The sequence below is a fragment of the Garra rufa genome, chromosome 5, assembly GCF_049309525.1.
Source record: "Garra rufa chromosome 5, GarRuf1.0, whole genome shotgun sequence".
Lineage (NCBI taxonomy): Eukaryota > Metazoa > Chordata > Actinopteri > Cypriniformes > Cyprinidae > Garra > Garra rufa.
In genome coordinates, this window is record NC_133365.1 from 14,257,360 (window position 1) to 14,545,717 (window position 288,358).

At 36.6% G+C, this 288,358-nt stretch overlaps 9 protein-coding genes and 1 long non-coding RNA gene across 18 annotated transcripts in view; 5 read left to right on the forward strand and 5 right to left on the reverse strand.

The window, feature by feature from the left end:
* Window positions 1-1,301, reverse strand: part of npffr2a (neuropeptide FF receptor 2a) — a 15,467-nt gene extending 14,166 nt beyond the window's left edge. Inside the window, exon 1 of the mRNA XM_073840951.1 lies at window positions 965-1,301. Within this exon, the coding sequence (XP_073697052.1) occupies window positions 965-1,295 (331 nt within the window). The 5' untranslated portion in view covers window positions 1,296-1,301. The remainder of the gene's footprint in view (window positions 1-964) is intronic.
* A 21,431-nt stretch (window positions 1,302-22,732) lies between these two features.
* Window positions 22,733-54,827, forward strand: gc (GC vitamin D binding protein). The gene is made up of 12 exons (XM_073840803.1): window positions 22,733-22,867; window positions 23,187-23,256; window positions 23,513-23,645; window positions 28,694-28,905; window positions 35,528-35,660; window positions 38,146-38,234; window positions 42,120-42,246; window positions 42,820-43,022; window positions 50,975-51,107; window positions 52,092-52,186; window positions 52,298-52,409; window positions 54,644-54,827. Exons 1-12 carry the CDS (start codon window positions 22,804-22,806, stop codon window positions 54,680-54,682), a joined length of 1,410 nt encoding a protein of 469 aa, XP_073696904.1. The 5' UTR covers window positions 22,733-22,803; the 3' UTR covers window positions 54,683-54,827.
* Window positions 54,828-59,221: 4,394 nt separating this feature from the next.
* On the reverse strand, window positions 59,222-145,775 carry slc4a4a (solute carrier family 4 member 4a). Of its 8 annotated transcripts, XM_073840703.1 has the most exons (28): window positions 145,682-145,774; window positions 145,440-145,600; window positions 139,402-139,475; window positions 130,927-131,100; window positions 112,744-112,879; window positions 109,595-109,755; window positions 106,616-106,795; window positions 103,741-103,836; window positions 102,031-102,107; window positions 94,217-94,374; window positions 94,038-94,125; window positions 91,512-91,666; window positions 90,196-90,309; window positions 87,593-87,767; window positions 86,231-86,364; window positions 85,542-85,813; window positions 74,989-75,059; window positions 73,636-73,821; window positions 73,288-73,401; window positions 70,065-70,226; window positions 68,263-68,441; window positions 66,252-66,324; window positions 66,091-66,159; window positions 64,824-64,997; window positions 64,311-64,475; window positions 63,858-63,951; window positions 62,207-62,286; window positions 59,222-60,682 (listed from the first exon to the last, which is right to left on the reverse strand). In XM_073840703.1, exons 2-27 carry the CDS (start codon window positions 145,454-145,456, stop codon window positions 62,243-62,245), a joined length of 3,342 nt encoding a protein of 1,113 aa, XP_073696804.1. In that variant the 5' UTR covers window positions 145,457-145,600; window positions 145,682-145,774; the 3' UTR covers window positions 59,222-60,682; window positions 62,207-62,242. The 8 variants fall into 8 exon arrangements, with proteins under 8 accessions (XP_073696804.1, XP_073696801.1, XP_073696807.1 ...); XM_073840700.1 differs by lacking the exon at window positions 63,858-63,951 and having other exon boundaries at window positions 145,682-145,775; XM_073840706.1 differs by lacking the exon at window positions 103,741-103,836 and having other exon boundaries at window positions 145,682-145,773.
* A 9,336-nt stretch (window positions 145,776-155,111) lies between these two features.
* Window positions 155,112-157,129, reverse strand: LOC141334590 (uncharacterized). The gene is made up of 3 exons (XR_012355578.1): window positions 157,045-157,129; window positions 156,239-156,328; window positions 155,112-155,267 (listed from the first exon to the last, which is right to left on the reverse strand). It is a non-coding gene; the product is annotated as an uncharacterized lncRNA (long non-coding RNA).
* Window positions 157,130-166,076: 8,947 nt separating this feature from the next.
* On the reverse strand, window positions 166,077-169,401 carry ifngr2 (interferon gamma receptor 2). 2 transcript variants are annotated; one of them, XM_073840636.1, is made up of 8 exons: window positions 169,247-169,401; window positions 168,975-169,063; window positions 168,746-168,863; window positions 168,359-168,519; window positions 168,097-168,251; window positions 167,857-168,004; window positions 167,211-167,371; window positions 166,077-166,998 (listed from the first exon to the last, which is right to left on the reverse strand). In XM_073840636.1, exons 2-8 carry the CDS (start codon window positions 169,024-169,026, stop codon window positions 166,855-166,857), a joined length of 939 nt encoding a protein of 312 aa, XP_073696737.1. In that variant the 5' UTR covers window positions 169,027-169,063; window positions 169,247-169,401; the 3' UTR covers window positions 166,077-166,854. The 2 variants fall into 2 exon arrangements, with proteins under 2 accessions (XP_073696737.1, XP_073696736.1); XM_073840635.1 differs by having other exon boundaries at window positions 168,975-169,352.
* Window positions 169,402-170,135: 734 nt separating this feature from the next.
* polk (polymerase (DNA directed) kappa) lies at window positions 170,136-179,173 on the forward strand. The gene is made up of 14 exons (XM_073840404.1): window positions 170,136-170,573; window positions 171,938-172,057; window positions 172,433-172,585; window positions 172,663-172,794; window positions 172,874-173,018; window positions 173,106-173,303; window positions 173,620-173,744; window positions 173,824-173,990; window positions 174,079-174,111; window positions 174,220-174,316; window positions 174,635-174,806; window positions 176,184-177,263; window positions 177,381-177,432; window positions 178,604-179,173. Exons 1-14 carry the CDS (start codon window positions 170,430-170,432, stop codon window positions 178,704-178,706), a joined length of 2,721 nt encoding a protein of 906 aa, XP_073696505.1. The 5' UTR covers window positions 170,136-170,429; the 3' UTR covers window positions 178,707-179,173.
* Window positions 179,174-179,731: 558 nt separating this feature from the next.
* ankdd1b (ankyrin repeat and death domain containing 1B) lies at window positions 179,732-197,496 on the forward strand. The gene is made up of 15 exons (XM_073840201.1): window positions 179,732-179,897; window positions 182,057-182,157; window positions 182,293-182,391; window positions 182,476-182,574; window positions 184,028-184,132; window positions 184,209-184,313; window positions 184,425-184,523; window positions 185,362-185,460; window positions 185,593-185,691; window positions 186,880-186,978; window positions 187,072-187,170; window positions 187,267-187,374; window positions 187,744-187,945; window positions 197,041-197,172; window positions 197,361-197,496. Exons 1-15 carry the CDS (start codon window positions 179,753-179,755, stop codon window positions 197,414-197,416), a joined length of 1,647 nt encoding a protein of 548 aa, XP_073696302.1. The 5' UTR covers window positions 179,732-179,752; the 3' UTR covers window positions 197,417-197,496.
* An 836-nt stretch (window positions 197,497-198,332) lies between these two features.
* poc5 (POC5 centriolar protein homolog (Chlamydomonas)) lies at window positions 198,333-208,686 on the reverse strand. The gene is made up of 13 exons (XM_073840200.1): window positions 208,596-208,686; window positions 206,703-206,786; window positions 206,452-206,584; window positions 205,805-205,885; window positions 205,523-205,698; window positions 204,297-204,473; window positions 204,048-204,152; window positions 203,344-203,523; window positions 201,657-201,822; window positions 199,976-200,118; window positions 198,914-199,030; window positions 198,581-198,757; window positions 198,333-198,485 (listed from the first exon to the last, which is right to left on the reverse strand). The coding sequence occupies exons 1-13, from the start codon at window positions 208,596-208,598 to the stop codon at window positions 198,339-198,341; spliced, it is 1,689 nt and encodes a 562-aa protein (XP_073696301.1). The 5' UTR covers window positions 208,599-208,686; the 3' UTR covers window positions 198,333-198,338.
* Window positions 208,687-220,494: 11,808 nt separating this feature from the next.
* sv2ca (synaptic vesicle glycoprotein 2Ca) lies at window positions 220,495-257,665 on the forward strand. Its single transcript, XM_073839778.1, has 13 exons — window positions 220,495-220,689; window positions 228,820-229,479; window positions 239,075-239,255; window positions 242,461-242,612; window positions 250,753-250,886; window positions 251,209-251,298; window positions 251,782-251,892; window positions 252,017-252,105; window positions 253,173-253,337; window positions 253,442-253,575; window positions 253,689-253,892; window positions 253,981-254,140; window positions 254,287-257,665. Exons 2-13 carry the CDS (start codon window positions 228,894-228,896, stop codon window positions 254,468-254,470), a joined length of 2,190 nt encoding a protein of 729 aa, XP_073695879.1. The 5' UTR covers window positions 220,495-220,689; window positions 228,820-228,893; the 3' UTR covers window positions 254,471-257,665.
* Window positions 257,666-263,131: 5,466 nt separating this feature from the next.
* Window positions 263,132-288,358, forward strand: part of iqgap2 (IQ motif containing GTPase activating protein 2) — a 71,887-nt gene continuing 46,660 nt past the window's right edge. The window contains exons 1-4 of the mRNA XM_073839782.1: window positions 263,132-263,353; window positions 268,069-268,168; window positions 283,782-283,938; window positions 286,592-286,669. Of these exons, the coding sequence (XP_073695883.1) occupies window positions 263,308-263,353; window positions 268,069-268,168; window positions 283,782-283,938; window positions 286,592-286,669 (381 nt within the window). The 5' untranslated portion in view covers window positions 263,132-263,307. The remainder of the gene's footprint in view (window positions 263,354-268,068; window positions 268,169-283,781; window positions 283,939-286,591; window positions 286,670-288,358) is intronic.

Genomic DNA, 288,358 nt, shown 5'->3' on the forward strand with positions numbered 1-288,358 from the left:
AATGATCTATGAAGTATAAACAGTTTATCATAAAATTGCTGGCATTTTCTTTAAATATATGTGTATCTTGTAGACACTCCTGACAGTGAGTGAATAGATAGCAGCTATATGTTGTTACATATATCATCAAGTGTAGGACCCTTGGGGTCATTTCATTTTGTGTTGTAGGTAAATGACCACTTTAACAACAATCATACACACTCAAACACATGCATACTGCACAAACAAGTAATATTCAAATAAACATACTGACAGCAGATGACAAAAGTCTTTGTTGTCAGTTATAATTTGACGTTATCCTGTAGCTTCTAATTAACCTGTTATGGTTACATTTATACTCACCAGAGAAATTAGTCATTTGCTGGGACAAACAAACATCTTGCATAAATAGCAACATCTCATAATCAAGATGCCATGCCATTTTGCTTTTGATTCCCACTCAGACAAGCTATATCGGTGCCAGTTCTTTCTTTAGGCTGTTTCAGAACAGCTCATAAACACGTCTGTAAGATATACACGCAAATGGAATTCAGTTAAGACCCCAGTTTATCTGTCTTGTTTATAACACCATGCGTGATTTGCATTAGTCTTGTGGCCATCAAAGAGTCTGTATTTTAGTAAAAATAGTGACTCCCTATCAGACCAAAAACATTTTTATAGTCTAGCACTTCTCATACATGTTCATTTGTATGAAAATTCTGGACCGACTTGTCATACTGGTCCTGTCGTTCTAAAGGTGAACAGCATCCTCTACTGCCAAATACAGATGAACTCAGTGTTAACTTAAAACCTTCCGGCTACTCAAATAGATGCCTTCTCTGGTCACGACAGCCCTAAGGAGATCCGTAAATGTCAGTTGAAAATTCAAGCATGCAACAAACTGTGAAAAACAAACCTCAGCTGGAACAAGTAACTTTACAGAAGATGCAAAGATTACATATAAGGTTCCTGGCATTGCACTGACCTGTAATAATGTTGTCAAGAAGAGTTGTGGGCATGCAGAAAATCCCAACAAGAAGGTCACTGATGGCGAGGTTGAGGATGAAAAGGTTGGTGACGGTGCGCATGTTTTTGCTCCGTAGCACAATGAAACACACCACTCCATTTCCGACCATGCAGACCAGGAAAATGAGCAGGTAGGACACTATGAATACTGCTGCTACAGATGGCTGATGCAGGTAATATCCAACATAAGTAATGTTGTTCTGAGGTAAGAAGAATTCATTGGAGCCGTTGACAAAAGTCCAGTTCCCATCATCCACAAGAGTAAAGTTCAGGTCCACTGTATCGTTCATTTTAGATCTGAGGATAATAGAATAGGGTTGAGAGATGGGCTTAATTCCCACTGTTCTCTTCAGTCAGCATCAAGGCTTTGTCTTTCCCTTATTGTCTTTTTTCCTTTTTTGCTTTCACCCTCTCTGACATGCAGCTGCTACTGAACAAATCTGTTTATCTCCTTATCTCGCCGATCTCCAGATGTGTAATTAACTCTGCATATTGTAAGCAAATGATTAAAGTGAATGATTAATGACAAATAACACCCTGCCATTAGCCTACTTTTCATAAAGTCATTTGCAGTTATCAGTTACACTCTGCAATCATCGCCTCTGTAGTCATTCAAGAACGATAAGGACGTAGACATCAACTAAATGCACTTGGGATGACTTTGAGTCTGGTTTGATGTAATTTGAATTATTTTATTGGCTGTTATCAAGATGCTCCGAGTTCATTTGTGATGCACAATTAACTGAGTCATACTGTTGTGAGATCAAGTCAATGCTAAACTAAAGTTTCCTTCTTATTTGTTAGCAAAATCACAAATCTCACATTTGTTAATTAATAAACCTTTCAAGGGCTAAAAAAGAATAACTCATATTACATGTATGTAAATATGTTAGTTTCACAGTAAAGTATAAGCTATAAAGACCAAGTTTAAATACTAAACTGTCGGCGTCTAGAGCTAGGATATTGATAATATGCATCTCCGCTGATGTTCTGATCTCAGTCACATTGTTCCATTAACATTTTGATATGAATTGACAAATAAAAACACACCTTTAGTACATTTAGTAGCCAAACATACAGTAATACAATAACAAAGTCTTACCTTTTTTTAAACCCAGTTTCCCTATAGCACTACCTGTTCCCAGGTAAAAACGAACACCTTCTTGTTCGCCCGTTCCTCCACGGAGAGACATAAGGAGTCTTTGGAAAGCTTTTTAAACGTGTAACCACTAAATAATTGTTTACAAATGAATTTAATATCATCCTAACGCGAACTCCGGCATACTGCGTGTCATAATTTGTAGTTTCAACAAGTTTCCCTTGCGTGGCGAAGCTGCAGTGTCAGTTCCACACTCTTCAGCGGACTGCCAGGGAACAATGCGCAGGCACGAGAGAGGGAGAGAGAATTGAGAATTGAGACTGGCGGAGTGATGATGCGCTTTTAAGCGTCACCGCGCCAGTGGGGATGGACACAGCGTTAAATTGGGCTCTGGGCGCTACTTAGGCTATGTCCAGTGTGATTTTCAGCTCCGGACTACGGGACATTGAAAACTTCACCGCCAAAAGGTAAACAGTTAAGCACAAAGTGTTTTCTATTATTATTAATTCGCACTGTGATCTTGTGTCTTGAAGCTGGGTATAGCGATATTTAATCAAGCCACATTATTTAGCAAATTAAATCCCCAACTGTGTTAATGCTCATCTAGGATCTTTATAATGATGTTATCACCATTCTGGGATCTATATATTGACATAGCTAAGCGTATGTTAACAGTACTTTCAGCAATAGAGGGCACCATTCACTAGAGTATGTCAACAAGGTATAGCCCCATTTCCCCAAGTTTCCTCGATCGCTTAAAGGGATAGTTCTTAAAAAAAATGTAAATTTTGTGACTATTGTCTTACCCTTATGTTAATTGTCCCAAATAAGTATGATTTTTTTCTTCTTCTGTGAAACACACACACACAAAGTTAAGTAGAATGATAATGGCTGGATCTTTCCATACAATGAACGTGAATGGCGACTGATGAGATTGTCTTGCTTCTGTCTTCCAGGGAAGAAAAATGCATGTAGCCTATGTTTGGAAAATGGAGTAGGGTTTTCATATATGAGTGAACAAAGGGAAAATAACAATAACGAATACAGTGAATGAGGGGATAAAATATGCGCTAAATATTTAAATAATTGGAAAAAGGACAAAACGTTGCTAGCATATTCACAGAGAACTGATGTAGATAGTGGTGACTGGTAAGAGTCTGAGTCTGAGAGATGAGATTAAATAAAAGACCGTGAGCGCTTTGTCTGTCAGTGAAGTGAAGTGAGCTGGAAATTGGCTTCCAAGGCTGGGAGAAAGACAGACACATCTATACCTTGGTAGCTCTCCCTGGATTATGTCTGCAAATACACTAGCAGTCAAAGGTTTTTTATATAGCACTGTTTTGTCTTTTGGTCCCAAATTTTTTTATGTTTTTTAAAGAAGTCTCCTCTGCTCACCAAGCATGCATTTGTTTGATCTGAAAGTACAGCAAAAACAGTAAAATTCTGAAATACTTTTACTATTTAAAATAACTGCTTTCTATTTGAATATATTTTGAAATGTAATTTATTTCTGTGATTTAAAAGCTGAATTTTTAGCATCATTACTCCAGTCACATTATCCTTTAGAAATCATTCTAATATTCTGATTTGCTACTCAAAAAACGTTTTTATTATTATTATTATTGAAAACAGAATTTCAGGTTTCTTTAATAAATAGAAAGTTCAGAACAACAGCATTTATCTAAAAAAGAAATATTTTGTATCATTATAAATGTATTTATAATCATTTTTGATCAATTTAAAACATTATTGGCTAAATAAAAGTATTCATTTATTACTTAAGCTTTTGAATGGGATAGTGTATAATCTTACAAAAACTTTTTATTTCAGATAAATGTTGATCTTTGGATTGTTTTATTCGCCAAATAATCCTGAAAACAATGTAGGCTACTCAGCTGTTTTAAATACTGATAATAATGATAAAAATAAAAACTGTTTCATTAACAGCAAATTGGAATATTAGAATGATTTCTGAGGTGTGACAGTGAAGACTGGAGTAATAATGCTGAAAATTTAGCTTTGATCACAGGAATAAATTATATTTTAAAATAGAAAGCAGTCATTTGAAATAGTAAAAATATTTTACTATTTTTTGCTTTACTTTGGATCAAATAAATGCAGACTTGGTGAGCATAAGAGACCTCTTTATTAAAAATCTTACTGGTAAAAACATTATTTGTTATAACATATATACAACATTGTTTGAACATTATTCCTTTGCTTTTAGATCTATTCAGTTAGTTTAGTTTATTCAGTAAATTCATAGGCTAATCTAGTGAGTGATAACGTTAATACACTTCCATTATACTGTATACACAACAGTATAACTCTCAACTTTATCTTGTTTCTAGGACATCTGATTTATCCAAGAGCTGCAAATAAAAGTTCAAGAGGAGCCTCATAGTCAGTCCCCATGGATATACTAATGCGTGCCTACCTGGAGTAATATATGATAATGTGAAACGTGAATCACTGATTTATTCAGGGCTTCAGGTAAAGTTAACATAAAGAATCTGCTTGATCTTACAGTATGTGTTCTGTAGCATTCTAAAAATAGTGGCTCATAAGTGTAGTGAGCTAGGTGTCAGCTTTAGGTGGAGTGTGGTAGTGATGAGTGTTAGTGCCATGGTGAGTCGTGCATGCAGCAATACCTACAGTATATTAGGGAAGTGGGGGTGATTTTTAGATCCATTTTCATCTGTGGCCAAAGGGTGTGTGTAGCAGTAAATTACTAAAGTAGAATTAAAAACAAGACTATTTTGTGGTGAAATGAGAGAGATAAGCAGAGTTTAGATTCTGTGGAGAATCTGACCAGTTAATCTTTTCTGATGCAGTGGTGTGTATGGTCATGCATCTCAAAGAGGGTGCAATAACACAGTTTAACAGAGTGTAAAATGAAGCTGAAATGAAGAATTTAAAAAACTCTGACAGACTTAATGTTTGGGAAAAACAATACAAAATTGCCAGCATTTACATGTTTTTTGCTTTCTCTAAGGCTTCTGATTTGTTGATAGGTTTGTCACAGTGCTACAAAGTGATGCAACAATTGCAGCTATGAACAATGTACACATGAAAAGATACTTGAGGCACCACTGGGGTTCTTCAGAACCCTACCTCTAGGCGCTTTCAAAAAGGCCATTCTCTGAGGATCTAAAGATTTAAGGGTTCTTCCAGTAACCCTTCATGAAGGCAAAGGTTTGAATCACAAATACATACTGAAGTTCTCTGAATGCACAGAAGGATATTTGAGCTACCTTCAAAGGATATCTAGAGGTTCCCCAGAGGATTCTGTACCCATATAGTTAGTGCCTCAAGTGTCTTGTCATTTTTTCGTTGTACAGTGAGAATGTCTTTTGTAATGAGTTATATATCCTTTGATGCTGTATATTTGTGGGTGTGCATGATTAGCTGTTTAGGTGCTAGTTGGGCATTACTGTTCTTAACACTGCAAACAAGCTGTGCACTGAACAGTTGTTAAGAAAAATAAATTATTCATTTTCTAGTTCCTTGTGAGAAGACTGACAGGGATTAAATTGGGAATTGGAGAGTTTGGAAGTCCCTTTCAGGCATGTGGTAAAAGCTGAAGTAAAGTAAACATATACTTTAGTAACAGTGTTGTGAAATGAGAATGTATTTATTTATTTTCATATTGCCCCTCAGCAAATTATGGTTGTAGCGCTGTTAATTTATTTCATGGATAACATGTATAGTACATGATACTAGTTCATCTTGCATTCATTTTTCTTTCTATAGCAAATAATTCAAAATATGATTGTCAGATTACAGACAGACTTGATTTACTTTACTCAATAAGTAATGTCCACCAATTTGTTAACACGATTTTAGCAAGCAAGGTCGAATTATTGGAAATCTCATTATGAGCCACCCTGTGTGTGACAAAACAGATTAATTGGCTTATTATATTTTAAAATGTTCTAAAGGCCATCTCCACAGGACTTGGCATTTATACCCTCTAGGAAAAGACATAATTAATTTATTGAACCTCAAATGAAATTTGATCATGAAGGGCTAATTGACACTACTAACTGAACATTGTCAGTCATCCTTCAATGAATATGTTAGCATGCTTTACTCAAGGGGTGCTGGGCATGCTGGATTTTGGAGCAGCTTGGAATATCTCATTTATAATTAAAATATACAGTCAGGTCCATATATATGGTCCACATATTTGGCTTTGTTTACCACTAGAACGGATTTAAAATGAAATAATCATGCCCTCCTCCACCACCCCCTATTGTCAGGGGCTTATAAATGTAATCCTAAACAAAATTTTAATTTTTAAAATATAGTTGAGAATCCTTTCCAGGCAATAAGTCTTAAGTCTGGAACTCATGGACATTACCAGAGACTGTGTTTCCTTCTTTGGGATGCTTTGACAGCCCTTTACTGAAGCTGACTTCAGTTGTTGTTTGTTTGTGGGTCTTTCTGCCTTTAGTTTTGTCTTCAGCATGGAAAGCAAAGGAAAGGATGTGACGTGTGGCCAAGTATGGTCACCCATACTAGGAATTTGTGTGGTCTGGATTTAACCCATCCAAGTGCACACACACACACACACACACACACACACACACCGTGAACACACAACCAGAGCAGTGGGCAGCCATATTGCTGCACCTCCTGGCGAGCGGTTGGGGTTCGGTGCCTTTCTCAAGGGATTCACCTTCAGCTGCGGTATTGATGGTAGAGAGAGCGCTGATTATTCACATCTTTTCATGATGTTTGATTAAACAAGGTTCAGGAGGAGCACGATCAGATAATCAACCTATTCGGCACAGGTGCAACCTGTTTAACCAATCATTCAATCAGCGCATCCTCTATATATTACCAGCCGTCTTACCTCCATCCAGCGATAGTTTCTTGGCATCCCTCCTCCACCCCTACTCCCCACTTCTAATCTGTTTCTATCCTACACTAGCAGGGGGAGTTCTCTGGGTCAGGCCTGTATTCCGGCCCGGAACCCTTCCCCCGGACAGCACGCCAAAATATGCTTAATACTCGCTCAAGCAGATTAGATGTAAGGGCGAACTCGTGAACTTCCCTTCGCCTCTCTATTACTGTGCTTGGACAGCCAGCCTCTTTTGCAATGACCTGTTGTGTCTTGCCCTTTTTGTGCAAGGTGTCAATGGTCGTCTTTTGGACAACTGTCAAATCAGCAGTCTTCCCCATGATTGTGTAGCCTACAGAACTAGACTGAGAGACCATTTAAAGGCCTTTGCAGGTGTTTTGAGTTAATTAGCTAATTAGAGTGTGGCACTAGGTGTCTTCAATACTGAACCTTTTCACAATATTCTAATTTTCTGATACTGAATTGGGGTTTTCATTAGTTGTCAGTTATAATCATTCAAATTAAAAGAAATAAACACTTGAAATATATCAGTCTGTTTGGAATGAATGTATACATTATACAAGTTTCACTTCTTGAATGGAATTAGTGAAATAAATCAACTTTTTGAAGATATTCTAATTATATGACCAGCACCTGTATGTTTTGGTTCATCGTCCATTTGTACTATGATGCACAGCTCAATCAACTTTGCTCTATTTGACTAAATCTGGGCAGAGAGTATATCCCGATACACTTTAGAATTTATCCAGCTTCTGTCCTCTGTCATGTCATCACTAAACACCAGTAACCCAGTGCCACTGGAAGCCATGGGTGCTCATGCCATCACACTGCTCCACCATGTTTCACGGATGATGTTGTATGCTTAGGATCATGACTTGTTCCAAGCCTTTTCCATTCTTTTTTCTTTCTGTTATTCTTGCACAGGTTGATGTTAATTTCAGCCATCCAAAGAATGCTTTTCCAGAAGTTTTTAGATGTTTTTTCCAAAGTCTAATCTGGCCTTGTTTTCATCTTGTGGTGAACCCTCTATATTTGCTCCTGTGTCTATGCAAGGTCAGAAAGCTCTTAGGTTTTATCAAAAATATCTTAATTTGTATTCCAAAGATGAACGAAGGTCTTACATGTTTGGAACGTCTTCTCTTGATTGTAGACTTTGAGAGTGACACACCTACTTCCTGGAAAATTGTTCTTCACTTGACTGGATGTTGTGAATTGTTTTTTTTTGTTGTTTTTTTTTACCATGGAGAGGATCATCCACTCATCCACCACTTTTGTCCTCTATGAACGTCCAGGCCTTTTTCTGTTGCTGAGCTCATCGCTGTGTTCTTTTTTCTTAGAATGTACCATACTGCTGATTTGGCCACTCCTATATGTTCTTGCTATCTCTTTGATTGCTATCTCTATTGCTGTTAAAGCTCCTTTGACCACATGATGTGGGTTCAGAGCAACAGCTTTACCTGCTTAATTGGTGTAGAAAAAATGAAGGAATAGCCCACAACTGTCAATAAAACAGCTTTTGAGTCTGTCCAATTACTTATGGTCTCTTAAAAAAAAGGGGGGGGGGGGGTACATATTAAAGAGCTGTAATTCCTTAATCATTTCCAATCATGATGAGAATATGCATAAATTAAAGCTTAGAGTGTGCACTTTAAGCCCATATTCATTATATAACTGTACTTTGAATGTTTTGGTCAACAGCTTAAATAACAAATATTCTGTCATTGTCCAAATATGGACCTGACTCTATATTTTTTATATAAAATGTAATCTATAAATAGAAATCTGAGAAGAGAACATTAAAGATGCTCGGCTGAAGTAAAACAGGGTGTTTGGTCATTATTGTGTGTTACATTTTGGACACCAGTTTTCCAGAAGGAGCAATGGCCCAACAAAAAAGCATCTGTTATCTGCAAATGTTTTCAATACTGATGCATCTGCACTGACTATTTGGCCTCCTGGGAACTATGTTCCTGCCATGTGTTTTTTTTTTAAATCGTGTGTCAGCATGCTAATTATCAGACCTCTTTTCTACCCGAAATTCTGCTAATTGGCAGTCAACCTGAAGTGACACTTTTGCATCTGCATTAGGTCTTATCAAGTTAATTTCCAACTTCTGTTTATGTGGGGTTTCCACTGTTTTTCCAAACATGTTTAAAGTGATAGTTCACCCAAAAATGAAAATTCTGTCAATAATTACTCACCCTTATTTCATTCCAAACCCCATTTTTGGAATACAAATTAAGATATTTTTGATAAATCCTGAGAGCTTTCTGACCTTGCATAGACAGCAACACAACTACCAAAAACAAAAATATCAACTTATTTAATAATTTCTTCTCTTCCATGTCAGTGTTGACACATGTCCGTGAGAGTACCACGCTGTGTGTGCATTCTTCTGCTTGTAAACCAGGCACAGTGCATCCAGGCAGCAGAGCCTAGAAAGATTGTTCATACATGACATATGAACAATGACATGATTTTTCAGCCAAGGTGATTTTAAATGCAAATCCAAAGACAGATTAATCAAGTCTGCAAACCTTTGCCTTTATGAATGGGTTGCTGAAAGAACTCTTAAGTCTTTAGATCCTCAGAGAATGGCCTTTTTGAAAGACTGCCTAGCCCTAGAGGTTCTCAGTAGGCTTCTGAAGAACCCCAGTGGTGCATCAAGGAACTTTTTATGTGTACATTGTTCACAGTTGCAATTTGCATCATTTTGTAACACTGTGACAAACCTCTCAACCAGTCAGAAGCCTTGTAAATGCTTGCAATTTTGTACTGTTAAGTCTGTCGGAGTTACATCAAATTTTTTAAATGTCCCATTGCATCCGGGTTTACCATTTCTACAGGTAGGTCTTGAACATTGTAGTTGTGTTGCTGACAGAACTGGGCTGATATGGTCATACTACCTGGTTTTAGTAAGAGCTCTATCTGCTGCATTTTGGACCAGCTGGAGTTTGTTTATTAAGCGTGCAGAACAACCACCCAATAAATGTCTGTCAAATGGAGAAAAAAAAAACACAGGGGTAGGGCATCACTCTGTAATGAGTGCACTCTGTCTGAGGGCATCAGCACTAAACTTGGTTGAACAAGTTTAGCTTGCTCAAATATGTTTGCTTTTTAGGATATACTGTAGATCAGCCATATACTAGACTCTTCTGTCACCTCAGATTAAACACTTCACAGCAGAAATTATAACTTTCGTGCTGTGCTTTATGCCCCTATACTTGACAGTCCATCAATATGAATGTATTCACCCCTGCTGGGCCTTTGTAATGGATAAGGCTTTTTTCCAATCGGTTACCTCACCTTCTCACATTAACACATTACAGTACATACTGTATTATTAGATTTTGATTCATTCATGGCATCTTGTAGGAATGGACCCTAGGAAAGAAATGGAAAAGTGTAAGGTGTTTGCACAAATGTGCCATATCAGTCATTGGACAACTGGTTACCCATTTTTTTCCACAGCATGTGAGCAAAATGATAACAAACCCAGAAAGATTATGTTAATACATGACGTAACTCATCATCTAAACATCTTCATGTCATTTGAAATGTTTATTCCTTTTACATACAATAATATGCATGGTGATCAAGAAATGTCAAGTTCAGCTACACATTTGCTTGGTTTAACTAACTAAATAAAATGAAATAAAGAGAGAATGCTAAAAGATCAGCTAGAGGAGTTGAGGAGCACCAAGAGAAATCTTTGAAGATCTAGTAATGCTTTTCTGAATTCCGTTTGAGCCTGTGCAGTTGTGTGCACACGCACAATTCTGCCAGTAAGAGATCAGCTTATGATCTCTGCTCTCACATCACACTGGATTCTAGCCATCTCAGAACTCACAATACTGAATGGCTGAGAAAGTCACTTTAATAATCCATGAGAAATAACAGAAGTAAATCCATATCCACATGAAAGATTAAATTAACAAAACTAGACAACTGCTAATACTTTGACTTAATATGAGTGTGTAAGACAGTTTTCATTAGCATATTATTTGGTTGACATTAAAAGGAACAGCCATAAAGTTATTTTCCAAATGTGTAGATCTGAATGAACATCTATGCATTAGCTTAAAGCTTATTCCTGATCATAATCTTTAAGTTATTTGTTTTGTGTGTGTGTGTGTGTGTGTGTGTGTGTACCTGGTATTCATCACGTTGGTCCCCACAAGGATAGGAATACCAGTAGATTTTGACCTTGTGGGGACATTTCTCAGGTCCCCATGAGGAAACAGGCTTATAAATCATGCACAATGAGTTTTTTTGATGCAGTAAAAGTGTGCACAATCTCCTGTGAGGGCTAGGTTTAGGTGTAGGGTAGGTGTAGGGCGATAGAAAATACGGTTTGTACAGTATAAAAACCATTACGCCTATGGAATGTCCCCATAAAACATGTAAACCCAACATGTGTGTGTGTGTGTGTGTGTGTGTGTGTGTGTGTGTGTGTGTGTGTGTGTGTGTGTGTGTGTGTGTGTGTGTGTGTGTGTGTTTTACCTTATAAGGTTGTTCTTTATTTCAAGGCCATGCTGAACAAATTGCACCCTAACTGAATGAATTCAATGAATAGGGCCCCTGAGTGCATCCTGCCCACAAGCATACAAATAGACTGCTCATCTCATTTCCTGCGATCTCTCACATTCTTGCTCAGCAGCCATACTTAACAAGAGGAACAGACCTCTGCGTTCCATTCAGTATGACTACAACAGAAGTGTATTGATCTATAATTGTATCTATAGTCCAGTAATACACTTGCTTGGCAATGAACAGAGCTAAAGAGCTAGTAATTAGTTGTGGTTTTCTTCAGAAGGTTTCTACACGTTTGTCCTAAGTACATGGTGGGCTGATACGTCAAGCCAGTTTAATTGTTTATATGACTCACAGTTTATTCACGGCTAAATTGATTTCTGTCCTCTTTGTGTACTAGAACATCTGATGCACTGAAAGGGTAGATTAAGGCATACCAATTATTAATAATAATAGTATCTTGCAAACACTGTCTAAAGGAATTCTGTCACCATGTTTCATTCATTTTTATTACTGTTAAAAATATTATTTATTAACATATTTACTCATTTACTTTAAAAGGAAAGGAAAATTGAAAATAACTGCATGATTTACACACCCTCAAGCCATCCTAGGTGTATATGGCTTTCTTCTTACTGATGAATACAATCTGAATTATATATATAAAAAAATGTCCTGGTTCTTCCCAGCTTTATTATGGCAGTGAATGGGTGTTGAGATTTTGAAGCCCAATAAAGTGCAGCCATCCATTATAAAAAGTGCTCCACATGGCTCCAGGGGGTAAATAAAGGCTTTCTGAAGTGAAACGATGTGTCTGTGAAAGGAAAATCTCCATATTTAAACGTAAAGAGCGTGGCGCTCCAGGGGATGACGTACCAATCTGGTGAGAACCAAGTTTTGTTTACATCAAAGGAAAACTAGTCTCCATTTGGCTTATAACAAAATCCTCCAACAGTTTTATTTACAAATCCTTGTTTTGTGCTTCTAATCTGTGCTTATGCTACACCTACATCCTATGCAACACATTCTCACTCCCAACTCCTCACATATTGACGCTTGGTCAGGACCCTGTGGCGTCACTTTTTGACGCACAGGGTACTCCCATTTTACGATGTACAGGGTCCTCCATAGCTTTAAAAAAGAAACCTTTGGCGTCAATATGCTGACGTGAAAGGCATTGGGAATTTTATCATCATGAATAAATCATATATTGGGTAATTGTTTTGCCATTACTGCATATACAGTCAAGCCTGAAATTAATCATACCCTGGCAAATTCTGATTTAGTTACTTTTATTCAACAAGCAAGTTTTTTTTTTTTTATTGCAAATTACACACTGGTCTCCACTGGTATTTTTGCCCATTCATCTTTAGCGATGAGCTCCAGCTCTTTCAGGTTGGAGGGTCTCCTTGCCATCACTCTGATATTTAGCTCCCTCCACAGATTCTCAATTGGATTTAAGTCAGGACTCTGGCTGGGCCACTGCAAAATGTTAATGTTTTTGTCTACTAACCATTTTTTTATCACTTTTGCTGTGTGTTTTGGGTCATTGCCGTGCTCAAATGTCCACTGGTTTCTCTGCAGACTGCCTGATGTTGTTGTTGAGAATTTTGATGTATTGCTCCTTTTTCATGGTGCCGTTTACTGTGATTAGGTTCCCTGATACACCGGCTGAAAAACACCCCCAAAACATTAGGTTCCCACCACCATGTTTGACAGTGGGGATGGTGTTCTTAGGGTTAAAGGCTTCTCCTTTTTTACACCAAATGAAGGCTACATCATTGTGGCCAAACAATTAAATTTTTGTTTCAGACCAGAAGCCTTCTTTTTTGTCCAGATGAGCATTTGCAAAGACCAAGCGGGCTTTTGTGTGCCATATCTGGAGAAGTGGTGTCCTCCTTGGTCTGCGTCCGTGGAACCCAGCGGTGTGCAGTGTTAAAAGTTAAAAATTGCGGCCAGAAGAAGTGTTAAGTCAGCTTTGATTGTGAAATGTCATTGGCTCTTGTGTGTCTCGTGACTGATTGCCTCATACTAAAGAAGTCCGGGAGTATCTTTTTAAATGTAGCCTAATATGTGCGGGAGTGAGATCATTTTCAGTGAATAAAACTTTATGATTTACTCTGTTCTTCGCATAATGATTTCGGAGGACTTGGGATGCAATTTGACGTTTATAGCGCATTTTTAGGGTAAGTTTTTTTTTCATTAAATACCTGTCACTGTACTTTTATTTGCCTGTCGCATGTTTTATATTGTTCAGAAATAATGCCAAAAAATCTATGAAATATTAAATTTATATGAAACGATTACTATTTTTGCAAAGGCATGCAAACCATTGAATATGACGCATAATGCAAACACCTAAAAGCAATAGAGGACTCTGCACATCCAAAAGTGATGCTAATAGGCTACCTTGAGCATCAAATAGTGAAGCCAAGGGGTCTTGACTAAGCGTCAATATGTGACGAGCTGGAAGTGAGAACGTGTTGTTCTACGTCATCCACTGTAACGCCACTCTCTCGTGAACTTGAGTACAACAATTAGCAGAAGCTAGAGACTCAGCTTATAAAGTTTTAAATAAGGACATTTTTCTCACACAAACACATCGTTTCGATGCATTTTATTTTGCTTCAAAATTTCAACTATTTACTGCCATTATAAAGACTGAAAGAACCAGGACATTTTTTAATTTGACTCCGATTGTATTCATCTGAAAGTCATATACACCTAGGATGGCTTGGGGGTGAGTAAATCATGGGATACTGTTCATTTTTTGGGTGAACTTTTTAATGTGCCAAAGTTGTCCATTTCTGGAATCCTGCATTTTGATCGGCCAAATACTAGAATTTAACAGACTATTTCTGTAGGTTCAATAAGTTCAGCATTTTTAGTTAAACCTAAGCTTTATCCCAAGTCTTCTAAAAAGACAATTTTAGGCATGTAGATAAAGAAAAATATTGTGTATATCCTGAAGGCTTGATTAGATACCTGAAAACTACTGAAAAGATTCCCGTAAAGCATAAGATAAACTTAATTGCAGCAGTGCAGCATATTAAAGGTCAACATTAGACCTGCCATTTGTGTATTTAACAACACTGACCTCCATCAAGGCAAATGTCACTTCTTATGAATTATCCAGTGATATTATGAGCTGTTAGTTTGTGAGTGATTGCATGCATAACAAATGAAAATGTATTCAAAATATATAAAGACCAAGTACGCACACATGCACCAGATCAAGCAAGTTGGCACCAAACTGCCACTGAGATAATAATCACCTCTAATCATTTACATTTACATGCAAATGCATGTTTTTTTCACCATATCTGTGCAATTATGTTTCTCTGTGTTCTCTACAAATGAGCTACTAAAATTATTTAAACAATTTTCCATGTCTATGTATTTATTTCTTTGTATTTATTATTTAAGTGGCTGTGTAAAAAACAGAGATGATGTCCAGTCCAACGGTCATTAACACAATAACAGCTTCATAACTCTTTTTAGAAGCAACATTTGAAGTGTAGCTTACTTGCAATTGCTAATGCATTTTGTTTTATTATGCACAGCTCCCTATCCTGGGATTTGATAAGGAAGTGTTGGTAGCAAGTTAAATGTTTGACTATGTGAATGCTTTGAAAATACAAAAGTGGACTTTTAAATTTCTGTAGAATGACTTAGGAATATAAAACAATGTTTTGAGTCTGGAGTAAGGCTTTGTTATTGACTTTTTATGTGAATAGCATATAAAATATGCTAGATATGAACTACCTGCCCCAGGTTATGCCATGATAGACATGCCGAAATAGAATAAAAGTAGTAAGTAAATATAGTGAATCTTTGAGCATAGCTATTATTCTTTTAATAATTATTATTAAAATATGCTGTTGTGTTATCCATAATATATGGATTTTTATGGCCTTGATTTCCCAATTCCACTGCAGACTCAGACGGTCTGAGTCACTAATCGTGTTTACTGTGCCTATGTACGTGGGTTGAGATGGAAATAGTTTTTTTATTTTTACAAAATTAATGATCAGGGCAGCAAATGCTATTATAATGATAATAAAATAAATAGAACAGAAGAGAAAGGATAAACTATATATTTAGATGTGAAAAATGTTATATGATTAAAAAGAGGCAGAGCTGTTTTATCTCTGTCAGGCGGCAATGAGATATCAGCGTCTTTCCTAATAATCCTTTCCTGGACTCCTGGAGTTATGAAAATGTAAATGAGAATAAAAAGGTGTATAAACAGCCAGATGATCTCACATGAGGGTGGGTAATCTACTATGCCAAGGTGTCAAGCTGCCATCTGGCCTTGATCACAGCAACCTCAGAAAGATATAACAGTTGCTTCTCTTTGAAGACACTGTTATGAATGAGATAATCTCATGCTCTGTGCAGCTACAGGATGAGTAAATGAATATGCCTGAGACACATTCTGATCATTTGTCATTGGTGTTTTACACATCATAATAGGCATTTAGTTTAAATGTCCCACATTGCTTGCATTCAGATGAACACATCATTGCTTCAGGTCTAATTGGTTTAGCTTATACAAGTATCACGTCCTGCCAAAACATTACGCTCTATTTCACTCAGAATTCTCGTTTATAAGTTCATACAAAGACACAAACATTCAATCATCGGGTCTCCGTCCAGTCCAAAGCATCTTTTGTCAGAGAGAATTAATCCAATAATAAAAGAAAACTCAAAATGTGAGCATGATTTGATACAGTTCATGTCACTTAAAGTGAGGGTTGCCTGGGAAGGTCTCACTGGGAGCTCATTGAATTGTTTACATGTTTTATATATTATATATTTTTTTCTCCCCATTACTCCTGATAAGCAGTGATAGCTATGCAGACAGGATACGTCTAAAACATTAGGTAGGCTATTCATATATATTCATCTGGTAATATCTGACACAGCGTGTCTGGTTTTGCATGGTGCTCCATGAGTCTGAAACATTAAGGGGATTAGTTTTAATTTTCCTATTGAAATCCAGAGCCCCAAACTTCTGGGGATCCAATCTATTCTATTACACTATCTATAAATATGGAAACTTTGTTTGTCAATTATGACAGTTTTACCATGTATTAAAGAACATAATTGCTCTACCTTATTTTTTAAGTTCTTCTGAACAAGTTGAAAATGATTTAAAAATAAACCTGACAGAGGTTAATTTTGCAATAATGACCAGCTGAACAGAGCGCCATAAGGGTATATAAAAATAGCACATAAAAGATTGGTTGCGTTATGTTGGTGAAATATTTGGTGGCCATTATATAAAAATATTAGTAAATACATACATATATACATATACAATGCCACTGAACTAGCCAATTTTGCTGATTATTGCTGCTGAAAATGGTTAATTATTGTCATGTTTTAGGCTGTATTAACCGGGATGGGGAAAACATTTGGAGTACTATTACTGCCAAAACAAAACCGAGTGCAAAAAACTGAGGAAAGAAGGTGTTTGTGGTTGGTCAAACTGAACCAGGATTTCCAGTGCAAGAATCTTGGCAACATTTGTGTTTGTTCTTATCATTTCCATTCAGGTACGTGAAATATTAGGCTAATATCTTGATATCTTACGTATCTTCACCACCTATTAACTTTAGTTTGTCAAAATAACGCACCCCTTTTCTGCTTATTAAATCCTTCTCTATATGATTTAGCAGCTTCCACATGTTTTTATTCATGGTTTAGACAGCAACTTACCAGAACAATGTATTCAGTATTGCGTTAAGTGTGCAATCCATGCTGTTGTTTACATCTGAGTATCTCCAATATGACCGCGCTTTCAGGTAACTGACCAAACCGTGACTTGAGCGCAAATCCTCTATACGTTCGTAATCTGAAACATTTTGAGTTTTTCCTATTGCAAATATCACTTTAATAAATCTAGGGACTCTTAGGCATATGACAGCAAGTTAAGTTTGAAAATAAACTTTGAAAATATAAATAAATAAATGCGAGTAACAGAAAGTAAATAACCTTTTCTAATGGAATAGAAAATGCAAGACAATTTCCACAATCAGATTGTCCTTGTGGAAATGCCTCACTCAAGAGACTGTGCTTGAATCTAAAGAATAAAAATGCAATTTTGTAATTAAATCATTGGCAATTCATTCAATGAGCCTGTCTTAAGTGTTGCAAATAAATAAATAAACAAAGAAACACATCTAAACAGGATGCCATTTACGTCATGATGTGCTAATTACATTGTGAGCCCTGTCCTGAAATGTCTTAAACATTTATTTACTGAGTAATGATAGAGTTTTTTTCAGTAGTTTTTTTAACTACTATTTCCAGCCTACTGTAACATCTGCATAACAGACAAACCCTTTCAACACATATATCATTAGTGTTGCGCATCCCAGCAAACCCTGCAGAGTTTAATGAGCAACAACGAGCACAGATTATGTCACATTGCATCACATTTAATCCTTTTTGGCTGTTTCATGGCAAACGTGTGGCATCCAAATGGGACCTGTGTTGGACTGTTGACTGTTGGACAGTTGTAAATTGACACACAGAATCAGCCACTTAGTGGTCATTGTAAATCAGTGATTCCCAAATCTGGCAGCCCCAACACTGGACATTTGTACATTTTCCATCTCTCTACCTAAAAAATGACACGTTAAAGTAGGTGCATTACAGTACATTAGTATAATTGCTTAGTTTATGATGATTGGACTAGTGATAATCATTGGTTAAAGGGATAGTTCACCCTAAAATGTAAATTCTGTCATCATTTACTCACCCTTAAAATGTTTCAAATTTATTTTTAAGTGAATTTTAAATAGCCTATTAACTTATTGGCAATAAATCTCACAGTATTTCTTCCCACAGTGATTTAGTAGCCAATTAAGGCAATTTAATAATTTAATCTAGTTTAACAGAGACAAAAATTAAACAGACTAAGCTAATAATTAAAATGCACTATTTGAGCAGAGTATGTCCTGTGGCCTCTCTTATTAAATGACAAGTTCACTTCCAAAATAAAAATTTCCTGAAAATTTACTCACCACCATGTCATCCAAGATGTTAGTCTTTCTTCAGTCACAAAGAACTTAAGGTTTTCGAGGAAAACATTCCAGGATTTTTCCTAAAATATTTTCTCAAAAACCTTAATCTCTTTGCAAATGAAGAAAGGAAGACATGCACATCTTGGATGACATGAGGGAGACTAAATTGTCAGGATTTTTTTTATTCTGAAAGTGTACTTCTCCTTTAAATGGCATTTTCAACTAAATTAATATAGCCTATAATGTTAATTGAAAACGTGTTTTAGCACCTGGATTAGCACCCATACAGTTCATTTGGGTATATGATGAACTGTTACCACACAAAAGCAGTTTATCAGTGCATTAGCGTATTCTCCGTTTACTTCCATTCAAAAAAAGTCATGTTGACTGTTCCAAGATGGTGGCGCTGTTGATGTACCCGGAGAAGCCAACAAACACGGGATTTATTTACTAAAATGTGTGCTCAGCATTACTTTCATAATACAGAGCGCTGATTCGATGCATTCATATTAATGAATTTAGTATGAGGGCGACATCAGGAGATACGGTACCTGTGGGACGTTCTAAAACGCTTAACGTGAAAAAAAGCTTAACGTACGTAAAAAACGACCAGGAAACCCTACATTTCTGTCAAACCTTACTTGGAACAAACACTAACTACTATCAAAAGAACCAGGGAAGACCAAACTTCTGTTAAATTTTACTTATAATAAATAACGAGCTCTTATTCAGCATATAAAGTGATCGCTTGGTTTTCCCCGGTCGTTAAGATACGTTAAGCTTTTTTTTGTATAATGGATTTCTATGGGGGGCGATCACTTTATATGCTGAATAAGAGCTCGTTCTTTTGACAGCAGCAAGTGTTTATTATAAGTAAATTTTGACAGAAGTTTGGTCTTCCCTGGTCTCTGTTGAGGTACGTTAAACCACGTTAAAGCAACACTAAGTAACTTTTCCCTCAATGCTCCCTCTACAGGTTGGAAGCGGAATTGTCCATTACCGCTGTCATAAATAATTTAGCCTACCGTCGCGTCACATTACGTTATTTGTTTGGAGGCTATCCAGGACCGGCTTTGGAAATAACGATGTCCAGTGACAAGGTAGAGTATGTTGTATGACTTTATAAAAGTATGAAAACCTTTTGTGAAGCCTGCCGTAAAGTAAGTCGCATTTGTAGTCTCATTTGAACTACAAAACCGCGACCCGACGACCCAAACTTACATAGTGCTGTTATGGCCGATAGAGGGTCGCAAAGCGAATACGAAAGTGCCGTTTCACCCTGTTATGAGTTGATGAACCACTGACACGAGTTCGGAAACATTATTTTAAGGTAAAAACAACTCTTTAGTGTTGACAATTCCGCTTCCAACCTGTAGAGGGAGCGTTTAAGGAAAAGTTACTTAGTGTTGCTTTAAGCAGTTTCCTTATAATGAGCTTCTATGGGGGAGAAAACGCTTAACGCGATATTATTCACTTTATCTGTGGAATAAGGGCTCGTTCTTTTGATAGTAGTTAGTGTTTGTTCCAAGTAAGATTTGACAGAAATTTGGGGTTTCCTGGTCGTTTTTTTTTTACGTACGTTAAGCCACGTTATGCGTTTTTCACGTTAAGCGTTTTAGAACGTCCCGTAAAGTAGCTGTCATTATGGAAAGAGCTAGACCTGTGCGTTTTCATGGCTTTTCGCCACAGTGATGCTCACTAGACGCATAGAATATAAGCAACAGGGGCATCACTGTACTTGAGCGTTCGTGCATATACAGTGTTTAGAACCACTGAATCGTTCGTTCATTCGCTTTTCACGAGTGAATACCATACTGTTGTCAGCTGTGTGATGACAGAGGGAGCAAAAGCCATTAGTGTATGCACAGACTATATTGCGCAGTATGACGCGAATTCAGTGACAGAAGACCTTTGAAATCTGATTTGACAGTTCAGAATAATGTGACGAGTTTCAATGTATAAGCGATCTGAACCAATGATTCGAAAACAATCTGTGAATCCTTTTTCTTTCTTTCTTTCTTTCATTTCTTTCTTTCTTTCTTTCTTTCTTTCATTTCTTTCTTTCTTTCTTTCTTTCATTTCTTTCTTTCTTTCGTTCTTTCTTTCTTTCTTTCTTTCTTTCTTTCTTTCATTTCTTTCTTTCTTTCATTTCTTTCGTTCTTTCTTTCTTTCTTTCTTTCTTTCTTTCTTTCTTTTCCCTGCCTGAGCAAAGTGTAATTATTCACCAAACCAAAATAGTAGTTGCTGATTGCAAAACTCCAGTTGCCTTGCACTAAACTCCATCTGATCCACCTTATTTAGATAAACTTTGTAAATAGTCGTGTGTACTAGTTGTGTACACAATCAGTCAATTGCGCTCAGATCTAAGGCGCTCTGAAAGAGTGATGAAAAGAACTGAGCGGGCCTTGCAATACACCAGATACTTAAATCGTTGTGTGTGGTACCTGTATTGTGAACCAGTGCAGCTCTGAAACTCCATAGACCCATTAAAGTCTGAAAAATGGTGGCAACTACAGTGTAGTAATGGCCGATGATTCAAAAGTAGAACAGACTCTCAGCAAAAACAGATTCCATTGATTACTTTGACTGAAACATATTGAAACTTATTTCATTTTATTTTGAGAATGTGAACGGCGTGTGACAGAAGAAACAGATTTCATAACACATAGCTGAAAACAAAATGAACTAATAATGTACCTCTACCTTTTGGATTATTGGACCATAACAGGTCTGGGATGGGAATTGTTGATCAATACTATTGATTCAACCCTGTCCATGGTGCAGCCTATAATCTGCAGCCATAGTTACAAAGAAATGGATCTTTAGCAGTTAGCAGCACGAAGGTATTTGGGGCCATTTGAGTAAAATTGAAATGGCCTACCTAAAGGATCATTCTATTTGAGACAGATTGAGAAGGGAGAGGAGAATCATAAAGATGAAACATCTGCAGAAGATGCTAAACAAAATTATCTAATTGGCCCTAAAAATGGAAACAAACTTTCTTTTTTAAACTTAAAAATCATGCATAATGCTCTCTGTTTTAGAACTGAACTGGTTATTTCTTAGCATTTGTTATTCTTCCATTAAGCCTGAGGCAGTAAAATCCTTATTTAAAAACACCGGAAAGATTATTCTGCAGTGTTTGTGTTCTTAAACCAATCCTATTTCAATGTATTAACATTTTATCCTAACAGCTGACAGAAGAAGTATTCCAGAAGAAGTGCATTAAATTGCAAAATGTAAATGTAAAGATACAGTATGTATCACACTAAATTTGTTATCTTATTCCTTCATTGTTTTGACTGTTTTCTCTTAAAATATGTGGGGTTTGTGTAAGCTCCTCCTCTTCAGAATCAGTAGACTGTATTTGCTCTTCCAGACCTGAAAGGTTATTGTACTCAAACATTTATTTACAACTCTTATTCAAGGTTTGTTTGCTCGTTTTAGGTTCCAGTTGTTGAATCCAAAAGTTGATCCGAATAGATGATGTAATTAACGTGTGTATTTTTTATGCCAGAAATGAGTTCAAGAGTGGCAATATTGGTAGTGAGCCAGCTGTCAGTCAGTTGAGTCATTGCAACATTAACATTCACTACAGGTCAGAGGCTATAGCCTTGTATATATACCGAGCCAGTTTTTCATTCAGGACATATTTTGTACTAGAATTTGAAATTGGCATTGTGGTGTTGAATTAAATGTCACCACAAATTGTTAACCTGTAGGCCTGTAATACCTTGAGTCCCCTTGTTTGCATTTCCCTAAAACTTTGAAGTGCACTTTCAGCCGGAACAAGATATCAAAGCATCTTTTGATAACTGCTAACCTTTCCTGAGAGAAGAACGGAATGCTTTCTTGAAAATCAAAGTGAAAGCTAATATATCTATTTTTCCAAGAGCTTTTTAGCCTACTCCTTAATGCCAGGCTCAGATCTGAAGTCAGATTTAAGCTATTTTTAGATAAACTTTAATTCTCTGATGTGAGGTTCTGAGTACAGCCTTTAAAATGCTCACAAAAGCTGTTCTTGTAGGTCATTGTACGTTTGAGTCACTGCTGCAAAGTTTAAGTTTTAGTGACCAGCTGTCAAGCTGTGTCACGGGGTCTAAGGGAAAGCCAGAGTCTTGTTTGTATTCAAACATTTACATAACTGTCTGTTTTTGCTGGTTAATTTTTGACCATGCACACTTTTGTCTCTTGTGAAACTGCAATACAAAGGCAGTTCCTAATTTGAACTCATCTTGAAATCGCATTACAACCTCTGGTCAAATATGAGGAGCACAGCTCTCATTTTAATTTCTGCTTTAGTAGTCCCAGCTTTGCTGGCTCACAAAGGTAGGAAGAACAGACTTTATTCAATCTAAGGGTATTTTACAGGCTGTATTTCCACAGTGGTGTAAGGAAGGACTCAGCCAGACTCATTACATCTCATTTTGTTTCTTACACTGTGGATTTGTGTTAATAATGTTAAATTAAAGTTTAACAGAATAATTGAAATTATGTAATATCTGTTGCGACGGGTGGAGAATTGATGAATGCACGAAGAAAGAAAATAAATAGAAAATTACAGCTAATGACAGCTATGTCGACTAATGTATTTATTTTGTGCTTATGTATTTATGCTTTATAATATGTTTGTACTGTATGTCAACAGGCAAGAACTATACCAAGGAAAATGTTTGCCAAGAGCTCAAAGCCATTGGAATCGAAACGTTCAAAGAAATGCAAGTATAAAGTTTGGTTTCTTTTCCAGGAGGATTTACACAATTCTACATCTCAACCATAGTTGATAGATATAAATTCACACTTCTGTATATGTGCTAAATATTTGACGCTCAAGTTTTAAGTTTACAGTTTTAAAAAGTATTTTAATTCCAGTTTATTTATCACTGTTTGTCCACACAATATCCCTGATGTAATTGGTGGAGATTCTCTGAGCATGCTTGCATAACCTATTTTTGAACTTTGATCCCTCTGCAGGGTCACTGTCCTCTACAGTCAAAAGTTCCCGAACGGGACATTCCAAGAGGTCAATTGTGTGGCAGATGAAATGACCAAGCTTGCAGAAAAATGCTGCAAAGATGATGCCAGTCCTGACTGCTATGACAAAGGAGTAAGTGTTTTGCGGCTAAACAGAATTCAGCGACAAGTCAAACTAATTCAAATACAAATCTGTTAGAGATAAAACACAAAATAGGACTTTCACACTCTTCTCAACCTACCCGTGGGTTATCATCATTTTATTAACCCTGGGTAAAGATCACAAATAAACAGAAAATTTTTAATGAAAAACTGCTGGAGAGACGAACCGGTGCTAAGGGGCTAAGAAATTATTTGATTAGAATCACCTCATTATGCTGGTAGATGCTGTAACTAGTTGATGGCCAAAAGCATTTTTCACAAAAAAGAAAAGAAAAAGCAACCGTGTATTCTGAAGAAATATGTTTTACAAGCAACATAAATTACTAAGTATTTTATTACATTATAGTAGATGGTTTACCAGTGACAGATTTATTTTTTGAAAAGTCTAAAAGGCGTGAAATTGGCCTTATATTTTTGGCTGTCTGCTGCCTTCGACGAGTGATCAGTCACATGGTGAACGTTTGTAAGAATTGAGTGCCCCAGAAGGAAAAAATGAAACTTAACAGTTCTGAGTTTATTAAATATTCATGCTCTTTTTAAACAGTCAAACTTTTATGCCACTGTGTTTAGTTCCAGCGTCTGGGAGAAAAAGTGACGGGAAACACGTTAAATGTCATTATTTGCCATTGCTTTTGCTTGCAGACAAAGTGGAACACACGTGCACAGATGGACACGCACTTAATAAAGCAGGTGGCGAGCTCTATTTGCCCAATATATTTTATTGCCCTTATGAATATGCAAAAGTATGTTAACTGAAGGGTGGACAAGTTTGGCATCTTGAAACCTGAATACCCATTATTAATTGGATTAATTGCTAACCCAGGTGTGCAATGAAACAACGTAACACATTATTTGAAAATGACCCTATATTAAAATTTTAAAGCGTGAGAGTTAGTTAAGTATGTAGTAAAATCTAAAGGGCTAGGTAAATGGTAGCTAAGCCCATTAAGATATCAAAATTGACCATAGCTAAATGTAGGGTATGCTAAATTTATACACCTCCTATCAATTACTTCCAGACTGTGCATTCGGAGGCACGGACATTAAACAGAACTGGAGCAGTATCACATGCTAGATGTAGCACAACATAACCTCAAATAGACGCATGCTCGCATTCTAATTACTGTGGAAGTTCTGGAGGTAGTTAACGTAATTACATCCCTAACTCACACAGCCCCATCTTTTCAGAAGTCTCTCACCCTTGATGGTCTTCTCATTGACAGGTTGTGCTTTTTATTATGCCTGACTGTATAAATCTCATCTTGCTAAATCTCTCAGGCTCGGTCTTAATCATCAGCTACAGCTAAGCTCATTACATCACATTTTCCGTGTTCCTGTCACCAAGCTTCTTTTCATTCTGCATAAGTACATCACTGGTGTGTTAGCAGACCTTTGCAGTGGCTTTTAATTTATAAAAGACTGATTTGACCAGAGATGGGAGAAAAAGGCAGTTTAGCCAGTTGTGCTTTTCTAAAAAATCTATTTTTGGATGAAAATGAAATTCTAAAAGCATGTTTGAATGTGAGCAGTGGCACAGTTGTTAGCACACATGCTCCAACATATTGAGTTTGGTGCTTACATTGGGGGGTGCCTGAATTTAAATCCCAATCTAATTCCACCTGCTTGCCCCTATTGATTCTTGTCCTTTATCTCCAATATCCTATAAAATACCTAAGAAGTGGCAAAAGGCCACTTACTTGGAATGGTGAACCTGGAAACCATCATCAACATAAGTGAGAAAATAGAAAAATCAGTAGATATTAATTTGTTTGGGGGAAAAATAAATAAATAACAAAAAAAAAAAGAAACGTGTATATAGGGTACAACAGGGGTAAAGGCACACCCTAAGAAAAAATGTGTTTGTATTGAACATTTATGGACTTTTTGTGTAAATAAATCATACAAGTTGTTTATTTTGTTTAAAAATCTTATAAATGTATGAGGTGGAAAGGGAGGCCTTTTACCCCACACACAGGGTTAAAGGCTCACCAGCATGGGGTAAAAGGCACGCAGTATTGATACAAATACTTGTTTTTTTTTTTTTTATAATGTCTGAGTTAATACATTCACTTTAGCAAAGTTTGTACTTTTGTACGTTTGTACGTTTGTATTTTCTGCTTATTTTGATAAATTTTTTTTTTTTGGCTCAATAAATATACTGTCATTAAAATATGTTAAAATAAAACATATTTTAAAATACAGACACAAAATAATTTTAAAATGTAAAGATTCTAAAAGCACTGAAGGAGATCCAATAGTAATATAATGTAGATTTACAGTAGTAACAACAAAAGATATTTTATTATTTGATATGATTAATAGCATGTTTTTAAATATGATGGTTTCATTTTAAACATGGTGATTATCTTTAAGATGAACACCCAACATATATATGATATTTACCATCTGAATATAACAATGTCATGTCAACAAATAGTAAAGTCTGCCTTCTAGTAATTACCATGTTAATTATTGTACCTTTTAGCCCTAACAGCAGGGTTGCTTTTTACCCTTAATACCATACTTTTACATATTCTTTTGTTATTTAAAAACCATTGCTTTAATTATCTTAAAACTGAAAATCATTCATTGTCTCAAGATATATTCAGGATTTTAGTGATTCTCATTTGCTACTTAAATCTACAACATTTTTAAAAACAAAATATTAGATCAGGTAAGGCTTTTCGCTGCTGCCCGCGATCACATCAAGCATCAGCACGTGTATCTTGACAAGTGGAGTGCTAAGGCACTCTTTTCTGCCATCTATTGGTTTGGAGGAAAATAACATCAAAGGCCCATTGCCAAACTTGCCGTGGGTCCTTACCCTTGGGCCCTGACATTCATGTGGATGTTACGTATTACCTAAAGATTGTTGCAGACTATGTACACCTCTTCATGGCAGTAGTGTTCCCTGATTGCAGTGACCTCTTTCAGCAAGACAATACACCTTGCCACAGTGCAAAAATTGCTCAGAAATGGTTGGAGAAACTTGACACAGAGTTCAAGGTGTTTCCTTCCCTGGTGAAAAAAACAGCTAAAACCAGCCTAGGCTGGTTGGCTGGTTTTAGCTGGTCATAGCTGGTCATAGCTGGTCGCCAGGCTGGTTTTAGAGGGGTTTTGGCCATTTTTCCAGCCTGGCCAGGCTGGTCAGGCTGGTCTTAGCTGGTCAGGCTGGAAAACCACCAGCTAAAACCAGCCTGACCAGCCTGGCCAGGCTGAGAGACCAGCTAAAACCAGCTACTTCCAGCTTAAACCAGCTAATACCAGCCAACCAGCCTAGGCTGGTTTTAGCTGTTTTTTTCAGCAGGGTTGGCTTCCAAATTCCCTAGATTTCAATCTGATTGAGCCAAATGGGATGTGCTGGACCAACAAATCTGATCCATGGCTACCTCAGAACATGTTTTCAGGAAAACAGTGATATGCTGGAATACACTATGTGCATACCCGCAACCCTACAGAGGATAAGTTGTTTGGAGAATGCATTTCCTTTCTGTAGTACTGTTGCTTAGATGCAGGTTATAAATACAAATAAAATTCTCTTTTATTTTGTGCATGGAGATAATAACATGTATCCTGACTGGAGGCAACTCCAGCTGAACTCCGGAAACGTTCCCGTTGTCAGTTTCAGGCCCAATCCTCGGCACACTTCAATGCAAATTAATTACAGTGCGTGTTAGTTGGTGTGGGCGCAGAGCACTCACTGCTTCATTCATTGTATCAGTGTCTTTCCCTGGGGACAGCTTACATTCATGTCATTAAAAAATAATTACTTGAGCAGAATGTCCTCATCTGCCTCAACTTGCTGATTGCTCACACTGCATTTGCAATTTCAAAACAAGGCCTGTTTCAATAGGCTTCAAACACTGCAGACTTAAAGGGATAGTTCATACAAATGAAAATTACCCCATGATTTACTCACCGTCAAGCCATCCTAGGTGTATATGACTTTCTTCTTTCAGACGAATGCAATCTGAGTTATATTAGAAAATGTCCTGGCTTTTCCAAGCTTTATAATGGCAGTGAATGGGTGTTGAGATTTTGAAGTCCAATAAAGTCCATTCATTCGTTATGATAAGTACTCCACACAGCTCCTGGTGGTTAATAAACATTGATGCATTGTGTAAGAAAAAAATCCAAATTTAGCTTCTGCCAACTGTTATACAGTACATGTGTTCACGAGAGAGTGGCGTTCCAGCGGATGATGTACAGTAGGATGTACATAAGCTCCGTTGAGAATATGCTAGTCTTGCGAGAACCAAGTTTTGTTTACAGAAAAGGACACCAAAATCCTCCAACATTTTTTTTTTTTTTACAAATCCTTATTTTATATTTATAATTTGTGACCGGTGTTTTTTTTTTTTTTTTGCTCCCTCCTCTGTTCCACATTCACCTTGCCTGCGTCCTCGTGAACGCACATACGACAGTTAGCGGAAGCTAGATATTACGGTTTATAAAGTTGTAAATATAGATGTTTTTCTTATAAAAACGCCTCAATTCTCTTTAGAAGGCCTTTATTAACCCCCAGAGCCATGTGGAGTACTTTTTATGATGGATGGATGCACTTTATTGGACTTCATATTCTTAACAGCCATTCGCTGCCATCATAAAGCTAGGAAGAGCCAGGGCATTTTTTTTATTTAACTTTGATTGCATCCGTCTGAAAGAAGAAAGTCTTATGATGACTTGAGGGTAATTTTCACTAACCCTTTATGTTTCATAGCATTTCATATGATAGTCATTATGATGTATCTTATTGTCTCGGTGCCATTAAAGGACCATGAAGCCGTTCATACATGCAAATAAATAAATACATAAATAAACACTACTAAGTAATAAATGAAAACTAAAATAATTTCTCCAAGAGAGCAACTGTGATAAATGGATTTGTATTGAGACATTTAATTATCACACACACACATTAGACTAAATTGTTTATTTTGTCAGTACTTTCCTGTGGTGTTGTTTTGCCTTTGCTTTTGTGTTGCTTGCTTTTTATTTACATAGCAATCTCTTTCCAAGGCTACAGAGATCTCTGAGAAGTCATGCGGAAAGGACTCTCCATTCCCTAAACATCCAGGCATCGAGCAGTGCTGCACACTTCAGGGTCATGAGAGGAAACTTTGTCTGGCCACACTACGGTACTCTGCAGATGAGCTGCCCTCCCTACTGGAGCCCACAAATGAAGAGATCTGCACCGAGTACACTAAAGATGAGAAGGACTATTCTGTCAGGTGAGATTTGTCCCATTAGAGTCATTATCAAGGCCACATTGCTTCAGGCTTATTAGGGGGGTGGAAACAGAAGAAATCAACACAACATTCTTGCTCACCCATTGGTCACTACATCTCTCTATAAGTCTTCAAAAATCTGAAAGGCTCTGTTCAGACTTTTTGAAATAACCTTGATAAAATGTAGTTTGAAAAAGTGCTAATTATTCTTCCTACCTAGTTTCAATTTAACACTTCTTTTAGACAGTACAAACTTTTTCTTGATTTGCAGCTGTGAAAGAGTATATTAGAAAATGTTCCCTGAGTAAAAATGCAATATGCCTGTTCTTAAACATCACAGTGGTAGAAAAGCATCTCTCACAACTTGGATCTGCAAATTCAGCATTTCCGTCTGAATGCATTCATTAGAATGATGTATCCCAATTACATTACCTCAGAAAAATCACTGGCTATTTAGTTTCCCTGAATAGCCATGATTTTTTCAAAACTGTTCTTTCAAGTATAGCATGATTAGAGAAAGAAACTTTCCATGTAAGCCTAATGGATTATGATAACATCCCTTTGTTAGTGTCATACTGATAAAAAAGACTCTGGCTCAGAAGACTGGAGAGCATTGCTTCTAGAAACCGAAGCTTTCTTATTATTCATCCACTGTTTCCTTTCAACAACACCTTAGTCATGGAAAATTCTGAAACCAGTTTTCTTTTTCTTTCTTTCTTGCTTTTTAATCATAGTGTAAATATAAATTGTTTATTTTGACAACTTTTTGTCTGCCAGTTATTTCTAATCTGTTTTAATTTCTAGTATTGATCTTTTACTATTGGGTGCCACATTTTGGATATTACTTTTAGAATCTATAGACTTATCTTAAAGAGATAGTTCACCCAAAAATTAAAATTCTGTCATTAATTACTCACCTTTATGTCGTTCCAAACCAATAAGACCTTCATTCATCTTCGGGACACAAATTAATATGTGTTTGATGAAATCTGAGAGCTTTCTGACCCTGCAAAGACAGCAATGTAATTACCATGTTCAAGGCCCAGAAAGGTAGTAAGGACATCGATAAAATAGTCCATGTGACATCCTGTATTGTTATGAAGCTACAAGAATACTTTTGTTACAAAAATAACGACTTCAACGAATTCAACAATTTCTTCTCTTTCGTGTCAGTCTTTGATGTGAATTCATGGCAGTACCACTATGTGTGCAGATCAAAAATATCTTAATTTTTGTTCTGATGATGAATAGAGGTCTTATGGGTTTTTGGGTGAACTATCCCTTTAAGGCCTGTTCACACCATACCAACAAATGCAGACCAATGCCAACAGCTGGTCGTGTACAGTATGTCACTTCTTAGATGTTCCTAGACCTGATAAACACAGATTCAACATGTGTAATTTGTAAAAACAAGCGCCAACCAACACCAACAGACGCCAACAGGGATAACACACAGATCAGACAAAACCTGATGAACGTATCTGGTGCCATTGTTGCCATCTGTTGCAGTGTGAATTAACTAGCTATAAGTTTACAAAATGAAGTTTCCATACAGTGGTACCAAATGTCTTGCTTGAATTCCCAATCCTGATTCTATGAGAGCAGCTTTAATAAGTATCCTATATGTTTGTAAGCTGTGATGGCAAACATTGTCAGGATATCAAGTGTTTTTGTCTCCATTGCTCTACTGGGAGTTCATTTTAAAATGAATACCATCATGTTTGATGGTGTGTAATTTATCCATGGAACTAGAGACAATACTGAACATGCTTTGGCCACTTGTATCTGCCTAGGAAAGACATTTAGGCTTAATAGTCAGGTGGAAGTGATAATTGCTTGTTGGGTTGGTTTGCCTCAGGGGAGGCCACTTGGTCAGAACTTCTATTTAAAGTCAATTTAAATAATAATACAATATTTTGTTTGGACTTTAATGGCACTTAGAAGGACTTAGTCCTGACATAAATGAAATAAATAAATATAATATTTTATCACCTACTGTATCAAAGTGTTAATTGCCTTTTTGGCCGTTAGAGTCTCCTCTGATTGTGTTTGCATTAGTAGCGAGGGGGAGATAAGTACCTTTTGTTGATGCACTGAAGCAGATTTCTGTATACATCAGAAGTGTTTTAGCCGATTTGAACAAAATAAACAATATGGTCTTTCAAATCAGACATGCTAAGTAGTTTCTTGTCTGCAGTTTAGTTAAATATAACCATTATTTTATGCATGTTGTTTTATGTGATTGGCTGCATAAGATAAAAAAATACAAAAAATAAATACATAAACACTGAAGATTTTCACACAGAAATTGCTTGTTAAAGAATTAAGAAATTGCTTCTTAAACCAAAGACTAAAAGATAGTATTTTCTTGTAAAACATACTCCAATACTTACATACTCAATATACAGTCGTGGCCAAAAGTTTTGAGAATTACATAAATATTGGAAATTGGAAAAGTTGCTGCTTAAGTTTTTACTATAGCAATTTGCATATGCTCCAGAATGTTATGACGAGTGCTCAGATGAATTGCATAGTCCTTCTTTGCCATGAAAATAAACTTAATCCCGAAAAAAAATTCCACTGCATTTCATTGCTGTCATTAAAGGACCTGCTGAGATCATTTCAGTAATCGTCTTGTTAACTCAGGTGAGAATGTTGAAGAGCACAAGGCTGGAGATCATTATGTCAGGCTGATTGGGTTAGAATGGCAGACTTGACATGTTAAAAGGAGGGTGATGCTTGAAATCATTGTTCTTCCATTGTTAACCATGGTGACCTGCAAAGAAACGCGTGCAGCCATCATTGCGTTGCATAAAAATGGCTTCACAGGCAAGGATATTGTGGCTACTAAGATTGCACCTAAATCAACAATTTATAGGATCATCAAGAACTTAAAGGAAAGAGGTTCAATTCTTGTTAAGACGGCTTCAGGGCGTCCAAGAAAGTCCAGCAAGCGCCAGGATCGTCTCCTAAAGAGGATTCAGCTGCGGGATCGGAGTGCCACCAGTGCAGAGCTTGCTCAGGAATGGCAGCAGGCAGGTGTGAGCGCATCTGCACGCACAGTGAGGCCAAGACTTTTGGAAGATGGCCTGGTGTCAAGAAGGGCAGCAAAGAAGCCACTTCTCTCCAAAAAAAAACATCAGGGACAGATTGATCTTCTGCAAAAAGTATGGCGAATGGACTGCTGAGGACTGGAGCAAAGTCATATTCTCAGATGAAGCCTCTTTCCGATTGTTTGGGGCATCTGCAAAAAGGCTTGTCTGGAGAAGAAAAGGTGAGCGCTACCATCAGTCCTGTGTCATGCCAACAGTAAAGCATCCTGAGACCATTCATGTGTGGGGTTGCTTCTCATCCAAGGGAGTGGGCTCACTCACAATTTTGCCCAAAAACACAGCCATGAATAAAGAATGGTACCAAAACACCCTCCAACAGCAACTTCTTCCAACAATCCAACAACAGTTTGGTGAAGAACAATGCATTTTCCAGCACGATGGAGCACCATGCCATAAGGCAAAAGTGATAACTAAGTGGCTCGGGGACCAAAACGTTGACATTTTGGGTCCATGGCCTGTAAACTCCCCAGATCTTAATCCCATTGAGAACTTGTGGTCAATCCTCAAGAGGCGGGTGGACAAACAAAAACCCACTAATTCTGACAAACTCCAAGAAGTGATTATGAAAGAATGGGTTGCTATCAGTCAGGATTTGGCCCAGAAGTTGATTGAGAGCATGCCCAGTCGAATTGCAGAGGTCCTGAAAAAGAAGGGCCAACACTGCAAATACTGACTCTTTGCATAAATGTCATGTAATTGTCGATAAAAGCCTTTGAAACGTATGAAGTGCTTGTAATTATATTTCAGTACATCACAGAAACAACTGAAACAAAGATCTAAAAGCAGTTGAGCAGCAAACTTTGTGAAAACTAATATTTTTGTCATTCTCAAAATTTTGGCCACGACTGTACAAGCTCAGATGTGAGTTTGCTGGTTCATAGGTTTTGTTTGACAAACATCCACACACACTGACGAACCTGTTTCTTACATATAGTATATTTTTCCCTGATTAAAGATGAATTAATAGACCAATTTGGAGTAGACATCACAGTTACTTCACTTGCAGGTGCGCATACATAGTGGTGGCAGAAAAACACTGGTAACAAGTGAAGGGAGTTGTATAAAATTGTATAAAAAATGTATTGTTGTGGCTTTGGATGTCAAAATCAGATTTTTTTTATAGAATACAGTTGTCAAAGACATTTTAAGCTAAACACAGATGTTTAAACTGACAGACTAATAGATTAAACCTGCTATGATTACTCTACTTTTAAAGCCTACATTTGATTGAAAAAATACAGTGCCTTGCGAAAGTATTCACACCCCTTAATTATTTTTCACACTTTGTTATGTTGCTGCCTTATGTTAAACTGCTTTAAATTACTTCTTTTTCCACATCAATCTACACACCATACACCATTATGACAAAGTAAAACATGGTTTTACTTGGGTTTTAACATCTTTGCAAATTTAATAAAAATAAAAAAAAACTTAAAGGGTCACCTACATCTTGGATGCCCTGGGGGTAAGCAGATAAACATCAAATTTTCATTTTTGGGTGAACTATCCCTTTAAATGATTCTATTGCATTAGTATTCATACCCTTATCTTGGACAGTTAAAATTTAGCTCAGTAGCATTCATGTTGCTTGTAGATGTTAGTAAACTTGAAGTTAACCTATGGCAAATTCAATTGCAAGGTCTAATAGCTGAAAATGCATATCAGAGCAAAAACCAAGCCCTGAGGTCAAACAAACTGCCTGTAGGGCTCAGAAACAGGTTTGAATCAAGCCACAGATCTAGGGAGAAGTTCTGAAAATATTTAGCTGCATTAAAAGTTCATAGAAGCATAGAAGTTTGAAACAACCAGGACTCTTCCTAGAGGTGGCCTCCTGGCCAAACTGAGCAACTGATGGAGAAGAGCCCTTAGTTAGAGTGGTGACCAAGATGTGGAGATAGGAGAAACCTACAGAAGAACAAACATCTTTGCAACACTTCACTAATCTGGGCTTTATGCCAGTGTGGCAAGACTCAATCCTCTCCTCAGTGAAGACACCTGAAAACACACTTGAAATTTGAAACAAATAAACAAAAAAAATAAAAAATCAGACAGTGAGAAGCAAGAACCTGGTCTGACGAACCTCAATTCCAAGCATCATGTTTGAAGGAAACCAGCTCTACTCATCACTTGAAGAGTACTATCCCAAAAGTAAAGAGTGCTGGTAGCCTCATGCTGTGGGGCTGTTTTTGAGCAGCAGGGAATGAGGGACTCATCATACAGCAAAATATAGAGATAGCCTTAATGAAAACCCAGTCCAGAGCATTCAGAACCTCTGACTGGGCAGAAGGTTGACATTCGAACAGGACAATGACCCTAAGCACACAGTAAGAGTCTCTTGTAGACAACTCTGTAAATGTCCTTGAGTGGTCCAGCCACAGCCTGGGCTTGAACCAAATCAAACATTTCTGTAGAAACCTGAAAATGTCTGCCAGCCTTTATCCAAGCTCACAAAGCTTGAGAGGTGAAGATGTGAGGAGAAGAATGGCAGATAATTGTCAAATGCTGATGTGCAAAGCTTGTCGCATCATACCTAAAAGACTTGAGGCTATAAAGGTGCTTCAGCTAAGTATTAAGGGTATGAATACTTAGTTCAATTGTTTATTTTTAACAAATTTACGAGGCTGTGACAATTCTGTTTTTGCTTTGTCATAATGGTGTATGGAGTGTAGAAAAAGCAGTTTAACATAAGGCAGCAATATAACAAATCGTGACAAAAATAAAGCGGTATGAATATTTTTGCAAGGCACCGTAGGTCTTCATAATATTTACATATGCAGTTCATAGGAGACATTATATTAGCCCTACAGCTACAGCTTGAACTACTTTTTGAACCTATTTTACATTTACATATTTAATTTTACAGTTATAAATGCAAGTTTAAATATCATATTTCAGACTTTATAACTTGATTTAACTCAAATTCCAAGTTTGTCATTTCTGAGGGGGAAAAAAGGCAGAAGTGTGCAATATAAACTCATCATTCTGAGCCGAGGGCAAAAAAAGAAAATGACCAGTTTATTTTATTTATTTTTATTTTATTTTTATTTTTTAGAATTAAGAATAAAAGCAAAATTTTGAAAAATACACAGTTGGTAATCACTTTTTTATATAAAATGTCATGTAATTATGTTTGTTTTGCTTACAGAAAAACAGAACTCATGCCTGAAACCCTTTAGCTCATGCATCTCTTCTTTTCTCTTCTTAAAAAAGATCTGCATAATAAAGCTAAATTGCTGTAGTCATACAAATCATTGTGTTCTACAATAAGCCTAGGGCGAACAGTTTTTCATAATAAAATCTTTTGGTGACAACACACCCCCATCCTTGTCTAAACATGAGGATTATATGCTGTTTTGAGTGGATTACAACAAAGAAACACTTTTGCTGGCTTTGATTTCTGATTAGAAGTTACTAATAGGAGAACAGAATATGCTGTGCCCTTTATGACTCATGCCTTGGAGGGCTTTGATTTACCGTCTTGATGTCATAAGTCATTATTTTCTCTCCTTCAGGTATGTGTACGAGTTTGCCCGCAGGCACAGAAACATCCCAGCAGGCTTTGTTCTTAATGCTACTCAGAACCATGTGAGAATGGCAGAGAGATGTTGCCGCCCTGCTGTCAAAAACTTATGTTTCCTCCAAGAGGTAGTGTGAACCACACATTTCTGATTACATTCTTTGTGGCACGACCCCAGCGAGAGGGGTGATGTTGGGTGAATGTATTTAATGCTGATTATATTTTATCACTTTGTCATTTGCAATCACATGCACACACACAGTAAGACGCTACATATCATTCCAACCATAATAGTTGTTATTCAGGTAAGACATCTTACAGGACCGTATTATTAGACGTCACGACTGAAGTAACTGGCACTGAAATAACAGGGAATGGTGGGCAAAAGGTTACGAAAAAAAGCAAATTATAGATTCTGTTGTGGGGTCCAGAAATGGCTCAGACGTGAAAAATACAATGTCTGGTTAGATAGCACTACTGTCGTTGTCACCTATCTTTCACCTTAGACCCCCCCCCAAAATCGTGTATGCCACGGTTTCTAAAATATGTAATTATAGAAAGTTTCATTTAGTTTTAAAAATTGTATGTTGAGAAAGGTTTAAACTTGCAACCTCTTATACTTAGGCAAGAAATGAAACTCTAAATAAATTGAAAATACACCACATGATCTCATGCTGAAACTAGACAGTTTTTAAAACAATTTGAATGAATATGGCACGATATGCCTATTGCAGTTTCCTTCCTCAGACAAGTTTGACTACTTCCCTTGTCTAGGTGATAATACATTGAATATGATGTCTGGGGGCATAAACAATAAATGTAATTGCTTCAGACAAGTTAATATCAGATGTAGACCTGAATGTTTCTCTCTTTTTTTAATTATTTATGCTTATATTGTTTTAATATCATTTGTGATGATAGCTTTAGTTGAGTGCTAAGACTGAGTAAAAACTACTATAAAATGTAAAATATTCATTTCGGATCAAGAAACATTCTGCTTTTTTCATATTGAGACTCTGCAGCAAATTTTTACTAAACAAATCTCTCTCTTTCTCTCTGCTTAAAAATATTATTAAACTCTCGTAAACCTGCGAGTCTGAGTTGTGTAATGCTGTCAGTAGTGATATATTTTTAATGTATAGGCTACTGACAGCATTTATAATACCAGTCAAAAGTTTTTGATTTGTAAAAGTTTTTTTAAAGAAGTCTCTCTGCTCACCAAACCTGCATAAACAGTAAAATATCAAATTATTTTTACTGTTTGAAGTAACAGTCCTCTATTTGAAAATGTAATTTATTCCTGTGATTTTAAAGCTGAATTTTTAGCATCTTACCTCCAGACACATGCTCCTTCAAAAATCATTCTAATTTAATGATTTTCTGCTCAAAATTTTTTTATTATTATTTTGTTGAAAACAGTGGAGTAGAATTTTTCAGGTTCAGGTTTCTTTGATGAGTAGAAGGTTCAGAAGGACACCATTTATGTGAAATAGAAACTTTTTTGTAACATTATAAATGTCTGTATCATCACTTTTGGTCAATTTAAAGGATTTATAAAGATATTACATTTCTAAAAGCTGTGCATGTATAACATTTTTATGTTTTTGTGCTGTCAGATCATGCATTTTGTATGTTTCAGCGTACACCAAGACATAAAAAAATCTAAAAGTTACATAACAGAATAGTTATGTACCAGCATGGAGACTTGTTATTATTTTTGTTTTCAGAAGTGATGCATTCATTAACTCATAATGCATGCATTTTACATAATAAGCTCTCTAATTAAAAGCTGATGAAAAATTGAAAATAATGTACTTCCAGGAATAGAGCACACAACAGTTGGCTTACAAACAACTTTTCTAATTCTCTATAGTTAAAAAATGTCATTTGTGAGTTTTTTTTTTTTAATAATGTCCAGTTCCAAGTCAAAATTAGCTAATCATTAAGAGATAGACGGTGTGGTTTGTTTTGGATGATGGGATACCTCACACACTTCCTGTGGAAGCGTAATTGTTCCCTCTTTGTTGCTATTGTTATATGTATTGTCTGAAGACAATCAAACATAAGTACCATATGTCGCCATATAGAAGCTAAAGGGTGCTTTGCCAGCCTGTAATGGGACTAATGATCATCATTGTGTATTGTGTGTCTGCTTTTGGTATCAAATTGCCTGAAGGCTCTTGCACAGTCTATTGTAAGGAACAGACACGATTCCAAGATATTATTGTCAAAACAAAACCTGTGATGGCAGACTCACATCTGCTGTTCACAGAGCTAAAATCTGCTTTCTGCTGCCCACACTGCTTTAAACAACTGCTAATTAAATGTCTTTATTTTAGTTCCTGTGTAGGGGAGGAGGCGTGCTATTTGTCTAGTTTTGTCTAGCAATGTGTCTAAGGGAACAGAATTATGAAATGGAAGAAAATGATTATGAGGATAATGGTGATTAATATAATGATATCATTCAGTTGAAATCAGTTTAATTTATGTAGGTCAAAACCTCAGTAATGATTGTGAAAATGAAAAAATTAATGATAATCATGCTAATGAATGATGGTGGTTGATGTGGATTTATTAGTAAAATATCTTATTATAAATCCTGTCTGTTTACAGAGACTTCAAATGCGAAGTTCCAGCATTTTTCTGAGGTTTCTCTCCAATGTTTGCAACAACCAAGTGAACTTGAAATCCTTCAAATCTGGGTAAATATGTCATGGCTAACACTTCAGTAAAAAGTGTTATTATCCACCATTCCCATGGTGTTTCTAACTAGTATGCTGTTGTTGTTGTGGTTGTTTTGAATCATTATAGAGCTAGAGTTGCCAAAAGTAGTTAGATTTTTTTTCCTCTCTGTGGGTTAAAGGTCTGACATATTGCATAATTGATATTTGATTGAAATTCTTGTATTTAAAGGGCACCTATTATGCAAAGTACACTTTTACATCACCATGTAAATGTGTGTTGTCAGTGTGTGAAAACAACCACCCTACAATATAAAAATCAGTCTCATTAGACGTGCCGTTTTGATTCTCAAAACAGTGTGACATCACATTTGTTTAGGCTCCGCCCATGGCCACTGACTGACAGTCCTGCATTACTGAATTTTCTGTCCTTAATGAGTTGTCTTTGGTTGTACACTGTCCTCCATGAATTTTCTTCGTGCTTGAGCAGCTGTAACGTCAAAAATGTTTCATTAGCAATCCCAGTGTTCTGTGTTTAGATGTAAAACTGAATATAAGAGTCTACATCTGAGCCACTGAGGATGCAGTGGATTACTTGTATTTTTGAAGGTAATGTGCCTCAAAATTATGTTGTTGTAGTGCTTAGCTAACATTTTAACCGTTTGTCTTTAACCAAGTCTCTCCTTCATCCAACCTGATCTAATGACGAAAATGTACCTGTGGGAACTTTTTTGTGAAATACGTACTGCCATGTACGTTTCATTTTTAAAAAGCATAACATCTGCACTACAACTGAACCTACCCGATAGTTTGAACAAATGCGAATGTGGCATAAAAATGCAATTGCAAGCATGCCATTTTAGCTTGTTTGTTGATCTCTCATCTTTCAGCTCTTTCATTGTTAGTCATGTTTTTTACTGGATTCGTAGCCAAGGATTCCGTATCCTAAGTTCAATTCAGTGTCAGCTAAGTAAGCTTGTTACATCCAGAAAGCAAAACTATAGAGCTGTAATCATAACTGTATACGAAAATGATTACAAGTGCTCGCTGTTTTACCGCTGTTTTAATGTTTCATTTCAGCTGGAAATTGCAGAGATACACTATATTGCCAGAAGTATTCGCTCACCTGCCTTGACTCGCATATGATCCGTGACATCCCATTCCTAATCCATAGGGTTCAATATGACGTCGGTCCACCCTTTGCTGCTATAACAGCTTCAACTCTTCCGGGAAGGCTGTCCACAAGGTTTAGGAGTGTGTTTATGGGAATTTTTGACCATTCTTCCAGAAGCGCATTTGTGAGGTCACACACTGATGTTGGACGAGAAGGCCTGGCTCTCAGTCTCCGCTCTAATTCATCCCAAATGTGTTGAGGTCAGGACGGGTTGAGGTCAGGACTCTGCAGGCCAGTCAAGTTCACATCCACACCAGATTCTGTCATCCATGTCTTTATGGACCTTGCTTTGTGCACTGGTGCACAGTCATGTTGGAAGGGGAAGGGGTCAGCTCCAAACTGTTCCCAAAATGTTGGGAGCATGGAATTGTCCAAAATGTCTTGGTATGCTGAAGCATTCAGAGTTTCTTTCACTGGAACTAAGGGGCCAAGCCCAGCTCCTGAAAAACAACCCCACACCATAATCCCCCTCCACCAAACTTTACACTTGGCACAATGCAGTCAGACAAGTACTGTTCTCCTGGCAACTGCCAAACCCAGACTCGTCCATCAGATTGCACGATTTGTCACCAGAGAACGTGTCTTCACTGCTCTAGAGTCCAGTGTCGGTGTGCTTTACACCACTGCATCTAACATTTTCATTGCACTTGGTGGTGTATGGCTTGGATGCAGCTGCTCGGCCATGGAAACCCATTCCATGAAGCTCTCTGCGCTCTGTTCTTGAGCTAATCTGAAGGCCACATGAAGTTTGGAGGTCTGTAGCGATTGACTGCGCAGAAAGTTAGTGACCTCTTCGCACTATGCACCTCAGCATCCGCTGACCCCGTTCCGTCAGTTTACGTGGTCTACCACTTCGTGGCTGAGTTGCTGTCATTCCCAAACGCTTCCTCGTTCTTATAATATAGCTGAAAGTTGACTGGAATATTTAGGAGCGAGGAAATTTCACGACTGGACTTGTTGCACAGTTTCACGCTGGAATTCACTGAGCTCCTGAGAGCGACCCATTCTTTCACAAATGTTTGTAAAAACAGTCTGCATGCCTAGGTGCTTGATTCCAATTATTTGGATGGGTGAGCGAATACTTTTGGCAATATAGTGTATGTACTTACTTGTATGTATTTCAACCTTCATCTTTGTTTGACTCCAGTTCATACATGTACGGCTGAACACCGGTTCCTTGCTCTGTCATATTTCTTCTACCGACTGTTAATTGATCTGTGGGTGTTTTGAGCTGAAACTTAACAGACACATTCTGGGAACATACAAGACCAACATTACTTCTTGTAAAAAGGGGCATAATTGGTGCCTTTTAAATATTTGGTCAAACTTTATTTTAAGGTGCCATTGTTACAGTGTATTTATACAAATTACAATGTAATTGTACTGAGTGTTATTAATTAACTACATGTATTTGTGGGTTAAGATTTGGATTAGTTATATATAATTGACTGGAATTATGGTATGGAAGTGGGATATTTTGAATTTTGGGCTCTATTAAAGGACGTTATATACATCTCAGGTGTCCCAAGAATGTGTCTGTGAAGTTTCAGCTCAAAATACAACACAGGTCATTTATTAAATCATTTTGAAAAAGACCTATTTTGAGTAGAAGCAGAAATACGCCGTTTTCATGCATGCCTCTTTAAATGCAGATGAGCTGCTGCTCCCCACCTTCATTTCTAGAATAGGGCTGTGCCTTTACAGCTCGAATCTCAGATACTCCAAAAAACTCTGTTTGGTTTTGATTATCATGTCTGTCACCCTGAAATCATGTGTTTTAAACCATATTAGTTTAAAGGGGTTTTCACAAAGCACATGCGTACTAAACTAAGTTCTCTTTCTTGTCTTATTGCACTTATACTGTCAAATAAACAAAAGTTTATGTTGAAAACTCACATGAGTTACAAAAATAGTTAAGTCTGTGAAGTAAACAGCTGGGAAAGAAATCATTAGATCTTTGTTTCACTTGCTTACAGAAAAATGCTTACCAAAACAATGTTACTGGGTTGTCCTTCTTTTTTCTTTACATTTTCTAGATTGGTAGATGCACCATGGACCCGATTATAGCACTCAACAACCGGAAAAGTCACATTTTCAAGATATGAGATTTTGGGTTAAGTAGATCTGGCAAACCTAGATCATTTTGTTATGACAGCAGTTAATAGAGAGCACAGGTTATCAATCTTCACCTCCTAACCCAACTTTTACAAATCAACTTATGACTGTTGTTGCAGGACAAAATTAAATGTAAATGTTTCTTCGAGCAATGTTTACCACAGACCATATTTTAAGAAAAAAAAATCTATAAAAGACCTCTTTAAAAATTGGGGTGGCCTAAAAAATTGAAGTCATTACAGAACAGCTCTGTACTGCATGAGTAATATGGACTACTATTATGGTGTTTGGTCACCATAAGCTTTCATTGAATCGAAAAGAGCCCCCTTCTCCTATTTATATGGAAGCAACAACAGCATATGGGTTTGGAACAACATGAGGAAAGGAAAATAACATTTTTGAAATAATACATATGCTTCTTACCTCCTATACTTCAGTTGTTTTTCTCTCTACATTTTACCATAATGATCCTTAAAATAGCACGTGGACATGTGATCCAATTTAGAAGCAGCACATTCAAGATCTGTTTCATTTCCTGTATGGCTCATTGTGTAAATGCTCATTACATACCATGCACTTATATTTCCTTACATATGTAAATGATGTCATATTTATAGGTTGTCTGCATATTATGGAAATCTCCTAGGACTGTCCTTTGAAGAAGCATCAGCCATGTCTGGTCGTTTCCAGTCGGGGCTTGAAAAATGCTGTTTACAGCCCCAACCTGAATGTATAATTGAAGAGGTGAGCAGAAGGGTCAGAGAAGGGGGTTGAGCGCTCGATGCTATCTTCAACAAACCACAATGAGCTGCACAAAGGTTCAAATGTCTCTTGGGACAATTCTTTTGACCAGTGATCCTTCTGGTGATGCATTTTCCTGTTCTGCTTCACAAGATGTCTGATATGACAAACAAAAAGATGCTGTTTCTTGGTAACTAATTAAAAACATACCAACTACTAGAAGACATAATACTCACTTCTTTCTAATCTGACATTACTCAGACTCTGGGCATTTATTGGTTACTATACCAATTTCTTGGAGTTCCTTTAGTGCTACTGAAAGAACAACCTTTTTCCTGTTCAATTCAATTTTATCATTATCATTTATGCCATTCAATTTTAGGGAACATTTTGTAAGTGCGACATTTATTTCAAAATACCAAGAGAAGTAAATGATGAGAAGTGATCATACTTCCTTTTCAAGAGAAAAGGCACATGGAGCAGACAGGGGAATTTCGACAGAACTCTGATATCATTTATATTGCCATGAAATTGAGTGAAATAGCCTGATTCATTGTTCTTTTACTTTAATAATAGATAACAAGCTTTCAGAAGGTTCTCTGCGGTGAATCCAAACTGGATGCCATGTCTGCGGATTTCCGGGAGTGCTGCAGTAAACCTCCCCTGGATACTCTTCCTTGCGTGGATGACTTGAAAAGGCAACAACGTCAGTCACCAGATGTAGCCAATCCTGTTTCATCTCAGCTCTGTGAGGAAGCTCAACCACATGGGATTGACAGGTGCTAATTTAATATTCATCAAATAATGTGAGTTGGGCAATCCATGCGTTTCTTAAAGCAAAGGTCAACTGAAAAAAGATGTTTCTGATAGCCAGCTTATTTCATTATGATGTGCTAAGAAGTGTTTTGTTGAAAGAAGACCGTGCCATCATGACACTATATTTTGATCTGTCATAGACTGCGTTCCCTATCCGATAATTTTTTTCCCTCGTTCTAATAAAAAATTCCGTAAACACGAAACCACTGAAAACGGTGTAGTATATATGCCAGACCAGTATGGGGTGCTGTAATTCTGCCATAGAGATACACTATACACGGAGAAGAAGACTTTGAGCATGCGCATAACCTTGCGCGCTGTATACGAACTAAGAAGAAGAAGACGAAGATGGCGAACATTATCGCTTGTTGCTCATAGCAGTTGCATAGAAGCAATAGATTTTGCTGTAATAAAGCTAGTAGGCTTAGTAGCAACACGAACACAATCATGTAGTCCGCCAATATTGTTGTTGCTGTTACGTGTGACGCAGCCGACACGTGATGTGATGACATCATCGTTTCACAAAATATACGGATTGGCTGTACACACGAAACCGCGAGGGTGTCGTTTTCAGATTTATCCACTTTGGGACCCGGTTTCAAAAAATAGTGGATTCAGTCTCCTAAAACGCCGGATCCGTGTGGATGAAACGTCAATACGATAAAAAATTTATACGTATACAGCAAAACGCGTCTCCGTGTGGACAGGCCCTTAATGTGATGTAAATGCTAATGTGATGCTGAGTAATATAATTGGCATATTGCGTGTTCACCGTGACCCACTCTGGGAATAGTCACCTGGTCCCCTTTTCCCAAACACAATGGAGAGTGTTCCTCTTGATTTTCATTTTTAGCTTGTCTCTTAAAGGGCAAGAGTGCAAATAGTCATGAATTATTCATTGTGTGGCTCTGAATATGAGCATATTATCAAAATGACTCTCTGAATGTTCATAAATGAGAAAAAAGCTTTAGACTTTTGCCTAATTTGCATTATGATCAGATACTAAAGCTCATGATCAATTTTCTGTAGACAGAATGAACAACCTATCTATTTGGACTGCAAGAAGCATCTAAAAATCTAGTTTTAACTAGGGAATAAAGTCGAAATGTTTCATGTTTCAGAATAAAGTTGAAATGTTTAGAGAGTAAAGTCGAAATGTTTTCAAAATAATGTCGAAATGTTTTGAGAATTAAGTCAAAAATGTTTTGAGAATAAAGTCAAAATGTTTCGTGAATAAAGTCAAAATGTTTCAAGAATAAAATCAAAATTACGAGAATAAAGTCTAAATGTTTCATGTCCACGACAGCGTTTTAGTGACGTTAAAAAATTTATCTAAAATTACGATATTAAGTCATAATATTTTGAGAATAAAGTCTAAATGTTTTTAAAATAATGTCGAGATGTTTCGAGAATAAAGTTTAAATGTTTTGAGAATAAAGTTTAAATGTTTTGAGAATAAAGTCAAAATGTTTTCAAAATAATGTCGGAATGTTTTGAGAATTATGTTGAAATTTCGAGAATAAAGTCGAAATGTTTCGGGAATAAAGTTGAAATGTTTCAAGAATAAAATCAAAATTACGAGAATAAAGTCTAAATGTTTCATGTTTCAGAATAAAGTTGAAATGTTTAGAGAATAAAGTCGAAATGTTTTTTAAAATAATGTCGAAATGTTTTGAGAATTAAGTCAAAATGTTTCGAGAATAAAGTCGAAATGTTTTGAGAATAAAGTCAAAATGTTTCGTGAATAAAGTCAAAATGTTTCAAGAATAAAATCAAAATTATGAGAATAAAGTCTAAATGTTTCATGTCCACGACAGCGTTTTAGTGACGTTAAAAAATTTATCTAAAATTACGATATTAAGTCATAATATTTTGAGAACAAAGATGAAATGTTTTTAAAATAATGTTGAAATGTTTCGAGAGTGACATAGAAATTATGAGAATAAAGTCTAAATGTTTCATGTCTACAACGGCGTTTTAGTGACACGTTTAAAATGTATCTAAAATTACTATAATAAAGTCATAATATTTTGAGAATAAAGTCAAAATGTTTTTAAAATAATGTTGAAATGTTTTGAGAATTAAGTCGAAATTTTGAGAATAAAGTCAAAATGTTTTGAGAATAAAGTTGAAAGGTTTCGAGAATAAAGTCAAAATGTTTCAAGAATAACATCGAAATTATGAGAATAAAGTCTAAATGTTTCATGTCTACGACAGCGTTTTAGTGACACGTTAAAAATGTATCTAAAATTACGATATTATAGTCATAATATTTTGAGAATAAAGTCAAAATGTTTTTAAAATCATGTTGAAATGTTTTGAGAATTAAGTCGAAATTTCGAGAATAAAGCCAAAATTATTATTATTTTTTTTTAAATAAAAAATGAATCTAAAATTGCGAGATTAAAGTCATAATATTTTGAAAATAAAGTCTAAATATTTCGAGAAAAAAGTCTAAATGTTTTGAGAATTAAGTTGAAATGTTTTGAGAATATAGTCAAAATTACGAAAATAAAGTCGAAAAGTTTTAAGAATAAAGTCAAAATGTTTTGAGAATAAAGTCAAATTCCGAGAATAAAATTGTAGCAATTAAAGTTATAATATTTTAAGAGTGTAGCCTGCGCATGCAAATGGCCCAGATTGGAACACTGGGAGAAGTTACCAGGCTACTGGAATTTTTTTTTTAATATATGTGGGATTATTTGCAGAAATCATACCATGTGTTATACTCGGGGGGACAGTTGTGTGTTCTTTTCTGTTTATTTTAAGGTTATAGCACAATATAAACATGAAGGAACATCAGAAGAAATGAAAAAAAAATAGTATAGCCTAATTTAATTAAACGAATGTCTCATTGTAATCGGAAAGATGACAGACTCGCATGCCGCTTGAGCTGAGATGAATACAGCGATCTGTCATGCCACATTAAAGACAATGAAAAAAGAAATTATTGTAACAGACATTGTTTGTATTTCGCTAAAAAACTGACATATTTTGAAAGCTGACACTTTGGAATATCTCCCAGTGCTTCCAAATCTGCATGCGCAATAGGAGAGAATATGCTCTCAAAATATTATAACATTAATTTAGTAATTGCTACCAATTAATTCTCGTAATTTTGGCTTTTTTCTCAAAATATTTTGACTTTATTCTTGAAACATTTCAACTTTATTTTCATAATTTTGACTATTTCTACTTTATTCTTGAAATATTTCGACTTTTTGCTCGAAATATTTCGACTTTATTCTTGAAACATTTAAACTTTTTTCTCGAAACATTTAGACTTTATTCTTCAAACACTTCGATTTTATTCTTGTAATTTTGACTTTATTCTCATAATTTTGACTTTATTTTGTAAATTGTAATTTTTTTAAATACTTGTAATTTTTCAAATGTATTCTCGTAATATTTTGACTTAATTTTCGCAATATTTTGACTATTCTCGAAACATTTCCACTTTATTCTCGAAACACTTCAACTTTATTCTTGTAATTTCGACTTTATTTTCAAAACATTTCAACTTTATTCTTGAAACATTTAGATTTTTTTTCTCAGAATGTTTAGACTTTATTCTTAAAACACTTTGACTTTTTCATAATTTTGACTATTTTGACTTTATTCTTGTAATTTCTACTTTATTCTTGAAATATTTTGACTTTATTCTTGAAACATTTAGATTTTTTTTCTCAGAATGTTTAGACTTTATTCTTAAAACACTTTGACTTTTCTTGTAATTTTTACTTTATTCTCATAATTTTTACTTTATTTTGACTTTATTCTCGTAATATTTTTACTTTATTTTCAAAATATTTTGACTTTATTCTCGTAATATTTTGTCTCGTAATCTTAGATTTATTTTATTTTTTTGCATTAAACAGTCTGTGTAGTTGCATCTAAATGCCACTTCAAATGCAGATGCTGTGCCACCTCTGCATTGCAAGCACAAATAGTGTCTTACTATTTAAATTTATTTATTAAATTTAGGAATTTGACACCAAAGATGATGCATATAATTAAATAGGTTAGAAAAAATGGCCTCATGATGGTGAAAACAACCATGAAATCAGTTTAAACTCATCAAAAGCTTTGGGAGTCATCTGTCCTTGGCAGTCCTAAACCTGTCAAAATACCAGCACAATTATTATTATTGACAAAATTCCAAAAAAAATATATCATTGTTGGTTTTAACTGTGCAACAAAGCGTAATTTTACAAGATCACCTTCTCGCTTGATTTTAAAATTAAGTTATCCATTTGTCAGAATGAAGGTAAAACAGATTTGTCTTGCACCTGAAGAATGTGGGCCATGGCTGGACTTTAAATCTTCCCCACGGACATGAACCAGCATATTACCGATAGATTGATTGGAGTCTATTCTTATATATTCCTGCAGCTAATAGGATCAGATTGCATTCACATGAATACAGATCAGACCCTTTTTTTTCTGTGTAACATTTCAGACCCTATTTCAATTTTTGCATTGCAGGCTCAGAATCATTTTCCTGCAAATAATGCCTCGAGCATCAACCATTAGAACAGGCTGCCCTCAAATAATGGTCTGAAACCTGAATCTGACCTTTTCTCCCCCACGGTGGTCAGCTTTAGTCGGCTGTTCTCTGATCAGCACCTCATGCCTTGCTCATTTAGTGAAAATGTAGCCAATGTGCAGTGCATGCTGTGCTGAATGAGCCTTATGAAGTCACTTGTGTGCATGGGTGGACAAGAAAGAATGAACTCTTGCTGAGGGTGCAGACAGCCGTGCACAGAAGCCTATGTTTAATTTATCTTGGACTGTAATTAGATGAGCCACTCAACATGGAATTCGAATGTGTTCTAGCAAGTTCTACTTAGTTTACCTCAGGGCCCGGTGTCATTAAAGGTGACATTTTCACAGTGCTTCGGGGGGCTAATACCAGGTCATTTGTTGTAGCAAGGTGTGTATGCAAGTGAAATTAATGTGAGACAGGGTGCTCCGTCAGAAATTTGATTAGTACATACGTTTTCATTAATATTAAAATAATGGCTATTTAAAAGCATACTTACTCACTGATAAGACTCTACTTCTTCAGTCTTTACACTGCCCAACTCTACCCTCTAGTGGTGGAGCATAAAACTTGATTTTTTTTTATCTCAACCCCTATTGACGTTTAATATCCACATTCCCAACCTGGGGTACTTTCATTTTCTTTGTTAAACATTTAAAAACTAAAATTACAATACAATACAATACAATACAATTATTTGTATGGTAGTAGACCAAATTCTGGCATAGATGTTTTTGCCATTTAATTTTTGCATTGACATATTCTCAAATGTTTCTGATACAGTCATAGCTGCTATTTTATACTTGTTTGGCTTTAATGAAGCTTTAATGGCTTTTACTGGTTCCCCAGTAAAATTAACATTCCATTCGTATCACGTTATTGGGGTCGCTACAACCCGCATCAACAGTGTTAAAGTAGCCCAGCTCCACAAGAAAACTACAGACTTGGCAACACTGCCAGAAAGGTAGTATTGACATCGAGGTATCTTAGACTTACTGATGGGGCTGTGGGGTTGGGATCAGTTTGAGAAATACAGTAGTATAATAAAGACAGTATATATCTGCATACTACTTGTTATTGGACTACTAAGCAAACAATTCAAAAATTAACTGCAAAATGTTTGACTCTGCATTAAGCTTTTTTTTTATAGAAAACTTATACTCTATTAGAAGGATTACACTGTTTTTTTTCTTGGTTTAGTGAGTGCCTTGTTTGTCCTGAACAGCTAAACTGCCCGCTGTTCTTCAGAAAAATCCTTCAGGTCTCACAAATTCTGTGGATTTTTTTTAACCATTTTTGTGCATTTGAACCCTTTCCAACAATGACTGTATGATTTTGAGATCCATCTTTTCACACTGAGGACAACTGAGGGACTCGTGTGTTTTTTTTAGTACTGCCCTTTAGAAGCTACAAAAGATACATGTTTGCCAGAAGACAAAATAAGTTAAATTTAACCTGATCTTCTAATCCTCTTAATGCATCATGTTTCCATCTGGAGCATCAGTGAGTGTTTGAAACTTCTGCAATAGTTGCATATGAGTCTCTCAGTTGTCCTTAGTGTAAAAATATGGATCTCAAAATCATACAGTCATTGTTGGAATAGGTTCAAATATACAAAAATGCTGAAAAACAAAGAATTTGTGGGACCTGAAGGATTTTTTTTTTTTTTTTAAATCAGCGGGCAGTTTGGGACTCATAAACAAATATCAGAAAATAAAAAAATTATAAATTCAACTATTATTTTCTCTTGTGGACTATATGTAAACATCTTTAATGTAAAATATCTTATTCAGGTCAGTACTAAATAAAAAAATAGCATGCATTTTGTATGATCCTTCTTATTTTAGTAAAATAATTAAAAAATATTTAAAACTCGATGCATTATTACGAAAGTGACATTCAGTATTCACACGTGTTTAAAAGTCTTGCCAGTACTTGAAAGCCAGCTGGTTTCTTTGCATACACATACCCAAAGCGGGCTCACCGAAAGCGCCTCTCAGTCAGCATGTGAATGCTGAATTAAGCATTCTATTGCATGTTATTGCTACACACTTACACGAAAAATAATGTCAAAATGCACCATCTTGGAGAGTATTCATGTAAATACAGTCGGTTTTGTCTTGAGTTAATTTGAACAGTTGGGAGAAATACAGATGTGTCAAAATATATGATATGTGCGTCCGTTCTTAAAGCGACAGCAGCGTAAACCTGCTGCAGCAGACTGCGTCATATTACATTTATTTCATCTCACAATTCAGAATTTTTTTTTTTATATGTCGTTCATATGTTGTATTTCAGACTTTATAACTCAATTTACCTCAACAGTAGTGAGTTTGTCAGTTATGAGGGGAAAAAATGCCAGAAGTGTGGGATATAAACTCATTAATTTTGAGCTGAAAAGGGAAAAGGGAGAAGGACTTTTCTTATCAGAATTGTGAGATATAATCTCAGAATCGTTAAATTTTTAAATATAAACTCAAATGTACTTTTTTTACTCTTTTATTCCATGGCTTCCGTAGACTGCTACTTAAAAACTGTCATTAAACCTCACAGCCTCATTTTCTTCCAAGAAAAAAAAAAAATTAAATGCCATCTACCCTGTCTAAGGTCTAACCATTCGTCATATAAAACCCAAAACACAGCCACAGAGATAAGAGGTGCTTTCTCTGCTCCTCAGGTCTCATTCACTAAGCTTCCTACCCACCCAATTGAATGTATGCATTTACTATATAACAACAAATAAAGTCAAGTTTTGTCCTGCCCTATAATTTTTCACATTCTAAAAGCTATTTCACTCTGAAATATGTCACAATACATAAGCTATAACTTCTGTTACATGACTTTAAGTTTGCTGAGCAGGACACTAATTATGAGATGGTGTGAAATCAAAAATCAAAATGGCAATATGCAATAGAGGTTTGCTTTTGTTACATTTAAATTGGCATTGCCTTATTCTAGTTGTAAAGGTTAAAACCAGGTTAAGATACTGACAAACAGTAGTGTTTAGTTGGACTCGGACTCGACTCGGACTCGAATGGTTAAAGACTCTGACTCGACTTGGACTCGACTTAGGTGGACTCGAACCCAACACTACCCCTAGTATTACAGCAGAATTTTAGGGTGAAGAGACCAGAGCCTCCTAGGGAGAATATTTTCCAAACACATCTAGGTCTTGCAGCCTCCTGCTGTTCGGCTGAAGATTTCTTCTCATGGCCCGCCTTCAGATCATGCATTTATAGTAGTGGCCATGAAAAAGAAATAAACTTTTGATGTATAGCACAGCAGGAGAATCACAAAATAGCATGTATCCTAAAGTCAGTGAATGAGTATGAATGAGATCAAACGCATGCTTATGTGTCTCTGTCTGTGCAGATACTTGTTTCTAATTGGAGTGAAACATGCCTCCATTTCTCTTCCTGTGCTGACGACCGTTCTCAACCGAATCAAGAACACAGTAACAACCTGCTGCGCATCTGCTGACGTCACAGCATGTTTAACAGAGAAGGTGAGACGGCGCTATAGTCTCTGGTTCATGACAGGAGATCTTTGTTTCATAACAAGCTGATTCGAAGCTGCATTCGAAGATTTTCAGTTATTTGAATTACACAACCGAGCCATTCTTCAGATTTCAAGGGGTTTTTGTGCTTATTTGACTGTAAGACAGCTCAAACCCCGGGTAGACAGCTATTGTGAGAGGCTTCGATCTTTTTGATGCATGTCTGGATGATTTGCAGCACAATGGCTCTCTGAGTGACTTCATTTTGCTCTGCAGCCTCATCTCGCTTTTGAGATTGGGATCGCATTGTTTGAAGCTCTCATCAGGGCTGAGATGTTATGCTGATGGATTTGACGGTTCTTTTGGCAATAATGCGAGATGAAATCACACTGAGTTGAGATAGATGGCATTGCGTAAGGGCATTTTAGAAAAACAACCTTGATGAAATCCTTTTTTAACGCTGAGAGCGGCACTCCGTGAGAACTACTTTTTATGCTTGAAGATCATGTCAAAATCTCACAGGTAACCTGTTCTAAAACATGTCACCATTTGGTTAATTTAGCCTTTCAGTTTTCCCTTGGAGTTGGAGATCTTCCAATTATCTGCTCACTCGCTGTTTTTCCGCATACAGTAAATGGCGAAGTGCGAAGAGTTGCTGGCGAGAGCGTCTAATTGAAGGATCTAAACTACATCTGTACCCAGAGAACGAGCGTACATCATTAGCATGCACAAACGGAGCTCGCTCGCCAACTGAGAGAGGGTTGCGAGATTTCAATTAATTTAGAGCGACAGGGTGCTCTTTGTACTCGCTGGGTGCTAACCAAGCCCGAACTGTCATAACAACGACACGGTACTCTCTCATCTTCTCTCCCGCTGCCTGACTTTGAACGTTGACGACGAAAATACATAGTCATTTTTGATTTTAAGGGTTGGATTACTGGTCAAACTGTTCTTTCATTTTTTTCCCCCTCTCTCTCAACTTTTATCAAACAGGAGAGTAAATTGAAAAAGACTACGGCACTTCTGTCTAAGTTGGATGACGCTTGCTCGCGGTACTTCAGACTGGACCTGCCTGCATTCAAAGCTCAGTAAGTTAAAGAACATCATCAGTTGATGTTATATACCAACAGGGGATATGGAAGGAAGAAGCTGGTTGCAGATGAGGAGAAAGCTCATCATCAATTCTTTATTTCCTGCAGGATGCAAACGGAGGTGCAGGGGGAGGGAGGTGAGAAGCGAACACAAGCTTGGGCGGATTTGGCCACATCCTGCTGTTCCCAGCGCTCCCCAACACAACTATGTCAAAAGCTGGTGAGCACACTGACTAACCGGTGCACTTTGAAAAGTTTCAGCTGGAGAAAACTTATAAACACACATGCATATATAATTACATAATTATATAATTTAATACAATTAATAATAAATTAAATGCAGTTTGTTTAAAATACAGAATTAATATGATCAACCTTTTCGTTTTGAATGATAAATCAGTTACTCACAGTAGTAGTACTTTTCGCACTTATTCATAGATTATTTATAGCAATAATATTATTTTTCCTAAAGTAAACTTCTTTTGAAGTAAATTGTGACCCCTAGACCACAAAACCAGTCGTATTTGTATGGGTAAATTTTTGATTTTTCTTTTATGCCAAAAATTATTAGGGTATTAAGTAAAGATCATGTTCCATGAAGATATTTTGTAAATATCCTACCGGACATATATCAAAACTTTATTTTTGATTAGTAATATGCATTGCTAAGAACTTCATTTAGACAACTTTAAAGGCAATTTTCTCTCAGATTCCAGATTTTTCTCAGCCAAATATTGTCCTATCCAAACAAACCATATATCAATGTAAAATGTATTTGTTCAGCTTTCAGATGTATAAATCTCAATTTCAAAAGATTTACCCTTATGACTGGCTTTGTGGTCCAGGGTCACAATTTGTCTGGCATTCTCCTGGAAAACAAAAGGGTAAAACCAGATAAAAATGTTTAAAAGACCTTTCAGAGAATCAACATTCATTTTAATTTTCTTACCCCCTGACTTTGGCATAAACCAAACTAAACTGCATTAGATTTGTACTTAGAACAAGATAACTCAATTTAGTGGTTAAGAAAAATAAACTTAAAACTCATTTACTCAGCCTCATGTCATTTTAAACCTGTATGAGTGTCTTTCTTCTGTTGAACACGAAAAAAAAAGATCTCTGATCTGATCTCATGACAAAAACGTACCTGGGAACTTTTTCACAAGCTGCAAAATACGTACCAATAAGTACGTTTTAAGTAAGTTTTCATACACAGTTATGATAACAGCTCCATATGTTTCACTTTCTGGACTTAAAGGAGTAGTTCGCTGTCTGAAATTTTTTTACAGATAATGTAATCACCCCCTTGTCATCCAAGATGTTCTTGTCTTTCTTTTTTCAGTCGTAAAGAAATTTTCAGGATTTCTCTTCATATAATGGACGTCTATGGTGCCCCCGAGTTTGAACTTCCAAAATGATGTTTAAATGCAGCTTCAAAGGGCTCTAAATGATCCCAGCCGAAGAAGGGTCTTATCTAGCAAAACGATCAGTAATTTTCTAAAAACATTTACAATTTATATACTTTTTAATCTCTACACAGAGTACACACAGTGCTAGACAAGACGAGCATTTGAGGTTAAAAAGTATATAAATTGTAATTTTTTTTTTTTAAATAACCGATCGTTTTGCTAGATAAGACCCTTTTTTCCTCGGCTATGATTGTTTAGAGCCCTTTGAAGCTACATTTTGGAAGTTCAAACTCGGGGGCACCATAGAAGTCCATTATACGAAGAGAAATCCTGAAATGCTTTCCTCAAAAAATATAATTTCCTTACAACTGAAGAAAGACATGAACATTTGGGATGACAAGGGGGTGAGTACATTATCTGTAAATTTTTGTTCTGAAAGTGAACTACTCCTTTAACAAGCTTGCTCAGTAGCTCAGCCGGCACAGAATTGGCTTTAGGATGCGGAATCATTGGGTACGAATCTCGTCTAAAACATGACTCACGATGAAAGAGCTGAAAGAAGACAAGCTTAAACGGCATGCTTGCTTTTGCATTTTTATGTCACATTCACTTTTGTTCACAGTACTATCAAATAGGTTTAGGTGTAGTGCAGATGGTAATTGATTTTAAAATGTCACGGAGCATTAGTTTAATAGCACCACTCAACGGACATTTCAAGTCAGAACTGCAGTGAGACGTACAAAACCAACGTCACATAAAACATACCATATGTATTTCGTGTCTTGCGAAAAAGTTCCCACAGGTTTGTTTTGTCAGTTTGTATTTTGAAGAATGTTGTTAAACACACATCTGCTGCTACCCTTTGACTTCCATAGTAAGTGAGAAAATTGTGATTTTTCATTTTTGGCTGACCTAACCCTTTAACTCAGTAATTTATCACCAGGACAAGCAGATGTCAGATCAGGTTACAGGAGTGATTGAATTAATTAATAGACTTTAATACAGTTATTAAACTCATGTTTAAAACACATGTTTTCTTTTACAGACAGAGGATGTTATTAAATATGACGATGACACTGTTTAAAGACTCGCTCTTCAAAGATTCTTTTGAGCACCAGCAATTATACTGGATGAAGAGATTTTCTAAAATCCCTCTCTAATAGGAAATGTCATCCCTCACTATCTGAGATGCATTATTCCCTTTAAATAAACTTTCCACTTGCTTCAAAGAGTTTTGTTTGTTGTCTTCTGTTCAGTTTGCTCTTTTAGCTCATGAGGCTTGTGGCATTTGCAGTGGGATTGTGTTAGGCTCCTGTATGAATAACCTTTACCGGGAACATAACAACATCCACGGTAAGATGATTTCTCTTGTTGCTATGGCGTTTCATCACACTAGATGACTCTTCAAATTTACGTTTCTTTTCATTTACATGGACATTACAAATGCTGTCTTAGCAAATGAACCGACAACAAATAGTCTCTGTGAATTAATGTGGTTCATCTTCACACTTCAGTAGTTTCCAATGCATTTTTAGCTAAAAAAAAGTTGTTAAGAGTAAAATAAAAACTGTACTTAGTTATTGTAGGTGCTGTTGAATTGTCTGCTTGTCAGATTTTAGATGCACGAGTTAAATTAAAATCTCATTTGTGTAGATAGGTTTTAGATTCTCCTTTATACATTTTATTGGCAATCAGAAAAATATAAAGCAGTCTGTGGCAGGAAGGAAAACACAAAGAACCATTATGGTGGCATTCATAAATATGAGGGACCATAAAGGTAAATTGCACCCTTTTTAAAATACAAAAAATGCACAGTGATTAACCATAAAACAAATCCATAAAATCACAGGTTCTTAAGAACGCCCCCATTCAAACTGCATTTATGGAAGACTTGGATATTGCATTTCACCTATGCCAATGGCACTGAGACATTTTAACATCTGTTTTACTTGTGATTCTAATAAAATGGAGGGTTTGCACTTATGATACTCAGATGTAAACAACAGCATGGACTGCATGGTTAATGTTCTACTGAATACTTTGTTCTTTTAATTTAGGCTGTACAAACCACAGAAAATAATGTGTGGAAGCTGCTAAATCATATAGAGAAGGACATGGTAAGCGGGAAATGGTGCAATATTTTGACAAACTAAAGTTAATAGGTGGTAAAGATACGTACCAGCAGTATTAATTAAGATTTTAGCCTAATATTTCACCTACCTGACTGGAACAAACACTAATGTCGTCAAGATTCGTGTCCTGGAAATCTTGGTTCAGTTTGGCCAACTACAAAGGCCTTTGGTTCCTCAGACCATTTTAAGCACTTTTCTCCTTAATTTGTTATAACTTTTGGCAGTCTATAGTAGGCCTACTCCAAATGTTTTTCCAAGTCTGTCCGATTAGTACAGCCCAAAACTTGACAATAACTGACTATTCTCAGCAGCCAAAATCAGCAAAATATGCGGGTTTCGTTCGGTTCAGTGGCATTGTTTACATTCTTTGCCGCCAAAATGACCGATTGATGACGTGTTGTGATAATGCTTATATTTGTTTTGGCCACATAAGGATATAAAAGCAATATGAATCCATATGTTAATGAACCCATGTAGGTAGAAACTAATTACTCGCCCTCATGTTGTTCCAAACTGGTAACCTTCGTTCCTCTTCAGAAGACGATGAAATCCAAGAGCGCTTCTGTGAACAATACAATGTTTTTGTGCCAATGTCTTGAGAACATTATTAAAGACCAGATAACTATTAATGAATATTCTATTAAGGCTATAAAGTTTACCTGAATGTTTGATCACAACTTTGAGAGAACCTTCTGCGCTTGAGAGAGAGAATCAGCACCTCTCTATCTCTCGTTGCTGATGAAGGCTTTTAGACCTGGAACTTTTCCTTATCGAGCTGCTCCACCAGCACAGAAGTAGACTTCACCTTCAGTAGGTTCCTTTTCCCAGTTCAAACTGCGGTTAAAAAACATCTCCAAGTCTTTTCACAGCTGTTTACCTGCGTTCCGGTGATTCTGAGGTGCTGTCGGCTCTTTTGGATTAAATTAAAATATTTTTTATATTGAGTTCTTCATGCAGGTTAATGGGATGTTGTGCATCACTTGAAAATGTTTCTGATGGACGGGGGGGTTCAGAGTAAGGAGTGCGAAATAGGCTCAGGGGCGTCGTAGTTGGGGGAAAAGGGGGACTAAATTACCAGGGCCCCAAGTGTGGGGAGGGCCCCCGAGGATCAACCCCCCCCCCCCCCCCCCCGGAACGTAGTACAGCGGGGGCCCCTTAGCTGAGTCAGTGCACAGGGCCCAGAACGACGCAGCGACGCCCCTGAATAGGCTACATGAATTATCTAGAATAGAAGATGTTTTGTGGTCCTAAACATGTTCTTCCTGTACTAAGATAGCAAGATGTATTGATCAGAACAGAGAGTCTATATATAGAGTCGGGACTCAAGTCTGTCTGCTACAGCTGTCTAGGTCTAATGCAGCAGAACAAAAGAATGATGAAAGGCCAAGAAGATGTAGGCCTACTGAATTTCTTCTGAAAGCCTTGCGGTCAGCAGGACAAAACCACCGAGACTCATAAATACATTTATATGGAATATATTTGCTTAAAAGAACTATTGGAGTTTACTAGCGGTAAGCGGTTTTTACACGATTTTTATAGATTACATTGAACGAGCACGTTTATCACAAGTATATTTGAATGTATATGAATGGCATGAGTTAGTTTTCTCCTTTACTTTACTGAAAAGAAACTGGCAAACGTCTAATTATCCGGCACTTTGTCATGAATAGCCTGACAGGCTTGCTGACGTAGGAAGGTTTTAATGTGTCACATTATGCTGTAATAACGCTAAAGCTTTTGAAAGGCTTGGAAAGTGATATTAGTTGAAATGAACAAGCACTGGGGAAAGATTTTCTTGTGACTACACACAATGTCAAACAGCATTATTATTATTATTATATGAATAACTGACATCAAACATTTTAAAGCCTTCATATCTTTCTCTCTTACAAACACCTTCTTCGCTCACTAAAATATCAGTTTAGCTGGGGAATTTTTGCTTTCCTCACTCGTTACTGTCTGCGCCATATTTTATAAAACAGAAGTACTTTTACGTTTACGAAACGATATTGAAGTATATGGACCTCCTTCTACTACAGAGTTAATTGTGAACACTAGAGGGAGATATTGTATCATCTTCAGTGAAGATCATAAGCCATGAATTATGAGTAAATATCTCTAAAACGTCACCTAAAATGACACGCAAATACATTTACAGTTACAATCGTTTTTGCACTAATAACAGAACCTTCAACTCTAGACACATAAGACACAACCAATGATCAAAAGGCACATTTTTCAAATCACTTAAAACTTTGTTTCCAATGCTTCATTTGTTCATTGAACTAAAATCACCTGTTCAAAATGACACAAATTATTACTATTTCAAAATGCAACTCACACATTACATCTGAGTTAAGTGTGTATTCATTTCATTATAAATATCGAACTATCAATTGATACAACTGCTTAAAATGACAAGTAACTGTTGCATTACTCTTTAAGCATAGATTTTATGGAAATTGATAAACAACTGAGTCCATGTTTAGATTATGATAGTTTCAGGATAGATCATTTGACACCAATTACCACAGAATATGACCCAGATGGACTATACTATCTATGGATGTCATATTTCATTCTTTGTCAGATAGGTTTCTATGGTCCCATGTACCTATTTTACAGAACACATTTTCATATGCAACGTTACTGTATGCGATATGTTTTACGTAATTGCTTTTGTGGTTTTAATGAGTTAATAGCTACCCTGGTGAAAAAACCCCCAGCTAAAACCAGCCTAGGCTGGTTGGCAGGTTTTAGCTGGTCAACCAGTCTGGTTTTAGCTGGTCAGCAGGCTGGTTTTAGAGGGGTTTTGGCCACTTATCCAGCCTGGCTAGGCTGATCAGGCTGATTTTAGCTGGTGGTTTCCTAGTTAAAACCAGCTACTTCCAGCTCAAACCAGCTAAGACCAGCCAAAACAGCTAAAACTTTGAAAAAATAAATTTCCTTTGAAAAAACCTATGTTGAGATTTATTTCATCAGTAAATTCCCCATTACAGTATTTCAATGACACCACTGTGTCTGTACTATTCTCTCTAGTCTACAGTAAAAAAATGAAACCTGAATCATATATTTTGTACAACTATATTTAATGATTGTACTAGCAAATACACAGTGAAACTATGGGTATCTTTTGTATGGGTGATCTAAAGTAATGTTCCTATGATATTTCATAATAAATTAGTTTTTTGAAACAATGCTTCTGCAAATGCAAGGCTTCTTTAAAGATATGAACGCAATATGCAAAGTTTTAAACACTGGACAGCCTGTGTTACAAATAATGACTGTTTTGAGTTTTGTGTCTAGAGTTTTGAAAAATGACATGAAGGTTCTGTTATTAGCTCAAAAACCACTGTAAAAAAAAACTGTAATACAGCAAAACGCTTCTAACATTTAAATATGACTTTGGTAAGGTTATTAAGGTTATGAGATTAAAGCTGGGAAACGAAAGCATAAAAAACAATGACGCAAGAAAAGAAACGAGGAGACCATTTAATAAATTCTGTTCATCTTTAATATTCATTTCCTTTGAAAAATATAAATTCTAAAATCATTTCAGCTGTTTTGTTCTAAAAAGTCACAAAACTTGATTAAAAATGTATCATTGTTACACACTCTACAATTAATATTTAGCATTGTTTAAATGTTCAAGAATTTCCCCAGACATGCTTTCACAATATATTTCATCTTTAGGTACCCCCAAAAATATAAGTTAAAAATCTTATACTTACACGGTTAAAAGAAGTTGATTTTGAAAAAACAGTATAGGCTACCACCTGTATAGATCTATTGATTTTTTTTGTGTTTTTTGAAAGAAAAAAATAATAATGAAAAATTAGCAGGACATGCACTGTATGACACAGCACTAATGTCATCTTCACTTAAATGCATGTACCATGTTTTTGACTTATTTTTTTTACAAATGACAACTTGCAATATGACATTCAGTGACTAGACATCACGTAAATAAAGCACAAACAAAAAAAGTGATCTGAGTTACGTAAGACAATCTTAAAACTAAAGGAATTTCGTGTATTATTGCAAATCAGGTTTAAGCCACTTAGGTAAATCATTTGCAGGACAACAGACCCTGGAGTACATGTAGACTTTTTAGGCTTTCCAGAAGCAGGTGACGAAGCAAGACTTGAAACGCTAAGTGAATAATTAGGCTTTCTTAATTAATCAAGCTTATTAGAACGTGTCTGGATAATTAGACATAAATATTGTTAAAGGAAATACCACATATTATATGAAACAATATGGAAAACAGCAGGATCAATGCCAGTCAATAACATTAACCATCATTAAAAAGTTAATCAACAGTTAAATATTACAATATATTGTCACAGTTGTTCTCTCTTCATCATAAAAGTCATTTGTTGAAAAGTTTGCTGAAGATGTACTTTAAAAAATTAAATCAACATTAAGATCTCATGCTGTGCAAATAAAAGTTGTGGAAAAGTTAATTTTTTTACACAATGCCTACCGTGTAAAACAGAGGTAGAGCAGCAAAAATGGAAAAGTGGAAATGTTATGTAAATTTGGTAGGAAGATTCATATCACATTGGATGGATAATAGAAGTAGTGTTGTGAAATTGTGTAAAAACAGCTACAGCATTTCTCTACGGCTCAGCGCTTGAGTCAAACAATGAACTGAATTGCATAGTAGTTTAGGGATTACAACTTGCAAACCGTAGTGATTAAGTGAGTGGAAGACAAGCCATTTTTTCTTCACAGAAAGGATCTGTGATGGGGAACAGTCTTTATAAAATATCCCTTGGCAAATGGCTTTCTGCACATTGGAAGCGCTAGTAATAAAATCTATGTAGCAGATTGGCTGGAGGAGTTATATGGACGTCTCAGACCCTCGACTGCTCCAGAAGTAGCCGTTGTTGTCATCTGGGTCCATATCTATTTTGATCTGAGGCACATTTAATGGCAGTCTCTCTGAACTGCAAAATACAGATTCAATCAGTCAACGTTTGAATGGGCATTCAGTTTATTTCCCAATAGCTTCCAAGAATTTCTTTGGAACTATTTAACTTGTGGCTCAATGAATTATTTGAACAATGAACAAAGGTAAGGAAATTACGTAATCATCATGAAGCCTTGACATATTGTAATGTTGTTAGAAATGAAAGTGGCTTTCAATGACAGCATCATGATCTTATTGAATTACAGTAATGAACACAGATTCAATCATATTAATCTTAAAGAATCAGAATAAAAATTTCCTGAGAATTTAATCAGCCCCATGTTATCCAAGACGTTCATGTCTTTCTTTCTTCAGTTGCAAAGAAATTAAGGTTTTTGAGGAAAACGTTCCAGGATTCTTTCCATATAGTGGACTTCAATGGGGATCAACGGGTTGAAGGTCCAAATTGCAGTTTCAATTGAGCTTCAAACGGCTCTACACGATCCCAGCCAAGGAATAAGGGTCTTATTTAGTAAAACAATAGGCCATATTTTTAAAAATATAAAATAAAGATTCATACACTTTATAACCACAAATGCTTGTCTTGCACTAGCTTGACTTAATACATTACATAGTCAAATTGGAAAGGTCATGCGCACTGCAAAAAAAAGCTTTTCTTACATAAATTTTTGCCTTGTTTCCAGCCAAAAATAAGTATAAAATAAGTAAAAATAATTTTCTTGTTTTCAGAAAAAATAAAGTCAAAATTAAGTGCATTTTTTCTCATTTTTTAACATGGGCTAAGAAAAATAATTCTGTTTTCTGTTTAAAATAAGATTCTTTTGCTTATCCCATTGGCAGATTATTTTGCTTGTTCTAAGCAAAAACTCACTTAATTTTGACTTGTCTAGAAAATCCTTGATTTTCCACTATGTGGAGAAAAATCCTGAAATGTTTTCCTCAAAAACCTTAATTTCTTTTCAACTGAAGAAAAAAAGACATGAACATCTTGGTTGAGTAAATTATCAGGAAATTTAAATTCAGGGGTGAACTAAACCTTTAAGGGTTCATTGGTTTACACTTTGTTAATATTCTACACTGCAAAAAATGCTTTTCTTACTAAGATTTTTTGTCTTGTTTCCAGCCAAAATATCTAAAAATTCTTAAATCAAGAAGGATTTTCTAGACGAGTAAAAATTAATGTCTTATTTTCAGAAAAAACAAGTCAAAATTAAGTGTGTTTTTGCTTGAAACAAGCCAATGGGGTAAAAAAATAATAATCTTGTTTTCTGTTTGAAATAAGATTTTTTTTCTTACCCCATTGGCAGATTATTTTGCTGGTTCTAAGAAAAAATCACTTAATTTTGGCTTGTTTTTTCTGAAAACAAGACAATAATTTTTACTCATCTAGAAAATCCTTCTTGATTTAAGAATTTTTAGATATTTTGGCTGGAAACAAGACAAAAGATCTAAGTAAGAAAAGCATTTTTTGCAGTGTATGTAGATTTCTATCCATACTATAAATACATATTACTAACACACAACAGCTTGAGATGCGTACCTTGACATCGGGCTAGGCTGAAAGTAGTGCCGCTTTTCAGCACGACGTATATCGGTCAAGGAATGAAGGGGACTTTTCTCCTGCAAGAGGGACATATAATCCATTATTAACATATGCTTGGCTTCACATTCTGCTGAATACAAGCACTAGATACCACCTTCATGCATTTTCATCATACTGGATCAACAGCACCAGCACACTTTATACAGCAGATACATGCAAAATAAAAAGCCAAATAGAATCACTGAGGACTAAAGATGTCCAATGATCTCATATCGAGCATGTGCTGCTGGGATTTCATGGGATTATTTTTAATAAGCATTTTTGTTAGATAATTAGATCTTAATACAACAACAAATTAAGATGTTAAAAGTTTTAGTAGAAAAGAAAACAGGACATTCTCACAGAGGACATTTGCTACAATCTCAGTTAGCATCCCTGAATCCATGTTGGCATGAAAAAACGCTAAAAGAAATAGTTCATGCAAAAATGAAAATTTGCTTAAAAATTATTCTCTCTTAGGCCATGTAAATGTAGATGAGCTTGTTTCTTCATCAAAACAGACTTGGATTTAGCATTGCAACACTTGCTAACCAATGGATCCTCTGCAGTGAATGGGTGCCGTCAGAACGAGAGTCCAAACAGCTGATAAAAACCTCTAAATAATACACAAGTAATCCACACAACTCCAGTCAAAACATAAATGTCTTGGGAAGCAAAGAGATGCTTGATTGTATTAAATCCATCATCAAGTCCTCTGGCCATCATATTGCTTTTTCCAGTAAAAAAATTAACTCATCTGGATCAGGAGAAAAATAAGTGCTGCTTACAAATGAAATCAGTCCAAAACAGTTTTTGTATTTTCAGTATTTTGAGATCAGAGTATATAGTGATGGACTTAGGATGAAATAGGGAAACTATGGATGCCTGTTTCCACACAACTTCTTTCTCGCAAATGGGATTTTGTATCTCACAACTCTGACTTTTTTTCTCGCGATTGCGTGATACAAACTTGCAATTCTGACTTTTTTTCTGAAAAAAATTTTCTCGCAATTCTGAACTGTGACAAGAATTTCTGAGAAAAAAAGAAGCCAGAATTGTGAGTTTGTATCACTCAAAAAAGGTCAGAATTTTGACTAGAAATGATGATTTTTAAGTTAAAACGTCTTAATGATTGATTTGTTTCTTACAAACATGCAGCTTTTCACTTCACATGACATTAATTGGTAGACTGGAGTATGTGTGGATTATTAAAATGTTTTTTCATCAGCTGTTTGGACTCATTCTGACGGCACCCATTCACTGCAGAGGATCCATTGTTGATCAAGTGATGTAGTGCTGAATGTTCTCCAAATCTGTTCTGATAAAGAAACAAACTCATCTACATCTTAAATGGCCTGAGGGGGAGTACATTTTTCGGACATTTTCATTTTTGGGTGAATTAAAGTAAAGCAAAACGATTACGACAGGGCAAGAAGAGATAATGAAGCTGTCAGTTGCCATAGAGGACTCACAAATTCCACAGGCATTATGTGAAAGAAGAGCAAGTGGTAGCATGCAGCGCATATGAAAGGAAGAAAAAGAAAAACGCTCATGCTGAATCATTCAAGAGGTACAAATTGAGGTGAGGCCCCAGGTCTAGTCTACTCACTGTCAGAGGCCTTATCTCCTAAAAAAGGCTCCTGTTCCATCATGTCCATTGGGATTTTAATGCTGGGGACATTCTCATTGTAAGGATAGTCAGACTGCACAGGGAGAAATGTTCAAAAAGTGCTTTAGGAGCTGAACCTACACACCAGAGTAGTTCACACTTCTTCATGACCACCCAAACTTTCATAGTATTACTAAACAAACAAAAAAACATTACAGAATATACACAGCTGTCTAACAATCATGACACCCAAGAGTGTGACTTAGGTGCCTTGTATTGTTCCCCTAATCTTTATATCTTATTGGTGATGTTTGAGGGGGGAAAATAAGAATAAAAATGAACAAATAAAAAATTTAAAATCTTTTAATCAATTATAATTTATCAGAACATAATGTATACTGTATCAACTAAGTGAACTAATACTAATATAAAAACATTTTTCCGGACACTTACGTCTTCCATGTCACTGTCTATGCTCCCTTGTTTCTTCTTTTTCTTTTTTTTCTCATCTTCCTTCTTTTTCTTGTCCTTCTCGGGTATGACATCATCCAGGAAACTGAGGTCATGCTGGGAGAAGACATAGTCCAGCGCTTTCCTCACCGCAACCAGAGCCAAGATCTGACCAATGAGAATAGCAAATGGTGCTCTTTCAGTTATTGCATATACTACAGATGACGAAACAGATGTATGTTGCAGAAATAGGGCACTCGAGTTTCTGTTAATATTACTGCTGACTGACAAACATGACATTTGACATTGACATGACATTGAATTTCTTAATGCTTTTGGGAAAAGTCTCTTATGGAGTTGCGGTGAGCAAAAGAAACTTCTTTCAAAAACATAAACAAATCATAAGTATTCCAACTTTTTGACCCTTTAGTGTAATATTGAGCCTTGAAGCGCTCAGTTTTGCAGTTGTAGCCGCTTCCAGTATTAAATCAAGAACAGGTGAAAGAGGTGACTAACCATAACAGGAAAGACGATGGCAGCCACAGTGGACTTGAGGATCCAGAGGAGAGCTAGGCAAAGCACCTGGACGAAAGTAAAGAGATGGACCTTCCTCAACGGCACATGCCGCAAATAGATCAGGTCCGGCTGGTGTTTGGCAGGCATGAGGAGCAGCTTGAGCCGGTCCATAAACTAAGAACCAAAGAGCAATATTAAAATAAATAAATAAGCTTAGCTTTTTCTAGCTAAGTCACTGTCAAACAAATCAAATAGTGATTACTAAAATAAAAAAGACTAAAATAATCTAATCTTTTTGTGAATACCCCATATGTGACCCTGATCCACAAAACCAGTTGTAAGTAGCATGGGTATATTTACAGCGATAGTCAACAATACATTGTATGGGTTAAAATGATAGATTTTTCTTTTATGCCAAAAATCATTAAGATATTAAATGAAGATCATGTTCTATAAAGATATTTTGTATATTTCCTACCGTGAATATATTGAAACTTAATTTTTGATTAGTAATATGCATTGATAAGAACTTTATTTGGAAAACTTTTCTCAATATTTCGATTTTTTTGCACCCTCAGATTCCAGATCTTCAAAAAGTTGTATCTCGGCCAAATATTGTCCTATCCTAATGGAAAGCGTTTTTATTCAGTTTTCAGATTATGTATAAATCTGAATCTTAAAAAATGTACCCTTATGACTGTTTTTTTTTTTTTTTTTTTTGGTTCAGGCTCACATACAATATGATTACTCATATGTGACCCTGGACCACAAAACCATTCATAAGGTTAAATTTGACAAAACTGAGATTTATACATCATATGAAAGCTCAATAAATAAGCTTTCTATTGATGTATGGTTTGTTAGGATAGGACAATATTTGGCTGAGATACATCTATTTGAAATCAGAAATCTGAGGATGCAAAAAAAACAAAAAGACTGAGAAAATCACCTTTAAAGTTGTCCAAATTAGGTTCTTAGAAATGCATATTACAAATCAAAAATTACATTTTGATATGTTTAAAGTAGGAATTTTACAACAAATCTTCATGGAACATGAACTTTACTTAATTTCTTAATGATTTTTGGCATAAAAAAAAATCAAAAATTTTGACCCATACAATGTATTTTTGGCTATTGCTACAAATATACCCCAGCGACTTAAGACTGGTTTTGTGGTCCAGGGTCACATATATACATCCCAGAAATTTAACTTAAAAACCATTTTTAATTCAGTTTTGAATGGCACAGAACTGTGTAGGTAACTCACCTGAACTCCATTGAGTGAAGCCACACCCATGTAGAGGAAGACTCCATACAACACTGGCATGGGTATGAACTACGAGAAATATTTAATCAGTCAGAACAGACAAAGAAAATCAAACACATGCAGCAATGTGTTTGACGCTACTGGATGGATTGTACTGTTACCTTGAGGATAGGAGACATAAAGACAGACAGACCGGTGAGGATGAAGACAAAGACACCAGTGACTCTCTGTTCCCTAAAGAAGAGACAATTACCAAAAAAAATGCATTAGTTGATTCTATCTCAACTAAGAACACTAAGTTCAAAATGTTGGGGTTGGTAAGATTTTTTGGAAAGTTTCGGAAAGAAGTCTCTAATGCTCACTAAGGCTGCATTGATTTGATCAAATATACAGTAAAAACTGTAATATTATAAAAAATTAAAATGTATTTTCATATATTTTAAAATGTATTTTTTTCTGTGATGTAAATCTTCAGAAGCCATTATTCCAGTCTTCAGTGTCACATGACCCTTCTAATCTGCTGATTAGCTTCTCAAGAAACACTTATGTGATACTTTTTATCAAAAGATCAAAAGAACTACCCTGGAAATCCAGAGGTCTCGCGAGAGCACAATTTGAATTGTCTCTGCAAGACACTCTGGCATCGAGCAATGATGCAGGTTACTGCAATACGTAAGCAATTGTGGGAACCAATCAAATCGGTGTATCTGATGTAGGCGGGCCAGAGGCGAGCTAAGGTGATGATGACAGCACTGCGACGTCCGAATCATATAGTAAACTTTGAAAGATCGCTGTCGCTACAGATGAACAACAAGTTGTTTGAAACGGCTTTGGCCGCTACAATGAACGAGTTAGACTTGGCTTTTCATATAAAAGAGGAACAGAAAACCGAAAACTCGAATCGTTCCTTTGCAAGAAGGACGTTTTTGCTGTTTTGCCGACTGGATACGGCAAGAGTTTAATCTATCAGTTCACGAGTTCACGCTTACATATAATTAGCCGGAGAATAGTAGTGCATGTTTGGCGTGCTGTCCAGTGAAGGGCTCCAAGCTCGGGAGTGGCCCGAACCCAGAGTACGTTACCCCCCAATAGGAGTAGCGAGAACTCGGAGTGATGAGATGGGGTGGTGGAGGTTTACTGATAAACCATCGAGTGAATTGAGGTGAGTCAGCTGTATTTAAACCTATGGCGCTGATTGACTTGACTGATTGACGCGCTTCTCCCGAACTTTGTTAATGAAACATCATTTAGCTCTGCTGGTAGCTAAGCGTGTATTGTTGTGATTGGTCGTGGCGTTATCCAATTGCGTGCAGTTAGAGTTTCAAATGCATGCTTGGCGCCGCCCCTCGAGTTAGGCAGTTTTCATTGCTCGATCCCAGACCCTTAATCTTACTGGATTTTTCCAGGCTACAAAAGAACAACATTTATTAAAAAATCATTTATTTATATATATTTATATATATAATAATACTGTATATAATAAAAAGTCACTTTTAATCAATCCCATGTGTACTTGCTGAATAAATGTATTAAAAAAAATTATCTAAATTGTTGAACATTAGTGTATATGGACACCCCTTCTAATTGGCAGTTTTGGCTATTTCAGCTGCACCCATGACTAACAGGTGCATACAGAAATAAAGCACATAGCTATACAATCTTCTTAGACCAACAGACATGTAGTGTATCATTGTTTTAATTACAGGAAGAAGTCGGCTGGCAGATGCTTTTTATAGAATGACAGTCCCCCTGGAATAACATGGAGTGCAGTTCCTTGATCAGGGCATAAAGGTGATAGTTTATAGATTTGAACCAGCAATCTTTAACCATTCTAATTATAATATCATTATTATCATTAATATCTGAAAAACTTTGGGGAATTAAATCACATTGGACTGGTTAACCAAACCAGAGAAGCATTAAAAATATAATCTAAATCCTGACAGTGTTTTCAGCAGAACCAGGCCTGTTTACGTTTGTTCAGCTTACAGCTGAATCAATAAAGCCCCCTGGAGTTCAGTCCAACATGCAGCCTTTTAACAGGCGTCCCACTGAGCCCAAATCTGTAATCAGCGAGTGAGGCAAAAGCTCTGCTGGCGTAGTCAGACACTTCAGTTTTATGTACAGGAATCACCAAAAACCATCTCATCTGTTATATGCTTTAGAACATACCTGACGCCCAAAAATTTGGGCTGTTCGCCAGGAGCGGATGTCTCGGTCTCCATCTTCAAGCTGTCAATGTGGGCGATGGAAATAACTGTAGCAGCTACATACCAGGGCAGACCCATGAAAGAGCACAATGCTAATAGCACAGCTACCCAGAAGAGATCCAGATGATAGCCTGCACCTTTCTGATCAAGACAGAGAAAGAGTTTGTTTACAAAATGCTATTAGAAGATTTAAAAACATTTTATGCCTGATAATAGTGGTCTGTAACATTTTACAGGAACACTTCATCCAGTAATGATTTTTATATATTTTTTTAAACCTGCATTACGTTATTTTTGCTGTTATAATTGAACATTGGCTGAAGCACAGAGATGAGAGCAAAACAAAACACTAGTAATGAATTAAAAGTACAAAACAAGGATTTGTAAAGAAAAATGTCTAAGAATTTCAATATAAGCCAAGACTTTGCTGTAAACAAAAGTTGGTTCTCATAAGATTAACATGTTCTCTTATGCTATGGCTACATCCTATATCACCTGCTGGAAAGCCACTCTCTTGTGAACGTACTGTTTATAAAGTTTTAAATATGAGTATTTTTCTTACACAAACGCAACGATTTGCTTCAGAAGCCCTTTATTAACCCTCAGAGCTGTGTGGAGTACTTTTTATGATTGATTTATGCACTTTTCTGGGCTTCAAATTCAAAATCTCAGCCCCCATACACTATTATAAAGCTCGGAAGAACCAGGACATTTTTGAACATATCTTTGATCGTATTAGTCTGAAGGAAGAAAGTCTTATACGCCTGGGATGGCTTGAGGGTGAGTAATTCATGAGATAATTTTTAGGTGAATTATCCCTTTAAACCCATAAAAGTTATTATACCGTTAAATTTTAAGCTATAGATAGTTATGATAGTTAATTTTATAGTGATATCCTACCAGTCTTGAGAGAGCTGGTCACTTTTTATGGCAGGAGAGAGAGGAAAAGTGAATTCCTTATTTGTTTGGCCTGACATGAAGGCCAAACTTCAATGACAAATTATATTTTTTGGTGAACTGTTCCTTTAAATAATCTATCAGGTTTCTTGAGTGCTTTATTCTAACAAATAAAACAACTCTGCATCACACAAAAGTACAGTACAATATGTCACCAGGGCAGTGTAATTCTCACAGAGATGACAATAGGAGTTCTTCCACGGGGAGGCATTATAGTGAGAGGACACAATGTTTTGAGGCCAGTCTCACATTTCAGGCCAAAGAGAATAAATGGTTTGCTTTTGTCTGATTTACAATTCCTCTTTGTTCCACTCAGAATCTGGACCAAAAGTGAGACGCTGGGGAGAAACTCCTTGGTAAAGCAATGAGTTTGAATTAAAAATGATTGAGATATATTTTTCAACAATTTCCGTATATATAACCATAATTTTTAAGTATCAACAAAGCCTAGCTATCATTATACAATCTCAGCATATTGCAAAATTAAAATGCTTTTCCTTTTTTTAAAATTCAATATCAAGAATTTAACAAATATCAATTCCTGCATTATCGATGTGCAGCTTTTATCCCCTTTGGTTTGCTTCAAACCATCTGTTTAAATAATGTTATTTTTGACTCTAAGTGCTGATTCACATCCTCCAGACGCAGGAGTAAAAAGCTCTATTTCTAAGAGACTTCCTATAAATATCCCGATATAGTTGCCTACGGCACTGTGAGTGTTTCCTGTGGTCCTGCATGGCTCAAAGTGAGCGTGATAAACCATCTGGCTCAGGAGAGAATCACACAGCAGACTCACGGCAGGCCTACCTTAAGCTTGTGTTCCTTGCGATTGACAATGACAGCGGTGATCTGCTGATCCATGAAAAGCAGGATGGTGACCAGCAGGGCAGGCAGAGCTGCTGCCAGATACACCCACCAGGGGTTCCCTCCGAACGGTGGCACAAACCAGCCACGGTTTGGGCTTGTTGGCTGAGGACAAGAGGAAAGTGCAGTTTGAGGATCACAGAAGTTTGCACTGCAGTCAGAGCACTTGGCAAATGCGTACAGGAAACTAATGGTAACATCCTGAGTGGATTGGCATTGACTCATACTGTGAATCTGCATGCCAGCCAAAGTACACTCTCATATTTGTTTTTCTGGACAAAATCTATTTCTATTAAGCAGACCCTCTGGCCACCAGAGTAGAAACACCCCATGTACCGACGCATGCAGTGTTCACCGTGCCAAAAAACATTGTTATCATTACAAATAAATAACATCTAATGCACAAAGTTAATCTCTTTGTTAGACCATTTGTCACATTATTCTGTTTACACAGTGAATAAAACTTTTTGTAAATGAATATATTCTGCTTGTTTTTTTCTAGATAACCACAGAAAAACTCATAATTTAAATTATTATGTAAAGATAAGTCATTATGTCAATAAAGTAAGACAGAATGTTTCTTGAGTAGCAAATCAGCATTAGAATGATTTCTGAAGACTGCTGAAAATTCAGCTTTGCCATCACAGGAATAAATTACATATCAAAATATATGAAAAGAACAGCTATTTCAAATTGTAATAATATTTCACAACAATTAAATAATATTTAATTTTACTGTATTTTTGACCACATAAATGCAGCCTTGCTAAGCACAGGAGACTTCTTTCGAAAACACAAGTCTTAAGCCCCTAAACTCACTGTACTTGTCATTAATTCTGTCATTAATTACTCACCCTTGTGTCGTTCCAAACCTGTAAGACCTTTGTTCATCTTTGGAACACAAATTTAGATATTTTTTATGAAAGTTGACAGCTTTCTGAATCTGCACAGACAGCAACTACCACGTTCAAGCCCAGAAAAGTAGTAAGGACGTCGTTAAAATAGTCAAAGTAACATCCCAGCAAACCGGGGACATCCCCCGAATGTTGCGAACATTCATTTAGGTCTGCAGTATGTCTGCTTTGTAACATTCACTGGTGGACGTTTTGAGGATGCCCAGATTTGGTCCACTTTTTTTGCCCGGATTTGATTTGGAGGACATTTGTCTGAGCCAGTTTGTAAGCATCCCTATTTCGTCCCTCATCTGCCATTTCCATATCAAAAATGGAAAAATCCAGTCACCCATGTGTGGGCTTTTATCATCAGACCAGACACATTGCAACTCAGACATGAAAAATGTAACTCAAATATAAACCCATATTGGATTTTAAAGGGTATGTGGTTAGTCCTTAAAACAAATTACCTCGATTTAACTGTGATAATGAAATGCAAAAAAACATCTTAGTTTTGTTGTTCTGGACAAACTGTCCTAGACATACAGTATAAAATCATAACACTACTGAATGTGTTCATTTAGTTGTTTTAGGTTAGAAGACAACGGGAAGAATTGCCATCAGACTAACCACACAGCTGACAACCATACACATGGAAAGAGCACCACAACTACACAATTGTTCAATTAAAATAAATGTATTATATACAACGTGTCTTTTATCTTTGAAATTAAAATAAAATGATATTCAGAGGCGAAAGTCCCCTAAACATCCCAAATGGCTGTGAACTTCTTTACACTTGACGTCAAGAGAAGCCTACATGCTGATGTCTGGGGGACGTTCACATTTAGGGCCATTTAGGGGACTCTTTTTTGTTAACTGGGATCAGTTATCCTTTAGTTTATGAAGCTATGAGAATACTTTCTGTATGCAAAGAAAACAAAAACAACAACAACATTATTTCTTCTCTTCCGTGTCAATCTTTGATGCACATCCACAAGAGTACCACAACAAATGTGTGTGGTGCTGTTGACGCAGGAGCTGGCATTCTGACATAGAACCAGTGTTGTTTTCGTCAACGATGACGATGACGAAATCATTTCGTTGACGCCACTTTTTTCCATGACGAAAACGAGACGATGACGAGATAAAAATGGCTCGTTGATGACTAAAACATGACGAGACGTGTGTGAGTTTTCGTTGACGAGACGAGAATAGACGAAAATGTTAGTGGGTGGTCCGTCAGATGTTTAAAATGCATGACATTTCTGCTTATTGTGCATGCCAATTAAAACCGAAAAAAGTACCTGCCGCTATGGCAAGCCGTTTTAGCATTAAATGCTCTTTGCCATACTAGTATGGCAAGCCGTTTGAGCATTCCATCCTTGTTTGTCTTTTATGTTCTAAAACATTCCTTCATTATTGTAATTATTGGTGAAAATAGTCGATCCGGAAGCTCACATTGTGTTGAACTATAGATCTGCTATTTTCACAACTTATAAGTGACACTACCCAACAGCAAAATACTTACTGACCTACATTAATTTGTTAAAAGACTACTTTTTCCCCTTTTTTTGACTAAAACTAGACTAAAACCTTTTTGACTTTTCGTCGACTAAAACTAGACTAAAACCTTCTTGACTTTTCGTCGACTAAAACTAGACTAAAACCTTCTTGACTTTTCGTCGACTAAAATTGGACTAAAGCTATCACATATAGAAGTGACTAAAATTTGACTAAAACTAATAACCATTTTAGTCCAAAAGACTAAGACTAAGACTAAATCTAAGATGGTTGTCAAAAACAACACTGCATAGAACCCAGATGCACTGCATCTTGTTTGCAAGCAGAGGAATGCATGCATCACAGTACTGTCATTAAGGCGCCAAAGACTGACACAGAAGAAAAGAACTTGTTCAATAAAGACGTTATTTTTTTTCTTTTTGTTCAATTACAGTTGAACCACTGATTTCACATGGACTATTTTAACAATGTCCTTACTATCTTTCTGGGCCTTAAACGTAGTAGTTGCACGTAGTCTATGCAGGGTCAGAAAGCTCTTGGATTTCAATAAAGATGAACAAAGGTCTTACATTTGGACATACAGGTTTTGATCGACATGAGTGTGAGTAATTAATGACAGAATTTTAATTTTTGGGTGAACTATCCTTTTAAATGGTACTGTAGGTCTGTGCTGGAGCAATATCAGAAGTGAATCTCAGAAGAAACATAATTTTACAGAAACAGACAGACTATATGGATAAAAAATTTACCTTAAATTCAGTTGGCACTATGAGCTTTGGCGTATCTACCCCAACCAGAGCATCGACACCACAGAAGATCAAGATGGCCAGGATAATGGCAAAGTCACTTATGAGCTTCCTCACCTAAGATGGAAAAATCAGGAAAAATATGTTTTTTAGTATAAGTAGTACTTTTTGCCTTAGCAACTACAGTATTGATTAGGATCAGGGACTGGATTGACAAAACAATTGTTGTCCACCTGCCCACAGTATATGGATTGGAGACAGGTTTGGCTAACTATTGATTGCCTCTACACATGCAGTATCATTAGAGCCACAGACTGACAAATCCATCACACACTACAGGTGGCTACTTACAGTAGTAGGAAAGAATGGGCTAGTCTTGAATTTCTTCAGACACATTGATGTGGTGTAGGTGCCAAAGAAAAGGATGAAGGACATGAGGGTGATGTCGGGCACAAAGTTGCAGGCTTTGCCCACTAACTCCCCTCCGTATTGCAAGCATTCTTTCTTTGACAGTGAGGACCAGCTGGCATTCAAGCGCTGCACAAATGACACAAAGACACGTAATTAGAACATCAAATTTAGAGGGGTCTGGATCAAACTTTTAGAACAAGATCAAAGTTGTTTGTTCACCATGTAACTCCCCACGTAAACCATTCTAAAGGGGATAGTTCAACCAAAAATGAAAATACTGTCATCTCGGATTTCATCAAAATATCTTAAATTGTGTTCCGAAGATGAACAAAGGTCTTACAGGTTTGGAACGACATGAGGGTGAGTAATTAATGACAGAATTTTCACTTTTGGTTGAACTAACCCTTGATTTCAATGACTTTCTTTGCAAGTGCATTTATGTAATCATGTTTATAATAATTGAGTGATGAGAAGCAATTGTTTTCCTGTGATGATTATCAGCATTATCAACACACAAACCTAACTTAAACCCAAGACATTCATTTGAAGTTGAGTGACACTTGTGTTATGAACAAAGACAGCAGCAGAACATTAAACACTCTCCAGTTTCTTTTCAAAGGCAGATGCTTTGTTGTCTTAACCTCTCTGAAGTTTTACATTGACTCTGTTACTGTTCAAGTTTGCACAAAAGGTGCGAAACATGAGCTATGGCTCATTCAGTCACAAAGATGTTGGCAAGGATTTGGGCATTATGTTTCATTGATCTCAAAACTGAGGACTTAATCTGAATGAGAGCATTGAGAGATCTTTCTCTATTATTCGCAGCTGGGAGCTCAGTTTGTCTTTAGAAGAGGACCAAACAATTTAAGGATTAAAAAGCACCATGTATTTTCTGAACATGGAACCAGGACAAGGAAGTTTCTCTAATGTGTTGCGTAAGTTCAATTTGGTGACATCAATGAATCTAACAAGTCTTAGAGCTAAAATACTCTGTGCAATTTTGTCCAGATTTTTGCACCATTTTTAGTCTGGAGCAGTTGCCGAAAGTCAGGTCCAGTCAGCAGATTTTGAGCAGTTGACAGATTTCACAGATAATCATGCAATGTATAATGGACACAGACTTCAATTTTTTAGCTTTTTCCAGTCAGAGGATATAGATATGTTTTATAATTTTAGCTGATTTATATAGTTTTTTTTTTATTTGTGCTGCTTCTCCTAGTAATGAGGAGCATGTTTTTCATGTAGCGTATTACAGCCTACAAACATATTTCAGTGATGTTTTGAAGCACTTACTGTATCGCTGTAATTTACAGTCCAGACAAACGTTGAATCAAGTGGATCAGTGAACACATCTGAGGAATTGGCTGAAAAACACAAAGGTCAAAGGTCTGAAATGGCCTTCAGAAAGAACCAAAACATACACTGGGACTCAAACATCTAAATCCACTACTAAAAAAAAAAACCTTTTTTTAAACCTAGAAATAAATGTTTAGAAGTAGGGGTCAAACGAAAAGAAAGTTTTCATCAGAGCACTTGTTATTCTTAATTTTGACATTAATTTATATTTTTACATCCACCTGGCCGATTATCAATGCCGATATTAAGCATTTTTATAGTTATCGGTATCGGTCATGTTCAAAACCTATTTGCCGATAAAATTATTTGAAAGCATTTAAAAAAAGTGTTTGTCTGAGCCCTTGTTGTTCTTAATTTTGACATTATTTTTTATTTTTAAATTGGCCTGGCCGATTATCGGCACTGATATTTAACATTTTTATGGTTATCGCAATCGGTAATTTTCAAAACCAATTTGCTGATAAATAATTTAAAAGTATTTAAAGAAAGTTTTTGTCAGAGCACTTGTTATTCTGAATTTTGACATACATTTTAATTTTTATATTCTGCCTGGCCGATTATCAATGCTGATATTGAGCATTTTTATGGTTATCGATATCGGTCATTTTTAAAACCGATTTGCTGATAAAATAATTTTTTTTTTAAAGTTTTTGTCAGAGCCCTTGTTATTATTAATTTTCACATTAATTTCTATTTTTCCATCGGCCTGGACGATTATCAATGCCGATATTAAGAATTTTTATAGTTATCAGTATCGGTCATTTTTAAAACCTATTTTCCAATAAAATAATTTAGCATTTAAAGCAAGTTTTTGTCAAAGCCCTTGTTTTTCTTAATTTTAACATTAATTTTAATTTTTACATCGGCCTGGCCAATTATCAGCGCTGATATTAAGCATTTTTATGGTTATTGCTATCAGTAATTTTCAAAACCAATTTGCTGATAAAATAATTTACAAGTATTTAAAGAAAGTTTTCGTCAGAGCCCTTATCAGTCTGTCCCTTGTTAGTGTAATTTTTACACCAGTCATATATATCGGTTCAAAATATCAGCCATATCAGTATTCAGTGTTGAATCTGTAATAATCAGTAGGAAGAACACATCACAGTCGACCCATATTTAGGATTTTGAGCAATTCTGAAACTTTATAATGTAAATTAAAGAAATGACGGAAATAAAAATAAAAGAGAAAAATGCAAAATAGAAAGGTTTTTGCTTCCCATTTTTGGGACCTATTTTACCATTTTATCTGTAAAATTTAACAGTAACATTAATAATATTTTTCATTTGTATGATTTAACACACTTGACTCAAGACTCCTAAATCTTTTAAACTCTCCAAAAACATGACAGATTTCACAAGCAGATGCTCCCACAAGTGCAAACATTTTATCACGGTTGTGGGTGAGTCGAGCACGACATTCGTGCCAACCAGCCCACAATGACCGCTGTAAAATGTTCACCACTCCACAGCATTAATCTTTAAAGAGTCTCTCTGCTGGGTTCCCCTAACTGGAACTAATTTCCACACAGCTGTTGTTTCCCTCTGCAGTATTGGATTGGAGAGAAGTCAAGGGAGGGCGAAGAGGAGCAGACAGCGGTTTAGAGGAAAGCAGCGTGAGTGGATGAAAGCCCCACCCGCTATTCCCTCTTCGTACGGTCTTAATTCACCACACGCATGGAGGAGATTAACCCCAAACCACATCACGTCCACATCCGCCCCCTAGATTGCTCCTTCATTCCTACTGAGGCCACCACACACACACTACCACTGGCACAATAAACAGATCTATCATCTGTAAAGCACAAGTGAATGTCAAAGTTGTAACTAACTTTGCCACAAAACATTACACAGTTACGAAGAGATTTAATTATTACTTTCAAACTTCAAAAACAAAGTTTTGTAATTTTTCAGTAGTGTGAATATCAAACAGCCTCGTGGAGATGGTTTAGCAGTGTGATAATTGACTAACACATTCTTTCACACCAATATAAAACCTGATGAAAAGGCAGACTGTATCCATTCCTGTTCTCGCTGTCTTTTGTTTATAGTGTCAGAAATGGAAACTCAAGTTACACTTAAGTCACTAATAAATTTACTTGACTGATGTCACACGCTTCTTATTTATCTGCAGATTTAAAGTTTCCATTCTTTTAATTTAGCTAAAATGTCACAACGTGACGTATCAGTGTTCTGTTGGTCACACGTCTTTGCTTAATGAATTTGCAGGGCAGAGCTCACCACACTTTGGAACACATTGACACACTTATGAATGAAAGTCAATGTAACACAGCTCACAAAGAAGTCACTTTCAAACTAAACCGATTTCTGTTGGTCTCTGTGTCAAAATCACATCAGCAACTTGATCCCATTGTGAAATCTGCATTGTAAAATCTTTTGCCTTGATAAAATTCCTGATTGCACGGATTACAATTCAAATAAACTCAGCTGTAAAAATGTGTTAGACAACAGTGAATGTGACTGCATTATTGAAACAAATGACTTGAGACTTGACTTAGACATGTATACAACTGTCTTGATATTTAGGACTTGGCTTAGACTCAAAAAGTAACTTGAGACTTATGACTTGGCTTGTAAACTATTGATTTGAGTCTTGAAACTCGATTAATCTGAGACATAACACTCGTAAATTGCTGGTTTGATACTTTAGATACTCTTGATACTTTTTCTTTGAGACTCTGAATTAAAGAAAATCTATAGAAAACCAGTCAAAATTGAAGATATGTGCCTTGACTTGCACTTTATATCAGACATCCTTTATCATTTCTGCAGCTGCAAGCCACTACAGTATCCTGTTGAAAATTAGGATGCAAATAAATGAATAGCTATGGCATCACTATAATTATATCAAGTCAAAATGACAACTGAACTGAATCTTCACGTACTTCTCATTGCTACAGGCACTGTAGTTTTGGATATAATCACAAAAACAATCATATGGGTCTGAACTATGATTTGAAGAGCAGAAATAGTACAACAAAATAGGATAATCAAATTTTATGCTGGTCATATTTGCCAGATGTACAGTTGAAGTCAAAAGTTTACATACACCTTGCAGAATCTGCAAACACTTGATTCTTAATATTGCGTTGTTACCTGAATGATACACAGCTGTGTGTTTTTTTTTTTTTTGTGTGTGTTTAGTGAGTTGTTCATGAGTCCCTTTTTTGTCCTGAATAGTTAAACTGCCTGCTGTTTTTCAGAAAAGTCTTTCAGGTCCCACAAATTCTTTGGTTTTTCAGCATGTTTGTGTATTTGACCCTTACAACGATGACTGTAGGATTTTGAGATCCATCTTTTTACACTGAGGACAACTGAGGGACTTATATGCAACCATTACAGAAGATTCAAATGCTCACTGACACTTCAGAAGGAAAAACTGTGCATTAAGAGCATTAATTTGAAGATCAAGGTAAATTTAACTTATTTTATCTTCTGGGGAACATGTAAATATCTTCTGTAGCTTCTGTAGGGCAGAACCAAATGAAAAAAATATATGATAATCAGACAAAATAAGAAAAATGTACACATCCTCATTCCATTCAAAAGTTTACACCCCTGGCTCTTACTGCATAATTTTTCCTTCTAAAGCATCAGTGAGCATTTGATCCTTCTGTAATAGTTGCACATGAGTCCCTCCATTGTCCTCAGTGAAAAGATGGATCTTAAAATCATACAGTCATTGTTGGAAAGGGTTCAAATACACAAAAATGCTGAAAAACCAAAGAATTTGTGGGACCTGAAGGATTTTTCTGAAGAACAGCGGGCAGTTTAACTGTTCAAGACAAACAAGGGACTCATGAAAAACACTAAACAAAACAAAAAAAATTATTTCAAACTACCAGATAGCCAAAAAAAGGAATGAAAGTATAGTAACTGCACTTGAGCTCAAAGTAGCACATTTTCTATCCCAACCAAGAGGAAAAAAGTCACTTTGTGCTACATCATATCTGCTTCACTGAGCAAAATAATGTTACATACAGATCTGGCCATTAAAAATGCGTCTATTTTCACGCGGCAGCCTGCAATTCGGCACGCGAGGCCACGCGTCGGCCTGCAGGGGCTTTTTCTGATTTTTTTAAAACGTTGTTGCGCTTCATATAATATCCACCAGGTGGCGCAAGGAACAACATTCTGTGGCCAAACCCTGCACAAAGAGGGCTATTTGAACAGTATTTGTTATGTCTGTTGTTTCAATATCTGTCGCCATAATCGGTAATTCATTCTGTATGTAACGGCAAAGTATTTATAATTTCGTTTCCTTTTTATTAAGTTAATTTAGAAAAAAAATAAATAAATTGGAGCATTTTTGTTCGTTAAACGTAAGCTTTTTGTTTCATAAAGACCAAGCGGCAGACAGTGAGTTGACCTACTCTGTGTTTCAATTTGCCTTCTCAAATCACGAATTGGCTAAAATAAAATCCATTGATGTAAAATAAAATATATAAATAATAATAGATATAAATATGCGCTATTAGGTGCATATCCAATCGTTTACACGAGAGTGCAAAACACATTTTTAGGACATGAAGGCTCAAGCTCGATCAGTTACATTTTTTTCAGTGGAAAATATTTAACCGTTATTTTTTGTCAGACATGATAAATAAATATATAGAAAGACTTAAATTACTACTCAACGAAAAAAACAAATAGAAAACAAAAACTGTTTTTATTATGTAGCTAGTCAGTAGAGATGCATTTCTCTCTAAAGGCGCGTGTCCAACGAGGATATGAGGACTGTTAACTGCATCATCACTGACTCAGAAAACAGTAGTTTCTAAATAAATAATTGAAATATCTCCTTACTATTAGACAGTCATGGTATTTACTTTTGCCAGTGTTTTGTGGTAGCTATGCTTTAAACACGGAACCCTTCCAAGCTGTGCTGAACGTGCGCTCAATGCTGCTGACAGGAGCGTCCGAGCCGCTCTTGAAAGTCATGGTAGCCTGGTCTCGTGTTACCCCCAGCGCTGCATTTTTTTTTTAAATCACCACTGAATGTCTAAAATATAATTTTAGGCCGCATTTGATCTTTGACGGGCTAAAATGCAGGGCTATAATACGTCTTCAAAGTGGAAAATGGAAATATAATGGATGTACTGCGAAAAAAGTTTTATACTCGACATTGTTTCCAAATGGTTAAATGTGAGATTCTGGAAATGAGAATTAAATTTAGCGTGAATTTAGCGGTCGGGTCGGGAAGAAAATTATTCTAAGTGGGTATATATATATAGGCTATATATTCTAAGGGTGTGTATATATATATATATATATATATATATATATAGCGGGAGCGGGCGGAAGTGGAAGAAAACCTCATGGGAGTGGGACTAGAAAAGCACTTTGTTACAGCCTATAGACTATTCAGATACTTCAACATCAAATAAAATGTTATTCATAAGCAGGAGCAATTTCATTATTGTTTTCTTTTCTTTTTTCCTCATGAACTTTTATTAGATTGCATTTTCCCCAACCGACAACCGACGTCGTTATAACCGACAAGATTGTTTAAATACATTTAAATTAGAACTGATTGGTGGCTGTGACACATTAAAAACAGCTAAATTCGTTTTCAGGGATTAATTTCACACAAGCAAAAAGCAGCATAAACATCAGAACGTCATGCGTAGAGCTTATGCGCAGAGAAAAACCTAGGCTGTATATAAAAGAAATAAATATGCCCATATGTGAAATATATTTTTCTAAATGAATAATAAATTAACAAAACGAAAGAGAAAAAAAAATAACAAGTAGCCTACAAAATTACAAAATACATTATAAATTACAACATTTTAAACCAACAGCAAATGAAGATTTGCATGTTTGAGAGGTAACTCGTCTTTTTCATACCATTTATACAATTTAAGATAAACTTTATTTGATTGATTTGTGTAAGAGGAGAAATATAAACTGTAGTTTGGAGTGTTAATTTATTTTATGTATTATTATTAGTAGTACAATTTTCTCTAGATTTCTTTTTGCGTTTTTTGTGCTTTACATTATGGTGGCGCGCTGCCCATGCAGTTTAAAAAAAAAAAAAAAAAAAAATTAAAGGAAAGGAAACCATTTACATTTGGCCTTATGTCTATGTAAGTAATATAGCCTACCCTAGTATTAGCCTATATCCTAATGTTGAAAATAATGTAGACAAATAAACAGAAGGCTAATTTTTCAAAACAATAAAGATTTTATTATATGACTGACAACGAATACAAAAGTAGGCCTATCACAAGTGCTAAGGACTAAGATATCAGGATTAAATGATATCTGTTTAAAAAACTGTTTAAAATGAAAAATATAATTTTATTGCATGTCGCGGTGTTATGTGTTGAGACACGGTGTGAGACAAAGAAACAGGTAAGACAACTCTAGATCAGAGCAACCCCCTTCCCCTGGTTTGCATTTGTATAGCTCCTCTCCAGTAATCATTTACATATAAAAGCTACACCGAGGCCAAGGTGACATGAATCATGGGGGGTGTCAGGTGCTAAGCCTTCCACATCAATTTTTGGCAGTTCCCGACAATTAGACAATTTAGACAGTTTGCAAGAATATTTAGTATCACTGGTGTGGAAATGCTGTTAGATGCCGGTGGAGTAAACGGGAGTTGAGAAAGTTGAAAGTGAGGGACAGACGCATCCTCCACTGGGATGGCAGATCCAGCTACTTTGAATTTAGAGTTAATAAGGTAGTAAGTTGAATTGTCCGATTAAAAAAAAAAAATTATCAGAACTATCAGCACAGTATATAACACTAATCTGGGTGCGTTTCCCGTACAACGACATAACTCGCTGGTTAACCTCCATAGTACGATGCATCGTTGTGGAAACGAACTCAGAGTGTTTCCCGAACACGGTCGCATCTCCGTTGTTTGAACCACATTAGTTCAACAACTTAGGGCGGTTGTTAATGGCGTCACCGAGTAATAACTTCTGCTATTTAACTGATTAGGGTCTCTCCAAAATGCAAATATTTCAAATATTTTTGTTCCCTGTCATTTCGCTTTATTTGATGTTGGATTCATTGCACGTTCTCTCTTACGTCATACTCCGGGTTCCCTCAGGCATTTGTGCACATGTGCACTATTCACTATTCATAAACAACGCTTATAAAGGACGCACAAAAATACATAGAGTAAAACGCATTTATTTTTAGATAAAATTGATGATATAGATTGTACTGCTTGTTAGCTTGCAAACTGTGACCAAGAACATAATTTAGTAAGCCCAGATTTGTGTTACTAAGAAGCAACAATGCTTCTAACCACAGGTCAAGAGCTGTAGTTCCAACCATGTAAGTTTGTGACGCTGTTTGCGAATGTTTGTTTGAACTGTGTTGGGAAACACCCAATCGTTTAACTATGTTGGTAACGACGGAACTTGCGACCATAGTTGGCTAACGATGCTTTTGGGAAACGCACCCCTGGTTGCACAATAGAAAGAAATATGCAAACACTAGCCGTGAGCCGTGTCAATTTCAACACAAAAGTTTAAAGATCACTCAGTTATTTTTCAGTTATCTTAAAAGTAGTAGTTAATGAGGCCATCAGCAGCAATATAAGGAGCGAAATGTTTATGAATAGCCGAATGGGGGTGGACCGGTCTTTCTTTGAAAATGCTATTGTAACAGAAACTGCTGCCCCATACATTAGGGAAAACATCGGAGCACATCACCGTTTTTACCAGGACAATGACCCGAAGCACACTGCTGCAGGCAGACTCATTGAACAGGGTATAAACTGGGTTAAAACTCCCGCCGAATCCCACGACATGAATCCCATTGCAATGGTGTGGAATGCTCTGATAGATTATATTCGAAAAGTAGCAAAACCAACTACAAAGTCTGATTTAATTGATGCCATAAATAAATTCTAGTTCGAGAAACTTACAGCAGTGGCATAAACACGAGTTTAATGCATAAACAAACCTACGTGACCATAGTAACCCAGGATTATCAGAGAAAGGTTTATTAATATTTTATGTTGAGTTAAGAAATTATTATATTAATTGTTATAGAAATTAATACAATATTAAAAAAATATATTGGCGATGCTGTATATGCCAATGCTGTCTGTGCACGATTTAGACTGCATTCACAAGTGTATCATGAATAAATATTACATGTACTTCAAATTAAATAGCCCTACAAGAAACATTTCATGCATCCCACACAGTCTTGTCCTTTAACTTATCCTCTTTTTTCCGTATTATTCGTTTATATTCGTTATTTTCACCTTCATTTTGATTTTTGTACATAACATTCTGGGCTGCATTTCCCGATAACGATTAATCTTAGCGCTTAAGAGCGTTTTCTACGAGTCATTTTGCGAACGTTCTTTATTGTTTCACGTGCGTTTCCCAAAAGTGCACTTAACACAATTGCAAATTGCAGTTAATAGACAAATCATTGAAGAATGAATTATTCACGTAGTTTCATTTGGAAATAATTTAATCTTCACATAAAATAGGCCTACATTCCTTCTAGTAACTGAAAGTCTTTTTTCTGTGTTTGTATTAATATTATTATAATTATCATTATTATTACTATTACTAATATTATTTTTATTAGCCTGTTATTTTTGTATATATTTTTATTTTCGTTTATATTCGTTTCCCCCCCTTAATTTGGCTCCCTTTACTTAACGTTCATGTAAATGATTCTGTAAATGTTTGACATATGCTATATGAATGATTTTTCCTGGAATGTAGTTTAAAGGTTGAATTGAAAATATTTTATTTTGTTTCGTCTAATTAATAGACTAGACTATATAAATTCTAAACTGTTTTACTGAGGAAGGAATCATTCACGTAGTTTCATTTGTAAATGAAAACATGCTCATTTATCGTCACACACGGGGATAAATACAATCAAAAAGTCAAAACTTTATTGGCATAATTGTCAGGCGTTAAAAATAAATACCCCTAACCAGTTATTTAAATAATAATAACCTAATAATAATAGTAATAATAATAATAATAATAATAATAAATAATAATGAGTGAATTAGAGATAGAGAACTCTACTTTTTTCTTTATTGTGAATGGCTTAACCTAAATAACTTACTGTATATGCTATTTGCCATATATTTAGCAAATATTGTAAACGACAATTATGCCAATAAAGTTTTGACTTTATGATTGTATTAATGCCGTTTGTGACCATACGATTTACAAATGGAACGTGAATGATTCACTCGACAATGAAACACTATATAGGTTATAATTAGACTAAAAAAATGAATATATATATATATTCACAATATATATATATATATATATATATATATATATATATATATATATATATATATATATATATACTGTATATATGTATATGTTAAATTCAACCTATACACTGCATTCCAGTAAAAATCCCAGCCATATAGCATAATCAAAGCTTTAATGGCATGTCAGCATTTATCATTTAGATTCAGAATGTTAAAAGATCGAAATTAAGGGGGAAATAATGAATATAAACGAATAATAAATTTATTACAGAAAAAAAGAGGATCAATTAATGGATAAGACTTTAGGATGCATAAAATGTTCCTTGCAGGGTTATTTAATTTGGAGTACTTTATGTAATATTTTTTCAGGATAAGCTTTTGAATGCTGTCTCCATCGCGCACAGACAGCATTCGCATATACAGCATTGCCTATTGTTAATATAATAATATTGCATTAATTTCTATAACAAATAATATAATCATTTCTTGACTCAAAATAAAAAAAAATATGAATAAACCTATCTCTGATAATCCTGGGTTATAGTCAGGCAGGTTTGTTTATGCATTAAACATTAGGATGTCATTACCTCGACATTACCATACATTACCATACATTACCATACACACACACACACACACACACACACACACATATATATAATGTATGTATGTATGTATGTATATGTTATATTCAACCTAATAACTGCATTCCAGTAAAAAATCCCAGCCATACAGCTTAATCAAAGCTTTAATGGCATTTCAGCATTTATCATTTAGATTCTGAATGTTAAAAGAGATCGAAATGACGAATATAAACGAATAATGTCCGAAGAAGATGTCCTCTCCAGGTCACCGTACAAACAGGCTACACATTTATCTTAGAGCGATGTTTGCTGCCGCTTTAGTTCTGTGCTTTACATGACTGCCCCCTACTGATCATGTCTTTCCTATGTCAATGTATTTTCCGTGTTCCTTTGGAATACACCGGCACCACGCGAGACCACTTTACTTCCCGCGCGCATTTTAAATGGCCAGATCTGTATGCATCAGTAATCTTTTTTTTTCCTGTTTGGTCAGCACTCATCGCTTCTTGCATCTGGTACAGACAAGTCGAAGACTTAGGAAGGCAATTTGTAATTTAAGATGTGGGAAAGTTTCCAAACTTGCAATAGATGAAGGTTTAGTAGGCTTAATTAGCATCTAAACATTAAAACTTCAGAGAAAGAGATGTACCAGGTCTTACCATCAGTGGGCGCCATACACATGCAGTCATACTGCGTGATGTAATCGATTTTATAGTCGGAGTTGATCGGGTAATAATGGGCCAACTTCAGCATCTTCTTGAAGGCGTCATAGATGAAGATGAAGCTGATGAGTGAGGAGAAGCCCTCCTCTGTAAATCGGGTGAAATACTGCACCAGGAAACTGGCGTCAGTGGCCACCAGGACTAGACAGAAGAAAGCCGACCACAAGCCGATCCAAAGACGGAACTCTAAGTAGTCAAAGCCATTTTCCCTGCGGAGATCAGAAAATGAATTCAAGTCACTTCAAATCATCCAGCAATCAAAATTACACTACCACTGATAGGTTTGGGGGTGTCAAGTTATTCTTTGTATTTGAGAAAGCCTCAATTTTCAGCAAGTCTTTTTATTTGATCAAAAATGAAGTAATATTGTGAAAAATCCTATTTCTATTAGAATATATTTTCAAAATATAACTTATTTCTGTGAATAATTGTGAGATCTTCAATGTCACATAATCCTTCTGACATCAGTCTAATATGTTGATTTGGTGCTCAAACATTTCTTATTATCAATGTTGAAAACAGCTGTGTTGCTTAATAGAATCTGAGTTTTAGTTAACTGCTAGATGGTGAGTATATGCAGTAGTTGGTTTGTGATACACTTTCTAAAAAAAAAAAAGATGAAGCACCTGCTGAAGTTGAAGAGCAGCCTTTCAAACACCAGCACTGGCCCTGTACTGCTCAGGATGGTCAGAGGCTGCCCAGCCAGGAGACAGAAGACGGCTCCAGTCACCGCTGTACCCAGAAAGCTCTCCAGCACACCCTTCACACAACACACAATGAAGAAGAGTCAAAGAGTTGAGGAAAAACCCAACTGAGGGTCAGTTACAATCACATTCTCTGGAAAGAAAGCATGTTAAAGTGTGTTTAAAGCCCTGTTCATATAGGACTAGGACTAGTGATTTGACTAGTAAAAATCTGTGCTTTCTCACACACAACCGCAGTAAAAATTACAAAGCAAATATAATATACATAATATAATATAATTTCTCAGAAATGGCTCTGAATGTAATGTTAATGAATTAATTCCTGTACATATCCAATTATGTACATAATGCCAATTATTTCAATGGATTTATTATTCATATCAAGCACACTTATCTACTTAAATTCAATAAATTGATTTTATTACACCATAAATTTAATTTAGTGTTGCACACTGCCTTCCATAATGCCCATATCCAGACAATACCCTCATTATTTACTAGCCTTGTCCAAATCAATACATGAAATCACAGGCCTCCTCTCTGTTGTTTGGAAAACTAGTTCCATTTGAGGTAGTGCTTATGAGACCTGTGAGACATGTGACTTCATGTTACAGTTTAATCACGTGTGTGTTTTTCTCACACAATCTTAGTAAAAACTAACTCAGGCACCCTCTGAGAAATCTAATCCTGTCTGGATGGGAATGTCTGTGCTTGTGGTATACTATTTACCGCTTCATCTGTCTTTTGACCTTCATCAAATATCTTGTTATGCCACCTGGTACACCTTTATTAAGGGTTTAGACTTTTTGTTGAGTAAAATAACAAACAACAGTTGGTGGCTAAAATGGTTCTGACATCCCATTTGACGTGAATGGAATCAATAAGGAGATAACCCTTTACTACTCAGGGAATCTTAATTAATTCCCTCATTTAATGTTACATATAAATGTATAAATAAATAAATCCTAATAGAAGTCCCTCTCCTTTGCTAGCTGACAAACACTGAAGGGTTTTCCTGAGCTAAAACATTAACTAGCCAACGACATGTGCAGCAGACCTCAGCATTCATCTTGAAGACAGCTAAATATATGAACTGTGAGAATTTAACTTACTAGCTTGACCTTTGAACTAGAGGGCAGAGAAGAAGCTGCTCCCAGTGCGTGTCAGTTAAAGATTGGCTGAGACTGAATTACACTGTAATCCCTGGCAAGGTTGGACTGATTCTTATTTAGAAGGGTTTTGTAAACTCATGAAGTTTCTCATGATTTGCAGCTGTATCTTTACCTGCATGTTCTCTGTGGCGTCGCCCAGCAATCCTCCAAACGTGATGGCATTGGTTACTGTTCCCAGGTAGATGAAAAGAATGGCAGACAAAGACTGGATGTGTAGTGCATCATAGAAATCGCTAAAGAAAAAGGGGACTTTTCTTTTGACATCAAGAATAAGGCCTCCACAAAACCTAAAGAACAAAACATGACATAATTGTTATAGTGATTTTCATTCAGTTTCATTACATTTCTACACCTTATCTTAATCTGCCTTCCTCTGTTTACAAAATATATTTTCACTCTGTACAAACTTTTTTCTGAGAGGGCCACATCATTTTCTTTTCTTTAATGGGGGGCCGGTCGGTTTATAAAAGAAAATACCATGGGCTGGACTGACTACTAGTTATTTTATTATGATTTTACCTGTATTTATTCTACCTTTTAATGCTAGAATAGTTTATTTTGTTATGCACCACACAGAAAAAGGATAATTTCTTTTCAAAAGATATACAGGTGCATCTCAATAAATTAGAAAGTTCATATATTTCAGTAATTCAACTCAAATTGTGAAACTTGTGTATTAAATAAATTCAATGCACACAGACTGAAGTAGTTTAAGTCTTTGGTTCTTTTAATTGTGATGATTTGGCTCACATAAAAAAAAAACACCAATTCACTCTCAAAAAATTAGAATATGGTGACATATCAGCTAATCAACTCAAAACACCTGCAAAGCTTTCCTGAGCCGTCAAAATGGTCTCTCAGTTTGGTTCACTAGGCTACACAATCATGGGGAAGACTGCTGATCTGACAGTTTTCCAGAAGACAAGCACTGACACCCTTCACAAGGAGGGTAAGCCACAAACATTGTTTTGCCAAAGAAGCTGGCTGTTCACAGAGTGCTGTATCCAAGCATGTTAACAGAAAGTTGAGTGGAAGGAAAAAGTGTAGAAGAAAAAGATGCACATCCAACCGAGAGAACCGCAGCCTTGAGAGGCTTGTCAAGCTAAATCGATTCAAGAATCCACTGTGTTTTTTGAATCACACGTCAAACTCCGCCTTCATCATTTTCAGTGCTTCCACAGACTTTTCACCTGGGAATGGATGGGGCCACTGGTTTCTCAGCTGAAAAACTTTGGGTAACTGGGAGATGAGTGAAGTCTTGCTTTCACCCATGTCCCACAAGCAGTGCTAGTTTCACCTCAAATGCTATTGAGTCATTTTGTCATCTAGCTGGTTCGTGCATCACCTGTTCGATTGCGATGACACATTATGTTGAATGTTAATAACTAAAATTAAACGAAAATTAAATAACAAATTTTAGTTTGAAAGCCAATCTTTATTATCAAGATATAAGTAAATCAAATTTAAAATTTTTCCTTTTAATTTTTCATTTTCAAAATATGTCTCTGGCATTGTTCAGAGGGCCGGTCCAAATGTGGCCCGCGGGCCTTAGTTTGGGGACCCCTGCTTTACAGTTTGGTTCAAATATCTGAGTGAAACTAAAATCTGAGCTATAATTTATGATGTAAACCTAATAATAAACATAAAATAAACCATGCAACAACTGCTAAAATTGTTAAATGAACAATGAACCAGAAATATTATTATATACTATTTCTAGCCCACTAATTAAAAGCAAAAGAGGGTGGTATACCAAATACTACAACTATTTTAAAATCCATGTTCATTTTATTAACTATAACTAAAGAGAACCCAGGGATTAAGATTTCATATGAGATTATTATACTTCATGACGAGTGCCGGCATCATCTAAAATGGCATCTAGTGTTTCTTGTCTCTGCTGTTTGTAAGCTCTTTCAGTAGCTGTGGTCTACTAAAATCCACAAAGGCATTAGGACTAAAGTGGAGAGAACAAAGATGCGGCTCTTTAGAAAGTTTTATTCATCCACAGGCATCTTCCCATTCTTTCTGACTCCTCTTATCTTAGGAAAGCAGTGACGATTTACATTGTTTCTTTTGTTTCCCTTTGATTGAAAATTACATGCAAAAGCCGCATATTGTGGCATCGTATCAGTATTTTATTTTCCAAGTTAAAAATAGCAACAGGTAGTGCCATTAGCTCACCAAATGCAACCATTTTACGTAATCGAAATAATAGCGCCCCCATAGTCCAAAGTATGTATACAACAATGTGGATTTTTTTTAATAACATAAATCTTCAATGGGTTTTCTACTACCTATTTCCGCAAGAGACATCATTCACGTTATATTAATCCATACTAGTCTTGATACCTGGGGTCCCCTTTAAAAAGTCATATTTTAAACAGTAATAAGTTTATTGCTATTATTAATTATTAAGACGGATAAAAATCTATTTAGCAAGAAATACTAATATTACACGGCAGCTCTTTGCCAAAGGTCATGATGTTTCTAAAACCAACAGAGGGACTGTACTGTACTAGTAAAAAAAATCAAATCTACTGATAACAGTCTGTACTTTGTAAATGGAGCACATGCTGACTTCAATGTTTGTCTAATATTAAGATAATTCTAGTCATTCTGAGTCAAACAGACCTTTATCTGAACTAAACCATGGTGTTCAGAGGTTCGGCATTATCTGTTCCTTCTGAAGAATTTATACAAACATTAACTCACTTCCCCGTCCTCTTCAGTTCATCGCCCACTGCGTGTCCCCCGCCCCCATTTCCATCACCGTGAGGCGTGTCTCCATTCATCTGTGTGCTGTCCCCTCCAGCATACATGTTCTTTCTGGAAAACACAACAAACACGTGGAGATTGTTGAACAAGACACTTAAATGGTATAAATGTCCTAAAACAACCATTATAGGGGAGGAAAAAGAGAACAGAAACACTCATTGAACACTTCATATGTTCAATGAGTGCTTCATATAATCATTTAGAAAACAGGATGATAGGATGATATATAATCTGATAAAATGATCAAACAATAGATAAAATGATAAAACAACAGATACAAAGACAAAGATAGACACAGAGGGATAGAAAAGATTTAAAAAAAAGATAAAACAACACATGAAAGACAGAGGAAAATAATCACATGTTTGAAAATGAAAATGACAAAACAATAGATAAAACAATAAAATAACTGAGCGACAGATAAAATAAAAAAAGGACTAAACAATATAACAAAGACAGAACTATAGAGACCAACAGACTGACAGACAGACAGACAGACAGACAGACAGACAGACAGACAAATAGATGGATGGATGGATAGATAGATAGATAGATAGATAGATAGATAGATAGATAGATAGATAGATAGATAGATAGATAGATAGATAGATAGATAGATAGATAGATAGATAGATAGATAGATAGATAGATAGATAGATAGATAGATAGATAGATAGATACTGTAGCCAATTTGGTCTGTTGTTTACATTCAACAACCCATAAATGAATGTATGAGGTCTATTGTGTGTAGTGTGTTGTGTACACTGTGTGTTATGCAGGCGTGACGGACTGCTGCGGGCACACAGCTCTGCTTTATGGCTTATGCGGGCTGTTACAGATTGTGGTGGCAGGATGAGGCGACAACCGGCTGTCACTTCACCTGAAGCCAAAGAGAGGTGACGTACTTCATCTAATTAACCACTGCTCTGCTCATCTACACTGAATGAATGAATGGATGGCCTGGCCAACTGGGCTTTAAAACTACTTCCTGACCATGTGTGTGTGATATATTATATAACACACTGTATATGGCTTAAAGGGTTTGGCTAGTAGGACATACACCCTTTGTACTGAGTTTGTTCTTTTCGTTTGTAACAATGAATAAACTATCTCAAACTATATATCTGAAACATAAAGGAACAGCCTTAGAAATGCTATCTCACCATTGTTTGACAGACTTTGATGTGGGATATTGGTGGGGCTTCAGCAAATGAATGATTGACAGTCTGATATGGGTTTCTTACATCCATTACCTTTTATCTGAGGATGGCAGGGATTTTGGAGGCTCTATCCTGATGGCAGGGTCCCATTCTCCAGGAGGGAGGACAATGACCTCATCCAAGAACTCGTCAATGCCGGCGAGGAGATCTTGTCTGTCCTTGGCTTTGTACGCAATTTCATGGAAGACCTTGATAAAGAGACCTTTGATTACTTGGCCAAGTCTTAGCACACACATCTAATCCAAACACAAACCTATAACAGAACATTTCAGGAACAGCTACTTAGCATCAAAACATACATACTCCATGTTTAAACATTACATGTTTGGGATTGACAACTGTATTTACAGTAAGGTGTGATTATTGAATTGATCTGTTTGAACTGGCCTGTTCATACAGGAGTGGCTGGAATACTGCTTTTAGGATTTAAAGGGATAGTTCACCCAAAAATGAAAATGTAATGTTTATCTGCTTACCCCCACGGTATGTAGGTGACTTTGTTTTTTTTCAGTAGAACACAAACGAAGATTTTTTCATATAATGGCAGTCAATGGTTACCAAACCTTTAAGAGTAAAAAAAAACACATAGACAAAACCAAATTAAACCCTGCGGCTCGTGACGATACATTGAGGTCTTGAGACACATAACGATCGGTCTGTGCAAGAAACTGAACAGTATTTATATCATTATTTACCTCTGATTCACCTGAACGCTCAGCGTTTTGTGTCTTAAGACCTCAATGTATTGCCACAAGCCGCATGGTTTAATTTGGTTTTGTCTGTGTATGTTTTTTTTACTCTTAAAGATTTGGTAACCATTGACTTTCATTATATGGCTGACAGACTGCAACAGTTTGAGTTAAAAATCTTTGTTTGAGTTCTACTGAAGAAACAAAGTCACCTACATCTTGGATGCCCTGGGGGTAAGCAGATAAACATCAAGTTTTAAATTTTAGTGAACTATCCATTTAATAACTAAATACAAGACCCTTTTCTATAATAGTTACAATAAAATTAAATTAAATCTAAATGACCAAAATACATTAAATTTGTATTTTGAAAGGTAATGAAAGGTAATTCAAAATATTAGTACAGTACATTAATACTACAGCAGTACATATAGTAAATAGCATGAAAAATTATTGATAATTTACACCATTTCATTCAAGATGTTCAAGTCTTTCTTTCTTCAGTCGAAAAGAAATTAAAATTTTTGAGGAAAACATTTCAGGATTTTTCTCCATAAAGTGGACTGCAATGGGAGCCAATGGGTTGAAGGTCCAAACTGCAGCTTCATAGGGCTCTACATGATCCAAGCCGAGGAATAAGGGTTTTATCTAGCAAAATGATCTGTCAAAAATAAAAAATAAAAATAAATAAATAAATACTTTTTACCACAAATCTTGCACTAGCTCTGTGATGCGCATTCACAATTTTCACATCACGTTTGGTTAGTTCTACGTCTGTGTACTTTGGTTAAAAAAGGTTGGGTAGGGCAAAAACTCCTCCAACTTCAAAATCGTTCAACATCATTTGAACGATTAACCTTTTTTTTTTGTAAAGAGCATTTGACGTTCTTTGCACATTGCTTTTAGGGATGCACCGAATCCAGGATTCGGATTCGGATTCGGCCGAATCCTGGGCTTTTTGACGGGGTTCGGTTTCGGCCGAACCTTAGATTTATTTTCCACCGAAACCGAACCCTAGACTTGCACTACGACGTCACACGGCCGTTGATTATGTGAAGGTGTTTACATAGGACCCGTTCGAATGTAGTAGGCAGTAAGAATCTGAAAATGGAACTCGTAAGCAAAAAAAGTTTTGTTTGGCAGTACTTTCAACCAAAAGAAGGCGATTCAAGTCGAGCTTTATGTTCAATTTGCAATGCCAATTTGTCTCGTGGTGGCAAGGACCCTAAGCAGTACACAACATATCGCCGATGTTAAAACATTTGCGTCTAAAACATCCAAAAGAATACGAGTTGTGCATGAAGGAATCTACAGACAGCAGCCAAAATGCAGCAACTTCAGGTACGGCAGCTGGACAGTCACAGCTAAAAACGTGTGATTAAGGATGCGAGTAGGATTCGGTATTCGGTTTCGGATTCGGCCGAATCTTAAACAGTGGATTCGGTATTCGGCCGAACCCCAAAAATCTGGATTCGGTGCATCCCTAATTGCTTTGTAAACATCTTTGCACATTGCTTTGTAAACAATAATCTAATGTGATTATGCAATGCATGAAGTCATGCAGGGCTAGTGCAAGATGAGCATTTGTGGTTAAAAAGTATATTTAATATTTTTTTAGAAATCTTTTGCTAGATAAGACCCTTAATTCCATTAAAACTGCAACTTGGACCTTCAACCTGTTGATCCCCATTGAAGTCCACTATATGGAGAAAAGTCCTGGAATGTTTTCCTCAAAAACACCAAGTTTCTTTTTTAAGTGAAGAAAGAAAGACATGAACATCTTGGATCTTTATTTTGTAAGCACTCTAAAACATGACTGACCGCCATTCAAATAGGACAAAAAAATGATCTAAGATTAGTCTGTACGTACTTCATCGGACATCAGAGTAGCAATTGCTCTACCAATTTCATGGTATGACTTGGCTTTGCCTTTGGGTCCAAGAAGAATGAACAAAAATCTGGGGAAGACAATAACCAATATTAGTAAACACCCCTCCACCACTATGTATATTTTCCTCCTTAACTTTGTAGGATGGAAGCAGGTCATACCTGGTGGGCACAGGCACTTCAGTCAGCGCCCCCAACATGACAGCCTGCTGCAGCCTCACAAAGGCCACAAAAGGACTGTCCAGGAAGTCCACTTCTCCAACCAGAACATTGGAAGCTTCAGCATCTCTTGGCAGCTTTTTCATGAACTTGTTCTTCAGCTAGACACATGCAGGATGGGATATTAAGTAAGTTCAGCTCCAACACATGACCTCATTAAACATACTGCCCAGTTGGCATTCTGTGCCAAGACTTTCATGAACTGAGATGTGATGAATCCAACAACTGCAACTGTCCAACTAATGGAAATTACAAAGATTGGTGGCTGTATGTGGGGTTGTTCATTTTAGGGTTCAGCAAGGGCCTACTGTGACTCCTGCATTCTTTTGCACTTAACTCAGAGAAACCAGTGGTAACCAGTATAAAGATCTGTTAATTTAATTTGATTTATATGGGTTGTTGTTGTTCCTACCAGTGATAAAATGAAGGCCAACTTCAAAGGCAGTGGCATCTGCCAGCTCAGACTTTGAGGTCATGCCAAATGTGAAATTTACAAGCCAAAGATAATTAGTACACCCTGCTCACATAACCATAAATTGTTAAGCAACTTCAACTCCAAGGTCATCGCTAGGAATCTGAACAGCTAAAAGTGTCATTTCACAATTGCTCCAGCTTATTGCATATGTAAAATACTTTTATGTTTATTACTTTCAATAATGTAAACATACATTATTCATTAACAGTAAGACTAGCGCACGTGAACGAAAAACCATTGACATGTCAATAATAAAGCTCATGAATCTGATTTGACAGCTATGCTGATAACTTGAAGATGGGGTTACAATGTCAGTCATTAATAAACCAATTCCCCAGTATACTGCCAATACATAAACAATAACATTCCCTCCTGAAAGTCCTATTGAACAGAGTAAGCAGTTTAGTTAACCATTGAAGGAAAAACACTGGAAATGCAAGCACAATGGAAAACATTCAACCGGGAGCACCTGAGCGCATGATAGGACACACCTCTCACTCATCCACAGCACTAACATCACAGATCATCTGTTTTAAAGGTCTTTTCATTGCTTTTATTCTGTTATACTACAGCAAAACAATCCAAACACTGATTATCATTGAATTACAAACATATCCTGACGCACTAAAACGTATATTAATACATTGAATGGGATGACCTTGTGTCTTTCTTTAGAAAAGATTACTTATATGTGACCCTGGACCACAAAACCAGTCATAAGGTTAAATTTGACAAAACTGAGATGTATACATATGAAAGCTCAATAAATAAGCTTTCTATTGATGTATGGTTTGTTGGGATAGGACAATATTTGACCGAGATACAACTATTTAAAAATCTGGAATCTGAGGGTGCAAAAAAATCTACATACTGAGAAAATCACCTTTAAAGTTGTCCAAATTAAGTTCTTAGCAATGCATATTACTAATCAAAAATTACATTTTGATATATTTATAGTAGGAATTTTACAAAAAATCTTCATGGAACATGATCTTTACTTAATTTCCTAATGATTTTGGCATAAACGAAAAATCAATAATTTTTACCCAAACAATGTATTTTTGGCTATTGCTACAAATATACCCCAGCGACTTAAGACTGGTTTTGTGGTCCAGGGTCACATATAAACTTGACTTGAAATGTTGTCAATTTTTACCTTTACGAAAACCTTGATAACTCCCCTTTTTATAAACTTTGTAGACACTAGTTACACAAGGTAATATTTTGTTTTATTATTTATTTTAGTTTACTACCAGTCAAAAGTTTTTGATGTTTTTTTAAAGAAGTCTCTTCTGCTCACCAAGCCTGCATTTATTGGATCCAAAGCACAGCAAAAACAGTACAATTCTGAAATATTTGACAAATAACTTTTTTATTTGAATATATTTTAAAAAATTAATGTATTCCTGTGATTTCAAAGCTGAATTTGTAGCATCATTATTCCAGTCTCCAGTCAAAAAATCATTCTAATTTGCTGCTCAAAAACATTTATTATTATGTTGAAAACAACTGAGTAGATTTTTTCAGGTTTCTTTGATGAATAGAAAGAACAATAAAAAAACAGCATTTATCTGAAATAGAAATCTTTTGTAACATTATAAAAGTCTTTATCATCACTTTTGATCAATTTAAAGCATCCTTGCTAAATAAAATGATTAATTTCTGGATCTTTATCCAAAGAATTGGATCTCTTTGGATCTTATTTATCAAAGGATCCTGAAAAAATGTACTCAACTGTTTTAAATATTGATGATGATGATAATAATAATAATAATAATAATAAATGTTTCTTGAACAGGAAATCAGCATACTGGAATGATTTCTGAAGGATCATGTGACACTGAAGACTGGAGTAATGATGCTGAAAATGTAGCTGTGATCACAGGAATAAATTACATTTTAAAATATATTCAAATAGAAAGCAGTTATTTTAAATACAATAGTACAAATATTTCAACATTTGTTTTTGCTGTACTTTGGATTAAATAAATGCAGGCTTGGTGAGCAGAAGAGACTTCTTTAAAAACATTAAAAATCCTACTGTTCAAAAACTTTTGACTTGTAGTGTACAAGGAGACGTATTAAAATATTTATGTATTTATTTATTTATTGTTATACTTATTTGTTTTATTTAGCGGCATTTCAAAAATTGATATTTGCTGTCTGCTGCCGTATGGTTGTTAAATCCCAAGCGTGAAGGAATAGTTCACCTATAATTAAAACATTTGTTAAACATTTGTAAATAATGTTTTGTAAATAACAATTTAAGTCATATGATGACATTTTATAATACTTTTGAGTGATTTTAGAGACTTTGACTGAAGAGGGAAACTAATATGGGTTTGGAACAAAAGAATGAGTAAATTATGACTTTTGGGTTAACTATCTCTTTAACAAAGTTTGCTCAGCTAAAGAAAGAGCAAATAGCTGCAACAAAAGAGCAGTCCAGTATGATCATCCCTACTTTAGAAACAATTCAACTCAAAGAATTGAAAAAAAAAAAATCAGAGTGACAAAAATGATCATGATTGAATTTTAAACAGGTAAAGAAGTGATGGCTATAGATGGAGGGGAAGGACGTCACTGATGTTAACTGGAGGCCAGACTGTAGACAGCATTACTAGAGGAGCATAAAGGGATGATTAAGGTATTAGAAGGACACACCTTAAACAACCCATAGTGTTCTTCTCAGACTTATATGAATGTTTACCTCTGAGCTTCATTATGTAGGGGTCAAAGAAGGGTTGTCAGATGTTTGTTTCATCAGTTAATACAACACCATACAAAGCAGTGGAAAAACTGAACAATGCACATCTTCTGATTTTAACTTCTGACCTTTAAATGCATTGCACACCTCAAGCAATATGCATTAAAATCGAATATTAAATCTCTAGCGGAGCTGTCCAGCTCTCTGGCAGGTAGTATGTGACTGAGAAAGGCTTAGCTTTATCTCTGATACTGGATTACTTTCACCACTAGAGCAGGCAATGCTTTATTACATCAGTCTGTCTACATGGTCTGACAGCCTGCATTTTATGTAGTCAAGCTTTGTAGTCAGACTTCCTGCTGGAGCTAATGTGAATGTCAACTGAAATCTTAGCAAATGTTTAAATACATGCTTTACAATTGACAGCATTGCTATTTTCTTCATACTGTTTTTGCCTTGTTCCCATAACTTCAAGTCTTGTTCTGTCAAAGCTGGAAAGACTAATAAATTCATGGTTCTGCCTTAAGGGGGCACTCTCCTTTAGAGGAAAAAGTCAGGGTATTCTTGCCCTACATTACAAAAGCCTCAGGACTTCCTAAGAATCCTAAGAAACATGAAATAGATATAAAGTTAGCTCAATTTTGAAGAGGAAAAAACAATTCATTATACAAAAGGGCAATTTATTCTGTCTAAACCATCGTACCAAATTACTTATAATACTCATTCATGCTCCTTAGGTTACCATTCAGTTCCAGATTCTGTGAATGTCTAATCTTAGAAAGCAGGAATGACGACATCAAAAAAAAAAAAGTGTGGCAAGCCACAGGGCTTTCACAGTACATGACACGAAGCCGAGCCATCCCTCAATCTGTGCTTACAATCGCAATCTGTCCATGTCTCTGGGCCACCTCACACAAGCAGCCTCTCAATCCCCCCCTCTGCCAAAAGGAGGCAAGGGGCATCTCCCCTGAGTCTGTCAACAGCTGAGGCCTTCCAGCAATCACATCCACACTGGTGTATTCAACACGTATCACATGTAGGGGTGTGCGATATGACGATTTTTGATCGTGGACGATTAAAATGTCTCCACGATCTGCTTTTGAATAAATATCGTAGTATCGTGCTACAGTGTGCCTCCGTCTTAATATACTGTACATTCACTCACGGGACACTGCACTTATTCATATTCGCGATCACAAAAGTACATTATTTGAATGTGCTTCAAAGTCTTGCCGGTAAAATAACGCCATTTGGTCCGCGCGCTGTTCTGGCATGCGCTTCATGAGCGCGTAAACCTGAAGCACGTGCGCTAAAAGCCTGTCAAACAGCACCTGATTACTAAACTGAGCTATCTTTGGCGTTTAATTTGCTTATACTGTCAAAAACACGCAAGGATTACATATAAACACAGTTGGTTGTCTAAAGTGAAAGTAAACAGTTAAGAGAAAAACGGATGCGCGCCTGTATAGATGCGTGCAGCTCTGCGACAGAACTAAACATGCTGCCGATTGTCATTAAAGGGACAGTACACCCCAAAATGTTGTCACTCACATGTCCTAAATCTCTATTATTATTTTTTTCTTGTGCTTAACACAAAAGAAGATATTTTGAAGAATGTGGGTAACAGTAGCTGGTCCCCACTGACTTAAAATAAATAAATAAAATATATGGAAGTAACTGGGGACCCAGCAACTGTTTGGTTACCCACATTATTCAAAATAAGTTTTATGTTCAGCATCATTTTTGGGTGATGATACACTAATAAAACAAAACACAAAGGAAAATCACTCACTGCTCTTGACTGAAGAACTTCAATACAGTTGCTTTAAATGTTGCTTCTATGTATAATTTATGTATATAATGTATATAGTGTTTTATTTTTATATTTGTTAATTAAATTTCTTGAATGCTACTGATAAATACATGGACTGTACCTGAAAATTAAAGCACTGTTTGTTTTATTTGTATAGTATGTGTATTTGTAACATGTAGCTTATCTTTGTTCTTATTTTTTAAAAACAAAGAAAATAATGACAAAGATTTTTTGTCTTCGCCCACTTTGGCTTAAATATCTGCCATTCTTTTTATTTTATATTTTGTTACCTTGTAAGGTTTTGGTTTTAAAACAGAAAAATTAATTTGGCTGTACTACTCAGACAACTTGTAAAAAAGTAAAACCAACATGACAAAGAATCGTGATAAAATCGTGAATCGTGATATTTCTTGAAAAAATCGTGATATGATATTTTTACCATATCGCCCACCCCTAATCACATGCACAGAAACACTGTCAAAAATTTGCCAGCTATTTCACAAAATGCTGCGTTCAGCAAGAAGGGACGCACGTCAAAAGGAGAGATTCTACAAATCCTCTGAGGTGAACTTCTGTGAAGCGAGTTAATTTGTATGGTTTGTCACAGATTGACACCACCCTAATGACCTCTTGGTGCTCCCTCAATGAGAGACTAAGAACTTCCCATTAGGAATGGAAGTCTGTATTTCGCACCAGCTATGTCCTTGTGTTACATGCTCCACTGCTTCTGTTCTGTTGTGTATCTAACCGCAAAGTCCTATTTTATCATTAGGAAAACAATAAAAAATTTATCTGTTTTATCACAGTGACATTGACTGTGTTTATGCGCACATATTTCTGGCAATCCAAATTACAGATGCTTCTATATTTTTAAATATTTTAATATTAAATACCTGTTATGTTACATTTTAAACTTTAGGGTTGGTAAGTGTTTTAATTTTTTCGAAAGAGGTTTCAAACTATGACAAACTTCAAATATCATTACTATTTAAAATTGTAATAATGTATATTTTGAAATTGTATTTATTGCTGTGATGGCAAAGCTATTCAGCAGTCATTATTCTAGTCTAGTCACATGATGACTAGACTAGAATAATGATAATTGTAATAGAATAATGATAAAATAATTTCCTTCAGAAATCATTTTAATATGCTGATTTGCTGCTTAAGAAACATTTCTTATTATCGATGTTGAAAACAATCTAATATTACAGTTTACTGTTTATTATTTTTGTGGAAACTCTTTTTCAGGATTCTTTGATGAATAGAAAGTACAAAAAGCAAGAATATTTATTAAAATGTAAATATTTTGTAACATTATAAAAGTCTTTACTGGCACTTTTAAGTGTAAATAGCAATTAGATTATAAGTAAAAATTAATATATTTTCTTTGCGATTGATGTTATTTACACTAAGTGCAAATAGCAATGAGAAAATAGCAGTATTTTTAGAAATATGCTAGAAAAAAAAACAATTATTTTTACTGGGGGTCAACCAATTAATCGGCACCGATATTAAGCATTTTTATGGTTATCATATCTGCCATTTTTTTAAAAACCAATTTGCCGACAAAATAATTTAAAACCAAAAGACTTTTTATTTGTCAGAGCCCTTGTTATTCTTAATTTTGATATCATTTTTTATATCGGTTATCTGTATTTAAAGAAAGTTTTTGTCAAAGCCCTTGTTATTCTTAATTTTAACAGATTTCTTTTAATATCGGTTACTTTAATATTATACAGTGAGGAAAAAATTATTTGATCCCCTGTAGATTTTCAAGGTTTGCCCACTGACGAAGAAATGATCAGTCTATAATTTTAAGGGTAGGTTTATTTGAACAGTGAGAGACAGAATAACAACAAACAAAAAAAATCCAGAAAAACATATTTCAAAAAGTTATACATTGATTTGCATTGTAATGAGTGAAATAAGTACTTGGCCCCTTGGCAAAACATGACTTAGTACTTGGTGGCAAAACCCTTGTTGGCAATCACAGAGGTCTTGTAGTTGGCAAGCAGCTGCCTTTAGATCATTGACAAGATCCTCCCATGTAGTTCTGGGCTGATTCCTTACCGTTCTCATAATCACTGAAACTCCACGAGGTGAGATATTACATGGAGTCCCAGACTGAGGGAGACTGACAGTTATTTTGTGTTTCTTCCATTTGCAAATAATCGCACCAACTGTTGTCAGCTTCTCACCAAGCTGCTTGGCGATGGTCTTGTAGCCCATTCCAGCCTTATGTAGGTCTACAATCTTGTTCTTAACATCCTTGGACAGCTCTTTGGTCTTGGCCATGGTGAAGAGTTTAGAATCTGATTGGTTGATTGCTTCTGTGGACAGGTGTCTTTTATACAGGTAACAGAGAGTGCTCCTAATCTCAGCTTGTTACCTGTATAAAAGACACCTGAGAGCCAGAAATATTGCTGATTGATAGGGGATCAAATACTTATTTTACTTATTTTATTTCATTTGTTTTGGTTATTTTGTTCAAATAAACCTACCATTATAATTATAGACTGATCTTCTTTTTTTTTGTCAGTGGGCAAACATACAAAATCAGCAGAGGATAAAATATTCTTTTCCTCACTATTCCTCACATTTTGATCAACCCTTAGTTTTTACTACCCACGTCACTGGAGATCCTGCATAATAAGCATCTTTTGCAATATTGTCTAAGTCTATCACACACTGGTAGGTGGAGTTAGCATAAATAAATAGTGTAAATAGTGTATCTTGAATAATCTTAAAATTGGACTCACCTGATCTTTCTCTGGCTTGTCTGAGATATCGTTCAGGCTGCTTGATGTCAAGTTGCGATGTGTGGTGGTTGGACTACCTGAGCAAAATTTATAAACACAACAGATCAATAAGTCCCAAATTGAAAAGGGTAACATTCCATTCTTTTAAACACTAAATTTTAAAAAGGTCTACAGAGAAATCCAAATGCAGAATACGCAATGACACCTTGAATGTCAGATGAAACCAATAGGGAACATGTTGGATTGACAACACTGTACAGAATAAGAATATTTCTTCACAGGCTTTGAATTGCTTGAGTCCATGCTTTTTAAACTAAAATAACTTAATTTAAGAAAGGTGATGTGCCAGGCAAGAAAATAACCTACTGAAAGGTTAACTGTTAACCTTTCCGAGTCCAACTCATTGTCGTCATGCTGTGAACAGCATAGCAGGAGAACAGCACAGTGAAGCAAAGTAATCCCAGTGCCACAGAAAACCTGCCAGCACTGTAACTGACAGGAATTGTTGTGTTATAATGACTAAGATGTCAGTTTGATGCAGCCAAAAGAAGAAAAAAAGCAGCCAAAAGAAGAAAAAAGGAGGCTGAATATAGATGAGGGAGGTTTAAAAAAGCTTCATTATTGAAGCACTCACAAAAGAAGGATAAAAATGAGTATCAACTTGAAAACAAGAAAAAACAGAAGGAAAAAATATTTCACCTTCCTAAATCCACCTTCATAAATCCTACATCTGTATCTACATCTGATTAGAGCTGCTCATTAATATGGTTATGGTTATGATGACATGGTGATCTCCCAGTTAGACAGAAATGAGTCCAATGTGATCATCAGAAGACCTTGGAATTTAAATCACCATAACGGCAAATTCTAGATATGAAAACCTATTACATAACAATGACTACAGAACTGAATAACTAAACACAACAACATAAACAGAAAAGGTCATATCATACAATCTTAAAAATAGGTTCTTTATTGGAATCAATGGTTCCATGAACAATCTTTAAACATCCATGTAACATTTTTACTGCTCAAAAGGTTCTTTATAATGGAAAAAAACTTTTTACATTACGTTTTAAGAACTATTCACTTAAAGGGTTAGTTCATTTCCAGAATAAACATTTCCTGATTAATTACTCACCCCTATGTCGAGCATTTGTTGTTAAAAAGTATATAAATACTAATTTTTATTTGATAAAATGACCAATTGTTTGGTAGATTAGACCCTCATTCCTTGGCTGGGATTGTGTAGAGTCCTTTTAAGCTACAATGAAACTGCATTTTGATCCTTCAACCTGTTGGGCACCATTGAAGACCACTATACAGATTAATTTCTTTCCAACAGAAGAAAGAAAGACATTAGCATCTTGGATGACATATGGGTGAGTAAATTATCAGGATTTTTTATTCTGGAAGTGAGCTAATCCAATAAAGCTTCTTTAGGAAACCAGAAATGGATGATCTATGCATTACAGTGAAAGCTTCCTTTTGAATCCCTTATTGTCAAGAGTGTACATTTTGTATAATTTTATTTGTCACTAAGGTGTTATTTAATTATTCAGTGAACTCTTTAAATCATCTAAGAAGATTTGGCTCCTCATGATATGAACTTTTAAACTACAATGGTATGCTGTTCTATCACAGCTACTGTGACACTATGTGGAGTGAAAAGACATACACATGTACTGGCAACTGGTAAATTTGACTTACTAGGCCATCCCATGCTTGGACTTCCAGGGACTCGCAACACCTCCTCTGAGGTGCGAGTCATTAGACAAGGCACTGAACTCTCAAGTGGATTACGTGCTTTTAGTGACAAGTGCAGCAGAAAGGATAAAAGACGGCAAGAAGGGTGAAAAGAAAGATTGTTAAAGTGATAAAGGTCATATCAGTGATTTCAGGAAAGTTTGTGCGAGACACATTGTTCAAGAATAGATATGACTTGCTATAGAGCTAGAAAAGCAGTTACAGCGAGGAAATATAAAAGTTCTAGTGAATAACATTGATGTCACATTCAAAAAGTCCAGTGGTCAATGAATCACAGGATTCATGGTATAAACCATGTGCACATGCAATCAGCTGGAAAAAATGCTGATCATGATTTTTGTGTAAAGTTCTGTCAATGCATTATTTGTCTTAACTGAAGGTATGCAAATATTATTGCCAAAAATCAAATGATCCTCTTGACCATGGCCTTATTTGAAGTGTTGTCTCATATAAACATCATTCTCAGATTAGTTCATTAGTTCACCAGTTCATAATGGTTTACATTCTCAAAAAATGTAATGCAACAGCATATTTGTGCATCACTGAAAAACATATGCAGACAGAGACAGGACAGACTAAGCAAAATCAAGGACTGAAAAGGAACAAGTTACTATTTAAAGACCCCATGAACTCTTTTCAAGTCTACAAGCTCTGCCTATATACAGTACAGACCAAAAGTTTCAAATGAATGAGAAGGTGTGTCCAAACGTTTGGTCTGTACTGTAGATATGAATTCAACTGAAAAAAACTTGTGAAAAAATATCTTTCAGGTGGTCAAATAGCAAACAGCAAATAGTGGAGCTCTGCAGCCACCCACTGGTAAAAGTTTTTTTTTTTTTTTTTTAAACTGGATTTTCCAAAAGATGGGCAATGAATTCAAGTTAGAAATGTGGGTCTTTTATAAAGTGAATTTTACATAAAAAAGCAGTTTTTGTATAAAAACCCATTTAAAAATATTTATTTATTAATTTATATATATTTTAAAAAATATCACTAACCCACTGAAAACTGCACAAATGTAGAGTAAAAACTTTAATAAACAGAAAAATATACAGTACAGAGAAAAAGTTTGAACACATCTTCTCATTCATTTGAATGAGAAGGTGTGTCCAAACTTTTGGTCTGTACTGTACTTGCGTACTGTCTAAATTAACCTTTAGCCGATACAGTTTTGACCAATCAAAGAAGTCTTTTTTCACCAAGGCTGCATTTACACTTGAAGTCAAAAGTTTGTATACACCTTGCAGAATTTGAAAAATGTGAATTATTTTACCAAAATAAGAGGTATCAAACAAAATGTTATTTTTTATTTAGTACTGACCTGAATAAGATATTTCACGTAAAAGACGTTTACGTCCACAAAAGAAAATAATAGTTGAATATATAAAAATGACCCCGTTCAAAAGTTTACATACACTTGATTCTTAATACTGTGTTGTTACCTGAATGATCCACAGCTGTGTTTTTTTTTTTTTGTGTGAACCCTTTCCAACAATAACTGTATGGTTTTGAGATCCATCTTTTCACACTGAGGACAACTGAGGGACTCGTATGCAACGACTACTGAAGGTTCAAACAGTCACTGATGCTCCAGAAGGAAAAACGATCCTCATATCATATCATATTTTTTTTTTCATTTAGTACTGCCCTTCAGAAGCTACAGAAGATACTTACATTTTTACCAGAAGACAAAATCAGTTTTAAATTTACCCTGATCTCCAAATCCCGGTCCTTAATGCATTGTGTTTCCTTCTGAAGCATCAGTGAGTGTTTGAAACTTCTGTAATAGTTGCATATGAGTCCCTTAGTTGTGAAAAGATGCTGAAAAACAAAAGAATTTGTGGGACCTGAAGGATTTTTCTGAAGAACAGCTGGTAGTTTAACTGTTTAGGACAAACAAGGGAATCATGAACAACTTTAAACATCACTAAAATAAAAAGCTGTGGATCATTCAGGTAACAACACAGTATTAAGAATCAAGTGTATGTAAACTTTTGAACAGGGTCAGCTATTATTTTCGCTTGTGGACTATATGTAAACATCTTTTAAGTGAAATATCTCATTCAGGTCAGTACTAAGTAAAAAATAACAGGCATTTTGTATGATCCCTTTTTAATTTTGGTAAAATAATGAACATTTTGCAGATTCTGGAAGACTGTGAAATAGTCTCATTTTCAGCATCACATGATCCTTCATAAATCATTCTAATATGCTAATCTGGTGCTCAAGAAACATATTATATATCATCAGTTGGAAACAGTTGTGCTGCTTAGTATTTTTTAGAAATAGTCTTTTATGAATAGAAAGTTGGAAACAACAGAATTTATTTCAAATTGAAACATTATAAATGATTTTACTTGTTTTACTGTTACAAGCACCAAACCTTTCAATGGTAGTGTCAACATACAAAAGAAAGTGCTTTCATGGAGTCTTTAAACATACAGAGACTTATTAACTTATTAAACAAAGAAAATATGAAAAAGGCTCAACAATAAATTAGCAAACTGGTAAAACATTAGTACAACATTTCTAGTGATCTGTGTGACTAACGCTTTTAAATATGTAAAAAATGTAAAGATAAGAATGTAAATTTGAAAAGTAAAATAAAAATATTTGGTATTCTTCAATTATCTTTAAAAATAACACAAAAAAGGCAAAAGAATTTTAACAAATGATATTTTTGAAAAGTGTGGAGAAAAACAATCCACAAAAGATATCATAAAACTGAAAAAGAAGAAAAAAAGACAAAAATATCGTAATAGCTTAAAAGGAAAAGGGAGAGTAAAAACTAACTGCACCAAACTGGCACCTGTATTACCATTATCCGGGGTGGAAAACAGCCTACTTGCACTGGAGACCGTCTTGCCAATGTCAGCTAAAGAGCGAAGATTGGACTTCTTGGTCTGGTGGCGATGCTTCCTCAGCAAGGTGTACATGACCTTCTCTTTCAGGTCAGCTTTCAAGAGACCACTCTCAATCTGACTGTCAGTGATCATTTCTGTAAGAGAAAGATAGAGTGAATGCCAAACAGAGAGAAAGCAAAATTGGCATTAGAAGAGACCTGCCTTGTGGTTATTTCACTTCAATAGATTTTGAGAAGCTCATTTCTCGTCTTCACAACCGAGAAATCTTTTCCTTTAAATACCAACTTTACATAACGCTGCTCATCAAACTTTTAACTAGAACTTGAAATCGAACTCTCCAAAGGAACTTGAAGTGAGTGTCAGTGAAGCGACACATTGCCTTCTATTCATAGCCTTCAGAAGTGGACATCTAATGATGCAGTGGCTTGTGCATAAGATTGTCTGGTGGTTCCTGTAAGCATCTATTTTTATAAAAGAGGGTCGAAGACACGAGGCCCAGGGCCCTCGGGCTCTTTTGGCGAATGGTTTGGCCCTTAATGGCCGGTCCTTCAATTCATTTTTAGCTCAAAAGGCGCTCTGTGAGGTTGACCGAGCTGAACTCAGCCAAACTTAAGATTTACTTTATACTGATAATATGACTTGACACATCATGATCTGAGTAAGAGATGAGGCTAGGGAATTCAAAAATGTGACTTAATAAATCTCACTTGATTGGTGGCAGTGGTTACAATCTAACTGGTTATTTTGAAATGACTAATTTGTTCAATTAATTCTCTTTTCTAAAAGGTATCTTTTACAAAATAATCACCAGAATCACATACTTTGCTAACAGTGCACTAGAGTTGTTTAACGGCCACACAATTTTCATTTTGATCTTCCTCACTCACTGTCTGAATTCAGTATAAAAGAAATGGCCATCCTGAATGGATGCAACCACCCGTGCATCTGAGCCCAGAGTTACAGCGAGGGTTGAGTTATGAATACATCCTGACATGTGAGCATTTGGAAGCCAAATAAATAGATGGGCTGTGCTGTCCGAGACCATGCATGCATATCACACGTGTTATCTCTCAGTACATTTAGTACATTTGAAAAAGCTTTTTCTCCGGGTCTGATCTGCTCTCAAGTGTTATCTTTATGATATTTATTTTGCCCTTTGTCCACCGACAGGGTGCCAGTGCTGGTGGCAGAGCTGATGCCCTACATGAAACCATTCTGTATGCTTCTTTTGCAGAAAAGACAGCTCCTTGACAGATAAATGGCTTCTAAAACCTGCAGGTACAAAACCATGACTGATGCAAAATGATCATTGCATAAAATTAGATTTTATCTAGTTGACATATGTACAGTTCACCAAATTGCACAGAAACAACCACCCATCTAACAAAAATGATAATGCTCATAAATATCTCAAAAATATTTGATTACTATAAATTTTATTAAAATAATTTCTGACCTTCACATCAAGCATAGTTTGTGATAAATATATATATATATGGATAACAATTTTGGTTAAATAATTAACCAAAGGTTTATATATTTTCAAATCTTAATTAAAAAAATATATATATTTATAAAAAAAAAACACAAACACACATTTAAAAATATAAATAGAATTTAACATACACTACCAATCAAAAGTTTTTGAACAGTAAGATTTTTAATGTTTATTTTTTTAGTCTCTTTTGCTCACCAAACTTGCATTTATTTGATCCAAAGTACACCAAAACAGTAAAATGTTGAAATATTTTTACTATTTAAAACAACTGTTTTCTATTTGAATATAATTTATTCCTGTGATCAAAGCTAAATTTTCAGCATCATCACTCCAGTATTCGTTACATCATCCTTCAGAAATCATTCCAGTATGCTGATTTTCTGTTCAAGAAACATTTTTTATCATTATTATTATCAATTATTAAAACAGTTGAGTATGTTTTTTAGGATTCTTTGATCAATAGAAAGATCCAAAGATCAGCATTTATCTGAAATTAAAAGCTTTTGTAACATTATACACTATACCATTCAAAAGCTTGGAGTCAGTATATATATATATATATATATATATATATATATATATTTTTTTTTTAGAAATGACAGAAATGAATACTTTTATTTAGCAAGGAGGCTTTAAATTAAACAAAAATGATGATAAAGACATTAATGTTATAAAGGATTTCCATTTCAGATCAATGCTGTTCTTCTGAGCTTTCTATTCATCAAAGACACCTGAATAAAATCTATTCAGCTGTTTTTATTATATAATAGTAATACTAATAAATGTTTTTCAAGCAGCAAATCAGAATATTAGGATGATTTCCGAAGGATCATGTGACTGGAGTAATGATGCTAAAAATGTAGCTTTGAAATCACAGGAATAAATTACATTTTAAAGTATATTCAAATAGAGAACACTTATTTTAAATAGTAAAAATATGTGTTTGTATGGTTTTTGCTGTACTTTGGATCTAATAAATGCAGGCTTGGTGAGCAGAAGAGCCTTCTTTAAAAAACTTACTGTTCAAAAACTTTTGACTGGTCGTGTATGCTTCAAAAGCATGTTTTCCCATCCTATTTCCCCACATGTGTTTTGGCATTGTGAAAATAAAATATTAACTAAAATAAATTAATCTGAAAGTTATAAATAAAATCAAAACCAGTCAATCTGAAGGTTATATAACATAATAAGTAAAAGTTAAATAAACTGGTAACCCTAATAAAACTGCAACCTGCTGTTTATTTTTTAAGGCGAGTTATGTCATTGTTTGACTCTCAAGTCAGTGTAAACCAGGGCCACTGAGTTAATAGATCTGAGTACCAGCACTATTTCAGTGGAAAAAACTGCTCAGCAGTGCTTTATGTTTGTAACCAAAACTGTTTAAGCTACTAGAGCATCCTTTAATAACACAAAATGGCTGCAGAAAAACACTTACCAATGACCCCCGGCAGTGTGTTGGCCTCTAGGTCCAGCATGATGGTGCCCTTCTCTATACACGTCCTAAGCTCAAAGAGACTATGTAGGGACAGAGTGGCCACATGTGGTTTACTCCACCGCTCCCCACCTTTTTCCACCTTCTCTTCAAACTTGATCCACCTGCGAAGAAGAAACAACAGAGTTGAAAATAAAGCTGAAATCTCATGAGAACCGTGTATGAAAGTGCAACTGCAACTGATTTAGAGCTCAAGAAACATTTATTATTATCACAGTTGAAATTATTGTGCTCTTTAATATTTTTTCAGGATAGAAGGTCAAAAGAACAGGATTCATTTAAAATAGATTTTTTTGTAACAATACGTAAGCAATTTAATGCATCCTTGCTGATAATAGTACTAATTTTCAAGGAAAAAATCTTTTGAATGGTAGTGTATCTTTATAAATCCACTATACATATTCTTAATCTCTACTGTATCAGATACAAATACCAGTCCCATACATCAGACTAGAGTCAAACAGCCCTCATTTTCAACTCTGATCTTTTCCCCTGAACATCTCTGTTTATTAAAATTGATGACCCTGCTTGAAAGGCTTTAATATGTAATCCTTAATCCTAAAATACACAAACAGTCTGTAATCTCATCTCCAAAACAATCTCTCAAATAAAATCTTGATTGAAAATGAAAGATCAGCAGTAATCATTCTTGTACTTATTCGCGGTAATCTGTTAAATGCCCGCTGTGGCATGTGATAATGGCTGCTGATTGGGGACCACCTGTAGTGCCACTCAACTTTACATGAAACTGCCCATCTCACTGAATGATCAAATCCTTTCAAGAGCAGCACAGCTCCATAATTGATGTGTGCTGCATGCAAGACTCGTCTTTCATCAGAGACCAAGCTGTCTGCTCAAATGAGCTCACAATCACTGATTTAAAGCAACAGCTACTGTTAAATGATGGGATGTGCTGTTAAAAGATATTAAAACAACTTTCTTCACACCTTTCCTTGAAGGATTAGGTCACTAAAAATGTACAGACAATCAGTACATATAATCACCCCCTTGTCATCCAAGATGTTACTGTCTTTCATTCTTCAGTCGCAAAGAAAAAATGTTTTTTGAGGAAAAAAAATCAGGAATTTTATCCATATAGTGGACTTCAATGGTCCCCGCGAGTTTAAACTTTCAAAATGCAGTTTAAATGCAACTTCAAAAGGCTCTAAATCCCAGCAGAGGAATAAGGGTCTTATCTAGCAAAACAATCAGTTATTTTCTAAAAACAATTGCAATTTATATACTTCTTAACATCAAATGCTAGTCTTGTCTAGCTCTGTGATGCGCATGCGTACTCTGTGCACTTCAGTTCAATACAGTTAGTTTATGTCGAAAAACTGCTCATTTGCTCATTTCTCATTTTCACATCTAACTTCAAAATCCTCCTACATCGTTGCAGAAGTACCAACCGGAGTGCACAGAGTACGCATGTGCATTGCAGAGCTAGACAGGAGAGCATTTGTGGTTAAAAAGTATATAAATTGTAATTTGTTAAAGAAAATAACCAATTGTTTCACTAGATAAGACACTTCGTCCTTGGCCGGGATCAATTAGAGCCCTTTGAAGCTGCATTTAAACTGCATTTTGGAAGTTCAAACTCGTGGGCACCATAGAAGTCCACTATATAGAGAAAATTCCTGAAATGTTTTTCTCCAAAAAACATAAAGAAAGAAAGACATGAACATCTTGGAATCAAGGGGGTGAGTAAATTATCTGTATATTTTTGTTCTTGAAGTGAACTAATCCTTTAAAGATTATTCAGGTTGAAACCAGTGTTGTTTTCGTCAACGATGACGATGACGAAATCATTTCGTTGACGCCACTTTTTTTCATGACGATAACGAGACGATGACGAGATAAAAATGGCTCGTTGATGACTAAAACATGACGAGACGTGTGTGAGTTTTCGTTGACGAGACGAGAATAGACGAAAATGTTAGTGGGTGGTCCGTCAGACGTTTAAAATGCATGACATTTCCGCTTATTGTGCATGCCAATTGAAACGTAAAAAGTATCTGACGCTATGGCAAGCTGTTTTAGCATTAAATACTCTTTGCTATACTAGTATGGCAAGCCGTTTTAGCATTCCATCCTTGTTTGTCTTTTATGTTCTAAAACATTCCTTCATTATTGTAATTATTGGTGAAAATAGTCGATCCGGAAGCTCACATTGTGTTGAACTATAGATCTGCTATTTTCAGAACTTATAAGTGACACTACCCAACAGCAAAATACTTACTGACCTACATTAATTTGTTAAAAGACTACTTTTTACCCTTTTTTTGACTAAAACTAGACTAAAACCTTTTTGAATTTTCGTCGACTAAAACTAGACTAAAACCTTTTTGACTTTTCGTCGACTAAAATTGGACTAAAACTATCACATATAGAAGTGACTAAAATTTGACTAAAACTAAGAAGCATTTTAGTCCAAAAGACTAAGACTAAGACTAAATCTAAGATGGTTGTCAAAAACAACACTGGTTGAAACCATCTCTTTAGACACTGTCAAGTATTTAAAATGCGTTTGTATACTGGCACCAAGCAGCCATTGGCAATAAGCCAGTACACTTGAAACTCCTTTTGATGAATTGTATGGTGCCTGTATAACAAGTCTGAAAGAGTAATTAAAACAGTCTTTTTAGAAAACAGAACATAAGTGTCCTGTTTTCCCATCTTCTCTGAACATACAGTGCCCTTCAAAAATTTGTCAGCTTAATAACTGTTAAATATTTTAAAAATAAGTCTCTTATGCTCATCAGATCTGCATTTATTTGAGCAAAAACGCAGTAAAAGCGTTACAATTTTAAAATATTATTACAATTTAATATAACTGCTTTGTATTTTCATATATTTAAACATGTAATTTATTCCAGTCATTATTCCAGTCTCCAGTGTCACATGATCCTTCATAAATCATTCTAATATACTGATTTGGTGATTTTTTTTTTTTTTTTTTTTTTTTTTGATACTATCACACATAAATTATCAAGCTTCCTTCAAAACTAGTTCCTGCAAAAATACAGGCTCTAACAGCTCTGGTCTCTTTCTGAACCTCATTTAGAGTCCCAGCCAAGCCATGACACTCTTACCTGGCAGTTTCTTTCCACTCCATCTCCTGGCCATCGACAGACAGTAGTTCGTCCAGCTCTGTGAAGAGCTGAGGGGGTGCTGGACTGTCATCGTCCTCTCCCAGCATGAATCGAATGCGCTCGGCAGCAGGTGAGACTGCAACAGGAAAAATACTGCGGGTCAGAGGCGAAGCTACAGTCCTGCATATTTCCGGCTTGCTATCATCACTTATGCCATTAGGCCTGATCTCCAGCTCTGGTGGAGGAGGAATCTTGACCGCAGACAGGTCTAAATCCTGATTGAAATCAGATTCCATCTTCTCCTCCTCTCCAGCCTCACTCTTCTCCACATTATTGTTCTCAGCCGTGTTCTCCGGATTGCTATCTGATGCATCCATCCTAAAGCCCAGTTAAAAAACACTTTTGTTCTCCAAGAACACGATCAAAGCTGGTGAGGATGGCTGAGAGAGGGAGGGAGGTCAAAGACATGAGACCTCACCCAGCCAGCTGCACTCAGACCGTCATTAGAGCCCTTCGTGTTGTCTGCTATCCTGTACACCCTACTCTTACACAGTGACACCTAGGCAGTTAAAAAGGGGGTCCCCACTTGTCACCCCAGAGCAACAGCCCGCCCATCGGCTGCTCTGGCTGTATCCCCTCACCATTGGCCCTCCGACTTTGGCACCCTGCCCTAAGCCCCTCATTAACAATTAGGAAATGTTTCACAAACTGTTCATTCTTCACAAGAGGGCCTCGCTTTCCTTCTCGCTTGTTTTCTAATTTGAATATTTATTAGTTCTTGTGGAACAAAGTAAACTTTAATGTTTATTAATCTAAATAAAGCCTCTCTCGTCTTACTAACTTTAGTCCCGCATTAAAGATTTATCATCAGAATCTGGCAGTTATTCATTGTAAAAATTAAAATTTAAATAGTTATTTATTTCTCTCTAAAACCTAAAATGCTTTTTTATTTGGTGTAGGCCAATGTATTCAAGTTGATTCAGTCATTCTAATATTGTTGAATAAAAACATAAAGTGCATTTTAACATTACTCATTATATAAGTACACTGCCATTCAAAAGTTTGGGATTAGTGAGATTTTTTATGTTTTTTAAAAAAGTAATTTCTGCTCATCAAGGCTGCGTTTATTTGATTAAAAATAAAGAAAAATCTGTAATATTGTGGAATTTTATTGCAACTTAAAATAGTGGTTTTCTATTTTAGTATAATGTAATTTATTCCTGTCATGCAAATCTGAATTTGCATGTCTTCAATGTCACATGATCCTTCAGAAATCATTCTAATATGATGATTTATTATCAATGTTAAAAACAGCTGTGCTGCTTAATTTTTTTTAAACCTGTGATTTTTGTGATTTTTTGTGAATTTGTATTCTTTCTTGTTTTTTTGAAAGAAATTAATACTTTTATTTAGCAAGGATGTATTACATATTGTAATAGACTTATTCATTGTTAGAAAAGATTTATTTTTTGAATAAATGCTGTTCTTTTTAACTTTTTATTCATGAAATAATCAAAAAAAGCATCACAGCTTCTAAAAAATATTAAGCAGCACAACTGTTTCCAACATTGAAAATAAATCAGCATATTAGAATGATTTCTGAAAGATCGTGTGACACTAAAGACCGGAGTCTTTGCATCAGAGAAATAAATTATATTTTAAAGCATATTAAAATAAAAAAAATGTTATTTTAAATTGCAATAATATTTCAGAATATGAATTGTTTCTGTATTTTTGATCAAATAAATGGAATGCGCATAAGTGACATCTTTAAAAAGAAATCTTACTGATCCCAAACTTTTGAAAAGCAGTGTACATATTTTATATATATACAATGGAAAAAAAATGAAAATTGCCATGGAAAAAAATAGAACAAACAATTTGTGGATAAACACTGAAATTTATATCATTTGCATAATTTAATCAACCAAAAGAGAAAAGATTGGAACATTTTTGAATTTTTCAAAGAAGGTGAAACTTCAAGGTGACGTTTTTTACATCCTTTCACCATTATTCAGTAAATGTTTAGCAAAGTTACACATGTAGCAGTCAGTGTGAATGAGCTGTTGCATACGCATTTCATATACTGTAATAAAAAGAAAGAAAGGCTGTTCTCTGTTTCATCTTCCGTTTCTGATGTCACTGGCTTGAGTTGACATCTTTTGATGTTGATAATGTCAACATTAACATCATGAACACAATGCTGTCTGAGTAAATGAGTAATCTGATTGTACAGCTCTGCACTGAAACAGTCTGATTTCTGACGAAACCTCCAAACTAAATAACTATCCATAAAGCACTTGTGTTTCCTTGAAAAGATAATTAAACTATAGTAGCTGTTCGGATGAAAGAGATCCACATAACACTAGCTTTCCAAAGCCAGTATTTTTGCTTAACTTTTACTACCGGTATGGTAAAAGGAAGGACAAAGACGTTATCAGCACCTGGAAGTGTGATAACAGAATGAGAAGAAACTTAAACTTTACTAGCTGTGAAACATCAACAATTCTAACATTTACATAAAACCATCATCTACGACACCTTATTGCACACCATAATGTTTACAATTCAAAACATTGTAACTGAGACTATAAAAATCTGGAAAATAATACACAGAGATATCTCAATTGTCTGCCAAGATTATAAAAAGATTTTTAAAAGACAAGAACTTAATGCACACTTTTATTTAACAAATCCTTGTATTTATATTAATGCCTTACTTTTTAAAATATAAACTACCATTCAAACGTTTCAAGGATGCATTAAAGGGATAGTTTACCCAAAAATCAAAAATTAGCCATCATTTCCTCAGCCAAAAAGCTCAAAGGCCAAAACCAAACAGTTGCTGGTCCCCATTGACTTCCACAGTATTTTTTCCATAGTATGGAAATCAGTGGTGACCAGTTTTGTGGGTAGTTTTGTGACCAGATTACTTTTTTTCAAGTAATGATGCACCGATACGAATCGGCCGATCATGCTTGCGCGTTTTGTCAGTAAAGCCGGTTCTGTAATCAGCGGTAAATGCCATCGGGTGCGTGATTTCACGTTGAGCCAATGTTCATTAATCATAAATCAATGTTCATTATCAGTGTGAAAGTGCGCAGCTCGTCAGTGAACAACGGCTGTGTGTAGTATATACGGCTCAACGTGAAATCACGCACCTGATGGCATTTACCGCTGATTACAGAACCGGCTTTACTGACAAAACGCGCAAGTGATCGGCCGATACGGATCGGTGCATCCCTAATAATTACAAGAAATTCAAATAAGTAACACAATTTGCTTAGTTTTCCCATTTATTTATTGACAGCTCTCCTGTCACCATGTTGAGAGAAATCAGGAGTGAGTTAAACAAGCAATTCCTTCAGCCTGAGGCTTACAAATTTCACTTTTTGTGTGAAAGGGCCTTTACAATTGCCAAAAATATAACTTTTGTTTTTTTTATTGTTATTATTATTGTTTTATTTATTGTTGTTATTAATTCTGAATAGGCAAGGAAACATTGTTGCGCTCAGATGAAGGTTATTTGTAAGTCCAGGTGCATAGAAGCCAATTAAGTATGAAAGAAGCTGTAGGTGGTTCGCACTCTAAAAAAACTAGACAAAGTCTTTAGCAAAAAGAATCAACTATTTTAATAGAGCAAGAGCAGACGTTTCAGCCATCCAGCTATTCTCAATGCTCATAATGAGAATGAGAATGAGAATTATTTCTGAATAAGCAAGCCCAGCTCAGGTGACATATAAAGTAACTAAGTAATGCAATTAGTTACTTTTTTCATGAAGTAACTCAATGATTTAAAAGAATTACCTTTTAAAAGTAATATATATATATATATATATATATATATATATATATATATATATTAGGGCCGGGACTTTAACGCGTTAATTAAGATTAATTAATTACACAAAAATAACGCGTTAAATTTTTTTAACGCATTTTAATCGCACTTAATTTTGCACCGCGGAACGTTTCTCACTTGATGAGTTTCAGCGGACCGATTATACTGGAGCACCAACTAGCGTTTGGACAAAGGAATGCGCATATCACCGCAGCACATCGAGCCTCAAGTATCACTTCAATGCTTTTACAGAAGGTCTACCTACCTATAGGGTACCTGAATTTCTGAAATGTAGGCTAGTATATTTCTAAGTATCCCAGTGTTTTCCCTACCATTATCTTAGGGGGGCGCGTTTACAATGTCTCCTCCGGACTGGATCGCGGACTCCATTCATAAAATCCGAGTTTACTATAGCGCGGAATACCACGTAAATTCGTCGATTTTTTTTTATTGATAAATCAAAAGTTGGTCTGTCACTTAATTCAAATCGCGATATGGACTAGTGTCTGTAAAAACTGAAATGCAAAAAGACCGTTTTAATATGAATCCTGCATGTACGGTTTGCCTCTGTATGTTAGAATGGCAGAGACGCGTTTTTTTTATGCTCCCGTCAATTTTTGGCATTTGCATCTCAAATGAACAGATAGACTCAATCTCCAAAGCTACTGTGAGTGTCACCTTTACCGTTTCATTTGAGAAAACTAGCATCATATCATACTTGACACACAGAAACTTCACGGCAACCTGTCAAAATAAAGTACGGTTTAACATGAAACAGAACAATATTCCTATTTAAATAATTGACAAAAAACAATATATATGATAAAAAATAAATATAGCAACAAGATTAACCACTTAATTGTAGAAAAAAAATATTTTTAAAGATTATTATTTAAATGTTAAATTATTATTATTTATTGATTTTAACAGCAAACCTCTTGGTTGTTTGCCAAAAATTAAAAAGGTTTATTTTTCATTTGATTAAAAATAAATAAATGTTTATGCTTTCAGTTGATTTTGAGAAAATTAAAACACAAGAATTTCTTAAAAAAAAAAAAAAAAAGCAAAAGATTGTAAAGCCCTATTGTTCAAAATGTTAAAATAGAGAGTTTTGGATTTATTTTTTCACTGAAATGTTTTATGTTAAATAAACGTTATTACACAAAGTAGGGTAAAGTACCGAGAAAAAAAAGTATGGAAACCTAGGGGAAACACTGTATCCTATTGCTACACTTAATGGCAATATTGCACTGGTCTGTTGGACTTGGTTGAACAAAAATAAACAATATTTTGTTGCTTAAGTTTATGTATTCAGTCATTATTCAATGGTATACTAAAAATCCATATGAAAAAACTTACTTCTCACTGTTCTCAGGTCAAATATTTATATGCGATTAAAATGCGATTAATTTCGATTAATTAATTACAAAGCCTCTGATTAATTAGATTAATTTTTTTAATCGAGTCCCGGCCCTAATATATATATATATATATATATATATATATATATATATATATATATATAATATTTTTATAGAAAATAACCAATCGTTTTGCTAGATATGACCCTTCTCTTCTTTGGCTGTGATTGCTGCATTTAGGAAATTCAAACTCGGGGACACCATAGAAGTCCATTATATGGAGAGAAATCCTGAATTGTTTTTCTCAAAAAACATAATTTCCTTATGACTGAAGAAAGAAAGACATGAACATCCTGGATGACAAGGGGGTGAGTACATTATCTGTAAATTTTTGTTCTGAAAGTGAACTACTCCTTTAAAGGGGACAACAGTTTCCCATTTTCCACAAGTTGGTCTGATTTTTTGAGGTCTTCATGAAGTGTCTGCAATATACTTTGGTTAAAATTCCTCAATAACTGTGCAAAACAACACCATTTTTCCTAGTCAAAAAAATCTCTGTTCACAGAGAGCCGTTTTGGTGCATGTCTCTTTAAATGATAATTAGCTACTGCTCACTGTACCCCTTTCTTCAGTAGTTTTTTTTTTTCATAGTGCATTACTATCAAAAACAAAACTAATTCACTGCGTCCTCTCATGTTGGGAGAAAATGAAGACTTGTATGTTCACTTTTGTATGTTCAACTCCAAAACACCTGCTTCAAAAACCACTTCAGCTGCTCAAGCAGAGAGAAAATGGTGGACAGCGTACAGCTGGCTGAGGGTGGAAATATGCTAATACGGGACAATCCATCAACAATTGTGGGTGGGGCCTGAGCAGTATGACATCATACTACTCAAAAAATCAAACGGCTTGATAACTGCACTGTAAAAAAATGACAGTGAATTTAACGGTAAAAACTGTAAAAATGCTACGGTAAAAACCTGTGAAATGGTTAACGGTAAGTTCCCCTTCTATATACAGTGAAAAACTGTGTTGGACATTGCATGTAATTTTACCGTTTTTTGAAGTGAAAAAGAACGTAAAATTTACAGTGAATACATTGACATTCCCAGAATTCCCTGTGTTTCATTTTTTTAATTGAATTTTTTTTGTTGAAATAACTTTTTCTTCTTAGATTTTTCTTGGCAGTTTTGTACAGTAGGGTTGTATGTTACATCTAATGTTGTTAAATTAATGTTTTTTGCATTATTTCAGTTTTATGTGTTTTACCGTGATGGTGTTTAGTGTTTGTGTGAATGACACTGTGCACCTTCTATATATGCTATTATTTAAAACCTCCTTGTGATGGGCTTTGGTTCATCATGTGATGTTGTCATCACCACCTGCTTTTAGTAATTTTTCGTGTATTACAAAACAGGTACAAAACAGATTTCAGTACTTCAACAGGATGGAACATCACCATTACATCAGTTGAAAAATTCTGAAATTTACGATATTTAACTGTATAAGTGAAAACCGTAAAATGTAAAACATTGCTACCGTATTTTTTACAGTAAAACTTTGGTAACCACAGCTGCCAAGTTTTTCCCATAAATTTTACGGCTTTTTTTTTTTTACAGTGTGAGGTTTTTGGGGACTAAAAAAGAAATTACTGGATTTTTTGCATTGTAGGGTGGTTGTGCCCACACACTGCAAAGACACATTTACATGCAAACATCATGTAAATTTTGTATAAGATGCACCCTTTAAATAATTATTTAAATAATAACTGAAAAATCTAATCTCAAAGTATATTTATTTATTCTTTTTTAGAAATGTTCAGACCAGGAAATGACTAGGCAGTACTGTTTGAACTCATCTGGGCTGGTTGGTTGTCCCAAGTCTGTTCTGCAAAGTCCACACACAAAGCGACCCTGCTATGCATGCAGACAACCCTGCTACGGATACCAAGAACTAAGCCTCAGTGGGCACTCGCTTCATGCTGTTGCTAAGCAGGCCCGGGAGAAGAAGGAACAAGTGAGGAAGGGAGAGAAAGAGGCATGGGCGAGTTCAATATGGGAGAGAGCGCAAAGGACAGATAGAAATGAAAATCGCATCGTTCAAACAAGTTTCAAAGCTGTGGGCTCTTTCGCCAAGAGCTACGACCCACACAAAGGGGACTTTGTCCATGCACCAGGGACTTATGGGAAAAGCGAGGGGGGAAGTATGCCCAGCACCCAAAAAGGGACTTAGCTGAGCTGCCACTTCATGCTGGAGAGTCCCAGTCTCACTAGCAACACTGTGCAACATCCCACATGCAAACAGCGGTATCCCAAAACACATTCTTCTCAATGCATCTGAGAGCAAGTATTCAATGACATTCTTGCGCCAAGCACAGACCACAAAACAATCATTCTCAATGCTCACGGGTTTGTGAATTGTGGTGTTGATGCAGTACAAGCTTCCCACGTCTCTCTGTAGTAGAATTAATGGCCTTCGCAACATTACAAGTCATGTATGCTTGCAGACATAAATAAACCGCAGGCTTGGTGGTTCAAAGAGAATCTTTCTGAATGTATAACCAACAGCAGTAGATTTGATAGTACAGAGTTTTCCGATTGGGTTTCATGAGTTGACAAAAAGCTAATAATGAATAAAATAAAATAAAATAATAAATAATAAAATAAACAACTAAGGTTCTGCAATTAATCCAAATAAAAACAACTAAAATGCTATATCCAACCAACCTTCAAGTATCAAATCAAGGGCTGTGTTTTTATTAAGTGCACAGTCAGTTTTACACATGTACAGCTTAAAATACTCTGAAGCTTGTTTCATGGTAAATGCTGCTTCTTACAAACACAAACATCTCTTCAAGCATTGTGAGTTTAACATGCATTTGGGAACACATTACGTAGGGCCCTATAATTTGCAACGCAGAAAACACGGGTAAAAAATGGAATTTACTGTAAAACGCAGAATGTCACTGAATTTGCCAAATTTTTGACGAATAAATGAAAATTAGGCCTGTACACTTGTAATCAAAATGTGGTTTAGACTAGTGTTGTGAATAATAAGCTGCAAAAATACAATTAAAAAAGTATTCTTGCATATTCAACATGCAACATGTTAATGAATATCTATAAAATATTTAACATTTCCATTGTAAACTCAGAGGAGCAGATGGACACCTCACTAGTTCACTGGCACAAAAAGGAATGATACTGTAAGAATGTCTTTTACAAGGCTGTCTTTTGTATTTACTCCTAGCAACAGATGCTTGGCAGAAACACACGACTTGCCACATATCAAGACACAAAGAGGATTTCAAGTCAACTTCCGACTGTGATGCACACTCGCTTGCGGTCCAAAGAGTAAGGTCAAGGTGAGTTTAAAGGTAAGTCTTAAAAGAAAGAAAAACAAGTTTAGAAAGATTTCTGATCAAAGAAAGCACCTGATAACACTTAAACTAGCAATAAAAACATGAATATAGTTTATTCAGGGTTCTTACACCTTTTCCAAAGTAAAATTCAAGCACTTTTCAAGCACTTTCAAGGTGCATTTTCAAGATTTTCCAGCACTGTGGTAAATTACATATTCACATACATGAGTTCTTAATTTTAAATCAGATGTTATTGTGCTATTAAAAAACAACTGTCTAGATTGCATATAACATTGCTCCATATAAATAGTCAATATTCAGTATACAAATTATATAATTTAAAATATATAATTAATATTATCTGTAGTATTTTAAAAATAAAATTTAAAGGCTTTTTAAGACCTGCACAAATAAAAGTAATACTGTATGAGTGGAGCAGGGCAATGTCTATGGTAACACATTAATGACTGCTATAAAATGACTGTAAAAAAAATATGATAAACTAAAATTCTAAAACTTGAAAACTTTCTAAAACTTGAAGGATTTTCACAAATACATTTCACATTCCAGCCTAAAAGTACTAAAAGGTAGTCAAAAAGACACTATAAAATTAATAATAAAATTTAACTGGCCCAAATGAAAAAAGACAATTTTTTAAACATTGAAAATATTTTTGATTGACATTTAGACTCCTATCTGATTTCCTATTAACAAATATCAAGGAATTTTTTTTCACTATTTACAGTGTATCTGCAGAATTTTTAAATATCAATTTAAGGCAATTTATGACCCTTTTTAAGAGCTGCACAAGTAAAATGAACACCGTAGTGGGGTTGAACAATGTACAGTAACATTAAGCCATAAAATGACATGATTTATAATTCAGATTTTCACAAAAACAAAACATCTTATACAATGGCATTTCAGCCTTTATACCTTTAAAATGGATATATCAAGTATAATTTATTTAAAACATAAATATTACTGTCTTAATTGTTTAGATTTTTAGAAAGCACATAACTTTTACATTTACAACTCTTATGTGTTTGCTGCATAAAAACATGGGCCAAAATTGGTAATAATCTTGCTAAACAGCTGAATATTCGCATATTCATTCCCTGTCACGAGGGGGCGCTTTAGGAGTGCTGTAATTCTACGGTTTCCTAGTAACGGCTGTACACAAATCAGCATTAACGCAGTTTAATCAGACATGACATGAAAATGCTAACGACACGTTTCTGAGGACAGTCGGTTCCCTTCAGATACATTCATATAAAGACATCCGTGCCGCGTTTTGACTTTGAAACCTGCAGCATGCATATTTATTCAATATGACATCATTGCCTTTTTAAGTTTTATCCAGCCCTATCGCGATTCTCGTATTTCCGTCCCTAACTCTTAAGCTTATAATTAAGCCTTTTCTTATACTATTTAATACATTTAAAACTTTGTATGGCCTTAACTTTGATCAGGCTAAATTGATGAGTTTGTAATGACCCGCACGAGCCCTCTACTTTAAGATAGTCCGGTGAAACATTTTAGCAGCCCGACTGGAAAACACAATAGCCCCGGGACATCGGGCTGGCAATTTTGCGATCCTCAAATTCTCGTTTTAAACATAATTCTTATTTGTCGTTTTCAAGCCATCGAGGACGGAAGCAACAACCTCCTGATAACTGGCATGTTTTATCTACCGCTCTGTTTCATCCATAGGTTCCATCAGAGGGCGCGCAGCAAGAAAGACCGGCGGATCGCACTACAGCCTCACGTGCACACTCGAGCGGACCTGTTTTTTCTTTTCTTTCTTTTACATATTATAAGCATAACAAAAAATAACTATTTAGTATGAAAGCGAATTAATATTAAACCGATGCAACTGCATATTCAAGCACTTTCAAGCACTTCATCCAAAATCCAAGCATTTTTCAAACCTTGAAAACACTACATTAAAATTCAAGCATTTTCAAAGAATTCAAGCACCCGTACGAACCCTGTTTATTGTAGTTAATGTAACAGTTCTCGAAAGAAAAACATGACATTTGTTCCTCTAATACAAATGTTTGTGCCCTTTTTTTTTTACAGTGTACATGTATATTTAATTTCAAACCAACTTGATGTGTCAATTGTGATGTTTCCTCAGGCTTTTGTGCTTCGATGGAACCGTAAGCCTGTGAGAAGAAAGTAAAATGTAGGCCACTACCACTGCTGTGTGTTTCACATCTGTCCAGCGGTGAGGAGCACAACAGTGATTAAACACATTTGAGGCGTCACATGCCTGTGATGAGTGCCTCTTGTCTTTTGTTTGAGGCACAAAAGAGTTTTATTCAGAACAGCTATTGTGCTTTCACTTGACTGCCTCCCCTGCCATCTCCTACTGACTTCCTGACAGTAACTGATACCCAACTCCACCAGAATACAACTACCACTGTCATCACACCGACTTTCCCACTTCATGGAAAACTTCCACATCCTAATGATTCTTAGAATAGCTGCTAGGGGCAAACGTAAGCTTAATAAAAGCACAAATGACAAATTGTCTGCCTGAGTTTTCATCTGCCTCTTCAGATTTCATTTTTCTTACCCTTACCCGCATTTTCTAGCACAGGTTATGTCAAATAAAAACACTGGTTATTAAGTATGTGATTATGCAGCTCTCAGCGCCTGAGTTCCAGTTAGATAAGCAGTATCACTAGGACCCTTATGTCTGTTCTCCCTTTCTCATCATGAAGTGATTCGATTAGCCCACTTAACATTCTGTGACGCCCGTACATGCCTGTTACTCCACGTACAGTTGAAGTGAAAAGTTTTCATACACCTTGCAGGATTTTCATAATGTTAATTATTTTACCAAAATAAGGGGGTTCATACAAAATGCACGTGTTTTTTTGCTTAGTATTGACCTGAACGATATTTCACATAAAAGACGTTTACATTTAGTCCACAAGAGTAAATAATGGTTGAATTTATAAAAATGACCCCGTTCAAAAGGTTACATACACTTGATTCTTATACTGTATTGTTGATTCACAGCTGTTTTTTTTGTGTGATAGTTATTATTGAGTCCATTGTTTGTTCTGAACATTTAAACTGCCCGCTGTTCTTCAGAAAAATCCTTCAGGTCTAGCAAATTCTTTGGTTTGTCAGCATTTTTGTGCATTTGATCCCTTTTCAACAATAACTGTATGCATTTGAGATTCATCTTTTCACACTGAGGACAACTGAGGGACTTGTATGCAACTATTACAGAAGGTTCAAATGCTCACTGATGCTCCAGAAGGAAAAACGATGCATTAAAAGCCAGGGAGTACAAAAAATATTAATATGAAGTTTAGGGTAAACTTTACTTATTTTGTTTTCTGGGAAACATGTAAGCATATTCTGTAGCTTCTGAAGGGCAGTACTAAATGACTAAAAATATTATATTTAGGCTAAATGTGGACACCTTCCTTCTGTTCAAAAGTTTACATCCCTTAATGCATTGTACTTCCTTCTGAAGCATCAGTGAGTGTTTGAACCTTCATAGAACCTAATAGTTGTGTATGAGTCCCTCAGTTGTCCTTAGTGTGAAAAGATGCATCTCAAAATCATACAGTAATATCTGAAGAACAGTGGGCAGCTTAACTGTTCAAGACTAACAAGGGACTCATGGACAATTATCACTAAACAATAAAACACAGCTGTGGATCATTCAGGTAACAACGCAGTATTAAGAAGCAAGTGTACATAAACTTTTGAACAGGGTCATTTTTATAAATTCAGCTATTATTTTGTAAACATCTTTTGTGTTAAATATCTTATTCAGGTCAGTACTAAATAAATAATAGCAATTATGTATGATCCCTCTAATTTTGTTAAAATAATTAACATTTTGCAGATTCTCCAAGGTGTATGTTTACTTTTGACTTCATATGTAGCTCTGGAGAATTTGACCTTTTTTTTAACAAATGTTTGCCTAATTAGTTCAGCACAAAACACACTTAAAATTATTTGCATTACTCTCCATAGATACAATTAAAATTTTGTGAAATCACTCTTTTGTTATCTGAAAATGAATTTCAATTCTTGATCCTTCTCAGACAGATTAGAGCAAAGTCAACAAGGGCCAGGAATTAATTTTGGTCTGACTAACAACTCATGTTTTGAGAGGGATTCCATAATGGTAGCCCTGAGAAACGAATAAAGGCCGGAGAAGTCTGTTATCAGAGCACTAAAACATGCACATGTTTCTTTCTTTTTCTTTTTGAGAAGAAATTGTTGAATAAAGTCATTGTTTTTGTTTTCTTTGAACAAAAAAATTATTCTGGTAGCTTCATAAAATTGCAGTTGAACCACTGATGTCACATGGACTATTTTATTGATGTTTTTACTTCCTTTCTGGGCCTTGAACGTAGAAGTGCCATTGCTGTCTATGCAGAGTCAAAAAGCTCTCGGTTTTCATCAAAAAATATCTTAATTTGTGTTGTGAAGATGAGCAAAGGTCTTACGGGTTTGGAAAGACATAAGGGTGAGTAATTAATAACAGATCTTTCATTTTTGGGTGAACTATCCCTTTAAGTGTATTGTGAATATGGTCACTGAACCAAATTATAGAAGATCAAAAAGAGAATCCAGAATTTCAGTAAAATGTAAATCACATCTGTTTTTTCAGTCACATTCATCAAAAATGTGCTACAAAGTACTGATGATGCACAGACTTAGTCTATTTGTATTTACACATATCCTAGTGTGATCTGGTCACTTCCTGATCATTGGGAATAGTGTGTGGGTGGACATGTGGTCAGCTATAAGCACCTTTAATCCCAAACATCCCTCAAAGCACAGTCATAGTAAGCAGCATGTCCAGACACTCTCTACACTTCAATACATGTTCAACTGCGACCCAATATACTGGTACACAAAGCTGACAACCATTATACACACTAGTACATGATAATCCAAAAATTCACTTGACTGAATACTCAACTAGAGTTTCCACATTTCTGTGCAAACCTGGATTATTCAATATGACCATCATGAAGGCAAGGGGACCATCATTTTGTTCACCTCTGATATTAAGTAACTAGTCAAGAAAATATAGACTTATTATAGCTGATGATCACATATGGGGGTTGGATTTAGGAAGAAGGTTAGATTAACTAATTATAACCTGCAGTGGAGGGAGAGAATAACTGTAGTTGAGAGGATTACAGTGCACCGGCCCTCCTGCTTCTGGGTTTAAGAGATCTCCTGTGGGATGTCCTACTCAGCAGGGGGTCTGACTGGCTCCTATTGATGATGTTTAAATATTTTCTTAGCAACGTGCTATTTACACTAAGTGCAAATAGCTTTAGATTCTGTTAAAGTAGCAAGATTTTCTTGTATTTATTCTACTTTTTGCAAATATTGGAAAGTATCTGCACCTCAGTATTGTACTACATTATAAAACAGTATGCAATACTAACGTATTGAATGTAAATTATAATTTGAATTCGATTAATTGAATGGATGCCACCTTATTTGGACAAAATAAGCCCTCCCTACACCAATTATCAGTACTCAGATTAACGAATTGAAATGTACTATGCCTTGTTAAAGTATTCACACCCCTTAATTTTTTTCACATTCTCTTATGTTGCTGCCTTATGTTAAAAAGCGTTAAATTACTTTTGTTTTCCACATCTATCTACACTCCATTCACCATAATGACAAAACAAAACCGGAATCATCACAACTTTGTGATTTATTAAAAATAAAAAAACTGAAGAAAGTACTTGCATACGTATTCATACCCTTAACTCAGTACTTAGCTTAAGCACCTTTACAGCCTCAAGTCTTTTTGGGCATGACGCGACAAGCTTTGCAAATCTACTGTACATTTGGCAATTATCTGATATTCTTTCCCACACCTCTTCACCGCTCAAGCTCTGTAAGGTTGGATGGGGGCAGACACACATTTTCAGGTTTCTCCAAAACTGTTTGATTGGGTTCAAGCCCAGGCTTGTTGGAAGGGAAACCTTTTGGCCAGTCTGAGGTTCTGAATGCTCCGGACTGGGTTTTCATTAAGGCCATCTCAAAAATTTGGTGCATTGAGTTTTTCTTCTACTCTGAGTCCTTCAGTCCCTGCCACAGAACCTCAGAATGCAACCTGCACACATTACTTTTGGGATGTTACATGCAGGTGATGAGCAGTCCCTGCTTTTCTTCAAACATGATGCTTGGAATTGAGGTTAATCAGGCCACAGAATCTTCTTTCTCACAGTCTGAGGGTCTTGTTTGCAAATTCTTTTTTCATGTGTCTTCACTGAGGAGAAGACTGAGTTTGGCCACACTGCCATAAAGACTGGATCGGTGGAGTGTTGCACTGATGTTTGTCATTCTGTAGATTGCTCCTTTAAAGCTCAACTAGAGTGACCATCAGGTCCTTGGTCACCAGTCTAATCAAAACCCTCCATCAATTGCTCAGTTTGGCACGGAGCCCAGCTCTATGAAGAGTCCTAGTTGTTTTAAACTTCTTCTATTGAGCGTAATAGAGACTACATGCTTCTGTGAACCTTCAAAGCAGCAGAATTTTTTTTTTCTGAACTCTTCCCCAGATGTGTGATGCAATCCCGTCTCTGAGCCCTACAATTTTTTTGGCCTCAGGGCTTGGTTTTTGCTATGATATGCATTTCAGCTGTTATTCCAAAGAACAATATTTATAGAAATCATACATTGTTACATCTCTCGTAAACTCTTTTTGCAATTTTAGAAATTGACAGCCCCAGTGGTCCTTTACTTTTATTAAACTTAAAGGTCCAGTGAAGTGCCTTGAAACACGCAGCGTTATTCTATGTGGTGACGTACTTTTAACTGAAACAAAAACATATCGCCCAGCCCCGCCCACTAATTTTGACTAGCCAATAGCGTTCCATTAATATCTGCTCGGGCAAGAGCCGTTGAGCTCGGTAAAGCCGCATTTGTAAGCTTATGACAGCCACAGACTAATAAATTACCCCACAGATTCAATATGAAACTTTCTAAAAACGAAATAGTGATCATAATCATGCTGAGGCTGTGTAGTTTAATACATGCCGTCCGCACATATGAGCGCATATGATCTGCTCCGGCCGGGTTAATGCGTCTCTGTGTAGGGGGCGGGACATTACGGACTCTAGAGAGCATTTGATTGGACAGAACGTTTGATGAGAAACTGAAGTGCACGGTGATATCATCCAAATCGTTGATTCATATTGGCGGAAGTGACGAGACTGCAAGTTTTGAATGCCCATATCTTGTAAACGCGAATTTTGTCTTTGTTTTGCAGCACACTAGCTTGTAGATAACCTTAAGGCTAATATATTCATACTAAAAGCCAAAAAACTTTAATTTTGATTTCAGGGGGACTTTAAAAATAGTAATTTACCTTTTGTATTCCACTACAAAAAAGCAAATTTTCATTCTTGGGTGAACTATTCCTTTAAGAAACTGGGATATGACCATATTTAATTTATTTTTTTTACATCATACTGTTCACATTTAAAGGAGATTTACTGTGTTATTTGTTGCAGCCTATAAAGAGGAAGATTGATACTAACAAACATGCATCCGGATAAGGGATAACAATCAGGAAGTAATCCATCTACAGACAAAGGTCAGCACTCACGCTGCTCAGGGTCGAAAGGCAAGGAGCCAGGACATTGTTACATGTGTGCCTGCCCTAATCTTCTGCAGAACTATATTAATTTCCATCAGAAAATCCCTTGCATGGGAAAAGCAGTCACCGACATATTATACGACAATATATGTGGAAAATTCAGCCATGTACAAAACATATAAGTAATATACGGATTCAAAAATGGTCCGATTTTTTGTGTAAGAATATATGAGAGCTTTAGACCGCCTCTACAAAAATGCAAAAAAAAAAAAAACGCCCCAAACTCACACCATTAGTTGAGCCAGACGTTGCCTTATCAGACAGATTGCTTAGTTATAGCTGTGTGCCTAAGCTATAATAGGAGAAAATATAAAAAAATGAAACACGTCATTTTTGAATCATTTTATAATGTTAATTCATAGAACAAATTATATTAAAATTAATTTAAAAAAGAGATAATGTGTTCCTATTAAAATGGTAAAACTTATTGAAAAGGTTACATTATTTACAAGGTTACATACATTTAAAGCATTTATTCATTGTTAATTTATCAAGTGATAAATTATTAAAATCAAAAGTTGCATCTGCTAATATGATTAAATGCAGAGCTAACATGCACTAACAATGAACAGTTGTACTTTTATTAACTAATGTTAACAAAGATGAATAAATACTGCAGCAAAGTCTTATTCATTAATAATACATGTTAGACAATGAATCAACTAATGTCAACAAATGGGATTTTACTCTAAAGTGTATTGTAAACCATGTTTTTTGATGATGGACATTCAGAGGATGAATTTACATCCCAGAGACGCAAGTCAAGTGAGCTCTGGGTCCACATCACTGTCAAGTTCTGAATTCTGCATGGCTGCACTTGAGTTTCCATTAGGAGTTTAAGGTCAATAACCGGGTTTATGCAGAGTCAGCGCAGTAAACTCCACTAAAACCTCAGCAGATTTAAGAATTCATAAGAAGAAATCAGCCAAAACCGAGTCATTATTTACTCACCCACATGTCATTCCAAACCCCCATGTTGTTACGTCTAAAAAAAGTGTCTTTCAAATCAAACACACCATGAAACGTCATGAGTTCTCAAGTGTCTTGTAACCAGCAATCATGACGTCAAACCTGTACACTAAAGGTGCAATATTTAATCAAAGACCTGCAGTGGAGGTGAAAGCAAACTGAAACTATAGCGTACAACTCAAATAGACTATTTTTATTTGCACTTTCTAGAGCTTGACAATCTAAGTATGGAAATTCTGTGTAAAGACAACGTTTTACAGAAAGAATAACAGCAATGCCATGATGGTGAGTAAATGTCAGGATTTTCTTTCTACAATGAATAATTAATTTAAACCTGTATTTTTTGAAAATAAGTTCTGGATAACATAACTTTTGAAAATAAGTCTATATGACCACTGTGCAATTTTAAGGCAATATTTTCTTCGCATAACCTTGGAATCATCATGTTCTTTCTTTGCGTCTCCTTCGCTTACGCGATCTCTTTCACCTCCCCTATTCCTCCTCATTCTCCCTTTCAGCTATCACATCTTTAGAGAGCATTCACATTCTGGCATCCAAATCAACAGAAACGCCTTCTAAGTGATCCTCCCTTGGGCGTATAATCCTTCACCATTAGAAATCTCAGAGACACACATAGTTCCCTCCTCCAGCGGCTCACGTCAGGCAATCGTGACCCATTTGGATGGTTATTACTTACACGCAGGGGCCCATAGCCCCTGTCTGTCCAAACACACTCATCCACTGGCTAGGCAGCTCTGGATATCTGTTCTGACTAAGTAGAGTCAGCAGCAGCCTTGGCTTGTAGCTCTGTGTGTGTGTGTGTGTGTGTGTGTGTGTGTGTGTGTGTGTGTGTGTGTGTGTGTGTGTGTGTGTGTGTGTGTGTGTGTGTGTGTGTGTGTGTGTGTGTGTGTGTGTGACTGGCTCTATGAAGGAGCCCTCAGCATTAACGTGAACTGACGGCTCTTTGGCAAGCACTTACTGAGTGGTTTGAGGATGCTGTTGCTGGCCTCCTCATTGTTCTCTGCATCCGACCTGTCCGAAGCGTTCTCAGTCACTTTCTCCTTTCTGTCCTTGTGACTGGTGCGTCGGCGATGACGTCTCCGTCGACGGTAGCTCTTAGGCACATGCACACCGATGTATATGGTGTGGTGTCCTGTGAAGGTAAAATTGAGAAGATAGGTTAAGCTATGACATTACACAAAGCAAAAGTAACATGAAAAGAAATTAGTATTCTGGTTTATTTTTTTCAGTATTAATATTTAAATAGCCACATAACAAGGTTTCTTCTTCACAAGAACTATTTTTAAAGAATATACTTTCCGACTGGGGTCGATAAACCTTTTTAGGAATTTTGAATATTTTGAAATGTAAATTATCCCTATGATGACAAAGCTAATTTTTCAGCAGTCGTTACTCCAATATTTAGAATCACAGGATCCAACTATTGATTTGGTGCTCAAAAACATTTCCTATTATTATCAAACAAAAAAAAGTTGTGTTGCTCAATATCTTTGTTGAAACCATAAAACATTTTTTACTTTTCCTTTAAAATTTTAATGAATAGAAAGTTAATAGCAAAATAGTAAAACAGCAGCATATATTTGAAAAAGAAATCTTTTGTAACATTATAAATGTCTTTACTGTCACTTTTAATTCTTTAAAAAAACAACACCTTCAGCATAAACCTTAGTGTGTTATATAATGTATTTTCAAAACAAGAAAAAATGTCTTTTTATTAGATATTTTTGATTTCTTTATAGTTATTTATAAAATGTGACCCTGGACCACAAAACCAGTCTTAAGGGTATTTTTTTAATTGAGATTTATACATTGTATAAATACATTATTATGAAAAATAACAAATAAGCCGAATAATTAAGCTTTCCATTGATGTATGGTTTAATAGTATAGGACAATATCTGTTTGAGATACAACTGTTTGAAAATCTGGAATCTGAGGGTGCGAAAATCACCTTTAAAGTTGTACAAATGTAGTACCTAGCAATGCATATTACTAATTAAAAATTAAGTTTTTATATATTTATAGTAGGAAATTTACAAAAAAATGTTCATGGAACATGATATTTAATTAATATCCTAATGATTTTGTGCATTAAAAAATGTATAGTTGTGACCCATACAATTTTTGTATTTTTGGCTATTGCTACAAATATACCTGTGCTACTTATGACTGCTTTTGTGGTCCAGGGTCACAAATAATAATGATTACACAATGAAGAAGCAATTTATTGCATTTTAAAGAGACAACTCGTGAAAAAAAAAAAAAAAGAAAGAAAATACGCAATAACAACATTATCAGTGGCTGCAAATCATTCTGAGTGAATTCCCCTCAGTATATCTAAAAGGCTCTTGATGACGTAGATAAACACATACAGAACTAATTGACTCAATCCAAGCCAAGTAAATACAATAACGACAGTCCGAACATTTTTGTTGTCATGAGATAAACGGCTCCCTACTGTCAAGATAACACAAGCCACATGACCATCCTGCAGCAACACCTGTGAGATAAATAAGGTGTAGTGTCACTAAGGTCAGGGGCTGTTGATGATTTGCTTGTGGCCTTTTGGTTACAACAAATGATGTAACCTGAGTTAAGACGTAAATAAATGGCCTGACTTCCTTAACGCAATTTATGCAGGAAATGGTGGACTTCACCGGAGGGGTTTGCAGCAGACTGTCAAACTAAATATTTTGGCTGAGAGAGCTAGCAGGTAGTGCTGAACGTCCAGTGTTTAGATCCATATCATGCAGACATTTTCCATGTCTCCCCCTCAGTCACATGATGTCCATTTTTTAAAGCTACACTCTAACACTGTGTTACTGTATAACTTTTTGGAACTTCGTGTTTCATTCTGTGAAATGCATCTCTAACTCAACCCATGACCAAGATGTTCATGTCTTCCTATGAAGAAAAGTTTCAAAGAAAGGAACTCCTTTTAAGGAGTTTTCTCTATATAGTGGACTTCAATGGGACCCAACAGGTTGAAGGTCCTAATTGCAGTTTCAATGCAGCTTCAAGGGGCTTTAAACGATCCTAGCTAAGGAGCAAAATGGTCATTTTCTTAAAATAAATAAAAAATGATATACTTCTTAACCACGAATGCTGGTCTTGTACTAGCTCGACCTCACGCATTACTTAGTCATGCTGGAAAGATCACTTGTCATAGATGGAAGTACCAATTCCAGTACAACGTGAATGTGCAAAGAAAGTCAAACAACAATTACAAAAAGGTAAAACATGGATGTCGGATGATTTTGACATTGAAGGAAAAAAATGAGATGGAGGTTTTTGCATTACCCTACGTTTTTGAACTGAAGTACCCAGACAAAGTACTAACCATGCATGACTTTTCCAACATGATTATGTAATGCATGGGCATCGCAGAGCTAGAGCAAGACAAGCATTTGTGGTTAAAAAGTATGTAAATATTACTTTTTTTTCACGTTTCGCTAGATAAGACACTTTGAAGCTGCACTGAAACTGCAATTTGGACCTTCAAACCGTTGGCCCCCATTGAAGCTCACTATATGGAGAAAAACTAAAAAGAAAAGTCATGAAACATCCTGGATAACATGGCGATGTGTAAATTATCAGGGAATTTTTATTCTGGAAGTGAACTAATCCTTTAAGTAAAGTAATTTATTTTGGAGCCAATCAATTATTAGCTTTTTGATGCACCGAATTCTGACTACTGAAAGTTTTGTCATTTGGTTTCATTTAGTACTATCATCCTTTAATCAGATTTTTATGAAAAGCAGTAATAATAAAGATACAGTGCCAAAGCACGTCTCAAATCAAGTTTTATACACTGGTTAAAAGTCATAGATTAATTCAGGTGCATCTTGTTTGTCACTTACAACACCATCTTTAAATCTTCACCTCAACTGTGGAGCCACAGGTCACACAGTGATCATGATTCACACCATCAGAGAGACTAATAGACCACCACAGTGATTCATGAGCCTTATGACATAACCTGACAAGGTTAAACGCAGGACATCCCCACCATTAGTGAGGCCACAGATGAAGCCATTGGAAGCAGTGGCAACCTGTCTTAAATGGAAAGATAGTCTAGATCTGGGTTTCTCAACTCTGGCCCTCAAGGTCCACTTTCCTGCAGAGTTTAGCTTCAACCCTAATCAAACACAGCTGAACAAGCTAATCAAGGTCTTCAGGATCACTAGAAAGTTACAGGCAGGTGAGTTTGATCAAGATTGGAGCTAAACTCTGCAGGAAAGTGGACCTCGAGGGCCAGAGTTGAAAACCCCTGGTCTAGATGATTGTAGGTAAGCCAATTTAGTTTTGTTTTTATATTCTTTGTCAATATTTGGTCTAAATTTACTTACTTTCCCATAAGTCATACGTATATTAACAGACAAGTTTACTTCCAAAATGAAAGTTTCCTAATGATTTACTCGCCCCCATGTCATCCAAGATGTACATGTCTTTCTTTCCTCAATCACAAAGAATTTAAGCTTTTTGATGAAAACATACCAGGATTTTTATCCATATGGTGGACTTGAATGGTGGCCAGTGGGTTGAAGGTCCAAATTGCAGTTTAAATGCAGATTCAAAGGGGTCTAATTGATCCCAGCTGAGGAATAAGTGTCTTATCTAGCAAAACGATCTGTAATTTTCTAAGAAAAATACACATTTATATACTTAATAAGCACAAATGCTCAACTTGCACTAGCTCAACCTCACGCATTATATAATCACATACGCATGATGTAGGCGGAAGTACCAACCCAGTGTTGGTACAAAGCGAACATGCAAAGAAAGTCAAACGCCCTTTAAAATATAGGTAAAACAACGATTTCGAACCTGGAGGAGAAAAAAAGATTTAGAGAGGAAGTATACAGACGCACAACTAACCGACCGTGACTTTTCCAACATGATTACGTAATGCTAGTGAAAGACGTATATAAATTAAAAAGTATATAAATGTTATAATTTTTTAAGAAAATGACAGATTGTTTCACTATATAAGACCCTTATTCCTTAGCTGGGATCAGGTAGAGCTCTTTGAAGCTGCACTGAAACTGCAATTTGGACCTTCAACCCATTTATCCCCATTGAAGTCCACTATATGGAGAAAATTCTTGGAATGTTTTCCTCAAAAAACTTTATTTCTTTGCGACTGAAGAAAGAACATCAACTTTCATTCTGGAAGTGAACTAATCTTTTAATATACTTTATGCAATAATAAAGGTGCATATGTCTAAACAGATTCAGGTAATTGGTTGAGAACCAACGGCTCTCTTCAGAAAAATTTGATATATTATTACAATATATTTGTCTCATATTATTATTACATCGAGAATATACTGTATGATTACACCTGTTTTTATGATTGTATAAGACCAATCTCACATGAACCCAGCAAAAAGCTACTAAATCTAAGAGAACTAAGGCCCTAACGAGATGCAAAAGAACAAAATGATTATCCCTTGAACCTTAACACAAAGATCTATTTATGTTGTGTCAAGTCATTAAATACATAATCCATTCTTATCAATTATGCAGAGTGTATTTAAACTGGATTCACAGCCCTGCTCTCTCCTTTATTATAATATACTTTCACTGCCAGAGGAAGAACACTGCATTTGAATGCTGTCCAAATTTTCTTTCCAAAGGTGACAAGTGTTTGTTTGCATTGAATGCACTATCTCATCTTTTCATCTGTTTATCTTATCTTATTTTAAGTGTAAGTTCATTATATGTACTTTGCATTACAGCATTTACAACTGATCATATTTGGTTACAATGTACTTTATTACAATGCCATAGAATAAATTACTTTATATTTATTTTGTGATTTTTTTTTTTTAATCCAATTATGGATATAAATCATGTAGGTTGAGGAAGGGACCTATTATCTGCCTGTTTGCCTAAAGATAAGAATCAGACAAATCTGCCCACTCCAGGGCACATCCAATATCTTTTCTTCAAACATTCTGTTTTGTTTGTTTTTTCAAATTTTTGACATTTTGTCTTCTTTGCTTGTTTTTAATAAAAATAAAAAAAAAACTGGTGCAGAAAGATCATCAAAACCGTTCATGAATACGGATCCCATCTATGCTGAGATGGGCGAGAGCAAAATAAGGAAAAGGGAGTAAGAGCAAGGAATAAGAGAAGGAAAGGGAGAGGTAAGAGGGAGGGAGGAACCACACATTGTCGAGCCAGCTTTGTGCCAAGCTTCCTGTTCTTTTGGAGGGACCCTTTTTTAAGCGACCATAGAAAGGGGCCTGAATTGGAGTGGCACGCAATTCGTCACTGGATAAAGCACAGTCCCTGAATCTGGCTGGACCCTATGGGCTTCAACATCTGAGCACCTTGTGTTACCGCAGTAACAGAGCTGTTGAGACTGAGGGTACAAGTACAGAAGATAGTGACACACCACTGTGCATGCTAATATAGCTGCTAATAAAGAACTACCACATATGGACTCTTTGTCTAGCAGGCACATGTTGCTCTGTTACAGTTTACTTTGAGGGCAGGCCAATGCTATTTTTTGGACTAATGTTCTTTTTCAGTGTACACCACCATTGAAACGTTTGGGGCCAGTAAGTTTTATTCAAAAAAATATGCATTAAATGGATATAAATTGACATTTATAATGTTACAAAAGAATTATATTTTAAATAATTTCTGTTTTGAACTGTTTATTTATATTAAAATAATATTAAGCAGCAAAACTGTAACTGTACTGTTACTGTAACATTGATAGTAATAAGAAATGAGCAGCAAATCAGCATATTAGAATGATTTCTGAAGTATCTGAAGATTTTTTTTATGTTTTCTTTTTTGCCAAAAGTTGAGAGATTTTTACACAAACTTACATTAATATCCAATAATTATTTTTCCCAACATCATAACTGGACACCATGCACATGCGATAGTAACATAACATTAATCATTGCATAACACAGATTTCCTTCCTGTTTTAAAGAATAGTAGGCTGTATAGAGTTTATACTGTCCAGTATTCATTAGGCAGTCAGCTATTATTCAATGTGAACACAGCCACTGCCACACTCTGACAGCAGGAAGAGGAGGAATGGTGTTCAATCAGGGCTGAAAGGATAAGGAACACTTAAAGTCATGCAAATTGACGAAAGAAAGAAGATGAAACACAGGTCCATCTCGCCTCCCTCCCTGCAATCATTCAAAAGCTAAAGATATCTGCTGTATGTAGCTCAGACACGCATTGAGTAACAATTGAAGGAGAAGCTCACTTTCAGAAGGAAAATTTCCTGATAATTTACTTACCCCGATCTCATTCAAGATGTTAATGTGTTTCTTTCTTCAGTTGCAAAAAAAATGTTTTTTGAGGAAAACATTCCAGTTTTTTTGTTTTTTTTCATATAGTGGACTTCAATGGGGATCAACAGGGTTAAAGGTCCAAACTGCAGTTTTAATGCAGCTTAAAAGGGCTCTATACAATCCCAGCCAATGAACAAGGGTCTTGTCTAGAGATACAATCTGTCATTTTCTTTAAAAAACATATAAATTTGTAGAATTTTTAACAGGGTTGCCCTCAACAAAAGATTTTTCTGGTCGACTAGTAGTCTTTATTTTAAGCATTATTCAACCACTCCCACATTTCTTAATAAACCATAGAAATAATAATAATAAGCCTTTAATTGCATAACCTAATAAGTGCTTAAGTGCACACAAAAAAACTTGCCACAGCGCACTGGCGTATATAATAATTATGAATGTGTCCGGGAAAAACAGCAAAGAGACTGCATTAACGTATAAAAAATGTATTGATAAACTGCTTTCTTTTTTTTCATCTTATAAAATGAAGTATATGGATTACATAATCTGAGAATATTTGTTTTCTTTTTTAATTTTTCATTTAAAAGTAGACATTTCACTCTCTAAATGTATATTTTTCATGTCTGTAAAGCAAGTATACACAGAGTTTCAAAGTTTCACACTCAAGTTCACAGAAACCGAGAAGACAAAAAGCGCATCCTGTTTGCTTGCTTTATTGTGCAAAAGCGCAATGTTTTGTGGTTATTGTGAGTGCAAGTGACCACACAGGTGTCTCCATCTGTCATGCAGTGAGTTCCGACTATTCAGCTTCCACACTCCCCACAGACACTTGAATAGCGCACATTTTTCTAGGTTAACATTAGATTGAGCGGTCATGGTCTTAAAGATGCTATATTATTTACATAATTCAGACGAAAAGCCATATTTGAGGTCGATGAATGATAGGTGAGCGATTAGATGTCCTGTCCGTTGTACTACATTTCCACACAGGCCAGCCATTAACGTTCTATTCCTCACAGACTGCGTGACTTCACCACTTCCTGTGGAATTTTTTGGGGGACTAAGTGACTAATGAAACTTTGGTCATCCAAGCCACATTTCATCGACTAGTAGTTAGTCATCTATTGGAGTTCAGCCCTACTTTTTAACCACAAATGCTGGTCTTGCACTAGCTCTTCACACATTGCCTAATCAAGTCACGTGCAGTTATTTCTATGTCTGTGTACTTTAGTTCGAAAAGGTAGTGTAGATGAAAACTACATCTCATTTTCTCCTCCAACCTAAAAATCCCCCAACATTGTTGTTGTTTTACCTTTTTTGTAATAAGCATTTGACTATCTTTGCACGTACGCTTTGTAAACGCTGTACTTCCGCCTCCGATTATGTAATGCGTGAGGTTGAGCTAGTGCAAGACGAGTGTTTGTGGATAAAAAGTAAATAAATTTGTATTTTTCTTTAAAAAAAAATCCAGATAGTCTCGCTAGATAAGACCTTTATTTCTTGGCTGGGATTGTGTTGAGTCCTTCGAAGCTGCACTGAAACTGCAATTTGGACCTTCAACCTGCCGATCCCCATTGAAGTCAACCATATGGAGAAAAATCCTGGAACGTTTTCCTCAAAAACCTTTATTTCTTCTTGACTGAAGAAAGAAAGACATGAACATCTTGGATGACATGGGGGTGAGTAAATATCAGGAAATTTTAATTCTAGAAGTGAACTTCTCGTTTTAATCACTGTGTTTTTTTTTTTTTGTTAAGACTTTAATTAGTTCACATTAATAGATCATACTGATTTTTTTTTACCAGAAACTTCACCAAGATAATTATCTGTCTGATCTGAAAAAAAAAAACACGCTCCGAAAAGGCGTTCTGATGAACGTCACACACTAACACTCATTTAAATCTATCTTTGGACCGGAAGGAAGCTGGCAAGGTAAACACAAAGTCACCTGGTTTTGTGCCCTACATCTTCATCACCCTAAAGTAAACATACCAAACGTACAACTCAAATCTAACTGTCTAAATCTAAATCTAATCTAATCAAAGCAAAACTCAAATGACTTCACACAAGAAACATTTCCTAGGCTTTAAACTTTAAAACAGCTCACAATCCAAATCCAAACATTAGACTTAAAATGAGGAACTCACCTTCAACTTCTTCCTGATCACATAAGTGTTTGAGTAACGAGGCCCCTCTGTCCAGCACAGCCTCATCCTCCATCCTGTAGTAGTAAAAAAGGAAAAAAGACTGCTCACATTTCTCTTCTAAAGACAACGTGGAGCCGTAGCGGCGCGGCTCATTCACTTGCAGTGTGTTACTGCTAGTACTAGCCATGTTCCCAGGTTAGCAGGTATCGCTAACAAGGGGTGAGTCTTTGTTTCTGGATCCAGCCCTGGATAGTAGGTGCACAAAGTAACTTATGGGACACAGTCCTGTTCTGAGTGCTGCCCTTGAGGGGATGCAGAAGCAGTCAGGTAGACATTGGAAGGGTAATCCGGTCTATGGGGGATGGGGCGGTCTGGGCAGCCTAGTAAGATGCTAATTGAATCTGATGTCCAGGAGGTGTGAGCCAGGCTGCCACAGACAGATTTCAGATCAGCTAATGAGCAATACTAATGCTAATACAACAAGTTACATGTGGGTTGAATAAACACTGAGCATGGACTCAAACACTATTTATGGCAATCGGATTTCTCCAGATGGTCTATTATACTCAAGAGATTATGGAGCATTATATGCCCATGTGGCATTAGATCAATAATGAAACAACTTAATCTGTCCTGAAATAGTAATCTTTACAAACAAACAATGTTTACTGTATTTAACTAAAAACAGTTCGCACCTGAGTGTAGACAAACCAAGTCAATATTTAATTGTTAAGAGAAAAAAAAACACAGGTAAGTATTGCATTGGTTTATTACTGCATTAAGAGTAACACTTAACAATAAGGTTAACAATTTGTTAACATTAGTTAATGTATTAACTAACATGAACGAACAATGAACAATACTTTTATAAAATTGTATTAATTTTTGCTAATGTTAGTTAATAAAAATACAGTCGTTCATTGTTAATGTTAGTTTAACTAATGTTAACAAACACGAATGTTGAAATTAACTAAGATTAATAAATGCTGTATATTGTTCATTCTTAGTTCATGTTACCTAAAGTAGTTAACTAGCAACTAATAAACCTTATTTTAAAAATAAAAAGTCGCTTTGGAATATAACTCGAACCATGTTTCAGATAAAAAAAAAGTGAAATGACGCAGTTATGCAATTATGTCAAATTTATTGCGATTAATCGTGATTAATCGCATCCAAAATAAGGGTTTTTGTTTACATAACAAGTGTTTGTATTGTGTATATTTATTATGTATGTATAAATACACACACACACACACACACACACACACACACACACACAGAAAAGTATGTTATGTGTATATATTAAATATATTTATATATAATATCAATTTTATGAATATAAATTTATACATGTAAATATTTTCAATATATATACTGTGTGTGTGTATTAATATATGTGACCCTGGACCACAAAACCAGTCATAAGGTTAAATTTTACAAAACTGAGATGTATATATAATATGAAAGCTCAGTAAATAAGCTTTCTATTGATATATGGTTTGTTAGGATAGGACAATATTTTGCCGAGATACATCTATTTGAAAATCTGAAATCTGAGGGTGCAAAAAATCAAAATACTGAGAAAATCACCTTTAAAGTTGTCCAAATTAGGTTCTTAACAATGCATATTACTAATCAAAAATTACATTTTGTTACATTTACAGTAGGAATTTTACAAAAAATCTTTATGGAACATGATCTTTACATAATTTCCTAATGATTTTTGGCATAAAAGAAAAATCTATAATTTTGACCCATGCAATGTATTTTTGGCTTAAGACTGGTTTTGTGGTCCAGGGTCACATATACATAATAAATACACACATTAGCACACACATATGTTATCTAAACAAAAACTTTTATTTTGGATGTGATTATCGTGATTAATCATTTGACAGCACTATTGCTATAAATAGAATCACTGCACATTCATGGAGTGTATATAAAATAAAATAAAATAAATTAAATATTAATTTCAAAAATTAAAAATTAAATTAAAAATGTAATTAATAAAAATAAATGTAGACCAAATGTCTAGACAGCAAGAAAACATCAAACAAATTTCTCCAATATGCTGGATGTCTGGAATGAGGAGGATAAAGATCCATAGCAGGGCTGAATGAACTAATTTCCTGTTTGACATTTTTCAATAATAAGAGTAGAGGTTGTATGTTATTCCTTACAGATTTTTTTAATAAAGTCAGCTATATCACTGGAGAAGTTATTGTTAATTTCAACACTTTGAGCCAAAACAATTTCTTATTTAAACCAACCAAAACACAGCTAAAATATACATTGGTGACCCAGGACCACAAAACCATTTTTGTTGAGATTTATACATTATAAATAAGCTTTCCATTAATGTATGGTTCATTAGGATAGGACAATATTTGGCCGAGATACAACTATTTAAAAATCTGAGGGTGCAAAAAAATCTAAATATTAAGAAAATTAGCTTTAAAGTTGTCCCAATGAAGTTCTTAGCAATTTGTTACAAATGCATTGCTATACCCGTGCTACTTATGACTGGTTTTGTGGTCCAGGGTTACATTTTTCTATAGGATGATTCTTGTTAGTCACCTCTGAGTGGACTTATGTACGACATGAAGCAATTAAACTGTTATCAGACATGTTCTGTCTGGCTAAGACTACATAGTAAAATTAAGCAACATCACAATGATTTAAGGGTGATTATTTTGACCATTAAGTTTCCAAAGAGTATGTTGTTAGAACATAATGCTCTCCATATAAAAGGTAAGCTGTAAACTTTCCGTAGTGTACTTTACAGTCGCATCTGGGGGAGCATGTAGCCATTTGCCCACTAGGGATAAAGATTTTTGCTCCAGGCAAGGTGTGACTGCTCTTTGTCACATTAGAAAGAAGTCCAAAGACCAGACCGAAACAATTCAGGCACTGACATTTGCTTTCAGGAATAAAGGTGTGACGAAAAGTGTGCGGTAAATGGATATGATGTTATTTGTTCAGATCGCAATCATCTATACAGGTTTGATAATAGAGAGCTTTTCTAAAATCCATTAAAAACAAGAACACTTTAGATAATGATTTCCTCTATGGGCTCATTACAAGTTTACAAAACCATAAATGCAAACAAAAACCGGAAGGATAGAGCTTGTTTCTCTGATAAGAGCACAGAGCTCCCCGAGCACCCAGTGTCACTGCATATCTCAACTAGATGCAATCAAGCATGCTGAAAAAATGCCAAGTTTAACCACTCTATTCTGCAACTATGGCTCATTGAAAAAACTTGCCTGTGGTGACATTTCAACAAAATGATATTACATCTTCAAAGTAACACTTTCAAAGTTAAATGTCCAGTGAGTGACACTAAAAGTGCGTTCCAAACTTATCCAAAATGTAAAAGTGAATCTGGCAACAGGTTATGACATTGGTTGTTATATGTATCGCAGAAGTTCAGAAATGAAACGTCTGGTGAGTGGCACTAAGATGTTAATGCTCTATTGTTCTTAAATTCGGTTTTCATTGTTGTGATTATTATTTTAATTTTTTATGATTTTTATGCTATTATGATTTTAATTCCTTCTATGTACAGCACTTTGAATTACCATTGTGTATGAAATGTGCTATATAAATAAACTTGCCTTGCCTTGCCTATTGCATTTGAAAATTGCCTAGCACCTTCACTAAACCTTATCTGAAACAGATTCGATAGAGTTAACAAGTAAAACTGATATAAAATGCATTTTCTGAATCAACCATGCCATTTTATATTGCTTTTACAAGTCTCTTTTATCACGATTCATGATTCATGGAATTTATACTTGAGTGCTCAGCATGAGCAATGTTGTACCAGGTGTGCTACTGATCAAGTTTACTATGTCACAAAAGCCATACATATGGAGATAGTTATGTGATACAAATGTAAATATGTAGTTCAGAGATCATGCACTATGTTAAAAGTGTGCATAACATAGTATTGTGTAAAAAAAAGGGGGGGAAAAGTGTTAATTTCTGCTGGAAAATGTTAGTAGGCATGCTTTTCAAATGAGCCTATGTTGCAATACTGGCAAAGTGATGCTCTACAGCACTTCATGGTAGGCTATGTGTCATCCCAAGGGCCATTTAACTTTTATGAAAGTTAAAAGTTAAGTTAGTAATTCACTAACCACCTTTTAAAAACCCATATTACTCAGGCCTGTGGGTTTTAACACTTACATGTGTTGTTAAACAATAACTACATATGATAGGTTAACTGCAACACGAACAGAGGTGTGAATTATTGTATAGCATTTGGTTATCTGTGACGTGATATAATACTAGATGACCGGTTAATAGATCAGGGAATAGGTTTAACAGAGGGGTGTGTGGACACCACCATGTTTTTAACACGCAGACATTACACACAGCAAAGTTAGGACTGTTAATAGCATGTCACTGTTAATGTCAAAATTCATAACCCGTATGATAACCACAGACAAAACAATCCTGTTTATAGTAATCTCATTTGTACAGAACGTACAAATTGTAAGGAAAACATTTCTGGAAGAGACAATGGCAGGCTTTTAAATTATCCAGGGTAAAAATCTCTTGGAAAATACTTTTGTCAGCCATTATAATGTAGGCAAATCTAAATAAAAAAATTAAGATCAGCACTAAAACGTTTTTAGAACATCAGACTCTGACTGCTACTTGCCCCATTAGACGAAAACTACCCCTCTTCCTTCTACAATCTTCATTGCCACCTATAGAACAGATATTGACACAGCAAGCACCAACAGTGCTGCTTTACATCAGATGAGTTCACGCTTTCTTGCAAATACTTTGGTGTCAATTGGGTGAACGGTTGTTTAAGTATCAGCTGTCTCGGCCAACTGATGACTGAATAGAATTAAGGCCATAATAAAAATCTTTAAAGGTAAATACATGTGAAACATGACAAAATTGCATAATAACGTACACCCACGCTTAACAATACAAGCAAAACAGGTAAAACAATATTAAACCATTTAACTGCAGCAAAACAGTGATGAGATACCCTCGTTTCTGATTTAGCAAAGGTTCTGACCTCAACTCCTGACCTAGAACAAGCATTCATCTTTAAATATAATTTTGTATATTTTGATCTTGTATTACTGATGTTTAATTACGAGGACATACCAGGCAAATATATATGTGACTCTGGACCACAAAACCAGTCGTAAAGATCAATTTCTGAATAAATAAGCGTCCCATTGATGGGGCAATATTTGGCAGAGATACAACTATTTGAAAATCTTAAATCTGAGGGTTCAAAAAAATCTAAATATTGAGAATATCACCTTTAAAACTGTTTAAAGTAAAGTTCTTAGCAAATGACTAGTGGAACATGATCTTTACTTAACATCCTAATGATTTTTGGCCATAATTTTGACCCACACAGTGTGCTTTTGGCTATTGCTACAAATATACCCATGCTACTTAACTGGTTTTGTAGTCTAGGGTCACATGTGTATGTATATGTGTGTACAAATAAGTTATACATATTAACAATTTGTTTTGGGTGAATCTTCCAAACATGAGAAGTGTTTACCTATGTTTGGTAGCAGAATATATCACATATTTATTATAAATATTGACATCATTCATGCATTGACAGCTAAAGGTGTTGATAAATCAGCCACATTTTGCATATTACAGGTATGGTGCTTCTAGTTACTAATAACTAATAATGAGGGGTTATTATCTCTATTATTATCCAAATATCCAAAAGAAAGTCTTCATAATTTTTAAGACATATCGTGCTGTGATAAATGATGAACATGATTACTTAAAACTACACCAAAAGAAATTCACTAGAGCCTGTGATGTTGTTAAACTCACAGCAGGTGAAATGATGACTGATATTTATCTAATTGTATGTAAGTTTTCATAAATATCCTATTTGGCAGTGCTGGCAAAAAGTAGAGACGTGAAAACTGCTTTCAGATGCCATTCTACTACGAACTGGATGACATTTGTTAACTAAACTGAAATGCTATTCACAGAACCGATAAATACAGGAACAAGTTTCTGACTCTTACCTCCTACCGCTGCTCATTTTGTCAAGTTGAGTCGCTGATAATGTATTCCAGTGGTTTGCTGCTTCTGTCCAGCGCGTTCAATGGAAGCACTGCAACGCCAAACGTTTCAACTGGTTACTGCGGGCTCCCAGAAACACTGACAGCACTGGTTTTAATTACTCCTTATGAATAAAACAAGCAAGCTAAGTAACTTTATCTAACAGCATAAAGGAAAAAAGTGACAGAAAGTAAATATAAAATACCTCCCGTCCTGTCTGAATACGCTCCGCCGCATGTGACAGGAGATAACGCACGTCTACTGAAGCAGCAGAACTACTGGACGCTTCAAATTGCGCGTTTCATTTATTACTAGCCGCTGCTAGTCACGTCACAGCACAAGTGGGAGGTCAAGAAGTAGGGCTAAAATGCGCGTATACCTTGAGTAAGAGGATAATGACACCTATTTCTCTTTTAAGGCAATTCATTAACTTGGAAATACACACCTCAAAGTGTAAACACCAGGAACTTAACACGCGAAAGTACTTTAATGCGCGCGCATGTTATCGTATTCAAAGTGGATCCAAAGTTTGCCGGTGGGATGAAAACAGGTACTCTGCGCGCACCTTGTGCTTACTTCACTTTGCACGTGAGACACAGCGACACCTTCTGTAGAAATCTGACACAGACAGCATGTTTACTCAGGGAAGTCTAGACACACGTTAGATAAATGAAGAAAGAGTAAACAGATCAAGCGAAATGTGTTTATGTTAAATTAACAGAATGTAAACCAATAACGTATTTCAATACACTTTTTAAGGCGAGACACTGCAGGTGAATAGGATCACCTTACTTACCCAGTTGATTGATTACATTGACAGTGTTGTGCCTGAACGAGTTCATTGAACGATCGTTCATGAACTCGTTCATAATTTGGGTGAACGTGAACTGAACGTGCTGTATATCTGCCTGATGAACGTGAACGTGAACGCGCTCATTCTGGCGTTTATGAACGTCGTTCTCTCGTAGTTCAATTTTGTTCTAGAGAGTGCCAGATTTCCATGGAGCCAGGCAAAATCCCGGCTATAACCACGGACTGTACAATATCTACGCTACAACCGCTACAACACAATCTAAAACGGGCCTTATTATATAGGGAGAAAGACGGCAACAGCAGCCACCACAGAGTCGCACCGCGCATGCGTCATCAAATTGCGAAGAATGAATGGAGGCAAAATCCGATGAAGGTAGCGGGTACTACTTTATGAATGAAACGTCATATGTCCACCGAAAATAATTTTTTAATTTCTTTCTTAATTCCTCATTAAAAAACATTCAAGCAGCACGTTCTTCCTCATGTTTCTGAGAATATACTGTAGGGTGAAAGTAAATGTTTGCTAATATTATAATATTTTATTACTTCCCTTGCAAAACAGGTAATAAAATGTTACACTAGCGTTCAAATGTTTAAGACTTGTCTTTAAAGAAGTTTCTTATGCTCATCAAGGCTGTTTTTATTTGATTAAAAATACAGAAAAAAAGTAATATTGCATGTTTTTACAAATAAAATAATGTTGTTGTTTTTTTTTTTAACATACTTTAAAATAGAATTTATTCCTGGGATGAAAAGCTGATTTTTGTTTATCAGCTGTTACTCCAGTCTTAAGTGTCACATGATTCTTCAGAAATCATTCTAATATGCTGATTTATTATTAGAATGATCAATGATAGATAACCGATTGTGCTGCCAAATATTTTTTTGCAACCTGTGATTTTTTTTCCAGGATTCTTTTATCAATAACAAGTTTAAAAAGTACAGTGTTTATTTAATATATAAATATTTTCTAACAATCTAAATGATTTATTATTAACTTTTAATAAACTTTTAATTATTAACTTAATACATCCTTAGTAAATAAAAGTATTAATTTCTTAAAAAAAAAAAAAAAGAAACAATAAAAATTTACTGACCCCAAACTTTTAAATGGTGGTGTATATTATAAAAATAAAATAATAAATAACCAGTCCAACAAAATAGAGCTTATTCAAGCAGCACGTTCTTCCTCATGTTTCTGAGAATATACTGTAGGGTGAAAGCTGCAGCTGGATACGAGTGTGGACTGAATGAGGGGCAACAACTGGAAAATGCCAGTATTCTTAGGGTAACAGCTTGCAGCAACATACTTGAAAAAGTAAAAGAACTATGAACTAGTTCATTTTGGAACCTGCGAACTTAGTTCAAAAAATTTGAATTATGAACTATGAACTGAACTAGTTCATTTTAAAATGTGTGAACTGAACTTTGAACTAGTTCACGTAGAAAAAGAACTTTCCCAACACTGTACATTGATAATTGCAAACATTTTTTGTATTACAAGTTTTCTCAAATGTGAGAAATCCGTGCTAATGTGTATACATCTCTAGTACAAAAATCTAAACACTGGATGAAGTCAGTTTCGAAAGTTTCATGGTTTTGACATAATAGAGTCAATACTTTTTGCAGAGGGGATTTTGGGTAGGCCTACCTCTTTTTGTCACTCCACAATTAGAAAAAAACTTAGAACAGACAGAAACCCTTTTTTTAACCATTTTGGGGGGAATACAATGTTGTATAAAATCAAGAAGACAGGAATACAAATGTAAAGATTGGTGTGTGTAAGTGCTACTGAAGTGGGGATTTATGGTTCAGTGTAGGAGAAAATCTCATTTTGAGAAAATGGCCTTTAAAAATATGTATTTGTAATTGAAATCTGTTGACACAAATAGATAAAGTGCTATAAAAGAAACACTTAACAGTGTCGTTTGGGTGTTTTCTTTCCACTAGTCTGAAAAAAAAACACTTCATGAAACACCAAAAAGCCCAAAATCTCAAACTTGACAGGCCTATGATACAGCGTCTCCCCTTAAAAGTAAAATAGGGATTTGATTGTATTTTGTTACTCTTTTCATCATGTCAGGCATACCTAGTTAAGGCTTTATGTTATGTTAGTCTATGTTATGTTATGTTGTTTCATCCGTAAGCATTTCAACTGGGTAAAGAAGAAACCATAGAAGACCATGTTTATTCTACATAGAAGACCATGTTTATTCTACATAGACACACACATGCACTAGTAAATGATACATTATTAAACGCTCAGTTGGAGAGCATGGTCTTTCTGAAGGTCAGCCATTCCTTTCCTCTCCCCTGTAGGGTTTTGTCCCCCGACAAAAGCCATATGTGTAAAGTGAGCGGAATTTACTGTAACATCAGCTGTTCATGATGATGAAAGACATAGTAATAGTGGAAAAGATGTATTTTTATAATATGCATTTTATTTTATGCACATCTTATATGTATATTTTTTTCTTTCCACACACTTTTCTCTTGTTTGTTGCTGTTTGGATGTTTGAACATTTGATGAGCACTCAAAGTGGTGGAAGTAGCTGATTTTAGAAGATTTTAGCATGGTAATGAATATGACAATGTTAATGTATTTGGTGGAATAGATGGACAGCTATATGCTGAATTGCTGCTGCTGTTGGTTATTGCTGTTGATGTAAATTATTGCTGCTGTAAATAATATACAGTGCCTCATTTTTTCACATTTTGTTTTGTTGCAGGATTATGTTAAACTGCTTTAAATTACTTTTTTTCCACATCAATCTACATTTCATATACCATAATGACAAAGCACAAAACAGGTTTGTAACAACTTTGCAAATTTATTAGAAATAATAAACTGAAAAGATCCCGATAAGCATTCATTCCCTTTTCTGGGACACTCGAAATTTAGCTCAGGAGCATTCATATTGCTTCTAGATGTTACTACACTTTGAGTGTAGTTAAACTGTGGCAAATTCATTTGAATGAGTATGTTTTAGAAAGGCACACACCTCTCAGAAAAGGTCTAACAGCTGAAAATGCATATCAGAGCAAAATCCAAGTCCTGAGGTCAAGATAACTGCCTGTAGAGCTCAGTGACAGACTTGCGTTAAGGCAATGATCTAGGGAAGAATTCAGAAAAAAATCTGCTGCATTGAAGGATCACAGAAGTATGTAGCCTCCATTATCCAAAATGGAAGATGATTGGAACAACTAGGACTCTAGAAAATGTCTGCCAGCCCCCATCCAAGCTGACAGAGCTTGAGAGGTGAAAAGGTGAGGCTAAGAATGGTAGATAATTGCCAAATGCAGATGTGCAAAGCTTGTCACATCATACCCAAAAAGACTTGAGGCTGTAAAGGTGCTTCAACTATGTATTGAGTTAAGGGTATTAATACTTGCTCAGTGTACTTATTTCAGTGTTTTATTTTTAATAAATTTGTAAATTTTGCAAATCTGGGTTTTGCTTTGTCATTATTATGGTGTATGGAGTGTAAATTGATGTGGGGAAAACTAATTTAAAGCAGTTTAACAATGCTGCAACGAAACAAAATGTGAAAAAGAAGGGGTATGAATACTTTTGCAAGGCACTGTAAAGTATATACAGGAACCTGCTACTACCAATACATTTGCAAATATGCTGCTGTGAATATTTAGGACATAATAAATGTAATAATAAAAATGCACAGGCAGCATATATAATAACCAGAGTTGGGGAAATTTACTTTTAAAAATAATGCATTAAAATGCATACGAAGGTAACTAATTAAATTTATTTAGTTACATTACTTTTCCATTACTTTTCCATTACTTTTTAAATCTGGCAGGGCTTGCTTGTTTGTTTTTTAATATAAAAAGTTATATTTTTAGCAAATGTAAAAGCCCTCTCACATCAATAAGTGAATGAATAAGCTGAAGGAAAAGTACATTTATGTCTGTACAGTAGAATGCAGGAGAAGGTTCAACACTCTTCAGCAAAAAAAAAAAAACAATGAAGCACAAATGTTAGTTTATCTAAAGTCATGTTTGCTTATTAGTATGGTTAAACTGGATCATCAAAGGTCAGCCTCAAAGACACTGGTTAATAGGTTTGTGTCATATTCTGAGTTTGCATTTCACTGTTTTTATTCATTTTGATGAATACTGAATCTGTTTTTTGTGAGCGAGATGAATTAATGCATGTTCACATTTAGTCTATAACTACAGTAGCATCATGTTTACACAGCACACACAATGGCTCTGTCTCAACATGTGAACAGGAGACTTGTCAGTCAATAAATTGTTACTTATTTGAAAAGTAAGTATTTTCTTGTAAATTAAAAAGTAATGTGAATCTGATAATGTACCTTTCGTTACTTGTAAAGTTTTACCTCCAACACTGATAATAACCGTAGCAGATCTATACAAGTGGAGCTGGGGAAGGTGGAGGGTTTCAGAGTAACTGAAAGTGCACTGCTGCTCTAGTGAATGCTAACCAGCCATTAAAATATAAAGCAGTAAGCTTATTAGCTGCGTATGCCACATGAACCAATCAGCTTAGTACCTTATTGCCAAGTAGTTTAATGCAATGAATATCATCAGTTTGAATTAAAGACCCATCAGCCTGCGGCATCTACACTCCTAAAAATAAAGGTTCCAAAAGGGTGTTTTTGCAGTGATGCCATAGAAGAACCATTTTTGGTTCCCCAAAGAACCTTGCAGTGAACAGTTCTTAAAAAAAAACATTTTGAAGAACATTAAAAAAATCTAAAGAACCTTTTCTGCATTTGAAAGGTTCAATGGATGTTTAAGATTCTTCATGGAACCATCGATGCAAATAAAGAAGCTTTATGTTTAATAGTGTAGAATTTCATGACAGAACTTGGCATTGTTTTAGCTGAGAATGTTTTTTTTTTGTTTTTTTTTTGTAGTAGTAGTAGTAGTAGTAGTATTTGGACTTTTTGAGTTTGGAACTGCCTTTTGACTAGTTTCAATTAAATATTTTGGTAATTTCAGTATTTCACACACACACATACACACACACACACACACACACGCGCGCGCGCGCGCACACACACGCACACACACACACGGGGAAACTGTTTTTGAGCACTTTCCATAGACATAACAGGTTTTATACAGTAAACTGCATTCCTGTCTATCAAAACTTTCTGCATTTTTAAATAAAAAAAAAAGCTGTTTTCCTCATGGGGACCAAAAATGTCCCCATTGGGTCAAAATTGACTGGTATTACCATCCTCATGGGGATATTTGGTCAGAATTTCTTTGTTCTTGATTTGGAAGATTTTTAATCCCCCCAGAAGGGATTTAGCATTTACTAGCCTTGCATTCCCTTGTGAATATTTCTTATGGGTTTTCAAATTTCGGGTAAAATAAGGTCTGTGATTAACATTACTTGAAAATATTGCATGTTTTGTTCAACAACATAAATTGCAGACAACTGTTGCAGCCCTCGTAATGCAACTTAAGTTTCAGAATTCAGTGCTAACTTAATTCTCTTCGTATGTTTTATGGCACATTCGTCACCGTAAAGTAAAATACTCTTTGAATATTGCCTATATTTAGTTTTTAATATAAGGCACACATGAATGAGTCGCCATTGAATTCTTTCAAGCCGACTCTAAAAGGTTAGATGAGGACAGACAGGGACAGAAGTGAAAATTCACATAAAATATGCTGATATAGCTTACAAAATGTCGCATTTAATGAACACTGTCATATAATTATCTGCAGGTTTTAAATTAGCAAACTAAACCACTGAAAGGCCTCTGATGTCCTACTGAAATTTTTTTCTTGACAGATGATCTCTTACCAAACTTTCTTATCTTATCTCACCTATACATTCTTGTCTTGCACAAAGATATCTCTCTGAGAACTTGCTAAGGCATTTACTTCATGATGGCATGCCAGAGTTTTGAAGTTTCAACTGGCTCTACGATCGAAAAGTATCTAGTGAGGATTTTTGGTTCAGACCATCTTATTTTGATGTTTCCTGTAAAGTGGAGACGAAATCTATGCAGTTCATCTCCTTTATGTCTCTCTTTCATATTTTTGTTCGCAAAGACACCCAGACATAAGACAAGTGCACTCATCTTCTCACCTTGAGGCATGAAATACAGACAGACAAGACAAGAGAGTGAGAGGGCTCTTGTCTCTGACTCCGGGGAGTTTGCGTCACCTAAACGCTGCTGTGTTTTGCCTTCAAGTTATATAACCACCTGTGGGGAACTCTCATAGTATTCTGGGGGAGCTCTCAAAATTCCACAGTGTGCGAGATTCTTAAAACCATTAGCATACCATTAATCAAACATTAGACAAATCATGAACTCAAAAACCATCAGCACAAAATCTATGAGGAAACATAAACCAAAGCTGTTTGAATCTGATTGTTTACATAAATCACTTGTTGCCATGTTAGTTTGAAAGTCCATGCCGATAACAAATATATCCCAGCTTGTCATAAATAGATAAGAATTTATATCTAGTAAGTTGTTTTGTGGTTTGCAGCTTAAGAATGTTTTGGTTCTCAAATATTTAACCGTGGGTTAACCACTTTCATCTAAAGACGTGCATGTGTATGATATTTAAAACTTTGTTTGTTTGTGCATTCCTTTGAACAAAAACGCAGCAACAGTAGCATTGTGAAATGTTCTAACAATTTTAAATAGCTTCTATTTAATATATTTTAAAATGTCATTGTTCCTGTGATAGCAAAGCTGATTTTTTAAGCAGTCACTATTCCAGTCTTCAGCATCACATGATGCTTCAGAAATCATCGTAATAAGCTGATATACTCCAATTATTATCCATGTTAAAACAGTTTTGCTGTTTAATATTTTTGTGGAAACTTTTGAAGGGTAATTAACATGTACACTCTTTAAAAAAAATGTTTGCTTTGAAGGGTTCTTCAAGCGATGCCATAAAAGAACCAGTTTAGGTTCCACAAAGAACCATTCAGTCAAAGGTTCTTTAAAGAACCATCTCTTTCTTACCTTTTTATAATCTGAAGAAGCTTTTTTCGCACAAGAACCTTTTATGAAACAGAAAGGTTCAGATGTTAAAGGTTCTTTATGGAACCATTCAGGCAAAAAAAAAGTTCTTCTATGGCATCGTGAAGCACCTTTATTTTTAAGAGTGTAATAAGATAATTAACTCTTACAGGCTCATACAGAAATTACAAAAAAAAAAAAAAAGCAAAGAATGCAGGAATGAATTAATTAATTTGACTCCAAGCAGATGATTTTAAATCAGACGTTTTTATAAATAATACTTCTTTTTCTTCAAGGGATTGACCTTTGCACACAAGAACGATTTTATTAGACCCATAGACCAAAGGTAACTATATCAGAGTTGTTCTGCACAGCTTTTGGATCCATTAGCATAACTTTGAGTCTTTGCTAGAATAAAACAAACAACAACAAAACAACTTATAACAGCCTGTTGCCCCAATGAACCATTTAGTCAAAGGTTCTTTAAAGAACCATCTCTTTCTTACTATTTTATAATCTGAAGAACCTTCTTTATGGAACCATTTATACAAAAAAGTTCTTCTATGCACTGTAAAAAGTTTGCTGTAAATTTTACAGTAACTTACTGGCAGCTGGATGCCAGTAAGTTACTGTAAAAAATGTTTACAGTATTATTACTGTAAGTGCATTTACAGTACTAAAAGACCTTTACTGTAATTTCATTTACAGTATTTTTATTGTAATTTCATTTACAGTGTTGTTACTGTATCTTCAATTACAGTATTTTTACAGTATTTTCAATTACAGTATCAGTACTATAGAGTTTATTTTCATTTATTTTAAACTTTTTTTACCTATAAAAACAATCCAATTGTCGTATAGCACTGTATTTTAAGATTTTTACCACCCCAACCCCATAAAAATCACAATAACTCATAAGCATTAGTTCTGATAATATTCTTTTTATTTGTTGAACATTTTCTTTTTAAAAGTACAAATTACAAATGTTGACCTCTAGGATACAGCAGAAAAAAGGGCATCACCACAGTCCCCTGGAGACTTTGTATCATGGCAAACATACACATACTGAAAAGCAAAAATAAGTAAGTACACTACCAGTCAAAAGTTTTTGAACACTAAGATTTTTTTAAAGAATTCTCTTCTGCACACCAAGCCTGCATTAATTTGATCCAAATTACAGCAAAAGCAATACAATTGTGATAAATTATATAAATGAACTGCTATTTGAATATATTTTACAATTTAATTTATTCCTTTGATCAAAGCTAAATTTTCAGCATCATTACTCGTCTTCAGTATCACATGATCCTTCAGAAATCATTCTAGTATGCTGATAAACATATTTTATTTAATTTTTAAATTTTTCAGGATTCTTTGATGAATAGAAAGATATTATTTAGCAAGGATGACTTAAATTGATTAAAAGTGATGATAAAGACATTCATAATGTTACAAACTATTTCTATTTCAGATAAATGCTGTTTATCTGAACCTTCTATTCATCAAAGAAACCTGAAAAAAATCTACTTCACTGTTTTTAGCATTATATTAATCTCAGCAACATCATAATAATAGTTTTTGAGCAGAAAATCAGATAATTAGAATGATTACTGAAGGATCATGTGACTGCAGTAATGATCCTAAAAATTCAGCTTTGAATTAATGACATTTTAAAATATATTCAAAAAGAAAACGGCTCAAAAGTGTACTGTTTTTGCTGTACTTTGGATCAAATAAATGCAGGCTTAGTGAGCAGAAGAGACCTACTTTAAAAACATTTAAAATCTTACTGTTCAAAAGCTTTGTCTGGCAGTGTAAATGAGTTTGTGTAGTGTTAAATTTTAGTAATTTTGAGTCAAAGTTGACAAGCTCTCTGATGAGAAACAGCAGAATGGAATTCAGGCTGATGCTTGTTGTTTGCACCCTCTTTCCAGAAGTCCATCTGATCTGTGACTGTCAATGCATTTGCTGCCACAAAGATTGACTGTCTGAACGAACCTGCAAGCACAAGAAAAAAAAAAGATTTTTTTAAAGCAGTGTTTATAGAATTTGCCTCAACTGTCAAACTTGATGCTGTATGCATTTTTTTATTTTTATTATATACTACATATGAACGCTGTAGTAAGAAAAAAAAACTGAAGAAACTTTTTATTGAAATTTTTTATAAAGAATTTTATGAATGGGCCAGTGAATCACTGATTCAAGGTGTTTAAAAAAGGTAAATTCATTCAGTAATTAAACACTGCTGTGTGCAGAGACGCAAGACATGGCTTTGTTTAAAACCGTTTTTACTAAATGGAGCACAAAGACAATATTTTCTTCATGATTTAAATGACTTAATATTACATTCTTGTTTATCTAATTTTGTTGCCCTGACACTTAGTAAAGTCTGCCACAGACCATGCTAAATGCTAACTAATCTGTTCATATAAACATTCTAAACGTGTGTTTCCTAGAAAGTCTGTGCATATAATAAGCCTACTACGATTAAAAAAATCTCTATTTGTTGCTTTACAGTAACAATAATCTAAATTTGACAGATGGTAAGATTGCTATTATGAATTTAAAGGTTACAGTAAGGTAAAGACAACTGAAGCAGCTGCATTTTGCTGTTTAAATGCTGGTTTAATAGAAATAATTTTAATGCGCATGCAAACTCAATCTTGATGTGACAAGACATGGTAATAAAAAACATTCCCAGGGGGGTGTTCCATAAAACAAGTTTGCCAAATAAGCCAGGCTTATTTCAGTTAGTCTTGTCACTTGATTTGGCACAAAATAAGTCAGACTAACTGAAATAAGCCTGACTTATTTGGTAAACTTGTTTTATGGAACACCCCCCAGGAAATGAATACCTTACGAGATACAATAAATAACAATATAAATACAATATAACTTGCTTAGGATAAAAGCATCTGAAAAATGCATGAATGTAAATGCAATGTAAAACAAAATGTGTTTTGGGTTACCTGATTCTGCATGTCTGTAAAATGGACAGCTGGCTGTATGATGATTCTGCATCTGATGGTCAGCATCCAGTTAGTGCTTGGAGAAATCTCCTGTAACAGACAGTGTCACAACACCCTTTTAGTGTTACTATAGTTTATGATCAGAAAAGACAACTACTGTACAGTAATACAATTTACATTTTTAATAAAATAAGCATTTATCATATTTATTAGCAAAACTTGCTATATTAATATATGTAACCCTGGACCACAAAACCAGTCTTAAGTCGCTGGGGTATATTTGTAGCAATAGCCAAAAATACATTGAATGGGTCAAAATTTTTGATTTTTCTTTTATGCCAAAAATCATTAGGAAATTAAGTAAAGATCATGTTCCATGAAGATTTTTTGTAAAATTCCTTCTGTAAACATATCAAAATGTAATTTTTGATTTGTAATATGCATTGTTAAGAACCTAATTTGGACAACTTTAAAGGTGATTTTCTCAGTATTTTTGATTTTTTTGCATCCTCAGATTTCTGATTTCAAATAGATGTATCTCGGCCAAATATTGTCCTATCCTAACAAACCATACATCAATAGAAAGCTTATTTATTGAGCTTTCATATGATGTATAAATCTAAGTTTTGTCAAATTTAACCTTATGACTGGTTTTGTGGTCCAGGGTCACATATTGTTAGCTCGTTACTCTCTTTAAAAAGTTAACCTGTTCTGCAAGTCAGTGGAGAACAGCAGCCTGTGGCTAATTTGGCTAATTTAGTAAAGTTAACATTAACTTAGTTAAATTGATGAAAGGGGAAGCTCACCTGTTGTTTGCACCGCGACGACGGCAATCACCAGAAAAGACTCTAATACACCTCCGATGCAGACGACATGACCACGAGACCACAAACTTGAAAATAAAACACAAAAGATGCAGTTAACCGCGGTGTTCAGTTTTACCTCAGTGTTTCATGTTAGCGCGCTGTTTATGTCACGTCTGTCACTGAAGGGACCGTCTATAAAGTTACATACGACATTCATACACACATTTCTTACTTAAACATCATTTGAAGAGAATTACCTTGCTAGCTATAAAGAGGCAGCGTTTAAAAGATATTATGCTGCTCTGTGACTAACGTTAAGTTTGTCAACTTCGGCTTACTGACATTATTACCTTACCAGTTCATGTTATCGTCGATACTATGGCAGTCATTCACAGAAGAAGATCCAAAATACACCTCCGCGCTCCGACGTTACAGACGACATCCAGACCAGAAACTTGAAAATAACAAACAAAAGAAGGGCTTGAAAATACAGTTTAAAATCTCCACAGAAACAGTGGTGTTGCTTAACGCACTTTACCTCAGTATTTCACCTCAGTTTGCTGTTAAGCTTGAGTAAGGGCTCGTCAGACGAACTAACTTGCATTAAAGGGCAGCCGAATATACAAACGTGTTTCTCAGTTTAAATAAAGTTTATTTCAACTAATATAGGTCACCTTAATTTACTCACCAGTCCATGTTTTCACCGTTATGGCGGCGCCCCGGCCGTCAGTCAGAAAAAAAAGGCTACCGACATGAAAAACACGATGAATATTGTTAGTTTGCTGTTAACAAGTGAAAACAAATTAAAATTGTTCAGTTTTTCATAAAACAGAAATAATATACTAACCTTTTTGTCGAGTTATTGATGCAACATTTCTCTTTTGTCCTTTTTACCGCCACTTCCTCTCAACAGGAGAAAAAAAAATCTCCCTTGCCATTGGTCAATTTTTCGCGGGCAAGTTCACTACTGTAAACGGATTTACAGTAGTGGAGAATTACAGTAGTGATCATATATTTTCCCATAATCCTTTGCAGTTTACAGTAAAATACTGTATATACATTTTACAGTATCTTACTGTAGATATTACAGTAAAATACTGTTCAAATTACAAAAATCGGTTACAGTGTGGCATCGTGAAGCACCTTAATTTTTAAGAGTGTGGCCGGTCTTCCTGACTAGTTTTAACTAGTCAACTGGCCATTGTGATCGAAATTTACTTTGTTTACTTCATTTCTTACTTCACTGCATATGAAATATTTATGAAGTGCCTTTTATTATCTATTTTTCTTGAATATAGGAAGATACATCCTGAGCATCCTAACCGCAGAGGTAGAAAGAACTGGTTTTAGCTGGTTATTGTTGACACTAAGTCTCACATCTCTTTTTCTTCTGTCTGAACATAGAGTCCAATAGCTAGTGGGGTATTCTCCCTACAGTCACAACTGCAGAATGCATACGCGCTGTATGTTTGTTGACGAAAAAAAAGGCAAAGACAAAAGTTGACTCAGTATCTTCCTTTCAGTCTCAACCAAGAATTTTTTCATGATGGCTAAACAGCTGTTTGGCCATAATGGCAGCCAAGCTAGACCAAATCAGATAAATCACCCAAGACTAGAAACACTTTCTCAGGACACAAACATCCATGTGTCAAGCATCACCTGAGTAAACACCTGAAATCCGTCGTACCTCGCTGTGGATCTGCAATGAAGGCTTTTTAATAACATTCCTTTGATGGAGATATTGAGACAAAGGCTTCAGGAGGAACAGTTAAGGGGTTTAAGACTGTTCCTTGTCATCTCTAAAGCCATCGAAAGACACTGTATGCCACTGGCACATTCTTTGCTTCGGCCTCATGCAATGATAGGATGTTCTGTGAAGAAAACAGAATACATAAGTTCACAGTTCAGACTACAATGGATTTTCACTCCAAGCTTTTCTTTACAAACAACCAGATGAGTCATTTCATCAGGTAAAAAAGATGTGCAATGCTGCCGCTGCAATGTATGGTTAGGTTCTCTTACGAGAGGTCTCTCGTACTGCGTAAGCTAGCTTACGCTTGGGGAAAATCCTTTCCGCGAGAGATATTGAAGCCAAAAAATTATCCTTAATTTTGTATTAATGTAAAACGCGTTGCCGCAGTGAGCAGACATAGGCGAGGCGTATTGCTTGCCTATTGGCTGCTCTGCAGCAACTGCAGCACCTATCGAGCGAGGCTTGGCGCGAAACCAGCTCCAATGAGAGCCTTTCGCGCCTAATACGTCATCTCCCGCCGAAAGTGGCGTGATCCAAGCCTATAAATATCGCTCGAAGGTAGCTACACTCTGATTTTTTCATCCTTCAAGCGAAGCTCACGCATCGCTGGAGCCGGAGAAGAAGCCGCCGTCGACTGCAAGCATCTCAGCGGGACGAGCCATTGGAACTGCTGGCCACGCCGCTTCCGTGCCTTCCTGCTGCGCTTTCCGGCGCCTATATCCTTTATAAACCTTTATAATCTACAGTGTGTGTCGCCGCTGCGATACACACTGTTTCTCTAAGAGAGCAAAGTGTCTTTTTAAAGATGCTTTCATACGGCTCGTGCAGATGCCAATGGCGACTCTGAGGACTTGCCTTGCCTTCTTCACTGAGACTGCTCCCCCGCCCGCGCGGTGTCGCGCCGTAAAAAGCGCTGTGCCCAGCGGGCCCCGGACCCTTCCTCCAGCCGACAAAGCTCGCCGGTTCGCCCGCCTGCTTCATCGACCTCGTCAGCCTCTGTTCCGGACGTAAAGCGGCCGCTGTATGCCACCGCTTCCATCGACGCCGGTGACGAGGGGGGCCATGAAGGAGGAAGAGGATTTCCGTTTCCCGCCAAAGCGGGAACGCGCATGCTGCTCAGAAGAGGCGATAGCAGCCCACTTATGTCTGCCCTCCGCTGGACGGCGTGCTAAGTCGGCCCTCCCCTCTAAAGCTTGCCGTCAGACGTCAAACCTGCTTCGCCGCGCTCTCGCCGCCGCCTAGCCGCGTCAGCGCTGCGTAACATGGTCTCTCACCGTTGCTGAGAGGCACCCGTGGTTAACGCTTTCTGACGTTTTTCTCGTCTGGCCGCCGCCCCGCCAGACGCGGCCCGCGGCCCAGGATTGAGTTGAAACCTGAGCCTCCGAAATCGTCCTAGCACATCTGGGAAAACGACAGTGTACGAGTCCCGCGGTTGCCGGACCCCCACCAAAGTTATTCGCTCGTCCAGTTCCAGGAAATGTGACTGTTCCAGTGTTTTCTGCAGCCAACAAACCGGCTCCGTCGCCCGTTTGCCTGCACACAAAAGTCGTTCCCACGGCTACACAGATATACCCCCAATAAAGTGTATTATCTGGTGTCCCGGCCACGGCCGATGGTGTTTCATGTGTCGTATGAATATGCCCACTAACCAGTGCTCATCTCTACACACAAACACAGCGCACATAAAATCGACTCAGATCGATTGCGCGTCACACGTGGTAAATGTGCCCGCTTCACAGTGCCCACAAACACCACATTATGCACTGTTGGTTTCTGTAAAAACGAAACCAACAGTGCATTAACTCTATGCTTTGGGATGTTAAATGTGCCCGCTTCACAGTGCTCACAGACACCTCATTATGCACGTCAACCGGTTTCTGTTAAAACGAAACCAACAGTGCATCCGCTCTATGCAGGCGAACGTTGTTTTGGAGTGTTAAATGTGCCCGCTTCACAGTGCTCACAGACACCTCATTATGCACGTCAACCGGTTTCTGTAAAAACGAAACCAGGAGTGCGTTCGCTCTATGCAGGCGAACGCTGTTTGGAGTGTTGAACGCCGGTGCGCGAGTCCCGCGGCTGCCAGACTCCCACCGAAAGTATTCGCTCTCTCAGCTCCAAGAAATGTGGCTGTTCCAGCGTTATCCGCAGTCATCAAGCCGGCGCTGCAGCCTGCTTGTCTGCACTCAAGAGCCGTTCTCACGGCTACCCAATTAAATCCTCAAAGGAGTGTATTTTCGGGTGTTCCGGCCATAGCCGAAGGTGTTTTGTGTGTAGCTCGCATGCACATACACATGAGCACATCCTGTCATACAAAACCCGCGCACATAAAGTCGACCCGAATCGGCTGCGCTTCGCATGTGATAAATGTGCCCACCCTAGAGTGCCCACACATATCACATCAGGCAGGTCTTACGGTTTCTGTAAAAACGAACCGGACGACGCCCCGTCTACACGGCTAAAGGCTGCGCTGAGTGTGTTGAATGTGCCCGTTACTACGCAACCATATATACACACAAAGATAGCAGTCCCCGCGGTCAGTGTACCCCGAGCCTCGAATGTCACAGTCACTCGTGCGTCACAACGCACCGAAGCGACTCCGTTGTTGACAGATCGGAGCGCGCATCGCACCTACCCCCTTGCGTTACAGGTAAATGCATGGGAAAAGCTCCCAGGGGTTTCACAATGGGTGCTGGACATTATTAAAGGAGGCTATTCGCTACAGTTTCACCGACTTCGCATGTTTTATATGTGCCCACCTCAGAGTGCCCACACATATTACATCAGGCAGGTCTTACGGTTTCTGTAAACCGGACGACGCCCAGTCTACGCGGCTTAAAGCTGCATCGAGTGTGTTAAATGTGCCGTTACCACGCAACCACACATACACACAGAGAAAGCAGTCCCCGCGGTCAGCGTACCCCGAGCCTTGCATGTCACAGACACCGAAGCGGCTCCGTTAGTAACAGATCGGAGCGCGCTTCGCACCCACCCCCTCGCATTACATGATAGATGCATGGGAAAAACTCCCAGGGGTCTCAAAATGGGTGCTGGACATTATAAAGAGAGGCTATTCGCTCCAGTTTCGACGACGCCCTCGCCGTTACACGGCGCGCGTCGAGACCACGATAAAGGCAGATGCAGCACACCTGCTACGAGCCGAAGTGACCACTAGATCTAAGGCAACTGAACAAAGCGCTAGTGAAGCGAAAGTTCAGAATGCTCACAACCAAGAAAATCCTCGCACAAGTGTGCCGAGGAGACTGGTTTGTGTCAGTGGATCTGAAAGACGCGTATTTTCAAATACAGATAGCGTCGCGTCACAGGCGATTTTTGAGATTCGCCTTCGAGGGCCAAGCTTATCAGTACACAGTCCTACCATTCGGTTTGTCCCTAGCACCCCGTACGTTTACGAAGTGCATGGACGCAGCGCTCGCCCCGCTCAGACTGAAGGGAGTGCGAATACTGAATTATTTGGACGATTGGCTGATTTTAGCGCAATCTCGCTCAATGCTCAGGGAACACACGACCATGTTACTCGATCACCTCGAGAATTTGGGTTTGAAAGTAAACTGGGAGAAAAGCTCGCTGAACCCCAGCCAGAATATCTCCTTCCTGGGCATAGAACTGGATTCGCAGTCAATGACAGCGAAGCTAACGCAAGAGCGCGCGCTGAACATTCAGAGAGCAGTGAGCGCGCTCTGCTGCAGCGCGTCTGCCCCGCTCAAAACCTTTCAAAGAGTGTTAGGTCTTATGGCGTCAGCATCATCAGTTCTACAGTTAGGGATGCTCTGCATGCGCCCACTGCAGTTCTGGCTGAGAGCGCGAGTGCCGCACCAAGCGTGGGCGTCCGGTCGACTCCGTCTCACGATCAATCAGAGATGCGTTACAGCCCTGATGCCGTGGAGAACAGCCGGCTGGTACCAAACAGGTGTCACTCTAGAGAGACCCTCGAAGGTGAAAGTAGTGTCCACGGACGCGTCCACCTCGGGATGGGGAGCGCTCCTAGACGGCAGACCGTCGTTCGGCCAGTGGTCAGAACGCGAGAAATCGCTGCATATCAACTGCCTCGAAATGATGGCAGTAGAGAATGCGCTGACATATTTTCTTCCTTTATTGAAAGGAAGTCATGTATTAGTCCGCTCCGACAACATATCGGTAGTGGCTTACATAAATCGCCAGGGCGGTCTCAGGTCCAGAAAACTACATGCACTTGCAGAACGCCTTCTGGTATGGGCTCATCGCAACCTGCGCTCGCTGAGGGCAGCGCACGTGCGGGGGACCCTAAATGTAGGACCAGACAGACTGTCCAGGAACAATGTTCCGGCGGGCGAATGGTCGCTGCACCCTCAGACGGTGCAGCTATTATGGAAAACATTCGGCAGAGCGGAGATAGATCTATTTGCATCTCAGGACAACGCTCATTGTCTAGAATTCTTTTCCAAAGCCAAGGACGCGCTAGCACATGCGTGGCCCCGCCGTCCTCTTTATGCTTTTCCCCCAGTCTCTCTCCTACCTCAGGTGATAGAGAGGGTGAAGGAGGAAGGGTGTGCAATACTGCTAATAGCGCCGTTTTGGGGGAACCAGCCTTGGTTCCCAGCGCTGATGCAGATGACGAGCATCGCACCGTGGCCAATACCTGTGAGGAGAGACCTCCTCTCGCAGGCGGGCGGCGCGATTTGGCACCCTCACCCCGAGCTGTGGTCCCTTCATGTATGGGTCACCAGGGAATATATGATGAACTCCCCACAGGAGTGATATCAACGATCACACAGGCTAGGGCGCCATCTACTAGACGGCTCTATGCCTCGAAGTGGTCGATATTTGCGGACTGGTGCACAGCCCGCGGATCTTCACCCACAGACTGTGGAGTGACAGATGTACTTTCCTTCCTACAAGAGCTGCTGGACAAGGGCAGGTCCCCGTCCACGCTCAAAGTTTATGTGGCGGCCATAGCAGCGTTCTCGAGGACAACGCTAGGTCAGTCAATAGGGAGGAACGATTTAATCATACGCTTCCTTAGGGGAGCTAAGAGATTAAATCCACCCAGACCGCCTTCAGTCCCAACTTGGGACCTTTCTGTGGTGCTGGACGCTATGAAGGGCGGACCATTCGAACCACTACAGGCGGCTGAATTAAAATATCTGTCTCTTAAGGCTATATTCCTCCTAGCGCTCGCTTCAGTGAAGCGCGTAGGAGATTTGCATGCGCTCTCCGTGGGCGCGACATGCATGGAGTTTGGACCTAACGACTCTAAAGTTATACTCAAACCCAAGCATGGATATGTGCCAAAGTCTATTAACACACCGTTTAGAGCACAGGTCATCGCACTGTCTGCTCTGCCGGTTGGGGATGATGAGGCTGACGCGAGACTCTTATGTCCAGTTAGAGCGCTAAGAGTCTATGTGTCTCGCACGTCTGCTTTTAGACAGACAGAACAGCTGTTCGTCTCGTTTTACGGGCATTCTAAAGGAATGGCTGCGTCAAAACAGACTTTATCCAGATGGATAGTGGATGCTATTGCACTGGCGTACGAGTCCAAGGGCATGCGATGCCCGCTGGGTGTCAGAGCACATTCCACGAGGGGCGTGGCCTCGTCGTGGGCTTGGTCGAGTGGAATTAACTTGCAAGACATTTGTACGGCGGCAGGCTGGGCCTCTCCGTCTACATTCATAAGATTCTACAACTTGGAGGTTCCCGCCCTACAGGCCAAGTTGCTATCGGTCTAGATATTAACAGATATCTAGACCCATGTTCCAAGTTTATCCAGGTCGTTTACCTGCCCGGATATACCAGGAGCCAGTGTTTATAGGGTCCTAATCCCTTTATATGTTCAAGCACGTTCAAACACTATATGAACCCCGGGCTATTCGCCCTCGGGTCTATGGTATCAGATCTTGGCATGCACGGCGTTTTACATGGGGTCCCCAAGCGTAAGCTAGCTTACGCAGTACGAGAGACCTCTCGTAAGAGAACGTACTCGGTTACTAACGTAACCTCGGTTCTCTCAGAGAGGGAACGAGTACTGCGTACCTTGCCGTGCAAGCGCGTGCTCTGGGCGCTTTTATGATGAAAAAACCAGAGTGTAGCTACCTTCGAGCGATATTTATAGGCTTGGATCACGCCACTTTCGGCGGGAGATGACGTATTAGGCGCGAAAGGCTCTCATTGGAGCTGGTTTCGCGCCAAGCCTCGCTCGATAGGTGCTGCAGTTGCTGCAGAGCAGCCAATAGGCAAGCAATACGCCTCGCCTATGTCTGCTCACTGCGGCAACGCGTTTTACATTAATACAAAATTAAGGATAATTTTTTGGCTTCAATATCTCTCGCGGAAAGGATTTTCCCCAAGCGTAAGCTAGCTTACGCAGTACTCGTTCCCTCTCTGAGAGAACCGAGGTTACGTTAGTAACCGAGTACGTTTTCTCAGAAAGCAGAATTAAAGGAAGTGAATACTCACCACAGATGAGAGTAACACGGTACTTGTGAAGTAGGCTTGTGCCCTCTTGTGGTCAAAAAATTATTATTATTTTTTTAATTCCAGGTAAAATCTGTATTAAGGTAAACTCTGCTGGACACCGTCCCTCTAGGACCAAGTTGGGAATTCCTGGAATAAATTATATACCGTTTATATACAGGTCAAAAGTTTACATTCACCTGGCAGAATCTGCAAAATTTTATTTATTTTTCCAAAATATGAGGGATCATACAAAATGCATGTTGTTTTTTTTATTTAGCACTGGCCTAATTAAGATATTTCACATAAAAGATATTTACATATAGTCCACATGATTTTATAAATTTGTAAAAATCACCCAGTTCAAAAGTTTACATACACTTGTTTCTTAATACTATGTTGTTACCTAAACGTTCCACAGCCGTTTTTTGTTTCTGAACTGTTAAACTGCCTGCTGTCCCTTAGAAAAATCCTTTAGCTCCCACAGATTCTTTGGTTTTTCAGTTTTTTTGTGTGTGTATTTAAACTCTTTCCAACAATGAATGTATAATTTTGAGCTCCGTCTTTTCACACTGAGGACAACTGAGGTTCAAACGCTCACTGATGCTCCAGAAGAAAAGGCTCTGCATTAAGGGGTAAATTCAACTATTGTTTTCTATTGTGGACTATATGTTAACGCCTTTCATGAGAAATATCTAATTCAGGTCAGTACTAAATAAAAAAAGACAAGCATTTTGTATGTTCCCTCTTATTTTCTGCAAGGTGTATGTAAACTTTTGACTTCAACTGTATACCATTATCTAAATAATCCAAGAAAAGCCAACTGTTTTTGTTTTGTTTTTACTTTGTAACACTTTTTTCACAATTATGAAACTTGCACAAATCCTCTTGAGCAAGTTTGTACAAAATCTGTATTCAAACAACAAACATTTACATTTTAAGGGATTTCACAGCAAAGACAAATGTCTGATGTGCTCAATTAGCAGTAGACTATTTTCACTGATACATGAAATCAAATTTTCAAACAACACACTTTTTAGTGCATTTTACAGTATAAAAAAATGTGACCAACTTTATACTGCTATTGAGAAGGAATTTTAAATAATATTAAGATAACTCAATACTAAATGCAACACTTAAAACTAAACACAGGAATATCAGTGGCCAATCACAGTTAGTGCAAATTTTTTTTTACAAGCAATTAAATGATTACAGTGGTTCACAAACTTAATTTAAATGGTTATAGGCAGGAATTTAATTATTATCTCAACTAGATCTCAATCCCTGCTTTCCCCAATTTAGATATGCAGATTAGATGCAAATACTGATTACACTGATTAAACTGGTGCAACAAACAATGATTTTCATATTTAGTGTTAAAAATGCTAGAAATGTCTATCTAATCTAACCCGAACAGCTGAAATAAATGTAATGCAACCCTAAATGTAACCCTATTCTGATCACGGACCAGTATTTGAAATAATCTGTATTTACACAGGACAGATATGAATTCGCAAGCACACGTTGTTAGTGATGTGCAAAGCTTTAGAAAAAAAGTAAAAAAACTAAGAATATGCATATAAAGACAAATACAATAGTTAAGTCTAAGATCTTTTTTCTTGTTCCTCTTCTTGTCTTTGCTGCTCCACATCGCTGCTCTCTATTACTGTGATCATGTCATATGACCGTAAACTTTGCCTGCTGGGACTTGGACATGCTTGCAGAGGAAACTCCCCACGTCTAAAAAACTACATACAGGGAGAAAAAATATAACACATTTAATAATAATAATAATAAAACTGTTGTTTCTCATCTTCATATCTGACTTTAACTGATGTATGATCTTTAAGAGAGGATAATAACAGTAGGACACGGTTATAATTTGCCATATTAACAGATTTCAATTCAGTTACTTTACTTTATCTCCCTAAAGTGATAATTCTAAAAAATGGATGTGTACCTCTTGATAGTGGTTAGGAATTTCCAGGCTGAGTGGCTGTAACAACCGTTTGACCTTTTTGTGGTGTTTAAAAAGCAGAAAAATGCAGACTCCACACATGGCCACAACAAAAAGTGTGGTTAATATACTAAAAAGCCAAGTACGGCTCTTTATCCTTTCATCTACACAGGGGAAAAGGAATAAAAAAAACAGGAGGCATTATGAATCATCAGTTAAATCATAATCAAATTTGTGACCCTGGACCACAAAACCAGTCTTAAGTATGTTCCATGAAGATATTTTGTAAATTTACTACCTTAAATATATCAAAACATAATGTTTGATTAGTAATATGCAATGCTAAGAACTTCATTTGGACATCTAGAAAGGCGATTTTCTCAATATTTAGATTTTTTTTTTGTAACCTCAGATTTCAGATGTTCAAATAGCTGTATCTCGACCAAATATTGTCCTATTGTCCTAACAAACCATACATCAATGGAAAGCTTATTTATTCAGCTTTCAGATGATGTATAAATCTAAATTGAAAAAACTGACCATTATTTAATTTATTGCAGCATGCAATTCATTTCAGTTTCTGCTTTAATGCAAATTTCTGGTTGGGTTTAATCGCAAAAAATACTGTAAATAAGTGAATAAGACTCACATGATTCCGGGATGGATGCACAGCTTTGGTTGCTAACATTTCCATAAGGGTTTTCATAGAGCAAATACTGAACCTGGAAACAGTAGTTTTGCTCTAATTCCAGGTTAGGAAAGCAATTATTCTCTCCTGTTATAATAAAAACCTGTACCTGTAGGATCAAAAAGTCTTGTCAGCTTTATATAGTCCTCTATATTGAATCAAAAAGGTTACATAAGTTTGCGTTTGAAGGATGCAAGAGACCTTCGAGTATCCCGTGTTATCCACTTTCCAGAATGATACATTAAATTCAAGATGGTCTCCGTATTCTTTTTTCAAGCTGTCGTCCATATGTGCCATAGTCACACAAACCGTTTCAGGTTTTACAGAAAGCGTCAGGACAGGAACACAAGAGTTAGCTGTAAAACAGCACAAAGAAAGAAGTTAATGTTACAAATTAAAAGTGATAAACAAACATATTAATTTAAATGAAAAGGTATACATAACCACATAAAGCACTCCTTACCATTTACACACTTGACTTTATTTGAATACTGCCATTCAGACATATTGTTTCCTTTCTCCGCACGTACTCGAAATACTGCTCCATAAAACTCAGGAGTGATTTTAAAACTTAATTCTTTCCTGGTATGGCTCGTCACATTGTACCATTCGTCATCTGATTTGCTAAAATCAAAGTAACAGAGAAGAAGAATAAGTTTAAGACAGGGTTAATCAAAATGTTAGGTTTTGATGAGATGTTATTTGATCATCCACTTCACCATTCACAAAAAGTGCCAATGAAAGTGGACGGTGACTGTCATCATAATGAAGGTAAATGATCACAGAACTATTATTATTATTATTATTATTATTATTTAATTGAACTATCCTTTTAAAACAACATGCTTACGAGCCAAGTTTATACTGCAGTGAATACAGCACATTGTCTTCATCAGGAGGTTTCTTCCACTGTAGATTTGACCTGACTATCTTGACATCCTGAGGAGGACTTAAGCAGCATGTCTCCTCTGAAATAAAGCAGACATGCCGTTTTCTATGTTATGGATATTAAACTAATGATACGTTTTAGTAAATATTACAGTTAATTCAACTACACACATTATCTTTTGTGCCCTTACCTATTTTGAATAACAGCATCAAAACCGTTCCTACACAAATGTGGCGAATCATTTCGACGATTATGAATCCATATCTTTCACCGTGAAATCTGTGCGTTTTGTAAAAACTCCATTTTAGATGGTTTTGTTTAGGAAACACGCCAGTTCCTCTTACGATAAACACAGAAAATGTTGCGCAATGTGTGCAGCTATAAGAGACTCACACAATACAAATAAAACACTAAACCCAACAACAACAACAACAACAAAAAACGTCACAACGCTGTTCTTACGATTTCTTTACGTATAAATCCCATTTGTAAGAATTACATTACAGTCTGTGGCCGATAACAGTTCCTTTTCCGGCTCTCACATTCGCCCACTCCTAGTCTGTAAGGGAAGTCCTCAATGTCGCAAAATATCGCGAGAGTTACATTTTCTGCTACTCCGGATGGAGTTAAGATTACGAATTTTGACTCCAAAACACAACAAAACGTCCTCTTCGTGAAATGCCCTTCAAGGCAAGTGAGCCAAACCCCGGTTTGGAAATTACTCACAATAAATAAAATGTCTAAATGAACTCTCGCGAGACTTGGCGACGACCGCGATCATTTCTCGGCACTGGCCAACAGCCAAAAGCGAAACTAAAATCACGTGTGACATACATTTATAATACCAGTCACTTAGTTGCATTTTCTGACCGATACGGTGCACTCTGTAACAGCGTTAGAGGAACTACTTGTCACGGAATGTTTAAGGTTTACACTGATAGTTTATTTATTTATTTATTTTTTAAGACCACTATGTATAAGCATTTTAGTTATCTTTAAAGAGTAAAACAATAAAAAAAACATTGTAATTAATTGCTAATGTAACTAAAACGTTTTATACGTTTCTAACATTTAAAACACATACATGAAAACAACCATCATGTAGAAAACCCCATTATTCTTGTCAGAAAGCATTTTAGTAAGATAGACCTTTTGACAACTTCTCCGTGTTTTAAAAATTAAGTGGTGTGGTTGTGATCCTGGTATTAACTTAACTAACTTAATTCCAATTTGAAAACAAAAATCATACAACCTCCTACTAAATGTTCATACTCCAGTACAGCAGGTGGCGATGTAGACGATAATGCCGGATGTGTTCCTCTTCAAGAACAAGACGTTCAAATACGGGGTCGATGGTATTTATGTTGTTCTAGTGCTTTAGTTACGACATTGTACATTTTTGCCTTGTGTATGTGGTTTTAGCGATGTATCTGTGAGACAGGCAAGTAACTCAGTTACCAAATTCTTAAAGTGTTATGTTTATTGTTACAAACTGAGAGGGGGAAAATCATAATTTTGCCTGCTGTCAGAATAACTTTAGACGTAGCCTCCATGACAGTCGATTACTGGTTTTAGTTTGGCTCCATCTATAAAGATGATTTAAACCAGCTAAAGTAAACCGGGTAGAAGTTAAAGTATACAGAAGATGGAGAATCATCATCATAAGGGTGCTGTGAGCAGCAGCTCTGGAGCTGATCTTCTCTCCAGGATCGCTCTCAATGATAACAAAGCTGGCATGGAGGGGCTGGACAGAGACAAGATCAACAAGATAATTCTGGAAACCTCCAAGGTTTGCATAGCTATTTATTTACTTACGGCATACATTATATATATATATACACTTGTTTAGGATTTGTATTTAGGCTATATGATTGTTAATGGGTAAAGTGTAGCCTATGTCAGAGGTTTTCAATCTGAATGCCACTACATACTGTAGTGTACAAAATCATAAACACTACAGTATGATCAGAAGCCATATATAAAAAACCTCGTGGAAGGCACTTTCTTTTTTATACAGAGAAAAATTGTCAATATTCTGTTTTCCCTACTTCCTTAGTCCTAATAGTAACTGTACTGTTAGATTTATTATTTATTTACTGATTTATTAACTTATTAATTGTAATCGAATTTAAGAATTTCAATATACACTACCAGTCTCTTCTGCTCACCAAGCCTGCATTTATTTGATCCAAAGTACAGCAACAATTTTGAAATATTTTTACTATTTAAAATAGCTGTTTTCTATTTGAATATATTTTCAAATGTAATTTATTCCTGTGATTTCAAAGCTGATTTTTTAGCATCATTACTCCAGTCACATGATCCTTCAGAAATCATTCTAATATTCTGATTTGCTGCTTGAAAAACATTTATTATTATGTTGAAAACAGCTGAGTATATGTTTTTTTTTAGGTTTCTTTGATGAATAGATACCATTTATAAAATACAATTTGAACTGATTCCAAGCTTTTGTAATGTTTAGTATAGTGTATAATATAACACAATCCTTTAATTTCAGATAAATGCAGATTTTTTTTATTATTATTATTATTCTATTCTTTAAAGAAGCCAGACAAAGTTCACTCAACTGTTTTAAATATTTATAATAATAATAATAATAGTATTTTTTTTTGAGCAGCAAATCAGTGTATTCGAATGATTTCTGAAAAATCTTGTGACACTGAAGACTGGAGTAATGATGCTGAAAATGTAGCTTTGATCACAGGAATAACTTACATTTTTAACTATATTCAAATAGACAAGTTATTTTAAATAGTAAAAATATTTCGCAATATTACTGCTTTTGCTGTATTTTGGACCAAATGAATGCAGGTTTGGTGAGCAGAAGAGAATTCTTACAAATCTTACTGTTCAAAAACTTTTGACTGGTAGTGTATGTTTATTAATATTAATTTTATTCTTTTTTTTCCCCTTGACTTTTTCATGGATCCCCTGGCACTCTCAAGTGACCAAATCACTCTAGTTAATATAAGTCACAAAACTTCATGTATAATCATTATAAACTAACTTAAATGTTATTTACATAGTTTTAGATTACGTATAGCAAGTCACAGTATAAGACAGTGTTTACATTGCTTAATGTCAATCACCCATTGTTGTACAGTAGAAAAAAAACGTTATTTTGCATGACAGGGATCTAAATTTTATGAGAATGAGCTGAAGAAGGAGCAGCAGGTGAATCAGCGCATTGAAAAGATGATGGAGCAAAAAGCGAGAATCACTGAAGAACAGATGAAGCAAGCACAAGCAGAGGTAATCTACTCCGCAATGATTATCATAAATGTTATGATTGGGTTTCCCACCATGTGGACACCCGAAATTTCCACGGTCAGTTTTATTACTGTAATGTGATCTCATTTTCACGATTGCATTGAAAATTAAATGTTAGTATAATTAGTATATATATAGTATTTATGCATCATGCATCATTTAGATTGATATTTATTTCTGTCTGGGCAGGATAACCCTCATTAATGTTTTTACACAATTAATGACAATTGCAATCAGTTGAGATGGGGATTGTGCATTATTGTCATAAAAATAATGTAACATGCAACATGGGTTTTAGGACCCCTTTTTTCAGCTAAGTTAAGTTAGAATTATTAGTTAAGAGTTTTCATACCATAGGTGGACAAACTGACGTGTGAACTGGAGAGGAGTCGAGAGCTGAGTCGTGTGATAGTTCATGTAGACATGGACGCCTTCTATGCTGCTGTTGAAATGAGAGACTGCCCAGAGCTGAAGGACAAACCGATGGCAGTGGGATCCATGAGCATGCTGGTAAAATCTAAAATAAACCTTGCAGAACATTCATGCATGTATACAATGCTGACATTTGAAATCATTATCATTTTCAGTCAACCTCCAATTACCACGCTAGGAGGTTTGGTGTCCGTGCAGCCATGCCAGGGTTCATTGCTAAGAAGCTCTGTCCAGATCTTGTCATTATGCCGACTAACTTTGACAAATACAGAGCAGTGAGTGCCCAGGTATGTTGTGTCGTAGTCCTACATTATTCAGTATTCATAGCTGCTGTTGTTTGTTAATGCTTGGATCTGTCTCTTAAAGGTACGAGAGGTATTTTCAGAATATGACCCTCATTTCATGCCTATGAGTTTGGATGAAGCTTATCTGGATATCACTGAGCACCTGGAGCAGCGGAAGCACTGGCCTGAGACCATGCGAACATATTACATCTGTGATGCCAAATCAGGTGCATTACTGTAGTCTACTGAAAGTCTGTCTTTTGTTGTGAGTGACGATGTTAGAGTGATGGATGTTTCTTTATTCTGATGAGAAGAAAATGATGCAGAAAGGTCTGCAGCTGAACCAGAGAAAGATGGATTGTCTCCTGTGCTGTTTGAGGACAGTCCCAGCTCTTCACCCTCTCTGTCAGGGCCTGATAGGAAAGCAGAGGTTTTTGGGACAAGTGCAGAGGAGGCTGTGAGAGAAATGCGCTTCCGTATTGAGCAGAAAACATCTCTTACTGCCAGTGCGGGTGAGAGAGTAGAAAGTTTTCTCTTTTTTTTTTTTTCTAACCCTAAACGTGAACATACAGTTGAAGTCAAAAGTTTACCTTTCAGAATGTGCAAAATGTTAATTATTTTACCAAAAGGGATCATACAAATATCTTATTCAGGTCGGTACTAATACTAAATTAAAGCATTTTGTATGATCCCTCCTTTTTTGTCAAATAATTAACATTGCACAGATTCTGCAATGTGTATATAAACATTTGACTTCAACTGTATCAAGAATGCACACTTTATATAATAAATATAGAGTATTTTTCCTCTGTTTGATCCCTCTTATAGGCATTGCCCCAAACATGATGCTTGCAAAGGTATGCAGTGATAAGAACAAACCCAATGGCCAGTACCGAATTCCTCATGAGAGACAAGTTGTGATGGACTTTATCAAGGATCTTCCTGTCAGAAAGGTAAGCCTGACTGGTTTATCCCTAACTATAGCTCATTAACGTGGCGTCGTGGCCTAATGTTATTGTGTGTTAATTCCAGGTGTCTGGTGTTGGAAAGGTTACTGAGAAGATGCTGGCTGCTTTGGGAATTGTCAACTGTGCCCAACTTGGCCAGCAGATGGCGCTACTATCCCTGCTTTTTTCAGGAACCTCCTGGCATCATTTCCTTCACATATCTTTGGGTTTGGGCTCCACATGTATTGAGAGGTGTGCTTTTTTTAGTGTTACAGTGTTTGTGCAATACAGAAGAATTGTTTAATTCTAATATTTAATGGGAAAACCTTTCTTTTTTTAGGGATTCAGAAAGAAAAAGCATGAGCACTGAGAGGTAATCATTTTTTCCCAGTCTTCAGCATGTTTCAGATCCAAGCATTTAATTTCTGTTTCCTCTTTCACTCATTTTATTCGTGTTATTCCTATTCAATCTTTCTTTTAGGACATTTGGGGAGATGAGTGATGCAGAGGAGCAGTATTCCCTGTGCAGGGATCTCTGTCATGACCTAGCACAGGATCTACAGCGGGAGGGCCTTAAGGTACCTGGGTTTCAGAGCAAAAGTGGCTTCTCTCATCTTTATACAAAATGTTAAAAATAGGCAGAAAAAACTTGCATATCACTCTGAACTATTTATCCTTCGATTTATTAAATCTCAGGTGCTTTGGTATGAACATCAACATTATACCGTGTACTAGCATTAGATATTTGTGTTGTTAACATCTTCTCAATTGTTTCATTTGCCTACTTGCTGGATGTTTTAAACATTATAAACACTCTGAATGATTAGTATAAATGCAAACGTGCTGAAATATTTGTCTCGCATTCATAAGATGGAAGGTTTTTGTTTGTACTGCAGGGCAAAACTGTTACTTTGAAGCTGAAGAATGTCAAATTTGAAGTGAAGACCAAAGCGTTTACACTGCAGTATGCTGTCTGCACTGAGGAGGAGATCTTTGCTGCTGCTAAGGACCTTCTCAAAGTTGAGATTGACAGTGTCAGCCCTCAGCCACTAAAGCTGAGACTCATGGGTATATATATATATATTATATATTACACCTCGTGTTATTCAAGTAGTTATCAATAATGATAGTAAAAATCATTATTATTTTTAACATCAGTGTGTCTACACTGCTGTTCAGTTTGGGATCCATAAGATTTGTAATGTTTTTTAAAGTCTCTTATGCTCATCGAAATTCCTTTTTTTTATCAAATATACAGAAATTTTTTTATATACTTCAAGTGAATCTATTTCTGTGATGCAAAGCTGAATTTTCAGCATCAAAACTTCAGTCTTCAGTAACGATTGTGTTCACTCACACACAGTCCTTCAGAAATCATCCTAATATGCTGATATTTTATCAATGTTGGAAACCGTTGTGTTGCTTAATATTTGTTTTTACAACCTGTGATACATCTTTCAGGATTCTGCAATGAATAAAAAGTTGAAAAGAACAGCATTTATTCAAAATAGAAATCTTTTTTAACAATATAAGTCTTTACTAATACTTTTTTCGACAATTTAACACATCCTTGCTGAATAAAAGTATTAAGTTCTTTCAAAGAAAAAAGAAAACATTTACTGACCCCAAACTTTGAACAGTAATGTAGATTGTTACAAAATATTTCTATTTAAATAAATTCAGGTCTTTTTAATGTTTTATTCATCAAAGATTCCTGAAAAGACACACATATACATATATATATATATATATATATATATATATAAAATCAGCATACTAGAATGATTTCTGAAGGATCATGTGACACTGAAGACTGGAGTGATGATGCTGAAAATTCAGCATTGCATACATTTTTATTTAAAGTATATTAAAATGGAAAACCACTATTTGAAATTGCAATAATATTTCACAATATTATTATTATTATTTTTTTCTGTATTTTTAATTAAATAAACTCAGCCTTGATGAGCAGAAAAGACTTCCCAAACCTTTAAACTGCATTGTGGATGCATTTATTTAATCAAAAATACAGAAAGAAACAGTAATATTGTCAAATAATATTATAATAATTTTAAAATAACTGTTTTCTATTTTATCATATTTTGAAATGTAATTTATACAGAAATCATTCCAATATGCTGATTTTTTTTTTCATGGATTTTTTTTAAAGAACAAAAGCATTTACTGTCACTTTTCATCAGTTTAATTAACAAATAAACGTAAATTTAATTTTTTTAAAAATTCTATATAATTTCTATAAAATATCAAAATTTTAGTTTAAATGTATAAACTATACGATAATATTAAAATAGTATTATTAATTAATACAATACAATCATATACTTAAAAAAAATTGACAGTACCTTGTATGTTTATTTCAGACATTAAAATTCAGTTTCTAAAATGTTCATGTTCATGCTAATGAAGAGATGTGTTTTGCAACAGGCGTTCGAGTGTCCGGCTTTATCAGCACTGAAGATAAAAAGCCTCTTCAGAGGAGTATAATGGGATTCCTGCAGAAAGGTGGATCTGATTCAAGCAGCTTCACGCAGGGTGCTGGATCTGCGCTCAAAGCAGAAGAAAGCAGCGATGGTGCCAGTTTCCTAAAGCCACAGTCCACTGCGATAAAAGTACCCTCTGTGTCTGAGCAAACACCCAAATCTAAAGGACCTCAGCAGCAATCGTTTTTTCAAAGAGCACAGTTAAAAAGACTCCAACAGCAGAGGGAACAAATGCCTGTCATCGCTGATACAGACACAACAAATAATAGTGCTGACGCAGCTGCAGCAGCACAAACAGATCTACCAACAACAAACACTCAATCAGACACAACATCAGCAAAAAGTTTGTCAAATGCAAACTCAGGGACAGACGCAACAAGCTACATAAACAAACCTGCGGCTTTAAAGCCATCATTTAAAATCTCAACCCAGGTGCTGCAGTGTCTCATCTGTCCTGTGTGCAATACAGAGATGAAGGATGTTAACCTCACAGCCTTCAACAACCATATTGATGAATGTCTGAAGGGCAGTGCAATGGATAATGAACCCACAGATACGGATGCAGCTGAGGAACAGGTAGAACTTAACAGCAAACCCCCTGCTTCAAGTTCAGAAAGCAAGACTCTTACATTTTTATCCAGCAATGAAGAGAAGCCGTCAACTAGCATCTCTGTGCCACTGGTGGAAACTGATGACAGCAGTGATTTCAAGACTCCATTTTTTAGTCAAAGGACCAAAATAAGCAAGCGTACTGTTGTTCCTAGAAAGAAGATGCCTCTTTCTAAAACTAGTTCTCAAGCATCGCACACACCACACAATCTTGAGGCTGTCACAGAGGTGTCATCTGACTCCAAAGGCTCGTCTTTGACGTGTCCCGTGTGCAGTCAGCCGCAGAGCACCGATGACCTTGCGCTCTTCAACCGGCATGTGGATATGTGTCTCAACCAGGAAGTTCTGCTGGAGTTTAGAGAATCTCATCCTCCTGTGGATCGTTCAGATGCACCCGCACTCAAGAGCATAAAAGGTCAATGCAAAAATGGTCAATGGTGCTATAAAAAATGAAGAATGCAAGGAATTGCATTTGGGAACGTACAAGTAAGGAAGGGAAATAATTATAATGCATTTGTTTTGTCTATTACAGGCCAGTTGGGGGAACAGGGACGTGTTTCTAAAGTCAGAGAAAAGAGCAAAAGGTATTTAACTGTAAAAGACAATAGTGCAATATTGTAAGAATGCTACTTGAATGTACATTACTGTTTAAAAAGGGCTCAAAGGGATCAAAAGGGACAGTAAAGATACGATACAGTTGAGGTCAAAAGTTTACATACACCTTTCAGAATCTGCAAAATGTTAATTTTACCAAAATGTGATCATACAAAATGCATGTTGTTTTTTATTTAGTACTGACCTAAATAAGATATTTCACATAAAAGATGTTTACATATAGTCCACAAGAGAAAATAACAGTTGAATGTATAAAACAAACACTCACTGATGCTCCAGAAAGAGCTGGGGGGTGAAAACTTTTTGAATTTGAAGATCAGGTAAATTTGACTTATTTTGTTTCCTGGGAAACATGTATGTAGCTTCTGAAGTGCAGTACAAAATGAAAATAAGATATAACATTATGGCAAAATAAGAAAAACGGACACGTTTTCATTCTGTTCAAAAGTTTTCACCCCCTGGCTCTTAATGCATTGTTTTTCCTTCTGAAGCATCAGTGAGCGTTTGAACCTTCTGTAATATTTGCATATGAGTCTCTCAGTTGTCCTCAGTGTTAAAAGATGGATCTCAAAATTATACAGTCGTTGTTAGAAAGGGACAAACAAGGGACTCATGAACAGCTATCACTAAACAAAAAGTAACAACACGGTATAAAGAATCAAGTGTGTGTATTTTTATAAATTCAACAATTATTTTCTCCTTTGGACTATATTTAAACAACTTTTTATGTTGGATATCTTAATCAGGACAGTACTAAATAAAATAAAAAATACGCATTTTGTTTGCTGTTTTTGAACTTCCTGTTCATCAAAGAATGTTAAAAACACCAAAAATATTAAGCAGCACTACTTTTTAACATTGATAATAATACATGTTTCTTGAGTGGCAAATCAGCATATTAGAATGATTTCTGAAGGATCATGTGATACTGAAGACTGGATTAATAGCTGCTAAAAATTCAGCTTTGCCATCAAAGGAATAAATTGCATTTTAAAATATATTAAAGTAGAAACCTGTTATTTTAAACAGTTCTAACATTTTATATTATTTCTGTATTAGCGTAAGGGTTTTAAGATGCTTTGTTCATGAACATTAAACACATCTATAATGTATATTATTTTTGTGTCTCATGATTTACAGGCAAGGATCGTCTCCTCTTCCTCCCTCGAAGAAAATCAAAGTGTTGAACACAAAACACACAATCGACAAGTTCTTCAAAGGCAACACCAGACAGAACGTCTAATTCTTTTACAAATCCAGACAGATAAACATATCGTTTAATTTAGGAAGAAGAGATTTACTAATCCATGAGGATTATGCTGGATTCACTTCAGGGAATATGTTGATAAAGCAAGTAAGAAATATGCAGAAGATTAATGGATAGTTAATAAGATGACTTTTGATAGATGTTTCTGGGAAGATGATATACTCTGACACAAAGCTGATCTGTCTGGGTAAATTATTTGTATTTATTGAAATTTGTGTGGTTAAAAATAATTCATATTGTGCTTCAAATGTATAATTTAAGATTTGTCTCTTTCAGTATTTATGTGGATCATTGATGTTTCATGTACATTTATATATAAGTGAAGGATAGTTTTTAAGTCATTTTATTCTTTGCAAATACAAATAAGCGTTTAATTTTGTATGGATGTTGTAAAGCACTTTACAAACCATGACATAAGCTTCACCATCAAAATAATAAATATATACAGAAGCATCATATGTGATTCATTTATACAGTTTTACATGTACACATCTAATTTGCACCTTAAATTATTCTGAACAAAAATATTGGATTATATGCTCACCAAGGCTGCATTTATTTGATTCATAATATAGTTAAAAAGCAATATTATGAAACATTACAGTGTAAAATAACTATTTTCTTTTTAAGTCTTCAGTATCACACGATCTTTCAGAAATTATTCAAATATGCTAATTTGTGCTCATGTAACATCTGTTATTATCTGTTGAAAACAGGTGTGCTGCAAGATGCTTTTTTCAGGATTATTTGATGAACAGAAAGTTTAAAGAACAGCATTAATGCATATAAATGCATTAATTCATATTGACCCAAATTTGGTTGGGTCAATGGTACTGTATACTCATTCCCCATACAGCTGCACAGAACACAATCAGTGCTTGAAGCCATTTAACTGTATGTACTCTGGGTGAGAGCGCATGTCTTTGGGGCGTTAGCTCTCTGTGCAAACAAAGCCATCCACTTGATGTATTTTACACAACACAAGTCTCCAACTCAAAGAGCTGTGCAACCAGTACAGTATCATGGAGAGGAAAGCTCAAACCATGAAAGACTATATGCTGAAGCAACCCAAAACATGGTTAAAGTCAGACCATGTCAAAAGTTTCACAGAATTTATACTGCCAAAAGACATTGGAGAAGATGGTGGTTATGACAGCAAGGAAATGTGTGAGTAAAGACTTTACTGCTTGATTGTGCTAGCATTATTTCTTATGTTTTACACTTACAACAATTCCTCAGTACTGTTAGTAGATAAAATGTCTAATTTTCATGTTTATATTCAAGTCAAGCAAAGTTGTAGTCGCTGTAAATACCCTTTATGTTTTAAATTATGAGTTACATGTGTGTTCGTAACACTGGGTAAAAACTGATACCATTCTTACCAAGTCATTCTACCATTGAATTTTCAACCATATTTAATATTCTGTGTTCAATACAAGTTTACCACAACCCTGATATCACACGTACATCACGTAGACGTCTATTTGACGTACATCACGGAGTATGGCAAGCTGTTTTAGCCTAAAATATACTAAGCGTTAACTCATCGAAATTGCATTTTTAATAGTAACAATTCAGTTAGAGATCTCTATAATACAATTAATTACAGAGCTCTACAATTTAACTCTTACAAGTAAGAATTACAATTAGAGAGCTCTCTAAATCAATTTTTACTAGTAATAATTTGAATTAAAGAGCTCTCTAATTCAGTTTTTACTAGTAACAATTGCGATTGGAGAGTTCTCCATTTTAATTATTACTAATAAAAATGCAATTACAGAGCTCTATAATTACATTTTTACTAGTTAAAAAAAAACATGAAATATATGTTTGATAACAAAGCTCTGTAATTGAATTAAAGAGCTATCTAATTCAGTTCTAACTAGTAACAATTGAATTAGAGAGATCTCTAATCGTAATTTTTACAGGAAAAACTTGAATTAGAAACTTCTTTAATTGGAATTATTATTATTATTATTATTATTAATTATTATTACTAGTCAAAATTGATTTCGAGAGCTCTCTTATTGTAATTTTAATAGTAAGAATTCAATTGTACACCTCTTTAATTAAAAATGAATGGAAGTCATTGGAGACATGACTTGTAAAAATTGATTTGTAGAGCTCTCTAATTGGAATTGTTACTAGTAGGAATTAAATTATAGAGCTCTCTAAATTAATTGTTAATAGTAAATATGCAATTGCGACAAGTAACGCATAGTATACTTTAGGCTAAACCGGCTTGCCATACACGGAGACGTCTATTTGACCTTTGCATTTACATGTGCAAGATGTATTTTAAGAGTGTTTGCTTATCTACAATAGGTCTGTTGGACGTTTTCTATCAGATGTCAAATAGACGTCTAGATGTATTTACACTCTAAAAAATGCTGGGTTGTTTTAACCCAACGTTGGGTTAAATATGGACTAACCCAACTGTTGGGTTAAAGTTTTCAATAAAAAATTTTAACCCAACAGTTGGGTTAGTCCATATTTGACCCAATGTTGGGTTAAAACAACCGAAACAGCTGATAAGATTAGGAACTACACTTCCATTCCGGCGTAACAGTCAAGGAAGTTTGCTGCCGTAATATGGCCGAAGCAGGCGGAGTATCAGAAATGAGTTCCCAGCTAGTTTAGCATTTGTACATGTGCTGCGTGGTATTACTGCTCCTGCTTATTACGGCAGCAAACTTCCTTGACTATTACGCCGGAATGGGAGTGTAGTTCCTAATCTTATCAGCCTAGAAAATTGAAGCTTTGCATTTCCACTGGTCTTAGTACTCGATATAACTAAAGAAGAGTCAAGTTTTAAATAGGACAAATATCGAAACTCGTTGGTCATTTTTGAACGTGATGCTATTGGTCTAATAGGATTCAATGATCTATGCTAAGCTATGCTAAAAGTGATATCGCCAGAACAGGAGAACGGCTGAATGGATTTCAAAACGGTAAAACTCAACTTATTAACTCGGGGGGAGTTGGAGAATGAGCCTATTTCCAAAAAAAAGTGGAGTGTTCCTTTAAGCCACAAATTCTGTCAACTGAGATTCACTTGTATTGAACTTGGAATACTGTCAAGCCTGTCATGTCTTCCAGTAGTCCTTGGAAGGGAACACCCAAAACACAAACTGTACTCAGTGATATTTACACAACTCTTTGTACATCAAATAGAACTGTAGATAACTTTTAATAGCTTCCTGTTGTCATTCCTAATTAAAAAACTACTCTGACAAAGAAATACTAAGCATAGTACCATGGTAAAAATCAGCACAATAGTTACTTTTATGGATAAATTAGTATTCAACTGATCATTTGACCTGCAGTGTTGGAGGTTGAGAAAAACTTCATAGAAGCAGCAAAGAAAAATGATGTGGCGGGCATGAAGCTTCTTGGGAGAGGCGTTAATGTCAATGCCAAGAATGTGGTATGTCAATAAACTGCTCTCAGCTCACTTACACGTGTGTGATGAGTGTTTAAGAGCGAAATTTGTACAGTAGCAAATACAGGCGTGTTTGTTCACTGTCTCTGAGCAGTTCTTATGAATCTTGTCTCATGTCAGAACGGTCGACCTGCTCTTCATTACGCTGTGGCCTTCGGAAATGTGGAAGCTGTTGATCTGCTCCTTCGAAGGAGAGCCAAACTAGATTTACAAGATAAGGTATAAGATAATGTTTGCCGAGTCATTAATAATTGACGCTGTTTCCTCTATGATTGGCACGGCACTCATACTGTGTTTCTGCAGCACGGACTGACTGCTGTTCACTTAGCAGCATGGTTTGGGAGTTTGCAAATCCTCAAGTTACTTGTGCAAGCCGGAGCTGACCAATGCATTGAAAACATGGTGAGGTGTTCGCTTACTGTACAGTTAATTATTGATTTACATCATGGATTATTTTGCAGTTGATGTGGCATTTCCATCTAAATATCACATTAAATACTACTACACTATACTTATTTTTCATTCCCCAAATGATGAATTTCAAGTGTGTCAGAGAACTCAGAGAAAATATTTCTGACCACAATTGAGTATATATACAGTCAAGCCTAAAATTATTCATACCCCGAGCAAATTTGGACTTATAATTACTTCTATTCAACCATTTTTTTGTTTGTTTGTTTGTTTGTTTTTTTATTAGAAATGACACAGATGTCTCCCAGAAGATAATAAGACGATGTACAAGAGGCATCATTGTGGAAAAAATTATTACTCATCTTTTATTTACATTTGAACAAAAAGTGGGATGTCCAAAATTATTCATACCCTTCTCAATAATCAATAGAAAAGCCTTTATTGGCTATTACAGCAATCAAACGCTTCCTATAATTGCTGACCAGCTTTTTGCATGTCTCCACTGGTATTATTGTCCATTCATCTTTAGCGATGAGCTCCAACTCTTTCAGGTTGGAGGGTCTCCTTGCCATCACCCTGATCTTTAGCTCCTCCTGGCCAGCACAGGTGTCACTTTTGGCTTCCGATCACGTCCTCTAAGATTTTTCACAGTGTGGAACGTCTTATTTTTTTTTATAATTCTTTGCACTGTAGCCACTGGGACATTTAGATACGGTCTTATAGCCCTTTCCTGACTTGTGAGCAGCTACATTGTGCAGCTGCAGGTCCTCAGTGTCCTCCTTTGTTTTAGCCATGACTGTCCACAAACCAACAGCAGAAAGCTTGTTTTTCACTTGTTGAGTTGATTAAAGAAAAAATGTTCCCAATGAATCAGGGTAATTAGGATGCTTTAGAACAGCTTGGACTATTTGGAATGGTATAGAACTTTGGATTTCCCCATAGACTGTGACAGTTTGCAAAGGGTATGAATAATTTTGGACATGCTATTTTTTGTTCAAATGTAAATAAAATCTGAGATTTTTTTTTCCCACAATGATGCCTCTTGTACATCGTCTTATTATTTTTTTTTGGAAGAAGCCTGTGTCATTTCTGGTCAAAAAACTTGCTGGTTGAATAAAAGTAACTAAGTCAGAATTTGCCAGGGGTATGAATAATTTTGGGCTTGACTGTATATATACACTACCAGTCAAAAGTAAAAAATACAAAAAAAGTCTGACTCCAAGCTTTTGAATGGTAGCTTTGATCACAGGAATAAATTACATTTCAAAATGTATTCGAATAGAAAACAGTTATTTTCAGTAGTAAAAATATTTCACAATAGCAAGCAAGATTTATATAATGTAAATATTGCTATACATTTCAAAATTCCATTGAAAAGTGAGTGCCAACATGTAGTCATAAGGCTGACTATTTAAAACATAAATGTGAATCATTCTGTGTTCAGGAGGGTCTAAACATGATGCACTGTGCTGCCATGAACAATTACACTGATATTGTAGCGTACATTGTTGATGACCTGCAAATGGGAGAACTTGACAAAGAAGACCAAGTAAGGAAAGACCAGTTACAATAAAAGCAAAAATCAAAATAAATCAAACATAAATTTGCGCTTGTTTTTCTGTCAGTACGGTAACAGACCTTTTGGCCTGGCCGCAGCACACGGCTGTGTTCGCATGCTAGAGATGCTGATGGAGGAATCTTACAACATGGCCACCATGGAGGAAAATAAGGTTGATTTATTTTATGCTGCAGTTTGTAGATGTTTTTTACTTCACATAGAAGTACATGTAGCTGTAATGTAATTTTTCAGCAACGTCTGGTTTCTCTGGTTTGATTGACAGGCTGGAGACACACCTCTGCATCTGGCAGCCAAAAATGGTCAATCTCATGCCCTGCAGTTACTTCTAGACAACTTTGACATTCGTAATGAGGCCAACCAGGTAAAAATCTGTCTTTTTTGAAGGAACACTCCACTTTTTTTGGAAATAGGCTCATTCTCAAACTCCCCCTGAGTTAATAAGTTGATTTTTACCGTTTTGAAATCCATTCAGCCGTTCTCCTGTTTATATCACTTTTAGCATAGCTTAGCATAGATCATTGAATCCTATTAGACCAATAGCATCTTGTTCAAAAATGACCAACGAGTTTCGATATTTGTCCTATTTAAAACTTGACTCTTCTGTAGTTATATCGTGTACTAAGACCGGTGGAAATGCAAAGCTGCGAGTTTCTAGGCTGATAAGATTAGGAACTACACTTCCATTCCGGCGTAATAGTCAAGGAAGTTTGCATTTTATCAGAAATGAGTTCCCAGCTAGTTTAGCATTTGCACATGTGCTGCGTGGTATTACTGCTCCTGCTTCAGCCATATTACGGCAGCAAACTTCCTTGACTATTACGCTGGAATGGGATTGTAGTTCCTAATATTATCAGCCTAGAAAATTGAAGCTTTGCATTTCCACCGGTCTTAGTACACGATATAACTACAGGAAAGTCAAGTTTTAAATAGGACAAATATGGAAACTTGTTGGTCATTTTTGAACGTGATGCTACTGGTCTAATAGGATTCAATGATCTATGCTAAGCTATGCTAAAAGTGATATCGCCAGAACAGGAGAACAGCTGAATGGATTTCAAAACGGTAAAACTCAACTTATAAACTCGGGGGGAGTTGGAAAATGAGCCTATTTCCAAAAAAAGTGGAGTGTTCCTTTAATGTAACAGAAAATTCATGAGAATGACACATGCACTGATGTGATGTATTTACGGTGTGTGTAGGCAGGGCAGACCGCTCTGTTTCTGGCTGCAGATGGAGCTCATGAGGACTGTGTACAAACCCTGCTGGAGGCACAATGTGACCCAAACATCTTCACCTTAGTATGTACTGAGTATGCTCTCGTCTGAGAGTGTTCCCTACGATTAGTGAGAATGTTTTAACTATGAAGTATTAAACAAAATTCGGCATTCAGCATTGATTCTTAGAGAATGGTTACCTGTGATGACTTTCAGAGCAGAAGCAGTCCTCTGCATCCAGTCTGTGAGAGAGGTCTCTTTCCTATTGTTAAACTTCTTATCAATAATGGAGCCCAAATGAACGCTCAGAACCAGGTGAGAAACTTAAGCATTTATGGTCACGTTAAAAGAGAAGTTCACTTCCAGAATAAAAATGTCCTGATAATTTACTCATCCCAATGATCCAAGATCCAAGATGTTCATGTCTTTCTTTCTTAGGTCGCAAAGAAATTAATGTTTTTAAGGAAAACATTCCAGGATTTTTCTCCATATAGTGGACTTCAATAGTGGGCAATGGGTTGAAGGTTCAAATTGCAGTTTCAATGCAGGGCTCTACACAAACCCAGCAGAGGAATAATTGTGTTATCTAAAAGATATTTTCCTGGAATGTTTTCCTCAAAAACCTCGACTAAAGAATGCAAGAACACTAAAAAGTTCACCAGATTCAACTTAAAAACCTAAGTTAAGCAGCTGCCTTAAGTTTTTAAGTTAAATCAGCTTAAAAGTACAAGTCATTTTAACTTATAACAATAAAAATGAGTTGATATAACTTGTACGTTTAAATGACTTGAGTTGATTTAACTTAAAATCTTAAGGCAGCTGCTAAACTTACATTTTTAAGTTGAAACTGGTAAAAAAAATTTTACAGTGAATGGACAGCATGTGAGCACTTACCAATGTTAAAAAAAGGGATACAGTGAAATAAAGTTGTGGGATAGCTTTAATATATTTGTGACTGAGTGTGTTTATTCATAAACCCAAGTAATAAAAAATGAAAGATTAGTATTTCAAATAAAGGCAGTTTTAAAACTGAGTGAAAAAAGTGAAAACTGACAATTTATAAAATACATAACTGACGTTGTCGGATTCTATTTCCTGAGTCTTACATACCGAGTGTCCAATACTGAGCCTTTTAAAACACATCTTTTTCTTTTATGACATATAGCTATGAAAGAGAATGACATAAATATTAACTGATCATAAATGTAGGGGTGTAGCAAAAATCAGTCTCAGCCAATGGACTAAAACACAGACTGTTTCAGTAGTGACATGAAAATACAGGTCACTTTTTTTTGCATAAAATTCCATCATTTACAAACTAAGAAAACATCTTTAGTACATCTAAGATTTGAATACTTAAGTGCTTTTTAAATGTTTTTTGGTTGTGGGACAGCAGTTTGCACCAATTCAGTGGAATTGCCCATATAATCCATATTAAGCATAAATACACTAATGCTAGATTAAACCATTAAGATTGACTGACTGACTGACTGATTGTTTCAGCATTTGCACACTCCATTTCATCTAGCGGTGAAGAATTGTCACATTCCAGTAATCCACACCTTACTTGAGGCTGGCTGTGATCCAAACGTAAAGGATCATGTGCGTTATCTCTTATCATACATCATTTGTGCAAGGATATTTATCATTACATGCATGTATTTTAGTATTTTATTATTCATTCACCACATTTAGATGGGGCAGACTGCACTTCATATCGCCGCTGAGATGGGGAAGGTGGATGTGGTGGAGATGATTCTGAAAGCTGGGGTGGATCTGGAGATTCAGGACAGGGTGACAGAGCGTGTCTGACATTTTACACTGCCTGATAACAGTTTGAAAAGACCGTAGAGAAATAGAAGTTATTTTGGTACTTTTTTTCTTCCACAGCAAAATAAAACAGCTCTTGGAGTGGCGGCGAGAGGGAATATGGTGATTATTGTGGACATGATCATCAAAGCTGAGAGATATTTCAGATGGAAGCACAATTTTCAAATGGTAGGTTTTCAGATTTCCAATGTGGTTCAAAGTAGACCGTGAAGTAAATAGCATTGTGTTTTGTAAAGGAGTGGGAAGCACATTTTCCTCCCACCAAACGTCACAGTCTTCTATAACCTCAGTCATTTCCTATTAAACCCAGTGCAGGAGGTGTAATGCAATATTAAATCGTGTATAATTCCATTCAGAAAGGTCACCACAGCACATTTATTTGCACAAGGGTTGCATATGTCAAAAATGATCATTCTGAACAGCGAACATGGACTAATAATAATCATTGTGCTGTATATACCTATGATCATTTCAGCACATGGCTTCTGGCAAATCTGGCCTTTCTCAAAGTTGGGTGTTATTTGATTACCCTTTCAGACTAACACAGATGCCATTGAGAGCCTTCACAGCGAATCACCGCTGACATTTAAATTAGATCATTCCCCTGACACGAAGCCGGTGCGTGATATAATATGGGACCTCGCATACAAACACCTCAAGCGCAATGACTGGAAGAAGTTGGCGGAGTTCTGGGAGTTCACAGACGATCAGGTGGCTGCCATCGAGGAGCAGTGGACAGGTCAGACAAGACGCTTTATTACCATATACGTTCGAAGTCAAAAGTTTTCATACGCCTTGCAGAATCTGCAAAATGTTAATTATTTTACCAAAAGTAAGAGCGATCATACAAAATGCATGGTATTTTTTATTTAGTAGTACTGACCTGATTAAGATATTTCACATAAAAGAAGTTTTCATTTAGCCCACATGAGAAAATAATAGTTTAATTTATGAAAATGACCCCGTGCAAAAGTTTACATACACTTGATTCATAAAACTTTGTTACCTGAATCATCCACAGCTGTGTGTGTTTTTGTGTTGTTTAGTAATAGCTGTTCATGAGATCCCTTGTTTGTCCAGAACAGTTAAACTGTCCGCTGTCCTTCAGGTCCCACAGACTCTTCAGTTTTTCTGCCTTTTTGTGTATTTGAACCCTTTCTAACAATGACTGTATGATTTTGAGATTGATCTTTTCCGACTGTGGTATTCATATGTACAGAGAGACTCATATGCAACTATTACAGAAGGTTCAAATGCTTACTGATGCTTCAGAAGCATTAAGAATGATGCATTAAGAGCCAGGGGTGAAAACTTTTGAACAGTCTGAAGATCTGTAATTTTTTTTTTTTTTTTTTTCTTCATTTAATACTGCCCTTCAGAAGCTACTTACATGTTCCCCAGAAGACAAAACCAGTTAAACCCTGATCTTCAAATTCAAAAGTTTTCACCCCTGGCTCTTAAATGTGTTGTGCTTCTATCTGGAGCATCAGTGAGTGTTTGAACCTTTTGTAATAGTTGCATGAGTCCCTCAGTTGTCCTCAGTGTGAAAAGATGGATCTCAAAATCATACAATTATTGTCGGAAAGGGTTCAAACACACAACAATGCTGAAAAACCAAAGAATTTGTGGGACCTGAAGGATTTTCCTGAAGAACAGCAGGCAGTTTAACTGTTCAGGACTGTTACGGCTTCCTATGTTGGCTGATGTAATTGTCTAGGGATTTAGGAAGGTAACACAAAAAGCACAATAATAAAAGAAATCCCAAAGGGGATTTTTACCCGATTTCAGGAAGATAGTTTGTTACCAAAGTTATGTGGGGAGAAATAAAGAATCAAACGGAAACCAGTAATACTTTCACAATTTTAGTGAGAAATTATGTTTACCAAAATACAAATTTGGTCCATGTTATGAACGATACCTCAAAGAGGCAGAAAGTTCAGATATACAAAATATGTACACAATAAAGAGAAAGAATATATAGATAAACAAAAATAACCCAACAGTGTGAGACGTGAGCGGAGCTAAACCCAAAGAAATCAATAAAACAAAACCATTACTAACTCCAACCAATCAAATACTTTCTAAACAAAGAAAAGAATAAACAAAACAAATCTTCGGCCTAAACGCCAACTAACTACGCTCACTAAAACAAAAATACAAACAACAGCTTCCGCTCCTACCCTAATGTTTCTATACAAGCAAATTTCTACGTGCTGTATCATGTAGGTCACGTGACATACTAACCTCGTCTCAACACTATGAGTCAAAGAGGAATCCTGTTGTCGACTCTTCAAAAGAGCGAGAATCGAGTCACAACACAATCAGGCAACGAGTCAGAAGCAGCAAGATATAACAGGTGAAAATGGAAGTCAAACAATAATAGTAATTCAAAACCTCAATGGACATTCAAAGTCTCGGTGGACAGCGTGACAAACAAATGAGAGCTCCACAAAGGAAAACCGTGCTCTCCCGTCTTGCGTCACTTCCGAATCCTTAAAGCAGGCAGGCGTAACGGATTGGCTCAGAAGTAGGCGTTGTCCTCACGCAATAGGTGATCGATCCAGCAGTCATCCAATCCGGGACTCTGGCAGTGAGAACAAAGACCAATAGACACATGCAAATCTTTACGGGACGTAACACCCACCCCCTTAAAAACAAACATCCATGTTTGAAAAAAACCCATCAAGGATAAACCCAAAAAAAACAAAACATCTTTAAACCCGGGACAGGGCATCAGCTACAACATTGTCCATACCTCTTTTATACCTAATCTCAAGATTGTAGTTCTGGAAGATGAGGGACCATCTCATCAGTCTTTGATTCTGATTACACATACGTGAGATAAAAGTTAGTGGATTATGATCTGTAAAGGCAATTACAGGAAGAGTTGAAGAACCAACATACACCTCGAAATGAAAAAGCGCAAGTAACAAGGCTAAAGCTTCCTTTTCTATTGTAGAGTAGTTACGCTGACTTTTATTAAACTTTTTGGAAAAATAGCAAACAGGGTGATCGATTCCATCTTTTTCCTGTAACAGTACTGCACCAGCTCCTACATCACTGGCATCAACCTCCAACTTAAAAGCCACGTCAAAATTTGGTGCAGCCAACACAGGCTCGCTACACAACAGAGCTTTGATATTATCAAAAGCTTCCTGACATTTGGGTGACCATAAAAAACGTTCGGAAGGACTAAGAAGTGCAGTTAATGGAACAGCCACTGAAGAAAAGTTTCTACAAAAGCATCGATAATACCCGGCCATGCCCAGGAATCTACGTAGCTCACGTCTGGTCTTTGGCACAGGAAATTCATTAATAGCCGTAATCTTTGCTGTTAAAGGTCGTACCTGTCCTCCTCCTACCTGCTTACCCAAGTAGGTCACGGTTGCTTTACCGATCTCACATTTGGATAAATTTAAAGTCAGACAAGCTTTTTCTAGACGCTTAAAAACAGTTTCCAACGTCAATACGTGTTCAGCCCAACTCTGTGAATAGACAATCAAATCATCAAGATACGCATTAACACTAGGAACATCAGCAAGCACTAAATTGACCAGTCGCTGAAATGTAGCAGCGGCATTTCTTAATCCGAACGCCATTACATTATATTGCAGAAAGCAATCGGGAGTCACGAACGCTGAAATTTCAGATGCCCTATCGGTCAATGGGACTTGCCAATAACCTTTAAGTAGATCAAGTTTACTGACAAACTTTGCTGATCCCACGCTATCGACACAATCTTCCATTCTCGGCATTGGGTAACAATCGGGTATCGTTACTGTATTTACACGTCGATAATCAGTGCAAAAACGGTTAGTGCCATCAGACTTCTGCACTAATAAACACGGAGAACTCCAAGGACTAATACTAGGCGTTGCTAACCCCTTCTCCAACAGGTACTGAGTCTCTTGTTTCATTATGTTTCTTTTAACCGTGTTCACCCTATAAGGATGTTGTTTAATGGGCTGGGCATTATGAACCACGATATCATGTTTCAACACACTCGTTAGTGTAGGAGCATCACCTAAAATACAAAGAAATTTATTAAAAAGCCGGACAATATCCTGCTTTTGGTCCTCATCCAAATGACCCAGAACTTTAGACAAGTTCGCAAGAGTCTCAGAATTCGACAACCTGGCGGACAACAGCGATGTATCTACCTTCATCAATCCATCCAGGTCTACGTTCTCTGATTCTGTAGCTGGACTCACCTCACAAGCAACACCTACAGGCGAGGCCATATCACTCTTTTCCACTATGTTAAGGGATTCTACAGCTTCTCTAACAAAATAAGCTTTTAACATATTAATGTGACATACTCGCTTTTGACGCTTTCTATCAGGGGTACTAACTACATAATCTGTGTCACTGATTTTCTGCAAGATCTCATATGGCCCTGAGAATCGTGCGGATAAGGTGGAACCAGGAACAGGAAGCAAGACCAGGACTTGATCACCTACCGCAAATGATCTACTAACGGCATCTTTATCATAACGTGCCTTCATTTTCCCTTGAACCTTACACAAGGCTTCTTGAGCTAAGGTACAAGACTCGTGAAGTCTCTCTCGAAACTTACTTACATACTCTAGCACGTTTGTTTTCTTGTCATTCTCAATGCCCAACATTCTCTCTTTTAGTGCTTTCAAAGGCCCTCTCACTGTATGGCCAAAGACTAATTCTGCCGGGCTAAACCTCAGAGATTCCTGAATGGTTTCTCGGATTGAAAATAAAAGCAATGGTACCCCCTCATCCCACTCGTTTCCTGTCTCAATGCAATATTTCCTCAACATCGCTTTTAATGTCTGATGGAATCTCTCCAACATTCCCTGACTTTCCGGATGGTAAGCACTAGATATACGGTGCGTAATATTGAGTGTCTTAAAAACTTGTGAGCACAATTTAGAAAGAAAATTTGTTCCTTGATCGGACTGAACGACCTTTGGCAACCCAAACGTAGTAAAAAACTTTATCAAGGCTTTAACGACTGCCTTGGCTGTAATTTTACGCAGTGGAATAGCCTCTGGATATCTAGTAGCAGCACACATAATTGTGAATAAAAACTGGTTACCGGATTTAGACTTCGGTAGAGGCCCCACACAGTCTACTAACACGTGCTCAAAAGGTTCATTCAACACGGGAATCGGGATCAAAGGAGCAGGTGGAATCACCTGGTTAGGTTTACCAACATACTGACATATGTGACAAGTTTTACAGTACCGTGTTACATCGCGTTTAAGACCGTGCCAAAAGAAATGCTGAAGAATGCGGTTGTAGGTCTTAGTTATCCCTAAGTGTCCTGCTAACATGTGATCATGGGCTAGTGACAGGACCTGCGGACGAAAGATGGTAGGAACTACCACCTGATAAACAAAGTTCCACTCACTCTCCGTGGAATTACTTTTACGCCACTTTCGCATAAGTAATCCATCTTTAACAAAGAATGAAACATTATCGAATTCGGCATTCTCAGCCAGCTTAAAACATTTTGCCAACGAAGGATCATTATTTTGAGCTTCAATAAGTTTCTCACGTGTTACCGTCAATGATAAAGAGTTGATCCCTACCACTCCCTTAGCCTCCGTGTCACCAAACTCGATTACTGCAACGTCTCCAGATACCCCATCTGCACAAAGGAAAGAGTCAGATAAAGATATATCGTTTTGTTCTCTAGCTTGGGCACGGGTAACAGCGCATGCAGGAAACACATTAGGATATTTCTGGAACAGTTCATCTTCCTTAGGCTGGACCAGTGGGAAGTCAATTACTTCTAGCGAGGGTATTATTTTCTCACCAGCTAAATCATTTCCCAAAATAAACGACACCCCTTTCACGGGCAACACAGGTCGTACTCCTACCTCCACAAAATCTGTGACCAAATCAGATTGAAAATAAATACGGTGTATAGGCACCTTCATAACCTCCATACTGAAACTTTGAACTAACCTACTAGAACCAACAGAAGATTTCTCTGAAAAAGGCAAGACATCTGCGCATACGAACGATTGAGAAGCTCCTGTGTCGCGCAACACCTGCACCTCAACCTGGTCCTCCTTATTGCCGGTCAACGAGACAAACCCTTTAAACAGGAAAGGCAAGTAAGTGGGGTCGGGCAAACCTTCGCTTTGTTCCGCCCTCGAACTTTGTTTAATGGAGCTAACAAAACCCACCTCTTTTTTTGGAGAATGTTGTCTACGCTTCAACGATAGACAGTCTGCTATCACGTGTCCTGTTCTATGACAGTAAAAGCACTCTCGAGTCTCTTTAGACTTCTCACCATTTTGTCTAGGCAGTTGAACATTCACTGAAGACCTCGGTACAAAACTTTTTTCAGCACCTGCTGACTGAAAAACATTTTTGTGTGTAAGTACGAACTCGTCCGCTAACACTGCAGCTTGTGACAACTTTGTTACTTTTTGTTCATTCAAGTACAACACCATCCTCTCTGGAAGGCACTGCTTAAAATCCTCAAGCAACATAAGCTCTCTAAGTGAATTAAAATCGTCAGCTCTACTAGAGGTGCGCCATTTATCAAAAAGAATTGTCTTATCTCGTGCAAATTCCACAAAAGTTTGAGAAGCGCTTTTCTTACGATTACGAAAATGTTGCCTATATGCTTCTGGAACTAGCTCATAAGCTCTCAGTATGGCAAGTTTAACCACGTCATATTTCAGACCATCTTCTAAGGATAGGGTAGAGTACACTTCTAAAGCTTTTCCCATTAATTTACATTGAAGTAGTAGTGACCACACATCTTTAGGCCAACCCAAAGAAATAGCGATCCTCTCAAAAGCATTAAAATAACTATCCACCTCAGATTCTCTAAAATTCGGTACCAAAGCAATATGTTTGCCCACATCAAATGCAGGAGGACCAGAATTAACCGAATTATCACTCACCGACGAGGTGTTCCGCTGAACAGCGGGGACCGAAGTAACCTTAGCCGCCTCGATCTCCAACTTACGCAGCTGAACCTCTTTGTCGGCTTCAATTTCGAGCCTGCGGACTTCTAGACGAAGATCCAGTTCTGCTTGGCGGGCCTGCGCTCGCTCCTGAGCCTCCATACGGAGCCGCTCGATGCGCACCTTTATTTGCATCTCTCCTCTTGAACTGGGAGTACCTGGTGAAAAAGGTTCAAAAGGTGGTAAAACACCCCCGACATCAACCTCCGTCTCTGCCGCGGCCGTTTCTACCTCCTCTTTACCTAGCTCCATGCTCTCATGCCCCACGCCAGCAGGATCAGTCTCTTTGTCAACGCTAGGCTGTCTTAAAATCTTCAAATTGCAAAGCCGATCTAGCACCTCAGCTTTAATCTGTCTTTTTAACCATTGCTTTGCAACTGGAATCTTGAAGTGGGTAGCTATTAAAAGTAAGTCATCTTTTCTACATTCCTCAATTACCTCAAACGAGGGATTATCGAGAAAACTTTGCAAATTGAAAGCCATGAGCAAACTTATTATGACAACTTGTACTAACATACCTCATAATAAAACTCTGTACTCTACCCATCCACAAAGTCACGCTGTCCACCCCAATTGCGTTTGGCTCCGAATCATCCGTACACAATTTAATAATTAATACAGCAACAAAACAACTTCCATAATACGGTAATTGATTTTTGGGACGAGCCCCCAACTATGTTACGGCTTCCTATGTTGGCTGATGTAATTGTCTAGGGATTTAGGAAGGTAACACAAAAAGCACAATAATAAAAGAAATCCCAAAGGGGATTTTTACCCGATTTCAGGAAGATAGTTTGTTACCAAAGTTATGTGGGGAGAAATAAAGAATCAAACGGAAACCAGTAATACTTTCACAATTTTAGTGAGAAATTATGTTTACCAAAATACAAATTTGGTCCATGTTATGAACGATACCTCAAAGAGGCAGAAAGTTCAGATATACAAAATATGTACACAATAAAGAGAAAGAATATATAGATAAACAAAAATAACCCAACAGTGTGAGACGTGAGCGGAGCTAAACCCAAAGAAATCAATAAAACAAAACCATTACTAACTCCAACCAATCAAATACTTTCTAAACAAAGAAAAGAATAAACAAAACAAATCTTCGGCCTAAACGCCAACTAACTACGCTCACTAAAACAAAAATACAAACAACAGCTTCCGCTCCTACCCTAATGTTTCTATACAAGCAAATTTCTACGTGCTGTATCATGTAGGTCACGTGACATACTAACCTCGTCTCAACACTATGAGTCAAAGAGGAATCCTGTTGTCGACTCTTCAAAAGAGCGAGAATCGAGTCACAACACAATCAGGCAACGAGTCAGAAGCAGCAAGATATAACAGGTGAAAATGGAAGTCAAACAATAATAGTAATTCAAAACCTCAATGGACATTCAAAGTCTCGGTGGACAGCGTGACAAACAAATGAGAGCTCCACAAAGGAAAACCGTGCTCTCCCGTCTTGCGTCACTTCCGAATCCTTAAAGCAGGCAGGCGTAACGGATTGGCTCAGAAGTAGGCGTTGTCCTCACGCAATAGGTGATCGATCCAGCAGTCATCCAATCCGGGACTCTGGCAGTGAGAACAAAGACCAATAGACACATGCAAATCTTTACGGGACGTAACAAGGACAAACAACTATCACTAAACAAAAAAAAAAAAAACAAAAAAAAAAAAGCTGTGGATCATTCAGGTAACAACACAGTACTAAGAATCAAGTGTATGTAAACTTTTGAACAGGGTCATTTTTATAAACTCAGCTATTATTTTATCTTGTGGACTATATGTAAACAGCTTTTAATATCTTATTCAGGTCAGTACTAAATTAAAAAAAAAAAAAGCATGCATTTTTTATGATCCCTCTTAATTTGTTAAAATAATTAACATTTTGCAGATTCTGCAAGGTGTATGTATACTTTTGACTGTATTTACATTCAGAAAAACCTCAAAGTAAACCCCAAACAGGAAGTTCAGCAGCCCCAATAGGTGATGTTAAATAACAACGGAAGGTATAGGGTTAATAATTTTATTCTAAAATGTGTACTACTAATCAAAATTTTGGGGTTAGTAAGATTTATTTTTTGGGGTAACATTTTAAGATAAGTTTCATTAGTTAACTATATTAGCTAATATGAACTAAGAATGAACAATACTTCTACAGCATTTATTAATCTTAGTTAATATTAATTTTTAACATTTACTTATGCGTTATTCACATCAAAAGTTGTGCTTGTTAACATTGCATTGTGCATTAACATGAACTATGAATGACTATTAACAAAGATTAATAAATATTATAATAAATGTATTTGTCGTTGTTTGTTCATGTTAGTTAATAGATTAACTAATGGGACCTTATTGTAAAATGTTACCATTTTTAAAAAGAAAGTTTTGTTGTTTATTTTTTAAAGATTCAATCATAGATTTTTACATAGCATAACATTAGAATGATTTTTGAAGGATCATGTGACACTGAAGACTCTAATGGCTGCTGAAAATTCAGTTTGTCATCACAGGAACAGGTTACTTTTTAAAATATAATAAAATAGAAAACAATTATTCCAAATTGCAATAATATTTTACATTTTTGCTGCATTTATGACCAAATAAACTCTATAGGAGCCCCAAACTTTTAAACAGTAATGTATTTATTAATGAAAATAAATGTATTTACAAATTAAAAAAAACTTTTGACTAGCATGCATATATTGATTCCTTTACTATTAATTGATACTTATGATTTTGGTCAAATTATGATTTCAAAATTCCATTGGAAGAAAGCTAATCTTAGATTTATAAAGCATACAAATCTATGAAATATGTTACAGCTAAATCTGAATCAGTGACTCTAAGACCCTTGTACTAGGTCCTAACAGTTTCCAAGAGCATGGGAACAGAATGCTTCTGATCTGGCTTCATGGAATCATGATTGAAGGAAGCAGCCCATCCAAAGGCCTGTATGAGGGACTGCTTTCTGCTGGGATTACAAAGATTGCTGGTAGGATATATTTCCACAATTTTGTTATCTTCACAGTATGCACTGCAGTGATCTTTGTTTGTGGATATCCTGAGAGATGCATTGCTAATACAACATGGCTTTCACAGTCTTTTATAATCTCCCTACAATAAAATTAGCAGGAAGAAATACTGTGAAATCTCATTCTTTACGTTTTTTCTCATTCCCAGAAAAAATAAGAATGGAAGGAACAAATGCTGACACACGGAAATGCACAGTTTCGTAAAGGTGCTACAGAAAAATAAAAGACTGCTATGAACTAAAAACAGCACTTTAATTTCTAATTAACACACACGAAGATCCAGCAATTAACTTTTAGTACCACCTGTGGATTAAGGTACAGTACAAACTAATACAGTAGCTGACTGATCTGAAACAACGAATCAGAAAATTTTCCCAGATTTTGATTATGGCTTTGTGAAACATTATAGTAAATGCTGACAAACAACTTTAATAAATTAAAGAACCCATATCACGTAATAAATAATTGTTCAATTAAAATTTTGGCAATTTCAGTATAAAAACAACTTACCTTCATTTCATGTTATCAAAGAATAAATTAAAAGTCCTAAAAATGTATTAAAGGAATGGTTAACCCAAAAATGAAAATTCTGTTGTTAATTACTCACCCTCATGTCATTCCAAACCTGTAAGACGTTCATCTTCAGAAAACAAATTAAGATATTTATCTGAAATCTGAGAGCTTTCGAACCCTTAATAGACAGCAACGCAACTGACACGTTCAAGGCTCTAAAAGGTAGTAAAGATATCGTTAAAATAGTCCTTGTAACGTGGTTTAACTGTAATTTTATGAAGCTGTGAAAATACTTTTTTTCAGCAAAAATAACTTTATATAACAATTTCTTCTCTTTGGTGTCATTCGACACGCGTTCACGAGAGTACCACAAAGCATATGTGTCAGTTGCTGTCTAAGCAGGGTCAGAAACCTCGGATTTCATCAAAATATCTTCATTTATGTTCTTACAGGTTTGGAACAACATGAGGGTGAGTAATTAATTACATTTTTGAGTGAACTGTCCATTTAATCTAATTCAAAGCCTTTTAACTTAACAAATCAAATACTATTGAGTTACAATATCTAGACTCAAGACCTGACATATAAATGAACGAGTGTGTGTGAGTGTGTGTTAGTCTACAACTTTGATGGAGTGGATGTGAAAGGAGGAGGAGGAGGGGCCTTTGGGTTGGCTGGAGGAGCTCTTGCTACTGGAGACAGTCTGAGTCTGAAGAGCAGAGCGAGGGAACTTGGCTGCCATTGCCTGGCCAACAGTGAGCTGTAAATGGTGAAAAAAGGAAACTGAATGAGCATTATTGTTTGATGTTTTGATATCATCACACGTACTTCGACTGTGGGGAAGTTTCTTAATACCTGAGTGACAGGGTGGTGTCTTTCCACAACAACTGAACTCATGGGAGGAGCCACCCCCATGACATGGAGGGCTGTAGATGGGCGGACCGTCCGGTTATGCTCTGCCCGACCTGTTAAACGAGCAGTCACTGTCTTTGAGGCTTTTTGCTTGCCAGCTGTTACTATCCGTGCGCTTGTCTAAAGAACAGAATAGCAATGGCATTAAAAGCAAGTCATTTTCTCAGAACATTCAATATACACAAATATATAAATGTAATCACAACCATTTTGAAAGGGAGTTTAGAAACAGGTTCAGCAAACAATCATGAATATGCTTGCAGTCACATGTTGTACCTGTCTGAAGGAGCTTGTACTGCCCACTGGTGGATCGGAAGAATTCACCACTGTGGTTGAGAAAAGAGTTTCTGCTCTTGGGCCAGTGCTTGAGCTAGGCTGAGAGAGAAAATGTTCCTGAAAGGAGAGAGATAAATAAAACAGTAATTTAAAAGCATTATTCTGACACTATTCTAGGAATAAATTTTAATTTATAAAACACAAAAATGCTATTAAATATTTTTTTTTTTACTTATATAGATTATACACTACCAGTCAAAAGGTTTTGGACAGTACTAAAAAAAACATTATTATTATGATTGTTGAACCAGCTGAGTAGAATTTTTTAGAGTAGTTTTTTTATGAATAGAAAGTTCAGAAAAACAGCATTTATTTGAAATAGAAATCTTTTCTAACATTACATGTTTTTATCATCACTTTTGACCAATTTAAAGCATTCTTGCTAAATAAAAGTATTAATTTCTAAAACTTCCAAGCTTTTATTGGTATATTGTATAATGTTACAAAAGATTTTTACTGATGATAAATGCTGATCTTTAGATCTTTCTATTCATCAAAGAATCCTGAAAAAATGTACTCAACTGTTTTAAACATTGATAATAATAAATGTTTCTTAAACAACAAATCAGCATATTAGAATGATTTCTGAAGGATCATGTGACACTGAAGACTGGAGTAATGAAGCTGAAAATGTAGCGTTGATCACAGGAATAAATTCTATTTTAAAATCTATTCAAATAAAAAGCAGTTATTTTAAATGGTAAAACTATTTCACAATATTACTGCCTTTGTTTTATTTTGAATCAAATAAATGCAGGCTTGAGCAGAAGAGACTTCTTTAAATTGGTAATGTATAGTAATATTGGCCATGCAAATGTACACTTTATAGGTTGACTTATGACAATTAAATGGCATTAACATAAAAACATTAAAAAAGAAAACACTCCAATCTCATACTGATTCTTCATCAAGCTTGATATTGAATTTTCAATTATATCAATAAAAACAGTGGTGCTAAACATGACTGCTGGGTTCAAACTATCTTTTTTTTGCATGTCTTACCTCAACATCCTCTGTAACACTGTGGGAGGGGCCTAGCTGTATTGGACTCTCCATAACAACTGGACTGAGTCGTGATGAGACAGTCCGTGGAAGGTGATTGGCCAATGAGCTGCTGCTTGGCTCATCCCCTTGAAATGGAACATCTAAAAAAAATAAAAATAAATAAAAACTGAAGGCTAGACTGATGATACTGCATAAGGTTTGATTCTTTGTAAATTATATTGTTAACATAAAAAAAAGAAAATGGTACCATGTACACTGCTGTTAAAAAGTTTGGGATCAGTAAGATTGTTAATGTTTAATGTGTAAAGAAGTTTCTTATGCTCAGGGCTGCATTTATTTGATCAAAAATTCTGAAAAAAATGTAATAACATTTTAATATACATTCAAATATAATTTATACCTGTGATCAAAGCTGAATTTTCAGCATCATTACTACAGTGTTCAGTGTCACATGAACATTCAGAAATCATTCTAAAATGCTGATATATTATCAGCGTTGTAAACAGTTGTGCTGCTTAACATTTTTTGGAGCCTGTGATTCTTTTTTCAGGATTCTTTGATGAATAAAAAGTTAAAAAGAACAGCATTTATTTAAAATAGAAATCTTTTCTAACAATATACACCATTGTTTAAAAGTCCTTCTTTTTTTTTGAAAGAAATAATACTTTTATTCAGCAAGGATGTGTAAAATTGATAGAAAGTGATAGCAAAGACTTATATTGTTAGAAAAGATATGAATGAATTCTGAATTCTCTTTATCTTTTTATTCATCAAAGGACCCTGTAAGAGTATCACAGTTTCCAAAAAAATATTAGGCTGTTGCCAACACAGATCATTCTAATAATAGATCAGCATATTAGAATGACTTCTGAAGGATCATTTGACACTTAAGACTGTAGAAATGGCTGATGAAAATTCAGCTAAGCATCACAGGAAAAAATTATATGTTAAAACAGAAACCATTATTTTATATTGTAATAGCATTTTGAAATATTACTGTTTTTTTTCTGTATTTTCGATCAAATAAATGCAGACTTGATGAGCAGACTTCTTAACACCGTGTCTACACCGGACGCGAGAGGCGCGGCACGACGTGACAAATGACATTAGAACCTATTATGCTGTCTACACTGGATGCGGTGCGGCACGACATTGTTTTCCTTAAAAACTGTCCTATTACTGTTTGTTTAAGAAAACTACAATTAATGACTGGCTTATAGTTGTATGCACACCCTGGAAAAGGTATTTTTACAGAAAAATATAAAATTACACACCTTAACCTTACACACCTAAGACATCTGTCTACCTTTACTGCTTATTTCATAATAATTAATGTATACAGTATGAGCTACACATGGGACAGCAGAAGGGAAAAGGTTGATTAAGATGCAGTGCTAGAAACCCAGAGGCTAGAAAGCTGTCACTGCTATCAACCTGATTTAGCAGCCATGCCTAGGGTATATTCAATTATTTAGAAATTACCTTTTGTCAAATTCACAGTTTTTAACACTAATGTTCAGAGGTTTTATTACATTCAAACATTTTTTGCATAAGGTAAATATATGAGTATTAGTCATAACCAGTACTTCAAATATGTAACAATCAGTCATGTTAAACTGGATCATCATCCCTTTATAAATTGCCACTGTTATTGAGCCGAACCTATCTATTATCTTACCATGGTCCAGTCTCCCAGATTCTCCGGTGTTAAACATGCTAAGGGCCTCGATGTTGAGCGCACAGACCCCACGCATGAAAGCTTTCTTCATAGAGTCCTCATAGCGCTCACGCTCCGTGTGCAGCCTGTGGATTTCAGCTTGAGCTTTCTGGAGCTCCTCTACATGCTGACAGACACAATCACAAAACTTTTGTTACAGCTGAGATCAAAAGTTTACATCCTCAGAATCTGCAAAAGGTTAATTATTTTACCAAAATAAGAGGGATCTTACAAAATGTAGGTTATTGTTTATTTAGTACTGACCTGAATAAGATATCTCACAAGAGAAAATAGTTAAATTTAGAAAAATTACCCCATTTAAAAGTTTACATCCCCTTGATTCTTAATACTGTGTTGTTACCTGAATGATCCACAGCTGTGTTTTGTTTTGTTTAGTGATAGTTGTTCATGAGTCCCTTGTTTGTCCTGAACGGTTAAATTGCCTGCTGTTCTTCAGAAAAATCCTTCAGGTTCCACAAATTCTTTGGTTTTCCAGCATTTTAGTGTATTTAAACCCTTTCCAAAAATGACTGTATGATTTTGAGATCCATCTTTTCACACTGAGGACAACCGAGGGACTCAAATGCAACTATTACAGAAGGTTCAAACACTTACTGATGGTCCAAAAGGAAAAACCATGCATTAAGCCAGGGGATGAAAACTTTCTGAATTCGAAGGTTATGGTACATTTAACTTATTTTGTCTTCTGGGAAACATGTAACTATATTTTGTTGCCTTTGTAGAGCAGTACAAAATGAAGAAATATCATATTTAGGCTAAATAAAAGTATACACATTATGTTTGAAAGTTTTTACCCCCCAGCTCTTAATGCACCATTTTTTCCTTCTAAAGCATCAGTGAGCATTTGAACCTTCTGTAATAGTTGCATATGAGTCCCTCAGTTTCCCCCAGTGTGAAAAGATGGATCTCAAAATCATACAATCACTGTTGGAAAGGGTTCAAATACACAAAAATCCAGGAAAACCAAAGAATTTGTAGGACCTGAAGGACTTTTCTGAAGAACAGCATGCAGTTTTTCTTTAGGACAAACAAGGTACTCGTAAACAAATATCACTAAACAAACAAACAAAAAAAAAAAAAAAAAACAGCTGTGGATCATTCAGGTAACACAGTATTAAAGGATAACTATTGCCAAAATGCAACCTGGGCTGATTTTTTTTTACTGTAATCGAGACAAAGTTATATCTAAAAGCATAATTACAACAAACGAGCCGTTTTTGAGATTGACCATGATTTCGTTTTGTGGTCAATGGCCGGTGAATGGGAATACTAGGGGCATAACTTTGAGTGCATCAAAATCGATATTTTTACAACACCTTAAGCCTTAAGAAGGCTCGACACACCATGAAACTTTGCTCGAAGTATCGCCTGGGTCTCTACACATGAACTCGAGCATTGAGAACATTGTTTGTGTACACAGAGTTTACTAAAAAAGAAAGTTTTTGAACAACTCACTTACACTGTTTGGGTTTCCGCTCGCGGCCGTCTTGCCAGTCAAACTTTTGAACGGTGTTATTTTTATAAATTCAACTATTATTTTCTATCGTGGACTGTATGTAAACATCTTCAACAGACCTCAACTCTATGTCCACACTTAAGGTAAAACTGCAGCATGGGCTCCACTCACCTGTGCCATCTTGGCCTCGTAGTCTGTAGAGAGCTGCATGCAGACGTCCTCCGCTCTGGCACAACATGCTCTCTCCACACGGTCCCGCCACCTGTTCTGGATGAGCGAGTGCCAGCCTGCCCACACCTTTCTCTTGAGCTGCAAATGATAGTGCTGCTCAGCCAGTCGGACCCCATTGGCCTGGAACACAGAGAAATCCATTGAAATATATATTTTATAATTATTTTTTTAATAAATAAGTCTCTTAGGCTGAATTCTTTGATTAAAAAATGGAGTAAAACACTAATATTGTGAAGTATTATTACAATTAAAAATATTAATATATGTTTTAAACTGTAATTTATTCCTGTGATAGCAAAGATTAATTTTTAGAAGCCATTGTTCCAGTTTCCATTGTTATATGATCCTTCAGAAGTCAATATAATATGCTGATTTGCTGCTCTTATTTTTGAAAATGCAAAACGAATAAGAGTTTGGTTTATGAGTGGGTTTCAGAGTGAGTAAACGACAAATTTTCATTTCTGGGTGAACTATCTCTTTAAATGCAGATACCTCGCAAAACTGCAATTTCACCAAGAAGACAAAATGAACACAAAACATAAGCCTGTCTGATCTGTATCAGTCTGACATGAGTAAACAACATTGTCTGAAAAACATCTGCCCTGTGTGTGTGTGTGCTGTCAGTCTGAGCTGCCCTGTCTCACCTCTTCTCTGGCAGCACAATGTTGTAGTCTCCACTGGGTGAAACTCCTCATCAGCTCCAGCTTCTCCCTCTGCCTGTCAACCGCCCTGCTTAGATTCGCTATCACCTGCAGATGACAAAGGTCAAAGAGGAGATGACAAACTGGAAAACAGAGACTTACAGCCTGTTAAAAATGGATACAGAGCCGCATGTTTTGAATTTTGCTCAAAAAAAAAAAAAAAAAACACTTCGACTCAATATCTGTATGCACCTCATCTTTTCTCTGGTTAGAGATCTTGTAGGTGTTGAGCAGGTCTTTGAGACCATCCATCTCAGCATTTACAGCAGCCATATGGGCGGCATGTTTCTCCCTCTCCCTCTTAAGCTCCAGTCTGTGCTGTTCCACAAAGGCCAGTTTCCACTTCCTCAGCTCCATCATCACATTACTCTGCACACAGAACAAAAAGAAATTCCTAAAATGCATTATGGCATGAAGGAAAACACTGCCTAACAGTGTTATTTTAATCACTGTAGTTTAATAATATTACTTTTTATTTTTATTACATTTTTTTATTTTAAAGTTTTTACTGTGTTTTTTTTTTATTAGTTGTCCTTAAATATGTTTATACATTTTTCATTAATTTTTATTTTAGTTTTAGTTTAATCACTTAGTTCTAATTAAATGATAGTACAAAATGCTGCCTTGACAACTAGATGAAAAACAGTTATTTTATTTCTATTAACATTTCCTTTATGACATTTTTTTAGGTTTAAATTTTAGGTAACTATAATAACCTTGTAACTTACAATACAAACACTGCCGTTCAAAAATTTGGGATTTGTAAAAAAATTTTTATGTTTTTAAAGAAGTCTCTTCTCTTCAAGCCTGTGTTTATTTGTGTGTGGGTTTTTGTGTATTTGTGTGAAATACTAATGCGATTTAAAATAGTGGTTTTTAATTTTAATATACTTCAAAACAGAGTTTATTCCTGTGATGAAACGCTGAATTTTCAGCATCATTACTCCAGCTGTCAGTGTAACATGATTATAATCAATTTTGGAAATTCTGGGGTCAGAAGAAGAAAGAGGATGTGGTAAATTGATAAGAAGTTATAGTAAAGACTGCTGTTCTTTTTAACGTTTTATTTATCAAAGAATCCTGAAAAAAAATTACAGGTTTCAATTTTTTTTTTAAAGCAGCACAACTGTTTCCAATATTGCTAATAAATCAGCATATTACAATGATTTCTGATGGATCATGTGACACTGAATACTGGAGTAAAATCCAGCTTTGCATTACAAAAATAAATTATATTTTAAAGTAAATTAAAATAGAAAACTGTTGTTTTAAATTACAATATTTTTATTATTTTTCTGTATTTTTGATCAAATTAATTGAACTTTGACGAGCATAAGAGACGACTTTAAAAAAAAAAAAAAACATTAAAAATCTTAATGTTTCAAAACTTTTAAACGGCAATGTAATTCTAAACTAACCTTTAGGTTTGTGCTCCAGGTGTCCAAAATGTCCTCCAACTTGTTCAGGTTCTCCTCCGAGATGAACATCTCAGTCATGACGGTGGCCAGAGCATCAGGACTGCTTCGTCCTGATCCAGTCTGTGACCTTGCTGATCTTTCCTCAGATGACACGGACCTGTTTGCCATGCTCTCACCTGAAGTAGAAGCAATATTATAAATCAGATAGTTCGAACTCTACATTGTAATTGGAGTCGAAAACAAGAGAGCTGAGAAATTATTCAAATGGCTTCATGATGTTACCTTCAGATGCTCGACTTGGTGGTCTGGATTCTTCTAATGAAGGAGTTGGCGTAGCTCTGTTGCTTGAGTGCCCTTTATTATCTGAAATAAAACAAAGAGAGTGGATCTCAACCTTTTAGTCTTCAAGGCCCTCTATTGTCAAAGACTAATTTGAAAGCCTCACAAAATATTTCCAATACTTCTACTATTATGAAAAAATTGCCTATTTTATATTTACAGAGACAAGGTTTGGCTATATAATAATAAAATGAAAAATGATACATAATCAAAATAATACAATTCCATAATTCCAAGTGGTTTACACTCATTTACATGCGATTACAAATTTTTTAATTATTATTTTTTATTTACAAATGTCTTTTATATTTCTACCTGACAGAACATTTTAGAGATTTATAAAAACAGTTAAATTACTTCCGATTTTGTAAATTATAATTAAAAATAGCAGTTTTTAAGGGAACAAATTAAGTGATTAGTTCAGCTTTTTAGACTTAATTTAGATATTTTTAAGCCTTCTTGTGGCCCCTTTGGAAGTGTGCTACTTTACATCCACAGAGATCTCGATCCAAAACTTATTTACAATATTAGTGTCTGCAATTTGGATTTATATAGCATTATTACCTCCTAAGTATTAGTAAGAGGCCTACCTGCAGTGGTTTCTCTTCTAGTAGTATGCTGTAAACTTTTGGAGAGTTGACTTGTACTCAATGGCTGTGGTGCGAAATTCGGTTCATATTTAGGAGTTACAACAGCATACCGCAGAAGTTCTTCATACTCATCCTGAAGTTTTGAAAGAGAAGGAACAATCTCAAAGTGTCCTTTTAACTGTCAAAAATTGCAGAAAATCACAGTCATATATCTTAGTGATTTTTTTGTGATGGTGGATATGATAACTCACTTGAAGCGCAGAAGAAACTGAGCTGCCTCTGTCTGAATCTCTTGGTAAAACTGGACTATTTTGCTCCCCTTCATCTGATGACATCTGAAGTCCAGAATGAATGAGGATGCATTACATATAATAATGTTTAAATGACTCATTTAAGTTCAAATAGACCAAAAGAGCCAATTCTTCTTGAATTTAAGGAATCGTGATTACTTCATAGCTATTTCCCGACTACTTCAAAACTGTTTAATCTCACCTGTCTTTAAGGTATCATTGCATGTATATGTATATGTACATGTGACCCTGGACCACAAAACCTCTTAAAGGAGTAGTTCACTTTCGAAACAAGAATTTACAGATAATGTACTCACCTCCTGGTCATCCAAGATGTTTATGTCTTTCTTTCTTCAGTTGTAAAGAAATGGTGTTTTTTTAAGAAAAACACTTCAGGATTTCTTTCCATATAATGGACTTCTATGGTGCCCCCGAGTTTGAACTTCCAAAATGCAGTTTAAATGCAGCTTCTAAGGGCCCTAAATGATCCCAGCCGAGGAAGAAGGGTCTTATGTAGCGAAGTGATCGGTTATTTTCTAAAAACATTTACAATTTATATACTAGTTTTTAATCTCAAATGCTTGTCTTGCCAAGCTAGACAAGATGAGCATTTGAGGTTAAAAAGTATATAAATTGTAATTTTATTTTAGAAAATAACCCATTGTTTTGCTAGAAAAGACCCTTTTTTCCTTGGCTGTGATTGTTTAGAGCCATTTAAAGCTGCATTTTGGAAGTTCAAACTCGGGGGCACCATATGGAGAGAAATCCTGAAACGTTTTCCTCATAAAACAATTTCCTTACTGAACAAAGAAAGACATTAACATCTTGGATGACAAGGGGGTGAGTACATTATCTGTACATTTATGTTCTGAAAGCGAACTACTCCTTTAAGTCTTAAGTGGCACGGGTATATTTGCAACAAAAGCCAAAAATACATTGTATGGGTCAAAATCCTTTATGCCAAAAATCATCTAAAGTAAAGATCATGTTCCATCAAGATATTTTGTAGATTTCCTTCCCGTAAATATATCACAACTTAATTTTTGATTAGTAATATGCATTGCTAAGAACTTAATTTGGATTTGGACTTTAAAGGTGATTTTCTCAAACATTTTTTTGCACCCTCAGATTCCAGATTTTCAAATAGTTGTCTCTTAGTCAAATACTGTCCTATCCTAACAAACCATACATCAATGGAAAGCTTATGTATTCAGTTTTCAGATGATGATGACAAATCTTAATTTAAAAACAATTACCCTAGTGACTGGTTTTGTGGTCCAGGGACACACACACACACACACACACACACACACACACACATATACATATATATATATATATATATATATATATATATATATATATATATATATATATATATATATATATATTTTTTTTATAAGAGTTATAAGGTTTTTAACTCTTAAAAAGAAACCGATTAAGACAACTCGATCTATCAGCTAAAAAGTATTATTTACATACAAAATACTAAAAATAAACCACCATAATGTTTTACAGAACAATTAACTAACGTTAGTTGAAGGTCTAACGAACTGTGCAACGTTTGTTTATTTCAGCAGCAGTGATTTCTCGACTAAAGGCAACATTTAACTCAGCAGCGTTTTTGTTTGCTAATGTTCATTACAATGTTCATATATTATAGTATAAAGTCAAAGACTGACTTGTTGTCACGCAGGCATTAACAGTCAGTCGCAGAACTGAAACAAAAGTGCAACCTAAGTTCCTGCTGAAGCACCATACTAGCGCTGTGCTAACCTCCTATTGACTTCCTGCGCTAAATCTGCTAAGCATCGTGTGGAGTGCGGTAGAGAGATAAAACGGTACGATCGTTACCATCTCAGTGAGAATTTTGAAGATATTTGTTCCTCTGTCAACACAACGTAAGCTTTCAATCTGCAAGAACCCACTCTACTGTTAAAAGCACTGTTTCAAACTGCTAGTTGCTTCAGTAAAAGTCTATTTGATTGGTTGAAAATGTGGCACGTCTGTCTTGGCTATTGTGATTGGGTAGAAAGTTTCCATAGTAATAGAGGACGCGGGAGCGTCTATTGTATTGTTCTGTTGGCATGAACTCTCTCGCACAACTGCAAAAAATACCTGATGGAGTCAAACAACGTTAACAAACAAGTCTATTTTTTATCTTCCGAAATTTTACCTTTATTCGTTTTTTCTTTTTTGTATTGCTTTGCTTTGCTTATGAGGCTTTGCTTAATAACTCTTCCAAAGTTTCCTATAATTTATTAAGCATTTAGTAGACGTTTTGTACAAAAAAGTTCACATTATCACTGTCATAAACATCACACTTAGAAATGGGCTTAAATATTATTATCAGCTGATGTTTAAAAACATTTCTGGAATTACTAGGAATTGAGGATCATAAGGAATTTGATATAAATATGTGATTTTGTTTTATTTATTATTTGTTTTTCTCTTTCCTTTTGTTAATTAATTAAGAAATGGTGCATATTCATAAATATTTCTTCATCATTTATTTATTTCAACCTTACTTCGCCATTTTATTTAATGTCAACTTTACATTTTTATTTATTTTGAATCCACAACCTTTATATTTATTTCCATATTTCAATTACATTCTGAATCACAGATCGATTTAAATCTCCAGTAATAATCCAGTGAAATTTTTGTTTGCACAAGAAGTTTAGTCTGTCTCAGTTTGTTCTGACCCTTCATGTAATTTCAGACAGACTGGATGATGATGAGATCAGATCTCTGTGTGCAGCACTGGCTGTTGTCAGACTCCTTGTGCAGATTCACTGGATTATTACAATTAATAGCAAAATGAATGTTTAGAAATGTAAACTGATATTTCCTACTGACACACTACAGCAAAAAATAGCAGTTTGGCCCCAATATAATAATAAATAAAGAAGAACGAATACACAAAGAAAATAAGAGAAGAAAATCAATTTGAGGCCAAACAGATTGCTTGTGTATCACGACATTATGCATCAGGAATCAAAAAGATAACTGAAGCACATGAATTGAATGAATGAATCAAGCCTCATAACCAAATGACCCACATACTGACCTTCATGAATAAAAGCACACTGTACTGTTTCATACTATATAAACCCTGCAGGTATTTTGCGTTGGAGTGCTTTATAATTCGGACATCAGAATCAGTGGACACTTAAACTCTCATGAGTACAATAACTTCAATGCCTTTTTGATTTCAGGAGGTACATTTAGGCACTACACAATAACACAATATGGACCTCTATGTACTATAGAATTACTACTAATCTGAATTTCTTTTTGATCAAAAACACTTCTCAGCTCATTAATTTGCATCAGGAACTGAAAGCAAATGGAAGATAATTTTAAAAAATAATAATAAAGAATGTATAAAAAATTGGTCTGTGGATTAGCCTAGCATTGAAATTTAGCATTGGAATGACATCAAGAGAAAAAACAAAGTTTAAAAAATTTGGCTCATTGCGAAAATTGTTGCTTATTTTTATTTTATTTGTGAAAACTTTTGAGGTCAAAAGTTTACAATCATTCAGGTAACAACAACACAGTATTAACAATCAAGGGGTGTAAACTTTTGAACGAGGTCATTTTTTAAAAGTTTAACAATTATTTTCTCTTGTGGATTATATGTAAACATCTTTTATGTGAAATATCTTATTCAGTTCAGTACTAATTAAAAAAATTTTGGTAACATTTTGATAAAATAATGAACATTTTGCAGATTCCGAAAGGGGGGTGTAAACTTTTGACCTCAACTGTATAAGAGAAAAAAAATGAATTCATGTTTTTCTTGTCCAATTTTTTAAGTAGGTTCTTTATGATGCTACACCACTTCATTTTAACTTTAATATGAATTGGACTAATCATTCTGAAAGAAACTGCGCAGGGACCCAGCTGTTGCTAATAATGAACTCGAATTTCCCTTTTGTCTGATTGAAAGATAAACCACACGCTCTTATTTTGTGTTACTGTTAATGTTGCAGACATTTCAGCAAAGCAAACCATTTGCTTTGTACATTCAGCTTAAAAGCATTAAGTTAATGGTACGCATCCAAAGACATTGTGTAGTCATGTTATCTGATAGATATTCCTCATTAGAATTGTTCTTAGTGCATTGTAGGTAAATTATTCCACTTTATCACTTTTATTGTGTTCTGCCTTGTGAAATACCAAAAGGTTTGGCCCTGGCCACCTCAAGCTCAAATGTCAAGCAACCCTTATGATTGCAGCATCTTGATAAAATGTCCAGCTCAGCATTATTTCAAAGACTGCTTCTGAATCTCAGCCTGAAAAGCACGAACGTGTTTGCATTTGCCCTCACTTGAAAGTCAACCCACATTCTTTACCCACAACCTGGTTCAATTTGTTCCAGGACAATAGTCTCAAGCCATTAAATGAACTTTCTCCCCTGTGGTGTTTCTGTAGAGGCATTTGTGGGCTTCAGGATGCAGCAACTGTAGACAGAGGACAGAAGTAATAAAAGGAGTTGAGTTAGGAGGTTAATCGAATAACAAAAAAAGCTTTTTCTTTTAGCAGTTTCAAAGACGCTTATTGCTTCTTAAGATCATGTAATTGAGTTGTCCAAAGAAAATCTATTATCTTTCTCAGCAGAGTGTGCTTTTAGATAGACAGATTCTCTACCCTGCATAAATGAGCATGAACTGAATCAAACTTATAGGTGAAATTAATATGAAACATAAGTTCGATTTCCCTTTCTTTTAAACACATTTTCCTTTTACAGACTTTTTGAAATAAAAGGAATCATTGCATTTCACATTTATAAGCTGGTCCTTAATGCTTTTTTTCACAACATGTCATCAACCGGCCAGGACTCGCAAATTTTGCTGATTATTGATGCTGAAAATGGTCAATTATCTCAAAATATGGCCGCACATCCGGGTAACTGACCAAACTTTGACGTAAGTGCAAACCCTCTATTTTAATGAAAAACATGGATAAAAATGTGAATTGTCACACAAAGAATTCTGTATAAACATGCGCTTATATATACAGTCAAGCCCGAAATTATTTATACCCCTGGTAAATTCGGACTTAAAGTTACTTTTATTCAACCAGCAAGTTTTTTTGACCGGAAATGACACAGGCTTCTCCCAAAAGATAACAAGATGTTCAAATATTTCTTAGCTTTTATTTACATTTGAACAAAGTGTCATGTCCAAAATTATTCATACCCTTTGCAAACTGTCACAGTCTATGGGAAAATCCGAAGTTCTATACCATTCCAAATAGTCCTATAACAATAATAGTTCTATAGCATCCTAATTACCCTGATTCATTGTGAACGGCTGTTTTAATCAATTCAACAGGTGAAATACACACGTGGTTGGAAGCCAAAATTGATACCTGTGCTGGCCAGGAGGATAGTGAGAGAGGTAAAAAAAGAATCCAAGGATCACCACCAAGGCAATCCTGATGAATCTGGGCTCTGCTCGTGGCAACATCTCAAGGCAGACAGTCCAACGGACACTAGACACCGCTGGGTTCAACGGACACAGACCAGGAGGACACCACTTCTCCAGATAAGGCACACAAAAGCCTGCTTGGCCTTTGCAAATGCTCATCTAGACAAAGAAGAAGACTTCTGGTCTTCTGTTTTATGGTCAGATGAAACAAAAATTGAGTTGTTTGGCCACAATGATGTAGCCTTCATTTGGCGTAAAAAAGGAGAAGCCTTCAATCCTAAGAACACCATCCCCACTGTCAAACATAGTGGTGGGAACCTAATGTTTTGGGGTGTTTTTCAGCCGGTGGACCAGGGAACCTAATCGCAGTAAACGGCACAATGAAAAAGGAGCAATACATCAAAATTCTCAACAACAACATCAGGCAGTCTGCAGAGAAACTTGGCCTTGGGCACCAGTGGTCATTTCAGCACAACAATGACCCAAAACACACAGCAAAAGTGGTAAAGAAATGGTTAGCAGACAAAAACATTAACGTTTTGCAGTGGCCCAGCCAGAGTCCTGACTTAAATCCAATTGAGAATCTGTGGAGGGAGCTAAAGATCAGGGTGATGGCAAGGAGACCCTCCAACCTGAAAGAGTTGGAGCTCAACGCTAAAGATGAATGGGCAAAAATACCAGTGGAGACATGCAAAAAGCTGGTCAGCAATTATAGGAAGTGTTTGATTGCTGTAATAGCCAATAAAGGCTTTTCTATTGATTATTGAGAGGGGTATGAATAATTTTGGACATACCATTTTTTCTTCAAATGTAAATAAAAGCTGAAAAATATTTTTTTTCCACAATGATGCCTCTTGTACGTCGTCTTATTATCTTTTGTGAGAAGCCTGTGTCATTTTCGGTCAAAAAAAAACTTGCTGGTTGAATAAAAGTAACTTTAAGTCAGATTTGCCAGGGGTATGAATAATTTCGGGCTTGACTGTACATGTTCAGATTATTCATGTTATAGCTGAGCTATAGTGATTACAGTTTGAACAGTTAGGAAATTTGAAATATGAGATCAGATATTCAGAGCATGTGCAGAACTTCCCTATTATTATGCAGGGAATCCTTCACAGGCAGCAACAGCTGTCATAAAGCCGTTCTACTCTGCATCACTGCAGCAACCAAAATGTAAAATGCCTTTGAGGTATTTATCATTGCTCACAACTAAGACAGGCAGGTTGTGAATTACCGTTGTAGGATTTATGTCAAAGTTCTTCTCTTCTCTTTCAAATGCTGATTTCTTGCATGAAGCAAAATGTAAGCAAAGTGGATTCTTCATCACTGATATGTACTATCATTAGTATTCATTAGCCATTAGAGGAGGCATAGGCTCTGGTGTATATGATGTATCATTGCAAGCTGATTCATTTTAAGTTTTATCTAAGATGGTTATACTTCAATTTGTAAGATGGAAAGGCCTAGTCTAATGACTGCTGTTATGACACAACTGATAGCTTAGTTTTTATTATTGTCATGATGAGTCTCTCTGTGGTCGAGCTCCATCGTGACTTCTTAATGCAAAATGGAAATCTTTCCAACCTTTTATTTAAAACAAATGTATGAGAACAGTATTATCTAAGTATTTTGCTTTTTGTAAAATCCAGTCAACACTGACATAATATTATAAGCTACAATATTTTTGAGAGGATTTGGTGGACTCATGTAAAATATGCATGTAAACTCAGTCTATTTAGTATGCAGGTGCTGTGTCAAAGTGACATTAAACAGATCTCAGAGTAAACAAGTATTTCAAACTGCAGATTTTTGACTCAAAGAGTTTTACCAGGCTGAAATTCAACCTGAGGACACGTAGATCTAATGCAGGACCTTCATATTGCAGAGTAGCTCATTAAGTTAAGTGCTTCTTGGCTTTCAATCATTCAGGCTATAAATGAATGTATCATCCTCTTTGGCTCAGTCATAAACGAGAAACAGAAGCATAAGGTCACACAACAGAAGAAATTAGAGGTCACTGATTTATACATACTGGCTTAGTGCACAAACTCTAGAATCTGGTACAATATATGATGTGCAAATATGTCTTGTAATAATCATCCTTCATTTGAAAAGCTTATTGATGTCTGAATGAAACACAACTCTAAATTTATGTATTTGTATTAGCCTAATGTGGCCCAATTCATCTAACTGGATGTTTTTCATCTCATGCTGTCATATTGATTTACGCCATCAATCAAAGCTACATACAGAATCTTAAATTCAAATGAGATTTCTTCTAAAGAACAAGGATGTTTTATGAAGAAGCCTATAGTGAATGTGCCTATAGCCTATAGTGATAGTGAATGTTTACAGTTGTTTGTCACAACAGATAAAGTGAGTTCATTTCATCCATACATTTTTAACCTCATGAACATAAACATTGTTTATAAAATCAATTTATTACAGATTATAAACTAGTTACTCCCCAACACTGGGATTATATGAGCAATAATGAAACCTAAATGGAAAGCTCACATGCAATATATACGGGTTTGCACTTACAGTGGTGTGATTTTTAATTTTTTTGCATGTTTGTCACACTTTAATGTTTCAGATCATCAAACAAATTTAAATATTAATCAAAGATAACACAAGTAAACACAACATGCAGTTTTTGAATGAAGTTTTTTATTATGAAGGGAAAACAAAATCCAAACCCACATGGCCTTGTGTGAAAAAGTGTTTGCCCCCTAAATTTAATAACTGGTTGGGCCAACCTTAGCAGCAACAACTGCAATCAAGTGTTTGCGATAACTTGCAATGAGTCTGTTACAGCGCTGTGTAGGAATTTTGGCCCACTTATCTTGGCAGAATTGTTGTAATTCAGCCACATTCAGGGCTGGACTGGTAATCTGGCATACCGGGCAAATGCCCGGGTGGGCCGACGCACTTGGGGGCTGGTCGATTTAATAGGATATATATTTTTTTTTTTTAATCGGCCAACGACCGGCCCATAAAGCAGGGACAGCGGCCCATTGGTTCATTTTCCATACTGACACTGGGCTGGCCTAATCACAGTGTTTCCCCTACCATTAGCTTAGGGCCCGCCCCCCCTTGACCATCAAGTTCATTTTATTTTCGATTTAGCGCCAGATCACAATAGAAGTCATTTAAGGTTATCTTTCCTATAGAACAGGTCTATACATTGTTCTTTTATTAAACAAACTAAATTGCCTTATGTTATTTATCTTATTTACACGAAGGCATGTAATTTCTGTCTCTACATGGTCGTGCATTTACAGTGTCTCCTCCGTGAAAACACGGACGGGATCGCGGACTCCATTCATAAAAACGGAATTTACTATAGCGCGGAATTCGTCGATTTTTGGATTAATAAATCAAAAGTTGGTCTGTCACTTAATTCAAATTGCAATATGGACTAGTGTCTGTGAAAACTGAAATGCACAAAGACTGTTTTAATATGAATCCTGCATGTTCCGTTTGCCTCTGTATGTGTCACAGTCAGGCGGGGTTGAGGAGTGGAGATGGATGAGGAGAACCGGAGTAAATGAAAGTATAAATTTATTAAATGAAACACTGAAATACAAACAAATAAACAAAAACCAGGAGCATCAAATGAGAACATGTAACGTTAACGACGGACAGCTGGGAGTGATCAGACACAGACTTAAATACACAGAACACAAGGCGTGGCTACACGAGATAACGAGGGGGAAATACAAATATGGGCATGGATAGAACCAAAAACACTAAACCAAAAGGGGAGCAAATGGGACAAACCAAAAGAACTGGAAACAGGGGGAAAAACACTAGGAAAACAGGACGAAATACTGACATTACACCCCCCTCCCCAAAAGGCGCGTCTCGTGCCGTCTAACATCCGGAGGGTGGGCGCCCTGGAGACCGCTAGACAGGGATACAGGGAACACAGGATACAGGGGCGGTCTCCAGGGCAGACAGTCCAAGAGGCCATGGCAGGTCTGGGGGGTCAGGAGGCCATGGCCGGGTAACCAGTCCAGGAGGCCATGGCGGGTCTGGGAGCTCAGGGGGCCATGGCCGGGTAAACAGTCCGGGAGGCCCTGGCGGATCTGGGGGCTCAGGAAGCCATGGCCGGGTAAACAGTCCAGGAGACCATGGCGGATCTGGGGGCTCAGGAAGCCATGACCGGGTCAATAGTTCAGGAGGCCATGGCGGATCTGGGGGCTCAGGAAGCCATGGCCGGGTAAACAGTCCAGGTGGCCATGGCCCGAGTAAACAGTCCAGGTGGCCATGGCCGAGTAAACAGTCCCCAGCGGAGATTCTGAAGGAGCAAGCTCTGGGTGAGCGGTCACTGGAGGGCACTCTGGCGGCGCGGTCACTAGAGGGCGCTCTCGCGGTGCAGTCACTGGAGGGCTGGGCGGAACCAGCGGAGACTCAGGGAGGCTGGGCGGAACCAGCGGAGACTCTGATTTGATGGTAGCCATCTTAGGTGCAGACTCAGGCTTGGCGGCCATCTTGGCCAGGGACTCAGGATCAACGGCCATCTTGGCCAGGGATTCAGGCTTGGCGGCCATCTTGGCCGAGAACTCAGGAACGGCAGCCATCTTGGCCGGGAACTCAGGAACGGCGGCCATCTTGGCCAGGGATTCAGGCTTGGCGGCCATCTTGGCCAGGGATTCAGGAACGAAAGCAGTCTTGCATGCAGACTCTGGCGTGACAGCCATCTTGCTGACAGACTCATGCGTGGCAGCCATCTTGCTTTCAGAACCCTGCGTGGCAGCCATCTTGCTTGCAGACTCCTGCGTGGCGGCCATCTTGTGAGCTGGCGTGGCGGCCATCTTGTGAGCTGGCGCTGGCTTGGCGGCTGATGGGCTTGAGCGCGGAGAGGAAGCCGGCGGGCTTGAGCGCTGGGCGGCAGCCGGCAGACTAGAGCGCGGAGAGGGGGCCGGCCTCATCGGGCTGAGGACATCAGCGGAGCTTTGGAGGATGACTGGGGATAGGAGACTGGGCTGGCGGTCCGATCCGTTGGGACGGTATGTGGGGATTTTCGGCTTAGGACAGGCTGACCCGACGTGACGCGTTTCAGAGGGGACTGAACGATGAGACCTACTGACACTCTTTACTTCTTCGAGTTCAAAATCAGAGCCATTTAAATAAAGAATGAGATTGATCAGTTCGATCAAGGAGAAATTACAGGCAGGAGAATCACAACGAATCATCTCATCATTCAGTCCAATCAGAAACACGGCACCGAGAGAGGCATCGGGCCAGCCCACCTGATAGGAGAGCTCGACAAAATCTGTCACATACCGCTCCAAACTCCGACCGCCCTGCCGCAGTCTCCACAGGTCTGCCTCAGCCCGATTCATTTTCTTGGGTCCGTCGTTCTGTCACAATCAGGCAGGGTTGAGGAGTGGAGATGGATGAGGAGAACCGGATAAATGAAAGTATATAAATTTATTAAAATGAAACACTGAAATACAAACAAATAAACAAAAACCAGGAGCACCAAATGAGAACATGTAACGTTAATGACGGACAGCTGGGAGTGATCAGACACAGACTTAAATACACAGAACACAAGGCGTGGCTACAAACGAGATAACAGGATAACGAGGGGGAAATACAAATATGGGCATGGATAGAACCAAAAACACTAAACCAAAAGGGGAAGCAAATGGGACAAACCAAAAGAACTGGAAACAGAGGGGGAAAAACACTAGGAAAACAGAACAGGACAGGACAAAATACTGACAGTATGTATGAATGGCGGATGAATGGCGTTTTTTTTTTTTTTACATAAAACAATATATATGATAAAAAATAAATATTACAACAAGATTAACCACTTAATTGTAGAAAAAAATACTACAATTATTATTTAAACGTTTTAAACTGAATATAATTTTTATCCCATGTATTGATTTTAACAGTAAACCTCTGTTTGTTTGCCAAAAATGATAAGGGTTTATTTTTGATTTGATTAAAAATAAATAAATGTTTATGCTTTCATTTAATTATCAGAAAAATGAAAACACACAAGAATTTCTATTAAAAAAAAAAAAGCAAAAGATTGTTAAGAGCTTTGGACTTATTATTTATTTGGACTTATTTGGACTTCACTGAAACAAATATTTTCGTTATTACACAAAGTAGGCTAAAGTACCGGGAAATATGTGCAACCATCTCTCTACGTTGTTATATATTAAAGATACTTGTATGGTGATAATTTTACTCATTCAGTTATCATTCTTGTCCCTCTCTCTCTCTCTCTCTCTCTCTCTCTCTCTCTCTCTCTCTCAGGATGCCCTCAATTTGTGTAGGCCCTACTCCTCTGCCACCTTTGATCACCACCAGGGAGTAAAGAGAGAGTGAGTACACTGGCCCATGGCACTTAGTTCTCAGCTTTGTAGGGCTTTTTGGGAATGGAACAGTAGATATGCATATCTACAGGGACCGCAAGGATGGTGTACTTGTTGGTTGTGTCCGATCAATTGTGGTGGGCCGGTCTGAGCAAAAATGCCAGGGCCCTTTTTTTGTCCCAGTCCAGCCCTGGCCACATTGGAGGGTTTTCGAGCATGAACCGCCTTTTTAAGGTCATATGCCACAGCATCTCAATAGGATTCAGGTCAGGATTTTGACTAGGCCACTACAAAGTCTTCATTTTGTTTTTCTTCAGCCATTCAGAGGTGGATTTGCTGGTGTATTTTGGATCATTGTCCTGCTGTAGAACCCAAGTTTGCTTCAGCCTGAGGTCACGAACAGATGGCCGGACATTGTCCTTCAGGATTTTTTGGTAGACAGCAGAATTCATGGTTCCATTTATCACAGCAAGTCTTCCAGGTCCAGACGCAGCAAAACAGCCCCAGACCATCACACTACCACCACCATATTTTACTGTTGGTATGATGTTCTTTTTCTGAAATGCTATGTTACTTTTACGCCAGATGTAATGGGACACACACTTTCCAAAAAGTCCAGAGTATTTTCCCAAAAGTCTTGGGGATCATCAAGATGTGTTCTGGCAAAACTGAGACGAGCCTTTATGTTCTTTTTGCCCAGCAGCGGTTTTCGTCTTGGAACTCTGCCATGCAGGCCATTTTTGCCCAGTCTCTTTCTTATTATGAACATGAACACTGACCTTAACTGAGGCAAAAGAGGCCTGCAGTTCTTTAGATGTTGTTGTGGGGTCTTTTGTGACCTCTTGGATGAGTCGGATGAGCCTCTTGGGGTAATATTGGTCAGCCGGCCACTCCTGGGAAGGTTCACCACTGTTCCATGTTTTCGCCATTTGTGGATAATGGCTCTCACTGTGGTTCGCTGGAGCCCCAAAGCTTTAGAAATGGCTTTATAACCTTTTCCAGACTGATAGATCTCAATTACTTTCTTTCCCATATGTTCCTGAATTTCTTTGGATTTCAACATGATGTGTAGCATGATGTGTATTTTTTTTTTTTTTGATTTTTTTTCCCTTCATAAAAAAAAAAAACCTTCATTTGGTCAGTTACCCGGTTGCACAGCCAAATTGGCGATACTCAGATGTAAACAACCACATGGATTATTGAATATGTTGTTCTGCTAATTTATGCTGTCTAAACCATGGGAAAAATGTGTGGAATCTTGCTAAATCATATAGAGAAGGACTTAAGCAGAAAAGGCCGCAATATTTTGACAAACTAAAGTTAATAGGTGTTGAAGATACATATGAACAGTAGGCATATTAATTAAGATATTAGCCTAATATTTCACCTACCTGACCGGAGATGATAAGAACAAACACAAATGTTGTCAAGATTCTTGCCCTGGAAATCCTGGTTCAACCACAAATGCCTTTTGTTCCTCAGACAGTTTTTTGCACTCTTCTCTTTGATTTGTTATAACTTTTGGCAGTCAATAGTCCTTCAGTTGTTTATCCCGGTCCAACAGATTGGTACAGCCCAAAACATGACAATAATTGACCATTTTCAGCAGCAATAATCCGCAAAATATGCAAGGTTAGTTCGGTTCAGTGGCATTGTTTACGTTCTGTTCCGCCATTTGATTGATAAATAAAACAGTTTCTTCTGTCCTCAGAGTCATTTCCAGAAACCTCATTATTTACTGTATGTGTAAAACTTTCTTAATTGTCTTAATATGCTGAGTGCACATTTAAATCACGCCAGTTTGTCGTGATCTGGCAAAGAGATGCCGTTTTTGACTTTCAATAGGACATCTACGTCATAAATCCAGCTCGGAGTCTGTAGGGGGTTTCTTTACGTCACACCGCGGTGTTTCCGTCAGTTCTCTCCGCATAGCATTATTACTACAACCCACCGCAAATGAATCTCTCTCTCTCTTTCTTTCTCTCTCCCTCCCTCTTCTCTTTCTTGAAGTACTGCAGACAGAGCTGCAGCGCTAAAACACCGTCAGCTTTTGCTTTAGTTGCCGGATATCTTTTCGATACAAATAAATGTGTATTCATTAGCAGCGGCGGGCGTCTCGTAATGGAGAACCAATATCGACATCTCATCTGCTCAGCTCCCTAAAGGGTAAGTCAAATCTTTAAAGACTTTCGCTTTATAACAAACCATTTTGCTGTAGCCTACGAAATAAAGAAAATGTTCACATCTTAGTCACCTGATCAGCATTGTATAGTTTGTCAGTGGATAAAAAAGACGAATGAATATGAAAGCAAAAATATATTGACTGACAGCTCACTTGTCCAAAAACAAAAGTTGATTATTCAGACATGCAGGACTCCCCAAACCCAGAGATAAAAGTGGCTTATTTGAAGAAGTTTAATTGAAACATTTTGTTCTTAATAAATTATGTTCAGTCCTTTATTAAATGATTAGAAGAGAGTGTCCGGCGTTGAGGGGATGGGATTGAGCGCTGCTCTGGAGTCAGTTTTGACATGAGCGAAAGCGACTGGTCGGTGGCTGGAATAGAGCACACTGAGCGCGGATCCTCCGCCGCGGGCAATACAAGCACCGCAGAGACACACAGACAGAGAAATACTGAGAGAACAAAATTACAAAAGTGTATGGCATTTTTTAATATTCCTTCTTGGGTATGACAGCCAGGAAGTAACATAGGATTTAAATCCTGAAAACATAGTGGGAAGACATCAGTTTTCTCAGTTTTTACACTAAACGTTGACTGCATTCATCAAGCTTTACCTGCAACCCTAAGTTATTGTAATGAAAATGTAATAAACACATTTCACAAATATATTTCTTTATTTTAATGGTGAATATAAGTTCATTCAACCAGGACCCACCTTTTTGTGTCAATATTGGCCTACCTTTAAAAAAAAAAAAAAAAAAAAAAAAAAAAAATATATATATATATATACTGTATATATTCATCTTAGGTAATATAGACTAACACATAGCCAAATCCATTTACATAAATGTGACCCTGGACCACAAATTTTTAAAATTGAGATTTTCTGTTAGGATAGAACAATATTTTACTGAGATATTTGAAAATGTGGAATCTGAGGGTGCAAAAAATCGAAATATTTAGAAAATTGCCTTTAAAGTTGTCCAAATGAAGTTCTTAGCAATCTTCGGTATAGGAAATTAAAAAAATATGTTCATGGAATATGATCTTTACTTAATATCCTAATGATTTTTGGCACAAAAGAAAAATCGATAATTTTGACCCATACTATGTATTTTTGGCTATTACAACAAATATAACTGTGCTACTTAAGGTGTGCTACTGGTTTTGTGGTCAAGGGTTACATATAAGGCTTAATATGCTAATTGAGCCATGTCACTTAATATGTGATTTTCATTCAGCTTTATTGAACTGTGACTAACTTTGTTTTCCAAAGAAGTCTCAAAACTTTAAATCCCTTAAAATTCTTTTCAATTATGGATAATCTGGCTAAAATGCTCTTGTTTAGCCATTTTATGAAAATAAGTTAAAACAATAGTGGCTAGTGTCTTCTATAAAAGTGAAAACCAGTCCAGCTTTTCATTTCAGTCATGCACTTTAAACTCATTCAACTGTTCCAAGGTTGTATCCTTGAGGACTGTACAGCATTTCATCAGCGATGCCGCATTGACCAGGCTTTTATCTTTGCTTTCATATAGTTCAGCTGGATGATTCTGCCTCATTAGGCTGCATAAGCACTAAGGCAATTCAGAGATGCGCATTGTGTAAATATGGAGTAATTTGTCCTTTAAGATTGGCATCCCACAAGAGTTTTTTCTTTGGTCTGTTGCATTTAGTTTGCATGACTGGGAACACATGTCCGATGTTAAGATTAGAATGTGCTCCTGTAGCAGTGCTCATGCTGGTGGGAAGGTTTGCTCTGCCCATTGAGAAAAGGCTTTATTGAATTACCTGCAGAGTGATGCAGCCGGCTGTGTCGTGATTGAGAGCGACAAGCCTCATATAACCCAAGCCTACTTTTTTCTTTTTAGCATGCATGCCAGTGCGTCATATTATGATACCCTGATGTTTCACTCATTCAAGATGAACGAATATGTACAAAGGATTTATATTAGAATCATTTGTTAAACATGCTCAGAGAGGTTTATTTACATTGTAATGTAGCCTCCTGCTTTTTCCAAATGTGTTTTTCTTGCTATAACTCTATAGTGTCAACATTTCCTTTCTTCCTCCGTAGTCTGTTGCGAAATTAGACTTTAGAAATTGAGAATGTTTCAAAATCATTTTCAGCTCCATCTGTTTAGTTGTAACCACTCCCTGTTGAAAAAAAAAATAGCATATGCTGGTTAGGTATGTTTTGAAGCATGGTTTGAGTTGGTCCTTAGTTGGTCATGGGCTGGTTTAAGCTGGTTCTGAGCAGGAGCCAGCATGAGTTTAAACCAGCTCATGATCAACTAAGACCAGCTTGCATTTAAAGGGACCATGCAATAAAATGAGTTAATTTTTTGCAGAGCTGATTTTGACAAGGTAAAGGGTGTTTTATTACACTACTATTGAGAATTTTTAACCAAAGTATACTATAGACTTTTTATTAAGACCCTAAAGAATCATATGGACTTGTGGAAAATGGGCATCCGATGACCCCTTTAAAAGCTTATTTATTTATTTACTGGAATTGCTCCGTTTATTATTATTCTTCCGATTCCTGTCAGAAATGATCGCACACATCCCAGAATTGGCGAAAATTTACATCTGATATGGGTTTCAGAAGTGAGTGTGGCAAAATGGCTTAATAGCGCCACCTATAAAATTTCAACAACGTGCCCCTTGAGTTGCGTTTCACATACATGTACACACAGGTAACACACCAATACCTACAAAAAAGCCTCTTAGAGCAAAATTCGAAACCCAAGTTTAGTTTAATTATTTTGAATTATCTCAGCAAATTTTGTGTCGTTTTGCCAGTTTGTAGCGTTGTATTTTAACAAACTCCTCCTAGAGATTTATTCAGATCAACATCAAATTTGGTCAGTGTAATCTTAAGCCCTTTGTGATGTTAAGTTGCGAAGAGCTTGAGTTTTCGTTGAAGTGTGTGTCTGTGGCGGCCTGACAAATTTCGATGTTTCGCCATGAAACAGGAAGATGTTATAACTCAGACATACAATGGCCGATGTGTATCAAACATTCCCTCAGAAAATAGAAATACTTTTTTTCTAATTTCTTTTATTTTTTATGTTTACTATATATTTTAATCTATATAAAGCCTTTGGTCTGAAAAAGGTGAGATGCCATGCTTTTAATAAAGAAAATGAACGATTAAAGGAAATGGTACACGTGTTAAAGAATTTTAATATAAAAATGTTGCCTTTTTTAAACTAATAGCAGATAAATGTGTGAAATTAAGAATCATATGAAAGGCCACAATCATCAAAGATTATTTATTAAGGTATTTTTTTAACATAATTAAAACAGTAACATAGACAGAGCATGAAAAATACTTTAGCTGTCACGATTCAAACCAAACTAAATAGTCCAGGGGTGTGACATTACATCCCCCTCCCGGAAGGCGCGTCCTCGTGCCGACACACAGAAAAACTGTCCAAAGTTCTAGGAGAGGGTTTTGGTGGAGGACGGACTCCAGGGAGGAGGGCAAAATGCAGAGTCCAGGAAGGTGACAGAACAGTTCATGGAGGTGATGATGGAGGGAGGAGCCAAGGAGGTGACAGGAGGGGGCTGGAGCAGCAGGAGCCAGATGGGACCCAGAACGCAGCCATGATGGAATGCCACGGTGGAGCCGATGGAGGGAGGAGCCATGGTGGAGGGAAGGCTGATGACTCCAGGGGGCCGACCGACGGAGGCGGAGCAGGTGGTGGTAGAGCCCGAGGCGGAGATGGAAAGCCGATGGTCATGGGCGACGCCGAGGATCCGGAGGGCCAAGGTGGAATCCAAGGCTCTGGCGACCAAGGCGAAGATGGAGATCCGGAGGTCCGCGGCGGAGCTGGAGCGACAGAGGGCCGAGGCTGTGCCCGCGGGAGGGAGGAGGTCCACAGAGCCAGTGGGACGGAGCAACGAACGAGGCACAGCCGGAGGAGTGAAGTCCAGAGGCAAACGACGCCTGACCAGGGCGGAGCCGGAGGGACGATGGAGCCCGGTGGAGCCCAGTGGAGCTGGTGGACTGACGGGCAACGGTGGAGACGTGGGAGCTGAGAGACGGGGTGGAGCCGCAGGGTCGGAGGGCCGAGGCGGAGTCCAGGACTCAGAGGCTGAAGGTGAAGATAAGGGATCCTCCAGCCATGACGCCAATGGTGATTGGCAGACCCGCGGCGAACCCACCACACAGATGGTGAGCTGAGGGTGAGCTGGGGGGCAGACAGGAAGCAGAGGTGGCATGGTAGGAGTAATCTGGCTGTAAAACTCGGGTAACTGAGGGAGGGTGGGTGGGAAATTACAGTCCATGATTATATTCCCCAGATCCATATTTTGCTCACCCTCAGCGTTGGTGCAGTGGTTGATGTTGTTCTCACACTCCACTGACATCTCCGCCGCCGCGGTTATAGTGGCCTAAGAAGGATGAATTCCGGACAGAGTAGGTGATCCATGGGGAAAAACACAACGGAAACAAAAAGACTGGAGAAAGGGAAACGAGAAATAAAAACAGGGTATAACGCAAAAAAAAAAAACTGTTTTAGGTCAGTCTTTCTGTCACGATTCAGACAGGAACAGACAAACAACGACGTAGAATAACGAACAGTTTAATAAAAATCCAGGAGAACAACGAGAAACACAGGAGCACGGGGAAGTAACATTAAAGACCGACAAGCAACAAAGCAAAGACATAAACTAGAGCCCTGCGCGGGACTGTTTTCTTCATCCCGCTCCCGCCCGCGCCCGCCGAATTTCTGACCATTACCGCCCGCTCCCGTAACGTGTGTGTTACACTCCCGCCCGCTCCCGCAATATGTATGTCCACTCCCGCCCGCACCCGCAAAACTCTGTGAATTTATTCCCGCACGATAATAAAAATGCATTGATTTTGCCTCTTCTCCCGTCCCGCAGGGAAAAAAACGTATTTGTATTGCTGTTATTAAAGAGATTCATGTTTGTTTCTTTCCCTGGCCTGCATGTATTCTTACACACTGGTAGGGAATAGTAGCCTGGGCTATCGGGGACATCTAAAACGCTTAGGCTACCGACTTCAAGTACCGCGCCACTCATTACAACACACAGACTAATCCAGCGCGTTGTGCCGTAGACAGGCCGTTAGAAGAACAGAACGGATTTGCATCGGGCGAGGGAAGAGGGAGGGCACTGCGGGGCAGCCCAAACAACGGGAAAAAGGAGAGTGAACGGAAGAAAACTGGACAGGTTTTCCCGAAACCCCCTCTCGAAATCCCCCTGCAAAACAAGTTAAGCTGTCCAATGAATGGAGTTGCACTTTACCTTATTGGAATACCTCCGTATCCTGAAAATGAAGTAAGTGCAAGACTTTTTTCTCACTAACGCAAAGCGCGCTGAGCATCCTGATCCCGCAGTGCTTTTTTTAGCCGCCCATTCCCGCCCGCACCAAAGTTCAAACTTCCCGCTCCCGCGAGATTTGCGTTGGGTCCCGATCCCAATGCAGCCCTCTAACACAAAATTATAAAGACACAATGATTGGGATACACAGGTGTGGGAAATTAGGCAGGAACCAAAACACATAGAACAGCGGGGGATAGTCCAGGGGTGTGACATACAATAAATGCCTACATTTAAAAAAATAAATTCCCCAGAAGAAGTGTTTATCCTAAATATTTGGTCAGTTAAGGCCAGTTAAATATTAACTTAGTCTTAGCCTATATACAATTGAAACTTTTAGACGTAACTTTTTTTCTATGAATAAAACAACATCATCAGAAAATGACAATTTTTCTAATTCACCCTTCCCAACAATTTTCTTCTTTTCCTCTTTCTCCATAATAGCATCAATTCCTGGAGCAATCTCTTAGCACAAGATGTCCTTCTTAGACGAGGTCATTTGCCTTTTGTTTTAATGTGATTATGTCCTCTCCAAACCATTAGGAGATTGAACCTGGCTTATTCACACTGCCTGACAACAAAGAAAGAAAAACGGACAGTCACTCTTTCCTCTTGCCTGAATTTCAGTTGCCATGTCTGTCTACCAAAGTCAATCCTTATAGAAAAATTCTAGTAACTGTTTCAAATTTAAATTAAGTTTTCTTCTATATATTAATTACTTCTGAAAGTATTATACTCATAATATACAGTTGCAACACATAGCTACTGTATATGTATGCAAAAATAACTAAAACTTATTAATATCACTTTCCAAATAGAAAGAAACTAAATGGACTGTGCAAAATATTATAATTGATTTTGTTTATAGGCTGAAATGCCATATTTATTTTTTCCCCCACTTTTGCCCCCTCTCCGTATCTTAACATATCGACAGGCAATTTTACAGCTTGCCTCTTAAAACCTTTGTTATTCATGTAAGCTTGCAAATATGCTGTAATATTCTTGCATATAGAAGCTGACCTGCTGACTCCCAATGCACCAGAGAAGGCGTAGAGAACAGAAACACCATACATCATTTCGACAGAGGCTATCAAGGGTGCAAGGCCTATTTTCAGTCCACTTGACACTGAATGTACCTAAACTGTGCTCTTAGGTTAAGCTGTTCCCAGTCAGATCAGTAAAACACTGAGGGTGCTGCTTTTCAGTTAGGAAATTATGTGAGGAAAAATGATTTAGATTTAGTTGTATTTGAGTGGCTATTTGATTTTTAGCTGATGATCCTCATGACTTTCTACTGCGCATCATTTGTAAGCAGCAGTCCTGTCAGATCCCCCCAGCATTACGCAGGTAGATCGGGGGAAGTGCTGTCTCTTCACCGAGGGGCCAATCATGCAGTTCACTGGGGCTGCCAGACCTCTCAGACAGACACATGGTCCACATCCATTCAGTCGGCCAATAATGGATTACTCCGCAGCCTGAGCACTCAGCTTCCCAACGGCATGTAAACACAATGAAAGTGAAACAAGCTCTCCCTTTTGATCCATTAGCTGTTGTAAAGTCTCACAGAGTCATTCGCAGGGTTGTACATGCCATGGCTCCCAGTATAGTAGGGATTATGATTACATGGTGTTTCATAAAGATATGATGTAAAATCATCATAGCGTCTAATTAAATTAGACAATTTTGTTCACTTTCAACTTACAATAATTAAAATAAATAGCAGTCTATAAACATTTGCTGTCAAAAATGTCTGATACCACAAGGAATATCTGCCATTTTTAAAAATGTAATTATGGAAATAATAAATAAATGTTTTTAGCTCTTTACTTTTTCTAGGTCACTAAGCAAATGAAAATATAAAGTGTCAGATTTGCCTCCAATGAAGCACAAGATGCTTCATCAGTTTTTTAAAATGCTGCTGTCGTTCCACATGCTTATAGATTATATCCTATATAACTGTATTGTGACAATTTTGACAATGACTGTATGATTTTGAGATACATCTTTTCATACTGAGGGACTCATATGCAGCTATTACAGAAGGTTCAAATGCTCACTGATGCTTCAGAAGGAAAAACAATACATTAAGAGCCGGGGGCGAAAACTTATTTTGTCTTCTGGGAAACATGTAAGTATCTTCTGTAGCTTCTGAAGGGCAGTACTAAATGAAGAAAATCTTCATTGTGTTCAAAAGGTTACACCCTGGGCTCTCAATATATAGTTTTTCCATCTGGAGCATCAGTGAGCATTTGAACCTTCGGTAATCGTTGCATATGAGTTCCTCAGTTGTCCATAAGTGTGAAAAGATGGATCTGAAAATCATACAGTCATTGTTGGAAAGGGTTCAAATACATACAAATTTTGAAAAACCAAAGAATTTGTGGGACCTGAAGGATTTTTGAAGAACAGTGGGCAGTTTTACTGTTTGTGACAAACAAGAGACTCATAAACACTATCACTAAAAAAAATAGTGTATGTAAACTTTTGAATGGGGTCATTTGTATAAATTCAACTATTATTTTCTCTTGTGGACTATATGTAAACATCTTTTATGTGAAATAACATGCATTTTGTATGATCCCTCTTATTTTGGTAAAATAATTAACATTTTGCAGATTCTGAAAGGTGTATGTAAACTTTTGACCTCAACTGTATAATACTTTTTTATAGACAGATTTTTGACCAGTATCAGATTTATGAACTATGCAGCCCAAAGCTTTAGCACTCACAATATAACTTTAAACCTGTGTTTCTCCCAGACTCATGAGAGCCATAAAGACAAAAGCCCTTCTTCTGTGGTGACTGCAGACCTCTTCTCTTCCACCATCTAATCATGGATGATACAGCTCCACAAGACAATACTTCCCTCATGAAGGGTGCCAGAGGCATTGCTAAGGAGGCCAAACGACAAGCTGTTAAGAAGGTCAACAAAGTTGTGGACCGTGCCTCAGATGAGTACTCCCACACTCGTGCCTACCAGCGCTTCCAGGACGAAGACGACGATTACTACACCCAGCCGGATGGGAACTACACAGGAGACCACGCCAATGATGAAGAAGGATCCAGCGATGCCACTGAGGGTCACGATGACGAGGATGAGATATATGAAGGGGAGTACCAGGGGATCCCTTCGGATGCAAAGACCAGAGATGGACAGGTGGCTCTGGGACAGCCGCTGGCGGATGGCCTGAAGGACCGGAAAGAGCTGGAGAACGAGAGGCAGGCGGACCAGGAGGAGCTGGCGCAGCAGTACGAGCTGATCATACAGGAGTGTGGACATGGCAGGTTTCAGTGGCAGCTGTTTTTTACACTGGGGCTGGCGCTCATGTCTGATGGTGTGGAGGTCTTCGTAGTGGGCTTCGTTCTTCCAAGTGCAGAGACGGATATGTGTGTGCCTGATTCTAGCTCTGGATGGCTAGGTAAGAATATGACAAAACAGACAAATTTACTTACTGTATTTCTGCATATGGCACACTGTATACAAAGTTTGCATATTATTAATTATGCATTCTCATGCTAGAAATTAAAAAAAAAAAAAAAAAAAAATTATATATACTACCAAAGATTTTGGACAGTAAGATTTTTAATGCTTTTTAAAGAAGTCTCTTCTGCTCATCAAGCCTGCATCTTTTTGATCCGAAATACAGCAAAAGCGGTAATATTGTGAAATATTTTTACCATTTAAAATGACTGCTTTCTATTTGAGTATAAAATGTAATTTATTCCTGTGATCAAAGAGAAAAATTCAGCATCGTTACTCCAGTCTTCAGTGTCACATGATCCTTTAGAAATCATTCTAATATGCTGATTCGCTGTTCAAGAAACATTTTTTACTATTATTATTATCAATATTTAAAACAGCTGAGTATTTTTTTTTTTCAGGATTCTTTGACAAATAAAAAGATCCAGAGATCAGCATTTATCTGAAATAAAAAGCTTTTTTAACATTATACACTATACCATTCAAAAGCTTGGAGGCAGTATTTTTTAAAGAAATTATAGAAATTAATACTTTTATTTAACAAGGATGCTTTAAATTGATCAAAAGTGTTGCTAAAGACATTTTATAATGTTACAAAAGATTTCTATTTCAGATAAATACTGTTCTTCTGAACTTTCTATACAGCAAAGAAACCTAAAAAAAAACTACTCAGCTGTTTTCAACCTAATAATAATAATAAATGTTTTTTGAGCAGCAAATCAGAATAGTAGAATGATTTCTGAATGATCATGTGACTGGAGTAATGATGCTAAAATTCAGCTTTGAAATCACAGGAATAAATTACATTTTAAAATACATTTAAATAGAAATCAGTTATTTTTAAATATGTTTTTTAATTTTTTTTACTGTTTTTGCTGTACTTTGGATCAAATAAATACAGGCTTGGTCAGCAGAAGAGACGTTTAAAATCGTACTGTTCAAAAACTTTTGACTGGTAGTGTACATAGATAAATACACAAAAGGTTTGGGGTTAGTAGGATTTGATTTCTCTGTTTTTTATTTAAGCAAATGCATTACATTTCATTTAAAAAGATGTTTATAATGTTACAAAAGATTTCTATTCCAAATTAAGAATGTTCTTCAAACTTGTCATTAAATCCTGAAAAAAACTGTCTTGGTTTCCATAAAACTATTAAGGATCACAACTGTCTTCAACACAACATTAAGATAACAATAAAAAATGTTTCTCGAGCAGCAGATTAGCATATTAGAATGACTTCTGAAAAATTATGTGACATTAAAGTCTGGAATAATGCCTGCAAAAATTTTAGCAGGAATAAATTACATTTAAAGTGCGTGATACTTCTCTTTAAACAGTCTACCAGTTCTCTTTGACTTGGTTTAGGGTCATTGATATTCATATCAATTGACATTCTTAGGTGTTTTATCAGTTTAATCAAGTCTGAGCGTCTCTCTTACTCTCTATCCCTCTTTTTTTATCCTGCTTTTTCTTCACTTATGCACTCATCTGGAGAGAGCCCTGAAGGCATTGCGTGGCATGCTCTGCTTCCCTCTCTTTCATGCTCCCTCTCTCTTTGTCCTTACTCTGTCAATGGCTTTTAAGACATAATCGCACGTGGCCGGCCGTGACTGCCGGTACAGCTACTGGCCTTTGAGATCAGATACGGTCATCAGCAGAAGAATTTGCTGCTCCTCAGCCAGGAAGACTGAAACACTGTGGGGATCAAAAGAAATATAGATTTTAAAAAGCTGAATGCTTTTACATCTTTTTAATATTTTTAAAATAAGTAGTATACTCACCAAGGTTGCATTTATATAATAAAGAATACAGTAAAACATATATTTAAAATAACTTTTTAAATATATTTTAATATTTTATATAAATATTTTTGTGGAAACCATGAATTTTTGCCGAATTCTTTGATAAATAGAACATTTGAAATGAATTGATTGTTTTGTAATAATATAAAAGTCTTTACTGGCACTTTTAATCAATGTAATCCTTACTGTAAAAAAAAAACGTACTAACTCCAAACTCTTTCCAGAGAACAATGCATTGTCTCAAGCAGATATTCAGGCATAAATTCAGAGCCTGCTGACTAACAACAGTCTAATTCTGTCGTGTTAAACGATGAATATCTCTCGGTGAGTAAGGTAATGGCTGCTTTCCAGCAGGCACAGTGGTGCAGTGGTGATTTAGTGCAGAGATGCTGCAGAATATAAACTTTCTGCAGGTCCTAGTTAGCATTCAAGTATTGACTCCTTTTCTGTTTGCTAATGCTATCATAATGTAACTAGTGAAATGACACAGTAGCACATTCTACATCTGATGTTTAAACCAATGCAATGCAATTTCAAGTCACAGACACCAGTACTGTATGCTTTTCTTTCATGAGCTCTAATAGTGAGAAGTTTAGCAGAATGTCCAGACTTCTCTTTTCCATACATAAAACAGCAGACAGTGATTTATACTTTTAAGCTAAAGACAAAAAAAGGCACCTTCAGAAATTCATATACCATGCTACAAGTCGTTTAAAGGGTTAGTTCACTTCCAGAATATTTTTTAAAATAATTTACTCATCCTCGTGTCATCAAAGATGTTCAAGTCTTTCTTTAGTCGAAAAGAAACTAAGGTTTTTGATAAAAACATTCCAGGATTTTTCTGTAATTTTCTGACTCACACACACACACACACACACACACACACACACACAGCAGTGGGCAGCCATATTGCTATTGCTGTGGTGCAGTTGGGGATTTGGTGCCTTGCTCAAGGGACTCACCTCAGTCGTGGTATTGAGGGTAGAGAGAGTGCTGTACATTCACTCCCCCCACCTACAATCCCTGCTGGACCTGAGACTCGAACCTGCAACCTTTGGATTATAAGTCTGACTCTCTAACCATTAGGCTGCCCCTTTCTTATCAAGAGAACCCTTATTCTTTAGCTGGATTGTGTAGAGCCATTTGAAGCTGCAGTGAAACTATGGTTCTTCCGATTCCCATGCTAGTATCGGAAATGCCACCGATACCACAAACAATTCTAGCATCGGAATCGGCGAGTACTTGAACCCACGTACCGATCCGATACCATTTTCTTAAACAAATCGGAAGCCAATTCTTCTTCGCACATATACAAAATGCAAAAGTGCTAAAAGTTAGCAGTATGTCCGATGTTTGGCAGTATCTCAGACTGGACCAACCAGCTAGGGCCTTATGACTTCCGCGATGCGGAAAACAGGGACGGAATCGCGGAATCCAATCAGAAAACGGAATGTACAGTTTAACGCGGAATGTCACGGTATTTGCCAAAGTTTGCATGCATTAATCAAAAGTAGGTTATTACACTTAAATCAAATTGCAATATGGACTAATATTAAGCCACAAAACAACAGTTTAAATATGAATTCTGTGTGTCTCTGTGTTAATCAATGGTGCAGACACGTGGTTTTGTTTACTACTCATAATGAAGCGTGTGTGACACTTATGGGCTCCAGTCCAGACTGTGACCATTTTTTCTGCTGGTGTGACTAATTTTCGTGAGCGGTCCCACTGGCGCAACCAGCGCCTTGTTCAACTCATAAGGGCTACCATTTCTCTTTCAGATTAGAAACATCAAACGGCAAGCGAAACTAACGCGCTACGTTTGAGCTGCTCAGCGCTGACCGTTTATCAGCTTGGACCGCAATGCAAACAAACTTGCACAAACCCAGAACAGCTTTATTCAGGAGCCAAAGTTGATTTCGCGACAATGTTACTGCTGCGAGATCCAGTGAGAAGCGTTTGAATTCACCGCACAATGAATAAGGTTGCAACAAGATCTAGTGAAAATCTTTCAAATTCTGCCTAGAATTCTCTGTTATAAACAGAACAGATGTATGTCAGAAAACCAGAATTAGTAATGCAAACTGTCAAATGTATGTCAGATAATAAAAATATACTAGTTCACTGTATATATTTGTTTATGTTTTATTAAGGGATAAGTCTGAAGCACACCATAAAATAATTTTATCAATTCACAGGGTTAGTAGCTGTATATACAAATACAGACCCAGGTATCGGATCAGTACTTGGTATCGGCCGATACCCTGAGCCAAGGTATCGGAATCAGTATCAGGAAGGGAAAAAGGGTATTGGAACATCTTTAACTGAAACTCTGAAGTCATTGAAGGCCACTATAAGTCCTCAAAAATCTTATTTTCTTTTCGTCTGAAGAATGGGGGTGAGTACATTATCAAGATTTGTTTTTATTCTGAAAGTGAATAAATCCTTTAAAGTGAATATTTGAAAGAAAATTGGCAACTTTGATTGACAAATTTGTTGTTATGTAGTTAATTATTAAGAAAACACATTTTAAAAAGAAGGTTGGTTGATATGTGCTGTATGAACAGAACCGCTGTGGACTGAATTGTTACAGGCATTATTTAAGCCTATGATGAGTTAGAGAAGGAAATTGACTTTTGTTATATGTTCATGCATGCAGACATTATATCTGATCCATTTCTGCCTGTAGAGGTCAATTTAGTTCAATGTAGTTTCACAGTCTATTGGCTCTCTTTATTACCCAACTACAATCAGACTATTCATCCTGATTAAAATCTATGAATTACACCCAAGGGGCATTTAGTATTCTATAGAAAGAAGGCAATGGAAAATTGCTGCATCACACAATTACAGTAATGGATGATGTTTTGTACGTGTTGTGTGATGTATCTTCCATTACTTTTGGCTTAGATTCAAGATGCCCATCTTCATCTATTAATCTGTGGCTGATTTATCTACTACATCTTATCATAACCCTTTTTCCTCCCTCCCTTTCTCTGTCCACCCTCACTCATTATTCTCTTTATCTGTCTCTTTTTGTGCGTTGGTGACTAAGAGACGCTGAGCTTGACTAAACTGCAGTGAAATCACCCCACTGCAGAGATTACAAGACCTGCACAGCTTCACAATGTGTGCGAGAGAGAGAGAGAAAGGGAGATGTGTATTCTCGATTTTACAGAGAACATTTGCTTAAAATAATCCTGGCTTCCTGATATTTTTACAAACCTTTTATTCTCCTTCGTTTCTCTGTTAAACACTCTCTTTTAAATTCTACGGCCCAGATATTTAGCAACAGAATATAAATCATACTGCTAAATCATAATTTCGGTTTTGTCACTCCATCCCCGCAGATGGTTTTTAACACACAGATCATAAAGACAAGCTGACAATGGAAAAATAACAACATTACAGGTAGTAAAAGGCAGTTTATTGTTTCATTTGTGCGTTATTTATCTTATGAGAGTGATTCATTTTTCAAATAGTCTTACATAAATAAGCACTTGTGCGTTCTTCTGAGTTTACCTTCTGCAATCATTAAACTTTTGAATTGCACACAAGTCACTGTTGTTGACTGGTTTGTGTTCTTAGGAGAACTGTACGTTCCCTCGTAGAACCAATGAAATAAAGTTTTTCCTACCACCTATTTCCATCAGCATTTTTGTGAGCAAACACAAATTTTCTGAGGGGAACGCAAACATTTTGCGTTCGGCTTCATCAGTTACATTAAAAGGAATGAAAAATAAAGACTCAGGAATCTTCTCACATTGTTTGAAACTCAGATTACACAAAACCAGTCTTAAAGGAACACTTCACTTTTTTTGGAAATAGGCTCATTCTCCACCTCCCACCGAGTTAATAAATTGAGTTTTACCAGTTTGAAATCCATTCAGCAGTTCTCCTGTTCTGGCGATATCACTTTTAGCATAGCTTAGCATAGATCATTGAATCCTATAAGACCAATAGCATCATGTTCAAAAATAACCATTGAGTTTCGGTATTTGTCCTATTTACAGTTGGTCACATTGTGCTGCGTGATATTACTCCGCCTGCTTCGACCATGTTACGGCAGCAAACTTCCTTGACTATTACACCGGAATGGGAGTGTAGTTCCTAATCTTATCGGCCTAGAGAATCACATTTTTACATTTTCCGCCGGTCTTAGTACACGATATAACTGCAGAAGAATCAAGTTTTAAATAGGACAAATAACGAAACTCGTTGGTAATTTTTTTTACGTGATGCTATTGGTCTTATAGGATTCAATGATCTATGCTAAGCTATGCTGAAAGTGATATCGCCAGAACAGGAAAATGGCTGAATGGATTTCAAAATGGTAAAAATCAACTTATTATCTCAGGGGGGAGTTGGAGAATTAGTCTATTTCCAAAAAATGTGGAGTGTTCCTTTAAGTAGCAAGGGTATATTTGTAGCAATAGCCAAAAATACATTGTATGAGTCAAAATTATCTATTTTTCTTTTATGGCTAAAATCATTAGGATATTATATTATTATATAATGTTCCATTAAGATATCGTAAATATATCAAAACGTAATTTTTCGATTAGTAATATGGATTGCTATTTGCAATTGCACTGCAAAAATTCTACTTCCTTCAGTTGCTTCCTTAAGTGTTTTAGTTTAATTACAATTGTTGGCTGTACAAATTCAGCTGACTGACTTGTTGAATCTCATAAAACGTAAAAAATGTTGAAGTTGGTTGAGATAAATTGGTTGTCACATCATTACACATTACATTGTAACGCCAATAGGTGGCGACATTATCTTTATGACTCATTCAACCAATAGGTCCAAACGATTCATTCAGGAATGAAACAAGAGATTCCACAGCTTACACGACGTACCAGTCACATACTTTACGGCTTTGTTTGGAACTTATGTGAAACAAATTGTACGTTTCTAAAATGTAAGTTAACTTATTCAATATTACTTCTTGTTCAATGAACTGTTGTAGCTAAAAGCAAGCAATATTGCTTTCGTAAGCGGTTTGAATCGTCTGTGCTCCACCGTCGCAAGTCATAACAACAGCTTGCTGTGTTGTTTCTTATATAATAATAACTATAAAAATCACGCATATTGTATGTTTGTAGGTGTGCAAGGCAACAGATTAATCTCTCACCGTTTTGTTATATTGTGCTGTGCGTTTCTCTGCAACCATCGTCTTTTTTGGTGTAGGAGTAGCTGTATGATTTTCAGCTTTGTTGAGTAGACAATCAACCCCATTGAACCCTGCTGAGAAAACATAATCAGCCATAAGCACTTGCCCCCCTGCTGTGTCAACAGCCCCAGTCATCACTAAACTGCTTTCATACAGCTCCACTAGCCACCAGACTCACTCTGCATTAGTTGTCTAACCCACTACAGCTTCAGTAAGCCAAAACAGGCAGACAGTTTTGATAGCTGGTTAAATACAGGCTTTGGTGATTTCACTGCATATTCTTAAAGGGATAGTTCACCCAAAAATAATTTAATTACTCTGTTACTATGTTGTTTCAAACCTGTATGACCTTCTACTTTGCCACATTATTATTAGGGGTTCAAGAGCGTAGCGCTGAAAGTCTATTGTATTGTTAGAACAGCCAATGAACTTTAAGCACCTATTAGACAAGCTTAATGGTGGTCGATCAGAACAAATCTTGGTAGGCCTGTTTGACTTACGGCCCTAAAGGTCTGATCGGCCACTGGCGGCGATGTTTTTTCAGGGACATAAATGATTGTATATTTTGTGTATTTTTCACACATACACACAACATTTGTATCATATGATAGACCTCCTCATTCCGAACAACTTTGCCTCGAGAACCACTTCTGTCAATCAAACGTTTGTTAAATGATTGACAAAATGTACAAAACCTACTTTTGCAAACTAATCTTAGGTTTTTCGTTTAATCTGGAAACACTGCAGTGCAATTCTGTGGACTCTCTCAATAATTAAACAAAAGCCTATAAAGCCTTAATGAAAACTCAAAACTTCACGAAACCTGGTGAGCACATGCGACAGGTTTTAGGGAGATCAGACCACAGTTGCCGCTATAACAGTCATAAAACATTAAAAAACATCATGTGTCTATGATAAATGACCGGGATTTGCCAAAAAATGCTTTAAAAAAATAAAAATCATTGATTTAGGTCGTTACAGGCTTGATAAATAATATGTAATGTCTTTTTTCATATGAGCTTTAATGCCTTAAAATGGGAGCTTGCAGCTATATTATTATTAAGAATAGACCTAAAGGGGAAAAATAAAAAGAAATGTTTGGTATGACCTTTTTAAAGTGAGCAGTTCGCTGAAAAAGTGCAATGCCTGAAATGGTCTCAGGAGTCTTCATTACAAGTGATGAACATCTGGAGACAAATGAGTCTTTTATGCCTCTATGAGTCTGCAGTATTATTAGAATTGTGAGACATGCATTTATCATACACACGTTCTGCTTCATTAAATAAATGCAATTGTATAATCACAAGTCTCAAAGTAGTCCACCTCCAAAGTGAATCTATTTAGCAGGCTTGTTACTGTACCAGCAAAGCAGTTTATTGCTTACTATTAACTGCTGTGCTGGTTCTGCAGCAGCAAAATTGTAAGTGCTTGGTCACAAAGAAAGCTGCTGTATCAGATGAGAATCAGCAAATCTCCTAAATGTTTTGTGCATTGCAACAGATGCTCTGTGTAAAAAGTGTCACTGTTTATTTGCTATTATGTGTGTGTGTGTGTGTGTGTGTGTGTGTGTGTGTGTGTGTGTGTGTGTGTGTGTGTGTGTATGCAAGTCTTAAGTTATATGTAAGCTCTTCCCCATTCCATAAATGTTGTACTGTATATCTGAATTTATTTATTTACTTCTAATGAACCAATCTTTTCCAAGCTTTTTCCATTTGTATGATAAATAGATGATTATTTGCTGAAAAAAATTAGTCTGCTACCAAAGAATTAATTTTATTCTATTTATTGTACCTTATTGTATTTTATTTTATGTTTTTATTTGACCTGCCAATTCACTCATTTTTTTAATCAAAGTAATCATTTAGGAAAATTTTTAGCATACCATAAATGATGCATTGTATATCTGAAGTTATTTATTTACTTCTAACGAACCAAGCTTTTCCAAGCTTTTTCCAATTGTCTGTATATGCAGAAAAATCTGTCTGCTACCAAATATTTTATTTTATTTATTATTTTACTTTATTATTTATTATTTTATTTTATATAGATTTATTTTGTTTACTTTACTTGTACATTTATCTGCAGTATCCCAAATCTGCTCTAGATATTTAGGGCATCTTATTACAATACACAAAAGCTGAAGCTCTTTTTCAGTTAAGTTAAATGTCTGAGGTCTTCAGTAGAGAATTCTGAGATCACTAAAATCTGATGCATTTTTAATGGTTATTTGTTTTTCCTTTGGGCTACTTATGTAATCAACAGTTTTTACCGCTCACAAACTCCCTTGCCACTAGCATCATCACGGAAAGTCTCCCGCATTTCACTCAGAAAACAACAAAAAGTCAGAAAGTCCTCAGGTGAAAACAACAGTCAACTGAAAGTTTAATGGTGTTCTTGTTCTAAGAAGCAGCTGCATATTAACTGCCGCCAAACAAGAATGAAGACAAACCAACTCTCCTGAACATGACTGCATCAGTGTGTTTCTCGGCCTGAGGTGTGTGTTCCCACTGTTTCACTTTGTTCTTTTTTCCCCCTCTTCTCTTATTTCCTACAGGCAGCATTGTGTATCTGGGAATGATGGTAGGGGCCTTCTTCTGGGGCGGTATGGCTGACAAGGTGGGCAGACGGCAGTGTCTGCTCATTTGCATGTCCGTAAATGGCTTCTTCGCCTTCCTGTCGTCTTTTGTGCAGGGCTATGGCTTCTTTCTGTTCTGTCGCATGATAGCTGGCTTTGGGTGAGTCTGTTGTGACACAATCACAAAGTCGTACATCAAGACGTTAAATTTGTGTTAAAAATGTGGATCTTGATAGAGACTTTAGATATTGTACATCATATAATACAAAGAAATATTATGTAGAGTAGTGTTCAAAAGGTTGAAGTCAGTTTTTTTTTTTAAAGAAATTAATACTTTTTTTCATCAAGGATGCATTAAATTGATCAAAAGTCACAGTTAAGACATTTTAAACTTTCTGTTCATCAAAGAATCCTGAAAATACAATTTACAATATACAAGGTAAAGAAGTATAAAGGTATTAATAGGAAAATACTGGTTACTCACTAATATTTGATACCATAATCATAGCTCAATGGGCTATTTTTGAGAGCATACATCTTAAAGTGTTTCTTAGGATGTTTATAATGCTTCCTCTCACAGCACTGTAAAAATATATCTTGTGTGTAAGCAAGCAGACATACTGTATGGAACCTATCCATTTAACACACTACCTAGATATAGTTTCCACCCACACTTTGACATGGGTTTCTGGAAAGCGTTGTCGGTTGGTGTCATGAGGAACTATACAATGGGCATCTTTTATCAACCCTCTTCTGAAACGAGAATGTCTTTTCTATTCTTTAGATAATAGTCTTTTTCAGACAGACAATACATTACATCTGGCTGGATCAATAGCCTCTGCAGTGCTGCGTTCTTGACTCTCTGATTCTCCATTGCTGGCAGGGATTGTCTGTGGGTCCACGGCTAAAGCACTTGTCTCTCAGATGATGGAGTTATTGTGAATCTTTGAACACATTCGGCCTGTAATGAGCACCGAATAAGCATTTCACAGAATGTTATTGCTAATTAAAATCTCTATATGGTTGCAGTGATGAGTGGTATCATGTGAAAGAAGTCTATTATGCTCACTTAGGCTGCACTTATGTGTTTAAAAATACAGCAAAAACAATAATATTGTGAAATATTATTACAATTTCAAATTTAAAACAGTTTTCTTTTTAAATAATTATATTGTATTTTCAGCAGCCATTATTCAAACTTAAGTGTTACATGATCCTTCTTATTTCTAATGTGCTGATTTTGTGCTTAAGTAACATTTATTGTTATTATTAATGTGGGAAACAGTTGTGCTGCTTAATATTTATGAGCGTAGCACTGAAACCCTATTGTAATTGTTAGAAGGGCCAAGGATCAGCAATCTTAACGTAAAACTGATCGGGCAGACCAAACCGTAAGCCGTAAAGACTTGAAACTTGGAGGGATGGTAGTACTCTCACTGTCTACAACGTCACCAAGGCTCACCCCAATTGGCCTGACGGGGGCACTACAGTGATCAAAAGTATGAAACTGCTTTTTCGTAGACTCAAGATTTTTATGCCATTGGAATCTTTGGCTCATGCCTGACAAAACACGGATTCGGCGGATTCAGCGGATTCTGAGAAATCTGAGAACTAGTCCTAGGTTTTTCGCCTGATCTTAACCAAACCAGTGCAGGAAGATACCCCGGAGAGTGAATATCAATAATTATTAAATAAACCTTGAGCTTTCGACCCTCTGTTGCAAAGGGACGCCAAAACGTTCAAAAGAGGCAGGGCTGCCTTTACTAAAATGGCTATAATTTTTGAACGGAATGAGATATCTTCGCCAAACTCACCACGTGTATGCAAGAGCTGAATCTGAGGTCACATAAAAAAGCCACGGAGCTTGGCCACTTGGTTAGATGCACGGTCTAGGTCCAGAGTGCCACAAGCGTCGATAAGGACATTTGCGTATCTCAAAACTATTGCTGCTATAGGCTGATTAAATTTTGGCATCCATTAGACAAGCTTAACGCAGTTTGTTCAGAACGAAACTCAACGGGCCTGTTTGGTTTACAGCTCTAAACGTCTGTGAGAAATTAGAAGGAAATTAGCCACTGGGGGGCGATATCACATTTTTCAAGGGTATAAATGATTGTATATTACGACAGACCTCCTCTTTCCGAACAGCTTTGCCTTTAAAACCACAGCTGTCAGTCAAAGCGTTTGTTAAATGATTGAGAAAATGTAAAAAACCTAGTTTTGCAAGCTAGTCCTAGGTTTTTCGCTGAATCTGGAAACAAACACTGCAGTGCAATTCTCTGGACTCTCTAGATGAATAATTAGCTGTAGCGGGGTCATTCAAAAAAGGGTATGTCCAAATATACCCAAAAGCCTATAAAGCCTAAATGAAAACTCAAAACTTCATGAAATTTGGCGAGCATATGCAACGGGTGTTTCTAAACAAGCATGTTCTGAGGAAATGGGACCATAGCTGGCGCTATAACAGTCATTAAACATTATATTTGTATGGTAAATTACCAGGATTGGCCAGAAATGCTTTAATTGACTTTTTTTTTTTTTTATTGACTTTTAAAAAGACTAATTTGTCGTAAAGTGCTTGAACTTTTAATTTTTTAATTGAAATTATAATCCTTTTTTTCAGGATTCTTTTAAGAATAGGAAGCAAAAGGGACACCTTTGACATCAATTTAATGCATCCTTACTGAATACAAATATTCTTAAAAAAACCCACTTGAGCAGTAGTGTACTTCTGTAAATAATCGTTAATTCTTTTGAACACTAACATTTAGTAATTGGAAATGATTTTCTTTGACTATTGATCTGAAGAAGACACCCGTGACTAATTAACACAGTAGTAGCAACTGCATGCAATCTTGCAGACACAGAGTAGTGTTTTAATTCAATCTATTACTTTACACCAGTGGAGTGTTTTCTGTTTAATTGCAACTGACTTGAGCAAGGAGTGTTTTTTTAATATAATTTTTTAGCAGTTAAAGCTTTTTTTCTTAGATCTTTTTTAGCAGTTTTTTGTAATTTTTGAGTCTTAAAATATTTTTTGTCTACCTCCAGTATACTGTGCAGCACAAGCCATTTTTAGGCTGATTCCCATGAAAAGTGTAGCATTATCAAAATTTTCTTGAGCATCCCAAATAGGATTATGTTGAAATTATTTCCTTTGGATTACAATAGCAAGTTTTAGCAATGCAAATTACATACAGTTTACAATTAGTTACATATTTACACACAATTTAAAGTGGTCCACAGGTCCACACTTGTTACTATGTTTTAAAACTATGCTATAAAGGAAAGTACATTAAAAAGGAAACAGCTGTTATAATTTGCTGAGCTGTTGGACTTTTATGCTTCCTTGTCTTGTCCTTCAGGATTGGTGGAGCGGTGCCCATCGTCTTCTCATACTTTGCTGAGGTGTTGGCACGAGAGAAGCGTGGAGAGCATCTGAGCTGGCTCTGCATGTTCTGGATGATTGGAGAGATTTACGCCTCCGCCATGGCCTGGGCCATCATACCTCACTACGGTAACAGCTCTAAGAACTCCAAGAAAACTGATTATACGATCTTGTAAGCAAGTAAACTTTTAAGATAATAAACCTGTTTTCATTTCCGAGTCCGATTACAACAATGTTCTCGGCGAGCTCAGGTCAAGGTGTCTGCTTTTGCTCTGGCACGTGTGGGTTGTCCTCTCACTGGCAGTGATGGCTGTGAGAGAGCGGAGAACAGCGGAGCTTTAGGTTAAGTGATTAATGTAGAAACAGAGCACTGCAGGGATATTTAAAGGATGAAACGGCTCCTGTGGGGGAAGGCATAGCCCGATGATTTATGAGAACCTCTACTCTGGAAATAAGCTGCACTCATCAGTAACGAAATGATGGAATAGAGGGGAAGGGAGGAGGAAAGGAGCTCAGTGGATATGGAGAGGAGTCTCTCGGCCAAGACGACGACTGGAACAGACTGTTTTCACTCCTGTTTTGGAGGGCGGGGTGAGGTGTTTGCTCTGTGTTGTTCTCAGTGAACAGATCGTAATGAGGTTTTTCTCCTTGCCTTGTGAGACAAAGCAAAAGGAGTGCTTGATTTATGAATGGCCCTCGCTGGAGCCCAAGTAGGGGACGAGCTGTCAGACACAGTGGCTATAGGAGAGCATTAGGGAGTCTATATTATAGTCTGTATGCCGGGAATCAATAGGAAACAATCATAGGCTCTGTGCATTGGGAGTCTGTGTATGAGGGAGCACAAGGAAGAGCAGCAGTCATAGGTGGCTAGTTTACATTCAGTCTCCCTTGTTTTCAAAGTAGATAGTCATTCAGACATTTACTGTTTTTCACTATGTTTGCATGAACTGATTTTCACCAGTCTCAATCAATTCAGTTCAATATGCATATTTGTAAATTGGATAATTGGATAAATGGATTATTATTTGGTTTGGTTGCACGTAAATGTAGCTACTGTCTGTGACATGGCGCATATTCTGAAGAGGGTGCACAATTTGAGGTATTGTTCATGTTTGTAATACTGACAGCCTGGGAGTTAAAGGAGAAGTCCGGTGTGATATTGACCTAAAGTGTGTTTAATCATGATACCGAGTGTGAACTTACCCTTCATAGCTCATCTCGGCTTGTCCACTGCAGTCCGAAATCTGCCGTTAGTTAGCCGATGCTAACAACAGGTTGTCAATGAGGGTGAATAGGGCATCGGACCATTTACGAGGCACAAAGTAGCGCCACACTTCATTGGTAGACTTCCAAGGGCCCTGACATTTAAAACGAGACACTGAGAACTTTGAAAAAGCACCGGTAGTTTATTTACAACTTATCAGGTTATCAACTTATCAGGTTGTAGTTTCCTTCCTGCTCGTCACTCGACTTATCATGACTAAATTCAAGATGGCGGCGATCAGTAATTTTACTAAGGGGAATGTCTGTATAAATCTTCTTGTAAATAAACTACCGGTGCTTTTTCAAAGTTCTCAGTGTCTCGTTTTAAATGTCAGGGCCCTTGGAAGTCTACCAATGAAGTGTGGAGCTACTTTGTGCCTCGTAAATGGTCCGATGCCCTATTCACCCTCATTGACAACCTGTTGTTAGCATCGGCTAACTAACGGCAGATTTCGGACTGCAGTGGACAAGTCGAGATGAGCTATGAAGGGTAAGTTCACACTCGGTATCATGATTCAACACACTTTAGGTCAATATCACACCGGACTTCTCCTTTAAGCACTGAAGTGTAATAGTAGGGTTTCAGGTTTGTTTAAATCTCTGACTGTAATAGTGATGCTTGCTCTAGCAAGCACAACTAATAATGAATGGAATATAAATGGAAATGAGATGGAGCTGTGGACTGTGTGTACTATATGGGTAATACATCAGTTGCCTGTCACTTCTAAAAGCTCTTTTGCCATTTATCACTTGGCTTGTACAGTTGAAGTCAAAAGTTTACATACATACACCTTGCAGAATCTGCAAAATGTTAATTATTTTAGCAAAATACATGTTTTTTCTTTTATTTAGTACTGACCTGAATAAGATATTTAAAATAAAAGACGTTTACATACAGTCCACAAGAGAAAAATTTATAAAAGTTTATATACACTAGATTCTTATTACTGTGTTGTTACTTGAATGATCTACAGCTGTGTGTTGTATGTTTTTTTTGTGATTAGTTATTCATGACACCCTTGTTTGTCCGGAACAGTTAAACTGACCGCTGTTCTTCAGAAAAATCCTTCAGGTCCCACAAATTCTTTGTTTTTTCAGCACTTTTGTTTATTTGAACCTTTTCCAACATTGACTGTATGATTCTGAGATCCATCTTTTCACACTGAGGACAACTGAGGGACTCTTATGCAACTATTACAGAAGGTTCAAACACACACTGATGCTCCAGAAGGAAAAAAATATGCATTAACAACTTTTTGAATTTGAAGATCAGTGTAAATTGAACTTACTTTGAATTCTGGGGAACATTTTCTGTAGCCTCTGAGGAAGTACTAAATGAAAAAAAATATGATATTTAGGCAAAATAAGAAAAATGTACACATCCTCATTCCATTTAAAAGTTAACACCCCTGGCTTTTAATACATTGATTTTCCTTTTGGAGCATCAGTGAGCATTTGAACCTTCTGTAAAAGTTGCATATGAGTCCCTCAGTTGTCCTCAGTGTGAAAAGATGTATGATCCCTCTTATTTTGGTAAAATAATTAACATTTTGCAGATTCTTCAAGGTGTATGTAAACTTTTGACCTCCACATACAAAGCATAAATTGCTTAGTATAAAATTCCAAAAAGCTTTGTTCAAAAATCTAGTGAACTCCGTCACTGTGCACTGCCTACATAGTCAGCTCCCTTTAATGCAGTATGAAAAACAACCTTATAAGTGGTTTATTTGGAGCTCTGTACATTAGCAGCAACTGTATACAACATATAAGTGGCACACAAGAGATTTGACTTACAATTAATTTCAGTATAGTTAGCATGCTAAGCTAACTCTGCAGTAACTCTGCATATGAGTACAAAGAGGCTAATGAAAACAGAACAGATATAGCAAATAATATATTTTTTATTACACTGAGGCATATTTAGTTATGATTTTTTTTTAATACTTAAACATTTATCCTACCTCATGCGGCATCTACGTCCCACCTCATGTGACTCTTTCAGAATCACATACTATTTTTACTTTATTTTTTTATGGCAGAAGTAGTAAATGTAGTATGCAAGAATGCCATTCTGAATTCACTTGTGAATGAGCTTGTCTCAGTGCATTCTTGGAATTCCTTTTTTCGCAAAGAATATGTGCCAAAATTATGTTTATATTGCTGCCTATGATGCTTTAAGGTATCGCTAGGTTTTGAAACAGAAAACAAATAAATGTACTTACAATTGGAAATGTTTCAAGTCATTACAACATTTACTTTCACACAGTTTGTGTGTGTGAGCGTGTCGTTTTATTAGCATTAAAGCCGACTGTGAGCAGAGCCACTGGCAAGCTACCATACATAAGTACAAACGCTAGGTCTGCTAGCTGCTGACTCAGTCACCCGTTTCCTCAGTCAATTATGCACATAATCTACGTAATGAGATTTCCAATGACATGGGCGAAACATTAACCCTCTGGGCTTTTCTGCTGTTGCAATCACAGCTTTATAACTCTCACTTATACTGCAGTGTAGTGTTACCTTCATTATTTACCACCAGTCCTCACAGAGATACACTAATGAACACACACTGAGTTGATCTATTTCACCATGCCATATTCCTAGCGTCTTTTTCACTCTCATTGAGATTTCAGACATAAATTATGTTGATAGCACTGTCTTCTAGCTGTAAACTCAAGGTTTTTTATGTACTATGTGTATTATAGGACTTTTTATTTACAGTTGACGTCAAAAGTTTTCATACACCTTGTAGAATCTGCAAAATGCTATTTTGATCAAAATAAGAAGGGTTTATACAAAATGCATGTTTTTTTTTTATTTATTACTGACCTGAATAGGATATTTCACATAAAAGACGTTTACATAGTCTATAAAAGAAAATAATAAATACTAGTTGTATAAAAAGAATCCTGTTCAAAAGCTTACACTTGATTCTTAATACTGTGTTGTTACTGAATGATCCACAGCTTTGTTTTTTGTTTAGTGATACTTGTTCAGGTCCTGCCCACTGTTCTTCAGAAAAATCCTACAAATTCAGTGGTTTTTCAGCATTTTTGTGTATTTGAACCCTTTCCAACAATGACCATATGATTTTGAGATCCATCTTTTCACACTGAGGACAACTGAGGGACTCATATGCAATTATTACAGAAGATTCAAACACTCACTGATGCTTCAGAAAGAAAAACGGTGCATTAAGAGCCAGGGGCATAAACTTTTGAACAGTATGAAGATGTGTATATTTTTCTTATTTTGCCTATTAATATTTATACTAATATTAATAATACTGATATTTTTTAATTTAGTACTACCCTTCAGAAGCTACAGATACTTGCATGTTTCCCTGAAGACAAAATATGATTAAATTTACCCTTAATGCATTGTTTCCTTCTGGAGAATCAGTGAGTGTTTGAACCTTTTGTAGTAGTTACTTCTGTAATTTTGCAGATTCTGCAAGGTGTATGCAAACTTTTGAACTGTAAGTTTGCTTTTAGGACATTATTTTACATGTGGAATATTATTTCATGTAGTTTGGATGACCCTTGGGTAAATAAATCAGCAGTGGTTCCTCCAAACAGCTGATATAAAACATTACAACAATCCACAAGTAATCAACACAACTTCAGTCCATCAATTATGTTTTGTGAAGTGAAAAGCGGTGTTTTTCCACAACAGTTTTAATCAAATATGTCAATGGGTTTGATGTGAGAGGACAACAGGAGATGGACTTTTTCACTGAAGGAAATGTTATTATGGATTATGGAGTGGCATTTTTGCCAGAAGCAATAGTTTAATAGTAAAACACCTTAATGATCGATTTGTTTCTTAAAAGATTTTCACTTCACGAGGCAGTTATTAATAGGTTGAGTGGCTTGCTTGTAGATTATTGTGATGTTTTTATCAGCTGTTTGGACTCTCATTCTGGTGGCACCCATTCATTGCAGAGGATCCACTGGTTAGCAAGTGAAGTAATGCTACATTTCTCCAAATCTGTTCCGGTGAAGAAACAAACTCATCTACATCTTGGATGGCCTGAGGGTGAATAAACTTTAGGCAAATTTTTGTTTTTGGGTGAGCAATTTTTTTTAATGGCCACTTTACGTTACCAGCAGCGAAAGACACTTGTGCCTTTCAAATGGGATATTTCCGCTTTAATGATATCATTAAGACCGTACACTGTTTTACAGCTCAGTGCATAACACATTACTGGTAAAGAAAAAGATACATAGTGTAAAAGTAGAAAAGGCACAACTTAAACTGGAATATAATGAGACATGTTCAGCAACTCTCTGAGTCCGTGACAGTCTTAAAGCTGCTTTACGTGATTTCAGAAACCTGCCTGACACCACTTAAAATTAGAAATGCAGAGTAGTTTTGGATGGTGTCTGTTGATGAGTCCTTTTATATACATGCACTTAAGAATATTACAACAAAACTGTGCAATCCTGTAGCTCAGTGTGCACTCTTATGACTCTGTATCACGATGAATATTATGCTCTGTATGCTTAACTACAGCTTTACTCTTTTGCAAGATATTGTAAATGGTACAGTTTGATTTTCCTAATATGGGACCCTGGACCACAAAACCAGTCTTAAGTAGCACAAGTATATTTGTAGCAATAGCCAAAAATACATTGTATGGGTCAAAATGATCTATTTTTCTTTAATGGCAAAAATCATTATGATATAAAGAAAATGTTCTATTAAGACATTTTGTGAATTTCCTACCTTAAATATATTAAAACTCAATTTTTGATTTATAATTTGCATTGCTAAGAACTTCATTTGGACAACTTTAAAGGCGATTTGCATCCTCAGATTCCAGATTTTCAAATAGTTGTAATTCGGGCAAATAATGTCCAGTCCTAACAAACCAAACATCAATGGAAAGCTTATTTATTCAGTAAATTGACCCTTATGACTGGTTTTGTGGTCCATGGTCACATATTTCTATAGTATTTTAGCACACAGACCCTAAGTGTGTTACATTCCTCTTTACCTTTAATTATAATTTTGCATTCATTTCTTCAAGTTTCTTCAAGTTTTTAGATTTTGTCTAGCCTATTTTTGATAATTATAAGAGAACCGTTTGTTTATAAAGGCAATGATGTTGTAGTTTTTATTTTTTCATATTTTTAGTTTTACGCCTGTATCATTTCATATTAAAGCGTGAATTAAACTACGAGCATCCACGTCAAATCTGCATCAGTGGCAGCTCTTAAAGTAATCGCAGCCAAATAACCAAATAATCCAGCTTCTGTCATGTCTATTAATCAAAAAAAAAAACAAAAAAGAGGAAATCAAGAACTTTTGTAGCTTTAAGGAATCCTCTATATTTAATTTAGTATTAGTGTTTAGTGTTTGATAACTTTTTTCAATTTCTGTATATTCCCTACTTGCTAAAGGGAACAGGTAAATAATGGATTTATGTGAAGATTGTTTTAATTTCACTTAAATTAGAAGTTATTTTTCAAAGTCTAATAAATGTTAAAATGAATTGAAAAATCTGTATTATACTGTAATGTTGAATGGCTTTAAGTTGTTTCTACATTAATTTGAAGATTGAATGTGAAAGTATTGCAATATAAAAGTATATTTTAAAACTTTGATGATTAAAATGTGATTAATTTCAGGAAAAATGTTCGATTAGTTAGTTTTTTTTTAATGGATTGACAGCACTACCAGTGTTGTTTTCGTCAACGATGACGATGACGAAATCATTTCGTTGACGCCACTTTTTTTCATGACGATAACGAGACGATGACGAGATAAAAATGGCTCGTTGATGACTAAAACATGACGAGACGTGTGTGAGTTTTCGTTGACGAGACGAGAATAGACGAAAATGTTAGTGGGTGGTCCGTCAGACGTTTAAAATGCATGACATTTCTGCTTATTGTGCATGCCAATCAAAATCTAAAACGTATCTGTCGCTATGGCAAGCCGTTTTAGCATTAAATACTCTTTGCCATTATTGTATGGCAAGCCGTTTTAGCATTCCATCCTTGTTTGTCTTTTATGTTTTAAAACATTCCTTCATTATTGTAATTATTGGTGAAAATAGTCGATCCGGAAGCTCACATTGTGTTGAACTATAGATCTGCTATTTTCAGAACTTATAAGTGACACTACCCAACAGCAAAATACTTACTGACCTACATTAATTTGTTAAAAGACTACTTTTTTCCCTTTTTTGACTAAAACTAGACTAAAACCTTTTTGACTTTTCGTCGACTAAAACTAGACTAAAACCTTTTTGACTTTTCGTCGACTAAAATTGGACTAAAACTTTCACATATAGAAGTGACTAAAATTTGACTAAAACTAAGAAGCATTTTAGTCCAAAACACTAAGACTAAGACTAAATCTAAGATGGTTGTCAAAAACAACACTGAGCACTACCTGTTATACATATGTGACCCTGGACCACAACACCAGTCATAAGGGTCCGAGATGCAACCATTTGAAAATCTGGAATCTGAGGGTGCAAAAAAAAAAAAAAAAAAAAATCCAAACATTGAGAAAATTGCCTTTAAAGTTGTCTAAATTAAGTTCTTAGCAATGCATATCACTATTCAGAAATTAAGTTTTTATATATTTATGGTAGGAAATTTACAAAATATCTTCATGGAACATGATCTTTATTTAATATTCTAATGATTTTTTGCATAAAAGAAAATTAATAATTTTGACCCATACAATGTATTGTTGGCTATCGCTACAAATATACCCATGCTACTTAAGACTGGGTTTGTGGACCAGGGTCACATATTATTTCTGATGTTGTTTTTAGTCCCAGCACCTGGAAAAGACACAACACACTTAGCTCTTGTGTAATCAATCAGCGTTGGACAAATGAAATGGATGCATTCACTCAGTCTATAATCATTGTGACATGCCAGCAGTAACTGATTAATGTTTCTAGCGCAAATCCTACAGTCTTATGTCTCAAGCCCTTTGTCTGTGCTGGATCAATAACATGAAAAATTGTTTGATGTTTTTTCAGGCTGGAGTTTTAGTATGGGCTCAGCTTATCAGTTCCACAGCTGGAGGGTGTTTGTGGTGGTGTGCGCTCTCCCCTGCGTTTGTGCCGTGGTGGCCTTAACGTTCATGCCGGAGAGCCCTAGGTTCTACTTAGAGGTAAGGAGTGTCTGAAATTAGGTGGGGAGATACAAAGAATCATTATAGCTTCAGTTCAGTTTAGAAAATGGGCAAAATCTATCTCAGATGACTGCTTTATTGTTAACTGCATGTTTATAAAAACTTGAACATCTGAAGAAACAGCCTGATTTGAGGGAGCATGACTCTTTTTGAAGCTAATGACGCGTGCTTGTCGTGACTCCCTACGCCCCTCTTTCAAGCATGCCGTGGCAATAGAGGTGGGTGGCTGTCATCTAGCGCTGCGGTTTCCACTTAATCCAGTTAATCTCTTCGGGATTTTTTTTCTGCTCTATCCTTTCAGGTGGGGAAGCACGACGAGGCCTGGATGATCCTCAAGCAGATTCATGACACAAACATGCGAGCTCGTGGAGAGCCCGAGAAAGTCTTCACTGTGAGTCGATTCCCTCACTGCGCTAACTTTAAGCTGCTTAGAGCGCCAACCATGCTTTAAAAATGTCTCTTCCTGCCCTGTATGTGGGCTTCACGGATGTTTCTGGTGTCATTTACTGAGCTGCTTGGTGAGCAGCCTAGTGATGAAGATCAAGCTGTCATCCAAATTGGACACTCTTATACTTCCAAGATATTCTTTCTCTTTTATACAGTGTTTCTCAAAAGTGTTTGGATACTAATGTTAAACTTTTAAAAAATGTACACATTACATAACACAAATTATTCTGTGGAATTGAAGCCCATGTAGACTGCAGGCAAAAGGTCTTTTTCAGGCCTGTTTTTTGTTTTCTTCACGCTTTTCACCAATTTACACTTGAATCTGATATGTAAAGAAAAAAAATCAGATCTGAGTCATAAATCATAATTGAGAACTAAGGTTTACAGTGTAAATGTAACTCTAGTAAGTGGTGTTTTTTTCTTGTAGGTGAACAGAATTAAGATTCCAAAGCAGATTGATGAGTTTGTTGAGATGCAGAATGAATCTGGCAACTTTTTCTCAAAAGCAATCTTCAGAATGAAGACTGAGCTTCATGGGGTGAGATTCATGATATGTAACCTTTCAGAAATAATATAATCTATGTAACCATTTGTATAAAGAATACTTGTGATATAAATTTTTATGATAAAAAATTATTTAAACCTTTTTTCTGTTTTTCCAGATTTGGTTAAATTTCTTGAAGTGTTTTAAATATCCAGTGAAAGACAGTACAGTGAGACTTGCTATTGTGTGGTTCACGCTGTCATTTGGGTAAGATGTCTGTCTGTCTGTTTGTCTGTCTGTCTAACTGTCTGTCTGTCTGTAGTTCTGTTGGTTTGTTTGTCTCTTGGTCTATTTGTCTGTCTGTCAGTTTGTTTGTCTGTCTATGTGGGTTTTTTTGGTCTGTCGGTTTGTCTGTCTATCTGCCTGTTGGTTACTTTGTCTGTTTGTCTGTCTGTCTGTCAGTTTGTCTGTTTGTTTGTTTGTTTGTTTGTTTGTTTGTTTGTTTGTTTGTTTGTTTGTTTGTCTGTTTGTTGGTTTGTCTGTCTTTCTGTCTGTTGGTTTCTTTGTTGGTTTGACTGTCTGTCTGATTGTCTGTTTGTCTGTCTGTCTGTCTGTCTCTGTCAGTTTGTTTGTCTCTATCAGTTTGTTTGTCTTTGTCTGACTGTCGGTTTGTCTGTCTTTCTGTCTGTTGGTTTCTTTGTCAGTTTGTCTGTCTGTCTGATTTTCTGTCTTTCAGTTTGTTTGTCTGTCTGTCAGTTTGTTTGTCTGTGTATGTGTTTGTCGTTTGTTTGCCTGTCAGTTTGTCAGTGTGTGTGTGTGTGTGTGTGTGTGTGTGTGTGTGTGTGTGTGTGTGTGTGTGTGTGTGTGTGTGTGTGTGTGTGTGTGTGTGTGTGTGTGTCTGTGTCTGTCTGTCTGTCTGTGTGTGTCTGTCTGTCTGTCTGTGTTTGTTGGTTTGTTTGCCTGTCAGTTGGTCTGTCTCTCTGTTTGTTTCTCTGTCTGTTGGTTTGTTTGTTTGTCTGTCTGTCAGTTTGTCTGTCTGTCTATGTGTTTGTTGGTTTGTCAGTTTGTCTGTCTGTTTCTCTGTCTGTTGGTTTGTCTGTCTGTCTGTCTATGTGTTTGTCGGTTTGTTTGTTTGTCAGTTTGTCTGTCTGTTTCTCTGTTTGTCTGACTATGTGTTTGTCTGTTTGTTGCTCTGTCGGTTTGTTTGTCTAATGGTTTTTTGTCTGTCAGTTATCTATATTATCATTCCATTTGTCTGTCTATCCTTCAATCATTCTTTCTTTCTTTCTTTCTTTCTTTCTTTCTTTCTTTCTTTCTTTCTATTACTTCTACAGGTATTATGGTTTATCTGTGTGGTTCCCTGACGTCATCAAACATCTTCAGGCCAATGAATATGCCTCCAAGGTACAAAGGCATAACAATGAGCGCATTGACGACTTCACCTTCAATTTCACCCTTGAGAACCAGATACACACTAATAGCTTATTTATCAATGACAGGTGCCTTATTCAAACTGTTAACAGCAATCTTCTTATTATTGTACTAATTCTTATTCTGTGTTTGGATATTATCACATAAATCATTTTCTTTATTCGTTCCTCAGGTTCATAGGTATGAAATTCAAGTCTGTCACTTTTATCAATTCCACCTTCCAGAGCTGCTTTTTTGAGGATGTGACGTCAGTGGGATGTTTCTTCCGAAACTGCACATTCATTGAGGCTGTCTTCTACAACACTGGTAAAATGGTCATTTATTTTCGAACACAAAACAGACCAATTTTTGTATGTCTGCACATACTTAACCATCACTTCTACTGTTGTTTAAATCTTGTTAATGTATTCATTTGACAGATATCGATGACGCCAAACTTATAAACACAGATGTCATAAACAGCACATTTTACCACAACAAAACAGGCTGTCAAATGACATTTGAAGATGATTATAGTGCATACTGGGTCTACTTCGTCAATTTCTTGGGAACGCTTGCTGTTCTGCCTGGTAACATTGTATCTGCACTTCTCATGGACAAAATTGGCCGCTTGTCTATGTTAGGTGAGATAATTCATTTAATTTCATTTTTCTGAATTTTTGCAGTACATATACATGAGATTCATACTTTTTGTCATTTTTGTATTGTCAGGGTTTTCCATGATCCTTTCTGGTATCAGCTGCTTCTTCCTGTGGTTTGGCACCAGTGAGTCAATGATGATTGGGATGCTATGCTTGTACAATGGGCTGAGTATTTCCGCCTGGAACTCCCTGGATGTTGTGACAGTAGAGTTGTACCCTACAGACAGAAGGTGGGTTTGTACTCATACATAATAAAATATGCTAACAGCCACACAACAAAGCTGTTTATCCCAAAGCCCATTAAATATCAATGTAACACCAACTTTTTACCTTTTTCACTCTTTCAATCCTTCCTCCCTCCACTTCTTTATTTCAGAGGAACTGGATTTGGCTTCTGTAATGCCTTGTGCAAGTTAGCCGCAGTGATGGGAAATCTGTTTTTTGGCTCTTTAGTGGGCATCACCAAAGCCATTCCCATTCTTCTGGCCTCCTCAGTGCTCATAGGTGGAGGTCTGGTGGGATTGCGACTACCTGACACCAGGTCAAATGTCCTCATGTAACCCCTGTGTCAGAGGTCTGGAGAAACTTAAAAGGCTTTACTTAACCTTCCTCATTATTGTACATTGTGTACTTATATTGTGTTCATAACAAGATAATTCTCAATTAGGCATTATCAAACAGTGGGTAAACATTTTGACAATCTTTAGACTTTTCGTTGCAATAATAAAACCTCTGTATCTTTGTATTGTTCAGTTCATTTAACCAAGACCCTCATCTTTCCTTGTGGGTTTTTAGAAATGTATAACGACCTAGGAATGGACGTGAGCGTAAATATTAATATCCCCTTATTAAGACTTGAGCAAAACAACCTATTAATGAACCGTTCAAACCTGTTGCCGAAACCTCAGCACAGCTGCATCACAGCTGGCTTGCTGAACCCAGAGAATTATTGAAGAGATGAGAGACTGAGACTAATCTACTTGTAAACAACTCTTTATTCAGGGATTAGTTTCAGGATTTGACCATACATACTGAAAACATCCAGCTGCATTTCTAATGTAAGAATAATGTTTTGGTGTTGGATCAGTTTCGTTGAATATTTTTTTACAGTATTATTACTTTTTTTTTTAATAATCAAGCCTTTTGCATATGTACTCCAACCTCTGATAAAAAGGCCACAACTGTGCACTGTAGTCTTGCTCAAAGTACATTTATAAAGTTCCCGCAGCCAGATTTATGAAATTCAAAAAGTCCTATTTTGTGATCTGCAGATGTTTTTTTGTTCACATACAGTGGAGTATATTTTGTTCATAAGCTTTTTATTGTAAGCAACAAAGCCTATTTGTTTTCATATACACCAGACGTGTGTTATCTGACTTGTTCTGCCACTTTGTGATTTGTCTAACAGCAAATGGCCTTTTGAAACTGTGCCTCTCCTACATAAGATCATTATCTCATATGAACTTGAGGTGGCTGCTGTATTTGATATCAAAGAGTGTGTATCTGCCACGGTCACTCAAGCAAACCATCTTACCATCTGACAGAAAAGACTGATGAGATTCAAGCTGGTGATGTTCTGGAAAGCCTCTTTTATGTACAATGTCAAAGACTCATCTTGTTGACACGACAGGTTTGCGGGTGCAGAGGGAGTTTAGAGGGCCCGCCTCAACATGTGGGGCCTACAATCTGTAGAGAGGGGAAAAAAGATGTGTTTGAGAACCACGTGACACATGATTCATTTACAAGCATCATTTCCAAGCCAAGTAAAGACTAGAGAATTCTGTGTTTTGGTTGCTTCTATATAATGACCTAGATATTTACAGTTGAGGTCAAAAGCTTACTTTGCTGAATCTGCAAAATGTAAATTATTTTAGCAGAATAAGAGGGATCATACAAAATGCATTTTTATTTAGTACTGACCTGAATAAGATATTTTACATAAAAGATGTTTACATAAAGTCCACAAGAGAAAATACTAGCTGAATTTATAAAAATGACCCGGTTCAAAAGTTTACATACTGTGTTGTTACCTAAATCATTTACAGCTGTTTTTTTGGCCATAAGTCCCTTGTTTGTCCTGAAAAGTTAACCTTTTAACACTGAGAACAACTTGAGAGACTTATATGAAACTATTCCGGAAGGTTCAACAGCTCACTGCTGCTCCAGAAGGAAATACAATGCATTAAGAGCTGAGGGAGTGAAAACTTTTTGAATTTGAACACCAGGGTATATTTAACTTATTTTGTGTTCTGGGAAACATGTATGTATCTCCATTAGTTTCTAAAGGGCGGTAAGAAATGAAGAAAAAAAAAAAAGATATTTAGGGAAAAATAAGGAAATGAACAGATCTTCATTCTGTTCAAAAGTTTTCAACCCCGGCTCTTAATGCATAGTTTTTTGTTTGTTTGTTTTCTGGAGCATCAGTGAGCGTTTGAACCTTCCGTAATAGTTGCATATGACTCCCTCAGTTGTCCTCAGTTTAAAAAGATTAATCTCAAAATCCAGTAATTGTTGGAAAGGGTTCAAATACACAAGAAATGTTGAAAAACAAAATAATTTCTTGGACCTGGAATTTTCTGAAGAACAGTGGGCGGTTTAACTGTTCAGGACAAACAAGGGACTCATAAACAACTATTACTAAACAAAAAGCAAACAAAAAAACACAGCTGTGGATCATTCAGGTAACAACACAGTATTAAGAATCAAGTGTATGTAAACTTTTTGAACAGGGTCACTTTTATAAATTCAACTATTATTTTCTCTCGTGGACTATATGTAAATGTCTTATTCAGTACTAAATAAAAATGAACATGTATTTTGTATGATCCCTCTTATTTTGATAAAATAATTAACCTTCTGCAGGTTTTATGTATACTTTTAACCTCAATTGCTTATAGAGGCAAAACGAAAACTGTTTTCAACATTGCTAATAATAAATGTTTCTTGAGCACCAAATCCTAATAACAGAATTATTTGTGATAGATACACTGAAAATTCTGCTTTGCCATCACATAACATCACTTGATTTTACATTTTAGCTTTTACAGTCAGTGCCAAATTCAGTACTCTGAACAATACGAATCAATAATGTTACTGTAATCTAGCTTTTGCAATGTTTTGAGAGGTCTACAATAAGAAATTTCAGTAAAAAAATAAAATAAAAATAGGACCTTATAAAGGACCATTGATGTGTTTTATTTGATTTGGCTTCCGACTAACCAAAGTGGCTTAATGCTGTCTCACTCTCAGCAAAGCTATGCAGTTTCTTGAAGGTGTTATTTGTAAATGAGATTATAAATGATCATTGCTGTACTGTCCTTGATCTAAGCCTGTCTTCATCTGAAAACCTTTTTATTTCTGCATATATTTTAGTGTTGCTGTCTGAAATGATGTGTGTGTGTTTGTGAACAGTACAAACTGTGCGTGTACATATCTGTGTATGGCTAAATGTGTGCTTATCCGTGTATATTTTGTACATAGGGTTACAGTGCTGAATACTGTGTGTAAACATTTTTGGGGGATGCAATGGATGAATCTTTAGTGTGCGTACACCGCTGAAACTGTTTACTGTTCATCTGTCGTTGCAGCACTGTTCGTTCCTAGGAGACATCACTGAACAATACTGCATGTAATAAACTTTTCGGGTCTGTGTGCTCTGCTCTCCAGAGAATGTCGCACTGTTGTGTATTTATGGCAGAAAAGAAGAATACAAGCTGTCATATTTTGTGAAGGTAATAAAGATGTGCTGAAAAGTGTCTGGGCCTGGTAATATGAAGCAAAGCTTTATTTAAAGAAAATATGCTCTTAGTGGACATACTTGTAGTCTCATTTGTGTAATACATAGGTTAAATTAACACTTTCCTTCCTACACAGCTCTCCTAGAAGGATAGGTCGTCAAACATTTGGACAGGTGAAACGTACATTTTAAATAATACTAAAATGTATTAAAATAGGCTATATCAAATATACAAACAAACATTCAAATATATTTACAAAATTACTGATGAAGCAGTATATATGGGCCATTCAACAGAAAAGTCTTTACAAAATGTATTTTTGCATAAATTTTGTATGCAAATTGTAAAATATCCAAGGCAAACATTTTTAGTAATTGTGAAGTTAATTCTCAAACTATTTTCAGAAAGTTTTGGAATATTTGTCCTCTCCCCAAAATAGTAATATATAATTTAATTTGAATGGTCATATTGACCTATTAGGATTTTTTTTTAGTAAATATATTTTTATTAAAAATTATTCAGAGGTAAATCAATAAGAATTACAATTTTAACAATATTTCAAGTGTGATTTGAGACTTGTATTTTGAATCTAATTTTTCTTTGTAAAAGCTTCGAACTTAATGAATCATTAGTTTGAATATACATTAAACAAAAAAGTATTGTACACACACACACACACACACACACACACACACACACACACACACACACACACACACACACACACACACACACACACAATGTTTTATCAACTAGGGTGTTATAATACTTTTTTGTTCAATGGATATTGAACAATGTGCTGATTAGCATATTTGAGCTAGGTTCAAAAGTATAACATTGTCACTCCCAGTCACGACCGAAACATCTTTCTTTTTAGTTTTTTTTTTCTTGCCAATTTCATAAAATGTCATTGTCACTACTGTAACAGTCATGACCGAAACATGTCATCATTTTGGGTTAAAATTTTGCTGTCCAAAAATAAATTATTTTTTAGATTATTATTTTTTTTAGATTTTTAACCCAAAATGATAACATGGTTTGGTCATGACTGTTACGGTAGTGACAATTTTATGAAATAACACCAAAAATAAATAAATAAAATGAAAGATGTCACTACCGAAATTTAACCAAATGTTTCAGTCGTGACTGGTAGTGACAATTTTTTATACTTTTGAACCTAGCTCAAAGATGCTAATCTGCACATGGTTAGCTAGCACACTTCTGAACAATTACACAGTACACATATAAAAACTAAATGTAATAACTATCCTATGACAGAGAGTGACATAAATATATCCTGATCATAAATATAGGGGTGTAATTAGTCTCAGCCAATAGACTAAAACATTTTACATGTAAAAAATTACATCTAGGTCGCCTTGTTTATAACCACTAAAACCGATGAAAATGTATTCTAAAATTTACTTTGGCTAAATTTCATATGCTACCTTCAGAAATTTTCGCACATTTTTTTTCTCTGCAGTGTTGATATGAAATAACTGCTGACTTGAATAACAGCTAATGAATGCAACGAGCTAATGAATGCAACGTAAATATAGTAAGTAGGTTAACACAGCTCCTACCTATCTTAAAAAACAGTATTTTATTGAGTTGCCTTGTTCCCTCTCCAATTAGGCTTTCCGCTACTGGGGAGCACTGCCCAGAACAACACATTTCATTTTAACACTGTGAAATTGAGCACTTGCATCAGTCAAAATTGAGAGCCAATTTTGCCTTTTAGTAGGGCTGGGAATCGATTCCAAAAATAATCGATTCCTCGATTCCGAGGCATTGAGAATCGAGAGTCGATTCCAACGTTTGGAATCGATCCTCTCAAGGGGAATCGACTCCTCATTCAGAGCCGTTTTCAGTTCAATAAAACTTAACTCTTAAACGGAAGGCTGCATTCCATGAAGGCTGCATATTACGGCTGCAAGTCATCAAACGTCGATTGACGAAAATAAACTTAATACAACGGCTCATTACTAAACTCGTCCGAGTTTAAGGATGCAGCCTTCCGTTTGAGAAGCACCCATTAATTTAACTCTTGCTCGCTAATAGTTATTATAGTCTGATTCATTTACACGAAAAGATTCGTTCGCGTAGATCATTTAAATGAACCAGTTCAAAAAACGATTCAGATGTTATTCTACGGGAGAACTGTCTCATGTTGTCCACAATTTTGAGCGCTGCACGACAGAATAGATCATGATGTGTCTTGATCTTATTTACATCTTAAATAAATGCTATTTTTAATCTTTCTATCAGCCAATGATAACTCTGAAAGAAAACGCAAAGAGCACGTATCAATGGCCGAGAGCGCATCTGATTGACAGCTACGCCACGAGCTCTTATATCAGTGTGGTTAAAGTTCTGTTGATTTGTTTCAGTGTATAGTTTGCTAATTTTGTCATTTTATACACGCAGGGTTATACGGTCATGAAAAACCTGGAAAAGTCATGGAATTTTGAAATGGCAATTTCCAGGCCTGGAAAAGTTTTGGAAAATTAAATTAACCCACAAAGTTTTGGAAAAGTCATGGAAATTTGTTTGACCATCTCTATATTAGAATATTGCTGATCATTTTGTTTAAATTCCAGTTAACGAGCGCACAATCGGTCACGTGATCGGTCGCGTGGGGTAACGGCGACTCGCAGTTTTGTATCAAATGTAAGGCCATAAAACGTTATAAATATTTAAAATAGTAAAAGAAAAGTCTTGATTATAATTTTAAGAAGTCTTACAGTTGGGGATGGAAAGACGATCGCGATAGGGTTGGATAAATCTTCAAAAAGGCAATGATGTCATTGAATAAATATGTGCACCGCACGTTTCAAACTCAAAACGCGGCACGGATGTCTATATATGAATGTATCTGAAGGGAACAGACTGTCCTCAGAAACGTGTTGCATGTTCATTTCTTGTCTGACAAAACAGCGTTAATGCTGATTTGTATACAGCCGTTACTAGGGAAACTAATATTTCAGCGCTCCTAAAGCGCCCCCTAGTGACAGAATTCATTTTTATTTCCAATAATTTTTTTTCCAGCTTTTTATGGTCAAATTATTGCAATTATCAATCCATGTTTTTATGCAGCAGACACATAGAGGTGTAAATGTGAAAAAAGTTAATGTGCCTTTTAAAAATCTAAACAATAAAGTAATATTAATATTAATATATATATGTATGTGTGTGTGTGTGTGTGTGTGTGTGTGTGTGTGTGTGTGTGTGTGTGTGTGTGTGTGTGTGTGTGTGTGTGTGTGTGTGACCCTGGACCACAAAACCAGTCATAAAGTTAAATTTTACAAAACTGAGATGTATACATCATATGAAAGCTCAATAAATAAGCTTTCTATTGATGTATGGTTTGTTAGGATAGGACAATATTTGGCCGAGATACATATTATTATTATTATTATTATTATTATTATTATTATAAATAAATATACATATAGGCCTATTTGAAAATCTGGAATCTGAGGATGCAAAAAAATCTAAATGCTAAGAAAATCACCTTTAAAGTTGTGCAAATTAAGCTCTTAACAATGCATATTACTAATCAAAAATTACATTTTGATATATTTACAGTAGGAATTTTACAAAAAATCTTCATGGAACATGAACTTTAGTTAATTTCCTAATGATTTTTGGCATAAAAGAAAAATCAATAATTTTGACCCATGCAATGTATTTTTGGCTATTGCTACAAATATACCCCAGCGACTTAAGACTGGTTTTGTGGTCCAGGGTCACACATATATATATATATATATATATATATATATATATATATATATATATAAATATCCAACATTTTTTTGGATGCTCCTAATTTTTTGAAGTTGGGAGCACCAGTGCTACCAAGTAAAAAAGTTAATTTCGAGCCCTGATACATATACATTTCATGAAACATTAAGTCATGAATATTTACTTAAAGTCATGGAAAAGTCATGGAAAAGTCATGGAATTTTACTGGTAAAAATGTGTATGAACCCTGTACACGTCATGTCTTGTTTTATTCATGCAACAAATGCATGTCCACTGCTGAGCTGTGGGTTATGACTAATTTCCTGGGCAATGCATACAAAATTACAATCTGAAATCAGTCAGAGCTACAGAAAATATAGCTATATATATAATTTTTGTTTTTGTTTTGTTTTTTTACAATTGAAGCTGAATATTATAAGAAGGTAACTTTATACGACCTTTACATCCTGCATTCATTGCAAAATTAGCTTCCTCCAATCTAAACAACAAGAATCGAAAAAGAATCGAAAACAACAGTGAGGAATCGATTCTTGGAATCGATTCCAATCGATTCCAGAATCAGGAATCGGAATCGGAATCGATTCCAAAATTTTCGGAATCGAACAGCCCTACCTTTTAGCCCATATTATGGCTGTTTTTTTTATGTAGTGCAACACTGACATCTGCAGGAGGTATGTTGCCTGCACCTAATTCATGACTTATAAAAATTCTACTGTAATGTGAAAAACCCATGTCACCTTTGACCTCTGTTTGGAAACATGTATGAAGTAGTAAAATATGATCTATGAAATATAATGCCACTCAAATACATTGTGTTGGGCCCAATCTTATGGATAAGCAGGATAAATGGCAATGGTAATAGCACACTTTATTTAAATACATTTTGATTCCCTGGTGAAAAAAACAGATAAAACCAGCCTAGGCTGGTTGGCTGGTTTTAGCTGGTCAACCAGCCTGGTTTTAGCTGGTCATAGCTGGTCGCCAGGCTGGTTTTAGAGGGGTTTTGGCCATTTTTCCAGCCTGGCCAGGCTGGGAGACCAGCTAAAACCAGCTACTTCCAGCTTAAACCAGCTTAAACCAGCTAATACCAGCCAACCAGCCTAGGCTGGTTTTAGCTGTTTTTTTCAGCAGGGTTATTTGCTTGGTTTTCTAACTGCTAGACTTGTTTATTATTGATTAAATTACCTTTTTGCATTTTAATTTATTATTTCAGAAGTGAAAATTACCTTTAAAGACTTAAAAAACAACAACTTTAAAATGCATGTCATTGCAACTTTTAATCAGGTCCCAAGGTGATTTTCATATGAAGTCAGTTCTTTACCACAACAGGTGTTTCTATTGTTTTATCTTTTGTTTAAAGAATACATTTAGGCTATTTATTTATAACTTTTGGTTTTATTGGGACTGTTTATTGACAAATATTGCCCTTCAAAAATGTAATAAAAAATATTTCACGTCAAATTCTTTACCATTTGTTTTTCCTGAAGTCAAGATTATTATCTAATAACAGAATCGCCCTGACTACATTAGTTTACAGAACAAAGCGAAAGTATGTTTTGGGGTGAGATCAGGTAGAAATACTGTACATCAACTTCACAGTCAGCGTCAGGATGGGCGTTACACGCCAGCAGGTGGAGCCGAGTCATTGAGTCAGTGTCAGCAGAGCTTCAGCCCGAGCTCACGGGGGCTATCATCAGGTTGACAGGCAAAGGAAGAGAGCCGCAGTAACCGAAAGCGCTTCAGAGCAAATGGGTACGGCGTTTTGCTGGGGACCAGTGCTATGACAAAAGAAGTACATTTCGTTTTACTCGCCTGAGAAAGAAGTCTGAAGTAAGCGTAAGAAAGTCCGAGCGCAGTTTATGCTGGAGGCTTAGAGTTTCAGAGGAAGCAGGATGTACCATGAAGACGGCGCAAACTCTCTCAGACCACGATATGGATGTAAGTAGAGTCACTTCACATCATGTCAGTTATGAAACTACTCTATAAATATGAAGTTAAATGAGTATTAATTGAATTTGAATGCACTGTAGTGTACTGTACTCTTGAATGCAAGAGTAGCTGTAACAGTTATCTGACATATCTATGATCAGTGCAGTAGTTAGTTTGAAAATATATAAAAGCTAATGTAGTAAGGTAGATTTTAAATAATATTTGACTTTAATAAAGCAAGTTAACTTTTATTAGGTTACCTGAACAAGCATTTAGAGTGCATAAAATGTACTTTAAGTTCATATTCCTGATTTACCAGCCTATCACTAGCTTTATTTAACACTATTATGAAAACTCCAGGGCAGTCATTTAAGGCAAATTAAACTAGAGAGTGAAAATTTACAGCAAGATTTATGATTGAACTGACCTACTGAACCAGTAAGAGATAAAGTAGAAACGTGTATAATAGATCTGATGATGAATATGTCTATCTATAGTTTAAACTAAGTTGCCAAATATATTTCTGTCAAACCCACTTCCCATTTTTAATCAAGAAGCTATGATAACGTGCGAATGATAACTTCTTTTGAGCTCTAGATATGCTCTATGAACTATTCTTTTTTGTGCAGTTGATCTTTCTGTGCCATTATGTTGCCTCGAAAAGGTGTTTGTGTATCCTTGGCATTAGATCTCATGCTGTGGCCTGAGCAAAGAGAAGCTCCATGAGAGTTTTCTCCAGTTAAACATTACCTCTGCCCTTTGTAAAAGCACCTGACAGTCTGTACAGTCCAGATATTTGAGGAATTCTGTTGAAGGAGTTTATCTGTGCAGGTTTCATTAAACGCACACATTGCACCATGTCTTACGGTTTATATCTAGAATGATGAAGAATGTTCAAGATGATAGCACACAATTGATTCTGGCGTAAACTAGTTGTTTGTGTATCAGAATCTTCTAGTTTAAGATGAGCTCCACCAGCTCATTGTATGGAGTTTACTTAACTCGTGTCAACACTGGCACAGAGATCACATTCCAGCTAAACTGCTGACAAGGCCGCTGGTTTTATGCTGATGATTTATATAGGGTGTTTATATGAGTCTTTTTTGTTATTGATTGCCTTTTGTAATCACAAAAGGCTGATTTTTGTATATGCAACACATTTTCATGCTTCACATATCGAATTTAACGCTAAAAGCTGTTGTTCAACTATGCCCTGTGTCTTAAGCTGCTTTCTTGAAGATACCCCACTAATTTTGCATGGGCCAAAGTCTGCATCACAATAGATCCTTAACCATCATATGATTAATCTTGAAAGTACGTGCACAGGAAATGACGTCATATTGTGCAATGAGGAGTGAAATGCCTCACGCTCATTTGTCATGCATCTCATTGTCATATGAGGTAGCTGTGGCCCTCATTGATATGAGAGATTGGATGGCCACAGTTTACTACAGATGTTCCCCTCACAACCACTATAAGTGTGGTGCGGTTGCTAATACAGTTTCTCTACCAGTCAAAAGTTTTTGAACAGTTAGATTTTTAATGTTTTTTTTTTTTTAAACATTTCTATTTCAATATATTTTAAAATGTAATTTATTCCTGTGATCAAAGCTAAATTTTCAGCATCATTACTCCAGTCTTCAGTGTCACGTGATCCTTCAGAAATCATTCTAATATGCTGATTTGCTGTTCAGGAAACATTTATTATTTTTATTATTATTATTATCAACATTTAAAACAGTTGAGTACATTTTTTCTGGATTCTTTGATGAATTATAAAGATGCAAAGGTCAGCATTTATCTAAAATATAATACTTTTATTTAGCAAGGATGCTTTAAATTGATCAAAAGTGGTGATGAAAACATTTATAATGTTACAAAAGATTTCTGTTTCAGATAAATGCTGTTTTTCTATTAATCAAAGAAACCTGAAAAAATTCTACTCTAAAATTCTGTTTTCAACATAATAATGATAATAATAATAATAAATGTTGATGAATTGAATGATTTCTGAAGGATCATGTGACTGGAGTAATAATGCTAAAATTCAGCTTTAGTGGTAGAAATGTTTCAAATGGTAAAAATATTTCAAATTCTACTGTTTTTGTTGTACTTTGGATCAAATAAATGCAGGTTTAGTGAGCAGAAGAGACTTATTTAAAAAACATGAAAAATCTTACTGTTCAAAAACTTTTGACTGGTAGTGTAACAATAAAAGTTTGGCGGTTTTGGAAAGACGTACAGTAAAAAAAGTTTTTTTTTTTTCTTTTAGTGTTGTGGCAAAACTGAATTTTCAGCAGCCATTACTCCAGTATACTCCAGAAGATGATTCTTCAAAAATCAAGAAACATTTCTAATTATTAATGTTGAAAATTGCTTGTGCTTGCTTTTCAGGATTTTTTGATGAATAGAAAGTTCGAAAGAACGGCATTCATTTGAAACTTTTTATTTACAACAGTGTAAAAGTTTTCACTGTCACTTTTGATGACTTTAATGCATCCTTGGTGAATAAAAGACCCCAAACTGTAATTGAACGGTAATGTGCATCTGTTACTAATGTTGCCACATCAGATCTTAGCCAACAGCAACTGAATCTGATGTTTCCTCAAGTGGCTGTTGCACTTCAGATCGCTGATGGCTTTTTCCTTGTTTAAAATATTTTAAATGCAGAGCCACTTTTATGAGAGCCCGCTTTTGTTGCCATGTTTTCAAAATATTAAGTTTATTGTCTGTGGGACAGACTGAGGTGATAAAGCTGACCTACGTAATGAAACCCCACAGAGGTTAACTGGCAAGCCTAGGCCTGTGCGTCAGGGTGAGAAATTTGCAGTGCTGTTTGCCATTATAGAGTTGAATCTCATTTACTCGAACAAAGGCCAGCATGGGATTGTGTGTCAGCAAGCTTAATTATTACTAGATGAGTGAGGATTGTGAAAACACTTGGTAGTTGGACACAGTCTTGTGCTTATCACATGTAAAAATGAGCTTTTCATTGCATGTCAGAGCATCACATGTTCTTTGTTATCAAGCTGCTGGCTTTTTTTTTTTTTGTGAGAATGGATGTGACCTACTTCACAAAGAGTCATAATAAGTGTCATATTTTACTATTTTATTGATGTTTCAACTAGGAGATACACTGTATATTTCAGTCAAGGGATGGGCGATTGTATCAACAAATAACTTATTAAACCAAGTGACATGAGTGCTGCTATATCTGCGAATGGCCTGTTTTCAAAATCAGTCATGAGCTCTGTGGTAAACACTGCAGATTGTAAAATTCTGTGCTGCTTTCAAAGATGGTGTTTTGATGTTGAGATGTGGTTGACAGTTGAGTTGATCTATGAGAGTGTCATGTTGACGTGGTAAGTCACGGCATATTGAAAGAGGGCACCACGTCATCTCACACAACAACAGTTTTGCACAGCTTCACTATTTTGCAGTTTTAGCAGGGTGATTTCAAAATAGAAAACACATTTGAAATCCAGTCCTGGTTTTACCCAGGACTAAATATGGTTGTGTTGATTGCATCATGTGATTGGTAAGTAAGAAAAGAAGAGATTAAATCACAAGATAAAGTATACTACATTCAGTAGAAACCTGAGTAGTTACAACACAGTATTAAGAATCAAGGGGATGTAAACTTTTGATCGGGGTCATTTTTATAAATTCAACTATTATTTTCTCTTGTGGACTATATGTAAACATCTTTTATCATTTTGCAGATTTCAAGGTGTATGTAAACTTTTGACTTCAACTGCATTGTGTTAAATTAATGCTCTTGCAACACTTTATGGTTTTCAGATGTTAGTAGTTCATAGTAATGTGATAAACGACACCTGCAGTTACTTGGATAGGATCCACACATCTACTAGAATCACTTTGGGGCCAGTTATTTTAAGGTCATTGGAGTGCAAAAATATATTAACAAAGTTAGTTCTACTTGTGAATTAAGTGTCTTAATACTGATTGAGAGAAAGTACAGTTAATGGCATGTTGTCAAGTTTTACTATGGCCCAGTTACATCAAATTAAGACTGATTAACCACTTCTTGTAACCAGCTTAAGTCATATGTAAGATGATGCCAGCTCTACTTAACCAGAAATAGAGCGATTGTGTTGAACTTGGCAGTGTTGTGAAGATGAATGTGGCAGAGAGATAAAGTAGTACGAATCACATAAAGATCAACCACAAACAATTTTGTAATGTAACAGTGTTGACAGCTGACAGACGCTAAGACGTAAAGGTGTTGCCCTCTGATGCTTTCACATACGGCTGACAGGGATGAAAGAGATGCTGATTATTTCTGCACACATGTACTGTATATTGAGTACATTAACTCAAGCATACACACACATTCAGTGTCTAGTTGATCTCATGTGTTTAAATATGGGGTGTTTCAGATTCACTTCATTTCTTTATTTCAAATGGCTTAAGCACTTTTTCCAGTTCATGCTGCTGAATTCCAGAAATCAACAGCAGTCTGAAACACAAAAAAGTCTAAATAAAATATAATTAGAAGAATGGAACTTGGCTACATGCTGTTATATTCATTCATTACCTTTTGTCATAGTTTGAAACCGGAGAGCCTAGCTGATTAACAGGAGAGGAAAAATGTCACGCTCAGCGTTCTGATGTGTTATTCCGCCAGTATGGAAAAATATAGTCTATTCTTGATATCGGGTGTTGCATTCTCCAACTGTTATTTTCCTTTGTTTATCCTACAGCCATTGTGGACGATGAGAGGCTGTCGGCGGAAGAAATGGATGAGAGGAGGAGGCAGAATATTGCTTATGAATACCTTTGTCACCTAGAGGAAGCCAAACGGTGAGTGGAAATACATATATTTCACCCAGATGCGGCATATGGACTATGCTTATGGTCCTTCTCCTGAAAAAGGTTAAAGACCCCTGTTTTTTTATCTTACAGACATGAACTTAAAGGGGTAGTTCACCCAAAAATGAAAATTTTGTCATTAATGCATCACCCTCATTCATCTTCTAAACACAAATTAGAATATTTTTGATGAAACCCAAGAACTTTTTAACCCTGTATAGACAGCAACACAACTGAAGTTTTCCAACAGCCCAGAAAGTTAATAAGGACATCATTAAAATAGTCCATGTGACATTAGTGGTTCAAACCCTAATGTTATGAAGCTGCTGGAATACTTTTTGTGGACAAAGAAAACAAATATAAGGACTTCATTAAAAAGTTTCTTCTGTTCGCATCGCCGTCGTCTGCCATTTCCAAGAGTACCACAAAGCATACGTAGCATTCCTCAGCATGTAAAAAAGGTGCAGCGCATTAGGGTTCTGTCAGCACCACACTTATGCATTGTAGTCTGATTAAATATTTTCGGTTGAGTCATTGATGTCACATGGACTATTTTATTGATGTCCTTACCTTTCTGGGACTTGAACGTGGTAGTCGTGTTGCTGTCTATGCAGGATAAAGCGTAAAGAAATTATGTTTTTTGAGGAAAACATTTCAGGATTTTTCTCAAGTGGGCTTCTATAGTGCTCTGAGTTTGAACTTCCAAAATGTAGTTTAAATGTGGCTTCAAACATTCCCAAATGCCATTGTAATTGATGCCCAGCCAAGGAAGAAGAGTCTTATCTAGCGAAACGATTGGTTATGTAGTTTTTGTCGAAAAACTCCCATCTTATTATCTCCCTCAACTTTCATTTCAAAATGATCCTAATCGGATGCAAAACTAACTTTTACATGTTGTTCGAACATTATTGTGTGTTGGCAGTTTGTGTACACAACCAGCCTACAATGATAAAAATCCACCCAGTGGTATTTTTTAATCTTTAAAAGTAATATCCCCTTTTTAAAATCAGGTCATTCTCAGCTTCTTGTTGGTGCGACGAAACAGTTGATTGACATGAGCGTCTTACCTTAGACCCGCCCTCACCGAGCTGAAACTGTTTGAAAACGATTGCCATTGTGTCGACTCAGGTGCAGAAGAAGACTCTAATTGAGCGATTGAGGTGTCCTGTTGTTTCATGTAATAATGAACATAGCAGTAGTCATTTACTCTTGACACTTACTCTTGAGGACAACGTTATTTTCATTTTTAAAAGGAAAGCGCTGATCCCGATCTACATATGCATCTATGTTTGTGTGAATCACTCGTGATGCAGCTTCACCCACAGCAGAAGTGAGTATAAGGGGTTTTATGCATCTTTGCAAATGGCCTTTCTTAATAATGTGCTTGTTGGTAAGTTTCGCCGATAAATGCGGCTAAATGCAGTAAACATGCTCGGGGTGAGCAAAGCTCATTTGCATTTAAAGGACCCATGCAATTAAATGAGCTGATATTTTGCAGAGCTGATTTTGTAACGTTGGAGGAAATGATGAGGAAAAACAGGATCTAAATGCAGTAGTTTATTGGGAATCCATGATGAAACAACAAAATCCAGAGAAACAGGAACAGGAACTCAGACACGGGAAAGAGACAACCATTACACATTTAACAATCGACAAACTACAGAGGAAACACAAGAGGTGCGTTCCGATCGACAGGGTCCCTACGCAGTGTTCACTGCTCCCTACTCCCTTAGCACGGTATATCCGTTGAAGTGGACTTCGCTGACAATAATCGCTCATTTGGAATGCCCTGGAACGTCATCAAAGCAAATCAACGGCAGGGTCACGCAGATTATGATTTAACATAAATTAATATTGTAATTTATTTTACTTTCAAATTTAAATACATATAAAATACATATAAACGTATGTATCTAAAAAAATATAGTCCAAATGTATATGTTTAGACCGTTAACAGATTAACAGCTTTTTGTGGTCTTATCTCACGCACTTTTTTTCCCCACACACAGCCTATATTTAACTATCCTGTGATAACATTAAATAAAACAAGACAGAGCTTCACCTCGCCAGTTTTACTTTCATTCATAAAATACAATATGCAAATGTAACATGAATCGCCATAACCATTCATAAACACTCTAATTTGTATAATAATAACAACATTTATTGCAACCGCTTCATTTCAGAGCCTTAAAAAAACTTAAACGGCTCTTCTCCATCATTACTTCGAACTGGTGACGCGGTGCGCAATGACAGTTGGGTAGTTTTCCCCGTCCACTTCCTGTGAAGTGAAGTACTGATGTTCCCTTATTCCCTATGCCGTTCGCAGTGCCCTTCGAACTGAACATGTTCGCTCCCTTCAGTTTGGAATCTCACTTAAGATGGCGGAATACCCTGTGAAGTCCACTTCGCAGTCCACTTACGGTCGAATGGAACGCACCTAAAGACTATTTATACACAGAGCATGGGCAATGAACTAATTGGTAACCATAGAAACTAACAAGGTGTGGGTGTGGTAAAATGAGTGTCCATGGTGACAAACAAGGGAGCAGAGTGGCAGGGAAGCAAACAACAATGAAAGACAAAGACTACAAACTAAAAGTCCTCAAACACAGGCACAGAAACACAGACCAGAATCGTGACAGATTTTGACAAAAGGGTGGTTTTTTACACTTCTATTGAGAATTTTTAACCAAAGTATATTAGAGACTTTTCCTTAGACCCTAAAGAATCATATGAACTTGTGGAAAATGGGCATCCGATGACCCTTTAAGAAAAACGGGTAAACAGCGATGTAGGATCATTTTGAAGTTGAGGGATGACAAAGGGGGTGAGTACATTATCTGTAAAATTTTGTTCTGGAAGAGAACTTCTCCTTTAATGACAGAATTTTTATTTTTGTAATTCTAAATGCTTTTACGGTCACTTTTGATCAATTTAATGTTTCCTTGCTGAATAAAAGTGACCGCCAGAGTTTGAATGGTATTGTATTTTGTGTGCATGGCAAGAACATTTCCAGTTGTGAGGGCTGGGTCTCGTTTTGCTGTTAAATCGCAGAGAGAAGTTAAATGCATCAGCAGTCATTTGTATCACTGGGAACTTGACCCACATCTGATGAAAGCATGAAAGAATGTGAGGGAGTATTGCAGTGTGCATTGTTCTGAGATGAGGACATTTTTTTCACTTCTCAATACAATAGTTCAAAATTCTGTGCAGTTCAGCTGATGACACATTCAAATTGTAAAATCAGAGCAAAGTGTCCAAGTTAATGAATTAATTAATCAGTTGTTAAAGATCCTGACCTTCCTGACAGCACTGTCGTGACTTTGTTGCAAAGCCTCTGTTCTGGGAAATCTGTCGTATTGCATCAGGATTATAAGGCTGGTCACTAATCTACTTGTTAGCAAGGGAGTAACATGTCATCCTTGTGTTCCACTCAGACGTCAGGAGTCACAGATAGAGGCCCACAGGACACACTAAGTATCTGATGCCTGCTGAGCAGGATTTTATTTTATAAAAGCTACAAGTCCAGTATAGAGCTAGATAGCAGAGTTACCAAAAAAAGTAAAACACAGTTACTGAGATATTACTAGCCTTAAAGCAGTTCACCCAAAAATGAAAGTTCTGTCATTAATTACTCACCCTCAACCTGTAAGACCTTTGTTCGTCTTCAGAACACAAATTAAGATATTTTTGATTAAATCCAAGAGCTTTCTGACCCTGCATAGAGAGCAATGCAAATAACATGTTCAAGGCGTGGAAAGGTAATAAGGACATTGTTGAAATAGTCCATGTGACATCAGTGGTTCAACTGTAATTTTATAAAGCTATAATAATACTTTTGTAATTATATTATTATGCATAATTTATGCAACTGTAAGTTGTTGCAGCTGACAAACATATGTTCTTACACAATTCCACTCCCCCATCCAGCACTGTCTGTGACTGGGAAACTTTGTACCCGCCGACTTAAGCAAACAGAGCGTGTTATTTTAGATAGGGGGACCTAGTTGTGAAACTTTTTCCATTTCTAATTTTGTCATTGTGTGATTCCCTAAACCTCATTAGTCACAAGAGTAATGTGTGAGCAACATGTCTGTCATACGGTCAAGGTTATTTTGGTTCAGATGTTAATTAGACTTTATAGTACCTTTATATGAGCTTATATTTCTCATTGCCTGAGTAGAGATAAGACTTTTTTAGAGTTTACTTTACATTTTTTCCATTCTCATCTTTCCAGGTAGTACTGTTGCTACTTGTCTGCTTTGTCTGCCAAGTACGGAAAATGGGAAATCATGTGTCTTTATATAAAGACAAGGAATATTAAGTGTTAACATAACATCATAATTCTATTCACTTGTCTACACTGAGTTGTTTTAATTCACTATGCAAATTCATTTTAGGGCAAGTCAGTCCTCTCTGGCCATTTTAATGCCTATGGGTAGCTATTTCTGTGTTGCTGATAGGCATGAAAAGATGTTTGATTTACTTGAATAGAGAATGGTGTATCTTTTTTCAGTTTTTCTCCCAATTGTGAGCATATATCTCACAATTCTGACTTTTTTTCTCGCAATTCTGACTTTTTTCCTTGCAGTTCTGATTATTTCTCACAATTGCAAGTTTATATCTCCCAATTAAGACTTTTTCCCCTCACAATTATGACTTTTTTTTCTTGCAATTATGACTTTTTTCTTACAATTGCAAGTTTATATCTCGCAATTCTGACTTTCTTCTCACAATTCAGACTATTTCTCAAACAATTACAAGTTTACATCTCCCGATTAAGACATTTTTTTCTCACAATTATGACTTTTTCTCACAATTGCAAGTTTATATCTTGCAATTCAAACTTTTTTCTCGCAATTCTGACAATTTTTCTCAATTGCAAGTTTATATCTGGCAATTATTACTTTTTTTGTCACAATTATGACTTTTTTCTGCAATTCTGACTATTTTTCTCACAATTGCAAGCTTATTCCTCGCAATTCTGACTTTCGTCACACAGTTCTGACTATTTTTCTCACAATTGTTTATAGCTTGCAATTCCTACTTTTTTCTTGCAATTCAGATTTTTTTTCTCGCAATTCTGACTTTTTTCTCGCAATTGCTAGTTTATCTCGCAAATCACACTTTTTTCTCGCATTTCGAACTATTTTTCTCACAAATAAAGTTTATATCTAACAATTCAGACTTTTTTTCTGGCAATTCTGTCTATTTTCTTTAGCAGTTGTGAGTTTAGACCTCCCAATTCAAACTTTTTTCTCGCAATTCTGACTATTCTGACTGTACTATCTTACAGTTAAGACTTTTTCCCCTGCAATTCTATTTTTCTCGCAATTGTGAGTTAATATTTCGCAATTATGGCTTACAAAGTCCAATTCTAATATGTTTTAAAAATTTCTACTTTATTTCTCAGAATTTTAAGTTTATATCACACAGTTCAGAGAAAAAAAAAATGTTAGAATTTTGAGTTTATATCTTACAAACTGTGAGAAAAATCTATAACTGTGAGAAAAAAAGTCAGAGTTGCAGGATATAAATGTCCATAGGTTGGTCTGTTTTCTCTCACTTATAACATTTCTGCTATACACCATATGATTCCAGCTGCCCTGTCAACCCCCTCAGTAGGCAGCACACAGACGCTGTTTACTGCAGGTAATGGTTTTCTATTCAGTGGCATGTCAGACACATACAGTCAGATAAATAGGTGAAGAGTCATAGAGTAGGATGTTGACCTCTGTGCCTCAGTCCTATTCATCTGACAGTAAATTGCCAGAACAAATAGATATTTTTGGTCCACTGCTTTGTTCCTTCCCCAGCTGAAGCAATAATATCCCACGGTGTGTTCCCCCAGTGCAGTTTTGCTGTTAGAACACTCACCTCAAGACCATTAATGCTGTTTTCTATATACACAGTACAACTGTTTAAGTAACTTAGTCAAAGCTGTTTATTATGAGTCATGGTCAGTCTGAAGCACAGCTTTGAATGTTTCTTTCAGTTTGAACCCCTGCAGTCTAACAATCGCAGGAAAGCGTCGCTTGAGGGCTGTAAACAGTCAGATCTCTCATAGACAGTGTAACAGACGACTGCATTGTTGGTAGAGAGCAGCGAGGACAGGGAGAGGTGTGCACATGCACAGCCGCCGGATACTACTCTTCTGATCGGGTCTGCCACATATCCTGATAAAGCAATGCTTATTTTCTCTGTAAAAGGTGCAATGCATTTTTTCACATTAAATGGATGGTTTACCCAGAAATGAAATCATTTACTCACCTTCATGTCATTCCAAACTTGTATGGATTTCCTTTGTCTGTTGAACACAAGAGAAGATATTTTGAGGAACATTAACCAAATGGCTTTGGTTCTCATTGTATGGTCAAAAAATATAATGTAAGTCAATGGGAACTGAAACTGTTTCTTAAAATATCATCTTTTGTGACTTACATTCACTCAGAGGAAATAAATACTACGAAACCCATAAGACCCTTTATTCATCTTCAGAACACAAATATTTTAATAAGATATTTTTTATTAAATCTGAGAGCTCTCTGACCCTGCATAGACAGCAACACAACTACCACATTCAAGGCCTAGAAATTTAGTTAAAATAGTCTATGTGACATCAGTGGTTCAACCTTAAATTTATGAAGCAAAGAAAACAAAACAAGTATCTTTTTATTTTCATACAGTAAATCTGCTGAGTCACCTCTTGATGAACTAAAGTAAAACCATTTGAGAACAACTTCACTGTAGTGTAGTAGATGTTTTAGTATTACCACAATGGCTGGAGGGGTTTGAAATGTTTAAAATGTACTTATATTTTTCCCTCTCAGCTGCCTTTTATGTAACAGCTCAATAATCAGTACATTAATCATGGGTGACAAATTCAGCTGCATGTAAGTCATTTCTGCAGTGGCAATGGTTAATAGTGGTAATAGTCAACTGCAAATTTGTTTTATTTTGCACGCTTTTTTTATCAGTGCTGTGAAACATAAACATACACTACTGCTCAAAAGTTTGGGATCGGTATGATTTTTTAATGTTTTTTAAACATCTTATGCTCATCAAGGCTGTATTTATTTGATCAAAAATGCAGAAATTATATAATAATATTAATAGTAATTAATAGTAGTAATAAAAGTCATATTGCAAAATGTTATTACAATATAAAATAATGTTTTTTTATTTTAAAACACTTTAAAATATAATTTATTCCTGTGGCGCAAAGTTGAATTTTCATCAGCTGTTACTCCAGTCAAAAACCATTCTAATATGCTGATTTATTATTAGAATTATTAATGTTGGAAACAGTTGTGCTGCCAAAAAATTTTTGGAACTTTTTTCAGAATTCTTTGATGAATAACAAACAGCATTTATTCAAAATATAAATGTAAATCTATGCTATCACTTTTTATTAATTTAACACATCCTTGGTGAATAAAAGTTTATTTCAAAAAAATAAAGAATAAAAATTTACTGACCCCAAACTTTTAAACAGTAGTGTATATTGTTAGAAAACCTTTCTATTTTAAATAAATGCTGTTCTTTTTAACCTTTTATTGATCAAAGAATCCTAAAAAAAGTATTACAGGTTGCAAAAAAATATTAAGCAGCACAACTGTTTCCAACATTAATAATACATACATTTTAAGGTATATTAATATAAAAAACATTGTTTTACATGGTAATAATATTTCACAATATTACTTTTTTCAGTATTTTTGATCAAATGAACACAGCCTTGATAAGCATAAGAAACATCTTTAAAAAACATTAAAAATCTTACCGATTTTTAAACTTTTGAGCAGTAGTGTAGTTATTTCACTTTTAATTTGTTATCTGCTTTGAAAGGCACATTTTATAATATATCTATACCTAATATGTGATGCTGGACTACAAAATAAGTAATCATAAGAGATGTATACATAATTTAAAAACTGAATAAACAAGCTTTCCATTGGTGTATGGTTTGTTTGGATAGGACAATATTTGGCCGACAACTGTTTGAAAATCTGGAATCTGAGTGTGCAAAAAAATCTAAATACTGAGAAAATCGCCTTTAAAGTTGTCCAAATGAAGTTCTGAGCAATGCATATTATTAATCAAAATGTAAGTTTTAATATATTCACAGTAGGAAATTTACAAAATATCCTTATGGAACATGATGATGATCTTTACTTAATATCCTAATGACTTTTGGCATAAAAGAAAAATCGATCATTTTGACCTCATACAATGTGTTTTTGGCCATTGCTACAAATATACCCTTGCTATTTAAAGGAACACTCCACTTTTTTTAGAAATAGGCTCATTCTCAATCTCCAACTCCCCCCGAGTTAATAAGTTGAGTTTTACCGTTTTGAAATCCATTCAGCCGTTCTCCTGTTCTGGCGATATCACTTTTAGCATAGCTTAGCATAGATCATTGAATCCTATTAGACCAATAGCATCACGTTCAAAAATGACCAACGAGTTTCGATATTTGTCCTATTTAAAACTTGACTCTTCTTTAGTTATATCGTGTACTAAGACCGGCGGAAATGCAAAGCTTCAATTTTCTAGGCTGATAAGATTAGGAACTACACTCCCATTCCGGCGTAATAGTCAAGGAAGTTTGCTGCCGTAATAAGGCTGAAGCAGGAGCAGTAATACCACGCAGCACATGTGCAAATGCTAAACTAGCTGGGAACTCATTTCTGATAATACTCCGCCTGCTTCGGCCATATAACGGCAGCAAACTTCCTTGACTATTACGCCGGAATGGAAGTGTAGTTCCTAATCTTATCAGCCTAGAAACTCGCAGCTTTGCATTTCCACTGGTCTTAGTACACGATATAACTACAGAAGAGTCAAGTTTTAAATACAACAAATATGGAAACTCGTTGGTCATTTTTGAACGCGATGCTATTGGTCTAATAGGATTCAATGATCTATGCTAAGCTATATGCTAAAAGTGATATCGCCAGAACAGGAGAACGGCTGAATGGATTTCAAAACGGTAAAAATCAACTTATTAACTTGGGGGGGAGTTGGAGAATGAGCCTATTTCCAAAAAAAGTGGAGTGTTCCTTTAAGACTGGTTTTGTGGTTCCAGGATCACAGTTTATTCTCCTGACGTGAAATGTTGATACTGAAACTGTATGACAAATTGTCGGTTATATATCAGTGAAACGATCTCATGTGCTGGCGTGATGTAATTCAGAGGCGCTTTAGCAGATGGGCTGTGTTGAAACAGAGCAGGTTTTGTGGGAGGCTGGGGAATTGCTGACACATGTCTGGGCAGAGTGTTTTCTTTGCCATTGTCATTTCATCTATGTTGTCTTTAATTAAATCAGCCTGAAGAGCTAGATGGACATGCAAGGAATGTCATCTTATGGCCCATTAGAGAGAAGCATCAGATATCAAAGAGAGTTTCTTTGATCAGAAATATCATGATGTAACCCATTATGGATCTAGTCTTGATTGTGCTGTGACCTCAGAATTGACCAACTCTAAACTCTGCTTTCATTTCCGTAGGAATGAAGTGACTTAACAAATGATTAACCAAGGGTTCGCAAACAGCAGCATAATACTGACATTTTAGCATTATATATAACTCTACATAGTTTAACTTTCTTTAGTATGTTAACGTAATGTTTCTACCTAACCAGATCTGTCAGTTCTAACACTGGTTATAGATCCTTTCACTTAAGAATAGATAACCTATGAATCATCAGATATTTGATCTTTTTGAATGCCATGTTTGTGAGCTGAAGGCAGGACACTTAGCTATCAGTTGGTTGGGCAGCTCTGAAGGGACCAATGCCAGTTTTGTTCACTGGCAGGAGAAAAGATATGCCAGTGTAGGTGCCGTGACAATATAGCTTTCTCTGAATATGTCAAAGGTCACTTGTGTCAGCTGGTCACTGACTAGCAACCGGTTTGGAATGTTGTTTGTTGTCCTGGATGATCCAGGTGAATTTCAATGATTCAGTGATCTGGAAAACTGAGTGGGGAAGTGACTGTATGCTTATTGGGACTGCAGGTTAATGAACTAGTCTATAATAGTGTAATAAAGTAACAGTCATAATTTTTAGCTATTATTGCTCTTTAAAACCTAATCAATTATTTTTAATTGTATTATTTATTGTACCTTCTTTTGGATGAAAAATGTTTAATTGCAAATGTAGAATGTATGTAGAATGTTCTGCTCGATTTTGGCAAAAATCATAATCACGATTATTTTGGTCCATGTTGTAGTCACGATTATTTAACACGATTATGACTGGGTCCAAAACGTTATATTAGTGATTAATTTAAAGATAGCAATACAACAGAGAAAAAAAGATACAAATAAAAAAACAGTGCTTAATACTTTTATTCAAGTCTAAAGTAGTCTAACAATACTACAGAAATTGAATGTAATTATTTGAATGTAAAATAAAACAGCGTCTTCACTGTAATAATTAAAAATGCTTTGTTACTTTTAAAAACTACAAAAGTTCTTCGTTCAAGAGCAGTGAGTGATTTTTCTCTTTGTATTTTTACGTTTTATTAATATTAAGCACAGAGACGGCAGAAGGAATATTATTTGTTGCCGCTTTAAAAGCCACACGGATCCAATATACTGTTATATTTCCTTCTCAACTGTTCATGATAATTTAAGACTTTAATTTAACTGACAAGGGTTTACATGAATAATCACCAAGTGCCTTATTTTGAAATATTTTTGTGTGTATTTGACTGTTTAGGCGCGCACCTTGAGCTAAAAGATAACTTGACATGTCTGTGTTCTGCTCCGTCTCTGATAACATACACAGAACAGCACAAATTTTCTTACGTGCTATTAAAAACACAACATCAAAGAAACATTAATAAATCAAGCATGTCCCGTTTTATGAAAGTCACATTACATGATTTTGCTGATTTGCATGTGAAATTAGGCTTTTATGGAGGAGCGAAAGGCTCCACTGGAAAGGAGGTGGAATGGGGCGCAATAATCGTTTCATCTCGAATACTGTATTTTCATGATCGTTTGAAGCCGAAATCTAAACTGAATTTTGATTAATTGACCTTATGCACGGACCGTTCTTTAGAACTTCCGCATAACGATAAGCCAGCTGGTAAACTTCCGCTGAAGCTCATTTTCTATGTGCTATATATAAGGTGGACACTATTGAGACTCATTTACTGCCTCGTTCTTATCAGAAACTGAGAAAATTTATAATTGCAACATTATAAACAATGTTAACGGCATGAACATTCAGATTCATATTATTTAACAACATATAATTTAAATGCGGAGCCTGGCAATCCCCTACTCTCTGTATCGGCATAGTTGTACATTTAAATGCTGACAGCTAAACACTATCATAACGTGTTTAAGCTAACGTTAACTAGCTAGCGATACTTCTCTTCAAGGACATCTTAATCGTATTGTTGATAATCACTAACTTGCCTTCATATAGTCATGAACACATTTTTAAAATCTTGCAATATTTTAAAGCCTTTTTTATTTTCTAACTCTACAGCTGTGAAATAAAATGTACTTCAGGGACTCACTTTTCATTCATAAAAACGGTATCGGAAAAAAAAACGACTTCACGGAAAACAACGTCTATTTATGGAATTACCCATTTAACCAATAGATGGCAGCAGAGGATTATTTATTGTGAAGCTGACTTTTAAAATCCCTATATATTTTTCAAGACGTCTTGCTTTTCGATTTATTATAAAATTACTAGTATAATAAATTGTAGTACTTTGTTTGGTCTGGTTATTACTGTCAATCATAGCAATGACTCGCGAATATTTAGCCGATTTACTCGCGTATTTTTTAAACTGGCATTTGTCATTCTTGAAACGGTATACATGGGCGTTTGGTCCTCTTAGACAAACAACACTTTTCTTCGATTGTGAATGGATTATGTAGAGAAAACGAACAAAGTGCGCTCATATCACGGCACAGTTCAGTTGACCGGAAATGACTTAGCTGGCTTGAGTAAACAAGGAAGTAATTCGTGCATATGGTCAATTGCACAGCCCTAGTATTTCTACAAAGACATGTATTGAATCAAAAATACAATAAAAACAACAACAATAAAAAAACATTTAAAAAAAAACAATTTTTTAATTGTCACAATAATTGACCAATTACTCAATTACCAAAATAATAGAGTTTAGAAACTCTTATATCTGAAATTCATATTAATACTAAAGTATTGTTGTAACGTATCTGGTCTTCCCTGTCATCATGAACTCTTGCACCACACTTCATGGACTACAATCCCCATAAGCCACTGCACTAATCACTGCACACATCTGTTCCTCATTTCCCACTGATCTGATTGCTGCAAACACCTGTTTCACATTTACTGACTGCATTTAAGCCACTCTCACACACAGCCACCTTGCGAAGTCTAATTGTTCCCATGGTCATAATTCTAAGCGTGTTTCTCTGGATTGGATTGCCTGTGTATATGACTCTGGACTGTGTACCCCGTTGATGATTCCTGCTTCCTGCCATTGCGACCATTGCTGGATTATTGAACTGTTTCCCGGATTACCTACGTTGTTCCTGTTTTCTGGTGATTATTCTGCCTGTTGACTATTCTAATAAAGCCTTGCAATTGGATCCGCACGTCTCTGACTCCTCCCTGTGACAGAAGACTTCGCCAAACCAGGATCCAGCGGCTTTGTTTCACCCCCAGCATCATCATGGACCCAGTCAACCAACTTCTGCTTCTCCGACAAGGAGATCGCCCCATCGAGGAATATGTTCTCCATTTCTGTGAGTTGTTGAAGAACACACCATTTTTTGATGAAGTTTACTTCAAGGACTTATTTCGGAGGGGACTTAATGAGCCAACTAAGTCAATGTTGCCAGGAGGGGAATTCAGATGTCCACTAAGGGACGTAATGGACTATGCACTGTTGTTATGTGGCTCTCCGCTTACTGTGGAGGTTCTAGAAGGGCCACAGTACAAGATGTCTGCTAGCTTCGAGCCACAGCACAAGAGGTCTGCTAGCCCAGAACCACAGCAGCCACACTTTACCACGGGGTGGAAAAGGATAATTTCTAGCGTGGAGGACCCACCGCTGCTGTCGGCTCGAGCAGCTGGTCTCCCAACCAGCCCTCCAGTGACTGCGCCGCCAGAGCGCCCTCCAGTGACTGCGCCGCCAGAGCGCCCTCCAGTGACTGCGCCGCCAGAGCGCCCTCCAGTGACTGCGCCGCCAGAGCGCCCTCCAGTGACTGCGCCGCCAGAGCGCCCTCCAGTGACTGCGCCGCCAGAGCGCCCTCCAGTGACTGCGCCGCCAGAGCGCCCTCCAGTGACTGCGCCGCCAGAGCGCCCTCCAGTGACCGCTCGCTCAGAGCCTGCTCTTCCAGAGTCTCCGCTGGAGACGCCCAGCCCTCCTGAATCTCCGCTGGGGTCGTCCAGTTCTCCAGAGCCCGCTCCTCAAGAGCGTCGTCCAGAGCCCGCTTCACAAGAGCGTCGTCCAGAGCCCGCTTCACAAGAGCTCCGCTCCACTCCGCTGGTTCAGCCCTGCCTTCCAGACACTCCGCTGATTCAGCCCTGCCTTCCAGAGACCCCGCTGGTTCCGCCCAGCCTTCCAGAGACTCCGCTGGTTCCGCCCAGCCTTCCAGAGACTCCGCTGGTTCCGCCCAGCCTTCCAGAGACTCCGCTGGTTCCGCCCAGCCTTCCAGACACTCCGCTGGTTCCGCCCAGCCTTCCAGACACTCCGCTGATTCAGCCCTGCCTTCCAGAGACTCCGCTGGTTCCGCCCAGCCTTCCAGAGACTCCGCTGGTTCAGCCCTGCCTTCCAGAGACTCCGCTGGTTCCGCCCAGCCTTCCAGAGACTCCGCTGGTTACATCCAGTCGTCCTGAGATTCCTGTCTGCCCGGTTCTGGTCACGGAGCTCAAGCATGGACTGTTCCCACCCACCCTCCCTGCTGCTCCAGTCCTGCCACCTCTGTCTCCTGACAGTCCCTCTACTCACCCCCATCCCACCTTCGTGGCAGAGGACTTGCCGTGGGACTGCCAGTCGCCATCGGTGTCCAGACTGAAGGACCCCTCACCATCACCTCCAGTCTCAGAGTCCTGGACTCCACCTCGGTCCTCCGACCCTGCGGTTCCACCCCGGCTCTGTGCTCCCTCGTCTCCGTTGTCGGCCGTCGGCCCAACAGCTCCTCCGGGCTCCATCGTCTCTCCGGCTCCGCCCCGGTCAGTCGTCACCCCACCTTCGCCTCTGGACTCCACTCCTCCGGCTGCGCCTCGTCACTCCGTCCTGCCGGCTCTGTGGACCTCCTCCCTCCCGTGGGCACAGCCTCGATCCTCTGTCACTCCGGCTCCGCTGCGTACCTCCGGACCTCCATCTCCGCCGGGGTCGCCAGAGCCTTGGGTTCCGCCTTGGCCCTCCGGATCCTCTGTGTCGCCCAGGACCATCGACTCTCCGGTTCCGCCTCGGGCTCCACCGGCTCTACCTCCGTCGGTCGGCCCCATGCAGGAGCCAACCCTTCCTCCTCCATGGCTTCTCCCTCCGTCGGCTCCGCCTCATTTCGTGGTTCCAGTACCACTACATGGACCTGGTCCTCCATCCCTCCCCCTGTTCCGCCTCCGCTCCACCACCCTCAAGATGGTTAAGGTGGTTAGAGCGTCTGGAAGCCGCTCCTTGCGGAGGGGCTATGTAACGTATCTGGTCTTCCCTGTCATCATGAACTCTTGCACCACACTTCATGGACTACAATCCCCATAAGCCACTGCACTAATCACTGCACACATCTGTTCCTCATTTCCCACTGATCTGATTGCTGCAAACACCTGTTTCACATTTACTGACTGCATTTAAGCCACTCTCACACACAGCCACCTTGCGAAGTCTAATTGTTCCCATGGTCATAATTCTAAGCGTGTTTCTCTGGATTGGATTGCCTGTGTATATGACTCTGGACTGTGTACCCCGTTGATGATTCCTGCTTCCTGCCATTGCGACCATTGCTGGATTATTGAACTGTTTCCCGGATTACCTACGTTGTTCCTGTTTTCTGGTGATTATTCTGCCTGTTGACTATTCTAATAAAGCCTTGCAATTGGATCCGCACGTCTCTGACTCCTCCCTGTGACAATTGTGGTGTGTCAGAAGGACAAGCTGTGATTATTTTTGAGGAGACTCTGTGAGATCTGAAGAACTAGTGAACCACAGTCTGGTATACATTTTTTATAAGCATCTGTTGATTGCAACATTTTTGCTTCTTTAACAAGTTTAAAAATAGCATTAACTCATGTTTTCTGATGCCAAGAAAGTGAATTTTTAATGCCTATTGGCATGATGGAGCTTTTGAACTTTTCCCTTCACTGTAAAAGTGTTTATTAATTGATTGTGTGCCTTTAGCTCTTCCTCTTTTGTAATTAATTTAAAGGTTTGACTTGTTAGTACACTTGTTTTCCTGAATAAATCTCTGTGTTGAAGTATATTCAATAAATAATGCACAAATGCATAAATAAATGCGTGTTAAAACATGTTGCTATCATTTGAAAGTGTCAATTTTATATTGTAGTGAAAAATCAGTCTATTGTGTATCAGTTTGCTTGTGTGAAGAGCTAAAACTTGAATATTTTGATTTCAGATGGATGGAGGCCTGTCTGGAGGAGCAGCTGCCTCCTACCACAGAACTGGAAAATGGCTTGAGGAATGGCGTCTACCTTGGCAAACTGGCTAAGTTCTTTGCTCCCCAGTTAGTGTCAGAGAAGAAGATTTATGACAGGGACCAATCTCGTTACAAGGTATTGATTTTCTGATGTTTTGCATATTTAGGGGTTTAAGCCTGTAGCACTGAAACCCTATTGTAATTGTTAGAATGGCCAAGATCAGCAATCTCGATGTAAAACTGATCAAAACTGGCCAAACCGTAAGTCGTAGAGACTTGAAACTTGGAGGGAAGGTAGTACTCACACCACTATCAACAGCACCAAGGCTCGCCCCAATCAGCCTGAAAAATTGCTCATAACTCCTAAATCATCAGTCGCAGGCTCAAGTGTCTTATGTCGTCGGAATCCTTGGCTCAGATTTAATTGTGAGCCTGGTATTATCTGGTATTTTGGATTTTTTGAAAAACCTACTAAAAACTAGTCCTAGGTTTTTCGCCAGATCAGCACCAAACCAGTGCAGAAAGATTCTGGTTTTCAAACCTGTCCTGGAGGCCCCTCTGCCCTGCATATTTCCCTTATTAGACACACCCAAATCAGGGCTGTATCCGAAATCGTCCCCTATACCCTCAAATAGGGCACTATTTGAGGGGACAGCCATTTTGAGTGGTGTTCGAAACCATAGTTTACGTTCCCGAGTGCACTCATTCAATCCCACAATGCACCACAAAAATGAGTGTACAACCGATGTATGCTCAACAACTAGAGATAACCCATAACGCACTGTGAGAGTCGCGCCGACTGAATTCCCGCGTCTCGCCAGACGATGGCGCCCGCAGCTGAATCATCCATCCGTTCATTTTACAACGTGCTCGTCCACGCCGTAATACAGCGCACAACACAGGTACAAATTCGTTGTAAATTGATTATTAAATTGTTTAACCAGGGTTTATATGTAAACTCCTTGACATAGTTTAAAGGTTGTATCAGCGATTTCTAGCCTAAAACATAAAGTGTCAATTTCAGCTGACCTTTCTTCACGATCCGCTCGCTGCCTGCCCCATAAATTGTCTGTGAAAAAAACGCGTCTCTCTGGTCAGCCTAGGGTCCGAGATATGCCAAACCAATCAGCGTCAGGGGTTTGGTGTTGTGGACTTTCCTACTGGTGCTGGGATGTGAGGGAGCGGAGCGAAAGTCCACAACACCAAACCCCTGACGCTGATTGGTTGGAACACTGTTTGTTTATGTGTGGAAAGGTTGGTAGTGCCGATTGTTTTTTTGGCATATCTCGGACCCTAGGCTGACCAGAGAGACGCGTTTTTTTCACAGACAATTTATGGGGCAGGCAGCGAGCGGATCGTGAAGAAAGGTCAGCTGAAATTGACACTTTATGTTTTAGGCTAGAAATCGCTGATACAACCTTTAAGATAAATCCTTTAGCCTTACTACTCGAACTGTCCGTTTTAAATGATTGTTAAACAGTAAGCAATACTATGCAAAAGCGGCAGTCCTTCTCGTGCACTTAGTGTCCCAATTCACTCACTCGTTTTCATTCACTCCTTCAAGTGAACTGAATGAGTGGACTAATGTAGGGAATAGTGAATAGGGTATAGGGGGCGATTTCGGATACAGCCCAGGTCTTGCAGTCTCTACTAATGATCTGGTGATTTGAATCAGGTGTGTGAGATGAGGGAGACATGCAATATGTGCAGGGCAGGGGGGCCTCCAGGACAGGTTTGAAAACACCTGCTCTAAGTCAATAATTTTCAAAAAAAAATTGAGTTTACCCTTTGGGAAACTATAATGGAGTCTTCAAACATACCCGAAAGCCTATAAAGCCTAAAGGAAAACTCAAAACTTCACAAAACCTGGTGAGCATGTGACTGGTGATTCTAAACAAGCATGCAAAGTTAAAAAAAGATCGGACCACAGCTGGCACTAAAACAGCCATAACCGTTTAAAAACTAATTTTTAATGTAAATTACCTGGATTTGACAAAAATCATTTTAAATAATTGATTTAGTTGTTAACAGACTTGCTAAATAATGTATTTTTTCATATGTGCTTAAATGACTTAAAGCGCTTGAACCCTGGTAGCTAATTTATTGGTTTTAGCAACTTTTTAGCTTGGCACAAAAATACTGTATGTTATCTTACCTTCACGTAGCCGCTCTTAAAAAGTACATTTGGAAAGTCATACCTGTTAGTAAATACAGGTGTCAATCCCAAACACTGACTGTGTGAACATAGCCAGTATGTCACAGTGCTTCGCCAGGATGTGCCTTTCCTTAATGCAATGCAGACATCCTGACATCCTGAAAGTCTCATTCCCGTGGGAGGAGAAATAGTAGAGCGGGAATTCACAGAGACTGAGTTGTGCCCACTGATAGTGATGTTTATTTGCACACGTTATCAGTTTGTTTTAGTACCTGATTTAGGAGTTATGCAAATTAGGAAATGATGCAACACACCCAATAATTTTGTGGTGAACTCAATTTGCATGCCACAGCACAGAGGGGGGGCGTGTTTGTGCTGAAACTAATGATAATTATCACTATTTAAGAGCATTTAGCACTTGGTTAATTGAGTTGTGTGTGGTTAATGAATAAGATGTTGATTTTTGCTCTAAAAACTGTTTAGTGAATTTGCCCTAGAACAATTATATTGTCGTCCAAAATTTTGGGGTTGAAATGATTTTTAATGTTTTTCCAACACAGATTTCCAACACTTTCAAGCTTTATATGTTATTAAAAGTGTGTGAAATGTTTATTTTGTTTTGTTTTTTCTCCAGCACTCAGGACTACATTTCAGACACACAGATAACACTGTTCAGTGGCTCAGAGCCATGGAGTCTGTTGGTTTGCCCAAGGTGAGGCCCAAGTACACACTTTTAAAGAAACACACACAGATAAGTGCATTTTATTAGACTTACATTCAAAGGATTTGGCAGAATCAAACAAAACAAAACTATGTCTTGTACACATCGTGTGCCCAGTTTGACAGTTTGGATGGAAGGGTGGATAGTTATTTTACCATTGTTATAAAATGAATACATAAAGGCTTTTATTGTATATTTACTCTTGGTTCAAGTTGTTGACCTAAATTAGCAATGGCTCTGTCAATCATTTTGACTGAATTTTTCTTCCTTTCCCTCAACGGTAGAAAAACACAAGCTAGTTCTAAGTGTAAATATACTACTATACTATTAAAGGAATAGTTCACCAAAAAAATAAAATTCTGTCAATAATTACTCACCCTCATATTTTTACAATGTATCTTACAAGTTAAAACAATGTAACCTTGCTCTCACTTGAAATATGTCCCGACATTAAGTCCTTGAATTTGAGGGTGTTGGACCTGGAAAGTCCTTGAAACATCCTCAAATTTGAAGTTAACCAAGGTGTGGGAACCCTGGCTAAATTTGAGTAGAAATTGGGCGACCCTATAGGTCTCCAACCCGTTCTTAAAAGAATGACATAAAACATTTTGTTTAATACTTCATGCAAGTGAATCATGCCCACCGCTAAAGTTTAGCTGCTAAACTGTAAACACATCACAAAACAATAATGGTGGATACGTCAGTGCTAACATGATGAACTGATGAAAAAACACAGTTTGTAAAACAAAATATGTCTGAGTTACATTATTTATTATTAAACAAAGTAATTGGAATTGCGACAGTCTACATTACTCTGCACACTTTTGAGCACTCACTGCAAATAAAGAAGATTAGAAGCCAAAGAAAATAAAAGCCAAAATTAGAGAAGCAGTCCTTGGTGAAATGACCAGCACACAACGAAAGGATCGAATTGTATTGCTGTGGTATCGTGAAAAAATTTACTTTAACCACTGATTCTTCACATCATTATAATTCAGCAAAGAAAACATTTTGTATTTCGTAGGTAAGCGGGGATTACGCTAATATGTTACCTAGTGACAGATATCAGTAAGATTTGAAAATATGATGACTCATTAAAGGATAAGTATTGCCAAAATGCAACCTGGGCTGTTTTTTTACTGTAAACAAGACAAACTTATATCTAAAAGCATAATTACGACAAAAGAGCCATTTTTGAGATTGAGCGTGATTTCGTTTTGTGGTCAATGGCCGGTGAATGGGAGTAATAACTTTGAGCGCATCAAAATCGATATTTTTTCAACACTAAGAAGGCTCGACACACCATGAAACTTTGCTTGAAGTATCGCCTGGGTCTCTACACATGAACTCGAGCATTGAGAACATTGTTTGTGTACAGTCGTGGCCAAAAGGTTTGAGAATTACATAAATATTGCAAATTGGGAAAGTTGCTGCTTAAGTTTTTATAATAGCAATTTGCATATACTCCAGAATGTTATGAAGAGTGATCAGATGAATTGCGTAGTCCTTCTTTGCCATGAAAATGAACTTAATCCACTGCATTGTTAAGAAGGCTTCAGGGCGTCCAAGAAAGTCCAGCAAGCGCCAGGATCGTCTCCTAAAGAGGATTCAGCTGCGGGATCGGAGTGCCACCAGTGCAGAGCTTGCTCAGGAATGGCAGCAGGCAGGTGTGAGCGCATC

Excerpts from the sequence above, each read along its gene's own strand:
- gc (XM_073840803.1), top strand. The coding sequence starts at position 22,804 with ATGAGGAGCACAGCTCTCATTTTAATTTCTGCTTTAGTAGTCCCAGCT. Across the intron at positions 28,906-35,527 it reads GAGAAGGACTATTCTGTCAG|GTATGTGTACGAGTTTGCCC; the intron begins GTGAGATTTGTC and ends TCTCTCCTTCAG. Across the intron at positions 42,247-42,819 it reads CTGAATGTATAATTGAAGAG|ATAACAAGCTTTCAGAAGGT; the intron begins GTGAGCAGAAGG and ends CTTTAATAATAG.
- slc4a4a (XM_073840700.1), bottom strand. Across the intron at positions 66,160-66,251 it reads TTATGTCTCCTATCCTCAAG|TTCATACCCATGCCAGTGTT; the intron begins GTAACAGTACAA and ends TATTTCTCGTAG. Across the intron at positions 62,287-64,310 it reads TAGACAGTGACATGGAAGAC|GAGAAAAGTCCCCTTCATTC; the intron begins GTAAGTGTCCGG and ends TCCCTCTTGCAG.
- ifngr2 (XM_073840636.1), bottom strand. The coding sequence starts at position 169,026 with ATGATTCGCCACATTTGTGTAGGAACGGTTTTGATGCTGTTATTCAAA. Across the intron at positions 168,864-168,974 it reads GATGCTGTTATTCAAAATAG|AGGAGACATGCTGCTTAAGT; the intron begins GTAAGGGCACAA and ends GCTTTATTTCAG. Across the intron at positions 166,999-167,210 it reads TTCCTAACCACTATCAAGAG|TTTTTTAGACGTGGGGAGTT; the intron begins GTACACATCCAT and ends CCCTGTATGTAG.
- polk (XM_073840404.1), top strand. The coding sequence starts at position 170,430 with ATGGAGAATCATCATCATAAGGGTGCTGTGAGCAGCAGCTCTGGAGCT. Across the intron at positions 172,058-172,432 it reads TGAAGCAAGCACAAGCAGAG|GTGGACAAACTGACGTGTGA; the intron begins GTAATCTACTCC and ends TTCATACCATAG. Across the intron at positions 173,991-174,078 it reads GGCTCCACATGTATTGAGAG|GGATTCAGAAAGAAAAAGCA; the intron begins GTGTGCTTTTTT and ends TTCTTTTTTTAG.
- ankdd1b (XM_073840201.1), top strand. The coding sequence starts at position 179,753 with ATGGAGAGGAAAGCTCAAACCATGAAAGACTATATGCTGAAGCAACCC. Across the intron at positions 179,898-182,056 it reads TTATGACAGCAAGGAAATGT|TGTTGGAGGTTGAGAAAAAC; the intron begins GTGAGTAAAGAC and ends TTTGACCTGCAG. Across the intron at positions 182,158-182,292 it reads ATGTCAATGCCAAGAATGTG|AACGGTCGACCTGCTCTTCA; the intron begins GTATGTCAATAA and ends GTCTCATGTCAG.
- poc5 (XM_073840200.1), bottom strand. Across the intron at positions 204,474-205,522 it reads CCTGGAGCACAAACCTAAAG|AGTAATGTGATGATGGAGCT; the intron begins GTTAGTTTAGAA and ends TTCTGTGTGCAG. Across the intron at positions 199,031-199,975 it reads GTGTTACAGAGGATGTTGAG|GAACATTTTCTCTCTCAGCC; the intron begins GTAAGACATGCA and ends CTCTCCTTTCAG.
- sv2ca (XM_073839778.1), top strand. The coding sequence starts at position 228,894 with ATGGATGATACAGCTCCACAAGACAATACTTCCCTCATGAAGGGTGCC. Across the intron at positions 229,480-239,074 it reads TTCTAGCTCTGGATGGCTAG|GCAGCATTGTGTATCTGGGA; the intron begins GTAAGAATATGA and ends TATTTCCTACAG. Across the intron at positions 253,893-253,980 it reads TGGCCGCTTGTCTATGTTAG|GGTTTTCCATGATCCTTTCT; the intron begins GTGAGATAATTC and ends TTGTATTGTCAG.